The sequence below is a fragment of the Lynx rufus genome, unplaced genomic scaffold, assembly GCF_022079265.1.
Source record: "Lynx rufus isolate CCGP_SWC_20201006 ecotype Redwood Valley unplaced genomic scaffold, mLynRuf1.p SCAF_8, whole genome shotgun sequence".
Classification (NCBI taxonomy): Eukaryota; Metazoa; Chordata; class Mammalia; order Carnivora; family Felidae; genus Lynx; species Lynx rufus.
The window spans coordinates 61026336-61251136 of record NW_025814896.1 but is presented as its reverse complement, the minus strand read 5'-3'; the positions used below and the strand labels follow the sequence as shown (position 1 = coordinate 61251136).

The 224801-nt window shown below is 36.3% G+C and overlaps 2 protein-coding genes and 1 pseudogene across 2 annotated transcripts; 2 read left to right on the top strand and 1 right to left on the bottom strand.

The window, feature by feature from the left end:
* Positions 1-41570: 41570 nt before the first annotated feature.
* Positions 41571-206881, bottom strand: TSGA10 (testis specific 10). Its single transcript, XM_047069097.1, has 20 exons — positions 206800-206881; positions 199411-199539; positions 188691-188906; positions 180034-180099; positions 178858-179025; positions 178299-178454; positions 173832-174002; positions 173671-173748; positions 172576-172727; positions 153219-153334; positions 150011-150165; positions 145918-145973; positions 144207-144375; positions 141760-141870; positions 136090-136275; positions 67792-68001; positions 50320-50522; positions 48354-48458; positions 48033-48182; positions 41571-41595 (listed from the first exon to the last, which is right to left on the bottom strand). Exons 5-20 carry the CDS (start codon positions 178906-178908, stop codon positions 41571-41573), a joined length of 2094 nt encoding a protein of 697 aa, XP_046925053.1. The 5' UTR covers positions 178909-179025; positions 180034-180099; positions 188691-188906; positions 199411-199539; positions 206800-206881.
* Positions 97403-98523, top strand: LOC124503812 (heterogeneous nuclear ribonucleoprotein A1-like; annotated as a pseudogene).
* A 1097-nt stretch (positions 206882-207978) lies between the features above and the next one.
* On the top strand, positions 207979-223756 carry CUNH2orf15 (chromosome unknown C2orf15 homolog). Its single transcript, XM_047069849.1, has 3 exons — positions 207979-208061; positions 208870-208938; positions 222708-223756. Exon 3 carries the CDS (start codon positions 222777-222779, stop codon positions 223050-223052), a length of 276 nt encoding a protein of 91 aa, XP_046925805.1. The 5' UTR covers positions 207979-208061; positions 208870-208938; positions 222708-222776; the 3' UTR covers positions 223053-223756.
* Positions 223757-224801: the final 1045 nt, after the last annotated feature.

The following is a 224801-nucleotide window of genomic DNA, read 5'->3' as shown; positions in this document are numbered from 1 at the left end:
ACCATCTAGGAAAAAACGATACTATCCTTCTCATGACAAGAGGCCTATTGCCCGGTGAGTCTTGGTGACAGGGGTCAAACTGAACCACCTCACAGTCAGAGGCCACATGAACCCTATTCCTGAGGGACTTTCTCCACTGGCTGGCTGTCCAGCAGTATCCAGATCCCAGCCCCTGTCCCTCCCAATCTCCTCCAGTAATAATGAGTGACCGTGTCATTTCCCTCTTTCAAAACCCTTCTGTAGCTTCCATCCAGTCAGGAGAAAATCCAAATCCCTTAAGAGGGTCTGGTCTGTTCCTTGCCCATGTCTTTCATAGACTTCCTTCCAGTGCCACCATCTGCTCACCGCACAGCAGCCAAACTGCTCTTCTTCCAGTTTCCAAAAAGCTCAACTTCTTACCTCCTTTGATGTGCTTGCTTGAGCAGCCCCCTCTCCTGGAATGCTTTGCCCCTGCCCTTCACGTTACCCTCACCTCTTTCATCCTTCAGGTTTTAACTTGAGTGTCAGTTCCTTTGGTCTTTTTTTCTGGCCTGTATTTCCCACTTGCACCTCTTCTTTAGAGCACATATCACACTTTGTAGGGGGTCATTTTTGGTTCCATACTGAACTGCCCCAGCAGAGCATGACTCCCAGAGGGCAGAGTCTGTATCTGTTTTGAACATTTTTGTTGTGTATCCAGCATTTAGCACAGTGCTGCTACATAGTAGTTGCTTGATAATATCTTAATCCATCAACTCTCATCGTGATTCGTCACAACCTTGGATTGCTCTATCTACCTCAAATGCATTAATCTACAGTACCCACTCTCTCTTTTCATCTCTTTCCCACCCTGGTCTTGCTCCCTGTTTCCCGAACCTTTTGCTCTTTCGCCTTCCAGGGACCTTCTGCTCTTTGTTCTCTTGTCCTAAGAGTCATACCTGCACAGCATGTATCCTTTGCAGCCCTGATCCCCATGGATATTACCCCAACTATTCTCTTCCACACCCCCAGGGCTATCATCTCTTGGTCCTCCTGCTCTGCCTTCCTGGTTGAAACCCCACCTGTACATGAGACTCCTCTGTTCCTACAGCAAGGCCTTTCCATGCTGCCAAGGAAAATCACAGAACCATGCAGTCCAAAACCACAAACATTTGGGACGCCTGGGTGGCTCAGTTGGTTAAGACTCCGACTTTGGCTCAGGTCATGATCTCACAGTTCATGGGTTTGAGCCTCGCATCGAGCTCTGTGCTGACAGCCCAGAGCCTGGAGCCTGCTTCGGATTCTGTGTCTCCTTCTTTCTCTGCCCGTCCCCCCCTCAGTAATTCCAATCCCAAAGGAATCACTGTTGCCATTTTATTGTTTTCCTTCCAGTTTCTCTTTTATAAAAAAAAGGCATTGGAGTTAGCCTGCAAAACCAAATGTCTTCTGCATAGTTGAGATGAAGCCAAATACACAATTCTGAGTCCCGATTTTTTTTTTTTTGCAACTACATTATAACACAAGTATCTTCCATGTGATAGCTAAGTATGTTAATCAAGTATATAACCAAGTAAAAATAAATTTTAATAACCGGCTAATAGTCCATTATGTAGATATATCATAATTTGTTTTACCATTTCCCTGGTGTAGTTTCCAACTTCAAAGTATTCCAAACCATTCTTTGACAAATATCTGTGTACATAATTTGTCTGCATTCATAATTATATCCTTAGGAGAGATCCAGAGGAGGAATTCCTGAGTCAATGGCTATGAATGGGTCTGAGAGTCTGATTGAATCAGAGGTAGAAGACCCAAAGGACACAATTGGACAATACTTTCATTTGTTTGTGGGCGGCTTCTTCCCCTGTTCTTCAGAGCAACTAGCCCTGACTGCTCTCATGCGGCGTGTGTTCTCTGTCCCCATCATACTCTTTTGAACAGATGGTTTTGCTTCCTTCTTCAGAGAAAATTAAAGTTATCAGGACTGAACTTTCTCAGTGTCCCACCCCCACCCCAACAACACTTATCTCTGTACCAAGATGTAAATGGTATCTCCCTGACTCTTAAATTTTAAATAAGATTGGCTTGCACCTCCTTCCTCCAAGATTAACACCTAGGAAGATGGATCAAATATGTAAATATGATCATGATGCCTATCATTTCCTGAGTACCTATTATACATCGTACTATACTAGTTGCTTTCCAAGATCCCCATTTGAATTTCTCTTGTGACTAAGTGTCAGAGCCCAGATATGACTCTAAAGTCTTGACATTTACATAGTATTTCTAAGTATTTCCTACATACAGGGCTGAATTTTTACAAATTGAAAGGGGGTCCATCATAATCCCATTTTTCATGTGAGTCTGGAAATGTGGTCTAGAGATCAGGGATTCTCATCTACATCATTTGATGTTGATGCTTTGTTCTAAGAAATTCTATTAACATTTAGTCAGGCATTGAGCACCTGTTTGCTTTCTTTTATATTTCCTACTTCCTTACCTGTTATTTACATGGCATCATCTGTCACCACACATCCAGGCAGGTACAGTTTTGTTCACACAATCGAGCAGCAGTGTGCATTTCAGCTCTAACTAGTGATTAACTCTTTTCAAGACAATTCTAACAGTCATGAGGCTCTGCATTTAGATCATATCTTTATTTCCATGGTTCTGAATGTTTTCTCATAAATCTTTACAACATTTTTAATAGGTGGCAGATTATAAAACCAAATGGACTTATGTTCAGAATAAGTTCAGAGCATTCTATATTTTCCCTGGTGGAATGCATTTCCTTAGATACTTTTTATCCTTTGGGGCCAGTTTATTGATCTGTACGTAGGTATTTCAGGTTAGTGAAATAGGAATACTCAATAATCCTGGTTTAGTGTTGGCTGGGCCTGGGAAGTTCCAGTTGTGAGAAATTTATCACAGATGCTAAGTTTCATAAAATCTTACTCTTTCGATGGATTGGAAGAATAAATATTGTTAAAATGTCAATACTACCCAAAGCAATCTACACATTCAATGCAATCCCAATCAAAATTGCACCAGCATTCTTCTCAAAGATAGGACAAGCAATCCTAAGTTTTGTATGGAACCACAAAAGACCCCAAATAGCCAAAGTAATATTGAAGAAGAAAACTAAAGTGGGAGGCATCAGAATCCCAGAATTTAGCCTCTACTACAAAGCTGTAATCATCAAGACAGCATGGTATTGGCACAAAAACAGATACATAGACCAATGGAATAGAATAGAGACTCCAGAATTGGACACAAATGTGTGGCCAACTAATCTTTGACAAAGCAGGAAAGAATATCCAATGGAAAAAAGACAGTCTCTTTAACAAATGGTGCTGGGAAAACTGGAAAGCAACATGCAGAAGAATGAAACTAGACCACTTTCTTACATCATTCACAAAAATAAACTCAAAATGGATGAAGGACCTGAATGTGAGACAGGAAACCATCAAAACCCTAGAGGAGAAAGCAGGAAAAAAACCTCTCTGACCTCAGCCACAGCAATTTCTTACTTGAAACATCTCCAAAGGCAAGGGAATTAAAAGCAAAAATGAACTATTGGGACCTCATGAAGATAAAAACTCCTGCACTGCAAAGAAAACAATCAACAAAACTAGAAGGCAACCAACGGAATGGGAAAAGATATTTGCAAATGACATATCAGACAAAGGGCTAGTATCCAAAATCCATAAAGAACTCACCAAACTCCACACCTGAGAAACAAACAATCCAGTGAAGAAATGGGCAGAAGACATGAAAAGGCACTTTACTAAAGAAGACATCCAGATGGCCAACAGGCACATGAAAAGATGCTCAATGTCACTCTTCATCAAGGAAATACAAATCAAAACCACACTGAGATACCACCTCACGCCAGTCAGAATAGCTAAAATGAACAAATCAGGAGACTCTAGATGCTGGAGAGGAGTTGGAGAAACGGAAACCCTCTTGCACTGTTGGTGGAAATGCATACTGGTGCAGCCGCTCTGGAAAATAGTGTGGAGGTTCCTCAAAAAAATTTAAAAAAAATCTACCCTATGACCCAGCAATAGCACTGCCAGGAATTTACCCAAGGGATACAGGAGTTCTGATGCACTGGGGCACTTGTACCCCCACTGTTTATAACAGCACTTTCAAACAGCACAGCCAAATTATGGAAAAAGCCTAAATGTCCATCAACTGACAAATGGATAAAGAAGATGTGATTTATACATACAATGGAATACTACTTGGCAATGAGAAAGAATGAAATCTGGCCGTTTGTAGCAATGTGGATGGAACTGGAGAGTGTTATGCTAAGTGAAATAAGTCAGGCAGAGAAAGACAGATACCATATGTTTTCACTCTTATATGGATCGTGAGAAACTCAACAGAAGACCAGGGGGAAGGAGTAGGGGGGCGGAAGTTACAGAGAGGGAAGGAGGCAAACCATAAGAAACTCTTAAATACTGAGAACAAACTGAGGGTTGATGGGGGGTGGGGGGGAGTGGAAAGTGGGTGATGGGCATTGAGGAGAGCACCTGTTGGGATGAGCCCTGGGTGTTGTATGGAAACCAATTTGACAATAAATTTCATATTAAAAAAAAATAAAAAATAAAGTAACTTGTAAAAAAAATAAAGTTTATTTTTGAAAGAGAGAGTGGGGGAGGGGCAGAGAGAGAGAGAGAGAGAGAGAGAATAAGCAGGCCCTGCACTGTCAGCACAGAGCCCAATGTGGAGCTCAAACTCACAAACCATGAGACCATGACCTGAGCCAAAATCAAGAGTTAGACGCTTAACCGACTGAGCCAGCCAGGCACCCCTTTTGTGTCTAACTTCTGTTACTCAACATGATGTCTGTGAGAGTCATCTTTATTGTGTGTATTCATTCCCTTTTATTGCTGTGCAGTATTCCATTGTATGGATATACCTGCATTTTACCCATTCTACTCTTCCTGGGCATTTGGATTGTTTCCATGTTTGGGCTACTACAATAAATCTGCTATGCGCATTCTCATACATGTTTTTGGTAGGCATAAGCATTTTACTGGGTATTACCCAAGAGTGGAATCCTGGGTCACATGCATGTGTAACTAGTTAATACTACTAAACACTTTTCTGGTGTGGTTGGAACAATTTACATTACCATGATTAGTGTAAAATTTCTGTTGTTCATATCTTTTCAATATATTTGCAGTATTGTCAGCCTTTTAATTTTAGTCATTCCAATGGGTATTGTAGTGGTATCTCATTTTGGTTTTAATATTCATTTCTCTGATACCTAATGATAAGCATCTTTTCATTTTTCATTGGCTATTTTGATATCCTCTTTTGTGAAGTGCCTATTCATGTCCTTCACTTCTCTATTGAGCAATCTTTTACTTATAGGTTGGTAGGAACTCCTTATATATTCTAGATATAATTCATGTATTTGATATATGTATATGTATATGTATATGTATATGTATATGTATATGTATATGTATATGTATATGTATTGAGAGAGAGAGAACAAATATCCAAATACCTTCACCTAGTCTGTGGCTTGCCTTGCTTTTCAGCACCAACCTCCTCTCTTCCTATGGCCAGAAATTTCCATGCAAGGAAAATCACAGAACCATGCAATCCAAAACCACAAGCATTTATAGTCTCCAGTTTTATGTGGGCCGTAATACCTTTAAGCATTCTCTGAAAAACAAGTGGGACAATACATAAAATAAGGAAGAAGGAAATATTCCAACCCCAGAGGAATCACTGTTGCCATTTTATTGTTTTCCTTCCAGTTTCTCTTTTATAAAAAAAAGAAGGCATTGGAGTTAGCCTGCAAAACCAAATGTCTTCTGCATAGTTGAGATGAAGCCAAATACACAATTCTGAGTCCCGATTTTTTTTTTTTGCAACTACATTATAACACAAGTATCTTCCATGTGATAGCTAAGTATGTTAATCAAGTATATAACCAAGTAAAAATAAATTTTAATAACCGGCTAATAGTCCATTATGTAGATATATCATAATTTGTTTTACCATTTCCCTGGTGTAGTTTCCAACTTCAAAGTATTCCAAACCATTCTTTGACAAATATCTGTGTACATAATTTGTCTGCATTCATAATTATATCCTTAGGAGAGATCCAGAGGAGGAATTCCTGAGTCAATGGCTATGAATGGGTCTGAGAGTCTGATTGAATCAGAGGTAGAAGACCCAAAGGACACAATTGGACAATACTTTCATTTGTTTGTGGGCGGCTTCTTCCCCTGTTCTCCAGAGCAACTAGCCCTGACTGCTCTCATGTGGCGTGTGTTCTCTGTCCCCATCATACTCTTTTGAACAGATGGTTTTGCTTCCTTCTTCAGAGAAAATTAAAGTTACCAAGCATGGAAATAAGTTTGCTAATCAGCTGACCTTAAAATAGGGAGATTTTCCTAGATTATCTGGGTGGGCCCGATGTAATCACAGGAGTGCTTAAAAATGGAAGAGAGAGGTGGATGAGGACCAGAGAGATGGTAGTGTGAGAAGGACTCAGGTCAGTATTGCTGATTTTGAAGGTGGAGGTGTGGGGCCACAAGCCAAGGAAAGTGGGCAGCCTTTATAAGCCCAAAAAGGCAAGGAAATGGATTCATAATCCTGCTGACACCTGGATTTTAGCTTAATGAGACACATATCAGAGTTCTGACCCCTAGAGTTTTAATTTGTGCTGTTTTAAGCCACTAAATTAATGGTGATTTGTTACTGCAACAATAGGAAACTAATACAAAATTTATTTTAGAATTCCTTACTCATTACTGGAAACCCCACTTCTCCATCCCTACTTACTGACGCAGTCTATAGCAGAGGTCCCATTAAACACGCCTTGGCTGAATTCCAGCTGAAGAACTTTAATATTTTAAATGGAGGTTATCATTCAAACTGCACTAAAGGGACTGAGACTCTTAGCTGAATCTCTTCCAGGCATTCCCACTTTTTTCCCCCACAAATGCCAAACACTAATAGTCTGAAATTTTGGATACTTGGGCAGCCATTTAATACCTTTCAGCAATTTAGAGACCATTCAGAAATGTCCAAACAGTATCTTCTGGTAACTCAAAAATACTTTTGATTTTAACCTGGCCAAATTTTGTAAGACTTATTTTTAGTCCTTCCCTCTAAAACAAAGTGTGTTCATTATGCCATCTAAGAATCATAGTTTTGCTGGTTTTTAACATTAATATTGTTACTTTCCATAAAAGTCTTACTCTAACCTAACAAATATTTGTTTGCCCAGTTATCAGCTTCCGGGACTGGGGATGACTCTGAAAGATTATTTTGGCACAATGCCCATAACAGTCCCCATTTTATGTTTGTATGCAATCATACTTTAAATAAGAGAAATGAGAACTTTAATTAAGCTTATGAAGAAAAAGTCTAAACTGCTACTTTTCTTTTGGGCAGAGAGATAAAACAAGCATATATCTGATTTATGTGCTGGCCCACATAGCTTCTTTTGCAAATGTGGCTTTAAATCAGCTAATCTTTTAAAAGTCTTTACACTGACTAATTTAGAAGCAAGGAGAACAAATGTGGGAGTATAAATGTAAGGCACTGAATAAGAGTGATAATCTCTGCCAATGAACACACTGCTGTGTTTCTGAGTACCCAATGCGGTTCACGATTTTCATTTAGATGGAGCTTCCTGGAGCTTGTCTTGCCTCCTCAGCATGATGTGCTACGTGACTAAAATTCAAATTTGGAAGGCGAGGTCTGTCCAGGGTCTTAGAGATCATGTTTTTCAGTCCCACTGTATGGGGGCCACGTTGGGCAACTAGCCACAGGTTATGCAGTGATGACTGAGCTACGCCTCACACCTGCCTCTAAAAGAGGCTGTATTATGCACCTGCCCACCTCTCACTCACTCCGTAGCTTCCTTAGTCTCTGGTAATCACCAGTAAAATTCTGACAGAAAGCTGATCTTCTTGGTAGAACAAATTAGCAACATTTGATAGATGTTATTCATTTGACAGATTATAAATAAAAGATAAAATATAAACAAATATAAAAAAGGAAATGCACTTTTTAAAAAAATCATGGACCGTTGTCGCTATTTGGGCAGTTCCTTATTTTTGACTGAGTTATAAACAAAAACATGTTCATAAAGCAGTTGTTTGGTACCCAAAACATATGCTCTCTTCTGGAAACTGCTGGAGAGGCTCCCCTTGTCTCTATCAGTGAAATGATATGACATTAGGTGAAAGAACTAAGTGAATGTTTCCATAGCAAATGCTAACACTAAAAATAGTGTTTGGAGTGAAAGTAGGATGAGGAATAATTTCTTCATTGTTTCCATGGAAAAACAGGAAAGTGGAAATGATGTATCCACTGACTGTGCCTATGACGCCTTAGGTAGATTTGGAGACTTCCTTAAAAGAAATAGAATGGTGTCTGCTGACATGATAGCTCTCCAAACAACTGCTAATCATTTCACTGCCATCTCTATGATTTCTTCCCATTTCAAATGTCTGAGTCTGATTTATTTCATGTGTATATCAAAGTTCTTATTGACTGTATTTTTATAGGTAAGTTTCCTATGGCCTGATCTGCATTTATTCTATGCAAAATTGCACAGGGAGCGCCGGCCCTATGCAAAGTTGTGATGTAAGGGAAGCTCATTTTTGATGCACTTAGAGTCGTCTTGCAGTTCAGAGACTTATTCTGCAGGTGCCCTACACCTGTGTTAAACCAACATGCTAATAAACCAATCCCTTCAAAGATGTAAATGACAAGTATTGACTTACCCTATTCCTGCCTCTATCTCCGTTTAATAAGGGTATGTGTAATTTTTTTTAATTCTGAAGTAAAAGCTCTAGAAAATACATGCCTATGGGTAAAAACCACCAGACGGCATTGGGGGAGCAGATGCTGGGGTGCAGGTATCTAGTAACTTCCCACCACAACACCAAGCCCAAGCTGTTTTTCCATGAGCCAGTCATACATCAGGCTTTAATGGTAGACACATGTTCCTATTTAATTCTCACAATCCACCTATGAAATAAATATCTCCATTTCAGGAGTTAGGAAACTCAGAGGGGATTGCCGAAGTTCACATAGCTAATGATTGAAGAAGACAGAATTCAGACCTAACCTGGTCTAGCTCTAAAGCTAGATAAATAAATAAATAAATAAATAAATAAATAAATAAGTAAGTAAGTAAGTAAGTAAGTAAGTATGGGGCCTCTCCTCCTTTCCATTATAAAGATTTTGGAGATTCTAATAATTGGGTTAAGATGATTTGGTGGTTCTGAACTCAAATGTTTGGTAGAAACTTAAATGTATTTCTTTTCAGCCTATGGTGCATAATATTAAAACCAGCCAGCTGGGGGCTCCTGAGAGGCTCAGTCGGTGAAGCATCCGACTTAGTCTCAGGTCATGATCTTGCGGTTTGTGGGTTTGAGCCCTGCGTCGGGCTCTGTGCTGACAGCTCAGAGCCTGGAGCCCCCTTTAGATTCTGTGTCTCCCTCTGTCTGCCCCTCTGCTGCTTACACTCTGTCTCTCGCATTGTCTCAAAAATAAATAAACATTTAAAAAAATTTAAAAACAAACAAAAAACCAAACCAGTCAGCTGTGTGAGCTTCATATGGTGAAGCTGAGTCCCAAGCTTCTCTGCGATTGCCTGAAGCTTAGGGATGCCACCCCTTTGTCTCCTATGACGTATCTTCCTCCTGTGGCCTGAGAACAAATTTAGCTAAACTAACACATTCCTACTTACTCGTACACAAACAGGCTATGGCTGAGAGAAGATCTGTGATTAACGTCATTAATGAGCTTCTCAAAGGTGGCTCTGCAGTCCTTTTAGTTAGGCCATATTGAGCAAGTAGCACATCCCAGTATTTGATGCTCCAAAGACTTCTAAAAGTTGTGAATTTTACAACACAGATGACTTTATAGCTCAGCTTTAAAAGTAAAAGCTTTTATTTTTAAATGTTTATTTTTGAGAGATATTGACAGAGAGACAGGGTGTGAGCAGGGGAGGAGTGGAGAGAGAGGGAGACATAGAATCCAAAGCAGGCTCAAGGCTCTAAGCTGTCAGCACAGAGCCAGGTGCAGGACTTGAACTCACGGAGGGGGAGATCATGACCTGAGCCAAAGTCGGATGCTTAACCAACTGAGCCACCCAGGTGCCCCATAAAAGTAAAAGCTTTTAAAAGTTCACCCCAGGGGCGCCTGGGTGGCTCAGTCGATTAAGCGTCCGACTTCGGCTCAGGTCATGATCTCACGGTTGGTGGGTTCAGGCCCCGCATTGGGCTCTGTGCTGACAGCTCAGGGCCTGGAGCCTGCTTCAGATGCTGTGTCTCCCTCTCTCTCTGCTCCTCCCCCATTCATGCTCTGTCTCTCAAAAATAAATAAACGTTAAAAAAAAATTTTTTTTTAAAGTTCACCCTGAATTTCTGCCCTGGAGTACAATGGTGTAAGAAGGACCAGACTTAATAACTAAAAAACTGGAACAAAGATATAAGACAATTATGTTCAGACATTTAAATATAGGTAGCATAGGATCCTTGATCACCTTGTCTTTGCCTGAAAGTGATTTTGGGGCTGTACAGACAGAAAGACTCCAGACAGAGGTGGCAGCCTTGCTTAAAAGAGAAATGGAACTTAGAATTAGTAAAGGCTGAAGACGCTGGAATTTTCAGGACAGAGTTCTGGAAAGGAGGGAGCCATGGGGCAAAGAGCTCCAGAAACCTAGTCTCTTCTGTACCAGGCCATACATGCATAGAGTGAGGCTCCACAAAGCTGAGCAAAGGATGATATGAGTTAAAAGCTGAGAAATTCCCAGTACTCACACAGATCAAGCATATAGGCAAGCTTTGACCAACCAGAAGGGAGAGTCTTTGGAGATTATACAGCTTATTCTGGGAAGCACCCCTTAGTAGTGGGGCTGAACTTTCCCTGGATTAACTATACCCTAGAACCACCCCAGCAGAGAGTTATGGGTTGACTTGTGTCCTCACCAAAATTCACATGTTGAAATCCCCACCACCTGTACCTCTGAATGTGACCTTATTTGGAAAAGGGTCGTTGCAGATATAATTAGTTAAGATGAGATCATACTGGAGTCAGGTGGACCCCAGTCTTTGTCCTTATACAAAGAGGACATTTGAACACAGACACACACACATGTACCCACAGGGAGAACACCATGTGAACACAAAGGCAGAGATCAGGGCAATGCTTCTACCAACCAAGGAATGAAGTAAACCACCAGAAGCTAAGCAAGAGGCAGGGAATAGTTTCTTGCCCCACAGCCCTCAGAAGGAACCAGTACCACCCACATTTGACCTCAGATGTCTAGCCTCCAAAACTATGAGATAATAGATTTATATAGTTTAAACCACTCAGTTTGTGGTACTTTGTTACAGCAGGCTTAATGAGCTAATATATAAAACCCGAAAGTGGATGAGGAGTGGGTGTGGTCAGCAGGGATACTGCATGCTGCAAACATCCACAGCTAGTCCAATTGGTACCTGTTCTGCCTCAACCAGATTCTAAACATCAAAAAGCCAAATGACCATTTGATGGATTTAAGGAAAACAGAAACTTTGAGAGATCAAGTATTTCTAGGTGATACTCCTGTGAACGACTGGCAGAAGACATGTTGGACTTTTTAGGAGAGTTCTTTAAAGACTTTGCAGACAAACTTTACATGTTTAAGGATCATATTTCATTTGGGAGTTTTGACAGGATATTTATCCAGTGGTTTAACTTGTGATCTGAGGACCTACATGATCAACAGGGAGACCAAAAGCGAATCTGGTTGTCATCTCCTTCCAGTAGGCTCAAATGTTATGACTGGACTGGAAAAAACTGGATACACTCACATGACAGCATGTCTCTCCATGAACTGCTAGACAGACAGCAGTGTGGTGAATTAACAACTGAATTAAAATTATCCTCCTTGGCCTACTCAGGAGAAGGTATTAGATGGCCTAAAGCTTTGTTCTGCAACTGAATTTGTGTCTTATCTTTTCCATTCCCATTTTTGAGACAGTTGGACTGTATGTAACAGCTTTTACATCAGGTTGAAAAGAATATATCATTTTATGCCCCATCCCTGAGTTTAAATTTTTAATATCTGATGAGTTGTTTTAGATATTTTGTTTGATTTCCTCACACAATTTCATCTTTTATTATATCTACAAATGTGTATGTACTTTAAGATAGTAACCTTACAAAAAAAAGGAAAATAAAAAGAAGGAAAAACTCTTGGAAGAAATATGAATAGGTCTTCATACTCTGAAGGAATCACTGCAAAAACTTGCATGCAGAATGACAACCCAACCTTTGTATTCCTTATCAAAGTGAGAGTCATTAAAGAGTAAACTACCAACAATCCCAGGCCCCTTTGAAAGTATAAGATCACTTCTGAGCCCTTTTGTGTTGAAGTGACAAAGGCAAAATGGTAATTCTCAAACAAGACCATTTCTCTTGTGACTACCAATGTGTGGCCTGCAGTAGGACAACATAGGGAGACTTGCTATGCTTTTTTTCCTATAATTTTTTTAACATAAGGTAGAATCAGCTTCAGAACCACTGGCATTCTAAGAAACAAATATTTAAAAATCTCCCAAGATTCTCTCCTAAAGAAAAGTGGGAAATGCCATCTCCATAGGATGAGTGGTATGACATAATAAACAAGGTCAAAAAGCATGAGAAGGTGCTACCTAAACTGTGAAGGGTAAAATAAATGTAAGTGGTATTAGTGTTAGTAAAAAGAGCTCTGGCCCTAGACTTGGCTCAGCCCTGAAATACTTGCCTATCTGTAGGCAAGTTTCAAAAACTTCCTAAACTTTAGTTTTCCTATCTGTAAAATAAAAAGATGGAACCATTTAGAATGTATTTGATTTCACATTCAGACATCCAATGGTTCTGGCAGAAGACTAACAGGCTAGCTTTCATTCCTTCTTGGTAGATGAGAGATTGATTTACCATCTTGTTATTTGTTTTCTGTTTGTCCCATCTATTCCTTTGTTCATTGTGGGTATGGAACTTCTAAAAGTGAAAAATACATTATCTGAAATTAAAAATTCACTAGATGGGCTTAACAGCAGACTAAACATTGTGGAAGAAAAAAACAAGTGAATTTGAAGGCCTACCTATAGAATTTAACTAAAATAAAACAGAGAAATTAGATTAAAAATAAAATTGAACAGAGCCTTAGTGACCTGTGAGGCATATCAAGTGTTCTAACATACATATTATTAGACTCCCAGTGGAGAATAGAGAGAAGAAATTTTAAAATATTTGAAGGAATAATGGATGCAAATTTTCTATATTTGATTTTAAAAAGTTGGTTCTTTGAAAAGATCAATAGAACTGACAATTTTTTTTAATATTTATTTGGGGGGAAAGAGAGAGAGAGCATGTACATGTGAGTGGGGGAGAAAGGCAGAGAGAGAGAGAGAATCCCAAGCAGGCTCCCATGTTCAGTGTGGAGCCCAATGCAGGGCTTGAACTCATGACCATGAGATCATGACCTGAGCCAAAATCAAGAGTTAGACACTTAACCAAATGAGCCACCCAGGTGCCCTACAACTGATAAATCTTAAGCCACATTGACTGAGAAAAAATAAGACTAAAATTAGGAATAAAAAAGGCATCATGATCAACCTTACAGAAATAAAAAGTATTATAAAGGAATACTATGAACAACTGAATACCAACAAACTAAATGCCTAATGAAAAGGAACATTCCTATACACTTCCCAACTCTATCTATGAGGTTGATAATACCTTGTTACCAAAAACAGAAATGACAAAAGAAAAGAAAACTAAAGACCATATCCCTTATGAATAATGCAAAAATTCTCAATGAAATACTAGTAAAATCAATACAGCAACATATAAAAAGGATTATACACCATGAATAAGTGGAATTTATCCAGAAATGCAAGGTTGGTTTAACATAGGAAAATCAATCAATGCAATAAATCATATTAATAGAATAAAGGACAAATAGCATTTGACAAAATCCAACACTTTTTCACGATAAGAACACTCAACAAACTAGGGATTAAAGGGAAATTTCTCAACCTGACAAAAGGAATCTGTTACAAACCTACAGCTAACATATTAAATGATGAAATGCTAAATGCTTTCCCCTTAAGATCAGGAACAGAACAGGGGCACCTGGGTGGCTCAGCCGGTTAAGCAGCCGACTTCGGACCAGGTCATGATCTCATGGTCCGTGAGTTCAAGCCCCACATCAGGCTCTGTGCTGACAGCTTGGAGCCTGGAGCTTGCTTTGGATTCTGTGTCTCCCTCTCTCTAGCCCTCCCCCATTTGTGCTCTGTCTCTCTCTGTCTTTCAAAAATAAATAAATGTTAAAAAAAAAAGATCAGAACAAAAATACTCTCACCACTTCTATTCAACATTGTACTGGAAGTACTAGCCAGGGAAACTGGCCAGTAAAAGTAAAAAAAGACATCCATTTGAAAGGAAGAGTAAAACAATGTATATCTGCAGATGACATGATTCTGCAGACAGAAAATCCTAAGAAATCCACTAAAGACTTATTGGAACCAATAAGAAAAACGTCAGAGAAGGTTGAAGTATACAAGGCCAATAAACAAAAATCTATTATATTTCCATACACTAGCAATAAATAATCTGAAACAATATTAAGAAAGCAATCCACTTCATAGTAGCATAAAAAATAATGAAATACTGGGATGCCTGGGTGGCTCAGTCAGTTAAGCATCCGACTTTGGCTCAGGTCATGATCTCACAGTTCATGAGTTTGAGCCCCGTGTCAGGCTTTGTGACTGCTCAGAGCATGGAGCCTGCTTCAGATTCTGTATCTCCCTCTCTCTGCCCCTCCCCTGCTCATGCTCTGTCTCTGTCTCTCAAAAATAAATAAACATTAAAAAATAATAATGAAATATGTAGAAATAAATTTAACAAAATAAGCATAAGAGTAGTACACTGAAAACTGGAAAACGTTATTGAAAGAAATTAAGACCTAAGTAAACAGAAAGTTATCCCATGATCATGGATCAGAAAACTATAATATTGTTAATATGGCTATACTTCCCAAACTGACTTAAAGATTTCATGCAATGCTGATCAGAAATTCACATGATGCTAAAATTCACATGGAAATATAAGAAACCCAAAATGGTCAAAGTAATCTTGAAAAAGAAGAACAAAGATAGAGGACTCACATTTCCTGGTTTCAAAAATTATTGAAAAGCTACAGAGATCAAGACAGTGTGGTACTGGCACAGGAGAGTGCCAGGAGAGACATATATATTAAGGCAATAGAATTGATAATACAGAAATAAACACTCATAATTGGTTTTTGACAAAAACGCTCAGATGATTCAATGGGGAAAGAATAGTCTTTTTAACAAATGTTATTAGAACTGGATATCCATATGCTAAAGAATTAATTTAAATCTTTTCTTTCCATTATATGCAAAAATTAACTCACAGTGGATCATAGACATAAATGTAAGAGCTAAAACTATAAATCTCTTAGAAGGAAACACAGGAGTAAATCTTTGTGACCTTGAGTTAGGCACTGATTTCTTACATATAACACCTGAAAGCACAAGTGATAAAAAGGAAGATACGTTGGAATTCATCAAAATCATAATCTTTTGTGTTTCAAAGTATATCATTAAGAAGGTAAAAAGAGTGATGAATGGGGTGCCTGGGTGGCTCAGTCAGTTAAGCATCCAACTCCAGCTCAGGTCATGATCTCCTGGTGAGTTCGAGCTCCGCATAGGGCTCTGTGCTGACCGCTCAGAGCCTGGAGCCTGCTTCAGATTCTGTGTCTCCCTCTCTCTCTGCCCCTCCCTTGGTCATGCTCTGTCTACCTCTGTCTCAAAAATAAATAAAAACATAAAAAAAAAAAGAGTGATGAATGGTACAACTTTAATCTTCTTTTAAAATACATTTTAGGGGTGCCTGGGTGGCTCAGTCGGTTAAGCGTCCGACTTCGGCTCAGGTCACGATCTCGCAGTCTGTGAGTTCGAGCCCTGCGTCAGGCTCTGGGCTGATGGCTCAGAGCCTGGAGCCTGCTTCCGATTCTGTGTCTCCCTCTCTCTCTGCCCCTGCCCCGTTCATGATCTGTCTCTCTCTGTCTCAAAAATAAATAAATGTTAAATAAATAAATAAATAAATGAATAAATAAATAAATAAATAAAATACATTTTAATTGTACCATATTGTACAGAAATCATTATAGCAGATATCTTTTAATAGATCTGTATGAATACATATAAAGTATGACAAAATGTTACATAAATAACAGCATAAATGAATTTTCTGTAAGTGTTGGCAGTAAGCAGCTAGACCAGTGTTTTTTGCCTCCAAAACTACCTATTCATGTGAGAATTTCATAGTATATCATAGATGTCACTAGAACCTTTGTTCAGCAAACTGACATTAGAATCACCATAAACTATTTTAAAGAAAAAGAAAGTAAAAAGACAATGAAAATATTTGCAAATTGTATTTTGATAAGGTACTTGTATGCAGAATGTATAAAACCTCTCATAACTCAATAATAATAAAAAATAATCCCACTAAAGGTGGGCAAAATATAGAACAGGCATCTCTCTAAAGACATGAATAGCTACTAAATTAATTAAAAGATGCTCAACATCATTATTCAACAGGGAAATTTAAATCAAAGCCACTACACACCCACAAGAATGGGTATAACAAAAAAAAATGAAGTTTGGTAACTAAGCAGTATAATTAAAAAATAATCCATGAGTCAAAGAGGAATTGCAATGGAGATTATAAAATATTTTTACTAGTCATCAATGAAAATATGATCTATCACAACTTGTGAGATGCACCTAAATACTTTGCCTCAGTGGAAAATTTATTCTGTTCAAAACCACATATATTAGAAAAGAAGACCGAAAATCTGATATACACATCCATCCACAAGAATATGACAAAATAACAACAAATTATCCTCAAAATGGAGAATAGAAAAGAGAAGAAAGTAGTAAAATAGAAAACAAAAAGCACAGTGAAAATGATCAACAATGCCAGAAACTGATTCTTTGAAAAGACTAATAAAATTGTTATATTCCTGTTGAGATTGACTTTTAGAAAAAAATGAGAGAAAGAAGGCAAAAGTAGTCAATATCAGGAATGAAGAAAGGGACATCATTATAGATCCTGCTATATTAAAAAGATAATTGCAGGATTTTATGAATAATGTTATGTCTAAAATTTTGTTTAGATTAAATGGACAAATTCCTTTAAAAAATTCAAAACACTAAAACTGATTTAAGAAGGATTATATTTGAATAGTCCTATTACTATTTTAAAAAATGAATTTGTAATTGAAAACCTTCCCACAATGAAAACTGCAGGCCCAGATGGCTTTACCACTCTTATAATACTATCCCAGAAAACAGATAGTTCCTAATTCATTTTTGGAGGCTGGCTTAGTCTTAATACCAAAACCCGATAAAGCCATTGCAAGAATGAAAATTTATATTCAATTTAATTAATGAGCAAAAATATCAAACACAATATTAGCAAATCAAATCTACCAATATATGAAAAGGTTAACATGTAAAAAACAAGTTGAATTTATTTCAGGAGTACAAGGTTAAATTACAACTTAAAAATCAATCAACATAAATTAGCTGCATCAACATAATAAAGGAAAAAGCAATATGATCAAAATAGTTGCAGAAAACCTTTTGATAAATTTCAACATCCATTCAGGATTAAACCTCTTGAATTAGAAATTAAAGTTAACTTTGTTAATCTGTTAAATAGCACCTTAAAAAAAGGAACACTAACTAATAGAAAACATACGTAATGGTGGAATGTTAAAACCTTTCCCTCTTTAGTGATAAAGAAGACAAAAGTGCCATTATCACCACTTCTATTCAGTTTCAAATGGGTGATCCTATCCAGTGTACTAATAACTCAAGGAAAAATAAAAAGTATAAGAATTGTGACGAAATAAAAATATTATTTTCCATGGATGATATGATTAAATATGCAGGAAATTCAAAAGAATTTATCACTAAATTATTAGAATAAGACAGTGACTTTTAGCAAGGCTGCTGAGTAGAGTACATGGTGAAAATATGAAAATCAAATGAATTTTATACATCAGCAAGAATCAAAAAATAAAAAATTTTAAATGACATGTACTCATTAACAAAACCACCAAAAAATTCAAATACCTAGTGACAAATATTTTTAAATCTGTGGATCAATCTCAACACAGAAAATTATGAATGTTATTGAGAAAAATCAAATAAATAGAAGAATATATGTTCATGAACTAGAAGGCTCAATATGATAAAGATGCCAATTCTCTCCAAATGTATTCATAGATTTCGCTCCATACATTTAAAAATCCTAACAGGTTTCAAACGGAATTTCACTAAATGATTTTTAAATTATGTAGGAATGCAAAAGCAAAAACAGCCAAGATACTTTTGAAGAACAATAACTTGAAGGAATACAGTCTAGTGGATAGCAAAACTTCATGGTAAAGCTACAGTATCTAAAACAGTGAGGTGTATTTGTCAGATAGAAAAATAGACCAATAGAATAGAATAGAGCCCCAAAACAAAGCCACACAAATTTGGATAGGTGATAGGATAAGTAGTGACGCATACCAATGGGGAAAAGACGATCTTTTCAATAAATGGTGCTGAATTAGTTGGAAACCTAAATGGAATTTTTAAAAATCTCAATGTCTACCTCAATTGTACACAAAAATCAATTCCAGATGGAAAATAGTTGGAAAATTAACAAGAAAACCAAAAAAGTTTATAGAAGAGAATATGAGACATCATTATGATATTAAGGTATGGAAAAATTTCTTAAACAGGACAGAAAAAATGCATATTCATCAAGGAAATTATTGATAAATTGGACATTATTAAAATTAAGAATTTTTTTATTAAAAGACACCATTAAATGAGTGAAAAGCAAGCCTCAGCAGGAGGTACTGTGCTTGTATATAGAATATATAAAGAACTATAAATTAGTAAGACAGAAAACTCAACAGAAAATTAGGTGAAAGACATGAATAGAAACTTCACAAATACTATACCAATTAGGAAATAATCATCTGAGAAGGTGTTCAACCACATTAAGACATTAATAAAATGCAAATTATAGCCACAGTGAAACACCATTTTATACCCACCACTGTGACAAAAAATAAAAAGAGAGACCATACCAAGCTTGTGGGGCATTGTGAACTCCCTTAGATTCCCATTGTGCTGGTGGGTGTGTAAATTAATGCAAGTACTTTGGAAATAGTTTGGTATTATTTATTAATGTGAAAACTCTTATTAATGTGTACACTCTTTAACACAGTAATTCCACTTCTAGATATATCGTGTGCACCAAGAGACATGCACACAAATGTTATAGTAGCATCATTCTTAAGAATCCAAATTAGGAAGCAATTCAAATGCCCACTTCCAGAAGAATGAATAACTTGTGCCATATTTGTACAATGGAGTAATGAAAATGAACAAAATGAAACTACAGGAGTAATTTAGCAATAGGGGTACATTTCAAAAACACAATATTAAATAAAAAAAATAAAAGAAGAATACATACACTATGATTCTATTTATAAGTCTCCAGGTAGGCAAAATTAATTTATAAGAAAATAAATTGTAAGAAAATAAAATAATCAGGGGGAGGGGCCAATGGAGGAACAGTATGCAAGTTTTTTTTAAGACTCTTGTCCCCGAAATTCAGACAGATCAACACTAAACCTACACCCCTAGAAAAATGACTTGAGAATTAACACAACAATCTGCACAACATGAACCACAGAACTTCAGGAGGCACATGGCATGGAGAGGTGAACTGGGGGAGACAGAAGCTGCAGAAGTCAGGGACTGTTTTTGCTTGCAGAGAAAGGATGGAGACAGGGAGAATATGGGAAAAGCAGCACCTCCCAAAGAAGCTGGAGAGAAAGAGGAAGAGTGGAAATGGCCACTGAATAAAAAGGGACTGAACAAAAAAGGGAGAAAGGAGAAAGAAGACGGTTTAAATTCCATTAAGGTTCTGTAAATGGGGGAATGCAGAGTCTGAAACTCCTTATTCGATACCTGGTGGTGCTCTAGTGCAAAGGGCAAATCCCTGGGAGCAGAGAGCAAGGTCTGAGAGGTCCTCAGGCCACATGGAGAGAGGCAGTTTCCCTGCTGGGAGGACATTTGGTAGAGGCTGTGCAGCTTCCCCACAGGCAAACCCCAGAGGACGGCCACATTTGCTGGTATTGGAGCAAGGAAGTTAAGGGTGAAGCCTAGAGCCAGATGTGTTATGATTTTCCATAATCCCTGAAATGTGGCTGCTACATAATTTTTTCTGGGGCAGGCTGGTGCCCAGCCATAGCCTCTGGGTAGTGGCAGTGGCATGGTCTCACGAACATTCCTGGAGGTGGGCAGGCACCCGGCCATTGCTAAGCAAGACCCTCCCTCAAAGGGTCAGAACAAGTCAAAGCCAAAGTCCCTCAAAAGTGAGGGATTGGGAAACACTGCCCCATCTGAGATAAAACTGAGGAGGGAGGTGCTGCCTGGCAGCCTGACAGAGTGGTCACAGACAGTGTAGAGGCAGGGAGTAGACAGAAGCTGGAGACAAAGGAGTGCTAGATTGCCAGTTGAGGAGAGCACAGAGTTCTGCTACTAGAGACTAGGTAGCTGGGTGATGCCATTTTCACCCCTCCCGTGCATATGCATACACACCTACATGCGCCACAACAATCCACCCCAGTAAGCTAAGCAGCGCCATCTAGTGGAGGACAGAGCCATTACACTAAGCCCCACCCAACTGGGCCAACCACGCTCTTGAGAAAACCACGAGTCTCTCCACCTGCTTAGTTTACAAAACTCTAAAGTGCTTCACAGTTTGACTTCAGGGGAATCTGGATATAATTTCAATCATATTTCATTTCATTCACTGGTCTATCTATCCAATTCTTTTTTCTTTTTTTTTCTTATTCTTGAATACAGAAGGGAAAAAAATTTATTTTTATGTTCCATTGTTATTAAAAAGATTTTTCTTTACTTTTTTCTACTATATTTTTTACCTTTTTGTAAATATTTTAAAATTCTATTTTCCTTCCATCATTTCATTCTATTCTATTATATTCATTTTTTCAAATTTTCAAACATTTTCCCTTTTTTTCTTTTTTTCCTTTTTTTCTTTTCTTATCTTTCTCTTTTTTCTCTAATCTATCAAGCTTCTTTCGACAACCAGTTCAAAACACACCTAGGATCTAGCATCCTTTATTTAATTTTTTTCTGTTGTTTTTAATTTTTAAAAAAATTTTTGTTTATTTATTTTTGAGGGACAGAGACACAGAACCTGAGCAGGGAGGGGCAAATTCACACAGAATTCAAAGAAGGCTCCAGGCTCTGAGCTGTTAGCACAGTGCTCAACATGGGGCTCAAACCCACGAACTGCGAGATCATGACCTGAGTTGAAGCCAGACACTCAACTGACTAAGCCAACCAGGTGCTCCTTTAATTTCTTAATATTAATTTTTATTTTTCTTTACTTTATTAATTCCTTTTCTTCCTTCAAAATGACAAAATGAAGGAATTCACCACAAAAGAAAGAACAGGAAGTAATGACAGGGACTTAATCAACACAGATATGGGCAAGATGTCTGACCCAGAATTTAGAATCACTATAATAAGAATACTAGCTGGGGTTGAAAATTGATTAGAATCCCTTCCTACAAGGTAAAAGAAGTAAAAGCAAGTAGGGATGAAATAAAAAATGCTATAACTGAGCTGCAATCTCAAATGGATGCCATGGCGGCAAGTATGAATGAAGCAGAGCAGTGTATCAGCAATATAGATGACAAACTTATGGAGAATATGAAGCAGAAAAAAAAAAGAGGGAGACAAAGGCAAAAGAACACAATATAAGAATTAGAGAACTCATGATTCATTAAAAAGGAATAACATCAGAATCATAGAGGTCCCAGAAGATGAAGAGAGAGAAAAAGGGGTAGACCGTTTATGTGAGCAAATCATAGCAGAAAATACTCCCAACCTGGGGAAAGACACAGACATCAAAATCCAGGAAGCACAGAGAAATCCCTGTAGACTCAACAAAACCAACCAGGCACCACCAACCAACCAGGCACCACCAACAAGGCATATTATATTCAAATTCACAAAATACTCAGGCAAGGAAAGAATCATGAAAGCAGCAAGGGAAAAAAAAGCCCTTAACCTACAAGGGAAGATATATCAGGTTTGCAGCAGACCTATCCATAGAAACCTAGCAGGCTAGAAAGGAGTGGCAGGATACATTCAATGTGCTGAATCAGAAAAATATTCAACCAAGAAATCTTTCTCCAGCAAGGCTGTCATTCAAAATAGAAGGAGACATAAAAAGTTTCCCAAACAAAAATTAAAGGAGTTCATGACCACTAAACCACCCCTGCAAGAAATTTTAAGGAGGACTCTCTGAGGAGAGAAAAGATGAAAAAGAAAAAAAGACCAAAAGCAACAAAGACTAGAAAGGACCAGAGAACACCACCAGAAACTCCAACACTACAGGCAACATAATGGCAATAAATTCATATCTTTCAGTACTCACTCTGAATGTCAGTGGACTAAATGCTCCAATCAAAAGACATAGGGTAACAGAAGTGATAAAAAAAAAAAAACAAGATCCATCTATATGCTATTTACAAGAGACCCATTTTATTTTTTTTTTCTTTTTTTTTTTAAATTTTTTTTTTCAACGTTTATTTATTTTTGGGACAGAGAGAGACAGAGCATGAACGGGGGAGGGGCAGAGAGAGAGGGAGACACAGAATCAGAAACAGGCTCCAGGCTCTGAGCCATCAGCCCAGAGCCCTACGCGGGGCTCGAACTCACGGACTGCGAGATGGTGACCTGGCTGAAGTCGGACGCTTAACCGACTGCGCCACCCAGGCGCCCCAAGAGACCCATTTTAGACCTAAAGACACCTTCAGATTGAAAGTAAGGGGATGGAGAACCATCTGTCATGCTAATGGTCAACAAAAGAAAGCTGGAGTGGCCATACTGATATCAGACAATCTAGATTTTTAAAAAATTATAACAAGAGATGAAGAAGGGCATTATATCATAATAAGGGGTCTATCCACCAAGAAGATCTACCAATTGTAAACATTTATGCTCCAAATGTGAAACACCCAAATATATAAACCAATTAATCACAAACATAAAGAAAATCATTGACAATAATACATAGTAAGGGACTTCAACATCCCACTTACAACAATGGACAGATCATCTAAACAGGAAATCAACAAGGAAACAATGGCTTTGAATGACACACTGGACCGGATGGACTTAACAGATATATTCACAATATTTCATCCTAAACTAGCGAAATACAAATTCTTCTCAAGTGTACATGGAATTTTCTCCAGACTAGATCACATATTGGAACACATATCAGCCATCAACAAGTACAAAAAGATTAGGATCATACTGTGCATATTTTCAGACCACCAGAAACTCAAAATCAACCACTAGAAAAAATTTGGAAAGGTAGCAAATACTTGGAGACTGAAGAACATCCTACTAAAGAATGAATGGGCTAACCAAGAAGTTAAAGAGGAAATTAAAAAGTACATAGAAGCCAATGAAAATGATAACATAACGACCCAAAACCTCTGGGACACAGCAAAGGTGGTCATAAGAAGAAAATATATAGCAATCCAGGCCTTCCTAAAGAAGGAAGAAAGGTCTCAGATACACACCCTAACATTACACCTTAAGAGATGGAAAGAGCAGCAAATAAAACCCCAAAACAGCAGAAGACAGGAAATAAAAAAGATTAGAGCAGAAATCAATGCTATCTAAACCAAAAAAAAAAAAAAAAAAAAAAAACCCACAAAAAACAAGAAACAGTAGAAGAGATCAATGAAACCAGCAGCTGGTTCTTTGAAAGAGTTCACAAAATTGATAACCCCCAGCCAGTTTTATTCAAAAAGAAAAAGGAAAGGACCCAAATGAATAAACTCAAGAATGAGGGGCGCCTGGGTGGCGCAGTCGGTTAAGCGTCCGACTTCAGCCAGGTCACGATCTCGCGGTCCGGGAGTTCGAGCCCCGCGTCGGGCTCTGGGCTGATGGCTCAGAGCCTGGAGCCTGTTTCCGATTCTGTGTCTCCCTCTCTCTCTGCCCCTCGCCCATTCATGCTCTGTCTCTCTCTGTCCCAAAAATAAATAAACGTTGAAAAAAAAAAAAAAAATTAAAAAAAAAAAAAAAAAAAAGAATGAAAGAGGAGAGATCACAACCAACACAGCAGAAATACAAACAATAATAAGAGAATATTATGAGCAATTATACGCCAATAAAATGGGCAATCTGGAAGAAATGGACAAATTCCTGAAACATATAAACTACCAAAATTGAAACAGGAATAGAAAATTTTAACAGGCCCATAACCAGTAAAGAAATCGAATACTAATTCGATCAAAAAATCCCTCCAAAAACAAGAGTCCAGGGCCAGATGGCTTTCCAGGGGAATTCTACCAAACATTTAAAGAAGAATTAACACTTATTCTTTTGAAGCTGTTCCAAAAAATAGAAATGGAAGGAAAACGTCAAAATTCATTCTATGAAGCCAGCATTATCTTGATTCCAAAACCAGACAAAGACCCCACTAAAAAGGAGAACTAAAGACCAATTTCCCTGATGAACATAGATGCAAAAATCCTCAACAAGATACTAGCCAACTGGATCCAACAATACATTACAAGAATTATTCACCATGACCAAGTAGGATTTATAACTGGGATGCCCGGCTCATTCAATATCCACAAAACAATAAATGTGATATATCACATCAATAAAAGAAAGGACAAGAGCCACACGATCCTCTCAATAGATGCAGCGAAAGCATTTGACAAAGTACAGCATCCTTTCTTGATAAAAACCCTCAAAAAAGTAGGGATAGAAGGAGCATACCTCGAGATCATAAAAGCCATACATGAAAGACCCACCGCTAATATCATCCTCAATGGGGAAAAACTGATACCTTTCCCCTTCAAGTCAGGAACAGGTCAGGGATGTCCACTCTTGCCACTGTTATCTAACATAGTATTGGAAGTCTTAGCTTCAGCAATCTGACAACACAAAGGAATAAAAGGTATCCAAATCGGCCAGGAGGAAGTCAAACTTTCACTCTTCACAGATGACATGACACTCTATGGAAAACCCAAAAGATTCCACCAAACAACTGCTAAAATTGATCCTTGAATTCAGCAAAGTCACAGGATATAAAATCAATGTACAGATTTTGGTTGCATTCCTATACAACAATAATGAAGCAACAGAAAGAGAAATCAAGGAATTGATACCATTTACAATTGCACCCAAATCCATAAAATATCTAGGAATAAACCTAACCAAAGAGATGAATAATCTACACATGAAAAATATAGAAAGCTTATGAAAGAAATTGAAGAAGACACAAAAAAAATGGAAAAATATTCCATGCTCCTGGATAGGAAGAACAAGTATTTTAAAATTTCAATACCACCCAAAGCAATCTACATATTCAACGCAATACCTATCAAAATAGCCCCAGCATTGTTCACAGAGCTAGAACAAAAATCCTAAAATTTGTATGGAACCAGAAAGGATCCTGAATAGTCAAAGAAATCCTGAAAAAGAAAACCAAAACTGGAGGCATCACAATCCCGGACTTCAAGCTGTATCACAAAGCTGTAATCATCAAGACAGTATGGTACTGGCACAAAAACAGACACTCAGATCAATGGAACATAATAGAGAACCCAGAAATGGACCCACAAACATATGGCCAACTAATCTTTGACAAAGCAGGAAAAAATATCCAGTGGAATAAAGACAGTCTCTTCAGCAAGTGGTGCTAGGAAAACTGGACAGCGATATGCAGAACAATGAACCTGGGCCACTTTCTTACACCATACACAAAAATAAACTCAAAATGGATGAAAGACCTCAATGTAAGACAGGAAGCCATCAAAATCCTCGAGGAGAAAGCAGGCAAAAACCTCTTTGACCTTGGCCGCAGCAACTTCCTACCCAACATGTCTCCAGAGGCAAGGAAAACAAAAGCAAAAATGAACTATTGGGATCTCATCAAAATTAAAAGCTTCTGCACAGCAAAGGAAACAATCATCAAAACTAAAAGGCAACTGACGGAATGGGAGAAGATATTTGCAAACAACATATCAGATAAAGGGTTAGTATCCAAAATCTATAAAGAACTTATGAAATTCAATGCCTCCAAAACAAGTAATCCAGTGAAGAAATGGGCAAAAGACATGAACAAACACTTCTCCAAAAAAGGCATCCAGATGGCCAACCAACACATGATAAAATGCTCAACATCACTCATCATCAGGAAAATACAAATCAAACCACATTGAGATACCACCTCACACCAGTCAGAATGGCTAACATTAACAACTCAGGCAACAACAGATGTTGGGAGGATGTGGAGAAAGAGAATCTCTTTTGCATTGCTAGTGGTAATGCAAGCTGGGGCAGCCACTCTGGAAAACAGTATGGAGGTTCCTTAAAAAATTAAAAATAGAACTACCCTACAGCCCAGCAACTGCACTACTAGGTATTTATCCAAGGGATACAGGTGTGCTGTTTCAAAGGGACACGTGCACCCCAATGTTTACAGAAGCACTATCAACAATAGCCCAAGTAAGGAAAGAGCCCAAATGTCCATCAACGGATGAATGGATAAAGATGATGTGGTATATATATGTGTATATATATATACATATATATATGTATATAAATATACATACAGTGGAGTATTGGCCACCAAAAAGAATGAAATCTTGCCATTTGCAACTACGTGGATGGAACTAGAGGGTATTATGCTAAGCAAAACTAGTCAGGCAGAGAAAGGCAAATTTCATATGACTTCACTCATATGAGGAATTTAAGATATAAAACATGAACATAAGGAAAGGAAGCAAAAATAATATAAAAACATGGAAGGGGAGAAAACATAAGACACTCTTAAATAAAGACAACAAAAGAGGGTTGCTGGAGGGGTTGTGGGAGGGGGGATGGGCTAAATGGGTAAAGGGCATTAAGGAATCTACTCTTGAAATCATTGTTGCACTATATGCTAACTAACTTTGGATGTAAATTAAAAAATAAATAAATAAATTTAAAAAGAAAAAACAGTGTTGAGGGGGCAAAGACTACAAATTATGCCATACAAAATAAACCTATAACTCTGTTTTGGATAGAAGAAAGAAGAATGAAGAAAGAGGAAAGAAGGAGGAGGAGGAGAAGGAGGAGAGGAAGAAGAAGGAGAGGAAGAGGAGGAAGAAGAAGGAGGAGGAGGAGAGGGAGGAGGAGGAGGAGAAGAAGAAGAGGAAGAAGGAGAAAATAATCAGAATACTGGTTATTTGGGAAGACAAGAATAGTGATTGAGATGGGGTGCCAAGATAAGTGCTGAGATACTTGATGTGCTCCATATCTTCACCCAGTAGTTCTATGGGTATTTGTGACAATTTAGTTCACTAAACTTTTGTATTGTGTACTTTTCTGTATGGTTGTAATACTTAACAATAAAAAGTACCTTCTATGAAGTATTGCTAAGTACTATTATTATTAGTATTCATGATTAAATTTTTCTAATAATAAAACACAGAAAACTGAGATCAAATATTTCTTCTCTCATCCCTATGGGTGACTTTTTCTCAAGGTCACCTTTGAGGAATTTAAGATACAAAACATGAACATAAGGAAAGGAAGCAAAAATATCTGGCATATCAGATGTCAGGTCTGTGATCCTATGAGATCATGGTCACAAAGACATTGTTTGCCAGAAAAAGAAAAATTCCTACTTCCCATTGTAGAATTCAGAGATGTCTGTTTTATTTTGCCCCAGATAGCTTTAAAACAATGAGCATTAATACACAAGAAGATAGTGCAAAGAAGCACCCAGAGGGACAATAGTCTGCCTTGTTTGGTTTTGATGATCTCTGGAAACTCCTCAAATAGATGATTTTTATTCATTCTGTCTCATCAAGAACTACCCTATATAAACCTGCCATTCATTGCTATAAAGGGAGATACTATTCTATTATTTCATGTACAAATTACCCACTTACCCCAGTGAAGATGTTTGTTTCAAAACCTTTGAAGGTTAACCTATTGTTAGATGGGAGCTTGTTGAAAATCTGAAGTCATTTATCTTTTCATCTACTTGCTAAAAATCCTTGTCTCTGAACAACTCAAATTTCACAAATAACTGAGGTTTGTAGATAAGCAGAGGGTCCTGAAAGATGTCACACTGGGGATGCAATAGCAGATCAGTTACAGCAGTAGCTATAATTCAATCAAGGTACAAAATTGAAGAAAAAAAAGCTCTTCCCCTTTTTCTAGAGCAAGTGTAAAATTCTGATCACAAATATAGTTTAGAACTTTTAACACAGAAAACTTTTGCAATAGGAAATTGAAAGTTCTGGGTTTATGTGGACATATTATATATATACATATACATTTATGTACCAATCAGCTATTATAAAAAGTTTTTACCAGTCTGTGTGGTTGTTACTAAGTGGCGTTTTTCTTTAAGGCATTCAATATGGCTTTCCTCTAAAAGAGGTAATCAGGCCTCACATTAATGCCTACAAAATCCAGAATTAATTGCCTTCTTCAAAATAGAAGTCCTGAAAATATTCACATTTTTTCATCATGGGTTAACTTCATTACCAAATTTTAACAACTCCAGGATGCTGAGGAAGTTTTCTTGAATTGTTTCTTGCTTGTGATCACCTTCTTCAGTTTGCCTTTCACTCGCTTTTGCAAAGATCTGCTGTCTGCTTCTTTCTGAAGAAATGATTATGGAAATCATTACATAGACTCACTAAAGCTATGTTTTGTTTAGTTAGAAATGTTTAGAAAGTGGAGATAAGTGGCCATGTTTCAAAAATGTAAATGCAATTGAAGAGAATCCTTCTGTAGAGCAGAGTCTATATTGCCAATGGATAGGCATGTACTTTACCAGCCATTTGGCACATGTATGGGAAACATGTTAAGACTGCATGCACTGGAGTGCAATTTCAGTGAGTTCCTGGAGTTACGGAAAAGTACTGAGAGAAACCCTTTCCCCGATAAATGTAAAAAAAAATAGGTTTCACTCATGTGCTCATTCAACAAATATTTATTGGACATCTATTAAATGAAAGCCACTGGTGCATGGCTAAATTGGTGAAAAGTGTTGCAGTAGTCCAGTGAAAGAAAAATAGGAAGAGCTATACAAAATTAATACCAAATTAAGCTTATACTTAAAAACAGATAACATTTTCCTTTGCAATATATACAAATATCAAATCATAATGTATACCTGAAACTAATATAATGTCATGTCAATTATACCTACAAAAAAACCATTTTCCTTTGAAAATAGCAGAAACAAGATAACCATGAGACATGTTCTTGATTCTCTCCATTACTGTCATCAGAAGTAAGGCAAACTGTAGGCCTATTTGTCTAGAGGTCATTATTTTGAAGTACAGATAGTCACAGATGAAGTTAATTAGCTGTCCTTGCACTAGGCTTACTTCAAATTATCTTGACTTTGATGGAAACCATTAAGGAAACTCATCCTTTAATAACAATTCTTGAGATTCCACGGCCTTTTAAGAAAACTGAGGAAGTAGAAGATATTTCTTTTTTTTTAATGTTTATTTTTGAGACAGAGAGAGAGAGAGAGAAGGATCAAGCGAGCATGAGCAGGGAAGGGGCAGAGAGAGACAGAGACATGGAATCCAAAGGAAGCTCCAGGCTCTGAACTGTCAGCACAGAGCCCGATGCAGGGCCTGAATTCATGAGCAGTGAGATCATGACCTGAGCCAAAGTCAGATACACAACGACTGAGCCACCCAGGTACCCCAGGAGACATCTCTATCACATTGAAGAGTTGGAAGACTTCTATTTCAGAATACTGCAAAATAGAATCTCTAATATGTAGGATGCTATAGCCTAAGGGATGATTCAAATGCATTAATAATTACTATAATGTGTGTATTATACTGAGATAAAACTGGTTTAAATATAGCTCAACAAAATACATTTAAGTAGGTAGCAACCAGAAGATGGATTTTTTCCTTAAATCATTAAAACAGGACACCATATTTGTCATACCTAAATAGATACCATCTCAGTGTTACCATACACATAATTAACATTACCTCAAAAAATGAAATAAACATAAAATAATAATTCTTAATTTCCTGAGGGACAAAAATGAGATATTTATAAATTTCACTTTTTCTTGTTTATGAAATTTGGTCTTCATTTTACTAAATGTACAGATATAAGCTATAAAATTTCCTCTATGTATAGCAACAAAAATTTAAAACACAAAAAGCTTCTGCACAGAAAAGGAAACCTTTAACAGAATAAAAAGGCAACCTACCAAATGGAAAAAGGCAACCTGCCCAAATACAATATGGGCAGAGGATCTGAATAGATATTTTACCAAAGAAGGCATACACATGGCCAATAGCTGCATAAAAAGGTGCTCAACATCACTAATCATGAGGGAATTGCAAATCAAAACCAAAATGAAATATCTGCCCACCTCAACTAAAAGTAATAAAGATGCACTCTCTAACTACATTCCAAAGAAATTACAAACTATCATCCATGAATTTGGGTATGCAATCTGAAGGCCAAAAAGAAAAAAAAAATGAAGAAAAATGAACAGAGCCTCAGAGAAATGTAAGACACTATTAAACTCAGTAATATACATGTACGGGAATACAGAGAACAGGAGAGAAAGAAGCAGGAAATATACCTCCAGAAATAATGGCTGAAAAGTCACAAATTTGACATAACATTAACCTACACATCTAACAGGCACAACAAACTGCAAGTAGGATAAACACAAAAATATCAATACCCAGACATATCATACTCAAGATGTTGAAACTAAAAACAAAACAAAACAAAAAATTTGAAAGGAGCAAGAGAAAAACCACTCAGTATGTACCTTAATAAGATTAACAGCTGACTTCTCAACTATTCTAAGAGAATTCCAAAAGACTGACAGCTGATTTATCATGAGAAACAATACAGGCCAGAAAGCAGTAAGATGACATGCAAAATGCCAGGCAAAATAACTTGTCATTCAAGATTTCTATATCCAGCAAAACTATCTCTCAGAAATAGAAGTGAAATAAAGACATTCCAGTTAACCCCAGAATATAACAAGTGTTGGTAAGGACATAAAGAAATTGGAAACTTTTGCTTTTGGGGGGAATATAAGATAGTTCAGCAGCTAGAGAAAGCATTATGGCAGCCCCTCAATAAATTGAAAGTAGAATATCATATGATCTAGTAATTCCAATTTTATGTATGTTCACAAAAGACTTGAAAGGAGGGTTTCAAAGAGATATTTGTACACACATGTTCATAGCAGCATTATTCCCAACAGCCGAAAGACAGAAGCAATGCAAACGTCCATCAATGGATAAATGGATAAACAAAATTTGGTATATACATACAATGGACTATTACCCAACCTTAAAAAGAAGAAAATTCTGACACAGACTACAACATAGATGAATCTTCAGGACATTATGCAAAGTAAATAAGCCAGGTACAAAGGGACGAATATTGCATAATTCAGCTTATACAAAGTATCTAGGGTAATCAAATTCAGAGAGACAAAAAGTTTAATGGTAGTCATCAAGGGCTGGAGAAAGGGGGAATGGGGAATTATTGTTTAATGTGCACAGAGTTTCAGTTTTACAAAATGAAGAGTTCTGAAGATGATAGTGATGGCTGCACAACAATATGAAAGTATTTAATACCACTGAACTGTACATTTAAAATGGGTAAGACATTAAATATTGTTATCTGTATTTTATCACAATTTTAAAAATAAATAATTTTTATGAACAATTATATAAAACAATATGTATATAATTATACTAATGGGCCTATATAGAAATGTAATTCATTTGACAGCAACATCACAAGGGGGATTTGTGGTAACAGAACTATATTGGCATAAGGAAATAAAACCAGTTGGTAATTTGAATTCACAAGAAGAAATGAAGAACTAAAAATGGCAAATAAGAAGGCAAATATATTTTTTAACTCTCTCTGTATACTTATTCTCTCTTTTCTTCTCTAAGCTTTTTAAAAACTATAAAATTACATGAAGTACCTATAACAGTGTAATATTGCATTTTATAAATAAATAAAATATATATCTTATACTTATTATTTATATATACACATACAGACAAAAAGGGAGAGAATAGAGCTATATAGGAGTAACATTTTCATATATCATTGTAATTAAGTTAATAAAAATATGAAATAGTTTCCAATAAGTTAAGATCTACATTATAATGTATAGAACAATCACTAAGGAAATAACTCAAAATTAGGGCTAAAAAGTCACTACATCAATTAAAATGTTATATTAGAAAATATTCACTTAATACAAAAGAAGACACTAAAATGGCAACAGAAAAAGACATGAGATATATAGAAAACAAAATGTTAAGCAGTAGAGGTAAATCTAACCATACCAATAATAACATTAAATGTGAATGTTAAACAATCTAATCAAAAGGCAGTGATAGACCAAGCCGGGGGGTGGGGGGGTGGAAACAAGATCCAACTATATGTTGTCTACAAAATATACATTTTAAATTCAAAGATAGAATGAAAGTAAAAGGAAAGTAAAAGTAAAAGGACACTTTTTCATGAAAAAAAAAAGGAGCAAAATAGGAATAAAAGGGAACTTCCTCAATGTGACAAAGGGCACTTATGACAAACCCACAGCTAACAACACTTACTGTGACTACATACTGTTACTCTTAAATCCAGAACAAAACAAGGATATCTTCTCTCATCACTTGTATTCAACATTTTACTGAAGATTCTAACCAGGGAAACAGACTAAAAAAAAAAAACAACAAAACAAATAAAACAAACAAACAAACAAAAAACTTCCATATTGAAAAGGAAGAAGTAAAACTCTATTTGCAGATGACATGATATTATATTCAGAAAGTCCTAAGGAGTGCACTAAAAACATATTAGATCAAAAGTTCAGCAAGGTTGCAGGATTTAAGATCATTATATAAATATCAGTTATATTTCTATATAATAGCAATAAATAATATGAAAATAAGATTTAAAAATAACTGAACAATAGTATATAAAAGAATAAAACACTTTGAAATAAATTTATCAAAAGAGATGCAATGAAAACTATAAAATATTATCTAAAGAAATCAAAAAAGACCTAAATAAATGAAAACATATCCCATATCACACATTCATGGGTCAGAAGACTCAATATTGTTAAGAAGGCTATATTCCCTGAATTAGTCTGAATAGATTCAGTGCACTTACGATCAAAACCAGCTGCCTTTTTGTAGACGTTGACAAATGGATCCTAAATTCATATAGAAATGCAAGCCACTCAGAGTAGCTAAATGTTTTATTATTTATATTGAAAAAGAAAAACAAAGTTGAAGGAAACCATACTTCCTGGTTTCAAAATTTACTACGAAGTTGTAGTAATCAAGATAGACTGGTACTGGCGTAAACAGAGACACGTAGGTCAATAGAACAGAACTGAGAGTCCAAAAATAAACTCATATTTATGGCCAGTTTATTTTCAACAAGGAATCCAAGTCAATTTGCTGTTTGGAAAACACATTGGAAGTTCCTAAAAATATTACTATATGACCCAGGAAATTCACTCCTAGGTACATTTAGAAAAGATATATCCATACAAAGACTTGTATGTAAATGGTTATTCATAATAGCCAAAAGGTGGAAAGAATCCAAATGCTCACCAGCCTCTAAATGGATAAATAAGATGCAGTATATCCATATAATGCAATGTAATTTAGCTATAAAATGAAGTACCAATACCTGTTATAAAATAGAAACCCCTTGAAAACATTATGTTACATTAAAGAAGCCAGTCACAAAAGACCACATGTTGTATGGTTCCTTTTATGTGAAATGGCCAGAATAGGCAAAGAAGAGAAACAGAATATGATTAGTGGTTGCCTAAGGTAAGGGGTTGAGTGTGTAGAGGGGAATGGAGGGTGAGTGGCTAATGGGTATGTTTTTTCTTTTGGAATGACAAAAATGTTCTAAAATTAGACTGTGGTGGGGGCGCCTGGGTGGCTTGGTCGGTTAAGCGTCTGACTTCGGCTCAGGTCATGATCTCACAGTCCGTGAGTTCAAGCCCCGCATAGGGCTCTGTGCTGACCGCTCAGAGCCTGGAGCCTGTTTCAGATTCTGTGTCTCCCTCTCTCTCTGACCCTCCCCTGTTCATGCTCTGTCTCTGTCTCAAAAATAAATAAACGTTAAAAAAAATTAAAATTAGACTGTGGTGATGGTTGCACAACTCTGTGAATATACTAAAAACCATTGAGTTAAATACTTTAAATAGGTGAATTATAGGCATGTGAATTATATCTCAATAAAGCCATTAAAAGGAAGACAGAGAGAGGGAAGAACTGGAGTTTTGACTCAAAGGAAATGTTTTGAGGGACAGGAACAAAATGTATATATTCTCATTACCAGAGAACACCACAAATAGGCCCCAATGTGTACAAGTAAAGGAAAGAACATTTATGAAGTACATGAAGATAATGAAATAGAGTGCTGTAAAGCTATAAAAGATATAAATGTACTTTATTTCTCTAGAACATTAGAATAATGTAGGTTGTTTTGGAAAACTAGTTTTAGAATGCTAATAAATTCAGTTATCTTGTTCAAAATTTAGAGTTCTTTTAATCATCTTAGCATTCATAAATAACCACTTACATTTTCAGTATGGTGAGAGATGAAAAAAACTTAACAACTGAGTCCAAATATATCTGATGAAACAAAGCAAAAACACATAAAGTGGGGACACAGTTAAATATACTTTCATCCATTCAACATACATATAAAGACTACCTGTCATGTATGTATGAAGGAGAAGTCTGGGGATAAAGATATAATTGGGTAAAAATATATTCTTTCACCTCAAAATATCCAAAGTCTAGGGGCGCCTGGGTGGCGCAGTCGGTTAAGCGTCCGACTTCAGCCAGGTCATGATCTCGCGGTCCGTGAGCTCGAGCCCCGCGTCGGGCTCTGGGCTGATGCCTCAGAGCCTGGAGCCTGTTTCCGATTCTGTGTCTCCCTCTCTCTCTGCCCCTCCCCTGTTCATGCTCTGTCTCTCTCTGTCCCAAAAATAAATAAACGTTGAAAAAAAAATATCCAAAGTCTATTAGAAAACGAGTACATGAACACAAATATGTGTAATACAAGGCATTACATGATACATGCCTAAAAAGGTAAGCATTTTAGTAGGATGTCAGAGAAGGGTAAAATAATTGAGAGCTGATGGGGTTAGAGAAGACTTCAAAAGCCTTCTAACTATTGACCCATCTTTCATCTTCTCTTATAAACCAAAAGAATAGAAAAAGTTAATCTTTATGCATTTTTGTTTTGATTTTAATCAATATTATAAAAGATTCAAACAGTTCTTCAAGGTTATTAAGTCTTCAGCCAGCCTCATTCTGACCTCTACATTTCTCCCTCCAAAAAACAGTCATTTTTACCTCTTTAGCTGATTGTTTAGGTATCCTTATCGTTAAATAACATGCTTATATTGCTATTTCTTGATTTTTCAGTTTTAGGCATATCTATTGACTTATCACTATGAAAGAAGAAAATGTAGCTTTAGTTCCTTCTCAGCCTTTTATCACACGTTGCTTCTTTCCCATTCCTTCATCCTCTCATTAATTAATTTTATAATTTTTCTTAGATTTATATTCAGTGCTCACATTGTTATGACTGTGAAGTAGTATTTACAACTAAGCCATCTGGTAAGCTACAGTTAATCTTTCTCTTCCTGAACTACTTTTTGTTTCCCCTACCTTGTTTTTCACTTGTTTGATCTCATATTGCATACCTGCTGAGAACTACCAAATCTTTTCCTCCAGCCAAGTTTTCTCTCTTGAGTCTCAAACCTATAGATTTCTTTATTAATTCAACAAATAATAAAAACATCTACTGACCACCTACTATAGTGTATGACATTATACTGAGACATATTAAGACTCGAGATATATTATTATCTCAGTTAATCCACATGATAACTATCTTAAGTTGGGTACTATTATAAACATATCTTTTACAAATAAGGGAAATAAAGTTTAGAGAGCTTAAGTTTAACTTACCCAAGTACACAGCTAGTAAGAGGAGACATGATGTAAAGTCAAGCAGTGGGGCTCTAGAACCTATGATCTTAACTACCTATACTCAGTATTCTTTCAGTGAAATATATATTAGCTGGAAGTCACCATAAGTCTAGCATAGTCTGTACCATGATAAATAAATCAGACTATTATCCTTGCCTTCATGGAGTTCACAGTCTTTGCAGGTATAACATACAAAGAAGACCACACAATAAGAATGCAATGGAGCACAAAGGATAAGTAAAATTAATAACAAATAGAAGTTAGACAAGAAATCTAGTTAGACTTTCATTTTTTAAAGCAACTATTTGATAAGCACATATTATGTGCCAGGCACTATGATAGGTGCTGTGGACACAATGTTAAGCCAAACAAGAATTTTCCAGGCTGAGGGGGGAAATGGGAGAGAAAGAAAATGAGCAATCCAGGCAGAGGAAAGAGCATGTGCAAAGGTCAAGAGATAAAAAAGCATAAACAGTTCCAAGTGCTGAAAATAATTCAGAGTAATATATCAGTGTAGGGTAGGAAGAGTGAGATATGACATTCAAGAGATTAAAAAAAGAAGAACCAAATCAGAGAGACCTATGAAGGCAATGTTAAAGGGCTTGGACTTTAGTCTAAAGGCAAATCTGATACTCATCGGGTATATGTGTGGAGAGGAATGTGATTGTATTTGTGTTTTAAAACTATTTCTTTGATGACAGTGTGGAGAATGGATTAAATGGAAGTATGACTGAAACAAGAGAGATTAAATAGGAAGCTGTTCCATTATTCTAGACTTAGAGTTTATTATGGTCTGAATTACAGTGAGAAGAGAGAAAAGTAGATTTATTCCATAGATATTTAGGAGACAGACTTGCTAGGAATTGAGGATAATTCATTCCTTTATTTGTTCCAGAAGAATTTACAGAATACCTAGTATGTGTCAAACATTGTGCTACACCCTAGCAGATATAGTGGTGAAGGTAGATACCATCCCTTGCCTTGATGTATCTTATAGTACAGAAGGAAAGACATATAATAGACAAATAATTATACAATTAATTACAACTGTCCTTTAAAGGACAGTTAAAGGAGAAAAGGAGAAATGTTGGATGTTTTTACAGGAGAATCTGAGCCAGTTAGACCAATGTTAGGAGTCAGAGAAACCTTGAGGAAATGACTTTTTTATTGTGGTAAATACATTTAATATTTACCATTTTAACCATTTAAAATTGTACAATTCAGTGGCATTAAGTACATTTACAATGTTGTACAACCATTACCATTATCTGTTCTAAAACTTGTTTATCACCTTAAACAGAAACCCTGTACCCACAAAGCAGTCCTTCCCCATTGTCCTTTGACAGTCACTAATCTGCTGTCTCTCTGGATTTGCCTATTGTGGATATTTCATATGAATGAAATCTTAAAATATGTAGTTTTATGTCTGGATTCTTTTACTTAGTTTTCAAGGGCTATCCATGTTGTACCATGTATGAGTAATTCATTCATATTTATGGCTGAGTAATATTCTATTGTAGGGATACATCACATTCTGTTTATTCATTCATCAGTTGGACATTTGGGTTGTTTCCATCTTTTGCTAATTGTGAATTAGAGCTGCTATGAATATTCATGCACAAATTTTTGTTTGAATACTTTTTTAATTCTTTGGATACATACCTAGGAGTTGAATTGCTCAGTCATATGGTAGTTCTATGTTGAATTTATTGAGGAACTGCCAAACTGTTTTCCACAGTGGCTGTACCACTTTATATTTCCACCAGCAATGAGTTTCAATTTCTCCACATTCTAACTGATATTGGTTATTGTCTATCTTTTCTATATAGCCATCATAGTGCATGTGAAGTGATTTGTTTTGTAGTTTTAATTTCCACTTTCCTAATTACTAATGAGGTTGAGTATCTTTTTTCATCTACATATTGACTTTACCTTCTTTGGAGAAATGCCTATTCAAGTCCTTTGCCCATTTTTAAATTGAGTTTTTTTTGTTGTTAGGTTGTAAAAATTGTTTATTTTTCTGGATACTAACACCCTTATCAGATACATGATTTGCAAATATTTTTTCCTATTATTTGGGTTATCTTTCACTTTTTTTTTTTTAATGTTTATTTACTTTTTAGAGACAGAGACAGAGAGAGAGAGAAAGAGAGAGAGAGAGCACTAGCCAGGGAGGGGCAGAGAGAGAGGGAGACACAGAATCTGAACCAGGCTCCAAGCTCTGAGTTGTCAACACAGAGCCTGACACAGGACTTGAATACACAAACAGTGAGATCATGACCTGAGCCAAAGTCGGATGCTTAACCTACTGAGCCACCCAGGTGCGCTCTTTCACTGTCTTGATAGTGTCTTTTGATGCACAAATATTTTTAATTCTGATGAAGTCCAATTTATCTATTCATGTTGTTGCTTGTCATTTAAGTCATATGTAAAAAACCATTGCAAAATCCAAGTTTGTGAAGATTTGCCTCTATGTTTTCCTCAAAGAGTTTTATAGTTTTAGCACTTGTATTTAGATATATAATCCATTTTGAGTTGATTTTTGCATGTGGTGTGTAAGGGTCTAACTTCATTCTTTTGCCTGTGGTTATCCAGTTGTCCCAACATCACTACTGAAGAGACTGTTCTTTCTCCATTGAATGGTCTTGGCACCTTCGTCAAACATCAATGTATGGGTTTATTTCTGGACTTTCAATTCTATTCCATTCATCCATATGTCTATCCTTATGCTGGTACTACACTATTTTGACTACTGCAGCTTTGTAGTAACTTTTTGTAACCAGAAAATGTGTATCCTCCAACTTTGTTCTTCTGTTTCAAGATTGTTTAGGCTATTCTGAGTCCCTTGCAATTCCATATAAATTTTAGGATTGGCTTTTCCATTTCTGCAAAAAAAAAACCCCTCCATTGGTATTTTGATAAGAATTATGTTTAATCTGAAGATCGTTTGGGAGAATATTGCCATCTTAACAATATTAAGCCTTCTAATCTATGATTATGAGATGTCTTTTCACTTACTTATGTCTTCTTTAATTTCTTTCAGCAGTATTGTGTAGTAGCAATTAATATTTAAGTTGAGTGAATGTGGAATGAGAGCAGAAGGGACTGACCTGAGGTGGCATGTGGGCTCAGGGCTCAGGAATCTGACATGGTACCTGGTGACACTCTACCAGGGGAAACAAGGGCAGAGAATGCAAGGGGGAGACATTGCTGGAACTTAGTTTAGGGGCATTAAGACCCAGCACCTATGAGATATTTAACTCAAAGCGTTAACAATCTTCTTTCAAAACACCCTCACTTCAGCAAGAGCGGATGTTTTGTATTGAAAGTGACATTTCAAAGCTGAGAGCTCTTTTTCAGATTTCTTTATCATCAAGAAAAGAATATGTCTGTATAGTTTTTGCATTGTGTATTTTATTGCTTTAGACAGTCTCTACCATATCAATTGGCTGTTATGTACTTATCTCAAGTGGTTTGAATCTCATTTAAAATGATATGTGTTCTTAAAATATTACCATAAGAAAAAATCCTTTCTTTGAGTCTTAACAAAGAATATAGTTGCTGTTTCCCAAACTTTGGATAACGTTTACCCCATTATATTCACTATATAATTTTCCTTTAAATATTCTGTAATTAATGGGAGTCAACTACAGTATACTTCTAATCAAGTATGAAAATATTTTCTCTCATACTTCATTCCTACTCTCTCATGTTCCCCTTCCCACAAAGTGCCCTCCACATACAACATATATTAAGTGCAAATGACAGGCGACACTCAGCTCCTTGTCAGCTTTTCTAGAAGGTACATAAACTAAAATTAATGTTGTGGTAACCTAGTGCTTAGGTCATTGCATCACCTGGTAAACATTAATTTTTACATTTATCAGCATATTAATATTAGCAAGAACAACTTTTTATGTATTATTCTCTAAAATGTTTATAAAAGGGCATCTTATTTTTCTTAAGTTTATTTATTTTGAGAGAGTGACAGAACACTTGAGAGGGGGATAGGCAGAGAGAGAGTGAGAGCGAGAATCCCAAGCAGTCTCTGCACTGCCAGAGAAGAACCCGATGTGGGGCTCAAACCCATGAACTGTGAGATCATGACCCCAGCTTAAGTTGAGAGCGGGATGCTTAACTGACTAAGCCACCCACGCTCCCCAAAAGGGCATCTTATTTTAAATTATTCAATTTTTAAAACCAATCTATAATGATTGTCTTGAACTAGATGAATAAACCTCAAAGTTTTCAAAAATCAAACTAAAATGAATATGTAGCATGAATTTATAGTAAAATATCACTGTGCTAATTATTAGACAAGACCTAAATCAGGACACTATCCTACTGCAGTGATACTGCATAGTTGCTATATAAAATGAGAAATTGTCTACTTCATAAGACTATTATTAATGATAGGACTTAGGGTTTTTTTTATTAAAATGGCAAGAATACAAATAGCTTATATCAAACGTAAAATACAGTACTGTCCAGGCTTTAATATCAACATTAAGCCAAAGCCTATGGAGAGAAAAGATGAGATTTAGGAGATTTTAGGAGAAATAGGAAAATATCATTAAACTTATTACTCTACATTATAGACACCTGCCATAGGCAAAAAATAAAAAAATAAATAAAATGGCAATTAAGTTGATTGCAGTACTTTAATGTTTTAAAGAAAACTTATTAAAACACACATTTTTTAAAAATCTTACATTCTTGACAAATATAGCATCACCTACCTTTCTAAAAATAGTAGAGATAAACACAATTGCAGAAAATGTATGTTAATTAGTGGTACAATACTATGGATTTTAAAACTCTGACACACTCCTACTATCTGCTGCTTTGAAATCAGATTATGGCCTGGAATTTATGTCAGGTTGGTTCCAAAATGGAATATTGGGTCCCAGGCCAGTATTGGTAAACTGTGCCTATTTTGGCACAACTTCACCAGCCATGAAAGCATAAATCACAAAGAAAAAATTTAACCAACCAATTATTTGAGATATCAAGAAAGGAAAGGAAATCAGTTTTGTAAAAACACTTTTCCCTCTTTTTATAAGCTTCTTTATTTACTCCGGATAGTTAACATAACAGTGTTCAATAGTGAAGTAAGCAGATTTTACACTCACTATTATTGCATGGATAGAAAGAGCCATATGCATTTTTGTTTCTATATATCATTTTGGACCACTGCGATATGGCACATGAGAACACAGATTCAGAGGCACAAAGTTAATAAATACATTTAACATTGTCAAGCATTCAAAAGATAAATGCAATCATATAGCAAAAAAAAAAAAACGTTTGTAACTTTGACCTTTCCCAAGGATGTGAAGAATCTTTTCGCATGTCAGAAATCTCTATAGCAAAGATTCCTATGAAAGAGAAAAAAATTATGCAGATTAATATTTTTAACTCAGTGATTTCACCCATGTATAAAAAATGTATTGTAACATTACTTTGGCAATTCTTAAGGTTTTTTTCCCCAGCGTCTGTGAAGGAAAACATATACAATGTATTTTTTTCATTCAGCTTTCACAAACTGGTACATCGCTATCATGGAATAATATTCAACAATAAAAAGAAATGAACTATTGATAAATACAACAACTTGGGTCGATCTCATGGGCATTGTGCTAAATGAAAAAATCCAATCTCAAAAAGTTACATACTGTGTGTAATTCCATTTATATAACATTATCAAAATGACAGAATTAAAGATAGAGAAAACAAATTAGTGTTTGTCAGGGCGGAGAAGGGGAGGCTTGTGACCATAAAAAGGTATCATAAGGGAGCAAGTTCCTTGGTGCTTATAGAGAATATAGTACAGTATGTTGCTCGTAATTGTGGTATATGTATGGTGTGTAAAAAAACCGTGCACACACATACATATGAGTGCATGTAAAAATGAATGAAATCTAAAAGGCCTATGGACTAATTAATTATATTGTACCAATATCAATTTCCTGGTTTGTAAGATATTGCCATTAGGGATGCTGGAAAGAAGGATTATCTGTACTATTTTTGCAACTATGTGTGAGACTGTAGTCATTTCAAAATAGTGTAACAAAGCAAACAAAACTGTGACATAAACAAGGAAATACAACTCAGCAGTTAAAAGGAACATACGACAACATCTGATCCACACAATAATCTGGATAAATCTCTAATATATGATTTTGAGTAAAAGCCATTGGAAGCTACATACATGATTTTATTTATATGATAACACTGAAAAGGCAAAACTATAGGATAGGAGAGAGATCAGTGGTTGGGGAAAGTAAATGAAGTACATTGACTATTGTCTAGATAATAGGTGGTAGTCAAAGTATATCATTCAAACTACCAGCAAAGGTTAAATAAGAAAAAAGGGAATTAAGGGCACTATTAAAATTATTAATAGAAAGGAGACTACTATAATAAAGTACAAATATCTTAAATATCAAAAGAAATTATAAAAAGTAAAGAAGAAAAGTCAAATTGAAAAATACAATAAATGTCACATGATAAACAAAGTTATCATAAGATAATATGACAGAGTTGATACCAAATTTCAATCATATTAATAATGTGAAAAAGTTTAACTCATCCATTATTTCAAAACAGCCCATAAAGCAAAACTTAAATCCATGCTATAAACATGAGAGGTACCTAAAATGCAGTGATTCAGAAAAGCTAAAAATAAAGAGATGGACAAAGGTTTGCCAGGCAGATGGAGACAATAAGTACTTGTAACTCTTAATACCAGACAAGGTAGACACCGAGCCCCTCCCACCTCCAAAAAATTAAATGTATCAGAAAAGTACACTTCATAAAATCCACATCCCACAATGAGGATATTAGTGCACACACATAATGTTCATAATATCTATGCAACAAATAAAGCGGTACACCACCTACATTAAACAAAATTTATAGGAGATACAAAAAGAAATAAAAATATAATAATAATTGAAGATTTTTAGTAAAACAAAAGAACTAATAAAATAAAAAAGGTAAATCTTTTAAATATATATATATATATATATACTAGAAATATATACCTTGATAAGAAAGAATATATCTTTTCAAGTGCACATGAGCTACCCACAAAAATTTATCATGTAGTAAAGTACAAAGAAAATATCAATAGGGGTGCCTGGGGGGCTCAGTCAGTTGAGCATCTGACTTCGGCTGAGGTTATGATCTCGCGGTTGGTAAGTTCGGGCCCTGTGTTGGGCTCTGTGGTGACAGCTCAGAGCCTGAAGCCTGCTTGGGATTCTGTCTCCCTCTGTCTCTGCCCCTTCCTCACTCACACTTTGTGTCTCTCTCTCTCAAAAATAAATATTTAAAAAAATTTTTTAAAGAAAGTCTCAGTAGTTACACAAAATAGAAATATTATAGAAAATACTCCAATCACAAAATAACACCAGAAATTAAAAAATGAAACACAAACGCAAAAAGCCCTTCTTATTGGAAGGTTAAAGATTTTCCATCAAATAACTTTTGGGTAAAAGTGAAAATACAAATAGAAATTAGAGAATTTCTGAAAAATAATGGTAACAAAATATTACATATCAGAATCTATGGGATATATTTAAAGCAATGGTCACTGGAAAATTCATAGCCCTAAATATTTACATCAATAAGAATGAAAGAATGGCAATAAATGAGTTCCTAACTTAAAAATACTAAGGAAAAAATCCAACAAAGTAAATAAAAAGCACAGGAAGAAAATAATATAAGCAAAACCATAAATTAATAAGATAAAGAAAAATAAATCAGTAAGTCAAAATGCTGGTTCTTTGAAGCAATGAACAAAGTAAACAAAACACTGGCTAAAGTAACCAAGAAATAGGAGAGGGAAGCACACATACACAATTAAGAAATGACAATGGCATATAACTATTGATACAGAGAAAATTTTTAAATTCATAAGATATAGCATTGGTTCCTTCTGTGCAATAAATGAAAAAACTGAAAGGAAATAGATAATTTTTAGATAAACAGAATATAGGGAAAGTTTAAAACAAGTTCCAAAAACAAAAAACAAAAAAAAATTTATCAAGGAAGTATATACCCCACAAAACAGAAAGAACCAAATCCTTAGAGATCAGATAATCACAAACTACATAAATTGTTTCAAGGCATAGTAAATGAAAAACTCTCCAATTCCTTTTCTGAAGCAAAGATAACATTGATATCTAAACTTGGTAAGATAGGGCAAAGAAAAAAATTCAGACCAATGTTGTTTATAAATATTAATACACAAATCTAAAATAAAATATTAGTGAACATTAAGAATACACTAAAACAAAGCAGGGTTTATACCACAAATTCAAAGATGGTTCAATATTTGAAAATATTTTAATATAATTCTCATATTAATAGTTCTAAAGAGAAAAACCATATCTCCATAGATGCTGAAAAAACACCCATTCCTAATTAAAATAATCTTGAGAAGATAAAAATGAGTGGATATTATAAAACATTTACATCTCAATCTTAAAGCCAGCATCTTATACTTATTTGACAAACCCTAGAGGTATTCCCACTTAAGGTCAGAATCAAAACAAAGATGCCCATTTTCTTCACTACCATTTATCAGTATTCTGAAGATACTAGGTAATGCAATGAACTGGAGAATACAATTCAAGAGACAAAAATAGAAGAAGAAACAAAATGATCTCTTTTTGCAGATGACATGATAATATACTCGGAATTTTCTAAAAAATCAATGACAAAACTTAATGAAACAATAAAAAAATTTAGCAAGGCAACATGATGATAAATTTACATGTAAAAACAGCATATTTGAAGATATAATTAATGAGGGAAAAATCTAAAGATAAAATAATTAGGAATAAACTTAACAAGAAATGTTCAAAACCTGTATAAAGAAAACTACAAGTCATTCTTGAATGACACAAAGTGAGTTTGAACAAATGGAAAGACATATCTCTTCTTGGTTAGGACATCTCAACATTATTGAGATGTCATTTCTCCACATGTTAATTTATAAGTTTAATGTGATTCTAATAAAAATCCCAAGGTTTTTTTTTAAATGGAACTAGATAAATTGACCCCAAATTTCATATGGAAAATAAACTCACAAGAAAATATAGGTCAACACTTAAAAGGAAGAGCTCTTACAAGCACTAGCCCTTTGGTATGCTGGAGCTGGCTCGTAGTTGATTGTAAATATTCAGGAATTTTGTGAGCTCGTGGTTAAACCAGCTTGGTTGCTTGAAACTGTGCAACATATAGAATTTTGTAATCACTATGTTGTACACCTGACACTACTATAACATTGTATGTCAACTGCACTTCAATAAAAGAAAGAAAGAAAGAATGCCCCCACAGTGGGCATATTTACACTACTAAAACTGTCAAATGCTACAAGTCAGGGCTTCTCCCTCGCCTTCCTTGGAGAGTCAGTTTACTAGCAAACCATCAGACTAGCCCCCCCAAAACTAAAAATATTACAAAGGCTCTATAATTAAAGTAGTGTGGGACTGGAACATAAATAGACCCAAAGGAATAAAAGAGAAAGTCTAAAAAGAAACTTGAACCACTGGAGCAAAATCTTTTCTTAGGACTACTGGTTGGTCATTTGGAAAAAGGTAAAATTAGATCCATTCTTCATACCATGTAAAAAAAAAAAAAAGGCTCTAAATGGATCATAAATCTAAATGTAAAAAGTAAAACCATATATATATATATATATATACATATATATATGTATGTAAAACATTATTTCCTCTATTATCTATTATCTATCTGAGTATAAGGAAAGATTTTTCTAACTATAAACAGAAATATGGATGCATTAAAATACATTTAAAAATTTGATTACATAAAAATAAACATTTTTCCATGGGAAAAATAGTATATGCAAAATCAAAAGAAAAAGGGCAAAGTAGAAGAAAATATTTGCAACATTTATCATTGATAAAGAGCTAATTTCTCACATTTATAAAAAAATTTTTAACAAAAAAATTCCAGTAGAAAAATGGGCACAGGAATAGATAATTCAAAAATAAGAGATATTAAAACAGCCCTTAAACATATGAAAAGATATTCGAATTCACTCATAAAAAGAAAAATGCAAATTAAAACTACACTTAAGTACCATTTCTTACCCACCATACTGGTAAAAATTCAAGAACTTGACAGCATACTCTGCTGGTGAGGCTGTGGGGAAACAGGCACTCTCACCCATATCTAGTGGGAGTGCAAAATGGTACAACCCCTATATAGGAGAATTTGGCACTATTTAAGAAAACTGTATACATAACACATTTACCCCTTGACCCAGAAATCCTGATTCTAGGATTTTATCCTGAAGATACGCCTCCACAATTACGAAAATACATTTGGATAAGATTATTCATTACAGCTTTATTTGTAATTTTAAATTGCTGAAAACCACCTAAATGTCCAAATGTAGAAGGTTTGCATAATTATGGTATATCCATACAAAGGAATACTATGCAGCTATAGAAAAGAATGAGGAAAATCACTATGAACTAATATGGAGTGACTTCTAAAAGAGAGAAAAGCAAAGTGTGAAGAAGCATATATAATATGCTACCTTTTGCATATGAAAAGAAAAATAAAAATATACCTGAATGTCATTATCATAAGACCATAAAGGAATATGGGGGACATGGGATGGAAGGCATACAGAATTTGCAGAGTTTTGACTTTTAAAAGCCTATTAGTCTACATATTCAAACATAAAATTAAATCAAGGAAAAAACTAGGAAGGGGAAAAATGAAAAAACGAAAGCAAAGTGAAATAAATGAATCTAATGTTATTTCAACTGTATACTATAATCACAGGAAAAGAGGGGGAAAAAAGTTAATCCAAGTAATTTATCAACTCAGTATTTGACTATATGCTCTTAAGATTTGTGCAAAGTAGTGTATGAAGACAGGAATTACAAATGGATCCTGAACTTTTAAGTTGGTCTGTTTGTTGTAGGGACACAGGTGAAGAAATTTTGAAACTATTTTAGATGCATTCTGGAATTGAGCAAATGAGTATGTGCATATTGTTGAGTAAACATGCTGATGTTGAGCCAGGGTCCTTACTATAGAGGAAAGGACATACACATACAAAATGGAAAAAGGGAAGGAAAACACCTGAGAGGATGGTTTGGAACTGGAGAGATTGCTTATGTTTTTAAAACATGTGTGTGTGTGACTGTGCGTGTGTGTGTGTGCATATATGGAGAGAGAAGGAATATATGCAAGAGTGTGAGTACGTGAGACAGCAAATGTGTTGCCTCAAACACATCGAAAGTAAAAGGGGTAAAATTTTAACAACGAGTATGGGTAAAAGGTATATAGCTGTTCTCTGCATTATTTTCTTTTTATAACTTCTTATAAGTTTGAATTTATACCAAAATACAAATGTTTTTACAAAATTTGTGACTTATAGGAATATATCTAAAATATTCTCTTCTGAAAAATAAACTACTTTCCTAAAGCATAAGTATTTTATGGTGCTATATTAACCAATATTTTATTAATGAAAGTATATGAAAAAATTTGTTTTAGAACAAAAAGAAAATCAGATTTAAAAATATAATTTATGTCAACATTAGATAGAGTGATCTTTCATTTTAGCAAATTTACATAAAATTATCAAAATACTTTATTTTTATGTCTATATACCTATGTATATTATTATGTATATATATTATGTCTATATTACCTATGTAATTGTATTTAAATAGCACTATTAATGATAGATTGTTTTTGAGCTTCCTTACTCCCTCAAGTATTGCTATATGGTACCCAAAGAAAGGATCTTTAAATTACTTACTCTTCTAACGATCGATCTAGGCCTCGGTCAGGAGATCGATGGTGAGCACGTTCTGGTGAATGACATTTTGTATTTGGCTTCATGGTAGTATTCAAATGATAAGCATTACTTGAGTAATTCTGGCGGCGAAGTTCCTGCACGGCCCTCTCCCTAAAGCAAAATAAGGGGCTTTTAAACTTTATATCCAGTGATGTTATTAATAGTGTCATAAAACTGTAGTTCAGTTCACACTTTAAAAGCTAACCATCATGAAATTATCAAAATGTGTTGTTATCTTAAAAAGTGCCTTCCAGACTGAACACTGCAGAGAGACAAACTTACCTTTCAAAGCGCTCTGTCCCTAGTTGTCGTTTGGTAATGTCTAAATCAGCTTCCAATTGTGTTACAACATTTCTGAACTGGGCCACATCTCTACTCTGGATGGCCCTGTGTAAAAAAACATAGGAGTGACAGCTGATTAAGCTTAAAATATGGCAGGACTTCTAGAGTGCATTAAACCATATTGGCAATGGCTTCTCAGCTGGAACCAAGCCAAACTGTGATTTTATGGATATATTAGTTCACCTAAAATATGCCAATTTTAAATGTAATAAATATGAAAATAGCCTACTTGAAAAGCTTAAGCTGTGTCAGTCCCATCCAATTAGTTAAACCTCTGTCTCAGTTTCCCTATGTTTAGATGGGATAATATTATCTATTATCTATCTATATTATCTATTTTTAAAGTACTTTAAGGTATTATATGTAAAGTAGTACTATAACCAAATAATAAAACACCATGATTAATTTAGTCTATTATATATATTTAGTAAATCAACCAAGTGCTTTACATATACTTATAATGAAATTTGATTTACACAATTTGTAATGAAATTTGATATCCAAACTGTTAAAAACATAAAATCTCTTCAATTTAGCAGGATTTTCTTTAGGGGTAAACAGTGCCTCAAAAACCCTGTCATTAGATACACTATCATAAGGAAGACAATGACAACAATGAATGCTGCTTACATAGAACATTCTATCCTCTTTGCTTGCCTTCAGAACTGCAATGTTAACTACTAAAATCTAAACTTTAGAGACTAAGAACACTAATGTTTATTATGCTTACTAGTTCTGAATGATAGTACTTATCAACCAGTCTAAAACAGAATGTACCCCTGAAGGTGGGGGTTTGGGCACATTTCACTAAGGCCAATTTCCACAAACCAGCTTGAGAAAATGATCCTGCTGAACCGGTTGAATCCCAGCTGTGGTGACGGAAAAGAATGACTCACAGCTGCCATAACCTGACAACAGTTTCTCAAGGAAACTGGCCCTGGCTTTGCAGCCTTTGCTCAGTCAGGGGCTCCAGAGTGACTGATTACTGAGACCATGATTCCTATCTTTTCCAGGTCGCATGCTCAGATGAGGCTGGATGAAAAAGTGTCATAGATGGGACATAAGAATAGAGGCTGAGGGTCCCCATCAGTTTTTGTGAGAGGTCACCAAGTTTAGTAATAAAAACATTCACTATATAGGCAGGCATTTCTACTGAATCTTCCAGCTAAGAGTCTTGTAATAAGATGCTAATGGTGATATGGATGCTTGGGGGGAAAAAAAAAGGCCAAGGGGCGCCCCGACTTCCGCTCAGGTCATGATCTCACGGTTCGTGAGTTTGAGTCCCGCATCGGGCTCTGAGCCTGGAACCTGCTTCAGATTCTATCTCTCTCTCTCTCTCTCTCTCTCTCTCTGCCCCTCTCCTGCTCACTCTCTGTCTCTCTCTCTCAAAAATAAATTTAAAAAAATTTTAAGCTAAAATCAGTACTCTAAGCAAGGTCTTCAGTATTATATGAATGTGGGAGTTCTTCCAAGTACCCAGTATATACTTACAGGTACATAAGGAAATACTATGTGACAAGTCTAAAGACTAGGTAACAATACCAGGTGGGTCTATAAATAGAAAAATTCTTCTGGCTTCCTAAGTGCTTAATTTTTTTTCTAAGAACTTGTTATAATATTTCTACAAGGTAATATTTTAGGTCAGACATTCTACTGTATCCAAAGTTCTGTTGGAAATAATCAACAGAGATGGTTAAATTTAAATTTAGACGCATTTAGATAAATATATAATAGAAATGAATAATAAATCTTAGGCAAATCACAACGTTTCTGGTCCTCAGTTTAACCGATGGCAGAAGATGGGCACTAAATTGTCTAAATTCCAGCTTTAAAATTCGACTACCCTATAAAGTATAAAAATTATTTAAAATATGACTTTATGCTATTATGTTGCTAACCAACTCACATTTTACTTTCTGCCAAACAAAGGTGTTCTTTGAGAAGCTGAATTTCAGATTCTTTTTCTTGAAGTGCTATCTGAGACTGATATTCTTTGTCTCGATTGGCCACCAGCAAAGCTTCTAGATTCTGCATAGAGATTCTCTCATTTGTCATCTGACTCCTGAGGAGTTCTATTTCAGAGCGAGCAGAATCTAACTCATTCTCCATCTGTACAATAATAGGAAGATATCTATACTTATTCCCATTCATTTATTGAACTGATTATCAGAGACTCATTAAATTTCTGTATTATGTTATAAATTCAAAACCCCTTTTAATTTCTTAATTAGAAATATCCTCCTTCTTACCAAATATACACACAGGATCACTTTCTCCAACTCCAATTTTTTTGATAGGATCAAAATTAATTTAAGTAAAGACTTATTAATAATCCCAAACTGCAAATAATTTCCATTTCCAGTGTTGATATTTCTTTATATAATTCTGCAAAATTGACATGGTGATATACATGACTACTGCTTTGTCCTGAGTTAGGTGAGTTACAAACACCTAACTACCTTATAGAATGTTACTGCATTTCATAGTTAAGGAAGATAAGGAATAACTGCACATTCTCTCTCTTGTATAAACCTGTGGAAAGCTTCATTTTATGAAGGTTATCTTGAGCCTCAAAAATGCTCTATAAGCCAAATGTTTCTTCAAAAGAAGATCAGACATTGATATGTAGAAAAAAAGTATTCCTTATCTCACAATACACATTACAATAAATTATACATGTATTTAAAAAGTTAAATATGCGGGGCGCCTGGGTGGCTCAGTCGGTTGAGCATCCGACTTCAGCTCAGGTCACGATCTCGCGGTCCGTGAGTTCGAGCCCCGCGTCGGGCTCTGGGCTGATGGCTCGGAGCCTGGAGCCTGCTTCCGATTCTGTGTCTCCCTCTCTCTCTGCCCCTCCCCCGTTCATGCTCTGTCTCTCTCTGTCTCAAAAATAAATAAATGTAAAAAAAAAAATTTAAAAAGTTAAATATGCAAAAGTAAAACTCTAAGAAAAAAGAATTTAATAAAAATGAAATTATTGGGGGAGGGGTGAGCAGGTAGGGAAGAACTGTCTAGACTAGATATAATTAAAAATTATGTATAGCCATATAAAAAATAAACATATTGATTATAAACCTACCCGAAATTTATAAGGAAACTGGAAAAATATACTGTTTGTATCGTGACAAATGGTAGCTATACTACAGGTGAGCACAGCATCAGTATACCCTTATTGAATCATTATGTTGTACACCTGAAACTAATGTAACATTGTGTCTCAACTATACTCAAGTTTTTAAAAAATTTTAAAAAGAAACTCAATAAATAAAATGGCTAATATCTTACTACTAAAAGGAACTCATACAAATTGATGAGAAATATGAACTAATGATATGAACAGATGATTTATAAAATAAAGCTCATTAGTAAACATGTGGGGAAAAAAAACTACCCTTACTAATATTCAAGTGAGTATAAATTGAAATAAGATGCTATTTCTAGTACAGGGTTTCTTAGTCTTGACACTACTGACATTTTGGGGTGGATAATTATTCGGTGTAGGGAGATGCCTTATGCACTGTAGGATATTTAGCAGCATCCTTGGCCTCTACTTATTAGAGGCTGGTAGCATTCCCCCACCCCAGTTGTGACAATCAAAAATGTCTCCAGATATTGCTGAATGGCCACAGGGGAGCAAACTATCTCTCAGCTGAACCACCGTTCTAGTTTATCAAATTGGCAGATTTCTTAGTGTGTATTGGTTAACATTAAAATGGGCAATGGCGTGGCACCTGGGTGGCTCAGTCGGTTGAGCGTCTGACTTTTGATTTCAGCCTGGGTCATTATCCCAGGGTCATGGGATTGAACCCTGCGTCGGGCTCTGCAGTGAGCATGGAGCCTGCTTGAGATTCTTTCCGCCCCCCCCATCTTGTTCTCCCCTCTGGCCCTCTCCCCCACTCACGCATGCACTCTCTCTTTCTCTAAAAAGAAAAAAAAATTTTTTTAATGGGCAATGGCAAGTACATACACTTTGCAAGCAAGAATACAAAATGAAGCATGACTTTGAATGAAGAATACAAAATAAAGCAGCAGCTTTATTGGAATATAATTTACGTACCATACAACTCACCCATTTAAAAGGTACAATTCAAATAAATAAATAAAAGGTACAATTCAATTGGGTTTTTTTTCAAGTTTTTATTTAAATTATAGTTAACATATAGTGTAATATTAGTTTCAGGAGTAGAATTTAGTGATTCATCACTTAAGTTAAACACCCAATGCTCATTACAAACAAGCGCCCTCCTTAAAACCCATCACCCATTTAGCCCATCCCCCACCCACCTCCCCTCCAGCAACCCTCAGTTTGTTTTCTATAGTTAAGAGTCCCTTATGGTTTGTTTCTCTCTCTCTCTCTTTTTTATTTCTCCTATGTTCATCTGTTTTGGTTCTTAAGTTCCACATATGAGTGAAATTCTACGGTGTCTTTCTCTGATTTATTTTGGTTAGCATAATACACTCTAGCTCCATCCACATCATTGCAAATGGCAAGATTTCATTCTTTTTTATGGCTGAGTAATATCGATGCAGAAAAAAAGTATTGGACAAAGTGCAGCATCTGTTCTTGATAAAAAGCCTCAACAAAGTACAGAGAGGGAACATACCTCAACATCATAAAGGCCATATACAAAAGACCCACAGATAATACCATCCTCAATAGGGAAAAACTGAGAGCTTTTCCTATGTGGTCAGGAACAAGACAGAGATGTCCACTCTCACTATTGTTATTTAACACAGTACTTGAAGTTCTAGCATTGGCAATCAGACAACAAAAAGAAATAAAAGACATCCAAATTGGAAAAACTTTCACTATTCACAGATGACAGGATGCTCTATATAGAAAATATATAGAAATATAGAAAATCCAAAAGACTCCAACAAAACTGCTAGAACTGATCTATGAATTCAGTAAATCACAGGATACAAAATCAATGTACAGATATCAGTTGCATTTCTATACACCAATAATGAAGCAGCAGAGAGAGAAATCAAGGAATTGATCCCATTTACAACTGCACCAAAACCCATAAGATACTTAGGAATAAACCTAACCAAAGAGGTAAAAGACGAGTACGCTGAAAACTATAGAACACTCATGAAAGAAACTGAAGAAGACACAAAGAAATGTAAAAATACTCCATGCTTGTGGATCATAAGAGAAATATTATCCAAATGTCTATACTACTGCCCAAAATCTACATAATCCCTATCAAAATAATACCAGAATTTTTCACAGAGCTAGAACAAACCTAAAATGTGTATGGAACCACAAAGGACCTCAATTGCCAAAGCAATCTTGAAAAAGTAAAGCAAAGCTGGTGGCATCACAACTCTGGATTGCTATATTACAATCTGTATTACAAGCTATATTACAAAGCTGTAGTCATCAGGATGGTACAGTACTGGCACAAAAACAGACAGATCAATGGAACAAAATAGAAAACCCAGAAATGGACCCACAACTATATGGTCAACTAATTTTTGACAAAGTAGGAAATTATATCCAATGGAAAAAATAATTGTTTTTAATATATTAACAGGGTTGTGCAAACATGCCACAATCTCATACTCTAGTGTTACAACTTTTTCATCATCCCAAAATGAAGTTCAGTATCGATTAACAGTCACTCTGCACCCACCCCACCTGCTGCAGCACCATCCCTAGGCATTCCCCAATCTATTATCTGGCTCTATAATCTGTCTTCTTTTAGACATTTCAAATAAATGGAATAACATAATTTGTATGTGGTCATTTGTGACTTGTTTCCTTTACCTAGCATAATGTTTTCAAGGATCATCCATGTTATAGCACGTATCCATATTTCATTGCTTTTATTGCTAAATAACATTTGGTTGCATAGGTGTAGGAACATATAAGTTATTTACACCTTCTGGCTAGTATAAATAATGCTGCTAAGAACATTTGTTCTTAGTTTTAGAGTGGACCTCTATTTTCATTCCTCTTTGATACACAGGAGTAAAGTTTCTGGACTTTATGGTAATCCTATTTTTAACATTTTGAAGAACTGCCAAAATATTTTCCAAAGTGAACTCATATTTCCAATAGCAATGTCTGAATTTTGAATGCTCCAAATTCTTTACATCTTTGCCAATACCTGTTATTGTTTTTAAAATTATTTTATAGCCATTCTAGTGGTTGTGAAATGGTATAGTTTTGATTTGCATTTCTCTGTTAATGATATTATGCACTTTTTCTTGTACTTATTGGCTATGTCTCTTCTATAGAGAAATGTCTATTGAGATCTTTTGACAATTTTTTTAGTTATTAAGTTGTAAGAGTTCTTTATATTTTCTAGATATGATTCTCTTATATATATGCTTTATAATTTTTTAACCAGTCTGTGCATTATATTTTTAATTTATTGATATTATTTGCAGCACAAAAGTTTTTATTTTGATAAAATTATTTTATTTTTTCTTGTGTTGCTTGTGCTTTTGATGTGGATTACTTAACCAAAAGTCACAAAGGTTTACTTCTACTTCCTAATTAAGTTTTATAATTTTAGCTCTTACCTACAGGACTATAATCCATCTTATGGTATGTGATAGGAATCCAAGTTCATTCTTTTCCATGCAGATGTTCAGTTGTCCCAGTACCATTCATTGAAAATACTATTCTTTCCCCATTAAATTGTACTGGCATCAATTTTTTGAAAATCATTTGGCCACAAATGTAAGAGTTTGTTTCTGGATTCTCAATTCTGTTCTACTGACTTATATGTCTTTTCTTATGCTAGTATTGCACTATCTTGATTACTGTAGTTTTGTAGTCAGTTTTGAAAATGGGAAGTGTTAGTTCTCTAATTTTGTTATTTTTCAAGATTGTTTTACTTGAACTTCCACATTAATTTTGTATCACCTTGTTAACTTCTACAAAGAAACAAGCTGGGATGCTGATAGGCATTGTATTAAATCTGTAGGTCACTTTAGGGTAGTATTACCTTTTTAACAGTGTTTAGTCTTCTAATCCATGAATATGGGATGTCTTTACATTTATTTAGGTCCTCTTTAAATTTTTTTAGCAATGTTTTCTAGTTTTGTAAAGTATAAGTTTGGCACTACTTTTGTTAAATTTATTCCTAAGTACTTTATCTCCTCTTGATGCAATCCCATCTGATGGAATTGTTTTTATTTCATTTTTGGATTGTTCATTGCTAATATATAGAAATGTAATTGATTATTGTACACTGATCTTATATCCTGCAACCTTGATTAACTCATTTATTAATTTTAGGTTTTTAGCAGACTCCTTAGGATTTTTCATATCCAAGATCATGTCATCTATGAATAAAGATAGTTCTACTTCTTTACCAATCTGATGCCATTTATTTCTTTTTCTTGCCTAATTGCCCAGGTTAGCACCTCTAGTGCAGTGGTGAATTAGAAGAGGTGCAGATAGCATTCTTATCTTGCTACTGACAAGAAAAGGGGAAAGCATTCAGTCTTTCAACATTAAGTATGATATTAAGTCAGGGATTTTCACCAAAAACAAAATTCATCTTTAAACATTGGAAGAATTTACAACTAAAGCTACCTGGGTCTAAACGTTTCTTTATGGATGTTTTGAAATTACTAACTCAATTTAATTACTTGTTATAGATATATTTAGATTTTCTATTTTTTCTTAAGTCAGTTTCAGTACTTTCTGTCTTTCTGGGAATTTACATTGATTTTGCCTAAATTATGTAATTTTTGGCATTTAGTTGCTCATAATATTCCCTTATAATCCTTTTATTTTCTGTATGATTAGTAGTGATGTCCCCCTTTCATCCCTAGTTTTAGTAATTTGACTTCTCTCTCTCACACACACACACTTACTCATTCTAACTAAAGTTTTATCAATTTTGTTGATATTGTGAAAGAACAACCTTTTGTGTTTTTTTGATGTTTTCTACTGTTTCCCATCTTGTTTTCTATTAATTCATGCTCTAATCTTTATAATTTCTTTCATTCCACTTCCTTTAGATTTAGTTTGCTTCTCTTTTTCCAGCTTAGATTAGTGATTTGAGATCTTTCTTCTTTTTTAAAAACATATAGACATAAATTATAAAGCTATACTTTCCCTGTAAGTATTGCTTGAATTGGCATCTTATAAATTTGGGCACATTTTTTCATTTTCATTAATCTCATTTTCTTTATTCTTTGTGATTTCTTCTTTGAGTTACTGATATTGGGGAGTGTGTTGTTCAATTTCCATTTACTTGTGAATTTCCCAAATTTCCTTCTTTTATTGATTCCTAATAATTGCATTCTGGTGGGAGAATATGATTTGAATCCTTTTAAATTTATTGAGGCTTGTTTTATGGCCTAACATTTGGACTATCCTAGAGGATCATTCATGTAGTTGACAAAACCGTGTATTCTACTGTTGTTAACATGGATATGTTAACTCTAGTTTGATTTTAGTTTTGTTGGAGTCTTCTATTTCCTTGTTGATGTTCTGTCTAGTTGCTCTCTTCCTTACTGAGAGTGCTGTATTGACGTTTCCAACTATTATTGTTGAACCGTTTACTTCCAGATAAATACAGAAATATTATTACTATATAGCTCTATTTCCTCCTCCCCTCTTTAGTGCTATTAGAATTTTACATGTTACATCTATATTAAATAAGTCCCATAATATATTGTTGTAATTACTTTTTAATTAATGTATCTTTAAAATAAGTTGATAGAATAAAAGAGAGCAAGTATATAATAGTCAAATTTAACAGATAAAGGATTCAAAGCAGCTATTCTAAATATTTTAGTTCAAATAACTATAAATATTTTAATATATAAGTAAATATTTTAGTTCAAAGAACTAAAGGAAACCATGTTTAAAGAAGTAAAGGAATGTATGATGACAATGTCTCATCAATAGAGAATAATAATGATATAGAAATTATAAACTGTTCTCAAAGGCAGTTTCTTTTACTTTCTTTATTTACCTGTGGATGAGTCACACTTTCCTGTTTCTTTGAAAGTCAAATTGTTGTTGAAAATTGGACATTTAAGATACCATATTGTAACAACTCGGAATACTCCTGAATACTCTGAATACTCAGGAATACTCCTCCCCACCTCAGGGCTTATTGTGGTCTGTACTTCCTCCTGCCCTCCCACCCTCCCTCCTCTGGACAGTTTCCATGAAGTATATTTTCCTTGCAGTGTACAGCTTCTGATGTTGCTTCTCAAGGTATGTGCACAATCACTCTGATTCATTTACCATCATTACGTTCATAGTCTCTCTAAACCATTCTCTTGGGATGACAGTGGATTTAGCCAGCCTACCTTTCTCTGTCCCTGATCTTGTATTAAGTTTCTAGCTGGCCTGTCTCTACTGGTATCATCTAAATGTTAGCCTCTATTAATTGCTGGCTGACTACTCTACTGATTTTGACAATGGCCTAGGGGTGTAAATTGCTTTACAGTCTGATGCAATTAAATTTGGATCCCTTCCAGGGAAGTTTTGGGTAAGTCTTTAAGGCTTGCTCTGACTCCAGGAGAGGTCCTTTTGGCTATCACTTTCCATGGTTCTTTATTAAACTTCTAAGTAGCCTATTGTTTTGCTTCTTGTTTTCATAAAGTTACTAGTTCCTTCAAAAAACTTTCATTTCATGACTAACTGCTGAAATCCTTAGGATGAATTGGATAATGCAACAGCTGCCCTCCTGGGTTCAGGTGTTGCTCGTTCATGGAATCCATGCCTGAATCTGTGGTATACAACTTTTACATGACTCACTGGACTGGTCCCAGTAGTACTTCAACTTTTAGCCTTTACACCACAGCTATACTTTCTCTTCTACTTGGCAGGATAGCCACCTTTGCCACATCAACTTCTAAAAGTGGTAGGCCTTAGAGTCACAGCAGCAGCACAAGTACATCTTCTTGCCATGCTTTTCAAATGATGACTGACATTCCCTTCATCATCTCACTTCTGTGGTGGAGACCAAAGAGAAAGCACTTCTGCTTCATAATATTCAGAAACTTCTGCCCAGCAGAGAACCACTAGTTTCTTCTTAACTGTGTATCATCACTTTTTGAAAGCTCTCTGGCTATATATGCTCAAATTCCCACTTCTAGGAATACATCTTAAGAATAAAATGCAAAATGTGACAAAAGTTTTATGCAACAAAATAATTACAAGGTTGTTTTATATACAAATTAAAAATCTGAAATTTTTTATTGCTCAGCAATAGGGAAGTAGTGAAAAGTAGAATAGTCAATTGTAATATGCTACTATTGCAAATATGTAAAATAACATAAAAATCTGGCTAGGAAAAGAAAAGGGCTAAAAGGAAATAAAACAAAACATTTATTATAGGAGAATGGTTCTAAAATCCACTGTAACCTAACATGATGATAACACTTTTAAAAATCTTTTGTTGGGGCGCCTGGGTGGCGCAGTCGGTTAAGCGTCCGACTTCAGCCAGGTCACGATCTCGCGGTCTGTGAGTTCGAGCCCCGCGTCAGGCTCTGGGCTGATGGCTCAGAGCCTGGAGCCTGTTTCCGATTCTGTGTCTCCCTCTCTCTCTGCCCCTCCCCCGTTCATGCTCTGTCTCTCTCTGTCCCAAAAATAAATAAACGTTGAAAAAAAAAATTAAAAAAAAAAATCTTTTGTTTCATTAAAAATTAAATGAGATTCTCCAAAGACTTCTCGTATTATTCTGAAGGAAATCATCCATAACACAACTATTAATTAAAGAACATTAAAGGAAGGGTATTTGGAATTCCTGTTCTTAACACTCCTCTTGAGAAGAGTTAGATAAGAGAAAGATATACTATATTTATTTGGAAAATAGAAAACTACGACCTAGGTGAATTGGTATGGTATATATATCTTAGTTTTGTGGAACATCTTCAAAAAGATGTGACCACCAATTCACCTATTAACTAGACCTAGACACTCAAAAGCTCTTTACTCCCTCCCCTGCCCTTGAAATGTGGGTTCCACTTGCCTCCCCCACTCCCAGAGGCTGCTCCAAGGACATAGCCTTGAGATAGTAATATATGATATTGAAAACACCTACACAGTATACATGACTGAGCCGACTTTGGGCCGCTTTATAAGGTTTTATGTATTGGTGGGTGAATGCAAGGATCCATTCATCTTGCTGCTGCCCAAGACAAACTTCATACATAAGTTCCTTTTGCAAATAAAACTGCCACCTCCCAACCTGGAGTGGTCTGCCTCGATTTTTGGCCTCTTCCTGCCCTCTGAGTACAGGGACTAATTTCAAATTACACCTGGGAAGCTCCCAGGAGGGTTATGAACTAACACTCAATAAATATATATTTTTTAAAACAAAGAAAACCAGGGCACCTGGGCACCGGGGCTGACTTTGGCTCAGGTCATGATCTCACAGTCCATGAGTTCGAGCCCCATGTCGGGCTCTGTGCTGACAGCTCAGAGACTGGAGCTTGCTTCAGATTCTGTGTCTCCCTCTCTCTCTGCCCCTCCCCAATTCACACACACTCTTTCTCTCTCTCTCAAAAAATAAACATTAAAACTTTTTTTTAAAAACATAAAGCAAAGAAAACTAAGACTATAAAAGATTCTAAAATTCCTAATTCTAGTGCTTTAAATAATTTCCATTGGAGAATGAAGAAGGAGATATAGATCTTTTTCCTTTAACCTCTCCTTTCTCATTTAAAATTATCTGAGTGATTACAGGAATGCAAGCCTGGTTCAGAGTTCAAAAATCAATTAACATAACCAATCATAACAAGCTAAAGAAAAAAAAAATCACACGAGTATATTAATTGATGCAGAAAAAGCAATTGACAAAAATTCAATACTCATTCATAATAAAAGTTCTCAGAAATATAGGAAGAAAGAAACTTCCCCAACTTGATAAAAAGCATCTACAAAATTGTACAGATAACAGTATACTTAATGGTAAAAGACTGACTGCTTTTCCCCTAAGATTGGAAGAAAGGACTTTCACCACTCTTCTTCAACATAGCACTAAACCACTGTAAAAAGGCAAGAAAAGGGATAAAAACTGAACATGAAGAAATAAAATCCCCATTTTCAGATAACATGCTTGTCTACATAAAAAATTTTAAAGAATCTACAGAAAAATTCCTAGATCCCGGAAGTGAGTTCAGCAAGGTCAGAGAACGTAAGATAAATATTCAAAAATCAATACTTCTATATACTTGTAATAAGCATATTGACAGCAAAATTAAAACTACAGTACCATTTACAGTAGCTCAAAAAAAGGGAAAATTTTTTGTGCTCTGTATTTGTAAATCTGACAAAACAGGTACAGAACTTACATGCTGAAAACTATGCACAGGTAAAAAAAGAAATCAAAGAAGATCTAAATAAGATATACCATGTTCATCAATTTGAAGCCTCAACATGGTAAGGATGTCAGTTCTTCCCAGGGTTAATGTGATTCCTATCAAAACCTCAGCAAGATTTTTTTTTTTTTTGCGAAAATAGACTCTTCTAAAATTTATATGGAAAGGCAAGGAGATGAGAATAGTTAAGACAATTTTGAAAAAGCAGAATAAAGTGGATAAAATCAGTCTACCTGAGTTAAAGACTTATTATATAGCTACAGTAACCAAAACTGTGGTATTGGGTCAGACAGATATATAGACAAATGTAAAAGCATAGAAAACCAAGAAATATACCCACTCATATACATCCAAATGATTTTTCACAAATGTAAAAAAAATCCATTTAATGGAGGATGAAATTCTTTTTCAACAAAATTACCCAAACAATTGGACACCCATAGGCAAAAAATGAACCTTGATGAAAACCTCACACCTTATGCAGCAATTGACTCAAAATGGATCATGACATTAAATGTGAAACATAAAACTATCACATTTTTAGAATAAATCTTGGGAAAAATCTTTGGGATTGAGAGCTGTGCAAAGTATTTTTACACTTAAAACCAAAAACACAATTCATAAAGGGAAAATTGATAAACTCCACATCATCAAAACTTAAACTTTCGCTCTGAGAAAGACACTGATAAGATGAAAACTTCTCACACTATGTGAGAAAATATTTGCAAACCACACATCTGATAAAGGACCAGTATCTAAAATATATAAAGAACTCCTAATACTCAGCATTTAAAAAGCAAACAATCCAATGACACAAAAGAGATGTTTCACCAAAGAAGATATATAAAGACAAATAATCATATAAAAGTATATTCCACTTCCTTAATTTAGGGAAGTGCAACTAGACCATAATACACATACACTATACACATATCAGAATGGTTAAAATTAAAAAAATAATGACACCACCAAATGCTGACAAAGATGTGGAAAACTGATCCCTCACACATTGTTGGTGGGAATGCAAAATGGTAAATAGTTTGGCACTTTCTTAAAAAATGAATCATACAACTACCATATGATCTAAAAACTGCATTCCTGGGCATTTACAGAAAAATGAAGACTTAGTTTCACACAAAAACATCAAGACAATGTTTACAATTGTTTTATTTGTAAGATCCAAAAACTGGAAATAGCCCAGGTGTTATTCAATGGATAATCAAACAAACTGTGTTACACCCATAGCATGGAATACTGCTTAGCAATGAAAAGGAATGAACTACTAGTATATACAACAACCTAGATAAATCTTCAGAGAATCATGCTGAGTGAAAAAATCCAATCCCAAAAGGTTACATACCATATGATTCTATTTATATAACATTCTTGAAGTGACAAAATTATAGAAATGGAGACTAGATTACTGGTTGCTATGAGTTAAGGAGGGGCTGGGGATAGGAGGGAAGTAGACAGGGTTACAAAAGGGCAACATGATGGATCCTGTGATGGAAATGTTCTATACCCTGCCTGATTCAATGTCAACATCCTGGTTGTGATATTACACAATAGTTTTTCAAGAGGTTACCATTGGGGAGACCAGGTAAAGGATACTTTGTGTTATTTCTTACAATTGCATGTGAATCTATAATACCTCAAAATCAAATTTTAGTTTAGACAAAATTATTTGAGTGTCCCCTATATGCATAGTACAGCTAAAGAAATACAAAGATAAATAAGATGGCTCTAACACTTGAAATTACAGTTTATTATGTAATGTATAAACACATATACATAAATAACTAAATTTCAAGGCAAAAAATTTTTAAATATTTTTTAATGTTCATTTATTTTTGAGAGAGAGACAGAGCATGAGTGGGGAGGAGAAAATAGAGAGGGAGACACAGAATCAGAATCAGGCTCCAGGCTCTGAGATGTCAGCACAGAGCCCAACGTGGGGCTCAAACTCTCAAACTGCAAGATCATGACCTGAGCTGAAGTCGGATGCTTAACCGACTGAGCCACCCAGGCACCACAAGGGAAAAAAAAATTTTAATTTTAGTTAGTTAACATAGTGTGCAATAGTGGTTTCAGGAGTAGAATTCAGTGATGTGTCACTTACATTCAACACCCAGTGCTCATCACAAGTGCCCTCCTTAATACCCATCACCTATCTAACCCATCTTCTACCTGCCTCCCTCCATGAATCCTCAGTTTGTTCTCTTATTTTGTTCTGTGTGGTTTGTTTCCCTCTCTCTCCCCCTTCACCCTTCCCATACATGCATCTGTTTCATTTCATAATTCCACACAAGTGATATTATATAGTATTTGTCTTTCTCTGATTGACTTATTTCCCCCTAGCATAATACATTCTGGTTTCATCCATGTCATTCCAAATGGTAAGATTTCATTCCTTTTGATGGCTAAGTAGTATTCCATTGTGTATACATACCACGTCTTCTTTATCCATTCATCAGTTGATGGACATTTGGGCTCTCTCCATAGTTTGGCTATTGTTGTGATGCTGCTATAAATATTGGGGTGCATGTACCCCTTCTAATCTGTATTATTTTTCCTTTGGGTAAATACCTAACAGGGCAATTGCTGGATCATAGGGTGGCTCCATTTTTAGTTTTTTGAGGAAATCCATAATGTTCTCCAGAGTGGCTGCACCAGTTTGCATTCCCACCAATGGTACAAGACGATTCCCCTTTTTCCACATCCTCACTAACACCTGTTGTTTCTTGTGTTGTTAATTTTAGTCATTTTGAAAGGAGTGAGGTGGTATCTCAACATAATTTTGATTTGTACTTCCCTGATGATGAGTGATGTTGAGCATCTTTTTGTGCATCTGTTAGCCATCTGGATGTCTTCTTTGAAAAGTGTCTGTTCATATCTTCTGCACATTTCTTAACAGGGTTGCTTGTTTCTTAAGTGTTGAGTTTGATAAGTTCCTTATAGATTTTGGTTACATGTCAGGAGTATTTTAAAATGCAGTTAGGGGGCACCTGGGTGGCTCAGTGGGTTAAGCGTTGGACTCTTGATTTCGGCTCGGGTCATGATCGCAAGTTTGAGCCCTGTGCTGTCAGCATGGAGCCTGCTTGGGATTTTCTCTCTCCCTCTCTCTCTGCCCCTCCCCTGCTAGTGTGCACCCTCTCTTTTTCTCTCAAATAAATAAATAAACATTAAAAAAATACTGTTAGACTTAGCCTGGCCACTTTGCATCCATTAAGATAGCTATTATCATGAACAGAAAAAACAAAACTAAAACATAATCAATGTTGGCAAGGATGTAGAGAAACCAGAACCCAAGTGCACTGTTGGTGGGAATGTAAAATGGTACAGTCACTGTAGAAAAAAGAACAAAATTTCCTCAAAAAAATTAAAAATAGAATTGCCATAAGATCCAGAAATCCAGTTTTCGATATAAATACAAAAGAACTAAAAGGCCTTGAAGAGATATTTGTACACTCATGGGCAAAGCAGCATTATTCACAATAACTAAAACATGGAAGCCATGCAAGAGTCTACTGGATGATGAATGGATAAGCAAAATGTAGTATATTCATACAATGGAATATTATTCAGCCTTAAAATGGAAATAAATCCTGTAATATGCTACAACATTGATGCACCTTGAGGACATTATGCTAAGTGAAATAAGCCAGTCACAAAAAGACAAATACTATATGAATCCACTTATATGAGGCCCTTTGAGTAGTAAAAATCATAAAGAGAGAAAGTATAATGATGGTTGCCAGGGGTTTGGGAAAGGGGAGAATAAGAGGTTATTATTTAATAGGTATAGAGTTTCAGATTTACAAGATGAAAAGATATGGGCATGGACAGTGGTGAAGGCTGCACAACAATACGAATGTATTTAATACCACTGAACTGTACACTTAAAAATGGTTAAGACAGAAAAGGTTATGTGTATTTTAACAAAATAAAAGAAAAAATAGAAAAAACTATGAGAAGAGTAAAGAAGCTACAAAACTTGAAGTAACCGTCCTTAAAATGTTTAAAAATTAATATAAACCACTTTCAACTTTATATACTGTTGTACCTCTAAGGGTAATGATTTTAAAGCTTAAAGAAAATTATTGGACTATATACTACTTAGTCATGATGTATTACCATTTTAAGAAACTTTGGGATAATATTTTCTGGTATTTCATCTTAATATTGTTTCAGTTGTAACGACATGTGTTAGTTTCCCAATTTGAAAACAGCAAGTAAAAAATATTTTTAAAGAAAAACTTAAGGACATATCATTTGAATTTTTACAGGGAGAAACTATTCATGAGTTACTTTCATCATTAAAAAGTTCTTGCTGAGGGGTGCCTGGGTGGCTCAGTCAGTTAAAAATCTTGACTTCAGCTCAGGTCATGATCTCGCGGTTCATGGGTTTAAGCCCGTGTCAGGCTCTGTGCTGACAGCTGAGAGCCTGGAGCCTGCTTTGGATTCTGTGTCTCCCTCTCTCTTTGCCCCTACTCCGCTCACATTCTATCTCTCTCTGTCTCTCAAAAATGAATAAACATTTAAAAAAATTGTTTTTAAAGTTCTTGGTGAAATAAAAAAATAAAGGAAGAGTTGGAAAATTCTTGCATATACCACTTAGTTAATAAAATATTAACAGTGCATTCTTTTTTTACATTTTTTTTACATTTATTTATTTTTGAGAAACACTGAGACAAAGCGTTAATAAAATATTAACAGTGCATTCTTTTTTTACATTTTTTTTTTACACTTATTTATTTTTGAGAAACAGAGTGAGACAAAGCGTGAGCGGGGGAGGGGCAGAGAGAGAAGGAGACACAGAATCCGAAGCAGGCTCCAGGCTCTGAGCAGGTGGTCAGCACAGAGCCTGACGTGGGGCTCAAACCCACAAACTATGAGATCATGACCTGAGCCGAAATCTAATGCTCAACTGACTGAGTCACCCAGGTGCCCCAACAGTGGATTCTTAGAGAAACCAACAGACTCATGATTCTCAAATCCATCATATCCTCTTCACAAACAGTAGACTAGAAAAGTTTAAAAATGGGAACTGTAAGAACTGTAAAGATGACCACAATTTGTCAACTTTTTAAAAGTTTTTATTTAAATTCCAGTTAGTTAACATACAATGTAATATCAGTTTCAAGTGTATGATATAGCGATTCAACACTTCTGTACAACACTTGGTGTTCATCAAAACAAGTGGACTCCTTAATCCCCATCACCTATTTAACCACCCCCCCCCCAATCCACCTCTTCTCTGGTAACCATCAGTTTGTTCTCTGTAGTTAAGAGTATGTTTCTCGGTTTCTCTCTTTTTTTCCATTTGCTTATCTGTTTCTTAAATTCCACATGTAAGTGAAATAATACAGTATTTGTCTTTTACTTACTGACTTATTTCACTTAGTACAATACTCTCTAGCTCCATCCATGTCACTGCAAATGGCAAAATTTCATTCTTCTTTATGACTGAGTAATATTCCATTGTGTAAATATACCACATCTTCTTTATCCATTCATCAGTCGGTGGACACTTGGGCTGTTTCCAAAACTTGGTTATTGTAGATAATGCTGCTATAAACATCAGGATACATGTATCCTTTTGAATTAGTATTTTTGTATTCTTTGGGTAAATTCAATTACATTATACAACTTGTATACATATCCCCTTAGGATCAGGGCTCCAACTATCTCTCCAGATACATCTCCAGCCACATTGACCTGTGAATGCCACAATGGTCACTGCAAATCATTTACTATTCACTCAAGAATTCATTTATTTTTTTTAAATTTATTTATTTTGAGAGAGACAGAGACAGTGCAAGTGGGGGAAGTGCAGAGATAGAGGGAGAGGGAGAAAGAATCCCAAGCAGGCTTCACACTGTCAGCACAGAGCCCAATGTGGGGCTCAAAACCACAAAGCCGTAAGATGATGACCTGAGCTGAAATCAAGAGTCAGACACTTAACCAACTGAGCAACCCAGGTGCCCCAAGAATTCATTTATAACTCCATACTGTTGTCTATGTTGCTGCTTCCTCTGAATGGGTGCTTTACTCCTTCTGAGCTCAGTAGTACATCCTTGTGAACTCCTCCCTGACACCCATAGGCCAATTAGGAATTCCCTTTCTAAAACCCTGAATATTTTTTACTAGTATAACATTCATACAAATAATTTGCATATCAATACTGGGAGGTCCTCGGGAGAAAAAGCCTATCTCTCTTTTTCTATTCTTTTTTCTTCCTTTTCCTTCTCTTCCTCTTCTTCTTCCTCCTCCTCCTCCTCTTTTTCTTCTTCTTTTGAGTATGTGTTATATTAGTTTCAGGAGTACAACATAGTGGTTCAATAACTCTGTATGTTAGGCTATGCTCACCACAAGTGCAGTTACCGTCTATCATCATGAATAATATTACAATACCATTGAATGTATTCCCTATGCTATACCTTTTATCCACATGACTTACTAATCCATAACTGGAAGCCTGTATCTCCTACTTTCCTTCACCCATTTTGCCTATCACCCCACTACTCCCCTCTGGCAACCATCATTTTGTTCTCTGTATTTATGGGTCAGATTATTCATTTGTTTTGTTTTATAGATTCCACATATAAGTGAAATCATATGGTATCTGTCTTTCTCTGTCTGGTGTATTTCACTTAGCATAATATCCTCTAGATCCATTCATGTTTTGAACCTTTATTCCTGGTGGCAAACACAATGTCAGCAGATACAATCGACTGAATTATAGCTTAAAATAAATTTAGCTTAAAAGAATACAATTAGTTGAGTAAATCCCAACCTCATAGTTCTTTGCTGATTTCTATGTCAATGTGTTTTATAATTCTTCTGGCTAAAAGTAAATGCATGCTCAAAGGAAAAGTTTCTGTTACTTCATGAATTGTTGGAACACAGCTGTGTTAGAAATTTATCTCTTGGACTTTAGAAATAAAATCTAAATTTAATAGACATGGCTTGATGTAATATTTTATAAAAACAATTTGTTTTTCTAAGATTATAGTAATTTTATAGTAGCAATAATATTAAAAGAACCACTTAAAAGTGTATTACATACCATTTCTATTTCTTGATCTTTAGCAACCAGCTGTCGATTAAGAAGTTCTTTGCTTGAGTCAAGTTTAATACAAAGTTCCCTTGTGGAAGATAAATCTGCAAGGGCAGACACTTTTTCAAACTGAACCTTCTGAAGTTCCTCTTCCATCTTTACAACAGACTTGTGTAAGGTAGAAATCTGGGACTTGTAAGACCTTTCTGCATTTAAGTGCTGCAAGGACAAAATTATATATATATATATATATATATATATATATATATATATATATACATATACACACACACACACACACACACACATATGTGTGTGTGTGTGTATATACACACATATATACACATATTTTTTTAACTTGAAAAAAACAACAATATGGAAGACAAAATGAGGGAAATCTTTTGATAGTACACTTAGATTATAAGGAACTTTATACAATATAGGTGATAATAGTACATACAAAATACCCTGGGAAAGATAAATACAGCTTTCAAATGTCTATACATAAAATCCATGAGGTAAGGTGGTCAAATGGTCATTATTTTTAATGTGTTTAGAAAACAAGTTTTCCCACTTAAAAGTCTCAACTCCAAAGCTAGTTGCAACACATATACGTTTGGTCTGTAGTTCTATTCTTGCCACAGTTTCAATTATTCTATAAGATAAATATTATTGTTGTTAAAGACAAAACTTTAGGGGCGCCTGGGTGGCTCAGTCGGTTAAGCGTCCAACTTCGGCGCAGGTCATGATCTCACAGTTCATGAGTTCGAGCCCCGCGTCAGGCTCTGTGCTGACAGCTCAGAGCCTGGAGCCTGCTTCACATTCTGTGTCTCCCTCTCTCTCTGCCCCTTCCCTGCTCATGCTCTGTCTCTGTCTCAAAAATAAAAAAAAAAATTAAAGACAAAACTTTAGTCACTAATGTTTCACTCACAATACCCATTTTCCAATTCTTAAATGGAATGTTTATCTAGATCATAATATCATAAAATGAGGACTGACAGCTCTCTAGCACTTACTAATAACTCTGAGAGAAAAAAGACTCTGGGCAAGTATAAATTGAGAATACAGCCACATGGGGGGCACCTGGGTGATTCATTCAGTTGAGTGTGCAACTCTTGATTTTGGCTCAGGGTCATGAAATTGAGCCCTGTATTGGGCTCCACACTGAGTGTGGAGCCTGCTTAAAATTCTCTCTCTCTCTCTCTCTCTCTCTCTCTCTCTCTCCCTGCCTTGCTCCTCCACTTGTACTCTCTCTCTCTCAAAATAAAAATACATCCACATTATGGGAAATAAGCATATTTTTAAAACTGCAATATGAAAATATTTTTTTAATGTTTATTTTCATTTTTGAGAGAGAGAGAGAGAGAGAGAGAGAGAGAGAGAGAGAGAACGCATGAGCAGGGAAGGGGCAGAAAGAGACAAAGACAGAATCAGAAGCAGACTCCAGGCTCTGAGCTGTCAGCACAGAGCCCAATGGGGGTCTCAAACTCACGAACCACAAGATCATGACCTGGGCCAAAGTTGGAAGCTTAACTGACTGGGCCACCCAGGAGCCCCTAAAAACTGTAATATAAGATTCAAGTCATATAAATTTTTTCAAAAGCTCAAGATAATACCCCTCCTTTTTACTGTTTCAGAGACATGTCTTAAATAAGTGCACTGCAGAGAAGTTTTTGCTATTGTGTGAAACTGATAGAACTGACAAATAAATTTTTCTGCTTTTATAAGTACACAGCACAAAAAAATTGTTCCTGGAATAAGTTGTTTGGCCACAATTTTCCCTTTCTTCCTTCTTCACTCCCTCTATTTCTCACTCATTTTTCAGACAACCTTCTATCCATCCACCTACCCATCCGTCTGCCCAGCCATTCCATTTTTTTAGTATATTCTGTGTTCCAGTCAATGCACCTAGATGCATATCCAATGATAAGCAAAATAGTCTTTGCTCTCATGACATCCCAGACTATGGGAGAGCCATGCATCAATCAAATAATCACAGAAATGACTATATAAATACATATTAAGCAAATACTTCTAGAGAAAAAAGCTGTATGACAAAGGAAATTGACCTAAACTAAGAGGCTCAGAGAAGTCAGGAAAAGGTTCCCTGATAAATGACACATGAACTGAGATCTGAATGGTGAATAGATATACAATGTATGTTGGGGAAGGGAGTTTTTCGAATTGGAGGAATGCTAAGTACAAAGGCCCTAAAGGGAGTATGTTGAAGGAGGGAAAGTGACATGCTCCAACAACAGAGAGAAGACTAGTATGACTGGAACTCAGAAGCCACAGAGAAGAGTGATAGGAGATGCAGTTGAAAAGGTATAAAAAAAACTCACAAGTCAGCCTGATAAGCTGGGTTAAAATTTAGGTTTTTACCCAATGAATTTTTTTTTCTTTTTAAAATTTTATTTAACACAAAGCTACAGTGTCATAATGGTTTCAGGAGTAGAATTTGGTGATTCATCACTTACATATAACACCCAGTGCTCATCCCAACAAGTGTCCTCCTTAATACCCATCTCGCATTTAGCCCATCTCCACACCCAACACCCCTCCATGAACCCTCAGTTTTTTCTCTATATTTAAGAGTCTCTTATGGTTTGCCTCCCTCTTGGTTTTTATCTATTTTTCCTTCCCTTCCCCTATGTTCATCTGTTCTGTTTCTTAAATTCCACATATGACTAAAATCATATGATATTTGTCTTTCTCTAATTTCACTCAGCATCATACATTCTAGGTCCATCCACATTGTTGCAAATGGCAATATTTCATTCTTTTTGATCACCAGGTAATGTTCTATTGCATATCTTTATCCATTCATCAGTCAATGGACATTTGAGCTCTTTCCAAAATATGGCTATTGTTGATAGTGCTGCTATAAACACTGGGGTGTATTTTCCCCTTTGAATAAGCATTTTTGTATCCTTTAGATAAATACCTAGTAGTGTGATTGCTGAGTCATAGGGTAGCTCTACTTTTAATTTTTTGAGGAACCTCCATACTGTTTTCCAGAGTGGCTGCACCAGTTTGCATTCCTATCAGCACTGCAAAGGGTTCCATTTTCTCTGCATCCTCACCAACATCTGTTGTTGCCTGAGTTGTTAATGTTAGCCATTCTGACAGGTGTGAAGTGGTATCTCATTTTTGATTTGTATTTCCCTTCTGATGAGTGATGCTGAGCATCTTTTCATGTGTTGGTTGGCCATCTGGATATCTTCTTCGGAAAAGAATTTGCTCATGTCTTTTGCCCATTTCTTCACTGAACTATTTGTTTTTTTGGGTGTTGAGTTTGGTATGTTCTTTATAGATTTTGGATACTAACCCTTTATCCAATATGTCATTTGCAAATATCTTCTCCCATTCTGTTGGTTGTCTTTTAGTTTTGTTAACTGTTTTCTTCACTGTGCAGAACATTTTTATCTTGATGAGATCCCAATAGTTCATTTTTGCTTTTGTTTCCCTTGCCTCTGGATACATGTCTAGTAAGAAGTTGCTGCAGCCAAGGTCAAAGAGGTTGTTGCCTGTTTTCTCCTCTAGGATTTTGATGGTTTCCTGTCTTACATTTAGGTCTTTCATCCATTTTGAGTCTATTTTTGTGAATGGTGTAAGAAAGTGGTCTTCTGCATGTCACTGCCCAGTTTTCCCAACACCATTTGCTGAAGAGATTGTTTTTTTCCCATTGGATATTCTTTCTTGCTTTGTTAAAGAGTAGCTGGCCATACATTTGTGGGTCCATTTCTGGGTTCTCTATTCTGTTCCATCCATTGATCTATGTGTCTGTTTTTGTGCCAGCACCAGCTTTGTAATACAGCTTGAAGTCTGGAATTATGAGGCCTCCAGCTTTGTTTTTCCTTTTCAATATTACTTTGGCTATTCGGGGTCTTTTCTGGGTCCATACGAATTTTAGAATTGTTTGTTCTAGCTCTGTGAAGAATGCTGGTATAATTTTGATAGGATGGCATTGAATGTGTAGATTGCTTTGGGTAGTAATGACATTTTAACAATATTTGTTCTTCCAATCCATGAGCATGGAATGTTTTTCCATTTCTTTGTGTCTTCTTCAATTTCTTTTGCAAGTGTTCTATAGTTTTCAGCATACAGATCTTTTTACCTATTTGGTTATGTTCATTCGTCGGTATTTTATGGTTTTAGTGCAATTATAAATGGGATTTATTCCTTTATTTCTCTTTCTACTGCTTCATTATTGATTTTTGAAATACAACTGATTTCTGTACATTGATTTTATATACTGTGGTTTTGCTGAATTCATGTATCAGTTCTAGCAGTTTTTTGGTAGAGTCTTTCAGGTTTTCCATGTAGAGTATCATGTCATCTGCAAAGAGTCAAAGTTTGACTTCTTCCTTGACAATTTGAATGCCTTTTACTTCTTATTGTTGCCTAATTGCTGAGGTTAGGACTTCCAACACTATGTTGAACAACAGTGGTGAGAATGGACATCCCTGCCATGTTCCTAACATGATTAGGGGGAAAGCTCTCAGATTTTCCCCATTGAAGATATTAGCTTTGGGTCTTTCCTACATGGCCTTTATGAAAAGAGGGAGGTGATATGACTAGCTTTATGTTTTAGAAAGATAACACTGAATATTTCAGGTTCTAGTAAGACAGTTGATTCAGCTAAGAGGAAAATAGTTTTGGGTTTTTTTTGTATAAAATAGAAAAAAATATTTTCACAATTCATAGCTGAGCTTGCAGGAAAGAAACAGTCTCATATACCAAAGACAAAAACAAAAAACAAAAAAACTAACAAACAGACAAAACAAACAAACAAACAAACAAAAACAAAGAGCATGAAGCAAACAATAAGGCCTGAAACTAAGAGTTGGGGGTAGGGAGACCCAGTGACAGTAAAAGGCTTGTTCCAAAATTCAAGCAAGACAGGGAATAAGAAGGACTAATGGATAGTTGCCTCTGGGACCTCTACATAATCTGGAATCTTTGAAAGGAGACTCCAGAGGAAAAATCCACTCAACCTCACAGAGATATAAGCAAAAGTTTATCTTCTTCTACCCTCTGGATAGGGAAAAACGTCTTCTGTAAGAAAACTTAGGTCTGACTTTACTCAGTTTTGTAGTTTGACTTCACACTATCCATTCCCAATTCTCAACTCTAACATGAAATTTGTCCCACGCCAATGATAACACAGAGTCCCTTTGTAGAAGCAAACTCATCTCCCTGGTCATGTAAGATTCTTTAGAGGGGGGAAATTCCTGCTTCAAAGGAGCCTAAAAACTCAGGGGGATCCCATCCACCATGAGTGAGAGTCAGAGGAACATAACTAACACACACCAGGATCAGACTTCTAGGACTTCAAGCTATTGAACAAAATATTGGAGAAGGCATAAAAATATGCTCAAAAGTTTTAAAGATATTAAATAAAAAATTGAAAAGAATGAGATGTAGGGGGAAAAAAACCATGAAAATCTGAAGACGAACCAAATAGAACTTCTGGAAAGAAGGTAAAAGTAGTAAAGAAAATGAAAAACAATGAATGTATCAAAAAACAGGTACAGCTGAAGAGGAATGAATATACTAACAGCACAGAGCACAGTACAGAGAGATAAACATATGGAAACTATGATAAGAAAGATTAATAAAAATTTGGACTAGGAGATCCAACAAGCATATTATAAAAGTTGAGGGAAACAGTAGAGCAAATCTAAAGGCAGTAATGTTCAAATAAATAACATCTGAGAATTTTTCCAGAACTATTAAAAGGCATGAATACTCTGAAAAACTGCAAACCAAAGCCTCCCTCAAGCAATACATACACATGATAGTCAAACTAAAAAGAGAAAAAGAAGATCTTAAAAGAAAAAAATGACAAAAGGTAGACTTAGAAAGAAGATCAATTAGAATGAGAACAGACTTCTCATTACTTTTAAAGTTATCAAAAGAAAATAACTGTCAACCTAGAATTCTATACTCAGCTAAACTAATACAGAAGAATAAGGGTAAAGTGAATCCATTTTAGGCAAAGATTGAGAAAATTAACTCACAAGTCAAAGAAAGGTAGTAGTTTCAAGAAAGGAAATTAAACTTCAAAGGAAGAAATAGAACACAAAAAGCAATGTTGAAAAATTCTGTAAACATATAAGTGAATATAAATAAGCATTGACTGAAAGAATAAGAACAAGAGTAGTGATTTATTTATTTATTTTTGAATGAAAGTAGTGATTTATTTTTAAGGCTATAAAAAATCAATGTGGATCTAAAATAGTACACAACCTTATGAAAGATTGGTGTGTGGGGGGGGGGGGAGGAGGGAGAGAATAAGAAAGGACACTCACTAGTAAGCAGGATGTTGTGCTCAATATTCAAATATTCCTAGGACAACATACTGTTTAGAAGAAGGGCTGCAAATACTAACAATAGATTTTGTTAAATATGCATATTACAAATTTAACTACCAAAAGAATAGAGAATATATAACTTCTGAACCAATAAATAGTGGGGGTAGAAAGTGCATAAAGAGGGGCGCCTGGGTGGCGCAGTCGGTTAAGCGTCCGACTTCAGCCAGGTCACGATCTCGCGGTCCGCGAGTTCGAGCCCCGCGTCAGGCTCTGGGCTGATGGCTCAGAGCCTGGAGCCTGTTTCCGATTCTGTGTCTCCCTCTCTCTCTGCCCCTCCCCCGTTCATGCTCTGTCTCTCTCTGTCCCAAAAATAAATAAACGTTGAAAAAAAAAAAAAAAAAAAAAAAAAGAAAGTGCATAAAGAAAACAAACATATATAAGATAAAAGGAAGGAAAGAATTAACATAAAAGAATCATGACAAGTAGAAAGTACAAAATACAAAATAAATTAGAAATGATAAATATAAATGTGCCAGTAATTCAAACAAAAACAAATGGATTAAACTTATCAGTTAATAGAAAGATACTCTCAGACTGAATTTTTTTAATTAGGCTATATAATGTTTATTAGAGACAGATGAAAAGGACTAAGAAAAGATATATAATACTTCTGTTTCCAGCCTTCATAGAAAAACCGAGACTGAATGTATCTCCTATTGTTAACAACTGGAAAACTAGGAAGGAAGGAAGGAAGGAAGGAAGGAAGGAAGGAAGGAAGGAAGGAAGGAATGCTTCCAAATATAGGACAACAGGCAGCACAGGGCTGTGATCTCTGAGAGAAGGAAAACAAACAAGATGAGCCCTACAATCATTCCAGCTTTCTATCAGGAGACAATTTTCCAGTCTTCAGTTCAGGGAAAGAAATTTCAATCAAAGCACCGTTGATATGCTGATATGAGGAGACAGAAATAAGCATGTGAAATGTGTGGGGTATAATTTCAGAAATGAAGTGTCTACACACACAAAAAGACATCCAGAAATTTCCCCAGGAGTTTCCTTGAGTCTGATACTGAATACTCAGCCATGAATATATAGAGTCAAACTCTAGAAGGCTGGGAAAGAACCCCCAGAGAGCTCTAAAGTAAACAAAACCACAGCTGATACACAGCTGGGAAAATGTGTTTGAACCTGCTGAAATGAAGAGTTCTTAATGAACACCCTGGTTGGGCACTTAATAGAGAACACAGAAGGGTCACACCATAGTGGTAGGGTTATACTAGTCCTAGAGAAAAAGCTAATTTAAACCTGCCCCATCAAAGCTTAAAGATAATCTCGAAAGTATCGGTTGATCTGCAAGCAATTTAACATCCTGCCAGGAAAAATATAACACTCTTAAAAGGAAAACGACAAAGTCTAACATTCAACAAAGTAAAATTCACAATGTCCAGCACCCAATTTAAAAAATACCAGACACGTGAAGTTGCAGAAATGTAACCTACAGCAGGATACAAATCAGTCAATGTAAATAGATTAAAAATTGACAAAGGTCATGGTATTAACAAGGGCTTTAAAACAGCTATCATCCATGATACAAGAGATAGTAATGTGGTCTGAATTAACCCAATGTCACAAACAACTAGACAAATGGACAAAATATAGGAAGAAAAACTTGTTTACACACAATGGATAGGTAACAGAGAACTATGATCTCTAAGGGAAAGAAAACAAACAAGGTGAACCCTATCGTTGCCATAGCATCTTGCTTAGGTGCAAATTCTGGATGATGAAGGAAAAGGAACCAAAACACAGTCTAATTATATCAATGAGTTTGAAAGATAAATATCAGAATTCAGGGAAGCCAAGGTGTCTAGAATTTGTGGAGCAGATCACCAGAGAAAAGGGAGCTATGCAGAGATGGAGTTCCAGAAATCTGCACATACATGAGTGAAACTCATGAATGAAGCCAGGAAAAGAACTTCCTAGAAAAGAACAATTATCAGGAAAACTGTGAGCTAGGCAATTCCCACATCTGATATAGGGCCAGAATGCATTCAAAATCTCATCATCGAGAGTGGAGACACTTTGATGTCACTGACTATACAAGGAATTCAACAGAAAAGTAGGAACTCAATAGAGAACCCACGAAGGTCACATCTTAGTAGAGGGTAAAAGTTATCCCTATTCTAGAGCTATCCTAAGGAGTTTATAAATAATCCTCAAAAAGATAAAGTGAATGTCAAGTAACTTAGTTTGGCAAGATAAATCCAATACTTTCAAAATCCAGTTCTCAACAATGTAAAATTAACAACATCCAGAATACAATCATAACTCACTAAGTGGGGCCAGAAGTAGGAAGATGAGATCCATAATCAAGAGAAAAGTCAGTCAACACAGAATCAAATGTGTCAGACATAATGAAATTAGCAAACAAGGACACTGAAACAAATACTATAAATGCACTAAATACACATTTAAGGACTTAAAGGGAAAAAAAGAAGAAAAGTAAAATACATTCAAAAGAACCAAATGGACTACCTGAAGATGAAAATATAATCTCTGAAATAAAACTTCACTGAATGGAATTAACAGCATATCAGATATGTCAGAAGATCACTAAATGTGAAGACACAAAAAATGGCAACTATACAAAGTGAGGCAAAAAGATAAGATCGGGGAAAAATGTATAGATTATTAATGATCTGTTGAGCAATATCAAGTATCTAATGTACTTTCAATTCAAGTTCCAGGAAAATATGAGAAAGAGTAAGAAACAAAAAATATCTTAAGAAATAACGGTCAAATATTTTCTAAATTCGATGAAACTTATAATGGAATATTATAAACATAAGGAAAACAACATTAATTTCAACTGTGGAACATTCTATTGCTGAAAGCCAGGGTAAAGAGAAAAAAAAATTTAACCAGCTGAACTTGACTTCAGATTTCTGTCTAGAAACTACACAAGGCAGAATATAAGGAAAAAGAAAAAGAGCAAGAGGCAAACCAAGAAACAGACTTTTACCTATAGAGAACAAACTGATAGTTACAAGAAGGAAGTTCAGTGGGGATAGGTAACAGGGATTAAGGAGTTCACCTGTGATGAGCACCAGGTGTTGTACAGAATTGTTGAATCACTTTATTGTACACCTTAAACTAATATTACACTGTATGTTAACCTACTGGAATTTAAATCAAAACTTTAAGAAAAAAGAAACAACTTTGCCAAAATGCTCAAAAAAACAAACCACAACAAGAAAAAACAATTCCTACCAACTTATAATTCTCTACTCAGCAAATACATTCTTCAGAAATGAAGGTGAAATAAACACTTTTTAACACAAATAAGACCTGAGTTGATGCCAACAGAACTGCAAGAAATGTTTAAAAGAAATTCTTCGGGCGCCTGGGTGGCGCAGTCGGTTAAGCGTCCGACTTCAGCCAGGTCACGATCTCGCGGTCCGTGAGTTCGAGCCCCGCGTCGGGCTCTGGGCTGATGGCTCAGAGCCTGGAGCCTGTTTCCGATTCTGTGTCTCCCTCTCTCTCTGCCCCTCCCCCGTTCATGCTCTGTCTCTCTCTGTCCCAAAAATAAATAAACGTTGAAAAAATAAATAAATAAATAAATAAATAAAAATAAAAAATAAAAAAAAAAAAAAGAAATTCTTCTAGCAAAAAGAAAATGAGAGTCAATGAAGACTTGGATCCACTCAAAGGAATGAAGAGAAAGAAAAAAAGTAAATATGTGGATGAATAAAAAAGCCTTTCATTCACCTCACATTTTAATTTATTTAAAGTGAAATGATGAGTTTAAAGTGAAAATAATAATGCACTATGGGGAACACAATATATGAAGAAGTAAAATGTAAGAACATTAGGATAAATGATAGGACATAGGAAATAAAAGTGTACTATGAAGTAATATATTATTTGAAGGTAGACTATGACAATTAAGAGACGCATGGTATATACTGTAGAAAAAGAAGTTAAAAAAAAGATGTATGGCTTATATGACCATAATTAAGATAGAATATAATATTTAAAACTCACTATAAAAGAAGGCAGGCAAGGTGGCACAGGCACAAAGCATCCTGGAACACTCCAGGCCCACAACTGCATTGGCTCCAGCAACCTGCCAAGGTGCCCCACCCGTGGAATGCCCCAACTTGCACCCATATCAACTTCAGCCATCATACCATAATGCCTTCTATATAGAAAGACACCTCCCCCCCCTGCCCCGACTTGTACCCATTTCAGCATTTCAGCTTCAGCTGTCCTGCTAGAGTGCCCTCTGTACAAGGAGTCCCAGGACCACTTAAGCTTCCACTCACTTCAGCTTCAACTGTCCAACCAAGATGCCCTCTGTGCAGAGAATCTCAGGACTGCCCAAAACCATGCTCACTTTAGCTCCAGTCATCCCATCAGGGCAGCCCCAGCACTGAGTGTCCCAGATCCCCCAGCCCATCCAGCCACAGCTTGAGCCAGCCAGTGAAATTCACCAGACACACCCAGCCTACAAAGTGAAAGATTATACACAAGAAAGTTACTTCAAGTTTAGGAAAAGTAGTTGTTTTGCCTAATTCATAGAAACAAACATAGAAAGTCAAGGAAAATTAAGACAGAGGAAATATGCTCCAAATAAAAGAAAACATACAAAGCCTTAGAAAAAAACTAAATGAAGTGGAAATATCCAACCTACCTGACAAAAATATCAAAGTAATGATAATAAACATGCTCATTACACTGGAGGGAAGACTGGATGAACTCAGAACTTCAGCAAAGAGATAGAAAATATTAAAAAAGAACCAATTAGAGTTGAAAAATATAATTACCAAAATGAAAAAATACACTAGATGGAATCAACAATAGATTAGAAGACAGAGAAGAATGAATCAGCAATGTGGAAAACAGGGTAATAGAAAGTACCCAAGCTAAACAACAAAAAGAAAAAGGAATTTTAAAAATGAGCATAGGTTAAAGGATCTCTTAGTCAACATCCAGTGAAAAAATATTCCCATTATAGGGGTTCCAAAGGGAGAAGAGGGAGAAAAGGATAGAAAGCTTATTGGAAGAAGTAATATCTAAAAACTTCCCTAACCTTGGGAAGGAAACAGACATCCAGGTTCAGGAAACACAGAAAGTTCCAAATGAGATGAACCCAAAGAGTTCCACATCATGACTTAGTTAAAATGTCAAAGATTAAAGATAAAGAGAGACTTTTATTTATTTTTATTTATTTGAAAGAAAGAGAGTGCATGCAAGAGCAGGGGAGGGGAGGAGAGAGAGAGAAGGAAAGAGAGAGAAAGAAAGAAAGAGAGAGAAATAGAGAAAGAGAATATCTTAAGCAGGCTCCATGCTCAGCATGGTGCCCAACCCCACAACCCTGGGATCATGACCTGAACCAAAATGAAGATTCAGACACTCAACCAACTGAGCCACTCAGGCACCCTAAAGAGAATTTTAAAAACAGTAACAGAGAAGAAACTAGTTACATACAAGGCAAACCCCATAAAGCTACCAGCTGATTTTCAGCAGAAACTTTGCAGGCCAGAAGAGAGTGGCATGGTATATTCAAAGTCCTGAAAAGAAAAAACCTACAACCAAGAATACTCTACTCAGCAAGGTTATCATTCAGAATTGAAGGAGAGATAAAGAATTTCTGAAACAAATGAAAGTTAAAGTAGTTCACCACCACTAAACCAGCCTTACAAGAAATGATAAAAGGGACTTAATTTAAGTAGAAAATCCCATAATTACAAGAAAATTATAAAAGGAAAAAATTTCATGAGTAAAAGAAAATATACAGTAAAAGTAGTAGTCACTTACAAAGCTAGTATGAAAGTTAAAAGGGAAAAGTAGTAAAATCAATTATATCTAAAAAAGGTAGTCAGTGAAACTCACAAAATAAAAATATGTAAAACATGACAACATATTCAAAAAATACAAATATGAAGGGAAAAAGGGAATAAAAATAAAGTTCTTTTAGAATGCATTAGAAGTTAAGTGACCATCAACTTAATATAGACTGCTACATACTTATGATGTTATATGTGAACCTCATGGAAACCACAAACCAAAAACCTATAATAGATACACAAAAAAAATAAAGAAAAGGAAAGTCAAGCATAACACCAATCACAAGGAAAGAGAGCAAGAGAAGAAACAGACAAGAACTACAAAACGACAATAAAACAATTAACTAATAAGTATATACCTATCAATAATTACTTTAAATCTAAATGGTCTGAATGCTCCAATGAAAAGACACAGGGTGATGGCATGGATAAATAAACAAGACCTATCTACAGGATGCCTGTAAGATACTCAGTCCAAACCTAAACCAAACCTAAAACACACATACAGACTAAAAGTGAAGGGATGGAAAAATAATATTCCATGAAAATGGAAGTGGAAAAAAAAAAGCCAGGGTAGCCTTATTTATATCAGACAAAATAGACTTTAAAACAAGGACTGTAATAAGAGACAAAGAAGTATATTATATAATGATTAAGGAATCAATCCAACAAGAGGATATAACGGTCATAAATATCTATGCACCAAACATTGGAACACCTAAATACATAAAGCAAATATTAACAGATATAAAGATAGTGATTGACAGTAATACGATAATAGGAAGGAACTTGAACACCCCACTTATAGCAATGGATAGATCATCAAGAGAGAAAATCAATAGGGAAGCAGGGTCTTTGAATGACATATTAGACCAGATGAACTTAACAGTTATACATAGAACATTCCATCCAAAAACAAGAGAATACACATTCAAATGCACATGGAACATTCTCAAGGACAGATCATATGTTAGGCTACGAAAAAAAAATTCTCAATGAATTTGAGAAGACTGAAAACATATCAAGTATCTTTTCTGGCTACAATGGTAAGAAACCAGAAGTAACTAAAAAAACTAAAGAAAAAAAAAACTAAATTAAAAAAACCCCAACCAAACAAAAACACAAACCCACAAAAAATGTGAGTGCTAAAACAACATTCCACTAAATAACAAATGAGTCAACAACAACAACAAAAAAAAATCAAAGAGATTTTAAAACACCTCAAGACAAATGAAAGTGAAAGCACAACAGTTGAAAATCTTCAGGACACAGGAAAATTAGTTTTAAGAGGAAAATTTACAGTAATGCAGGCCTACCTCAAGAAACAAGAATAATTTCATATAAACAACCTAACCTTTGATCTATAGGAACTAGGAAAAGAACAAAGCCCAAAGTTACTAGAAGGAAGGAAATAATAAAGATCAAAACAGAAATGAATGAAATAGAAACTAAAAAACAATAAAAAGATCAATAAAACTAAGAGCTGGTATTTTGAAAAGCGTTTAGTCTGACTCTTCAAGAAAAAAAGGAGACCCAAGTAAATAACAAGAAATGAAAGAGAGAAGTAAAAACTGACACCACAGAAATACAAGGGATAATAAGTCTGTTATAAAATACTACATGTCAACAAATTGCACAAATTAGAAGAAATGTATAAATTCTTAGAAATATACAATTTCCAAAACTGAATCAGGAAGAAGTAGAAAATCTGAACAGAACTACTATTAACAAAACTGAATTGGTAATCAGAACACTCCAACAAAAAAAGTCCATGACCAATGGCTTCACAGGTGAATACTACCGAACAATTAAAGAACAGTTAATACCTATTGTCATCAAACTATTTCAAAAAGTAGAAGAGGAAGGTAAGCTTCCAAATACATTTTACAAAGCCAGCATTACTCTCATATGAAACCCAAAGACACTACAAAAGTAAATAAATAAGTAAAACTAAGGGCCAATACCCTGATAAATACAGATACAAAAATCTTCAACAAAATATTACCAAAACACATTCAACAATACGTTAAAGGCTCCTTCACAACAATCAATTATGACGTACTCTGGGGACACCAGGATGGTTCAATATTCATAAATCAATCAATGTGACACACCACATTAAAAAAATGAAAGAGAAAAACCATGTGATCATCTCAATAGATGTAGAAAAAGCATTTGACAAAATTCAACATCCATTCATGATAAAACTCCCAATAAAGTGGGTCTACAGGTAACAAACCTCAACATAATAAAACCATATATGACAAACCCATAGCTAATATCATACTCAATGGTGAATAATTGAGAGCTTTTTCTCTAAGATAGGAAATAAGAAAAGATGTCCACTCTCACCACTTTTATTCAATACAGTATTGGAAATCCTAGCTATTGCAATCAGATAAGGAAAAGAAATAAAAGGCTACCAAGTTGGTAAGGAAGAAGTAAAACTTTCACTATTTACAGAAGACATGATACTATACATACTGAAAACCCCCGGACTTCAAGCTGTATTGCAAAGCTATAATCATAAAGACAGTATGGTACTGTCACAAAAACAGACACTCAGATCAATGGAACATAATAGAGAACCCAGAAATAGACCCACAGACATATGGCCAACTAATTTTTGACAAAGCAGGAAACAACATCTAATGGAATAAAGACAGTCTCTTCAGCAAGTGATGCTGGGAAAACTGGACAGCGACATGCAGAACAATGAACCTAGACCACCTTCTTACACCATACACAAAAATAAACTTAAAATGGATGAAAGACCTAAATGTAAGACAGGAAGCCATCAAAATCCTCGAGGAGAAAGCAGGCAAAACCTCTTTGACCTTAGCCACAGCAACTTCTTACCCAACATGTCTCTGGAGGCAAAGGAAACAAAAGCAAAAATGAACTACTGGGACCTCATCAAAATAAAAAGCTTCTGCACAGCGAAGGAAACATTCAGCAAAACTAAAAGGCCACTGATGGAATGGGAGAAGATATTTGCAAACGACATATCAGATAAAGGGTTAGTATCCAAAATCTATAAAGAACTTATGAAACGCAATGCCCCAAAAACAAACAATCCAGTGAAGAAATGGGCAAAAGACATGAACAAACACTTCTCCAAAGAAGACATCCAGATGGCCAACAAACACATGAAAAAATGCTCAATATCACTCATTACCAGGGAAACACAAATCAAAACCACAATGAGATACCGCCTCACATCAGTCAGAATGGCTAACATTAACAACTCAGGCAACAACAGATGTTGGGAGGATGTGGAGAAAGAGAATCTCTTTTGCACTGCTAGTGGTAATGCAAGCTGGTGCAGCCACTCTGGAAAACAGTATGGAGGTTCCTCAAAAAATTAAAAATAGAACTATCCTACGACTCAGCAATTGCACTACTAGGTATTTATCCAAGGGATACAGGTGTACTGTTTCAAAGGGACACATGTACCCCAATGTTTATAGCAGCACCATCAACAATAGCCCAAGTATGGAAAGAGCCCAAATGTCCATCAATGGATGAATGGATAAAGAAGATGTGGTATATATATACAACAGAGCATTACTCGGTAATCAAAAAGGAAGAAATCTTGCCATTTGCAACTACGTGGATGAAATTGGAGGGTATTATGCTAAGTGAAATTAGCCAGTCAGAGAAAGACAAATATCATATGACTTCACTCATATGAGGACTTTAAGAGACAAAACAGATGAACATAAGGGAAGGGAAACAAAAATAATATAAAAACAAGGAGAGGAACAAAACATTAGAGACCCATAAATATGGAGAACAAACTGAGGGTTATTGGCGGGGTTGTGGGAGGGGGGATGGGCTAAATGGGTAAGGGGGCACTAAGGAATCTACTCCTGAAATCATTGCTGTACTATATGCTACCTAATTTGGATGTAAAGTAAAAAAATAGAAAAAAGAAATAAAAGGGGAAAAAATGACAATTAAATGTTTTCTTTTCCAAAAGATATATATACATACATATATGTATATATGTATATACATATATACATATATGTGTGTGTGTGTATATATATATATATGTATATATACACACACACACACACACACATATATATATATCTGATAAGGGATTAATATCCCAAATATATAAAGAACTTATACAACTCAACAACAACAATAATAACAAAACCCACAAATAAACCAATTAAAAAATGGGCAGAATCTGAATAGAACTTTTTCCAAAAAAGACATATTGATGGCCAACAGACATGAAAATATGCACGTCACTAAGCATCAGGGAAATACAAATCAAAACCATAAAGATATCACCTCACACCTGTCAGAATGGCTAAAATTAAAAAAAAACATAAAACAATAAAACAACAGGGGTGCCTGGGTGGCTCAGTGGGTAAGCGTCCGACTTCAGCCTAGGTCATGATCTCACTATTCCGAGTTCAAGCCTCGCAGCGGGCTCTGTTCTGACAGCTCAGAGCCTAGAGCCTGTTTCAGATTCTGTGTCTCCCTCTCTCTCTCTGCCCCTTCCCCACTCACACTCTGTCTCTCTCAAAAATAAACATTAAAAAAATAAAAAATAAAAAAACAATAAAACAACAAGTGTTACTGAGGATGTGACGAAAAAGGAACCTTCATGCACTGTTGGTAGGAATTTAAATTGGTACAGCCACTGTGGGAAACAGTATGAAGTTTCTTCAAAAAAATTAAAAATAGAAATGCCAAATGATCCAGTAATTCAACTATTTGGTATTTACCCAAAGAAAAGAAAAACACTAATTTGGAAATACATATGCACCCTTATGTTTAGTACAGCATTATTCACAATAGACAAGATACGGAAGCAATCCACAAATTCATCAATAGATGAATGGATAAAGATGATATGGTAGAGGCTCAGAGGGAAGATGGCGGCATAGGAGGACGCTGGGCTCACCGCGCGTCCTGCTGATCACTTAGATTCCACCTACACCTGCCTAAATAACCCAGAAAACCGGCAGAGGATTAGCAGAACAGAGTCTCCGGAGCCAAGTGCAGACGAGAGGCCCACGGAAGAGGGTAGGAAGGGCGGCGAGGCGGTGCGTGCTCCACGGACTGGCGGGAGGGAGCTGGGGCGGAGGGGCGGCTCGCCGGCCAAGCAGAGCCCCCGAGTCTGGCTGGCAAAAGCGGAGGGGCCTGACAGACTGCGTTCCGACAGCAAGCGCGACTTAGCGTCTGGGAGGTCATAAGTTAACAGCTCTGCTCGGAAAGCGGGAAGGCTGGAGGACAAAGGGAGGGAGAGCTGCTGAGCCCCCGGAGGACAGAACTCAGTTTGGTGGGGAACAAAGGCGCTCACCAGCGCCATCTCCCCCGCCCATCCCCCAGCCAAAACCCCAAAAAGAACCAGTTCCTGCCAGGGAACTTGCTCGCTCTGCGCAAACACCCAACTCTGTGCTTCTGCGGAGCCAAACCTCCGGCAGCGGATCTGACTCCCTCCCGCTGCCACAGGGCCCCTCCTGAAGTGGATCACCTAAGGAGAAGCGAGCTAAGCCTGCCCCTCCTGCCCCTGTGCACCTTGCCTACCCACCCCAGCTAATACGCCAGATCCCCAGCATCACAAGCCTGGCAGTGTGCAAGTAGCCCAGACAGGCCACACCACCCCACAGTGAATCCCGCCCCTAGGAGAGGGGAAGAGAAGGCACACACCAGTCTGACTGTGGCCCCAGCAGTGGGCTGAGGGCAGACATCAGGTCTGACTGCGGCTCCGCCCACCAACTCCAGTTATACACCACAGCACAGGGGAAGTGCCCTGCAGGTCCTCACCACTCCAGGGACTATCCAAAATGACCAAGCGGAAGAATTCCCCTCAGAAGAATCTCCAGGAAATAACAACAGCTAATGAGCTGATCAAAAAGGATTTAAATAATATAACAGAAAGTGAATTTAGAATAATAGTCATAAAATTAATCGCTGGGTTTGAAAACAGTATACAGGACAGCAGAGAATCTCTTGCTACAGAGATCAAGGGACTAAGGAACAGTCACGAGGAGCTGAAAAACGCTTTAAACGAAATGCATAACAAAATGGAAACCACCACGGCTCGGATGGAAGAGGCAGAGGAGAGAATAGGTGAACTAGAAGATAAAGTTATGGAAAAAGAGGAAGCTGAGAAAAAGAGAGATAAAAAAATCCAGGAGTATGAGGGGAAAATTAGAGAACTAAGTGATACACTAAAAAGAAATAATATACGCATAATTGGTATCCCAGAGGAGGAAGAGAGAGGGAAAGGTGCTGAAGGGGTACTTGAAGAAATAATAGCTGAGAACTTCCCTGAACTGGGGAAGGAAAAAGGCATTGAAATCCAAGAGGCACAGAGAACTCCCTTCAGACGTAACTTGAATCGACCTTCTGCACGACATATCATAGTGAAACTGGCAAAATACAAGGATAAAGAGAAAATTCTGAAAGCAGCAAGGGGTAAACGTGCCCTCACATATAAAGGGAGACCTATAAGACTCGTGACTGATCTCTCTTTTGAAACTTGGCAGGCCAGAAAGAATTGGCACGAGATTTTCAGTGTACTAGACAGAAAAAATATGCAGCCGAGAATCCTTTATCCAGCAAGTCTGTCATTTAGAATAGAAGGAGAGATAAAGGTCTTCCCAAACAAACAAAAACTGAAGGAATTCGTCACCACTAAACCAGCCCTACAAGAGATCCTAAGGGGGATCCTGTGAGACAAAGTACCAGAGACATCACAACAAGCATAAATCATACAGACATCACAATGACTCTAAACCCATATCTTTCTATAATAACACTGAATGTAAATGGATTAAATGCGCCAACCAAAAGACATAGGGTATCAGAGTGGATAAAAAAACAAGACCCATCTATTTGCTGTCTACAAGAGACTCATTTTAGACCTGAGGACACCTTTAGATTGAGAGTGAGGGGATGGAGAACTATTTATCATGCTACTGGAAGCCAAAAGAAAGCTGGAGTAGCCATACTTATATCAGACAAACTAGACTTTAAATTAAAGGCTGTAACAAGAGATGAAGAAGGACATTATATAATAGTTACAGGGTCTATCCATCAGGAAGAGCTAACAATTATAAATGTCTATGCGCCGAACACCGGAGCCCCAAATATATAAAACAATTACTCATAAACATAAGCAACCTTATTGATAAGAATGTGGTAATTGCAGGGGACTTTAACACCCCACTTACAGAAATGGATAGATCATCTAGACACACGGTCAATAAAGAAACAAGGGCCCTGAATGAGACATTGGATCAGATGGACTTGACAGATATATTTAGAACTCTGCATCCCAAAGCAACAGAATATACTTTCTTCTCGAGTGCACATGGAACATTCTCCAAGATAGATCATATACTGGATCACAAAACAGCCCTTCATAAGTTTACAAGAATTGAAATTATACCATGCATACTTTCAGACCACAATGCTATGAAGCTTGAAATCAACCACAGAAAAAAGTCTGGAAAACCTCCAAAAGCATCAGGTTAAAGAACACCCTACTAACGAATGAGTGGGTCAACCAGGCAATTGGAGAAGAAATTAAAAAATATATGGAAACAAACGAAAATGAAAATACAACAATCCAAATGCTTTGGGATGCAGCGAAGGCAGTCCTGAGAGGAAAATACATTGCAATCCAGGCCTATCTCCAGAAACAAGAAAAATCCCAAATACAAAATCTAACAGCACACCTAAAGGAAATAGAAGCAGAACAGCAAAGGCAGCCTAAACCCAGCAGAAGAAGAGAAATAATAAAGATCAGAGCAGAAATAAACAATATAGAATCTAAAAAAACTGTAGAGCAGATCAACGAAACCAAGAGTTGGTTTTTTGAAAAAATAAACAAAATTGACAAACCTCTAGCCAGGGAGAGGAAAAGGGAGAGGACCCAAATATATAAAATCATGAATGAAAATGGAATTATTACAACCAATCCCTCAGAAATACAAGCAATTATCAGGGAATACTATGAAAAATTATATGCCAACAAATTGGACAACCTGGAAGAAATGGACAAATTCCTGAACACCCACACTCTTCCAAAACTCAATCAGGAGGAAATAGAAAGCTTGAACAGACCCATAACCAGCGAAGAAATTGAATCAGTTATCAAAAATCTCCCAACAAATAAGAGTCCAGGACCAGATGGCTTCCCAGGGGAGTTCTACCAGACGTTTAAAGCAGAGATAATACCTATCCTTCTCAAGCTATTCCAAGAAATAGAAAGGGAAGGAAAACTTCCAGACTCATTCTATGAAGCCAGTATTACTTTGATTCCTAAACCAGACAGAGACCCAGTAAAAAAAGAGAACTACAGGCCAATATCCCTGATGAATATGGATGCAAAAATTCTCAATAAGATACTAGCAAATCGAATTCAACGGCATATAAAAAGAATTATTCACCATGATCAAGTGGGATTCATTCCTGGGATGCGGGGCTGGTTCAACATTCGCAAATCAATCAACGTGATACATCACATTAACAAAAAAAAAAGAGAAGAACCATATGATCCTGTCAATCGATGCAGAAAAGGTCTTTGACAAAATCCAGCACCCTTTCTTAATAAAAACCCTTGAGAAAGTCGGGATAAGGAACATACTTAAAGATCATAAAAGCCATTTATGAAAAGCCCACAGCTAACATCATCCTCAACGGGGAAAAACTGAGAGCTTTTTCCCTGAGATCAGGAACACGACAGGGATGCCCACTCTCACCACTGTTGTTTAACATAGTGCTGGAAGTTCTAGCATCAGCAATCAGACAACAAAAGGAAATCAAAGGCATCAAAATGGGCAAAGATGAAGTCAAGCTTTCGCTTTTTGCAGATGACATGATATTATACATGGAAAATCCGATAGACTCCACCAAAGTCTGCTAGAACTGATACATGAATTCAGCAAAGTTGTAGGAAACAAAATCAATGTACAGAAATCAGTTGCATTCTTATACACTAACAATGAAGCAACAGAAAGACAAATAAAGAAACTGATCCCATTCACAATTGCACCAAGAAGCATAAAATACCTAGGAATAAATCTAACCAAAGATGTAAAGGATCTGTATGCTGAAAACTATAGAAAGCTTATGAAGGTAATTGAAGAAGATTTAAAGAAATGGAAAGACATTCCCTGCTCATGGATTGGAAGAATAAATATTGTCAAAATGTCAATACTACCCAAAGCTATCTACACATTCAATGCAATCCCAATCAAAATTGCACCAGCATTCTTCTTGAAACTAGAACAAGCAATCCTAAAATTCATACGGAACCACAAAAGGCCCCGAATAGCCAAAGTAATTTTGAAGAAGAAGACCAAAGCGGGAGGCATCACAATCCCAGACTTTAGCCTCTACTACAAAGCTGTAATCATCAAGACAGCATGGTATTGGCACAAAAACAGACACATAGACCAATGGAATAGAATAGAAACCCAAGAATTAGACCCACAAAAGTATGGTCAACTAATCTTTGACAAAGCAGGAAAGAATATCCAATGGAAAAAAGACAGTCTCTTTAACAAATGGTGCTGGGAGAACTGGACAGCAACATGCAGAAGGTTGAAACTAGACCACTTTCTCACACCATTCACAAAAATAAACTCAAAATGGATAAAGGACCTGAATGTGAGACAGGAAACCATCAAAACCTTAGAGGAGAAAGCAGGAAAAGACCTCTCTGACCTCAGCCGTAGCAATCTCTTACTCGACACATCCCCAAAGGCAAGGGAATTAAAAGCAAAAGTGAATTACTGGGACTTTATGAAGATAAAAAGCTTCTGCACAGCAAAGGAAACAACCAACAAAACTAAAAGGCAACCAACAGAATGGGAAAAGATATTTGCAAATGACATATCAGACAAAGGGCTAGTATCCAAAATCTATAAAGAGCTCACCAAACTCCACACACGAAAAACAAATAACCCAGTGAAGAAATGGGCAGAAAACATGAATAGACACTTCTCTAAAGAAGACATCCGGATGGCCAACAGGCACATGAAAAGATGTTCGGCGTCGCTCCTTATCGGGGAAATACAAATCAAAACCACACTCAGGTATCACCTCACGCCAGTCAGAGTGGCCAAAATGAACAAATCAGGAGACTATAGATGCTGGAGAGGATGTGGAGAAATGGGAACCCTCTTGCACTGTTGGTGGGAATGCAAATTGGTGCAGCTGCTCTGGAAAGCAGTGTGGAGGTTCCTCAGAAAATTAAAAATAGACCTACCCTATGACCCAGCAATAGCACTGCTAGGAATCTACCCAAGGGATACAGGAGTACTGATGCATAGGGGCACTTGTACCCCAATGTTCATAGCAGCACTCTCAACAATAGCCAAATTATGGAAAGAGCCTAAATGTCCATCAACTGATGAATGGATAAAGAAATTGTGGTTTATATACACAATGGAATACTACGTGGCAATGAGAAAAAATGAAATATGGCCTTTTGTAGCAACGTGGATGGAACTGGAGAGTGTGATGCTAAGTGAAATAAGCCATACAGAGAAAGACAGATACCATATGGTTTCACTCTTATGTGGATCCTGAGAAACTTAACAGGAACCCATGGGGGAGGGGAAGGAAAAAAAAAAAAAAGACGTTAGAGTGGGAGAGAGCCAAAGCATAAGAGACTGTTAAAAACTGAGAACAAACTGAGGGTTGATGGGGGGTGGGAGGGAGGAGAGGGTGGGTGATGGGTATTGAGGAGGGCACCTTTTGGGATGAGCACTGGGTGTTGTATGGAAACCAATTTGACAATAAATTTCATATAAAAAAAAGATGATATGGTAGATAAATACAGTGGAATATTACCCAGCCATAAGAAGGAATACAATCTTGACATTTGCAACATGGATGGACCTAAAGGGTATTATGCTAAGTGGAATAAGTCAGACAGAAAAAGACGAATACCATATGATGTCACTTACATGTAGAACCTATAAAACATAGCAAATGAACAAACAAGACTTAAACAGCCCCATAAATACCAAAAACAAACTGGCGGTTGTCATGGCAGAGGAGGAGATGGAGGGCTAGGCAAAATGGGATCTGGGAGGCATAAGTTTCTAGTTATGGAATGAACAAGTCATGGGTTTAAAAGTTATAGCACAAGGAATATAGTCAATAGTATTGTAGTAGCATTGGATGGTGACAGATAGTAGCTACACTTGTGGTAAGCATAGCATAACATACAGGTTGTCAAAACACTATGTTGTACACTTGAAACTAAGGTAGCATTGTGTGTCAACTATAGTTCAACTTTTTTTAATGGAGGAAAAAAATTAAAAATAGAACTACCATATAATCCAGAAATACCACTTCTGAATATATATCCAAAGGAAATGAAAACACTAACTCAAAAACATATCTGTACCCCCATGTTTATTGCAATATTATTTACGATAGCTAAGACATAGTCTTATCACAACAAGTTGTGATATACATATAGGGAACCCTCATGCACTGTTGGTAGGAATGTAAATTGGTACAGCCACTATGGAAAACAGTTGGAGGTTCCTCAAAAAATTAGAACTACCATACAATCCAGCAATCCCACTTCTGGGTATATATCTGAAGGAAATAAAATCACTATCTTGAAGAGATATCTATACTTTCATGTTCACTGCAGCATTACTCACAATAGTGCAGATATAGAAATGCCTTAAGTGTCTGTGGGAAGATAAAGAAAGAAGGAAAATGTGGTACACATACATACATATACACACACGCACACCCACACACAGAAATATTAAAATGAGAAAATGGGGCACCTGGGTGGCTCGGTTTGTTGAGTAGCCAACTCTTGATTTCGGCTCAGGTCGTGATCTCATGGTTTGTGGGTTCAAGCCCTGTGTCAGGCTTTGCACTCATTGGATGGAGCCTGCTTGTGATCTTCTGTCTCCCTCTTTCTGGCCCTCCCCGACTCACACACACATTCTCTCTCTCAAAAATAAATAAATGTTTAAAAAAATGAGAAAATCCTATCATTTGCAACAACATGGATAGACCCTGAAAGAATTATGCTAAGTGAACTAAGTCAGACATATAACGAGAAATACTGTGTGATCTCACTTATGTATGGAACTTAAAAACAAACAAACTCACAAAAAAATTAGACTTACAGTTACCAGAAACAGAGGTTAGGGGGAAGGGAAATAGAAGGAAGGTGTTCAAAAGGTATAAACTTCTAGTTATAAGATAAATAAGTACAAGGGATATAATGTACAACATGATGACTATAGGTAATTCTGATACATAGAAAAGCTGTTAAGAGAGTAAATCCTATGAGTTCTGATCACAAAGAGATTTTTTTCTTTTTTCTTTTTATTGTATCTATATGAGAAGATGGATGTTAGCTAAACCTATTGTGGTAATCATTTCACATATATATCAAACCACCATGCCTTAAACTTATACAGCAATGTATGTCAATTTTTTTTCTCAAAATGTGGGGGAAAAAAGAAGGCAGAAAAATAATAAAAAAGAAACAAAAAATGGGACAAATAGAAAATAACATGGTAAACTTACACACAACTATGTTAATGATTACATTAATGTAAATGGTCTAAACACTACAACTAAAAGACAGCTATTGTAAGATTGGCTACAAAAAGCAAGATCCAACCATATGCTGTTTAAAGAAATATGTTTTAAACATAAAAACATAGAAAAATTAGAAACAAAAGCATGGAAAGAGATATGCCATTCAAAAAATAATCCTAAGAAGGCTGAAGTGGTTATATTAATATTTCATAAACTATACTACAGGATAAGAAACATTATAATGGGTAAAGGGATGAATTCATTAAGAAGTAAAAATAACCCTGGGGCACCTGAGTGGCTCAGTCAGTTAAGCATCCAACTTCAGCTCAAGTCATGATCTCATGGTTCACGAGTTTGAGTCCCGCATCAGGCTCTCTGCTGACAGCTCAGAGTCTAGAGCCTGCTTCGGATTCTGTGTCTCCTTCTCTCTCTCTCTGCCCCTCCCTGCTCATACTCTGTGTCTTTCTCTCTCTCTCAAAAATTAAAAAAAAAAAAATATATATATATATATACATATATATATATGAAGTAATAATAACCCTAAATCTATATATATCAAAAACATACCTTCAAATACATGAACTAACATGATATAAATAAAAGAAGAAATACAAATGCACAAATACAGTTGGAGATGTCAATACTCTTCTCTAAATAAGTGGTAGAACAAGTAAATAGAGATTCAGTAGGACAAGAATTGAAAAACTTGACCCAATTGACAATTATAGAACATTTCATCCTAAAGAAAAGAATGCACTTTCCTTTTAAGTGTACATGGAACATCCAGTAAGATGATTACATTGTACATAACAAAGCCTCAATTAATACAAAAGACTGAAAAATCAATAACTGGAAAGATATTTATTTAATCTCCAAATATTTAAAATTAAATGGTACAAAATAACATAAGAGTAATTAGAAAATTATATTCACATAAAATAAAATTAAAACATATCAACTGTATAAGGTAAAGATTCCACTTCTGGCATGGCAGTGTGGCAGAATCACTCCCTAGAGAAATTAGTGAAAATTATAAAAAACCAACTTTACCTTGTCTTTAAATAGGTTCTGGAAAGGGTCCTAAGGACATATAGTAGATGAGGTAACATTTTCAAGAAAACTAACTAAAACTAGGAACAGTGAAAGTCTGCGGCATCTGAACTATGACCTATTCCCTCCTTACTCCCAGCTAAGCATAAAGGAAAATCCACTACAGATGGGATGCATCCAAGAACAGTGCTTCCTCTCCCCTCAGTACCTGGTCAGGAACTAAACTATCTTTCCAGGAGAGACAGGATATCAGCTTTTCTCATCCCATCTCAAGCTATTTGTTTAAAAGGCTAAGTTCCTGGAAAGTATTTCTAGGAAATGGGGACTCCCTTCTTATGCCCATTCTTTACATACAGGCTTGCAGTTCTATCTTATTTGTGGCTTAGTAAGAATACTATGCCTCTGATTCTCCTTGACACAGGTTTTTCGTAAATAGGGGGTTCCATACTTGCAGATGCATGACAATAAGACCAGAGGCTACAGCCACACTTTCCACCATCCCTACCAAGTGCCTAGATCCTAAAGTAGGCATGCCACTCAAAGAGAAGTGCACCACTGTCTTCATAGAAGCTTGAGAGCCATGGCTCAGAGATTGTGCCCGTGAAGAGAGGGAGGCCATAAAACAGGAGGTTCCTAAGTTCTTCCAAAGGGACTTCCTTCATTTGTTTTTAAAACTTTTTTTAAGTTTATTTATTCATTTTGAGAGGAGAGAGTGAGCAGGGGAGGGGCAGAGAGAGAGGGAGTCAGAGAGAACCCCAAGATGCAGGGCCCAAACTCACGAACCCTAAAGTCATGACCTGAGCTGAAATCAAGAGTTGGATGCTTAACTGACTGAGCCACCCATGTGCCCTGGGATTTCCTTCATTTTTAATAGACTGTGGGGAAGTTCAAGCCCAGGACAGTCTCAAGAATGAAGGGTCTGGTGAAAAGATTTGGAGGATATGGCGAAAAGAAATTCAGAACAATGGTAAACTCTTTATAGATATAAAATAAACCATAGGTCAGCTACTTTACCAGAGAGAATCAAGGAACGAGGCTGCTAAGAAGAGCATTCTCAGGTCAGAAAAACTCAAATACTGAACTAAAACCCTATCCCTATAATGGAACCCAAATTTACTTGAATCAGTATGTGAATCAATTTATGCTTGAGGGCACTGTTGAAAACAATAAAACAAACAGCCAAGAATTTATGGAGCTTAACAGCTGAATGTAGTCTGGAAGCAAGATAATCAAAAAGGACTCACCAAAACCATAGTCATTCCAGGGTAACTGTGAACATACCCAAGGCTGCCCCTTTTGAGAAACATCAGAGGCTTCATATTGCAAGGAGAAGGGGAGGAACAGACTTCACTAAAAGAATCTAACAAGTCACTAAAGATATAAACAAATAGCATTTTGGTTTCTGTTCCAGCATGCAAAGAGCTTGGAAATCATGACTCCCAACCTCACAAGATGAAACAAAGCTGAAAATCTGACAATAAAAACTCTTCTTTGATCAATCAAAGAATTAAGAACATAGAACAAACCACTACTCCCCCAAATGCAGATAAAGGTAAGTACAGAGAATCACAGCTTACCAGGAACAGAAAGTGACACTGAAGCTAGCCACATGCAGTAACTGACTATTTATTGGGAGAGTGAGCATAGACTAGCTTGAGAGATAAAACCTCCTGGGGTCCCAGCTTTAGGGAAGCCCCCACATTTTCATTATTTTCATCTCTAAGAACCCAACAAATTTTCAGAGAAAAACCCTCACATGCTTATGGCAAAGTGAGGAGAAAAGTAGCCATTTTGAAATAATCCTAGAGCATCCTGTTCTCCTTGACAAAGGTCTGCCCTCAAGGGAGATGATTTCTTCAGAGCATACCCATGATTTGAACAGAGCCTAATCAATGTGGAGGAATGGAATACCTAACTCAAGATACTCTTCAGCTTTCCCATATCACCTAAGAAAAATAAAAAGGATGGGGCACCTGGGTGGCTCAGTCAGTTAAGTGTCTGACTTTAGCTCAGGTCATGATCTCATAGTTTGTGAGTTCAAGCCCCACATAGGGTTCTATGCTGACAGCTCAGAGCCTGGAGCCTGCTTCGGATTCTGTGTCTCCCTCTCTCTCTGCCCTTCCCCAGCTCGTACTCTGATTCTCTCTCAAAAATAAATAAACATTAAAAAAAAGAAGAAAAGAAAAAAAGGCTGAGAAATACTTGTGAAGGTCACATCCCAGAGACACAAGCCCACTGAAAGACTATGACCTAATCATAGGATTATAGAATGCTTCTCCTCCACCCACAACTTACTACCACATTGACAAGCCTCCTGTGTAATAACAAGGGATTACAGTTGAAAGAACTACAAGGTTCAGACTCTGTTTAAGAAGTCTCTAAGTGAACCCAAAGACAATAGAGAAAACAAAAAGAACAAGAGAAAAATTTAGCTTTGACATGTACAGTTACAGCAAATGGTAATCACAACCTAACTCACAGATAAACATAAAACTTCACTCTTAAAGACCTATTTACCTCAGTAACTTTTACCCAATACAACATATTTGGTTTCAAAAAAAAGTTACAAGACATACTCAAAGGCAAAAAACATAGTCTGAGAAGACAAAGAAAGTAACAGAGTAAGACTTGTATATGCAGAGATTTGGAAATTATTAGACAAGGAATATAAAATAACTACAATCAGTATTCTGTGGACTGTAACGGAAAAACTGGACAACATACAAGAACAGATGGGTAATGTAAACAGAGAGGTGGAAACTCTTAAGAGCTTAAAAGGAAATGCTAGTAATCAAAAGCACTGTAACAGAAATGAAGAAGGCCTTTGATGGGGTCACCATCAGACCGGAACCAGCTTATGAACAAACTGGTGAGTTTGAAAATCCAATATAAATTCCCAAACTGAAATTCAAAGAGAAAATATAAAGGAAAAAGAGGAAGAAAATCTTCAAAAATTGTAAGACAATTTGTTTTTAATTTTTTTTGACATTTTACTTGTTTGTTTTTTTTGAGAGACAGAGAGAGACAGAGTGTGAGTGGGGGCAGGGTAGAGAGAGAGGGAGGCAGACACGGAATCTGAAGCAGGCTCCAGGCTCTCAGCTGTCAGCACAGAGCCTGATGCAGGGCTTGAACTCATGAATTGCAAGATCATGACCTGAGCTAAAGTCAGATGCCCAACTGACTGAACCACCCAGGGGCCCCCAAAAATTTTAAGGCAATTTAAAAAGGTATAATACACACATAATGAAACTATCAGAAATGTAAGAAAGAAAGGAACAAAAGAAATATTTAAAGTAATAATAACAGGGGCGCCTGGGTGGCTCAGTTGGTTGGGCGACCGACTTCAGCTCAGGTCGTGATCTCACAGTTCATGAGTTCAAGCCCCGCATCTGGCTCTGTGCTGACAGCTCATAGCCTGGAGCCTACTTCAGATTCTGTGTCTCCCCATCTCTCTACCCCTCCCCTGCTCACACTCTGTGTCTGTCTCTCAACAATAAATAAATGTTAAAAAAAATAAATAATAACAAATTGCAAAAATTAATGACACCAAACCAACAATCCAGGAAACACAGAGAACACCAAGTGGCAAAAAGTCTACATGTAAGCATATAGTATTCACATTGCAGAAAATAAAATGCAAAGATAAAATCCTGAAGAAGCCAAAGGGAAAAACTCACATTACCTATAGATGAACATGGATAAGAATTACAGGACTTCTCTTCAGAAATCATGCACACAAGCAGAGAATGGAGTAAAATATTTAAAGTATTGAAGGTCCTTTCTGCCTGTGGACGCTGCGGAGTAAGCATCGTGAAAGTCTCCCCTCCCACCGTCGTCATGTTTAAGTCAGAGTCTCCCAAAGAGCCTGAACAGCTGCGGAAGCTTTTCATTGGAGGTTTGAGCTTTGAAACAACCAATGAGAGTCTGAGGAGCCATTTTGAGCAATGGGGAACGATTACAGACTGTGTGGTAATAAGAGATCCAAACACCAAGCGCTCCAGAGGCTTTGGGTTTGTCACCTCTGCTACTGTGGAAGAGGTGGATGCAGCCATGAATGCAAGGCCACACAAGGTGGATGGAAGAGTTGTGGAACCAAAGAGGGCTGTCTCGAGAGAAGATTCTCAAAGACCTGGTGCCCACTTAACTGTGAAAAAGATTTTTATGGTGGCATTAAAGAAGACACTGAGGAACATCATCTAAGAGATTATCTTGAACAGTATGGGAAAATTGAAGTGATTGAAATCATGACTGACCAAGGCAGTGGCAAAAAGAGAGGCTTTCCTTTTGTGACCTTTGACGACCATGACTCTGTAGACAAGATTGTCATTCAAAAATACCATACTGTGAATGGCCACAACTGTGAAGTAAGGAAAGCTTTATCTAAGCAAGAGATGGCTAGCGCTTCTTCCAGCCAAAGAGGTTGAAGTGGTTCTGGGAACTTTGGTGGTGGTCGTGGAGGTGGTTTTGGTGGGAATGACAACTTTGGCCGTGGAGGAAACTTCAGTGGGCAAGGTGGCTTTGGCGGCAGTCGAGGTGGTGGTGGATATGATGGCAGTGGGGATGGCTATAACGGATTTGGTAACGATGGAAGCAACTTTGGAGGTGGTGGAAGCTATAAGGATTTTGGCAATTACAACAATCAATCTTCAAATTTTGGACCCATGAAAGGAGGAAATTTTGGAGGCAGAAGCTCTGGCCCCTATGGTGGTGGAGGCCAATACTTTGCCAAACCACAAAACCAAGGTGGCTATGGCAGTTCCAGCAGCAGCAGTAGCTATGGCAGTGGGAGAAGGTTTTAATTACTGCCAGGAAACAAAGCTTAGCAGGAGAGGAAAGCCAGAGAAGTGACAGGGAAGCTACAGGTTACAACAGATTTGTGAACTCAGCCAAGCACAGTGGTGGCAGGGCCTAGCTGCTACAAAGAAGACATGTTTTAGACAATACTCATGTATATGGGCTCGAGGACTGTATTTGTGACTAATTGTATAACAGGTTAGTTTCTGTTCTGTGGAAAGTGTAAAGCATTCCAACAAAGGGTTTTAATGTAGGTTTTTTTTTTTGCACCCATGCTGTTGATTGCTAAATGTAATAGTCTGATCATGACGCTGAATAAATGTGTCTTTTTTAAAAAAATAATTAAATAAGGGGCGCCTGGGTGGCGCAGTCGGTTAAGCGTCCGACTTCAGCCAGGTCACGATCTCGCGGTCCGCGAGTTCGAGCCCCGCGTCAGGCTCTGGGCTGATGGCTCAGAGCCTGGAGCCTGTTTCCGATTCTGTGTCTCCCTCTCTCTCTGCCCCTCCCCCGTTCATGCTCTGTCTCTCTCTGTCCCAAAAATAAATAAACGTTGAAAAAAAAAATTTAAAAAAAAAAAAAATAATAATAATTAAATAAATAAATTAAATAAATAAATAAATAAATGAAGTATTGAAGGAAAAATCCCACCAACCTAGAATTCTATATCTAGAAAAGCTATTCTTCCAAAGTGAAGAAAAAATAGACCTTCTAAGGCAAACAAAACCAAAATGAATTTGTTGCTAGTAGATGTGCCTTAGAAGAAATGTCAAAAGAAAATTTTCACAGAGAAGGAAAAGGATATATGTTAGGAACTGAGATCTATGTCAATTAAGGAAGAGAAAACAGAAAAAGAATAAGCGAAAGTGAAATAAAATCGTTTACTTTTCTTATTCTTTTTTTTTTAAATTTTTTTTCAACGTTTATTTATTTTTGGGACAGAGAGAGACAGAGCATGAACGGGGGAGGGGCAGAGAGAGAGGGAGACACAGAATCGGAAACAGGCTCCAGGCTCTGAGCCATCAGCCCAGAGCCCGACGCGGGGCTCGAACTCACGGACCGCAAGATCGTGACCTGGCTGAAGTCGGACGCTTAACCGACTGCGCCACCCAGGCGCCCCTACTTTTCTTATTCTTAACTGACCTAGCAGATAACAGTTTGTTCAACATAATAGCAACAATATATTGGAAAATTATACCTTATGAATAAATAAAATGATTGACAGCAATGTTATAAAGAATAAGAGAAAAGATTTTCAAACACTCTATTTCAAGATACCTGCATTATCCCTACACTTGTAAAGTGTTGTTTAAAAGTGGACTTAGTTCTAAGTGTATATTAAAAATCTATGGTCACCACTTAAAAAAGTTTTTTAAAAAGAACTATATTGGAGTGCCTGGGTGACTCAGTTGGTTAAACAGCCAACTCTTGATCTCAGTTCAGGTCTTGGTGTCAGAGTCAAAATTTCAAGCCCTGCACTGGGCTCAGTGCTAGGTGTGAAGCCTACTTACAAAAAGAGAAAAGAAAAGAAAAGAAAAAGAACTATATTGATATGCTAACAAGAGATAAAACAGAATCATATAAAATGCTCTATTTAAAAAAAATGCTCTATTAAAACCATAAAGGCTAACAAATGAGTGGAATACAAAAAAGAAACAAAGAATAGAACAATGAATAGAAAATAGTTACAAATATGGTAAATATTAATCCAACCATATCAATAATCACTTTAAATGCGAATGGACATATACACAATTAAAACACAGAATGTTAGAGGCACCTGGTTCGCTCAGTCAGTAAGGTGTCCAACTCTTGATTTCAGCTCAGGTCATGATCTCATGACCATGAGATTGAGCCTGCATTAGGCTCCACTGCACTGGGCATGGAACCTGCCTAAGATTCTCTCTCTCCCTCTTCCTCTGCCCCTCCCCAACTTATGCTTTCACTCTCTCAAAAAAAAAATTTTTTTTTAATGCAGAACATCAGAGTGAGGGGGGAAAAAGCCAACTATATATATATTTATTTACAAGAGACTCACTTTAATATAAAGATGCAAAAAAAAGATAACACTAATCAAAGGAAGGCTGGAAGAACTATATTAATTTCAGACAAAGCTGATTTCAGAGAAAGGAAACTTATCAGAGATAAAAAGGAGGCATTACAGAACTATAAAAATTTAATTTATCAAGGCCTAACAATCTGTGACTTCTGGGGAAAATAAAGGAGTAAGAAGCCCCTAAGCACACCTTGTTCCATAGATACAACTAGGTAACACACACATCAGTGTAAATAACCCAGAAAATGACCCAAAGATTGGCATAATGGACTCTCCACAGCTAAATGTAGAGAAGAGGCCACAAGGAAAAGTGTAGGAAGGGCAGAGACATGATCGGAAGCTAAACGACCTGTGGGGCTCTCTGTTAGAGGGAGGAATGCTGTGAATGCAGAGAGGAGAGAGGAATAGACTCTCACACTGGGGAGCCCATGCAGGAAAGACGAAGCCCATAACATCTGGCTCTGAAAACCAGAAGGGCCAAATTTTTTAAGTTCTTACAATCAGCAGGACTTAACCCTTGGAACTTTAAAAATCAGCAGGCTTGGATCTGGGAGAGCTGGAAGGGCAAAAAGAAACTGAGTCCCTGCCCTCAAAGACACAGCGCAACAAATGGCCCAGCAGAAATACAGCACTGAAGCAGCAGTTTGAAAAACACCTGGGGTATATGGGAGATGGTTTACTAATCTAAGGACATGTGATGGAGATCTTTGGGAGACTTCTCCAGGAAAAAGGAGCTGGTGGGCACCATTTCCCTCCCCTGCCCCCAGCCTAGGCACACAGACATCTGTAGAAACCAGTGCTGCTAACACCATACCATACTTCTGACTTGAGCAGTTCTGAAAATCCACCCCCTCCAATGCAAACCTTGCTACCACCACCCGCCCTGACCCCTGTTTCTCTGTGGTCCTGCCAACTTTGATATACTCTTGGCCAGAGCCGATCCAAAGCAGTGCCACAAGCCTGATAGTGGGCAAGCATCCCTGACAGGGGCCACCACTACTCCCAAGTGACTCCTGCCTGGGAAAGAGGGAAAGATAACCAAACACACAAGTCCAGCTGGGGCCCCAGCAACAGGCTGGGGACAGATATCTAGTCTGAGGGCAGGCCTTACCCACTAACAAAAGCTTCTCAGGAGACAAAATAGGGAAAGCACCCTGCAGTTTGGTGCTACTGCATCTCTATCAAACACCTAGTCTGACTCAACGTAAGTCCAAGATGGCCCCAATTGGCCCACTAACAACATATAGGGACTAACCCCTGTCCACAGTAAAGTGAGCCGTTGCAGACAATAGGACTGAAGGTAAAAGTGGTTCAGTCACAACAGCAGAGTACATGCAACACACATAAGAGACACCCCTGAAGCACCAGGTTCTAGTGAACAGTGGACACTGCACTGTAGGGCACCACAGGACCTCTTCAAGAGCAGGAGACAAAACTGACTTTACTAACACACAGAAACATACACAATAAGGAGACAAGAAAATGTTCCAAATGGAAGAATAGGACAAAAATCACAGCAAAACACCTACACAAAACAGAGATAAGCAATATGCCTGATCAAGAATTTAAAATAATGGTCATAAAGATACTTACTGGACTTGAGAAAAAAGTGGAGGACCTCAGTAAGACCCTCAATAAAGAAACAGAAAACTTAAAAAAGAACCAATCAGAGATGAAGAACTCAATAAATAAAACTTAAAATGTACTAGATGAAATAAATAGTAGACTAGAGGAACCAGAAGAACAGATCAGTGACCTGGAGGACAGAGAAATGGAAAGCAATTAAGCTGAACAAGAAAGAGAAAAATAATAATAAAATATGAAAATAGACTTAGGGAACTCAGTGACATCATCAAGAATAATAACATTCACATCGTAGGAATCCCAGAAGAGAAGAGAGAGAGAAGAGAGGGCAAAAATTTTATTTGAAGAAATAATAGTTTAAAAGTTCCCAAATCTGGGGAAGGAAACAGAAATCCAGATCCAGGAGGCACAGAGAGCCTGCAACAAAATCAACCTAAGGAGTTCCACACCAAGACACATAATCATTAAAATGGCAGGAAGTAGTGATAAACAGAGAATTTTTAAAGCAACAAGAGAAAAGAAAATAGTTACATACAAAGAAGACTCCATAAAGCTATCTGATTCTTCAGCAGAAACTGCAGGCAGTGGCATGATATAATTGCTGAAAGGAAAAAATCTTCAGCCAATAATACTCTATCCAGGAAGGAGAATAGAAGGATAAATAAAGACTTTCCCAGAATAAGTTAAAGGAATTCATGACCAGTAAACCAGCTTTACAAAAAAATGTTAAAGAGGATTCTTTAGGGTAAAGGAAATACCATAAGCAGGAGTAAGAAAAGTAGGAAGCACAAAAGGAGTGAAAATAAGTATACCTATACAAATCAGTCAGGGATTCACAAATTAAAAGGATTTTGAAGTATGACACCAAGTATCTAAAACATTGCAGGGCAGAGGAGAAAAGAGTGGGTTCAAACATAAGTGACCATCAACTTAATGTAGACTGCTATAAACAGAAGATGGTATATACAAACTTATTGGTAACCATGAAACAAAAATGAGTAACAGATATGCAAAAAATAAAGACAAAGGAATCCAAGTATATCACTGAAGAAACTGAACAAACTGTGAGAAAAGAGCAAGAGAAGAAAGGAACAGAGAAGAATGGCATAAACAACCATAAAACAAGTAATAAAATGGCAATAAGTACATACCTATCAATAATTCCTCTGAATATGAATGAGCTAAACATTCCAATCAAGGGCAAAGGGTGACAGAATGGATAAAAAAAGTAAGACTTATCTATATGCTGCCTACAAGAGACTCATTTCAAATCCAAAGACACCTGCAAATTGAAAGGGAGGGGATGGAGAAACATTTATTATGCAAATGGAAGTGAAAAGAAAGCTAGGGTAGCAATATTTACATCAGAGAAAATAGATGTTAAAACAGACTATAACAAGAGGCAAAGAAGGACACTACATAATCAAAGGGAACAATCCAACAAAAAGATATAACAATTGTAAATATTATTGCACCCAATATGGAGCACTCAAACATATAAGGCAGCACATAAAAAAACACAAAGGAAGTAATTGATAGTAAAACAGTAATAGTAGGGGACTTTAACACCCCACTTAAACCAATGGATAGGTCATCCAAACAGAAAATCAAAAAGGAAACAGTGACTTTGAATGACACACTGGCCCAGATAGACCTCACAGATATCTTCAGATTAATCCATACTAAAGCAGTAGAATACACATTCCTTCAAATGCACATGGAACATTCTCCAGAATAGATGATATATGAGACCATGAAAGAAGTCTCAACAAATTCAAAAAGATTGAAGTCATACCATGCATGTTTTCTGACCACAACACTATGAAATTAAATATCAACCATAAGAAAAAAATCTGGAAAAAACACAAATACATGGAGTTTAAATAACATGCTACCAAACAATGAATGAGTCAACCAAGGAATTAAAGAGGAAATAAAAAAAATACATAGAGAAAAAGGAAAATGAAAAAAAAATGGTCCAAAATCTTTGGGATGTAGAAATGTTGTTTTAAAAGGGAAGTTTACAGCAATACAGGCCTACCTGAAGAAGCAAGAAAAATCTCAAATAAACAAACTAACCTTACACATAAAGGAGCTAGAAAAAGAAGAAAAAACAAAATTCCCTAAACCAGAAGGAAGGAAATAAATATTAGTCAAGAAATACATGAAATAGAAACTAAAAAAACAATAGAGCAATGAAACCTGGAACTGGTTCTTTGAAAGATCACCAAAACCAGCTAACTGAAAGTCAAACTCACCAAGAAAAAGAGGACTAAATAAAATCAGAAATGAAAGAGAAATAACAACTGACACCACAGAAATACAAAGCATTATGACATATTATGAAAAATTATAAGCCAACAAATTCAACAAACTAGAAGAAATGGATCATTCCCAGAAACATAAAAACTACCAAACTGAATCAGGAAGAAATAGAAAATTTGAAGAGTCCAATTACCAGCAATGAAATTGATTCAGTAATCAAAAAACTCCCAAGTAACAAAAGTCTAGGACCAGATGGCTTCCCAGGTGAATTCTACCAAACATTTAAGGAAGAGTTAATACCTATTCTTCTCCAACTATTTTAAAAAATAGAAAAATGAAAGCATCCAAATTCATTCTATGAGGCTAGCATGACCCTGATACCAAAACCAGATAAAGACACTACAAAAAGAATACTCCAGGCCAATGTATCTGATAACCATGGATTCAAAAATCTGCAACAAAGTGTTAGCAAACTGAATCCAACAATACAATAAAAAAAATCATTCACCATGATCAAGTGGTATTTATTCCTGGGATGCAAGGGTAGTTCAATATTTGCAAATCAATCAATGTGATATATCACTTCTACAAGAGAAAGAAAAAAAAAACACATGGATCACCTTTATAGATGCAGAAAAAGCAAATGGCAAAATACAACATTTAATCATGATAAAAACCCTCAACAAAGTAGGTTCAGAAGGAACATATAACATAATAAAGGCCATATGTGAAAAACCCACAGCTAACATCATACACAATGGTGAAAACTGAGAGCTTTTCACCTAAGATCACGAACAAGACAAGGATGTTCACTCTTACCACTTTTACTCAACATAATACTAGATGACCTAGCCACAGCAATGAGACAAGAAAAAGGAATAAAAGGCATTCAAATTGGTAAGGAAGAAGTAAAACTTTCACTATTTTCAGATGACATGACACTATATATATATATATACTTTTCTATACAGTAATAATCAAGTAGCAGAAAGAGAAATTAAGAAAATAATTCTACAGGTGCATGGGTGACTCAGTTGTTAAGCATCTGACTCTTCATTTCGGTTCAGGTCATGATCTTGTGGTTTATGAGTTCAAGCCCCATGTCAGGCTCTGTGCTGACAGTGTGGAGCCTGCTTGGGATTCTATCTCTCTCCCTCTCTCTCTGTCCCTCCTCCATTCATGCTCTCTTTCTCCAAATAAATAAACTTTAAAAAAAGAAAAGAAAAGAATGCCATTTACAACTACACCAAAAATGATAAAATGCCTAGGAATAAAATTAACCCCGAAGGTGAAATACTTGTACTCTGAAAACTATAAAACACTGATGAGAGAAATTTAAGAGGACATAAGCCAATAGAAACATATTCCATTATCCCGGATTGGAAGAACCAATATATATATTTAATGTTTATTTAATTTTGTGAGAGAGAGAGGGAGATGGGGAGGGGCAGAGAGAAAAAGACACACACACACACATACACACACACACACACACACACACACACACACAGAATCCGAAGCAGGCTCCAGGCTCTGAGCTGTCTGCACAGAGCCTGATGTGGGACTTGAACTCACAGACCACGAGATTTTGACCTGAGCCAAAGTCAGATGCCTAACTGACTGAGCCACTCAGGTTCTCCTGGAAGAACCAATATTTTAAAATATCCATACTACCCAAAGCAATCCTACCAAAATATCAACATAATTTTCCACAGAACTAGAATAAACAATCGTAAAATGTTATGGGAACCATAAAAGAATAGCCAAAGCAATTATGAAAAAGAACAAAATTGGAAGTATCACAACCCCATATTTCAAGATATACTATAAAGCTATAGTAAGCAAAACAGTATGGTACCAGTACCAAAATAGACACATACATCAATGGAACAGAATAGAGAACCCAGAAATAAACCAATAATTATATAGTTAATTAATCTTTGACAAATGAGGCAAGAATATACAATGGGAAAAAGACAATCTCTTCAACAAATGGTTTTGGGAAAACTAAACAAAAAGCAAAATTAAGCTACTGGGACTACATAAAAATAAAAAGCTTCTGCAAAGCAAACAAAATAATCAACAAAACTAAATGACTACCTACTGAATGGGAAAAGATATTTGGAAATGACATACCCCATAAAGGGTTAGTATCCAAAGTATATAAAGAACTTATACAACTCAACAACAAAAAACAAATAATCCAATTAAAATAGGCAGAGGACCTGAATAGAAATTTCTCCAAAGAAGACATACAGATGACCAACAGACGCATGAAAAGATACTCAACATCAGTAATCATCAGGCAAATGCAAATCAAAATCACCATGAACTATCACCTCACACCTGTTGGAATAGCTGAAATCAAAAACACAAGAAACAATAAATACTAGTGAGGATTTGGAGGAAGAACCCTTGTGTACTGTTGGTGAGAATGCAAACTGGTGCAGCCACTATGGAAAATAGTATGGAGTTTCTTCAAAATTAAAATTAAAATTAAAATAGAACTACTATATGATCAGTAACTCCACCACTGGGTATTTACCCAAAGAATACACAACCACCAATTCAAAGAGATACATGCACCCCTATGTTTACTGAACTATTATTGACAATAGCCAAATTATGGAAGCAACCCAAGTGTTCATTAAAGGATAAATGGATAAAGAAGATGATTTCTTTCTTTCTTTCTTTCTTTTTTCTTTCTTTCTTTCCTTTATTTCTTTCTTTCTCTGTCTCCTTTCTTTTCTTTCTGCTTCTATTTCTAGTTCTCTCCATATATAATGGAATCTTACTCAGCCATAAAAAAGAATGAAATCTTGTCATTTGCAACAACATGATGGAGATAGAAAGTATAATGCTAAGTAAAATAAGTCAGTCAGAGAAAGACAAATACCATATGATTTCACTCATAAGTGGACTTTATGAAACAAAACAAATGAACAACAACAAAAGAGACAAACCAAAAAACAGACTCTTAAGTATAGAGAACAAACTGAGGGTTACCAGAGGGGAGATAGGAGGGAGGATAGGTAAAACAGTTGAAGGGATTAAAAGTACATTTATCATGATGAGCACTGAGTAATGTATACAATTGTTGAATCACTATATTGTACATCTGAAACTAACATAACACTGTATGTTAACTGTACTGAAATTAATTTTTTTAAAAAGTTAATAAAAAATAAAGTTGGCAATGAAGAAAAAAAAGACATAACCATTTGTAATGTATATGCACCTAACAAGAGAATATGTCAACATTTGTAAGGCAAGAAATAATAGAATGACAAGGAGAGACACACAAATCCACCCCTATAGTTGGAGACTGCAATACCCTTCTATATGGAACTGACATATCTAGTAGGCAGAAACTCATAAAATATATAGTTGAACCAAACACCACCAATCACCTAGATTTAACTGACATTTCTAGAGTACTTAATTCAGTAACTGCATAATACACATTCTTAATCTCAAACATTCACTAAGGCAAACCACATATAGGCTATAAAACACACTTTAACAAACTTTTAAAAATAAAAATCATACCAAATATGTTCTTTACTCACAACAAAATTGAATCAGGAATTATTAACAGAAGGATAGCTGGAAAATCCCAAAATAGGTGGAAATCAAATAACACACTTCTAAATAACACATGAGTCAAAGAAGAATCTTAAGAGAAATTTTTAAATATTTTAATAAAATAAAATAAAAATATAACTTGTCAAAATTTGTGGCATGCTGTGAAAGCAGTGCTTACATGAAATTTATAGCACTGAATGCATATGTTAGAAGAGAAAAAAAGATCTAAAATTAAGAATATAAGCTTCTACCTAAGTAAACTAGCAAAAGAGTAAATTAAATGCAAAGTAAGCAGAAGAAAAAATTAATAAAAACCAGAGCAGAAGTCTATGAAATTTAAAACAAGAAGTTAAACAGAACGTATCAAAGAAACCCAAAGCTCGTTCCTTGAAAAGATCAATAAAATTGATTAACTTTTAGGCAGGCTAACCAACAAAAAAAGAGAAGACACAGATAACTAACATCAAAATGAAAGAGAGACTACAACTACTGATCATATGAACATAAAAAGATAACAATATTATTGTTAATGTTTATATCCTCTAAAACTTTGAATGTTGCAACCTAATCCCCAGTCCATATTTGGATGTGGTTCCTTTGGAAGGTGGTTACAACTGAGGGTGGACTCAGTGCCATTATTTAAAGAAAAAAAAAAAGACATCAAGGAACTCCCTCCCCTCTTCCAGCATATAAGGCCACAGTGAGAAGAGCTAGAAGTAGGTCCTTACCAGACACTGAAACTGCAAGAGTCCTGATCTTGGACTTTCCCATCTTCAAAATTGTGAAATGAATTGTTTAAGCCATCCACCAGGTCTGTGCTATTTTTGTTATAGCAGTCCAAATGGACAAAGAAAATTATGAACAATTCTTAGCATACAAAATTGATAACTTAGATGAAACAGAACAATTCCTTGAAATATAAAATCTGCCAAAATTCATACAAGGAGATATAATCTCAAAGGTCTATAACTTATAAGAAATTGAATCAACAATGTATAAACTTCCAAAACAGAAATCACCAAACCTACATGGTTTTGCTGATTAATTCTACCAAATACTTAAGGAAGAAATTACTCCAATTCTATACAATCATTTCCAGAAGATCAAAGGAGATGGAAAAGTTCCCAACTCATTCTACAAGGCCAGCATCTGGTACCAAAATCAGAAGGAGATTTTTCAAGAAAGGAAAATTACACACTACTATCTCTCATAAACATATATGCAAAAATATTCGACACAACATTACCACATTGAATCCAGTAAGGTGTAAAAAGAATTGCACACCACAACCAAGTGAAATTTATTCCAAATATGAAAGGCTGTTTCAACATACAAAAATCAATTGATGCAGAAGTGATGTAGCAAGATGGCTAAACAAGATATTCCTCACATGTTTCCCCAACTTAATCACAACAACTTCATATCTGTTCACAGTCACAAGTGCCTATGTGGGAGCTTTGCAACCCAGGTAGGAGATTGTGAAACCCCAGTGGTCTACAAACAACGAGAGTCATTTTGAGAAGACAAGCCCATACCTAGGTAGCTGACTCGATAGCTGTGGCCTTAACTACAGACCCAGAAATAATTCCATACCTCTGAAGACTGGGCTACAGCTATCACCAGCACCATACTCCAAGGGATGCAAGAGTTGTCTCACTCAATCAAGGGCTGGGTAATAGGCTTACAGAAATTTGACCCACCTGTGGATAATGAAGTGCCCGAGAATGGCTCCAGCCTCTCTTGGCCAAGGTCTGGGAGCCCTGGGAGAACAATGAATTAGACAATTATCCATAGAAAAAAGAATCTTTGAGGGAGTCCAGAAGTCCAGGAGAGAAGTTCTAGCAACTCATTGGAGGGAGAAAATAAAAAGTAAGACTAAAGATGGTGGGGTAGTAGGATCCTAAGCTCACTCATCCCACAGACACACCTAGATAATAGCTAATCCAGGAATAGCAGCTTACCCAGGAAACGATGTGAAGACAAGCAGAACAGACTTTACACAGTTAATCATAGAGAGGAGGCTACATCAAAAAGGGTAGGAGGGATGGAGAGTCAGGAACTAGACTCCCTGCAAGACAAACAGGAGGGCACCACAAGCACAGAGAAAGAAGAGAAGCACCACAGACATGGAAGACTTGCACTGGGAAGACAAATCCCCATAATATTTGGCTTTGAAAACCAGTGGGACTTAACTTTGCAAGTTTTCACAATCAGTTGGGCTTAACTGTGGGTATTTAAAAATCAGTGGGCTAAGTTCTAGAAAAGCCAGAGGGCAATAGGAGACAGAGTCCCTGCCTTTAAAAAGAGCATAACAAAAAATCCTGCAGAGATACAACATAGAAGGAATAGTTTGAAAAGCAGCTAGGGTGTACATGAAGGTGGTTTATATTATGCACTGGAGGGGAAGGGATCTTTAGACTTCTCCAAGAACAAGAAAGCTGGTGGATACCATTTCTCCCCCCAACCCCACCCCAGAGTTCTCTTATGGATCCCCCCATCCAATCACCTTGATCAGCAGGAGTCCTTTCCAAAATGGCTCCTGCCGTATATCATACAATCAGCCCATGCAGGGATTGGTATCACACCAAAGGGACTCCTGCCTTGAGATGAAGGGAAAATAACCACACATACCATTTCCACTACAGCCCCTGCAGATAGACCTGGGGGCAGACATACAGTTTAACTGTAGACTGCGCCCACCAACAAAAGGCTCTTAAGGAGACAACACAGGGAGAACACTCTGCAGGTTGGTGTGACCAAAGCCTCAATAAATGTGCTGAGGACAGGCATTTGGCTTAACTGATAAAGGTGACACTGCCCAACTACTAGCCCAAAGAGGCCCCAGATTGGCTCCTTATCAGCACAGAGACCAAACCCTGCCCACAAGAGGCAAAATGGGCTATTGCAGCTAAATATACTGAAGGCAAATGTAGTTCAGCCACAACAGTAGAGCACATGCAACCCATAAAGGAGATACACCTGAAACACCTGGTTCTACTGAACAGGGAACACTGTGTTACAGGGCACCACAGGACCTCTTCTTCATAAGGCCACTACTTTCAAGAGCAGAAGATGTAACTGACTTTCCTAACACAAAGAAGAAAACAGAGGGGCAAAATGAAGAGACAGAGGAATATGTTGCAAATGAAAGAACAGGACACAATCACAGCAAAATAACTAAATGAAACAGAGATAAGCAATATGCATTGTAAAAAATTGAAAGTAATGTTCATAAAGTTAGTAACTGGACTTGAGAAAAGAGTGAAGGTCTTAGTGAGATTTTCAAATTAGAGATATAAAATATAATAAAGAACCAATCAGAGATGAAGAACTCAATAACTGAAATTAAAAATACAATAGAAGTGAATCAATAGAAGATTAGAGGAGGCAGAAGAATAGATCAGTGACCTTGAAGGCAAAATAATGGAAAGCAACCAAGCTGAACAGCAAAAAATAAAAAAGAATAATAAAAAATGAGAATAAGTCAAGCAAAGTTAGCAACATCATCAAGCATAATAACATTATATTATAGTAAAACCTTGGTTTGTGAGCATAATTTGTTCTGGAAACATGTTTGTAATCCAAAGCATTATGCATAAGCTATTATATAGGAACCTAATAGTAATGACAAATCAAAAACCTATAACAGATACATAAAAAATAAAGAGAAAGGAATCCAAGCATATCAATAAAGAAAGCCATCAAACCACAAGGGAAGAGAGCAAAAGAAGAAAGAACCAGGAGGAGGAGGAGGAGGAGGAGAAAAGAACAGAGAAAAACTGCAAAAACAAAAACAAAGCAAACCTCTGTATAACAAGTAACAATATGGCAATAAGTACATACTTATCAATACTTTTCAATACTTATCAATACAATTACTGTATATACAAATACTGTATATAACCTCTGTATAACAAGTAACAATATGGCAATAAGTACATACTTATCAATACTTATCAATACAATTACTTTGATTATAAATGAACTAAATGCTTCTCTCAAAGACACAAGGTAGGGGCACCTGGGTGGCTCAGTTGGTTAAGTGTTCAACTTCAGCTCAGGTCATGATCTCGCAGTTCACAAGTTCAAGCCCCATGTCAGGCTCTGTGCTGACAGCTCAGAGCCTGCTTCAGATTCTGTCTCTTTCTCTCTCCCTCTCTCTTTCTGCCCCTGCCCTGCTCATGCTGTCTCTCTCTCTCTCTCTCTCTCTCAAAAAAAAAAAGACATAAAGTAATTGAATGGATTAAAAAAGCAAGATCCACCTATATGCTGCCAAAAAGAGACCTACTTCAGATGTAAAGGCACATGCAGACTGAAAGCAAGGTGTGGGAAAACATTTACCATGCAAATGGAAGTGAAAAGAAAGTTGGCATAGCAATACTTATAACAAACAAAATAGACTTTTTCAAAGACCATAAAAGGAGACAAGGAAAGATACACCATATTCATAAAGAGATTAATCCAACAAGAAGATAGAACAATTGTAAATATTTATGCATCCAATATGAGAGTTCAGTCCATACACAAGGCGACTATTAACAGACACAAAAGGAAGAAATTGAGAGTATTACAACAACAGGAGGAGACTTTAATATCCCACTTACATTAATGGATAGATCGGACAGAAAATCATCAAGGAAACAGTAGCTTTGAATGATATATTGGACCAGATGGACTTAACAGATATATTCAGAACATTCTATTCAAAACCAGAAGAACATACATTCTTTTCAAGTGTACATGGAATATTCTCCAGAGGAGATCACCTAAAGCCTAAAACAAATCTCAATAAATTAAAAATATTGAAATCATATCTCATCTTTTCCAACCACAATGGTAGGGGTGTCTGGGTGGCTCAGTCAGTTAAGCATCTGACTCTTGGTTTTAGCTCAGGTCATGATCTCATGGTTTGTAAGTGTGAGCCCCACAATGGGCTCTGTGCTGACAGCGTGGAGCTTGCTTGGGATTCTCTCTCTCCCTTTCTCTCTGCCCCTCCCCTGCTCTCTCTCTCTCTCTTCCAAAATAAATAAATAAATGAACTTTAAAAATTTTATAAAACAATCACAAGAAAAAAATCAGGAAAGAACACAAATACATGGAAACTAAATATCATGCTACTAAATAATGAACAAGTCAACCAAGAAATCAAAGAGGAAATCAAAAAATGCATGCAGACACATGAAAATGAAAATATAACAGCTCCCAATCTTTGAGATGCAGCAAATGATGTTCTAAGAGGAAAGATTACAGCAATATAGGTCTACCTCAAGAAGCAAAAAAAATCTCAAATATACAACTGAACCTTACACATAAAGGACCTAGAAATAGAAGAACAAGGCCCAACACCAGTAGAAGGAAGTAAACAATAAAGATTCAAGCAAAAATAAATAACATAGAGACTAAAACAGATACAATATATCAATGAAATCATGAGCTGGTTCTTTGAAAAGATCAACAAAACTGCTATACCTTTAGCCGCACCCATTAGAGAGACAGAGATAGAGACAGAGAAAACCCAAGTAAATAAAATCAGAAATGAAGGAAGAGAAATAACAACCAATATCATAGAAAGGATTATGAGAAAATATTATGAAATATTATATGCCAACAAATTGGACAACCTAGAAGAAATGAATGCATTCCTAGAACCATATAATCACCCAAAATTGCATCAAGAAGAAATAGAAAATTTGAACAGACTAGCAATGATATTGAATTGGTAATCAAAAAACTCCCATCATACAAAATCCAGGACCAGATAGCTTCACAGGTGAATTCTACCAAACATTTAAAGAAGAGTTAATACCAAAGGAGAAGAGGCCAAGATGGCAGAACAGCAGAGAAGATTTTTTTGTGTCTCTCATTCCTGAAATACAGCCAGATAAACACTAAACCATCCTGCACACATAGAAAACTGATTTGAGGATTAACACAACAATCTGCACAACCTGAACCAGAGAACTCAGCATATATGCAGGGTGGAGAGATGAACTGGGGGAGAAAACTGGAGGGCAGAGAGCTGTTTTTGCTTGCAGAGAGAAGACAGAGATGGGGCGGGGGGAGAGTACAGAAAGAATCCCCCCGCCTGAAAGCAGCTGGAGAGAAAAGAAAGAGTACACAAGGGACTGAACAAAAAAGGGAGAAAGGAGAAAGGAGAGGGTTTAAATTCCATTAAGACTATATAAACAGAGGAAGCGCATAGTCTGAAACTCCTCAGCTCAATACCTGGCGGTGCTCTGGTGGGAAGGGTGAATCCCCAGGAGCAAAGACCAAGGTCCTCGGGGTCCTCAGGCCAGACAGGGAGAGGTGGTCCCCTGCTGGGAGGACATTTGGTAGAGGCTGTATGGCCTCCCCACAGGCAAAGGTCCCAGTGGAAGCCAGAGAACAACCACATTTTCTGGTGCTGGAACAAGGACATTCAAGTGGAGGCCTAGCACCAGATGTGTGTTGTGATTTTCCATAATCCCTGAAACGCTGCTGCTACACAATCGCATGACCTTTTCCTGGCTGGCACTGCGCCACAGTCTCTGGGCACTGGCAGCAGCGTGGTCTTCCAAACATTCCTGGGGACAGGCTGGCACCCGGCCATTGCTCAATGAGATCCTCCCTCAGGTCAAAGCTGGAGACCCTCAGAAGTGAGGGGTTGGGAAACACAGCCGCATCTGAGATAAAACTCAGGAGGGAGGTGCTGCCTGGCAACCTGATGACTTGGTCAGGGACAGTGTAAAAGCAGGGAGTGGATGGAAGCTGGAGACAAAGGAGGGGTGCGCAACTGCTGGTGGGGAGAGCAAAGACTTCTGATACTAGAGACTGGGTAGCTGAGTGACACCATTTTCACTCCTCCCACGCATGCACATACACACCTACAGGCGCCACAACAATCCACCCCAGTAAGCTAAGCAGCACCATCTAGTAGAGAACAGAGCCATTACACTAAGCCCCGCCCAACTGGGCCAACCTCACTCTTCAGGAACAACACAAGTCTCTCTGCCTGTTTAGTTTACAGACTATAAAGTACTTCATAGTTTGACTTCTAGGGGAAACCGATTTAATTTCAATCATACCACAGTTTGTTTGCTGGTCCATCTATTCAATTTTTTTTTCTTTTCTTATTCTTCAATACAGAAAGAGAAAAAATTTATTTTTATTTTCCATTTCTATTAAAAATATCTTCTTTAGTTTTCTACTATTTTTTTTACATTTTTGTAAATTTTTTAAACTCTATTTTTTACTTCCATTATTTCACTTTATTCTATCTCACTGTATTCATTTTTTCAAAATTTTAAACATTTTCCTTTTTCTTTTCTTATCTTTCCCCATTTCCTCTAATCTATCAAGCTCCTTTCAACAACCAGATAGACCAGAACACACCTAGGATCTAGCATCCTTTATTTGATTTTTTTGTGGTTTTTAAATTTTTTATTACATTATTATTTCCTTTTCTTCCTTCAAAATGACAAAACGAAGGAAATCACCCCAAAAGAAAGAACAGGAAGAGATGACAGCCAGGAACTTAATAAACAGATATAAGCAAGATGTCTGAATCAGAATTTAGAATCACGATAATAAGAATATTAGCTGGGGTTGAAAACATTAGAATCCTTTTCTGCGGAGATAAAAGCTAGTCAGGATGAAATTAAAAAATACTATAACAGCAGGAATCTCGAGGAGTGGCCATGGTGGCAAGGATGGATGAGGCAGAGCAGTGAATCAGCGATACAGAGGACAACTTATGGAGAATAAAGAAGCAAACAAAACAGTGAGACTAAGGCAAAAGAGCATGTTTTAAGAATTAGAGAAATCAGTGACTCATTAAAAAGGAACAACATCAGAATCATAGGGGTCCCAGAAGATGAAGAGAGAGAAAAAGGGGTAGAAGGGTTATGTAAGCAAATCACTGCAGAAAACTTTCCTAACCTGGGGAAAGTCACAGACATCAAAATCCAGGAGGCACAGAGGACTCCCATTAGATTCAACCCAAAAACAACCATCAACAAGGCATATCATATTCAAATTCACAAAATACTCAGGCAAGGAAAGAATCATGAAAGCAGCAAGGGAAAAAAGTCCTTAACCTACAAGGGAAGACAGATCAGGTTTGCAGACCTATCCACAGAAATCTGGCAGGCTAGAAAGGAGTGGCAGGATATATTCAATGTGCTGAATCAGAAAAATATGCAGCCAAGAATTCTTTATCCAGCAAGACTGTCATTCAAAATAGGAGAGATAAAAAATTTCCCAAACAAAAATTAAAGGAATTCATGGCCACTAAATCAGCTCTGCAAGAAAATTTAAGGGGAACTCTCTCAGGGGAGAAAAGACGGGGAAAAAAAAGAGAAACAGAGAGAGAGAGAGAGAGACCAAAAGCAACAAAGACTAAAAAGTACCAGAGAACACCACCAGAAACCCCAACTCTATAAGAAACATAATGGCAATAAACTTGTATCTTTCAATAAACTCGTATCTCACTGTAAACATCAATGGACTAAATGCTCCAATCAAAAGACATAGAGTAACAGAATGGATAAGAAAACAAGATCCATCTATATGGTGTTAACAAGAGACCCACTTTAGACCTAAAGACATCTTCATATTGAAAGTAAGGGGATAGAGAACCATCTATCATGCTAATGGTCAACGAAAGAAAGCCAGAGTAGCCATACTTATATCAGACCATCTAAACTTCAAAATAAAGATTGTAATAAGAGATGAAGAAGGTCATTATATAATAATTAAGGGATCTATCCACCAAGAAGACCTAACAATTGTGAACATTTATGCTCCAAATATGAAAGCACCCAAGTATATAAACCAATCAATCACAAACATAAAGAAACTCATTGGCTATAATAGCATAATAGTAGGGGACTTCAACACCCCACTTAGAGCAACGGACACACCATCTAAACAGGAAATCAATAAGGAAACAATGGCTTTGAATGACACACTGGACCGGATGGACTTAAAAGATATATTCAGAACATTTCATCCTAAAACAGTGGAATACAAATTCTTCTCCAGTGCACATGGAACATTCCTCAGAATAGATCACATTCTCGGACACAAATCAGCCCTCAACAAGCACAAAAAGATCGAGATCATACTGTGCATATTTTCAGTCCACAATGCTATGAAACTTGAAATCAACCACAAGAAAAAATGTGGAAGATAGCAAATAGTTGGAGACTAAAAAACATCCAACTAAACAATGAATGGGTTAAATAAGAAGTTAAGGAGGAAATTAAAAAATACATTTTGTTCTTTCTTAAAGATAATTTCTATAAGTTTATTGATATTCTTTGTTTAATGAGACATTATCATCATATCCTCCTTCACTTATTTAAACATTTTTCATTTAATTCTTTAAACATATTTATAGTGGATATTTTGAAATTTTGCCTGTCAAATTTGACATCTGATTTTTCTCATAGCAATTTTTGTTGTCTGCTACCTCCATCTGCTATTCCATTGATCTATTTGTCTCTATTCCATTGATTGATTTGTCTATTCTTTTACCAATCCTGTGCCATCTTAAACACTGCAGCACTATAGCAAATCTTTAAGTCAGGTTGTGTTCTCCTTTAGTATTGAATTTGCTATCTTGCCTTTCCATATAAACTTTATAATCAGTTTGTTAACATCCACAAAACTACATGCTGGAATTCTGGCTGAGATGGAATGAATCTATACATCAATTTGGGAAAACTAGCATCTTAACAATAACAAGCCTTTCTACCCATGAACATGGACTCTTTCTCCATTTATTTGGATCTTTGATTTCTTTCATCAAAGATTTATAACTTTTCCTTATATATAACTTGTACACATTTTGTTAGATTTGCATTTAAGTGTAAACACTTCCCAACTCATTTTATCAGGCCAGTATTATTCTGTTACCCCCCAAAAAAGATAAGATATTAATCACAAGGAAAGAAAATTATAGACCATTATCTCTTAGGAATATAGACACAAAATCCTCAACAAAATACTAGAAAACAAAATCCAGCAACATAAAAGTTAATTATACACCATGACTAAGGTGGGATTTACTCAGGAATACAAAGTTGGTTTAACATCTGAAAGCCAATTAATGTAATATACTGTATTTATAAAACAAAAAACAGACACCATGTGACCAAAGACACAGAAAAGGCATTTGAGGAAAAATCCCTCAACTAGCATAATAATGGTGAAACACTAAATGTTTTCCCCCTAAGATCAGGAAAAAGACAAGGATGTCCCTCTCCTCTTACCACTTCTATTTGCATTGCTCCAGAAGTTCTAGGTAGGGCAACTGACCAAAAAGAAATAAAAACATTCAGATTGGAAACAAAGTAAAAACTATCTGTTTGCAAATTACACAGTCTTGAATATAGAAAATTGCAAAGAATCCACTAAAAATGATGACAATGAAGAAGTTCAGCTAGGTTGTAGGATACAAGATGAATGTATAAAAATCAATTGTGTTTTTATGCATTCACATTGAATAATACCAAAATGAAAATAACAACCCTGTTACAATAGCATCCAAAAAAATAAAATACTTAGGAATAAATTTCACAAAAGAAGGCATAACTTATACTCTGAAAACAAAATATCATTGAAAGAAATTAAAGATTTAATAAATGAAACTAGAGCCAGTGTTCACTGATCAGAAGACTTAATAATGTTAGGATGGCTGTAGTTCCCAAATTATCTACAGATTCAAAATAATTCCTATCAGAACCTCAGGTGGCTTCTTTAAGAAATTGCAAAGTTGATCCTAAAATTCATATGGAAACTCAAAAGACCTAAAATAGCCAAAACAATCTTGAAAACAACAACAACAACAACAACAACAACAACAACAACCAAGGAAGACTCACACTTTCCCATTTCAAAACTTACTACAAGGCAATGGTAATTAAGACTGGGGTACTGCCATAAGGATAGACATATACATCAGTGGAATAGAATTAAGAACACAGAAATAAAATCATGTGCCTAAAATCTACTGATTTTCAATAAGGGTACCAAGAGCAAATGTTGATTAGACAACTAGATAGCCAGATGCAAAAGAATGAAGTTGGACCCTCACTTCACACTATGTACAAAAAATTAACTCAAAATGAAGCAAGGACCTAAGTGGGGGCTCAGAGCCTAATTTTTGAGGTGATAAAAATTTTCTAAAACTGTGGTAAAGGCTGCATAACTCTGTGAATATACTAAATTCATCTGAATTGTACACTTCCAATGGATGAACTGTATGGCATGTGAATCATAACTCAAAAAAGCTGTTACCAAATCCCACAAAGGTGTGTAGTATGATACAGCTAAAGCAGTGTGTAGAGAAAAATGTAAAATTCTAAACAACTATATTAAAGAAAAATGGCCTAAAACTAACCATCTAAGTGTTCACCTTAAAAATTTTTTATTTTTATTTGTTTACATTTTTTAAATAAGAGTAAATTAAACTTAAATGATGTAGAAGGAAAGAAATAATATTGAGAGGAAATCAATGAAATGTAAAACCAAGAATAAGTAAAAATCAATGAAATTAATACTGATACTTTGAAAAGATTAACATAATGATAAATTTCCAAGTAAACTGATGAAGAAAATTGAGAAAAGTCATGAATTATCAATACCAAGAATGCAAAAGGGATGCCATTAAAAATTACAAATAACTTTTTGACAACAAATTTGGCAACTTTGATGAAATGGACATATCTTAGAAAAACACAAATTGCCAAAAGTGATTTAAGAAAAAATAGAAAATCTGAATAGCTCCAAATCAATTTAAAATTTCAAGTAATTGAAAATCTACCCCTGCCCACATTTTCTGGCCCATATGGTTTCATTTGTGAATTCTACCAACAGTTAAAGAAAAAATAATAACAATATACTAACTAGAATAGAGAAAGGAACACATCCATTTATTCTATGAGGCAGCATTAACCTGGCTAACATACCTCAGTAATTTATAAAGCAGATTAACAATATCTGACAATGACATTACAAGACAATCATAGATCAATATCCTCATGAAACAGATGCAAAAATATACAACAAAATATTATAATTTAACAATTTATTTAAAATATTAGCAATCTAGGGGCGCCTGGGTGGCGCAGTCGGTTAAGCGTCCGACTTCAGCCAGGTCACGATCTCGCGGTCCGTGAGTTCGAGCCCCGCGTCGGGCTCTGGGCTGATGGCTCAGAGCCTGGAGCCTGTTTCCGATTCTGTGTCTCCCTCTCTCTCTGCCCCTCCCCCGTTCATGCTCTGTCTCTCTCTGTCGCAAAAATAAATAAACGTTGAAAAAAAAAAAAATTTAAAAAAAATAAAATAAAATAAAATAAAATAAAATATTAGCAATCTAATAATTTATTTTAAAGGGTAATATATCATGACCAACTGGATTTATTACAGGAATATATTTTTAAAATTTTTTAATTTTTATTGAGTAAATTCTACCCTCAACACAGAGCATGAACTCACAACCCCGAGGTTAAGAGTCATATGCTCCACTGACTGAGCCAGCCAGGCATCTCTCCATGATTGATTTTTAAAAATCAATCAATAAGGAGAAGATGGCAGCATAGGAGGATGCTGGGCTCACCGTGTCCTGCTGATCACTTAGGTTCCACCCATATCTGCCTAAATAACCCAGAAAACCACCAGAAGACTAACAGAATGGACTCCCTGGAGCCCAGTGTACACAAGAGGCCCACAGAAGAAGTTAGGAAGGGCGGAGAAGCAGTGCGCACTACACGGATTGGCAGGAGGGAGCCAGGGCAGTGGAGGGGCAGCCTTCCAGGAAAGGCAGAACCCCTGAAGTCTGGCTTGCAATAGCGGAGGGGCCGGACTCTGTGAGTTCTGACAGCCAGCAGGACGTAACATCTGGAATGTTAAAAGTCAACAGCTCTGCTCTCGGAGAATGGGGAGGGCGAGAGGACACAGGGAGGGAGAGATGTTGAGCCCCAGAAGACAGAGCTCAGCTCGGCAGAGGAACACAGGTGCTGGCCAGCGCCATCTCCCTCTCCCATCCCCCAGCCAAAATTCAAAAAAGAACCAGTTCCTGTCACCAAATTTAGAATAATTTCTAAATTATTCTAATAGTAACAAAATTAATTGCTGGACTTGAAAAAAGTATAGAGGACAGCAGAGAATCTATTACTACAGAGATCAAGGGACTAAGAAACAGTCATGAGGAGCTAAAAAATGCTCTAAATGAGTTGCCAAATACAATGGAGGCAACCGCAGCTTGGATTGAAGAGGCAGAGGAGAGAATAGGTGAATTAGAAGATAAAATTATGGAAAAAGAGGAAGCTGAGAAAAAGAGAGATAAAAAAAATCCAGGAGTATGAGGGGAGAATTTGAGAACTAAGCAATGCAATCAAGCATAACAATATCCATATAATAGGGATTGCAGAAGAAGAAGAGAGAGAGAAAGGGGCGGAAGGTGTACTTGAACAAATCATACTTGAGAACTTCCCTGATCTGGGGAAGGAAACAGGCATTGAAATCCAAGAGGCACAGAGAACTCCCTTCAGACGTAACTTGAATCGATTTTCTGCGTGATATATCATAGTGAAACTGGCAAAATACAAGGATAAAGAGAAAATTCTGAAAGCAGCTAGGGATAAACACACTCTAACATACAAAGGGAGACCGATAAGACTAGTGATGGATCTATCTACTGAAACTTGGCAGGCCAGAAAGGAATGGCAGGAAATCTTCAATGTGATGAACAGAAAAAATATGCAGCCAAGAATCCTTTATCCAGCAAGTCTGTCATTCAGAATAGAAGGAGAGATAAAGGTCTTCCCAAACAAACAAAAACTGAAGGAATTCATCACCACTAAACCAGACCTACAAGAGATCCTAAGGGGGATTCTGTGACTGAAATGTTGCAAGGACCACAAAGTACCAGAGACATCACTATAAGCATGAAACCTACAGACATCACAATGACTCTAAACCCATATCTTTCTATGATAATGCTGAATGTAAATGGACTAAATGTTCCAACCAAAAGACATAGGGTATCATAATGGATAAAAAAAAAAAAACCAAGACCCATCTATTTGCTGTCTACAAGAGACTCATTTTAGACCTGAGGACACCTTCAGATTGAAACTGAGGGGATGGAGAACTATTTATCATGCTACTGGAAGTCAAAAGAAAGCTGGAGTAGCCATACTTATATCAGACAAACTAGACTTTAAAGGCTGGAACAAGAGATGAAGAAGGGCATTATATAATAATTACAGGGTCTATCCATCAGGAAGAGCTAACAATTATAAATGTCTATAAACCGAATACAGGAGCCCCCAAATATATAAAACAATTAATCACAAACATAAGCAACCTTATTGATAAGAATGTGGTAATTGCAGGGGACTTTAATACTCCAATTACAACAATGGATTGATCATCTAGACACAGGATCAATAAACAAACAAGGGCCCTGAAGGATACATTGGACCAGATGGACTTGACAGATACATTTAGAACTCTGCATCCCAAAGCAACAGAATATACTTTCTTCTCAAGTGCACATGGAACATTCTCCAAGAGAGATCACATACTGAGTCACAAAACAGCCCTTAATAAGTATACAAGAACTGAGATCATACCATGCATACTTTCAGACCACAATGCTATGAAACTTGAAATCAACCACAGGAAAAAGTCTGGAAAACCAAAGAGCATGGAGGTTAAAGAACATCCTACTAAAGAATGAATGGGTCAACCAAGCAATTAGAGAAGAAATTAAAGAATATATGGAAACAAATGAAAATGAAAATACAACAATCCAAATGCTTTGGGATGCAGCGAAGGCAGTCCTGAGAGGAAAATACATTGCAATCCAGGCCTATCTCCAGAAACAAGAAAAATCCCAAATACAAAATCTAACAGCATACCTAAAGGAAATAGAAGCAGAACAGTAAAGACACCCCAAACCCAGCAGAAGAAGAGAAATAATAAAGATCAGAGCAGAAATAAACAATATAGAATCTAAAAACACTGTAGAGCAGGTCAACGAAACCAAGAGTTGGTTTTTTGAAAAAATAAACAAAATTGATGAACTTCTAGCCAGGCTTCTCAAAAAGAAAAGGGAGATGACCCAAATATATAAAATCATGAATGAAAATGGAATTATTACAACCAATCCCTCAGAAATACAAGCAATTATCAGGGAATACTATAAAAAATTATATGCCAACAAACTGGACAACCTGGAAGAAATGGACAAATTCCTAAGCACCCACCCACTTCCAAAACTCAAACAGGAAGAAACAGAAAACTTGAACAGATCCATAACCAGCAAAGAAATTGAATCAGTTAACAAAAATCTCCCAACAAATAAGAGTCCAGGACCAGATGGCTTCCCAGGGGAATTCTACCAGACATTTAAAGCAGAGATAATACCTATCCTTCTTGAGCTGTTCCAAAAAATAGAAAGGGAAGGAAAATTTCCAGACTCATTCTATGAAGTCAGCATCACTTAGATTCCTAAACCAGACAGAGACCCAGCAAAAAAAGAGAACTATAAGCCAATATCCCTGATGAATATGGATGCAAAAATTCTCAATAAGATACTAGCAAATCGAATTCAACAGCATATAAAAATTATACACCATGATCAAGTGGGATTCATTCCTGGGCTGCAGGGCCAGTTCAACATTCACAAATCAATCAATGTGATACATCACATTAATAAAAGAAAAGATAAGAACCTTAGGATCCTGTCAATCGATGCAGAAAAAGCTCTTGACAAAATTCAGCATCCTTTCTTAATAAAAACCCTTGAGAAAGTCGGGAGAGAAGGAACATACTTAAACATCATAAAAGCCATTTATGAAAAACCCACAGCTAACATCATCCTCAATGGGGAAAAACTGAGAGCTTTCCCCCTGAGATCAGGAACACGGCAGGGATGTCCACTCTCACCGCTGTTGTTTAACATAGTGTTGGAAGTGCTAGCATCAGCAATCAGACAACAAAAGGAAATCAAAGGCATCAAAACTGGCAAAGATGAAGTCAAGCTTTCACTTTTTGCAGATGACATGATATTATACATGGAAAACCCAATAGACTCCACCAAAAGTCTGCTAGAACTGATATATGAATTCAGCAAAGTTTCAGGATACAAAATCAATGTACAGAAATCAGTTGCATTCTTATACACTAATAATGAAGCAACAGAAAGACAAATAAAGAAACTGATCCCATTCACAATTGCACCAAGAAGCATAGAATACCTTGGAATAAACCTAACCAAAGATGTAAAAGATCTATATGCTGAAAACTATAGAAAGCTTATGAAGGAAATTGAAGAAGACATAAAGAAATGGAAAAACATTCCCTGCTCATGGATTGGAAGAATAAATATTATTAAATATACCCAAAGCAATCTACACATTCAATGCAATCCCAAGGAAAATTGCACGAGCATTCTTCTCAAAGATAGAACAAGCAATTCTAAAATTTGTATGGAACCAGAGAAGACCCCGAATAGCCAAAGTAATTTTGAAGAAGATCAAAGCAGGAGGCATCACAATCCCAGACTTTAGCCTCTACTACAAAGCTGTCATCATCAAGACAGCATGGTATTGGCACAAAAACAGACACATAGACCAATGGAATAGAATAGACCCCAGAACTAGACCCACAAACGTATGGCCAACTCATCTTTGACAAAGCAGGAAAGAACATCCAATGGAAAAAAGTCTCTTTAACAAATGGTACTGGGAGAACTGGACAGCAACATGCAGAAGGATGAAACTAGACCACTTTCTTACATCATTCACAAAAATAAACTCAAAATGGATAAAGGACCTGAATGTGAGACAGGAAACCATCAAAATCCTAGAGGAGAAAGCAGGAAAAAAACCTCTCTGACCTCAGCTGCAGCAATTTCTTAGCAATTTCTTACTTGACACATTTCCAAACGCAAGGGAATTAAAAGCAAAAATGAACTATTGGGACCTCATGAAGATAAAAAGCTTCTGCACTGCAAAAGAAACAATCAACAAAACTAAAAGGCAACCAATGGAATGGGAAAAGATATTTGCAAATGACATATCGGACAAAGGGCTAGTATCCAAAATCTATAAAGAGCTCACCAAACTCCACACCTGAAAAAAAAAAATAATCCAGTGAAGAAATGGGCAAAAAACATGAATAGACACTTCTCGAAAGAAGACATCCAGATGGCCAACAGACACATGAAAAGATGCTCAACGTCGCTCCTCATCAGGGAAATACAAGTCAAAACCACACTCAGATACCACCTCACACCAGTCAGAGTGGCTAATATGAACAAATCAGGAGACTATAGATGCTGGAGAGGATGTGGAGAAACGGAAACCCTCTTGCACTGTTGGTGGGAATGCATACTGGTGCAGCCACTCTGGAAAACAGTGTGGAGGTTCCTCAAAAAATTAAAAATAGATCTACCCTATGACCCAGCAATAGCACTGCCAGGAATTTACCCAAGGGATACAGGAGAGCTGATACATAGGGGCACTTGTACCCTAATGTTTATAGCAGCACTTTCAACAATAGCCAAATTATGGAAAGATCCTCAATGTCCATCAACTGATGAATGGATAAAGAAATTGTGGTTCATATACAGAATGGAATACTACGTGGCAATCAGAAAGAATTAAATATGGCCTTTTGTAGCAACGTGGATGGAACTGGAGAGTGTTAGGCTAAGTGAAATAAGTCATAGAGAGGAAGACAGATACCATATGTTTTCACTCTTATGTAGATCCTGAGAAACTTAATAGAAGACCATGGGGGAGGAGAAGGAAACAAAAAAAGGTTAGGGAGGGAGGGAGCCAAACATAAGAGACTCTTAAAAACTGAGAACTGAGGGTTGATGGGAGGTGGGATGGAGGGGAAAGTGGGTGATGGGCATTGAGGAGGGCACCTGTTGGAATGAGCACTGGGTGTTGTATGGAAACCAATTTGACAATAAATTTCATATTTAAAAAAAAATAAATAAATAAGGTAAGAAAAAAATTAAAATTAAAAAAATCAATGTATTAACCATTTTAACAAGCCAAAAATATAAAAATAAAAATGATATGACCATCTCAATATTTGCAGAAAAGGCATTTGATGAAATTCTATACCCATTCATGATAAAAATTCTAAGTAAACTTAGAAGAGAAGGTCTTCAACCTGATAAAATGTTTCTACAAAAACATGCAGCTAATATCATAGTCAAAAAAGAAATACTGAATGCTTTTTCCTTAAGATGACAAATGAGGCAAAGATGTCCACTCTCATCACTTTGTTCAATACCAGACAGAAAAGAAAGGCATTCAGATTGGAAAAAAAAAAGGAAAACTATCTTTATATGCAAAGGACATGACTGTATTATGTAGAAAATCCTTTAAAATCTGCCAAAAAAAAAAAAAACCTACTAGAACTAAAAAAATTGAATTTAAGCAATATTACAGAATAAAAGATAACAAAATTCTACCTTATTTCTGTGTATAGACTATCAAAAACTGCAATACAAAATTTAGGAATGAAATATCATTTTCAATGGCATTTTAAAAACCTATGAGATAAGGATAATAACAATATATGTATATAATATCTGTACACTAAAAAGTATAAAACATGTGGATAGACTATATTTATGTCCCCAAAGATTCATTATTGTTAAGATCTTCAACTTGCTCCATATTGATCTGTACATTCAATACCATGCTATCAAACTCCATATAAGTTTTTTTCTGTAGAAAATAACTCATTCTAAAATTTATATGGAAATGAAGAGGTCCCATAACACCAGACCTTCTCAGAAAGAACACATTTGGAGGATTCACACTAATTCATTTGAAGACTTTCTGTAAGGCTATATTAATTAATGAAGCTTTATACGATACTGGCTTACTATGACACTGGCTAAGAATAGACATATATATCCATGGACAGAAGAGTTCAGAAATAGATCCATACCAAAAAAAGAAAAAAAAGAAATAGATCCAGACAAACAGGATTATTTTATTTTTGCTAAAAGTTCTTAGATAACTCAGTGGTGAAATACCATCTTTTCAACAAATAGCACTGGACAACTTCAAATCATGTGGGGAAAAAAATAAACCTCGATCATTATCTTACATCATACATAACTATTAATTCAAAATGTATCATAGACTACAATACAAAAGTGTAAGATTTCTGGAAGAAGAAAAGAAGAAAGCCGATGCATCTTGTTGTATGCAAAGATTTATGAGATAGGACACAGAAATACCAAGTAGGAAAAAAAAAACTGATAAACTAGACTTGACCAAAAATTTAAAACCTCTGCTCTTCAAAAGACTTAAAAAGGCAAGCCAATGACTAGGAGAAAATATTTAAAATTATACATATCTGACAAAGAAACATCTAGAGTGTTCCAAAAAATTCTTACAACTTAGTAACAGGAATCATAATAAAAAGATGGGCAACAGATTTGAACAGACACTTCGCAAAAGATATTTTCATGATCATTAAGAATGTGGAAAGCTGCACTACATTATTAGTTAAAAAGGAAATGCAAACTAAAACTACAATGTGACAATACATGTGTCAGGAAAAATGGAGAACCACTGGAACTCTCATTCAATGCAAATGGGAGAGTAAAGTGATACAATCAGTTTGCAAAATAGTTTGTCAGTTTCTTACAAAGTTAAGCCTACTTATATGATCCAGCAATTCTGCTGCTAGTTTTTTACCCTAGAAAAAGTGAAAATTTATGCACAAAGACTTGTGCATGATGTTCATAGCTGTTTATTCATAATGGCCAAAAACTAGAAACAATCTGTTATAAACTAAATTGTGTCCCCTTAAAATGCATATGTTGAAGCCCTAACACCCCAGGATAACTCTACTTGGAGACAGGGCCTTTATGAAGGTGATTAAGGCTAAACGAGACCATAAGAATGGAGATTTAATCAAATATGACTGTGCCCCTACAAGAAGAATCACCAGGGATGCACATGCACAAAAGAAAGGCCTTGTGAGGACATAGTAATAAGGTGGCCAATCTGCAGACCAAGTTAAGAGGCCTCAGAAGAAACTTAAACTGCCATCACCTTGATCTTGGACTGCCAAACTCCAGAACTGAGAGAACATAAATTTATACTGTTTAAGCCACCCAATCTGCAGTATTTTATTTCACCAGAGTTAGCAGACTAATGCACACATTAAATGTCCGTTAATAGGTGAATAAACAGATTGTGATATGGCTATGCAATGGAACACTATTCAACAATATGAACTAATGAATGAACTAACATGCAACAACATGTATGAACTTCAACATCATTACGGTGAGTGAGACAAGTTAAAACACAAATAAATACTTACTGTCTGATTCCATTTGTATAAAATTTTAGAGAAAGCAAATCTTATCTATAGTGACAGAAAGAAAACCAGTAATTGCTTAGGGATTGGGATGGATTGACTGCAAAAGGACTTGAAGGAATGTTAGGAAGGTGACGGAATGTTCTATACTATAACATGATTATACAGATGACTGTGAAAACGTATTCATTTGTCAAAACTCATCTGATCATAATGAGAATTTTTTATTGTATGTAAGTCACATTTCAATATAGATGGTTAAAAATTAGTTTAAGTAGAGAGTTATTCAGGTGACTCATTACACATTTATATTTTCATCATAAATATATAAAATGCTGAACTAATAGCAGCCTTAAAAATATGGCAAAAACTGAGAAAATCATTCACAGAAAAATAGACAAATCCACAGTTATAGAGGAGGATCTTAAGACATTTCTTTCAGTAACTAAAAATCAAAAATACAAATTTGGTAAGGGTTTTTAAGAACTGAATGACACTGTTAACAAGCCTAATCACATGTATATATAAATATGCTATATATAAATACATATAACATACATATGCCCCCCGAAATAAGTGAATACACCTGCTTTTCAAGCTCATTTAGAGTATTATCAAATATTGTGTACCCTGCCACTAAGCAAGCCTTAACAGATATCAATAAGTTAATATCATATAAGCCATATTATTTCATCATAATATACAACAAAACTAGATATAAAAAATAGAATAATAATATCAAGTCCCCTGTGCATTGGAAATTTTAAAAATAGCTTCAGTGATCATAATTACTTTGGATATAAACAGACCAAACACTCCAATCAAAAGGCACAGAGTATCAGAATGAATAAAAAATCAAGATCCATCTATATGCTGCTTATAAAAGACTCATTTTAGACCTAAAGACACTTGCAGATTGAAAGTGAGGGGATGGAGAAACATTTATCATGCAAACCAATGTCAAAGGAAAGCCAGAGTGTAATGCATATATCAGACAACTACACTTTAAAACAAAGACTATAACAGAGACAAAGAAGGGCATTATATAATCATAAAGGGGACAATCCAAGAAGAAGATATAACAATTGTAAAAATTTTTACACTCAACATGAGAGCACCCAATATATAAAACAATTAATAACAAACATAAAAGAACTCATTGATAATAACATAATAATAGTAGGGGACTTTAACACCCCACCTGTATCAATGGACAGATCATCAAAACAGAAAATAAACAAGAAAACAATGACTTTGAATGACACACTGGACCAGATGGACTTAACATATATTCAGAATATTCCATCCTAAAACAGCAGAATATTCATTCGTTTCAAGTGCACATGGAACATTCTCCAGAATAGATCACATTTTAGGTCACAAAACTGGCCCCAACAAGTACAAAAACATTGAAATCATATCATACACCTTTTCTGACCATAATGCTATGAATCTAGAAGTCAACCACAAGAAAAAGTTCAAAAGACCACAAATACATGGAGGTTAGATAACATGCTACTAAATAATGAATGGGTCAACCACGAAATCAAAGAAGAAATTTAAAAATACCTGGAAACAAATGAAAATGAAAACACAATGGTCAAAAACCTTGGGGAAGCAGCAAAAGTGGTCCTAAGAGGGAAGTATATAGAAATACGGCCTATCTCACAAAGCAAGAAAAATCTCAAATATACAATTCTAACCTTACACCTAAAGGAGCTAGAAAAAGAAAAAATGAAGCCTATCCCAGCAGAATGAAGGAAATAATAAAGATTAGAACAGAGATAAATGATATAGAAACTAAAAAAACAATAGAACAGATCAATGAAACTAGGAGCTGGTTCTTTAAAAAAATTCATAAAATTGATAAACCTCTAGCCAGACTTATCAAAAACAAAAGAGAAAGCATCCAAATAAATAAAATCATGAATGAGAAAGGAGAAATAACAACCAAAAAAAAATGCAAACAATTACAAGAGAATACTATGAAAAACTATATGCAAACAAAGGACAACCTGGATGAAATAGATAAATTCCTAGAAACATATAAACCACCAAAACTGAAATAGGAAGGGAAAAAAAAAAAAAACTTGAACAGACTGATAAACAGCAAAGAAATTGAATCAGTGATAAAAAAAAAAAACAAAAAACAAAAAACACACACTCCCAACAAACAAAAGTCCAGAGCCAGATGGCTTCACAGGCAAATTCTACCAAACATTTAAAGAAGAGTTAATACCTATTCTTCTCAAACAATTCCAAAAAATAGAAAAGAAAGGAAAACTTCCAAATTCATTCTATGAGGCCAGCATTACCCTGATACCAAAAGTAGATAAAGACTTCACTAAAAAGAAAACTACAGGCTAATACCCCTGATGAACATGGATGCAAAAATGTAAAAATTCTCAATAAAAACTAGCAAAACTGAATCCAATAACACATTAAAAAAATCATTCACCACAATCAAGTGGGATTTATTCCTGGGTTGCAAGGGTAGTTCAATATTCATAAATCAAATAATGTGATACACCACATTGATAAAAGAAAGCATAAGAACCATACAATCATTTCAACAGAAAACACATTTGACAAAGTACATCTATTCATGATAAAAACCCTCAACAAAATAGGTTTAGGGAGAACATACCTCAACATAATAAAGGCCATATATGAAAAACCCACAGATAATATCATCATCATCAGTGGGGAAAAGCTGAGAGCTTTTCCTCTAGAGTCAGGAACAAGACAAGGATGTCCACCCTCACCACTGTACCACCACTAGTACCACTAGTACTGGAAGTCCTAGACACAGCAATCAGACAACAAAAAGAAATAAAAGGCATCCAAATTGGCAAGGAGAATGTAAAAGTTTCACTATTTTCAGATGAGATGATACTCTATATAGAAAATCCAAAACCCTCTGCCAAAACCTGCTAGAAATGATACACAAATTCAGTAAAGTTGCAAAAGTTCAGTAAAGGATACAAAATTAACATACAGAAATCTGTTGCCTTTCTATACACCAATAATGAAGCAGCAGAAAAAGAAATTAAGGAATCAATCCCATTGGCAATTGCACCAAAAACCATAAGGAACCTAGGAATAAACCTAATCAAAGAGGTGAAAGACCTGTACTCTGAAAACTATAAAACACTGATGAAAAAAACTGAAGAACAAAGAAATGGAAAGACATTCCATGTTCATGGATTGAAAGAACAAATATTGTTAAAATGTCTCTACTACCCGAAGTAAGCTACAAATTAAAGGCAATTCCTATCAATATACCAATCACATTTTTCACAGACTGAGAACAAACATTCCTAAAATTTGTATGGAACCACAAAAGACCTTGAATAGCCAAAGCAACCTTGAAAAAGAAAAGCAAAGCTGGAGGTATCACAATTCCAAATTTTAAATTACACTACAAAGCTGTAGTGATCAAAACAGTATGGTACTGGCCCAAAAATAGACACATAGATCAATGGAACAGAATAGAAAACCCAGAAATAAACCCACAGCTATATGGTCAATTAATCTTCAACAAAGCAGGAAAGAATGTCCAATGGGAAAAAGGCAGTCTCTTCAACAAATGGTGCTGGGAAAACTGGAGAGCAACATACAAAAGAATGAAACTGGGCCAATCTCTTACACCAAACACAAAACTAAATTCAAAGTGGATTAAAGACCTAATTTTGAGACCCCAAAACATCAAGATCCTAGAGGAGTACACAGACAGTAACCTCTTTGACAACAGCTGTAGCAACTTCTTTCTAGATACGTCTCCTGAGGCAAGGGAAACAAAAGCAAAAATAAATTATTGGGATTTCATCAAAATAAAAAGCTTCTGCACAGCAAAGGAAACAATCAACAAAACTAAAAGGTAACCTACGGGATGGGAGAAGATATTTGCAAATGAGAAATGAGGAATGATAAAGGGTTAGTATCCAAAATCTATAAAGAACTTATCAAACTCAACACCCAAAATATGAATAATCCAATTAAAAATGGACAGAAGACACGAATAGATACTTTTCCAAAGAAGACATCCAGATGGGCAGCAGACATGTGAAACAATGCTCAACATCACTCATCATCAGAGAATAAAAATGAAGATTACAATGAAATATTACCTCATTCCATGAGAAAAAATGAAATATGGCCTTTTGTAGCAACGTGGATGGAACTGGAGAGTGTTATGCTAAGTGAAATAAGCCATACGGAGAAAGACAGATACCATATGGTTTCACTCTTATGTGGATCCTGAGAAACTTAACAGGAACCCATGGGGGAGGGGAAGAAAAAAAAAAAAAGAGGTTAGAGTGGGAGAGAGCCAAAGCATAAGAGACTGTTAAAAACTGAGAACAAACTGAGGGTTGATGGGGGGTGGGAGGGAGGGGAGGGTGGGTGATGGGTATTGAGGAGGGCACCTTTTGGGATGAGCACTGGGTGTTGTATGGAAACCAATTTGTCAATAAATTTCATATATATAAAAAAAATAAAAAATAAAAAAAAAAGAAAGCAAGCGTGTCAGGGGAATTAAATAAATTTGTATATCTCTGTTAACAAAAAAAAAAAAAAGAAATATTACCTCATTCCTGTCAGAAGGGCTAAAATAAAAAACACAAGAAACAGTAGATGTTGGCAAGGATGTGGAGAAAGGGGAACCCCTCCTGCACTGATGGTGGGAATGCAAACTGGTGTAGCTACTCTGAAAAACAGATGGATGTTCCTCAAAAAGTTAAAAAAAGAACTACCCTATGATCCAGCAATTGCATTACTAGGTATTCACCCAAAGAATACAAAATACTAATTCAAAGGGATACATGTACCCCAGTGTTTATAGCAGCATTAACTACAATAGCCAAATTATGGAAACAGCTCATGTGTCCATCAGCTGATGAATGGATAAAAGAAGATGTGGTATACTTATACAATGAAATATTACTCAGCCATCAAAAAGAATGACATCTTGCCATTTGCAACAACATGGAAGGAGCTAGAGAGTATTACGCTAAGTGAAGTAAGTCAGTCAGAGAGACAAATACCATATGATTTCACTCATGTGGAATTTAAGAAACAAAATAAATAAGCAAGAGGGAAAAAAAGAGAGAGGGAGGCAAACCAAGAAACAGATTCTTGACTATAGAGAACAAACTGATGGTTACCAGAGGGGAGGTTGGTGGAGGACTCGGGGAAATAGAGGATGGGGATTAAGGAGGGCATTTGTGATAAGCACTAAGTGTTGTATGAAAGTTTTGAATCACTATATTGTACACCTGAAACTAATATTACACTATATGTTAACTAACTGGAATTTAAATAAAAACTTAAAAAAAGAAAATAAAGTAGTTAAAATTTTTGAAAAAAATAAATAACTTCAGTGATCAAAAATAAATCGTTATTAAAATAAATCATTATTGAACTAGGTAATACTTTTAAATGAATGGCAATAAAAGCATTACCTCAAAACTTGTAGGATGCAGCCAAAGAAATTCATACAAAAGAAGAAAGATGTTAAATTATGGAATTTGATATATTTATTTTATAATGTATTTGAAAGAGTTTAATAAGGACAAAGGATAGCCAAAATAATTTGGGGGAACATTAATCCCAGATATCAAGACTTAACATAAAACTATAGAAGTTTCAAGAGTTTATTGTTGGCAAACAGATAAAGTTATGAATGGAACAGAACAAATGGAAATTTATTTTTATGACAAAGTAGACTTATAATTCAGTGAATAAAGAATGGGGATATCCATCTACAAAAATAAAAAATTACATCTCTATGTCAAACCACACACAATTCAACCTCAAGTGGATTAAATATCTAAATGTAAAGGGCAAAATTCCACATACTTTTAGAATTTTAGAAGAACCTTTAAAAGAAAATTATGGAAAGAGCCTAAATGTCCATCAACTGATGAATGGATAAAGAAATTGTGGTTTATATACACAATGGAATACTACGTGGCAATGAGAAAAAATGAAATATGGCCTTTTGTAGCAACGTGGATGGAACTGGAGAGTGTGATGCTAAGTGACATAAGCCATACAGAGAAAGACAGATACCATATGGTTTCACTCTTATGTGGATCCTGAGAAACTTAACAGGAACCCATGGGGGAGGGGAAGGAAAAAAAAAAAAAAAAAAAAAAAAGGACGTTAGAGTGGGAGAGAGCCAAAGCATAAGAGACTGTTAAAAACTGAGAACAAACTGAGGGTTGATGGGGGGTGGGAGGGAGGGGCGGGTGGGTGATGGGTATTGAGGAGGGCACCTTTTGGGATGAGCACTGGGTGTTGTATGGAAACCAATTTGTCAATAAACTTCATATAAAAAAAAAAAAAGAAAATATAAGAAAATATCTTTCTATTCTTGGAATAGCAAAGGATTTCTTAAAGAAGACATATAAACATAAACCATATTTGGGAGAGATTGACAATAATTCTGACAGCATCAGAATTTAAAACTTCTGTTTATATTCCAAGCACAATGAAAAGACAAGTAACAGCAAAAGAGGATAACTATAATACCTTTAAATTTTTTTAAGTTTATTTATTTATTTTTGAGAGTGAGAAAGAGAGAGTATGTGTGTGTGTGCACAAGCAGGGGAGGGGCAGAGAGAGAGAGAGAGAGAGAGAGAGACAGAGAGAGAGAATCCCAAGCAGGCTCCACAATGTCAGCACAGAACCCTATTTGGGACTTGAACTCAAACCATGAGATCATGACCTGAGCCGAAATCAAGAGTCAGACGCTTAACTGAGCCACCCAGGCATCCCAGCTATAATATCTTTCAAAGGATTATTACCAAGAGTATATAGATAATCCTGATAAGTCAATATGAAAAAGATAAATAACCCAATAGAAAAATGAGCAAAGTTTACAAAAATTCATTCAAGAGAAAATTTATAGAGGAGGAATTCTGAATGGCCAAGAAATAAGAAAAAATTCTCAATTTCACTTGTAATCAAGGAAACAGAAAACAAAAAGTATAGAAAACATTTTAAAGTTTGATAATATCAAGTATTGCTTAGTACTTGAGAAAATACCAACTCCATGATTTCTGATGAAATGGTAAAATTTTAGAGAGCAATACAATACTTCGAAGAGTTAAACCTGCCCTGTTATTCCACTTCTACTAATAAACCCAGAGAAATATATACCCGAGGAGAAACATAAAAGAATGTTTGTTGCAGCATTTTATTAAAGAAAAAGTGAAGACAATTAAATTTCCTTTAATATGGGAATGAATTTTAATATTTACACAATGACTATAAGATGCAACTGTTTAGATCTATACTTTGTGTATCACATAGATAAATTTCAAAATTATAATATTGAGCAAAAAAGGCAAATTACAAATGGATATCTAGAGTATCACTTAAAAACCTAAAGCACACAAAACAACGGTATATATCATTTGTGGGTGATAGATATGTAGAAGAAGCATAAACATATGCAAAAGAGTTATACAACTGACAAGAAAGTTATTCACACCAGTCATGAGGGAGGCAAGAGGGAAAAGGATGAGTTCTATCTGTAATATTTTGTTTCTTTACATAAAGAGAAACTTGAAGCAACAGTGGAAAATATTAGCATCCTTCAACCGGTGAGATGTGTGTATGTGTTTTATTTACTTTTTTTTGCACTTTTTTGGTATGTTTGAAATAGTTCCTAACTTTTAAAAATGCTAAAGATTATTCTAGTTGTAGGGTAGATAATAGATTAGAGCAAAACCAGAGTGGGTATTGGAGAACAATTAGGCTACAATTCATAGTATATTTAAATAATTTAAGTGTTTGTTTATATATTTAATTTATGGAATGCCAAACAAAACTCTTCCAAAATGATGTAGAATGTCCCACCAATACATTTTCCCAAACTTACCTGCTCGACCTCTCTGTTGAGAGAATCTACTTTTTCTTTTAATCTGTTACCTTCTGCCTCAGCAGTAATAAGTTCTAATTTGAGGGTATTGTTATCTGCCTCTGCTTGACGGGCCTTATTTTCCCAGTTTTCAGCATCTTCATTGGCTTTTCGGAGTTGGTCCATAATTTGCCGGTTCTCAGATTCCTAAAAAGCAATTTTAGGACTTACTTTAAAAGATGTAAAATGGTCAACATACAATATAAAGTAAACATTATTTGCCAGGTCACGGGAAATTTATTTGCTACAGAACCATTTATAACATAATCTCAAGAAATCGTATCTATATTCTCCATTTAGAAAATTGGTCATCCTGTAATCAACAAAAGGGAGTGGGACCAGGATCTGCCCTGCCTCCTGAGTCACACTCACCCATCTAGTAAAGTCAAGTTGGTTCCTATATTTGCTTTTGTTCAAACAAAATCCTTCATTGCCTCCTCTCCCTATATATCCGTTTAGTGACTATTTGCTACTCTGGTTTTTGAGTCTCTGCCTTGGCCAACCTTCTATACCTGTGCATTCCTTTGTTCCTGACTGCTTTTCTAGATTGTACTGGCTACAGAACTTCTGACTAATTACAAATTTCAAGCATAAATCTCTGATAATTCTGTTGATTTGGCACATCACCTGTCTAGTTCCTGCCTTTCATTCATAACCTCAGTCTTAATTTTCTCTATCATGGACTGTTCTATGATTTATGATTTACTTTTGCTTACTGTTCTAATAACTTACCTAAAATTTCTAAGAAATAAAACAACAAACCTATGCCAACAAACACTACTCATAACTATACAGTCATATTGGGCATATAATATAGAACCACATTTTTAAAACTTTTTAATTTTTGTAGGTTTATTTATTTTGAGAGAGACAGAGAGTACACGCACACACAAGCGAGAGGAAGAAAGAGAGGGAGAGACAGAGAATCCCAAGCAGGCTCTGCATTATAAGTGCGGAGTCCAATGCAGGGCCTGAACCCATAAACTGCTATATCACAACCCCAGCTGATATCAAGAGTTGGACGCTCAATTGACTGAGCCATACAGGTGCCCCAAACCATATGTTTAAAACCTTAAAAGTTCTATCATGAGAGACTGACTAAAAAGTGGGATCTTATTTCTAAAGGAATATAATAACTCCACAAATACACAAATAGTATACTATATTGAGTAATCATTATGAGGCTATTTTTAAAAACATGTTTTAGTAATATGGTTTGGCTAACTCATTCTTACAAAGTCATTTATAATTTTGGTTATTATTAAAAAGGTACCAGACCTCTCTGTCATTAATACCTGTTAATAACCAGTGAATTTCTATCAGAACCATAAAATGATCACATTGCAATAAATGATATCTCACCCTAAGAAAGCTTTCAAATCAGATTTAAGTTTTCACAAATATGATTAACCATGAGACTGGTTAAAATTCAGTTAATATCGCCACCTTGTGGTTTGGTTACCTATGACTAATATAGAATCTTGTCAAGTTTGTTAACATGCTCAACTACTGCACTGACTTTCAAGATTTGGATATTCTCAATGTGCCTGTAGGATGTGTTTTTCCATTATTGTACTAAAAACAACAGCTATGCACTTAGTATGTACCTGGGAAACACACGGTACAGTATTTATAAACTGAATTCTACCCCCATCACTCTTCACCCTCTTTAACTTTCTGTAGCACTCACTGTCTATGCCATTCTCTTAACACTGCCTGAGAGTTTTATGTTGTTAGGTGTGGATGTCCAGTCTCCCCAGTAACACTCTGAGTTCCTCGAAGATAGAAACCATTTTTTTATACTATATTAAGTTTTCTAAAATACGAACCATTTCTTATATTAAATGTAGTTTTGTGACTCCCAGGTAACACATGGTTCAAGGTTCAAGCAGTAAAAAGGGACTGGCATGAATGTGTCACTCCTGGTCACCAAATACCTGGTGCACCTCCCTCTGGTCAACCAGAAACCATATTTTCCCTTTTTTTGTATCTACTCAAAGCAACCAGAGCAGTGTGGAGCCCAAGATAGGCAACAGAAATCAAAACCACAATGAGATACCACCTCATACCTTTCAGAATGGCTAAAATTAACAACTTAGGAAACAACAGATGCTAATGAGGATGCAGAGAAAGAGGCTCTCTTTTGCACTGCTGGTGGGAATGCAAACTGGTATAGCCACAGTGGAAAAGAGTATGGAGGTTCCTCAAAAAATTAGGGGCGCCTGGGTGGCACAGTCGGTTAAGCGTCCGACTTCAGCCAGGTCACGATCTCGCGGTCCGCGAGTTCAAGCCCCGCGTCGGGCTCTGGGCTGATGGCTCGGAGCCTGGAGCCTGTTTCCGATTCTGTGTCTCCCTCTCTCTCTGCCCCTCCCCCGTCCATGCTCTCTCTCTGTCCCAAAAATAAATTTAAAAAGTTGAAAAAATTTAAAAAAAAATTAAAAATAGAACTACTGTACAACCCAGCAATTGTACTATTAGGTATTTATCCAGAGGATATAAAAATGCTGAATTCGAAGGGGCACATGCACCCCAATGTTTATAGCAGCACTATCAACAACAGCCAAATTATGGAACGAGCCCAAATGTCCATCAACTGATGAATGGATAAAGAAGATGTGGTACACACACACACACACACACACACACACACACACACACACAATGGAATACTACTCAGCGATGAAAAAGAATGAAATCTTGGGACACTTGGGTGGCTCAGTCGGTTAAGCATCAGACTTTGGCTCAGGTCATGATCTCACGGTTTGTGGGTTCGAGACCCATATTGGGGTCTGTGCTGACAGCTCAGAGGCTGGAGCCTGCTTCAGATTCTGTATCTCCCTCTCTCTCTCTCCCCCTCCCCTGTTCATGCTCTGTCTCTCAAAAATAAATGTCAAAAACTTTTTAAAAAAGAATGAAATCTTGCTTGCCATTTGCAACAATGCAGATGGAACTAGAGTCTATTATGCTAAGCAAAATAAGAGAAAGGCAGATATATGACTTCACTTATATGTGGAATCTGAGAAAAACAACAGATGAGCATAGGGGAAGGGAAGGAAAAATAAGGTAAAAACAGAGGGAGGCAAACCATAAGAGACTCTTAAAGACAAAGAACAAGCTGAGGGTTGCTGGAGGGGAGGTTGGTGGGGGGATGGGTTAAATGAGTGATGGGCTTTAAGGAGGGCATTTTTGGGGATGAGCACTGGGTGTCATATATAAAAGAGCAATCACTGGGTTCTACACCTGAAGCCAAGACTACACTGTATGTTAACTAATTCGAATTTGAATTTTTTAAAAAAGTGAAACTATTCTTTGGTATTTTCCAATTCCCTTTCAGCATCTGTTTACCTCTTTCTGGTGCTGTCCCCACCTCAGTACCCTCCACCTCTGGTCCATTATTGGGCTCAATACTATACTTCCCCACAGCAAAACTGGCTGCCTCAGCTGTAATCCTTTGTGCTACTTGACTGAATTAAGGATACAGCCTCCCCTAATTGATCTCCCTCTTTCTGATTTTGTTACCCTTCTGATTTATTCCTCCCCAAATCACCAGAATGATCTTTCTAAAAGGCAATTCTTCAAATAACTTCTGGGCTCATGTTGTAACAAAAGCTTCCTGAAAACAGAGTTCAAACAAGTCCTTCTACCTCTGTATTATCACTACCTATACCCTCCCCTCTAGCTACAGAACCCACTTTTTTCCCCTTACACCTTTGTTCAGATTGTCCTCACTGCCCGGGGTGCCATTCTGTTTCCTACTTTTCATCTCTGGCACCTCAGCACCTACCATACTACATGCTGAATGAGTGAATGAATCAAGTGCTCAACAATTCTTAATGGACCTGTGGTTTATTCTCTCAGGGGACTGCCAGGATCCACCCAGTTTTGTTGTGAAACAAAATAAAAGAACTCACAGAAGGACACCAACAGCTGAGAGAAGCCTGATGTGTGATGTCTGAAAATACCATTCCACACTCTAAAAGCCCCGATCCCTAATGGTGGAATTTCAGATAATGTGACAAGCTAGGGAGAAAAAGGGAAGTGTCTAACACTGACTGAAATCTTACTACATTAAATGCTTAGATATTCATTTATTTATATTCTGTTCTGTTCCAGAATATACTTAAATGGTTCACTGTGCTAGGTCTATCTTACTTACTTGGGCTTTCTTTCCAATTACAGATGGGATGCTGAGACTCAGATTGAGTAGCCTACATAAGTTCATGTTATGAGTGAGAAGGGGGGTCAGACCTATCTGACTTTGAAGCTTCCATTCAATTATAGTATTACATTGCTGGCACCTTAAAATCAAGACATGTAAGAAACGACCTGCTTTTCCAATGTAAGGCTGCCGACTTACTGCCTTACCTGAAATTTAGAAATCCTCAGAATCTCTTCTCTCTCAAAGTCTTAAACAGTCTTATGCACACTAAAAATGAATGCTCAAGAAATGTTTACAGACTGATTTTAAATGAGATGTTAAATAAAACAAGGAAAACAGTTTGGGGGTGGAAAGTTCCTATTAATGGTTTGAGTGGTAGGTAGGAAACACTATACCTACTATATTAATTAAGGCAACTATATTATTTTAGATAATATTTTACCAATGGGCATACCTAACATCCTTGGTCAAGCTGTCTGTTTATTCCAGGGGGACCACACATACTCTAGATTTATTTGGTCACTAACACAGAAGTACAGATCAGAGCCATCTACTCTTGTCCTAAGAAATAGATGATCCCTATAAACATTGGGGTACAAGTGCCCCTATGCATCAGCACCCCTGTATCCCTTGGGTAAATTCTTTCAACAATAGCCAAATTATGGAAAGAGCCTAAATGTCCATTAACTGATGAATGGATAAAGAAGATGTGGTTTATATATATAATGGAATACTACTTGGCAATGAAAAAGAATGAAATCTGGCCTTTTGTAGCAACATGGATGGAACTGGAGAGTGTTATGCTAAGTGAAATAAGTCATACAGAGAAAGACAGGTACCATATGTTTTCACTCACATGTGGATCCTGAGAAACTTAACAGAAGACTATGGGGGAGGGGAAGGGAAAAAAAATTTAGAGAGGGAGAGAGCCAAAACATAAAAGACTCTTAAAAACTGAGAACAAACTGAGGGTTGATGGGGCGGTGGGAGGTAGGGGAAAGTGGGTGATGGGCATTGAGGAGGGCACCTGTTGGGATGAGCACTGGGTGTTGTATGGAAACCAATATGACAGTAAATTTCATATTAAAATATATATATGTGTGTGTGTGTGTGTATATATATATATATATATATATATGGAAAGAAAGAAAGAAAGAAAGAAAGGCCCCACAACAAGGTGATCAATTCTGATCTTCTACACAATCAGGCAGAGCCTCTTTTGTCAAAGGTTTACAACTGAAAATTACCATTTTCAAATATAAGTGAGCTGAAATTGATTCTGATCTCTTGTCCTTCAGCCAATTAGGAGGATTCTACTTATCTAGGATGGCTGAATATACAATTAATCCATCATTGTCAACACTAAAATATGCTATGTATTTTAAAAAGCCTTGATTCAGCTGTCCCTATGAGAAATAACTAGCAAAATTTCATCAGTATCATGAGCAAACAGAAAAAAAATGTATACATACTTCAGACTTTAATATACTCTTCAGTTTGTTAACCTCCAAATTAGTATCTTGGACCTTCTGTTTTATGTCGTTAAGTTCATTATGTGTATCATTCAATTTTTTAGACAGGGCCTATAAAGAAAAATATAGCTAGATTTGACAACAAAAAATAAAAATAGAAACTTTCTCTGTGTCAAAACCACTATTAATTTTAAATATTTATAGTAAATGTGATAAATAAAATTTAGTATACCTAATATATAAAGCTCATAAAAACCAAAACACCTCAGCTCTTCATGCTTTCTAATATCACATTCTTTGCCATAACTCCTTCCAGTGAGTTGAAGTCTATTTAACCACATTTCTATCTAATCTTGCCTTCACAATTTTTTTTTTTTTTGGCTAATTGGACAATAAACAACAGGACACAAATTGAAAATCTGTGCTTGAAAATTGTTTATTTATTGGGACTTCCTGCTTGTTGCTCTTGGAAATACTGCAACAGTCACCATGTGAATAAGTCTGGGCAAGGCTGTGAGATAATGGGAGACATGTGGCCCATCACCCCACTAGCAAAAAAATAAAACAAAACAGAAAACACATGAATCCAAATAGTAAATGAGCAAAGAACCCAACAGACAATTCACAAAAAGGAAGCCTAAGGGCATAGTACTTGAAAAAAGTTAAAATTTATAAGTAATAAAAAAACATTTTAATTTTCTAAACTTTTAAAATTTTACTAATTTTAAATAATTTTTTAAAAATGAAATGCTATTTTGTCTATCAAATTAGCAAAGAATTAAAGTTATTCTGTTAAACCCAGGAATGAGCATTTCCATGTATCTTGAAATAAACAAAATTTGCAAAAGCAAATCTGTTATCTGCTATCTACAATCTACATCAGGAGACATTTTTAAATGCTCATAAGAGCAGGAATGACAAGTATGTTGCTTTTTGTTGAAGGTGGCAGATAGATTCATGAGTATTCACTACATTTGAAAATGTCCACTTAGAAAGGCTTTTTTTTTTAATTTAAAAAAGACGCCTCATAAGCTTTGATTTAATTTAAAACTAAATCTAGTGAATGAAATAATGAAAAGAATGTTCACTAAGGCAGTATTTGTTATGATGACAATATCTATGTACGTTAAGTAAATGAAGGCAGTAAATAACAGTATCTACAGTCTCTACACAGTGGCATAACCACATACATTATGTATCTGCCTATGAGAAATTGTTTAGAATAATTTTTAATAACAGAGGAAAATATCCATCTATATTTAGTGAAAAAGTCAGGATAAAACACTAAAAATACTTCATACCAATTTGTTAGAAATTGTGGTATTGAGGATGAGATTTTTTTTAAAGGTTTCTGTTTTCCAAATTTGCTGTGATCTGGGTTTTAACTTGTGGTCCACAAAGGGATCCAACTTCTACCCTTGGGCCTATAACCCAAACAAAGGAAAAAACTACTCTTGAACAAATGTAAATTGTTATAACACCAATTTATTCTGATTATAAAAAATGTTTATGAAGTTTTAACAAAGCAAGGGAGTGCTTATGATGTCACAGTAAGCAAGTAACAGCAACAAGATATTTGTCCAGTGATTGTGCTAGACACTCCGATGAGTACTTTCTAGGCATGTTCTCATTTCCTCTCCATTTTTACATATATAAACTGAGACTCAGGAAAGTTTAATGGTATGATCACACAGCCAAGCAGGGTATTCAAATTCATGAGTCTTAAATACTCCAGGCCTTATCATGTAGGAAAAACCATGATATAAAGTGGTGTGTGGTTTTATCCCACTTACATTAAAAAGTTCATTATGTAAATTAAAAATATTTAACAATTAAAAATACAGACTTCTATGATGCAGACTAAACACACTGAGAGTGACAGCAAGTGGGGGAGTCATTTAGACTGAATCACTTTAAGAGGGGAAAAAAGCTTCCAAATAGAGTTTTTTAATGTTCAAATTAAAATACTGATATTAGAAATGAAAAGAGTGGATAAACTGAAATATATTGTCTTAGAAAGAGAATAATTATAAAAGAAAATTTCCCAAGTAGAATCACAGTGCTAAGGAGGACCAAAATATGTGGCATAGTCCATACATATATTCATCCTTAAAGAGAATAATAGTCCACCAAATAAATCTACCCCTTTCTTAAAAATTTCTGAAGGTTTTTCTCTTCCTTTGTTGATTTGTTCAAATATTTATCCTTCAGTAAGGAAGTACTTCCTAAGATTTAATACAAATCTATTATATCACCACTATCTCCTTTAATACTTCATGTTTGAGAATTTCATTTATAAAATATGAGGCATAATCTGCAGAGTAAAGGCAAAAAAAAAAATGGCTGATTCCAAAGCCTGAGGTCTTCTACAAAATAAAACGAGGACTGAGAATCAGAATAAAACAAAAATTTTTCTTGGAGAAGAAAGATTCTAGGAACAAGTATACCTGGTTTTCTTGTTTGGCTTTAGAAAATTGTTCTTGGACAGTATCATTCTCATGAGCCAAGATATCTCTTTCCCTGGCAATCTGAGCCAGCTCATCATTTGTTTCATCCAATTGCCGACGCATTCTGGAAATGTCTTGTTCACACATAATTAGGGCTTCAGTAGACTGTCTATTCCACAAATCAGATAGTACATAAAAAGAGACATTTTATCAAAAACAGAATAACAAACTCTCATAAGACAGAAGTTGGACAGTTAGCATGAAAACGTTTGATGTTTTAAATACATTTAAATTTTAAATACAGTCCATTGGAGTTTCTCAATGTTTCCCATATTTCACTCTAAAAAAGGATGCTGAATATACATAATAGTCAATGATTTGCTAAGTATTTCAAAACTTCTAATACTCCAGTATAAGAAAGCCTTCATTCTACCTCTGGCTGCTATAGCTTTGTCTCCTTTGCAGGTTCCCAGTCCTCTGCCATCCTAAAAATTAATGGTTCTCAGGGCTGAACCCTTAGCCTCCTGATTCTTCTCACCCTTATCTCAGAAAATCCTATTCAGGGGCACCTGGGTGGTTCGATCGGTTGAGTGTCCAACTTGACTCAGGTTGTGATCTCAAGGTTCATGAGTTCACACCCTGCAATGGGTTCTCTGCTGTCAGCACAGAGCCTTCTTTGGATCCTCTGTCTCCCTCTCTCCCTGCCCCTCTTCTGCTTGCACTCTAGCTCTCCCTCTCTCAAAAAGAAGTAAACATTAAAAAACACATATTAAAAAAAAAAAAAGAAAATCCTGTTCATAGCCATGGCTCCTAGCCCCATCTTCAGATGATTCTGAAATCTTATTTCCAGCCTCTTCCTCTTCCTTAACACTCCAAACTCATATTTAACTGCTTACTAAACACATCTATAAGAAAGCCTCAAAGGCTCTTCAAATCCAGAGGAAATTGTGTGTTTCCACATACTTTCATAATGTTGAATATTCATCCCCAGCCAGAAACCTGGCATTCTCCTAGATTCTCCTCCTCACAAGAAGCCCATCACTCCTGTCTCCCAATCCCTCCATCCTATCTATCATCATCTCTTTGGCTCAGTAATCTAGCACAAAAATCTCCTTAATTTCCTTTAATGATTTCTTATTGTCCAAAAGATAACATTAAGACTCATTTGTCTATACCACAAGCCTCTGCCTATTTAGCCTTTCCTTCCATCACTTCTCTTACCCTTTGGGTTCCAGCACACTCAACTACTTGTCATTCAAGAGGCTCTTGAACATGATCTGGGGTTCTTTGCTATTCTCTTTACCTTGAATGCCCTTCCCATTCCTTTACTTGGCTAACACCATATTTTCTTTTACTTCCGTACACAGACTTGTGCCTCCTTTCAAACATTAGAAAGTTATCACCTGAGGTGCCTGGGTGGCTCAGTCGGTTAAGCATCTGCCTCTTATTCTTGGCTCAGGTTATATGACCTCACGGTTCATGAGTTCGAGCCCTGCATCAGGTTACACATTGTCTATGCAGAGCCTGCTTGGGATTTTCTCTCTGTCCCTCCCTTGCTTGCATGCTCTCTCTCTCTCAAAATAAATAAATAAACTTAAAAAAAAAAGTTATCACCTTATACATAAAACTAACCCCCTTGTCTCCTACTATCTTTGTACCTAACATAGTATTTTGTCCCCAATAAATCTCAAATTCTTGTTGAATGATTTACCTTGATGCCTGTTCCATCTCAGCAATGATATTCTTCATGCCTGAAATGGTCTTTTCCTTGAAAAGTAATATAAGTATTAAATAAAAAATATTTTAAACTATTTCTCTTAAAACTGAATGAACAAAAAAATTTCTCCTCCCTTTTTGATTTCCATTTGGTTTTAAACTTTTATGTTCTATTCTTCTTTTCTATACTTTAAAACTAAAGCCTAATACATCGGTCTGAGTATTTGTACTGGATAAAAACAAGATTATGTTGACTAAAGACTACACTTACGTGCACTAATATGGGATCAGTATATCAAATACTTTGTTAAAATGTTTTGTGTTGTCATGCAACTACACAAGGATCCCATAAGCACCCTGTTTTTGTTGGCAAACCAGTGGTTTGGCATTGGAGTGTTGTATACTGGGAATATAAAACCCAGGAATGTGGATCACATAAAACTAATTTTAGTTCTTAGGAATAATAACTTTGATCAAGTAAATTATTTATATTAGTCATTGACAATATCTTCAAAAAGCTGTTCCAATTGAATTACTTATAAAAGTGTACTATTAATTTTAGATGTGAGCTAATAAAGAGATAAACCTTAAGCCTAGAAAAAAGGTATAAAAAAATAAACTACTGACATTCTCCTTTTTCAAGGGTATGTGAGAGTAGAATTAATGGAGTCAGTTAAGGCTGAAATGATCTTAATGTCATTAATACCACTCCTACACCTCCTCCTTTTAAAACTCTCATTGATCCTGAACTAGTTATAGGTAACTATACACAGATACTTAGGGCTAATGTTAGATCTAAAAAAAGTATGAAGTTATTCTTTCACTAAATAACTATATTTCATTTTGCCCTTTGAATTTTCAAATCCTTAGTAACCAAGTAGCAAGATAAACTAAACCTAGATTTCCCAACAAGTCTTGTTTCTGTTCTTTAGAGACAGTTAGTCGTGTGTGTGTGTGTGTGTGTGTGTGTGTGTGTGTGTGTTATCTTCCTTTATTCATGTGCTCCTCTCCAGGTTATTTTTAGCTCCATTTTCCCATTCTGCTTTCTGGTAGAATGGTGCAGAGTCCACAATGGGCAGTAATGGATATCAGGGTATGGTTAAAATGGCTATTAGTAAAGCAGTTAAACTGCTTTAAAAAGCACAGGCCAAAAAAAGAGAAATTCTGCTTAAAATGGAATATTTACACAAGGTTTAAAATACAACAATACATTTCTAAATAAACTCTGAAAAACTAATTGAACGTCTAGTGTTTCTAAAAGCAATTACTTGGTTAAGCTTTAAATATGGTTTATAAGTCTATATAGGACTTCTCTTTATCAGTAGAAATTCATATTGAAAGTAAGATGCTCTGAGAACATTGTAAAGCATCCAGGACAACAAAATTACTGGGTAGAATCTAGTAATATATCCTATTAGCCTATTTTTCTCTTACTATGACCCTAATACCATCATTTCTCAAATTGCTGAAATCTAACCCATCATTATCAATTTAATATTCCTCGTACAACCTCAATATGCTTATCCAGAGATAAAGACTCAAGTTAATTATTAAAAATTCAATCTGAACAGGATGGTAAAAGAAACAAACTAAAATGTTACACAAGTAGTTCTATCTTTTATTATTCAAAAATATGTGAACTTGTTGTTGAGTTTTCTAACTTTAATTGGTAGCAAGTAGTAGAACATCTTTTAAAACTATGATTACCAGAAAAAAATTTCCCCTTATTCATTATAATGTAGACTTTCTCCGCAGCAATTTATTTCTGTAATCTCCAGATTAGACTGTAACATTACTGCTTTTCACTTAAGGGTATTTGTAAATTCAGCTCTGAGATATCACTGTAGAGAACCTTTCCTCTTTTGAATGTCTAACACTGTTTTAAAAGTTATTTTCCCTTCAGAGGATGGATGTGTTTATATTCATGATCTTATATGAAGTTCTTGATATTGAAAATAGACTTGCAACTCAATATTCTTTGTGAAGAAAAAATTAATGTCTGTACATGTTAGCAAAATTGAAGAAATATGAAATATTAGATATAACAGAGGTAAATGATTCAAAAATTTCTAAATAATTTGTTTCTAATTGTTTTTAAAGAAAATCATGTTGACTATTAAAAAAACTGGTCTGAATACAATAAGAAACTCCACCCACCCAAAACCCCATAAAATTAAATTAAAAAAATTATTAAGGGGCACATAGGTGGCTCAGTCAGTTAAGCATCCAACTTCAGCTCAGGTCATGATCTCACAGTCGTGGGTTTGAGCCCCATGTCAGGCTCTGTGCTGACAGCCCAGAGCCTGGAGCCTACTTCAGATTCTGTGTCTCCCTCTCTTTCTGCCCCTCCCCTGCTCACACTCTGTCTCTCTCTCAAAAATAAATAAACATTTAAAAAATTTTAAATTATTAAGGCATAACTATAAAATAATAAGTCAGTGTTTTCAACAAATTAAATTTACTATCCCATGGATAGCAAGATTTCAGTTGTGCTCATGATTCCCAAATCTATTAACTTCACTTCAACTTACTCTCCAAACTTAAAAATCCAAGAGCCTATGAATATTTCAACTACGTCCCAAAGACATGTCAATAATCTTCCTCTGTAAGCCTGTTATATTTCTGTTTCCTGCTTCATGCACAGGAACTATCCATGTGGTCCCCAAGTCAGAAAGCACATCTCATCAATCTTCCTTAAAACTCTATTTCTCTCATGGATACTACTACTATCCTAATACAATTCTTATTTTACTTGTAGCTACTGTCCTTGTCATTATTCTCATTTCCCTATAAATCCATCCTTTACATGGACTAACAAGTAACAGAATATTTGTTTCAAAATAAGGATCTAATTGTGACATTTCATTTACATTATTTCAATAATCCTCTACATCCATGATGATAGAGTCTAAACTCAATATTATACATATTTTTATGATTTGTTGCTTATCTGTCCCATCTCAACTTTTACCCCCCAGCCCTGCTCCCATACTGACCTTTCCTAAATTCTCTTATGAAAGCCACTGGGCTTTCATTGAAGCTGCTTTGTCTGTCTGAATCATCCTTTTTCTCATTGTTCCCTTTCTCTAAGTCTTGTCCTGGCTATTCCTAGTCATCACAGGGCAGTCCAGGCCCCATCACTTCCTGGAAGGCTCTCTAGAGATCTTCCTTCTCCCCAATCCAATCCCCAGGGTGAATTAGGTGTGTTTATGCCTAACTCTAATGGCACATTGTACACACATCACTATGGCACTTAGCGCACTCCATCATGATAACATCTTAATTTATCTTTCTCCCAATCATATTATAGGCTTTTGGAAGTCATAACCACTCACCCTCAGTTTCTAACATTATACCTGGAACATGTCAATAAGTGTTTGTTGGATGGATGGATGGATGGCTGGCTGGATGGATGGATGGATGGATGGAAGGATGGATGGATAAATGAATGAATTCGATCCCTTAGAGAGGGAAAAGACCTTATTCCAATCATGCTGCCTTTGCTTAAACCATCTGTGGAAAACAGTTTAGGAATTACCTTCAGAACTGGTTTATGAAATAGAAAAGGGTATTAATATTTCCCTGCCGTTTTGGCAACACTTTTGCTATTATTGTTTAAACAACAAAAAATGTGGGATGGAGATTATCATCCAGTTTTATTCACCAGCTACATATAATCTATTCTCAAAGGCTGAGGATGATGTAAAAATGTGCTCCTAGTTTTGAGCACAATTACAAAGGCGGTTTTAATGTTCTTAATGTTTACTGCTTCCTAAGATGGCTACCTGAAAATATAAGTTCTGGTGTTCTTTTACAAAGAAATCAGTTTTACTGCTTTATTACCATGCTTCACATTTTGATACTTGAAATAGTTGTTGTAGTGAGTGTTAATCACAATTAATGAGAGAAAATCAATTTAAAAATATTAGTTAGTGGATTTGAACACAAAGTTCCTAAGAGTATCTGGAAAAATTTCAAAATCAGATTTTATAGTTTCAGCTCTCTAGGAAAAAATTTGAGAAAATCCTATTATTTTATTCAGACTCAAGTCCAAACATTTCTTTTAAACCACAGTTCTCAGAACATACTTTCATTGCCAAACTCTCTCCAAGGGATGCAATGTTCTCAGATTTTTTATCCAAACATGCTTGTAGGCATTCCTTTTCTTTAGCCAGATCGTTGAGGGTTGCACCAAGAATGCTGATTTCTTCTCTCTGGGCAATACTTTGCCTGGTAAAATTATCTAAATATGTAATCATAAAGGCATTGTTTTAATCAAGATAATTTTTTTCCAACTCAAGCAAATTGAAATACTTTTCAAAGTAAGTTCTCCTGTACAATGTTCAATGACTGCAAATAAGTACTGTATCCCAAATAAAAAATGGCTTTTGTTGTTAGTGATTAAAAACTAAGATAAATCATGAAATTCCAAACGACACATAAATGTAAAAGCACAATGAACACATTTAAATTAGAACAGCAAAGGAGGGGCGCCTGGGTGGCGCAGTGGGTTAAGCGTCCGACTTCAGCCAGGTCACCATCTCGCGGTCCGTGAGTTCGAGCCCCGCGTCGGGCTCTGGGCTGATGGCTCGGAGCCTGGAGCCTGTTTCCGATTCTGTGTCTCCCTCTCTCTCTGCCCCTCCCCCGTTCATGCTCTGTCTCTCTCTGTCCCAAAAATAAATAAACGTTGAAAAAAAAATTAAAAAAAAAAAAAAAAGAACAGCAATGGAAAGCTCTATATCACAAGTTCTCAAAGTAGATTTACATGTGTGGTAGGGGAGGAGAGGGTGAATGGACAAAATGAGTGGAATATTAAAACAGTGACTTTTCTCCCTCTAATTTCCCCTCCCTCTAGCCTAGAATCACTGTTGCATGTAAGTTGGTAACTACAAGATCTTAATAAATAATTAATTAGGTCATTTTCAGAATCAAATGTCTCCTGATATTCTGATTTTTCTAAAGCAGGGTTATAAAAATTCCTAGGGAAAAAAACATCACAGGAAGTCTGATTCGATTTGTGATAACACCAGCAAACCAATGTCAATGTTGAAGACCTGACTGAATGGTATGAAATAATGGTTTTCAAGTTGTGGGTTCTCATCCAGCACCATTGGCATCATCTGGGAACTTGTCAGAAATATAAATTCTTGGGTCCCACACCAGACCCACTGAATCAGAAATTCTGAGTGGGCAGAGCAATTTATGTTTTAACAAGTACCCCTCCCAAATGACTTTAATGCCTAACAAAGTTTGAGAAGCACTTGAGGAAATTAGTTAAGATACAAAAGCCTTGGCCATATCTTGCTTCAAAGAGCCTAGCTCCAGTGATGTTTATTAGCACTCCAGGTGATTCTAACACACACCAAGTTTGAAAACCACTGTCGAGAGCTCTACAAGGGAAGTTCTGCTAGACCTCTATGTAAATCCTTCCAACAGACGTCCAGTGCAGTGCTAGGAGAGGTAGCACCATATACTAAGAGGATGATCTATATAGTACTTGAGAATACATCATGTCCCTTTTCCAGAGAGCACTGTCATTAAGGCAAAATGCATGTTTTGGGTGTTCAGATATTTGAGTCCATTCCCACTGGCATTAAATAAATAAATTTAAAAACTCTAAAATAGCTCTAGTATCTCCTAGCTTTATAAAAAAATCTCAATTTCACATCCTGCTCAAGCTACCACGCCATTTTTCTGCTTCTGTTAATAGGTAAGCTTTAAAAGACTTCTATTCTCTCCTGTCCCTACTTCTTCATTTCCCAATTATTCCTCAACCTACTCCATCTTCCCCATCCAATAGTCCATTCACACTTTTTTGTCAATGTGACAAAACCCTGCAATGTGCCAAATCCAATCAATAATTTTTCATCTTCATCTTATTTTGCTTCTCAAAATTATCTGACAATTGATCTTACTCTCCTTGTAAAAATATTTTGCTCTCTTGCCTCCCAAAATAACACTCACTTCTGGGTTTTCTTCCTACTTCTTTGGCTTCTTCTTACTCAGTCCTGGATCCTCTTCTCCTCATTCTCTATATCTTCCCTAGGCAATTTCATGGTTTTAAAATATCATTTATATACTGATGTGCCCCAAATGTATATCTTTAATTTAGATTTATCTTCTGAGATAAAAACTTCTCTATTTAACTGCTTACCTTACATTCTTACTTAGACTTAAAATATCCAAAAATGAGTTCTTTAGTATTTCTTTTTTATAGTTCTGTTGTAATATTTCCTATCTCAATAAAAAGCACCTCCACTAATCTAATGGTTTATGCCAGGCATTTTTGAACTACAAAATAGCAACTTAAAAATATTGCCCATTTACGGGGCACCTGGGCACCTGGGTGGCTCAATCGGTTAAGCATCCAACTTTGGCTCAGTTCATGATCTCACAGTCTGTGAGTTCGAATCCCATGTTGGACTCTGTGCTGATAGCTCAGAGCCTAGTGCCTGCTTCGGATCCTGTGTCTCCCTCTCTCTCTGCCCCTCCCCTGCTTGCACTCTGTCTCTCAAAAATAAATAATAAACATTAAAAAAAAATTTTAAATACATTGCCCATTTTGGGGTGCCTGGGTGGCTAAGTTGATTAAGCATCTGACTCTTGATTTTGGCTCAGGTCATGGGATCAAGCCCCACATAGGGCTCCATGCTGGGTGTGGAGCCTGCTTAAGATTCTCTCTCCCTCTCCCCCTCTTCTCCACTGGTGTGCTCTCTCTTCTATCTCTCTCTCTCTCTCTCAAAAAACAATATATTCCCTGTTTTTAAATGGGCTTTTTTATAGTCTTAACAAAAATTTTACTTTACAGTTATAAGTAGATTAAGTTATGACATAGAGATCCTGGTAAGAAACATAAATAGGTCACTTTATAAAAACAATTTTCTCTGAACCCAAGTGATAAAACAGATATAGCCAAATAAACATATGTATGCTTTCCACCAAAAGTAATACACAGATAGGTACCATGTTTCATTATAATAGCTATGGACAAGGCACAATGGTACAAGTTGTAAATTTATAAGCGTTCATCATAAATTTACAAAGTGTCACTGCTTTGTTTAGCTATTCCTTCACTCAAAAATATGATGCCCTGTCTAAGTATTTGTGGTCCTAAATATAAGGAAAAATTTTTACTATCAAAAAAACCCCCACATTTTTCACTATTTTTGATTCATAAACTTTTAATTTATGGACCTATTTCCAAGTTTCTCTATGTTATAACTGAAAAGAAGAAAACATATTTTCTATCAGACTTTAAAAAAAAATATATATATATATATTAGGGAAAAAACTCACCAATTTTTTCATCCAAGCACATAATTTTCTCCTGAGTAAGCTGTAGTTCATATTTTTTCTTAGCAAGATGTCGCTGAGTATCAGAAAGATCTTTTTCTGTATTTTCATATAAAAGTCTGTAAACGTTTTAATAATAAAACTAATTCTGAAATTTTTATGCTTTATCAACTTTTTAGTGTATTTAAATCTAAAAACTGGTAAGCACAATAATACACATTTTTTTCTTTTTAGCATTTTCTTTATAATACTACATTGTAGGAAGTTTGGAGAAAAAGAGACCCTCAAATCCACCACTCCATAGAAAGCTACTATTAGCATTTTGGTGTTCACTTTTCAGTATTTTTTACAGTGTATATTTAAAGTTACCATACTATAAATTCAAAATTAAATCCTGAGTTTTTTCACTTACACTTAGTCTTTAATATTTTTCAGTCCTATAACACAGCCTTCCAAATCACCTTTTTCTTTTATTTTTTATATTAAATATAATTTATTCTCAAATTGCTTTCCATACAACACCCAGTGCTCATCCCAACAGGTGCCCTCCTCAATGCCCATCACCCACTTTCCCCTTTCTCCCACACCTCCATAAACCCTCAGTTTATTCTCAGTTTTTAAGTCCCTTATGGTTTGCCTCCCTCCCTCTCTGTAACTTTTTTTTTCTCCCCCCTTCTACTCCCCCTTTGTCTTCTGTTAAGTGTCTCAGGATCCACATGAGTGAAAATATATGGTATCTGCCTTTCTCTGCCTGACTTATTTCACTTAGCATAATATCTTCCAGTTCCATCCATGTTGTTGCAAATGGCATGATTTCATTCTTTCTCATTGCCAAGTAATACTCTGTTGTATATATAAACCACATCTTCTTTATCCATTCATCAGTTGATCGACATTAAGGCTCTTTCCATAATTTGGCTATTGTTGAAAGTGCTGCTATAAACATTGGGGTACAAGTGCCCCTATGCATCAGCACTCCTGTATCCCTTGGGTAAATTCCTAGCAGTGCTATTGCTGGGTCATAGGGTAGATCTATTTTTAATTTTTTGAGGAACCTCCACACTGTTTTCTAGAGCGGCTACACCAGTTTGCATTCCCACCAACAGTGCAAGAGGGTTCCTGTTTCTCCACATCCTCGCCAGCATCTGTAGTCTCCTGATTTGTTAATTTTAGCCACTCTGACTGGCGTGAGGTGATATCTCAGTGTGGTTTTGATTTGTATTTCCCTGATGAGGAGTGACGTTGAGCATCTTTTCATGTGTCTGTTGGCCATCTGGATGTCTTCTTTAGAAAAATGTCTATTCATGTCTTCTGCCCATTTCTTCACTGGATTATTTGTTTTTTGGGCGTGGAGTTTGGTGAGTTCTTTATAGATTTTGGATACTAGCCCTTTATCCGATATGTCATTTGCAAATACCTTTTCCCATTCCATTGGTTGCCTTTGTACAGAAATTGGTTACATTTTTATACACAAATAATGAAGCAACAGAAAGAGAAATAAAGAAACTGATCCCATTCACAATTGCACCAAGAATTATACAATACTTAGGAATAAACCTAATCAAAGATGTAAAAGATCTGTATGCTGAAAACTATAGAAAGTTTATATGAAGGAAATTGAAGAAGATACAAAGAAATGGAAAAACATTCCATGCTCATGGATTGAAAGAATAAATATTGTTAAAATGTCAATACTACCCAAAGCAATCTACACATTCAATGCAATCCCAATCAAAATTGCACCAGCATTCTTCTCCAAGCTAGAACAAGCAATCCTAAAATTTGCATGGAACCACAAAAGATCTGGAATAGCCAATGTAATATTGAAGAAGAAAACCAAAGAGGGAGGCATCACAGTTCCAGACTTTAGCCTCTACAAAGCTCTACAAGAGCTTTAGCTCTTACAAAGCTGTAATCATCAAGACAGTATGGTATTGGCACAAAAACAGACACAAAGACAAATGAATAGAATACAGACTCCAGAATTGGACCCACAAATGTATGGCCAACTAATCTTTGACAAAGCAGGAAAGAGTATCCAATGGAAAAAGACAGTCTTTAAAAAATGGTGCTGGGAGAACTGGACAGCAACATGCAGAAGAATGAAACTAGACCACTTTTTTACACCATTCACTAAAACAAACTCAAAATGGATAAAGGACCTGAATGTGAGAGAGGAAACCATTAAAACCCTAGAGGAGAAAGCAGGAAAAAACCCCTTTGACCTCAGACGCAGCAATTTCTTACTTGACACATCTCCAAAGGCAAGGGAATTAAAAGCAAAAATGAACTATTGGGACCTCATCAAGATATAAAACTTCTGCACTGCAAAGGAAACCAAATCACCCTTTTAAGGATGAAAAGTATTATATGAGCAATAGCCATTTCCTTCTAAGTAAATAAAATCATTTATTTAAGTACTCCTCTATTATTAGACATTTAGGTTCATTTTGGTTTTTAACTATTACTAATAAATTTTTAATGAACAGAATTTCATTCCACAAACATTTAGGAAGCTAGGGTGAAGTAGGTGGGCACTGGCTTTATCCTCAAGAAGTACATAGTCAATAAACAAACAAACAGACTATAATTTCTGGCAATACGGAAACTAGATAATCTGAAAGTTCCCTCAACACAAAACACTTAGACATACTGAATAAAATGAGCATCTCTTTAAATGTATAGCAAAATTTATTTTGTAAGAGAAATCAGAGCAGTAGGACTATGAACTAATGTTATATTATATGTGGTTGGGATTTCCCTGTCTCACTAGCCTAAGGTCTTATGTTTTAAATCAGAAACAGAAGATCAGGACAGAAATGTCCGCAACACAAGTATGAGAACTAAGATCCTCCACGTAAAGCTAATGAGAGCTACACTATTAGTGGAAAGGTCAAACTAGACAAAATCAGCTTGTCAACCATTACTAGGCACAGGATAACAGTAACAATTAAAAGTCTTTCTTGGGAATTCTTAACATCAAAATAGAAGAATATATAATAAGAAAAAAGTCTAGATTTTTAAAAGAACCTAAAAGAACTTCAGGAAATTAAACTAAAATCATTGAAATTTTTAAAAAGAAACAATATCAACAGGTAAGTTTCAGAACAAAATAAACACAGCTGAAGAGACAATTAGTAAGCTGGAAAAAAACAGATCAGAGGAAATTACCTATAATAGAGTACAGATAAAAAGAGAGAAAAATACAGAAGAGGTTAAGCAATATAAAGAAAAGAACAAGAAGGTCCAATATTCATCTAATTCCAGGATAGAATACACACAATATTCAAAGAAATAATGGCTAATAAAATATATAAAATCTTAGAATAAAGAATGACCAGTGAAAAATACAAACACCAATATTAAAGGAACATAAGTCCTGGGAAGAACAAAATAAATCTGTATCCATTAAGACAATTACAAATGGGGGAGGTGAAAAGATTTCATGGGAGTGAAGATTTCTACACTTAAACTGATAAATGTGGCACCAATAGACTGTGATGAGTTACATATGTAAAATGAAATACCTACACCAACAGAGAAAATATCTATACAGAGACACTAGAAAGTATTACAGATACATTAAAATGGAGTTCTAAAAATGTTCAAGTAACCCACAGAAAGGCAGGAAAAAAAAAGAAAAGAGGTAAGAAAAACAAATGGAGGGGTGCCTGGGTGGCTCAGTTGGGTTAGTGTCCAACTTCGGCTCAGGTCATGATCTAGTGGTTGATGAATTCTAGCCCCGCGTCCTGCTCTGTGCTGACAGCTCAGAGCCTGGAGCCTGCTTCGGAATCTGTTTCTCCCTCTCTCTCTGCCCCTCCCCCACTCCTGCTCTGTCTCTGTCTCAAAAATAAACATTTAAAACAAAATTTAAGATTATTAAAAATAGAAAATTTCTGCTTCACTTAGTAACAGTTTCAACTGTCCAGATCAATGCTTTCAGTGAGAACAAACTAGGAAAGCTGGGAAGCAGGTGGCAGCAGAGAGCTGGGGGTGAAGAATTACTTGAGCAAGATTTGAGAAGACAAGAGAAGAGAAAAAGAAATAGGTAAGTCTGGAATATGATAATTGTTTTCCCCTAAAGAAATCTCTGACTCAGGGAAAGGTAGATAAGAGGCTGAAAAGCTGAGTAGCAACTGTGACAATTTCAAGAAGTTAGGGTACAAAAACAGGAGTCAAGTCCCACCAAGAAAGGGTAAAATACTGAGTAAACCACTGTCTCCTACACATACACATTTGTTTGGGACCCTGAATAGTTAAAACAAAAGATTTAAGCCCAGATTCAAATTGTCTCAGTTCTGACAAAGCAAATTATATATATACATACCCCTCAAATTATCTCAGTTCTGACAAAAGCAAATACATATATCCTCTCTAGAGGAAAACAATATTCTGGTCTCAAATGATTTCTATACATTTTCATATTCAGTATTATATACTCAGTCAAAAATAACCAGACACACAGAAGACAACATCACATAACTGGAAAAAATAAGAGAAACAAAAGATAACAAGAACAGACTCAATAAAAATAGAACCATGCAGAATCAAGATAACGGAGTTATCAGAAACAGAACTTTAAAAAAAACAACTATGCTTAATATATCAAAGGAGAAAAAAAGCCAAGATTGAAGATTTCTCAAGAGACTTGAAAATATATATTTTAAAAGTGTCAAATACAAATTCCAGAAATGAAAAATGCAAAAACCAAAATTAATTCAACTGATAAGGTTTAACAGCAAGTTCAACCACAAAGAGGAAATGAGTGAACTAGAAGAAAGGTCAGAAAAAAATTCAGAATACAGTATGAATGGGCAAAAGTAACATCTGAAATGAAAACAGTGGAGAGTTCTCTAAAACTGCTGAAAGATATCAAGCAACGAAGTAAAAAAATCCTCCAAACCCAAGGATGTTAACACACACACACACACACACACACACACACACACACACACACACACACACACCTAGGAATAAAAAAATCCTCCAAACCCAAGGATAAGTTACACACACACACACACACACACACACACACACACACACACACACACCTAGGAACATATAGTGGATTAAAAGGAGCCATATAGAGAATACCTTATAAGTAGAAAGGAAAAAGACAAACTATATTCAACAGTTTGAATCAGATAAAAAATAGACTGATATGGGTATAATTACTATGAGTGCTCTGACCATGGGCACTCTGGCTGCCTGGGAAAACATTAGGAAAGCTATCACTGTGTCCCTTGGCTCATGGAAGGCAGCAAGGGGTTTCAGTGGTGCTATTACAAAAACTTACCTAGCTTTTGGCAGAGAACTACCATGGACAATTAAGACAAAACATTCTCTGTACAATATCTGACTATTACAAAATCCTACCTAATTCCTACTTTTATTTGGCATGCATTTGGGGGAAAACAAAACAAACAAAACATTGTCTGCAGAATGGTACAATAAATCAACAATAAGAAAATATTTGAAAATATAGTGAAGTTCTACTTTAGTCCAACTGAAGAATCTTTTCAAATGCCTTGACAGATTATTTTCTTAGCTTTTTTTCTTGTAAAACAGTATTTAAAAATTCATGCTGGGGGGGGTACCTGGGTGGCTCAGTTGGTTAAGTGTCCAACTTTGGTTCAGGTCATGATCTCCCAGTTCATAGGTTCAAGCCCCACCTCAGGCTGTGCTGACAGCTTGGAGCCTGCTTCAAATTCTGTGTCTCCCTCTCTCTCTGTTCCTCCCCCATTAGCACTCTCTTTCTCTCTCTTTCAAAAATAAAGATCACACACACACTCTCTCTCTAAAATAAATAAAAGATTTAAAAAACTTTTTTTGAACACATGCTGGAGCGCCTGGATGGCTCAATTGGTTAAGCACCCAATTCTTGATCTCAGCTCAGGTCTTGATCTTAGGGTCCTGAGCTCAATCCCTGTGTTGGACTCCATGCTGAGTACGAATCCTACTTAAAGAGAAAAATCATTAAAAAATGCATGCTAAGTGGTGCCTGGCTGGCTCAGTTGGTAGAGTGCGCAACTCTTGATCTCAGGGTTGTGGATTTGAGCCCCACGCTGGATATAGAGATTCTTTTTAATCTTAAATAAAGTGCATACTAAAGTCAGAAGTATAAATGTAATGAGCCTATCAATTCATATGATAATGATGAATCCTGAAAGACCCACGGGAGGATTGGCAAAACCTTCCAGTGTACACTGTGGCTATTTCTATGCTGTTAAATTGCATTACAGCCATCTATTTTCCAAAATAGCCATATGCCCCTGTACAACAGAGATCCATCTAATACAAAAAATAAAATGGAAAACTACACACACAATCAGAAGTTATCAAATCAGATCTTTAAATCACTGATCAATAAACCCACACCTAAAACACATTTAAGCAATAGAAACTTTAGATATAAAGCCAGTAGCTTCTTTTGCAGACTCTTGTAACTCTAATGTCAGAAAAGACTCTTACAACTCCTCCAAGAAATATTTAGAACTTCATAATTTTGCTAATGTTTATTTATTTTTGAAAGGGAGAGAGACTAAGAGACAGAGCAGAAGCGAGGGAGGGGCAGATAGAGAGGGAGACACAGAATTGAAGTAGGCTCCAGGCTCTGAGATGTCAGCACAGAGCCGGATGCAGGGTTCGAACCCACAAACCACGAGATCATGACCTGAGCCAAAGTCAGACACTTAACCAAAGGAGCACCCAGGTACCCCAGAACTTTAAACAGCTATCTATATATAGTTTTTTCAAATGCCCAGAGTCCTAGACTAGGTTTTGGTTGCTTCCAAGTTTGGGCAATTATGATTAGAGCTGCTATAAACATCATGTCCACATTTCTGTGTGCACATAAGACTCAATTATTTTGAGTAAATACCATGGAGTGCTGTATGTTAAGACTGTGTTTAGCTTTGTAGAAACTGACTGTCAAATAAAGTGGCTGTACCATTCTGAATTCCCACCAGCAATGAATAGGAGCTCCTATTGATCCACGTCCTCACCAGCATTTTTGTCAGTGATCCAGATTTTGTCTATTCTAATAAGTATATAATGGAATCTCATTGTTGTTTTAATTTGAATTTCGCTGATGACCTATGATGTGGAACATCTTTTCATACGCTTATGTGCCATCTGTATATCTTCTTTGGTGAGGTCTGCTAAGGTCTTTGGCCCATTTTTTTAATTGGGTTGTTTTCTTATTGTTGAATTTTTAAACAGTTCTTTGTAGGTTTTGGTTAATAGCTCTTTATCAGATGTGCCTTTGGCAAACATTTTTTCCCAGTCTGTGGCTTGGCTTCTCATTTTCTTGACATTGTCTTTCGCAGAGCAGAAGTACTTAATTTTAATGAAGTCCAAATAATAATTTCTTGCATGGATTGTGCCTTCAGTGTTGTATCTAAAAAGTCATCAACATACTCAAGAAAAACTAGATTTTCTCCTGTTGTCTTCTAGAGGTTTTGAAGTTTTGCATTTTACATTTAGGTATACAATCCATTTTGAGTTAATTTGAAGGGTGTGATATCTGTGTTGCTTTTTTTTTTTTTTTTTTTTTTTTTTTTGGCATGTGGATATTAGTTGTTCCAGCACCATTTGTGGAGAAGACTATCTCTGCCCTGTTATATTGCCTTTGCTCCTTTGTCAAAGATCAGTTGCCTATGTTTACATGGCCTATTTCTGGACTGTCTATTCTGTTCCATTGATCTATTTGTCTATTCTTTTACCAATACCACACTGTCTTGATTACTGTAGCTTTTTGGTAAGTCTTGAAGTCAAGTAGCATCAGTGTTCCAACTTAGTTTTTCTTCAATTTCTGTTGCCCATTCTTTTGCCTCTCCATATAACCTTTAGAATCTGTTCATTGGGGTGCCTAGGTGGCTCAGCCAGTTGAGTGTCCAACTTCAGCTCAGTCATGAACTCACAGCTTGTGAGTTCAGGCCCTGTGTCAGGCTCTGTGCTAACAGCTCAGAACCTGGAGCCTGCTTTGGATTCTGTGTCTCCCTCTCTCTCTGCCCCTCCCCTGCTCATGCTCTGTTTCTCTCTCTCTCTCTCAAAAATAAATAAACATTAAAAAAAATTTAATAAAAAATAAAAATAAATTAAAAAAGAAGTTGTTCATTGATATCCACAAATAACTTGCAGCAATTTTGATTTGAACTTATTCAATCTATAGAACAAGTTGGGAAGAATGGACATCTTGAAAATATTAAGTTTTCCTATCCATGAACATTGAATATTTTTCAATGTATTTAGTTCCTCTTTGATCTCTTTCACTAGTTTTGTAGTTTTCCTCATATAGATTTTACACATAATTTGTTAGATTTATATTTAAGTACCCTGGAATCATGACCTGAGCCAAAATCAAGAGTCAGACGCTTAACCAACTGAGCCACCCAGGAGCCCCTAGAATAGATTTTAATACTGAAATCTTTTTGGTTGCAAATAACCAAACTCAAACTAAACCAGTCTTTGGAATCACTGAACATAAAGGCCCAAACTAACTTTTTGTTAACAGATAGCTCTATCAATCATTCAACTATATGAGAAATTCTTCCTAGAAATATTTGATACTCTGATGCAGACACACAGATCTTTTTCTTTTTTTTAATCTCCTTTGAGGAAATACTCTGAAAACAATCCAACTTTTTACTATTGTTGATTTATCTGACATAGAAACCCAAATAGAAGAACTGCTGCTACTAAAACATACCTATTTAGAAAGAAAAGTTCATTTAAGCCGTATAGAAACACAGATAATGAGTACTTGTTTTGAAACACTGGAGATTTTCTTCTTCATCAGCAGGTAAACCCAAACAGAAATGCATCCATTTCTTTGTGGCTGATTTGACTTAAAACACTATGGAACCTGTTTAGACATATAGATATCCAGACATGTGCTAACCTGTGCTTAGGACTCAACTTCTAGTGAGTGGAGTTCACACATGGGACAAAACTTATAATTTTCCCATCAACTGACAAAAGAGAACAGGAACAATATTTTAACTATACTTGAATGTAGTTGGATTACATAACTCCTATGTAGATTCTCTGTAATTCTTTGCCTTTTGTACATACAAATACGAAACTATGATATGAATATATTACAAAATACAAAATATTGATCTATAAAAAATAAGCTGACACTTGACTACTCAGCAGAAATAATGCAAGTCATAAGATACTGGAAAGAAAGTATCAAAGTGTTAAAAATAATTCCCAACCTTTAGAATTCTCTACCTTGCAAAAATATCCTTCAATACCAGCATGGTTGCAACAAAAGTTATGAGAAATGCTCTGCTTTTGAGTATATTTTGAAGACAGAACAAACTGGATTGGATATGGATACATGAAAGGAGAAACCATAGATTGCTTCAAGGTTTCAGGCCAAGAATTGCATGAACAGACTTTCCATTTGCTGAGATGGGAAGACTGAAAGAATAAATTTGTGGGTGTTGGAGGGTGAAGGATAGTGGATAGCAGAACTCAGGTTTGGAAATGTTAAGTTTTGAGATGTCAATGAGACATCCTAGTGAAGATGAAAAGGAGGTGGTTGTACATTCAAGTCCGGAGTTCAAGACAGAAATCCATGCTACAGATACACATTTGAGAGTCAAGAGTAAATACACAAGACTAGATGAATTCACTGATGGATGAGTACATATAAAAGAAGAGAAGCAGTGTAAGACTGAGCTTGAGGATAATCAAGGTCATGGAGGATGAACTAGAAGAGCCTGAAACAGGACAGCCAAAGAGATGAAAAGAAAATCAAATGAGCATGGTACCTCAGAAGCCAAAGGAGTAGCTAAAAACACAACTGATTATATTTGTCAAATGTTGCTGATAGGTGAAACAAAATGAAGACTGAGGATCAACCACTGAATTGAGCAACATGAAAGTAAATATTGCCTTGTAAAAAGTTTTCATAGAATGGTGGGAGAAAAGACAGGTTACAGTAGGTTTAAAAGAGAATAAAATGTAAGATTCTGGAGCCAGAAGTTTAGACAACTCTTTCAGTAAAATTCCTGTAAATGAGACACAAAATTTAGTCCAAATTTGTAATATCTGAATAACATGATTACAAATCTGAACTAAGGGACAAATACAAAAGTATTGCAGAATTTATAGACTATTTCAGATTTTACAAATTTCTTAAGTATACACAGATAATTACCAAAAACTGATCATAAAAGTAGATGGCAACAAATTTCAGAAATTTGATGGGGCGCCTGGGTGGCGCAGTCGGTTAAGCGTCCGACTTCAGCCAGGTCACGATCTCGCGGTTCGTGAGTTCGAGCCCCGCGTGGGGCTCTGGGCTGATGGCTCAGAGCCAGGAGCATGTTTCCGATTCTGTGTCTCCCTCTCTCTCTGCCCCTCCCCCGTTCATGCTCTGTCTCTCTCTGTCCCAAAAATAAATAAACGTTGAAAAAAAAAAAAGAGTTGAAAAAAAAAAAAGAAATTTGAAATCTAACAGTATGTTCTGCAAAGCAATGTAATTAGCAAGAAGTCAATCAAAGATAAGTGAAAATTCATTATGTTTTTGGATACTTAAAATCACACTTAAACAACCAATAGATCAAGAAGTAATCATGGAAAACTGGAAAACATTTCAAAAGTACATAACAAAACTTACAGGATACATTCAAATAAGTATTTTGAGGAAAACTTATGGCTTTAAATGTTTATATCAGAAATAACACTGAAAAGTAATAATATAAGCATTTGTCTGAAAAACTTAAAAATAAATCTAAAGAAAATAGAGACAATAAAGAACAAAACTTAATGAGGATCACCAAAGCAAATGTTAGTCCTTTGAAAAGACTAATGACAACAGACTAAAAAAGAGGAAATCACTACAGATTCTGTAGACATTAAAATGTTCATAGGATATTGTAAACAAAATTATTCAAAAAATGTTTTAAAATTTAGAGAAAGTGAACTAATGCCTCAAAAGTATCTATTGAATGGCATAAGAAGAAACTTCTAATTGTTTCTTTATCCATTAAACAAATAAAATAAATCCTTCCCTCAAAAAAAAAAAAAAGTTGGGCCCAAAAGGCTTCATTGGTTAAGTACTAAAACTCTAATATTATTCAAATTCTTCAAGGTAATAAAAGAAGACAAAATGAATTGAGAAGATTATTATAAGGTTTACATGACATTGATAACAAATTCTGATTTTAAATTTTTTTTTAATGTTTATTTATTTTTGAGACAGAGAGAGACAGAGCATGAACAGGGGAGGGTCAGAGAGAGAGGGAGACACAGAATCTGAAACAGGCTCCAGGCTCTGAGCTATCAGCACAGAGCCCGATGCGGGGCTTGAACTCACCGACCGCGAGATCATGACCTGAGCCGAAGTCGGACGCTTAACCGACTGAGCCACCCAGGCGCCCCCAAATTCTGATTTTAAGTAGTCCTAAGAAAGGCAAGTTATTGGCCAAAATCAATTATAAAAATAAATGTAAATATCTCAAACAAAACATTAGTTAATGTACAACAGTAATCTATAAAAAGTATAATATATCCTGACCGATTTGACAAAGCACATCTATTCCTGAAAAAAAAGTTCTCAGTAATCTGAGAATAAAAGGAAACTTCTTCAACCTGATAGAAGACATCTATGAAAAACATACAGCTAACATCATACTAACTGTTGAGAGTCTAAATGCTTCCCCCTACAATGTGGAACAAGACAAGGATGTCTACTTCACCATTTCTACTGAACACTGTTAGTAGATATTCTAGCCAATGCAATAAGAAACAGAAAACAAAAACAAAACAAAAAAAAAGCATGCAGACTAAGCATGTAAAACTGTCTTTATTTGCAGATGCTCTAAGTGTCTATGTAGAAAATTAACCAGATTCTACAAAAAGGCCACTAGAACCAAAATGTAAATTTAGCAAAGTTGTAAAATACCAGATAAATATACAAAAATCAATTGTAGGACTTCTGATTTCAACTCTGACAAATAAGGAGCTTAGAAACTGTCATTTTCATTGTTATAAGAACAAAAAGATGAACAAAATGAAAATCAAAGACTTGCTGTGACACATTAGAAGAGTGAATTACAGAGCAAACTGCCAATTCAAAATCTGAAAAGAATAATCAAGATCTGCTCATCTGGAGCAAAAGCCAGCTGAATCACAAATGGCTAAGAAATTTAAATGATAAATTTGATGCATTGCTGGAAGCTGAGTTTGTACTAACATGAGAGTGAGAAGCTCCTAGGGGCCACAATCTTAGAAGGGTCCCTATATTTCAGTGTGTTTACCTCCAGGAACTCCAGTAGGTTCTCACAGTAAAGATCTGAGAAAGATCCCCTTAAGACTCTGACAGGGGAAAAGTAATTATTATGAAATATGCCCAGAGCATTCTCCATAACAGGCTTAATCTTCAAGTAAAAAGACTTTACCAGAGCCTTATCCCAGCTAGAGAAGGGCATTTCTCCCACTTTACCCTCTCTAGCCTTCCTGTTTCACATAAGTGGATAAAAAAATAAAAGTTATACCATTAGAAAACATGTTCCCTCCTCTCACCTAACCAACACATTAATAGTGCTCCATGATAATCACAGTGAATTACAAGCAAAAGAGCTGCAAGATGCAAGCTCTCACTTAGGAGGGATACTTAAGGAAGCTTAAAGTCAAAAAGAGAAACAATCAGAACATAGGAATTTGAAGTCTCTGGCATCTGCATCTACAACACACACTGAACTTAGATCAACTTCCAGTCAAATTAACATAAACATTTACACTAAAGGCTTAAATACTTCAGTTAACACCCAATGTGTGTGGCTTCAACAAAAAAAAAATTACAAGGCATGCCAAAAGTCAAGCAAAAACACAACCTGAAGAATGAAACCAGACTCAGATATAGCACAGACATGGGAATTATCAGAAAATTTAAAATAACTATGATTAATTGGTTAAGGAGATTAATGGAAAAAGTAGACAATATGCAGTAATAGGTGGGTAACATAAACAGATGAAAACTTGAGAGAAACAAAATGAAATGCTAGAAAGTAAATTATTGTGACAAAAACGAAGAATATCTTTGATGGTCTCATCAGCAGATTAGAAACAGTCAAGCATAAATCATTGAGCTCGAAAACAGGTCAATAAAACTTCCCAAACTAAAATGCGAAATGAAAAAGAAAAAAAACCAAAACAACAGAACATCCAAGAACTGTGGGTATAATTGAAATACCAAAAGGAGAAAAAACAAGAGAATAAGAGCATAAGAAATATTTGAAATAATTATAAAATAAGTCATGGGGATGAAAACTACAGCATAGGGAATATAGTCAATAATACTGTAATAACTGTACAGTGATCCATGGAAACTACACTTGTTGTGGCGAACATTTCATAATGTATATAAATTGTCAAATCACTGTTACACACCTAAAACTAATACATATCAACTACACTTCAATTTTAAAAATGTTTTAAGTAGGGGCGCCTGGGTGGCTCAGTCAATTAAGCGTCCGACTTCGGCTCAGGTCATGATCTCGCGGTCTGTGGGTTTGAGCCCCGCGTCGGGCTCTGTGCTGACAGCTCAGAGCCTGGAGCCTGTTTCAGATTCTGTGTCTCCCTCTTTCTCTGACCCTCCCCTGTTCATGCTCTCTCTCTCTCTCTGTCTCAAAAATAAATAAATGTTAAAAAAAAATTTTAAATAAAAAATGTTTTCAGTAATAACAGCCTAGAACTTTCCAAAATTAATGTACAGTATCTATAGGCAGAGAACTGTAAAACAATGATGAAAGAAATCAAAGATCTAAATACATGGATAAATATTCCATGTTCATGGATTGAAACATCCCATATTAAGATGTCAGTTGTGGAGCACCTGGGTGGCTCAGTGGGTTGAGTGTTCAACTTGTGATTTCCGCTCAGGTCATGATCTCACAGTCGTGAGATCAAGCCCCGTGCTGGGCTCCATGGTGGGCATGGAGCCTGCTTAAGATTCTTTTTCTCCCTGACTCTCTCTGCCCCTCCCTCACTCCCCTCTCTCAAAAAAATTAAAAAATAAAAATAAAATAAAATAAAATAAAGATGTCAGTTTTCCCCAACTTGATCTACAGATTCAATGCAAACCCAATTAAAATCTCAGAAAGCTATTTTATAAATATTTATTGTAGAATCAGAGAAACTGATTCTAAATTTTACATGGAAAGGCAAAAGACCAAGAATAGTCAATACATTATTGGCGACAAGAAAGTTGGAGGATTCACAATACCTAGTTTCAAGACTTACAATAACGCAATAATAATCAAAACAGCATGGTTTGGCAAAATAAACAAAATAGATCAATGGAACACAATGGAGATGCCAGAAATAGGTCCACACAAATATAAGCAACTGATCTTTGACAAAGGATCAAAGACAACACAGAAAGGGCAGTCTTTCAACAAATGGTGCTGGAACAATTTTAAGACATCGATATGCAATTTAAGTGAACTGAGTATATCTTTCACAAAAATTAACTCAACATAGATCACTGACTTTAAGCATGAAATGCAAAACTATACAACTTCTAGAAGAAAACACAAGAGAAAAATATGTGCACTTGGGTTTGGTTATGTGTTTTAAACACATTAAACACCAAAAATACTATCCATGAAATAAAAAAGTAAGTTGAACTTTATCAAAATTTAAAATTTCTGCTTTACAAAAGACACTTTTAAAAGAATGAAAAGACAAGGCACAGATAGGGAGAAGATATTTGCAAACCACATATCTGATAACAACATGTATTCAAAGGATTCTTAAAATTCAATAGTAAGCAAACAAACAAAACAATTGAAAAATTGGCAAAATACGTAAACAGATACCTTATCAAAGAAAAGATACAGATGGCAAGTAACAATATGAAAAGATGCTCCACATCATTTGTCATTAGTGAATTGCAAATTAAAACAATGAGATATTGCTACATAGTTATTATACCTATTAAATGGCTAAAATACAAAAATCTGACAATATCAAATGCTGATAAGGATATGGAGCAACAGAAACTCTCACTCATTGCTGGTGAGAATACAAAATAGTACAGTCACTTTGAAAGAGTTGGGCAGTTTCTTATAAAGCTAAATACAGATTTACTCAACAATTCAGCAATTATTCCCCTAGGTATTTACTGATTTGAAAACCTATGTCCACACAAAAACCTACACATGAAAGTTTACAGCAGCTTTATTCATAATTGCCAAAAACTGAAAGCAACCAAGACGTCCTTCAATAGGTGCATGAATAAACACACTGTGGTACCTACATCAATGATAAGAAGAAATGAGCTATCCAGCTATGAAAAAACACAAACGAACCTAAAATGCACATTGCTAAGTGAAAGAAGCTGGTCTGAAAAGATTGTATACTGTATGATTTCAATTATATGACATTCTTGAAAAGGCGCACAATTGCTCAGCGAGGTGATAAAGATCAAAATCAACAGGAATAAATCATATTGATAATATGTACCCATGATACCCTGGATATATATGTACCCTAAAATGGCATTTTACTTTTGTGATCTTTCTCTCAAAAACATATTACCCAGTCTAATCATGAGAAAAACAGAAGACAAATCCCAATTGAGAGACATTCCACAAAATACCTGATCAGTACTCTTCAAAACTGTCAAGGTCATCAAAAACAAGGAAAGTCTGAGACTGTCATAGCCAAGAGAAGCCTAAGGAGACATGACAACTAAATGTAATGTGGTGTCCTGGATGAGATCCTGGAACAGAAAAAGGACATTAGGGGAAAACTAAGGAAATCTGAATAAAAGTATGGACTTCAGTTAATAATAATGCATCAAGTAATAGATTCTTTAATCGTAATAAATGTAATGTACTAATGTAAGATATTAATAACAGAGGAAATTGGGTGTGAGGTAAGTAGGAACTCTACCATCTTCACAATTGCTCTGTAAATCTAAAACTGCTCTAAAATACAAAGTTTATCTTTAAAAACAACTGTATTTTCATATACAAGCAATAAAAATCAGAAAGTAAAATTTTAAATTTCCATTTATAACAGCATCAAAAAATAGGAAATACTCAGAGATAAATCTGACAAAAAAAGAAGTACAAGAACACTCTAAAAACTATAAAACATTGCTGAGGGAAATTAAAGATGTAAAGAATGGAAAGACACACTGTATTTATGAGTGGGAACACTTGATATTCTAGATGTCAGTGTCCCCCAGTTCCAATCAAATTCCCAAGCAGGCTTTTTTTGTATACACTATGAAGCTGATTCTAAAATTAAAATAAAATACAAAGGAACTAGAATAGCCAAAACTACTTTGAGAAAGAACAAAGTTAAAGACTAACATTACCTAATGTGAAGACTTTAAAAATAAAACCAAAGTAATCAGGCAGGTAGTATTGGAATCAAGATATATAAACAGATCCATCAAGCAAAACAGATCTTCAAGAAACAGACCTACACATATATGGACAACTGACTTTCTACAAAGGCACAAAAAGTGGTATTGGAACATTTGGTTATCATTATGCAAAAAAAAAAAAGTGAACTTTGATTTATATCCTGTGTACTAAACATAAAAACTTTGAAATGGATCACAGATTTAAATGTTAAATTTTTTTTTAATTTTTTTTTTCAACGTTTATTTATTTTTGGGACAGAGAGAGACAGAGCATGAACGGGGGAGGGGCAGAGAGAGAGAGACACAGAATCGGAAACAGGCTCCAGGCTCTGAGCCATCAGCCCAGAGCCTGACGCGGGGCTCGAACTCACAGACCGCGAGATCGTGACCTGGCTGAAGTCGGACGCTTAACCGACTGCGCCACCCAGGCGCCCCTTAAATGTTAAATTTTAATGTTAAACTGCTAGAATAAAACACAGAAGAAAAATATTACCTTAGCCCTGATAACAATTTCTTTAAAAGAATACAAAAAGCTGGATAAAATTTTTAAAATCAACAAACTTCACTTAATCAAAATGAAAAACATTTGCTCATTAAAAGACACTTAATAAAAAGGCAAGCCACAGGCTGGGAGAAAATATTTGCAAAATACATGCGACGCAGGACTTACAATATAGAAAGGACTTTTACAACTTGATAGTAATTTAAATTCGATAAAAGTGTGCAAAAGATTGAACAGACACTAAAGAAGACAAATGTATGGCATGTAAGCACATGTACAGATGCTCAAAATCATTGGTTATTACAGAAGGCAAATTAAAACCATAAAACCTACCTAATAGAATGTTAAAGATTAAAAAGATAATGCACACCAAGTGTTGGTGAGGCTATGTAACACCTGGAACACTTATACACTACCGGTACAAATGTAAAATAAAATAATACAACCACTTTGGAAAGCAGTTTAATGGTTTCTTTAAAAGTTAAACATATAAACATCACAAGACTCAGTCACTATACTCTTAGGTATTTATCCAAGAAAAATAAAAGCTTATGTCCATACAAAGACTCATATAAGATTGTACATGAAAGTTTTATTTTTTATAGTCCAAAACTGGAAACAACCAAAATGTCCATGAGGTTTATTCATACAATGGAATAAACAATTGATTATATAACACAAATTTCAAAATAATTATGCTGAGGGAAGGCAGCCCAATAAAAGAATATATACTACATGATTTTATTTATATACCATTTTAGAAAATCCAAACAAATCTCTATAACAGAAAACAAATCAGTGGTCATCCAGAGATTGGCAGAATAAGTTAGAGTTTACAGAGGGGCAGGAGGAAACTTTTGGGAATGATGGATAAGGCCACTATCTTGACTGTGCTACAGGTATATACATATGTCAAAACAAGCTAAACACTTTTAAAAATATGTGCAGTTTACTGTATGTATGTCAGTTAGACTCTAATAACACTGTTAAAAGAAAACAAGTGTATGCAAAAACCCTCAGAAGTATTGTACTTCTATCTGTTAGAATATTTTAATAAACTACTTTCAAGGAACTTTTAATGTCACAGGAAAATGCTTATGATATACAATTAAATGAAACTGGCCAACATCAATTGCACAGAAAGTTTATATAATATGGATGGAAATATTTCTGATTAGAAAGAGACCTATATTAATGATAGTTTTCAATGAGTTACAGAATCATGGATGATTTAAATTTTCTTTACCCTTTTCTCTATTTTCCAAGGTTTTCTTTGTTGTTGTCATCTTATTTTATTATTTTTATTTTACCCAAGTCTGCAATATCCTTTTAAACAGGAAATTAAAAAATAAATGAAGCGAGGGGCACCTGGGTGGCTTAGTTGGTTAAGTGTCTGACTTCGGCTCAGGTCATAATCTCGTGGTTTGTGAGTTCAAGCCCCACATTGGTCTCCCTGCTCTCAGCACAGACCCTGCCTTGGATCCTCTATCCCCCTTTCTCTGCCCCACCTCCGCTTGCTCTCTGTCTCTCTCAAAATAAATAAATAAACTTTAAAGTAAATGAATGAATGAGTGAATGAATGAATGAAAAAAATTTGAGTGATTATCTATCCTGACAAGTGATTTCAACATATGTACTACAGACCCATGAATGAATGATTGAATGAATGAATGAATGAATGAAGGGAAAAAATTTGAGTGATTATCTATCCTGACAAGTGGTGTAAAAATATGTACCACAGACCCTTGAAAGATCAAACAGGAGACTCTTGGAACTCTTATGTGAACCAAGAATTATCTGTAGACTTAAAAATATATTTCACACTCCTATGAACAACTATTTTTCAAATATTCACAGACGCACTGCAATTCAACATTACCGAATCTGTAAAACTCTATTTTTCACAGCAGCAGATACTAAAAGTAAAATTCCTAACATGGATGTCCTCAAAAACTTATTCCCCTTTTTTATTTTTAATATGAAATTATTGTCAAATTGGTTTCCATACAACAACCAGTGCTCATCCCAACAGGTGCCCTCCTCGATGCCCATCACCAACTTTGGCATATCTTTTGCTACCATACCAGTCAGTATATAGGAAGGGCTAAGTACCCACGTGGCCTTCAATTAACAGAAGTTCCAATACATGTTCTTACACATTCAAACACCAAAGTCAAATACGCTCTATACCCAGAAGGACTTTGTAAAAGCTATGTCAGTTAAATATTAAGGCTTTATGCAAATGTAAGATGAAGATTACTGGAAGTTTGATTCCTAGTTAAATATGGCATTACTAGTCTGTAAGTGATCTTGGGAAAAATCATTTAATGTGTGCTGAGGTTTCTACAATTGCTTCATAATAATCCTCTCAGAAATTAAAGTCAACAAATAACTTAATTATCAGTATAAAATACACTATAAAAACAGATCTAGTGAACTACTTGTTTAAAGGTAATTTAGTTTACCTCAAAGAATTATTCTCTGCCTTTTGTCTTCCAAGTTCACTTTCTGTATCCATTGCCTTCCTTGCTAGTGATTTCATTTCTTTTTCCACAGTGGTTATGGTTTCCTTCATCAAAGTCATGTTTGACATTTGCTCCATACGTTCATCATCAAGCTATACAAGTAGAATGACAAGGTTACTGCCATCACTAACAAAATCTTCCTAAAGAGACATCCTCTCTTTGTACAAACTGTGGCATATGACAAGATTTACACTAGGAGATGATCAGATGAGACCTGAATATTGTGGGAGGCTGTATGGACAAGGTATTGTGGAGCAGGAATAAGAATAAGCCACTGCACGGCCTGTGCATAATGCCTATCACAGTATATGTATCTATATGTTCAATCTGGTTCATTTTGAATGTAGCATATGTATCTTATTTGCAAAAAGATTTATTTGTTGTTCAACATTAATAAGATACACATATAAAGTGGAATTATGAAAAAAATGTTTTCCTCTCCTGAGTAATGCTTTTTCTTTCTCTTTATAACAACATTGACAAATTTATAAATATATTCAATTAAACCTGGTAACAGAAAAGCAACTTTCTCTAATTGTTTATATAGTCATAACATATCAAATATATATTCATAGCATCTCAAATCCTTGACTAGTAAAAAAGTGATGCTTCACATTTAAATTGTTTAAATATATTATTCTCATTAATTTTCATTCCATAATAATTTTCTCTACCTTAGCTACTCTTTAGGTAGAATAAGCCAGTTTCTCTGTATCTGGAAATGTTATCTTTAATGAAATAGGGAGATGAGAAAGTTGCTAACATCCCTGAGAATGCATCCCTAATGGGTTGTTGTTGTTTTTTTAAAGAACACACTTTGCAACCTAACACAAAAAACTTTACTTACATATTTTTTTGGAAGAAAATAAACAATGAGAAGGTGATAATTTATACCATACATACCACCTTAAATATTTTAGGACTACAAACACTGTCTTAGAAAAATGAAAGAACCTCTCTGAACATAGGAAAAAAGAGAAAGGGGGAAGCCACTGACAGTTTATAGCCAAAAGCACAACAGCGATGTTTCTTTACGTTATGAACTGTACACTCCAGCTCCTCTATCCTTTGTTCCAAGTGAGCCTTCTCATTAAATGCTGTCTCTTGGGCAATCTGTTAAAAAAAAAACAAAACATGTTTTCAATGTTGCTGCACTATGTTTCACAAATGGTCACACAGATAAAATTCGTCCAAACCTTTAGCCTTTCCCTCAGGCTATCTCGTTCTGTGGTCATTCTTCGTAAATCAGTGAAGGCCACATCTCTTTCAGTCTCCACCCGTCGGAGGATGGCATGTGCTGTTGTTGATTTAGGAGACTTACAGTTTTTCATCATTTCTCGTCGAAGTCGGGCAATTTCTTCCTGTGCCTATTATTTAAATGCAAGACTTCTATTTAACAAAGCTTTGGAATAGACATAAATATAGCTATCTTATATCCAGCCAGTTAAAATACAAACCATATATAAAAATGCATACAACAGGATAATGTTTTTTAATGAATTTATACAAATAAACTCAAATGATGTCCAAAAATGCAAGTGAATGTATAATTAGAAGTTTGGTTTATAATATTTTTGCCAAAAATTTTTTAAAATTAATTTAGAGGCAGTCAATGCAAGACAGAATGTTTTACTAAGAAATAGATATGTATTACTACATCCATTTTGTGATATAAATTTGAATTCAGCAAAATTCAGGTAGAATACAGTTGTTTTTGTTTTTGTTTTTGTTTTTGTTTCGAGGGGAAGGGGCAGAGGGAGAGGGAGCCTGTCAAGAAGACTCTACACCCAGAGAAGAGCCTGACTCTGGACTTGATCTCATGACTGTGAGATCATGACCTAAGCCAAAATCAAGAGTCAGATGCTTAACCGAGTGAGCCACCCAGGCACTCCCAGGTAGAATACAATTTTAATAAATATTAGTTTTCCTTCTTTCTCTACAAAAATATATAAGCCATTTCCATGTTCTGGCTACTTTTACCCTGAAAGAAAGGCCCATCAATCCTTACCAACAACCCGACATACTCTCACACACTTGTTCAACCACCCTCAGGTCCCAAACCTATTCCACACCTAAAGATAATTTCATCTCCTACTTTGCTGCTCAAATCCCTAATCTTCCTTCCTCTTGATTTTGATTGCTACCTATTCAGCTGGTCTCCAAGTCTCAGAGGAAGATGTATTACCTCCCAATTTCCACAGCTAAGACTTCACCAGAATCCTGGACCTCATCTCCTGAAATGTCTTCTAAGATACTCCTGACTCAATTACAGTTAACCCATGAACAACATGGGTTTGAATTGATACAAAGGTCCACTTATACACAGATTTTTTTTCAATAAATACAGTATAGTACTATAAATGTATTTTCTCCTCCTTATGATTTTCTTAATAACATTGTGTGTATATATATACACAATATATGTACATAAATGTATGTGTATATATATATATGTACACACAATATGTACATACATATATATATATGTACATATATAAGAGATATGTTAGTTGATTTTGTGTTATTGGTAAAGCTTCTGGTCAACAGTAGATTATTAATAATTAAGTTTTGGGGAAGTCAAAACTTAGATCTCCAACTGTGCAGGAGGGTTGACATCCCTAGCCCTGCCTTGTTCAAGACACAACTATATAATTATTTCCTCTCACTTTGAATAGCATCCTCTCCACTAGCTCTTTCTCCCCTGCCTTCAGCCATGGCACAAGGCTCCCATATCACGAAAAACTGTCACTAAATCTTGCTGCCCACTTACCATCCTGTTATCTCTTTTGCATTGGCATATAATTTTTTTTAAACACCATGGTCTGTACCCATTGCCTGTTCTTCAGCACCTACTCTCCCATTCCAGTGTAACCTGGCTCCTATACCTACCATTTTGCAGAATTTCATCTAATGACCTCACGAAATGGCCTTTCCTCAGCTCCTGTTTTTGATATTTGGCAACATTTGACATTGTCTTTAACACACTCTTTGAGATTCTTTCCTCTCTTGGGCTTAATATTGTTCTACCTTAGTTTTCTGTCTTTATCTCTTTCAAAGCTCCTCTACCAATTAAATAAAATGTCCAAACATAACATCTTGACTTCTCTGTTCCTCTATAGCTTTCTCATTCAGAGACCTCATCCACTCTGAAGGCCCAAAACTTACCTCTAAGCAGATGAATTACCCATCTACATATTCAGCTCTTACCTTTCTCCCCACTCCAGTCCCACGTTTCTTTCTGCCTGAATGCAATTACTTTCTGAATGTACAACCATCATCTTACTCCATCTGTCTGAAACCAACACATTTTTTCCCTCAAGTCACCAATGGCTTTACTATTTCTTTTTCTATTACCACAGTTCTTCAGTCATTCAAAAAAGAATTTCAGTCTTGGGCGCCTGGGTGGCTCAGTCAGTTAAGTGTCCAACCTTGGCTCAGGTCATGATCTCAGAGTTTGTGAATTCAAGCTCCGCATCAGGCTCTGTGCTGATAGCTCAGGGGCTAGAGCCTGCTTCAGATTCTGTGTGTGTGTGTGTCTCTCTACCCCTTTCCTGCTTGCACTCTGTGTCTCTCTCTCAAAAGTAAAAATAATACATGTTAAAAAAAATTAAAAAACAAAAAAGAATTTCAGTCAGTTCCATTCATCCCCTCTTTTTGCTAAAACCAAATCTTCTCAAGGTTTCCTTTACAGTGTCTTTTACACCTGCCTCTATCCTTATTTCAACAGATAGCACCCTAACTTACTTTGTGTTTCTTTGTTTAGGTTTATTTATTTTGAGAGAGACAGAGAGCATGAGCAGGGAGGGGCAGAGAGAGAGGGAGACAGAGAATCCCAAGCAGGCTCCGCACTATCAGCACAGAGCCCAACACAGGGCTTGAACTCATGAACTGTGAGATCATAACCTGAGCTGAAACCAAGAGATGGCCGCTCAACCAACTAAGCTACCCAGGCACCTCCCACCCCCACCACCACCACTGGCCAGATTAGTTCTTAATGCCTCATGAACACACTGCTTTCACAGCCTTCTAAAAAGTCCACAGTTTCTCCTTCCTCCAATTCTCTTGAAAGAAAAATTGTTATATAAAAAGATAACAGATTATGAAAAAAAATAATATAAAATTGTTAACAGGTTAAAATTGTAAAAATGTGGCTTTGGTCATTTCTTCTCTAAAAATAACCAGATTGCCAGTGCTTATAAAGCAAAGTATAAACCCCGTGTAAGACCCATTGAAGAGCTTCTACCATGTACTCAAGAAGTTGGCAAACTACATAAAGCTCACAGGCCAAATCTAACCCGCCTCCTGTTTTTGTAGGTCTGTGGGCTAAGAATGTTTTTTATGTTCTTTAATGATTAAAAAAAAGCAAAAGAAGATTTCAAAATATGTATAATAAGTGAAAATAATGATATTCAAATTTCTGCGTCCAAAAGTAAAAGTTATACTGTATATAGTTATATGCAAAAGTTATATTGTAACACAGCCAAAAATTTGTAGATTGTCCAAAGCTACTTTCATACTACAACACAGTTCAATAGCGGTGATAAATTGCATGGCCTGCAGAGCCCAAGATATTTATTTTCTGGGCCTTTACAGAAAAGGTTTCCAGACCCCTGCTCTAGTCCAATTTACCTCTCAAGCCTTAGCTCCCTCTTACTCCAATGGCACAAATTAGTCTTATATTGATCCATTTATCTACTCATTTTCCTGCCTTTGTTCTTTGCCTCACACAATTCCTTTAGTCTGGAATGTTCCTTCTTACCCCTTTCAAGATAACAGGAACTCCATTCTTCCTTCAGGACTCAAATTCCACAGCATCTAGCAATGATTTCCTTGATCACAACAACTAAGAAATACCCACTTCTTTTATTTCTTACAATATCTTCTGGACTACTTATGCTAAAGTAACAAAAAGTAAATATAAGACAATATACTTTATCTCCCCCAATAAATTGCAAACATAGAAAACAGTGTTCGTATTTTATCATTTTTTTCTCTCTTAGAGTGGCAAGCAGTAATTCTTAATAAAATGTATTTTTATTTAAAATTTATTTACTTAAATTTAAATTTAAAATTTGTTTTATTAAAATAAAATTTTATTTATTTATTTTAATATTTTATTTATTTTATTCTTAAAATTATGTTGGTGATTTATGGGGTTTAATATTTGTTGAGTAAATAAGCTATATGATTAATAAGGACTGTATGTATATAACTTTAAGCTACAAATAGAGATAAACTACAAACTGATCTTACTCTCCTAAATTAAGCAAATTATATGTCAGCTCCTAAAGTGACTGACAGTACATCTAGTGATGTTAGCGTTTTCTAACTCTAAAATCAAAATCTTTTTACCTTGAACTCACCATCCCCTATCATTTAACATGTTTCTCATTTCCCATGCCCAAAATCAGACTATTTCTATGCATATATATGATCTTTTTTGGATATGGGAATAATGTGTGTGCGTGTGTGTGTATGTACACATACACTTATCGTATTGGAAATATATTATGTTTCATTAAGAATATCTTAAGAACGAAGGTAATTCCCAAATGTTAGTTGATCAATTTGGCAGATTTAAGCATTCTTATAGAACTTAAAGAATTACATATATTTAGAACTGAATATTTTTACTTAGGTATTTTCTTTATAAATAAGTGTACCTGTTCATAAAGAAGAAAGGTCTTGTCTCTCTCAGATGTAAGAACCTTGACATTACCCTGAATTTCTGCCAAATGACGCTCATATTTTTCCAGCATGCATTTAAGTTCTTCACGATCTCTTGTTGTCTTCAAAAGCTCTACATCACAGTTTGTACCCTGCAATTATTATACAAGAAATTTGAAATTCTTCTTGACATGTGCTTTTAAGGAAATGGTGCCACTAATAGCAGTACATGATCTCTACTCAAGCAAAAATGACTATATAATGAAAGGAAATGATGAAAAAAAAGTTTAAAAAAATCACTTCTCTTTTAAACAGCTTCATCCCAAATTGGTCCATATTTACCTGATTACTTCCCAACCACTACTAACACTGGGGATAAAGAACCAATTTCACTGGTCCACTGTGCTATCAAAGAGACTGCTGTCTCTCCCAACTTTTTGATACACCAATTCATACCAAATCAAAATAAATTATTTCCATATTAGGTAAATCAAAGAATAAAAATCAGTGTTCAAACAATGAACTCCAAAATACTTATAAATTACCAAAACCTACCCGAGAAGATGGAGACGGGCGTCTTGGACTTTTAGATCTACTTCTGATCATCTTTCTCAAATTTTGAGCTTCACTCTTGTAATAATCTCTGTCTGCTTCTAAAGTCTTGACAAAGGAATCAAGTCTAGAAGGAGATTTATTTTGTGCTTTTTCAGTCTCTAAAATTATCTTGCCAAGGAGGAAAAAATTAGGTCATTATTTCAAGCAAAACTATAGCATTATTTTCTAAATGCAAGTTGAATAAACAGGATCCTTAAAAATAATAAAGTTGGTATTTTAAAGATAATTCATCAATATTCTTTAAAAAGCAGTTAGATACCTTCTTTTTCCAGCATTTCTGAATTTACTATATTTTTGTCTAACCGAAAGTACCCCTAAATTTAGTCAATAATTTTAAGAAAAATGGTAAAGAAATTTTGGGAAAGCCAGAAATATCCACAGATCTAATTACAAGTCCTAGAAATTGAATTAATTTGCTGAGAAAACTTGTACGCTAACATTAAAGCATCTGTTCACACCATCTATGTTCAATAATTTTTCAATAAATGAATAAATTAAAGGAATGCTATATATGGTATACTTGTAGGCACTTTCAAGTACATTCCCATTCACTTTAATGTGTTTAGAAGCTTTTGTTTGTTTTTCATAATCTTTATTGTACTAATACTTTATTGGGAGAAAATTACAGATATACTTTCAGAGAGAGTGTTTTAAATATTTCAAATGATGACAAACTATCTAAACAGAGCAGTTTCACTTTGCATTGTTAGGTAAAGAAAACATATTACTCAGAATTAAGTTTTAATATTTGACTTAATATTTATTACTAACGGGAATAAGCTAATGTGTAAACAAATGCACCTTATATTTTGAGAATCAAATTACTCACAGTCATCATTTTAAATCATGTAAAGCTAAGGGCACTAACAGAACCAACCAAAAGTTCTCTCCACCTCTAGGAAAGAAAGGTGCAATGATGAAATGGAGCGAGAACACTGATACTTTTACAGATGGGAAATGCCCCTGTGCATCAAGCAGAGTACTAATTTTAGAAAACAGATATTTTTTATTGTTCACAAAATACATGAGAGCTAAAACACATGTATCATTTGTTTGTAGTCTTACTAATAGAATACAAATGATTCCTCAACACACATTTATGAAAAATGCACTTACAGATCTAAGCCTTTTTATTGTATCTTCCAATACTATGATATTATTTTGCTGGCAAATGAGTTCAATCTGAAAAGACAGAAAAAATTGTTATTTAAATTTAAAATATTTGAACAGATTTAGCTAAAAAGAGAACATCAAAAAGGGAAGCCACTTGTAATAACAGGCGTTGTAAGAATGTGGAACAAAAGAAACCCTCTTGCACTGTTGCTGGGAATGCAAACTGGTGTAGCCACTGTGGCAAACAGATGGAAGTTCCCCAAAAAATTAAAAATAGAACTACCTTACAATCCAATAATTGCACTACTGGGTATTTACCCAAAAAATACAAAAACACTAATTCGAAGGGATACATGTACCCATTTCTTGCAGCATTACCTGCAATAGCCAAGTGATGAAAGCAACCAAATTGTCCATCAATAGATGAATGGATAAAGAAGATGTAGTGTACACACACACACACACACACACACACACACACTAGAATATTATTCAGCCATAAAAAATGAAGTCTTCCCATTTGCAACAACATGGATGGAGCTAGAGAGTATAATGCTAAGTGAAGTAAGTCAGAGAAAGATAAATACCACATGATCTCGCTCGTATGTGGAATTTAAGATACAAAACAAATGAACAAAGGGAAAAAAAAGAAAGAGAGACAAACCAAGAAACAGACTCTTAACCACAGAAAACAAACTGATGGTTAGCAGAGGGGAAGTGAGTGGGGATGGGTGAAAAAGAGGATGGGGATTAAAGAGTACACTTACCATGACCAAAAAAAATTTTCTTTAATTGTTTAAAAAGGAAGCCACTTAAAAATAAAAACATGTAATGAATATTTTATAAAATAAAAGATAATCTACCCCTTTCTGTTCACCTACCTTTAGATGGTAAAAGAACATAGCATGAAATATAGCAGTTCTTTTATATTACCAGTTTGGTATGAAATATTAATTGGTTATATTTTACCAAATTACTCTCTATAAACCACAACAAAATATTAATACTACTTATAATTCTGAAGATGAAAATAGGGAAGAGATAAAAGAATTAGTAGGATAAAAGTTTTCCGATATCACTAAAGTCATAAGTGATTGCTTTCTCTTCTGAACTCTTCTAATAGGTTAGTTCAATCAAACCTATAAAACACTTTTGGTATCAGTTTTAGGACATTGAACATACCCAGTCTTACAGTATAGTCATCTATAGTCATATATTGAGTATATGACTAGATTGTAGGTTTCTGGAGGACAGTGACTATGTTTTTATTCAAAGATCCATTTGCTATAATCTATATGCTATAAATTAGCTTATTAGTTTAACACATTTATTTCTCAATTCATAAACCTCCCCCTCATTATTCTAAACTGTTTCCTGTTTTATTTTAAATTTGACTTTTCTGTAATTATTGCTCCTCATTTGTTCTTTAGGCCCAAGTTCTTTTCTAAGATTTCTCAGGCAATCACATTTTTGTAATTTATGAAATATTAAGGGTTGTTATGGTATGAAACAAAATTCATGTACAGTTTGGATAAGTTTATATAGTTTTGGATAGACAATTTTCAATGCTTTAATTTATACTATTATGTAGACACCAAAAAGAAATGGATCTATATTACATATAAAGGTGTCCATATTAAATTAACTATAAAAATTCATAGAGCCAAAAATTTTGTTTGCTGTAAAAAGAAAATTTATATACACATAACCTAGATACAGATGGAGCAAACCAGTAATATTTAAACTGAAGATTATGTCTAATCATAGCAAGGTGTGATTCCAGTAAACGTTATTTTCTTCATTATACTCTTCTATATGGACTGACATTTCTATAAGCAGCATATATTACTTTTATAGACATAAAAAACATAATGCTGATTCCACTCTGAAAAATTAATTTAGGGGTACCCAGCTGACTCAGTCGATAGAACATGTGACTCTTGATCTTGGGGTTTTAAGTTTGAGCCCACATTGGGTGTAGAGATTACTTAAAAATAAAAACAAAATTATAACTGGCCCAAGAGAAAAGATGCTGACCCAGTGTTTTCATTTATTTGACAATTGATTAATGAGGACCTACTATGTGCCTGATAATGTGTTATATGCTGGGGACAGTAAGGAATAAAATAGACAAAAACCTCTGCCCTCATGGAACTTACATTCTAGTTGAAAAGAGAAAAACAAAATATGTAAAAATAAATATGTAAATAGATAGTTACTGTGTTATTCAAACAATACATGAGCATTCACATCTGTTCTAGGCACTTCAGACAAAAACGTTAAAAAAAATAGACAAAGATCCCTGTCTTTGGGCCAACCTTACATTCTAGCTGAGTAGACAATAAAACATAAACCTAACAAATAAATTATGTAGTAATGTAGGGGGAAAAAAGAGCAGAGTTAAGGATACTGGGAGTTTTATGAAGGAATAGTTTGGAATTTTAATAGGGTTAGCAGATAAGTCCTCATTGAAAAGTGACCTGTGAGCAAAGAGAAAGGGGGTCAACCATATAAAAATCTAGAAGAACATTTCAGGCAGAAGATGCGACTATAGCAAATGTCCTAAAGCAAAAGAATGTCTGCCAAATTCCAAGGAATAGTAAGGAGGCTAGTGTGGCTGGAGTAGAGTGTAGATAGGGGAAAGTAGCTGGACAATGCTGTGGAGAAAAATAAAGCATGGGAGGAAGAGGAGAACTAAGCATGCAGGGAAGGGACAAAGAACTTAATAGCCTTTACACTTCATCTTCCACATGGTCAATCGTGAAATATTTTTGATTGATTGAATCAAACATAAATGTAACAATAATGACAAGAGCTACCAAAGTTCCAGTCCAATAATAACCCTTAGGTTAATTAAAATATAAATTGTGTGAAGGAACTAGTAGTGGTAAAATTGCAATTCTGCTTATTTCAAAAAATTATGTTCAATTAGCTAGGAAACACTGTATTATTAAGGTATAAATGATTTTAAAAAACCTCAAGATGAGAAGATAAAAGGAGACATGTAATTGGGGTGGTTTTAAAATATGTCTACAAATTTTGATATTCCGTTCTTCAAAACATGGAGCTTAATTTCTTCCCCCCCTAATTATACTTAGTAACTCATTTCTAATGAACAGGATGTGATGGTATGTAACCTTTGAGATTAGTTCATAATAGGCATTGCAGATTCCTCCTTTCTGTCTCTCTTGGATGACTGGCTCAGAGAGAAGTCAGCTGACATAAATACATCACACAACCTTAGGGAGAGGTGCACCTGTCAAGGAAGTGAGGTTTCCCCCCAAAAGCCAACAGTCATCTGAGTAAGTTTTCTTAAAAGAAAATCCTCTGAGGTGCCTGGGTGGCTCAGTCAGTGAAGTGTCCAACTCTTGATTACAGGTCAAGTCATGCATCTCATAGAGCCTGGAGTCAGGCTCTGCACTGACAGCACAGAGCCTGCTTGGGATTCTCTCTCTCCTCTCTTTCTCTGCTCCTCCCCCCACACATGCTCTCTCTCAAAAAATAAATAAACATTTAAAAAAAAAAAGCAAATCCTCCACTACCAGTCAAGTCATGATTACAGCCTGGCCATCATCTGGATTACAATTTTCTGAGAAACCATGAAATAGAACTACCCACCTACGCTATAATTGGATCTATGATATACACATGTTTCTCATCTGAGGACATTAAGGTTGAAGGGTAATTTTTTACATGATAAATAATAAGAGTAAATACTCAAAACATTTTAATGTAATAAATGATGGAAGAAGTTATTCTGTTGACCTTTAAAAATATGACTAAAAGTAAACTCTTCCAAGTAAATAAATTTAATACTATATATCTCCATTCTAGATAAACAGATTTAACCTGACTCTACCTCACTAGAGCATAACTGCAAATAGTGCAGGAACATAAACATTCTTTCTCAGCTCAAATTAGAAATTCTCTTGCCTCAATCCTCATCCCACAAATCAGACAAGGATTCTCTCCCCAGTAACTGAATACTGAGACTGCACATCCCCTGATTTAAGGATGATGGCAACATGCATTGGTGTTCACATCCCCAACACTGGTTGTGCATCTTTCTTATCCCCATTCTACCTGTAACATTCACTTATTCAGGTTGATGATTTCATTTCAACACATTTAAACAACCCAAAGGACCTATTTCTACTTTTCTCTCTCTGTATTTACTATCCAATGTCTTTCCTGCATCAGCAATGCTATCTCTACTCTAGCTTTCCAATTGTTAGATATACCAAATGTTCCACATCAATATGTGAATATCTATTTCCTAGAAACACTCTTTTCTGAACCAGGCAGAATTTCCATCTATAGGTTTAATATTTTCAGTTTTAGGTAAATCCTAGCTCTTATTTTAGATGTTTCCCACTCATTAAAATTTCTGTTTTGATAGCAGAGGATCACCCTGACAGAGTACTCACTCTCTAACACAGACACTAACAATCCTTTAAAATTGATGACTTCTAAACCGGGCACTCTCTTAAAGGGAATTTGGCCAACTAGGCCTCCCAGACTGGGAAGCGATGCAGTTAATTTTTAATCTGAAGAAGAAAACAAGGAAGAAAATAAAACATTAATATAGTGTTCTTTAACTTGGTAATTTTTATTATTAAGACTGAACTTAATTTATCATAAACTGTGATTGAAGGATAACTGTTCTTAAAGAAACAATACAAACAAGAGTTTATTGAGAAATGTTTAAAATATTCAAGCTATTTTTAAATGTCCCTCAAATACTTTAGTAGCAACCATTACAAGATTAATTCATAAGTTAAAACATCATTCTTATCTACTCTCTCAAGTAGTTCTCCTAAGGACCTCTTCCAGGTAACTGTTAAAGAAGACTGTGTCCTTACGTTAAAGTAAGAAACTTCATATGTTTCAATATTCAATTACTCAGATTTTTCATTAATTCAAGCTTACTTATCCTTTACACCATTTTAATAAGCAAAATTACTGCATAAAAAAACAAATACTACCTTAGAGTTTATTCACTGGGCTCTTATATTTCAAATTACTATAATAGATAATACCTATAATAACACTTATGTTCTCAGCCTGATCATTTAAGTGCTTTATCATATGCTACCAAGAGTAACATATAATGCTTTATTATGTGCTACCAAGAGTACATTAAAAGGATGCTTAAGAAATAACACGGAACAGGGGCACCTGGGTGGCTCAGTCAGTTAAGCATCCAACTCTTGATTTAGGCTCAGGTCATGATCTCCCAGTTCGTGAGATCAAGCCCCAAGTTGGGCTCCATGCTAGGAGTGGAGTCTGCTTAATAATCTCTCCCCCCCAACTCAGGGCACCTGGGTGGCTCAGTCAGTTAAGTGTCCAACTTTGGTTCAGGTCATGTTCTCACAGTTTGTAGTTCGAGCCCCGCGTCGGGCTCTGTGCTGACAGCTCAGAGCCTGGAGCCTGCTTCTGATTCTGTGTCTCCCTCTCTCTCTGACCTCCCCTGCTTAGGCTCTGTCTCTCTCCCTCTCCCTCTCTCTCTCTCTCTCAAAAGTAAATACACATTAAGAAAAAATTTTTTAATTAAAAAAAAAAAAAGAAAGAACATGGAACAACAATGAACTTTAGGAAACTACCTTGTTACAAACAATTAGTAATGTGGTGATTAATAAAACCAAGACAATGGAGCACATTCACACCTTTAAAAACTCAATAGGTTGCTTTTGGCTTTCAAATACACTATATCATGCTTATAAGCCATTAGGCAGCAATGAGAAATGAAACTGTCTTCATTTTTAGAATTCTGTTTACATTCCTAGTCTCTAAATTTCATTGCAGGGTACTAAACTCAGTCAAGAAATAAAATGTTTGGGAACCCTCTTGCACTGTTGGTGGGAATGCAAACTGGTGCAGCCGCTCTGGAAAACAGTGTAGAGGTTCCTCAAAAAATTAAAAATAGACCTACTTTATGACCCAGCAATAGCACTGCTAGGAATTTACCCAAGGGATACAGGAGTGCTGATGCATAGGGGCACTTGTACCCCAATGTTTATAGCAGCATTTTCAACAATAGCCAAATTATGGAAAGAGCCTAAATGTCCATCAACTGATGAATGGATAAAGAAATTGTGGTTTATATACACAATGGAATACTACGTGGCAATGAGAGAGAATGAAATATGGCCCTCTGTAGCAACGTGGATGGAACTGGAGAGTGTGATGCTAAGTGAAATAAGCCATACAGAGAAAGACAGATACCATATGTTTTCACTCTTATGTGGATCCTGAGAAACTTAACAGAAGTCCATGGGGGAGGGGAAGGAAAAAAAAAGAGGTTAGAGAGGGAGGGAGGGAGCCAAAGCATAAGAGACTCTTAAAAACTGAGAACAAACTGAGGGTTGATGGTGGGTGGGAGGGAGGGGAGAGTGGGTGATGGGTATTGAGGGCACCTTTTGGGATGAGCACTGGGTATTGTATGGAAACCAATTTGACAACAAATTTCATATTTAAAAAAAAAGAAAGAAAATGTTTATCAAAATATTATAAAGCTACACTAATTAAAATAATACAGTAGTGGCACAGAAAATAGCAAATGAATCCATGAAATAGGAGTCCAGAAACATATCCATGCACATGAAAATTTAATAGCTATTAAAATGCCATTTCAAATCAGTGACTGAAGAAAGGACTATCCAACCCTACCTCATGCCAGAATAAAAATTCCAGAAGGATTAAAACTTTATTTATTTGTTTATTAAAGTTTATTTATTTAGAGAGAGACAGAGAAAGTGGGAGGGGTAGAAAGAGGGTGAGAAGGGAGAATCCCAAGCAGGCTCCACACTGTCAGCCCAGAGCCCAATATGGGACTTGAACTCAGTAACTGTGAGATCATGACCTGAGCAGAGACCAAGAGTCGGATGCTTAGTAGACTGTGCCATTCAGGCACCCCAAAAAACTTTATTTTTTTAATATTTATTTATTTTTGAGAGTGTGAGAGAGAGCGCGTGCACGAGCAAGCATGCATGAGTAGGTGAGAGGCAGAGAGAGATGGAGACAGAGGATCTGAAGCAGGGTCTACACTGACAGCAGAGAGCGTGATGTGGGGCTCAAACTCACACACGTGAGAGCTGAAGTCAGACGCTTAACTGAATGAGCCACCATTACAAGTAGAGCTCTACAAGTAGAGCCTTGGGAGGATTAAAAGTTTAAAAAATTATTTAAGAAGTATTAAAAGTTGGGGCTCCTGGGTGGCTCAGTCGGTTGAGCGTCCGACTTCAGCCCAGGTCACGATCTCGCGGTCTGTGAGTTCGAGCCCACGTTAGGCTCTGGGCTGATGGCTCAGAGCCTGGAGCCTGCTTCCAATTCTGTGTCTCCCTCTCTCTCTGCCCCTCCCCCATTCATGCTCTCTCTCTCTCTCTGTCTCAAGAATAAATAAACATTAAAAAAAATTTTTTTTAAAAAGAAACTGTAGAAAACATTCTTGTAGTTCTTGAGGTAAGCTTCCTAAACAGGGATCAAAACTAGGTGGAGAACAGAGGATTTTTAGGCTAGACATTACTCTGCATGATACTATAATGGTAGATACATGTCATCCTACATTTGTCCAAACTCTTAGAATGTACAACACCAAGTGTAAACCAGAATGTAAACTATGGACTCTAGGTGATAATGATGAGTCAATGTACGTTCATCAATTTTAACCAGTGTACCACTTTGATTGGTAGTATTGATAACAGGGAAGGTGTTCATACATAGGGATAGGAGGTATATGGGAAATCTCTGTACCTTCTGCTTAATTATGTTATAAACCCAAAATCGCTCTAAAATAAAGTCTATTCAAATTTTTTAAAAGGGGGAGAACTTCCAAAAAATAAAAGAATCAAAACTCAGAAGTCAGTAAAAATTGATGAATTTTATCACACAGACATTTAAAACTTTGACTTAAAAAATGCTTCAAAATGTGAAATAAATCGTGTGTGAAAACAGACAGGAAAAAAAAAGGATGGAAATATATGCATCATCTATTTGCTGGGAGATCTCTCTACAGAAGAGAGAAGGATTAGGAAGGGAGAGCACTGTCCTATATACAGAACATTCCTGGGGCACCTGGGTGGCTAAATCAGTTGAGCATCTGACTCATGATTTCAGCTCAGATCATGATCTCAGGGTTCATGAGATTAAGCCCTGCATAGGGCTCTGTGCTGACAGTGCAGAGCCTGCTTGGGATTCTCTCTCTCCCTCTCTCTCTCTGCTCCTCCCCCACTTGTTCTGTCTCTTTCAAAATAAAAATAAACACTAAAAAAAAAAAAAAGGAACATTCCTATTGTCTGAAGTTTTTACCATGACTACAATTACTTAGGAAATTTTTTGAGCAAGAATTTTTAAAAGAAATAAAGTGTGCAATACAATTTAATTCTTAGAATAGACATTTAAATGTAATGTCAAATCGAAAAAACTTTCAAATGATATAAATGAGAATGTCACTTTTTCCACACTGCATCTAATAATTATATGATGTTTAAAGAGGAATTAAAATCCTGATCAGTAGTTAGATGCTAACTAAAATTATTGCAGTGATTATTGCACAATATGTACAAATAGTGAATCATTTTGTCATATACCTAGAACTAATATAATGCTATACATGTCAATTGTAACTCAATAAAAAATCCTATCAATGGTAAATGTAATACCTTTGCTTCTTCAAGTTCTTTGTCAGCGGTATCCACCACAAAATTTTTTTCTTTTTCTAGTTGCTCTGCTAGTTGGTCAATTTTAATCAATTCTTTACAAAGATGCTCATTGTGGCTGGTTAAATCGTCTATTTGACTGCTTACCACCTCCTTACTATCCAAGAGTTTCCTAACATATTCTTCCAAGCCATGATTTGTCTGTTTGAGATCTTCAACCTGTTGTAATGAGAAAGAAAATAATCGTATTAAAATATTTCCTTTGCTTCCAAGGAGAACAACTAGGTGAATGGAATCAGGAAGGGAGGTTTGCTTCCCTGGAAAGAGACTTAGCTATATATATTTTTTTCATTTTCTGAATTTTGTAGCATGTAAATATAATACCTATCTGAAAAAATATATTAAACGAAAATTTAAAGGTTTATAGCTACATCTTACAAGATAATTTATAGTTAATAAAAAACTTAATTACTATTGATTTCTTAAACAAACTATTAGAAGACTGGCCAAATACTTCTATCTGTATAAAAGAAACCACACTCTTGAAATTATTTAATTTTAATAACTCATATCATCAATTATATTTCTAATTACTGTTACCAAAATACGTTAACTCTTCAAAAGAGGTTCTTTTGAACATATTAATAACTTATTTGACTAAGCTAAATACCAAATCAGTCAAGTATTTGCTAACTAATGTGGAGGACCACAGCTTTCCTTCCCAGCCCACTATTAAACCAACGGATGAAGAAAATGGCCTTTTCTATCACGAAGGTATCAAATGCCTTTAAAGGAAGAAATATATATTAGACCCACTGAACATGATTATATGTCAGGAACTATGTTAAACCCCATAGATACAAAAATAGGTTAGGTACCTGCCCTCACGGAATTTGTTTACTTGAAAAAACACAAAAAGAATATGTTAAGTGCTATAACAAAAATATCTATTAAGGATGGCACAAAGGTCCTTTTCCATTTCTCTCACTGTGTACTTAAACATTTACTGAGCACCTATTATATTCATGGCACCATGTTGGTACCTATAAAAAATGTAAAAAGACAGAAGGAAAAACAGACTCAGTCTTTGAGGAGCATCAAAAATTGCTAAATCCCTCATCCAATGGTATCCTTAGTTCTAACTTCCAACCTTGCCCATTTCAAATAACTATAGATATCACTCTTTTCAAACCATCAGAAGCAACAAAGTTTTCTTTAAAAATACAAACTTGGGGCGCCTGGGTGGCTCAGTCAGTTAAGTGTCTGACTTCAGCTCAGGTCATGATCTCACAGTCTGTGAGTTCAAGCATCGCGTCAGGCTCTCTGCTGACAGCTCAGAGCCTGGAGCCTGCTTCAGATTCTGTGTTTTCCTCTCTCTCTGCCCCTCCCTTGCTCATGCTCTGTCTCTCTCTGTCTCAAAAATAAATAAAAACATTAAAAAATTTTTTAAAAAATAAAAATAAAAATACAAACTTTATCTATAATTTGTCACTATATAAATACCCTAAAGGTCATGAATTATATTTAGCTAAATATATTACCAAGACATTTATTATACTCAATAAATACATACCAAGAAGCACAATAAATTCAACTCTTCCTTTGGCATTTTGTAAGCCACGCTAACTTGAGAGATTTAGAGGTAAAGAGTTTATATACTCCTGAAATCATTGTTGCACTATATGCTAACTAACTTGGATGTAAATTTAAAAATAAATAATTTTAAAAAATAGAAGTAAAGAATTTAAATTATCAAATCCAGGAAACAAGAAAAATTTTGAAAAATTTAAAAAAAACAAAAACCAAAAACAGAAACTGTATATGCACTTATTTCCTTAGTTGAGTCTTTTATCACAACTGGCCTGAATTTCAGCAATACCTCCTACTTTCTTCTCTTTTGGCGTTTTACCATATACAGCTACAAATTCCTTGAAAGTGCAAATTGGAGTTAACTCCTATAACCTTATGGTGCTTTATCACACTGAAAGTAAGATTTAAAAAATGTTGTGATGCCAACTCTACTGACCTCTCCAGTTTAACTTTCCACCATCCCCTATGTATCTAAGTTCCAGGATGCTAGACTCATTTTAAAAACTTTACTAAGTTATTGAAGATGTTATATATTATGTCCTACAACCCTCTTTATAAGAATTCCCAAAGAAAACTTGGCTCATGTCTCAATTTCAGGAAAACATGCCTTTCTTGGATACCTGGTTTGTTCTTATCCTCGGGACAGTGAATTATTTAACTAAAATTTCCTTTTTGCCCTTGTCTCAAGGAATTTTTAAAACAATCTGCAACCCATCTCTAGTAACTAGCACAGAACCTGTGTACAATGATCTCCTGTTTGCTATTCCTGTCCCATGCTTTCACTAAGTTTATTTTCCCCTGTTCTTATTACCTAAGCTATTTTCATTACTTGTATCATTTTTTAAACTATAGGATGTGCGGGGTGCCTGGGTGGCTCAGTTGGTTAAGCGTCTGACTCTTGATTTCAGCTTAGGTCATTATCACACAGTTTGTGGGTTCAGGCCCCTAGTCAGGCTTTGCACTATCAGTGAGGAGCCTGCTTGGGATTCTCTGTCTGCCCCTCCCCTACCCTCTCTCTCTTAAAATAAAAAAAATAAAAAAAATAAAAAAAAACCATAGGATGTGGGATAAACAAACAGATAAACTTCAATTTATCTATTTATATATATTTTTGTCTTTGTTCATGGCTTCTACAGTGTCATATTTCTGAGCAATAAGAGCACACTAAAAATGTTTGCTAACCTTCCACTATACCAGGTCAAATGCCTCTCCTTCTGTGATCCATAAAGCTCCTTACACAGTTTAATCTTAGTATTTTATAATGTATATTATATGTTTACCTCCCTGTCCCACTAAATTCTAAGCAACTTTAAAGTGATAGTCTCTATTCTAGGGAAGCCTGGGTGGCTCAGTCGGTTAAAGTGTCTGATTTTGGCTCAAGTCACGATCTCGTGGTTTGTGGTTCGAGCCTTGAGTCAGGCTCTGTGCTGACAGCTCAGAGCCTGGAGCTTGCCTCAGCTTCTGTGTCTCCCTCTTTGCCCCTTCCCCCCTCCTTAAATAAACATTAAAAAACAATTTTAAGTGATTGTCTCCAACTTCTGTATCAACACACCTCTCATTTATCATTTATTATATATCTAGCATATAATGTTCAAATTATTTTTAAATAAAAACAAATACATTATAAATAAATACTCATTCCTCTCACCTTTAACATCAAGCCCTACTTTCACTCAGTTCTAAGACACAAGTACTTTAGAAGAGATAGTTTCAAGTAGGAGAAAGGATGTAGGCTTTGCAATTAGGCAGACAGGTTCAAATCCTGTTGTAGTTCTTTACCAGTTACTTAACCCTGGGCAATTTACCATATTTTCTTGATCCTAAGAGATACATCTGACTTCAGAAAAAATAAATGGAAGCCTCTTAACTTTCATCTGCTAAACGGAGAGAATACCTACAATTTGTAGGGTGTAGTCAGGTACAAAAGTTCAAGTAAAATTTCTGGCTGATAACAGGTAATCAAAAAGTAACTTAAAAAAAACTTTTGGGGGGCACCTGGGTGGCTCAGTCAGTTAAGTGTCCGACTTTAGCTCAGGTCATGGTCTCACAGCTCATGGGCTTGAGCCCTGCATCTGGCTCTGGGCTAATAGCTCAGAGCCTGGAGCCTGCTTCAGATTGTCTCTCTCTCTCTCTCTCTCTCTTCTCTCTCTCTCTCTCTGCCCCTCCCCCACTCACGCTGTCTCTCTCTCTCTCTCTCTCAAAAGTAAATAAACATTAAAAAAAATTTTTAACTATTTATTTTGAAATAAGTAAAGATTCACAGGAAGTTGTAAAGAGTACAGAGAGGTCTCCTATACCCTTGACCCACTTTCCCCAATAGTTACATCTTAAACAATTATAGCACAATATCACAGAGATTTGACATTGATATGATATGTGCATATTGTTTTCTATTCCATTTTATCCCATGTATAGACTGCTGTAGTCAGCATCTCAATAAGATACAGATTATTCCATCACCACAAAGATTGCCCTACTGACACCCCTTTACAGTCACATCCACTACCCTGCCCATCCTTAACTCTTAGCAACCACTAATCTCTATAATTCTCTTTTCAGGAATGTTATATAAATAAAATCATGTGATAAAGATCATAGTATGTGATCTCTCGTCATTGGCTTTTTCACACAACACAATGTCGTTGAGATCTATCCAAGTTCTATGGACCAATAGTTCAATCTTTTTTGTTGCTGAGTAATATTTCATGGTATAGATTATCACAGTTTGCTTAGTCATTTACCTATTAAGGGAAATTGTAATTGTTTCCAGTCTTTGACAAACAATGCTGCTATGAACCGTCATATACAAGTTTTTGAGTGGCCATAAGTTTTCATGTCTGTGGAATACCCAGAACTATCTGGTTTCTCCTCATCCTTGCCAGCATTGGGTATTGTCACTATTTTTAACTGTTCTTATAGGTGTGCATTGTTATTTTATCTTGGACTTAATTTGCATTTCCCTGATGTTTGGAAAGGTTGAACATTTTCATGTGCTCAACATATATCCTTCTGTGAAATACCTCTTCATGTCTTTTGCTCATTTTCTAATTGAATTGTTGCTTTTTACTGCTGAGTTTTAAGAATTCTTCATGTACCCTACATATGATTCTTCTGGCAGAAGTATGGTTTGTAGGGGCACCTGGGTGGCTCAGTCGGTTAAGCGTCCGACTTCGGCTCAGGTCATGATCTCGCGGTTTGTGGGTTTGAGCCCTGCACCGGGCTCTGTGCTGACAGCTCAGAGCCTGAAGCCTGCTTCAGATTCTGCATCTCTCTCTCTCTCTCTCTCTCTCTCTGCCCCTCCCCTACTTGTGCTCTGTCTCTCGCCCTCTTAAAAATAAACATTAAAATTTTTTTTTAAAAAAAGAAGTATGGGTTATCGTTTTTTTTCATCCTGTTAACAGGGTCTTTCACAAAGTAAAGTATTTAAATTTTGGTGAAGTCTGAGTATCAATTTTTCTTTTATGAATCATGCTTTTGGTGTCACACTAAGAACTCTTCACCAAGCCCAAAGCCCTGAAGGTTTTCTGTTACCCTATAAAAGTTTCATAGTTTTGTGTTTTATATTTAAATCTATGATCCATTTTGAATTAATTTTTATATAAGGTGTGAAGTTTAGGCGTAGGTTCATTTTCTTCCCTAAAAGATATCCAATTGTTCCAGCATCTTTTATTGAAAAGATTATCTTTCTTCCATTAAACTGCACTTGCACTTCTGTCAAAAACCTTTTGGCTGTACTTGCATAAGGCTATTTCTGGATTCACTATTCTGTATCATTGATCTGTGTCTATCCCCCCACCATACAGTCTTAATTACTGTAGATATATACAAAGTTTTGAAACCAAAAGAGAATGACTCTTTCCACTTTATTATTCTTTTTCAAAGCTGTTTTTGCTGGGGTTTTGATGGGAATTGCATTAAACCCGTATATCAATTTGGAGAAAACTGACATTTTTATTGTTTAGGCTTCCAATCCATTAACATGATCAGTCTCTGGATCCAAAGCAGGCTCTGTGGTGACAGCAGCAAGCCCGATGCGGGGCTCGAACTCACGAACCATGAGATCATGACCTAAGCCAAAGTCAGACGTTCAACCAACAGAGTTACCCAGGTGCCCCTCATGTGCTTTCTTGCCATTTCTAGGTCTTTGGAAAAATGTCTATTCAAAAATGACTATTCAGGTCCTTTGCTCACTTTTGAATTTTTTTTTTTATTGTTGTAGAGTTCTTTGTATATTCTCAATTATTAATCCATATCAAATGCATGATTTAGATATAACTTCTCCTATGCATTTTTTAATAGACTTTATTTTTTTCTTTAGAGCAGTTTTAGGTTTACAGAAAAATTGATCAGGAAGTACAGAGAGTTCCCATATACCCCTTCTCCCCACTCCACACACAGTTTCCCATCTTATTTAAATCTTGTATTTGTACAGTACATTTGTTACAATCAATGACAACATTGACACATTTAATTAAAGTCAGAGTTTATATTAGGATTTACTGTTTGGGTTGTAGATTCTATGGGTTTTGACAAATGCATAACAACATGCACCTACCATTACTATATCATATAGAATAGTTTCACTACTTGAAAAATACATGTCCTCCATTTACCCCTCCGACTCTCCTTTCCACCAAATCCCCGGCAACCAGTGATCTTTCTAATGTCTCTATGTTTTGTCTTTTTCAGGTCATATAGTTGGAATCATAAAAGTATGTAACCTTTTCAGTTGGCTTTCTTCACCTAGCAATTTGCTTTCAAGGTTCCTTCATGGCTTTTTGTGGCTTGATAGCTCATTTCTTTTTTTTTTTTTTTTTAAATTTTTTTTTCAACGTTTATTTATTTTTGGGACAGAGAGAGACAGAGCATGAACGGGGGAGGGGCAGAGAGAGAGGGAGACACAGAATCGGAAACAGGCTCCAGGCTCTGAGCCATCAGCCCAGAGCCTGACGCGGGGCTCGAACTCACGGACCGCGAGATCGTGACCTGGCTGAAGTCGGATGCTTAACCGACTGCGCCACCCAGGCGCCCCTCATTTCTTTTTATCAACGACTAATATTCCATTGTACAGATATACCACAATTTGCTTATCTATTCACCTTTTGAAGAATATCTTGGTTGATTCCAAAATTTCCACTTGGTTCTTCTTTATATCCTTTCTTTCTTAGATGAGATTTTCTATTTTTTATTTATTTCAAACATGCTCAGAATTCCTGTTGGAGCATTTATATGACAACTGATTTAATATCTGTGTGAGATAATTGTAGTATCTAATTCATCTTTGTGTTGGCATCTCTTGGTTGTCTTTTCTCACTGAGGTTGAGATATTCCTGATTCTTGAGATAAAAGGTAATTTTTTTTAATATTTTTAAAATTTATTTATTTATTTTGAGAGAGAGAGAGCACAAGCGAGGTAGGGGCAAAGACAGAGGGGGAGAGAGAGAGAGAATTCCAAGCAGTTTCTGCACTGTCATCAAAGAGCTCCATGCGAGGCCTGAACTCACAAACTGTGAGGTCATGATGTGAACCGAAATCAAGAGTCAGATGCTTACCCGACTGAGCCACCCAGGCACTCCAAGAAGTGATTTTTTTCATTGAGATCTGCTCTTGTGTTATGGTAGGCTTCCTGTCCCACTTCCTGGTATTTTAGTTCTAGCTAAAAAGGTGGGACACTACCTTCTTACTGCTAGGTGTAGGTGAAGTCCAATTTCTCTACTAGGCCTCTCTTGACACCTGGAGAGGGCGCTCTCCTTGTTACTCTAGGCAGGGATGGGAGTTCAGGGTCCCCACCAGGCAGGCCCCTGCTGACACCACCACAGTGAGGAAGAACAGAGGCAACTTGTTACTGTTCCCATGTGTCCTCCACCACCACTGCAGGTGAGTAAACTGGTTAATGCTAAGAGGTGGCAAAAGTCCTGACTCTGCATTACGTCTCCTCTGACACCACCTTAGCAAAAAGGGGACACTTCTTACTCTGAGTGAGGGTGGATATCTAGGTGCTCCACATGGTCTTTGCTGACTTTATGGGGTTGGAGGATGTACTTACTGCCTGGTGGGCACTAAAGTCTTGGCTCCCCAGCCAGCATTCCTCTTTGATAGCACGCTGGTGCGATGGAGGGTTGGGGACTGGGGCATGAGGCATGGCCAGGACTCCTTGTTACAGCATGGCAAAAGTGGAAGTCTAGGCTCTTAACTCAGCCTTTGCTGGCAGGAGTGGGGCTACAGAGTGTTTTTCGTGGTATTTGAGTGGGCAGGTATTGTCTAAGAGTAGTCTGCATTAGAAACAAACCTATAAATACAAAGAACAAAATGATGGGGGAGGGAATGGAAAAATGAGTGAAGGGGAGTGGGGGATATATAGGTTTCCAGTCATGGAATGAATAAGTCATGGGGATAGTCAATGGTATTGTAACAGCATCGTATGGTAATAGATGGCAACTACTCTTGGGGTGAGGATAGCATAATATATAGAGCTGTCAAATCACTACACTGTACACCTGAAACTAATCTAACACTGGATGTCAACTGTACTTCAATACAAAAATTAAAAAATAAAAGAGAAAAAAAGCAACTTCACCAGGGAAAAACCCAGAAGATATCGCTTTAATCGAAAGATCCAAATAAAGATCATTAGTAATAGAACAAATTGAAATTGTGTGCTATTCGATGGGATGCAATGAAAAGAACCCACCACCATTTCTGTACTATTCCTGTCTGTATTCATGTTGTACCTTAAGCCAACATTTATTATGTCACAGTTTCCGGGGGTGAGGGATCTGGGAGTGGCTTAATTTGCTAATTCTGGTTTAAGGTCTCTCACAAGGTCAGAAGAGTCAGCCAGGGTGTCAGTCACCATGGCAAGGTTTAACTGGGACTGGAGAATCCACTCCCAAGCTCACCCAACACAGTTTGCAGGCCTGTTTCTCACTGGTTACTGGCTAGATGATTCAGTACCTTGCCATGCTGGCCTGTTCACAGGGCTACTCACATCATGGATGTTTGCTTCCTTCAGAGCAAATGATCCAAGAGATCACTCTATAACTTAATCACTTCTGCTCTATGCTCTTGGTCACAAAGATCAATTATGGTACAATGTGTGAAAAGACCGCATAAGAATGGGAGTAACATGAGGTGGGGCCAATTTGAAGGCTACCACACAGCCAAAGGTTCATTAACATAATCATGACAAACCCAAATCAATGGCCATTCTACAAAATAATTCACCTGTGTTAATTTTTTTTTTTTTTACATATATGTATTTTTGAGAGACAGAGCACAAATAGGGGAAGGGCAGAGAGAGAGACAGACAGACAGACACAGAATCCAAAGCAGGCTCCAGGCTCCAAGCTGTCAGCACAGAGCCTGACACGGGGCTCGAACTCACAAACCACGAGATCATGACCTGAGCTGAAGTCAGACGCTCAACCGACTGAGCCACCCAGGCGTCCCTCTCCTGTGTTCTTTAAAGTGTCATAGTCATGAACATCAAGGAAGAATGGGGAACTGTTCCAGAATGAAGGAGATAAATGGACATGATAATTAAATGCAATGTGCAATGCTGGACTAGATCTTTTTGTAACTGAGGACATTATGGAACAATTGGCAAAAACTAAGCCAGAGGCTTAGCTGGCAGCGATGTATTGAAATTCATTTCCTGATTTTACTAGATTGTACTGTGATCTTGTAGGAAAGTGTTCTTATTTATAGGAAATACCCACTCATATTTTAGAGAGATCAGGACAGCAGGTCTGCAATTTACTCTCAAATGGTTTGAGGGACAATAGTCTTTGTTCTGTACTTGTGACTTACATAAGTTTGATATTACTTCCAAATGAAAAAAATACATAAATTATAAAAACCTAGGACAGAGGGGCACTGGTTGGCTCAGTTAGTCAAGCATCTGACTTCAGCTCAAGTCATGATCTCAAGGTCATGGAATCAAGCCCCACATCAGGCTCTGCAGGACAGTGTGGAGCCTGCTTGGGATATTCTCTCTCTCTCTCGCTCTCTCCCTCTCTCTCTGTCCCTGCCCGGCTCACACTCTCTCTCTCCCTCAAAATAACTAAATAAATTTGGGGAAAAAAAAAAAATAAAACCTAGGACAAAGGAAAAAAAACCATATCGCGAGGCTGCTGCCTTCCTAGTTCTTTTGTCTGGAAGAATGGCTCTTCTGAGAACTGTTTTTGTCTGCATCCATTGCTATTTCTAGATGCCAGTTTTTCCAGCACTTTGAGATATATGGAGCAAAAGAAAAACCCAGGAATTCACCAATGTGTCACTTAATGTGTGCTGAGGTCCCTAGCCAGTCTTCCTCCTCCTTCCCACCTTTCAGGATATCCTTATATTTGTTTTATAACAAAATGCTCAGCATTTTTAGCTGTACTCGGTGGGAGAAATAGGGCAAAGTAAGTCTACTCCATTTTCCTAAAAGAGGAAGTTTCTTTTAATAGCCTTCATTAGTAGCCATACGGCACATCACGCACCAGGTGAACAGACAATACAGAGAACTGGGTTCAAATCTTAGCTAACTTGGAAACTCAAACAAATCCTACTTAGCTCTGTCACTCATTACTCAAATATCTTAATTCTCTAATCTCTTGGAACCTCAGCTTCCATGTCTTTAAAATGGAAATAACATCACTATTTCACAAGGTGGGAAATGATTAAGTAACATTATGTACTTAAAAATACTGGATACAACACTTGCCACATAGTTTGCACTCATTATATGTATCTGAATCTGCATGTATCAAAATGGTTAAGATAGAAATGGAATGATTTTAGACTCATAAGATGTCAATGAGCACTGAATTAGTATTTATTGTCCATCTTCTTGTTTTAAAATAGGCCTCCAGGGGCGCCTGGGTGGCGCAGTCGGTTAAGCGTCCGACTTCAGCCAGGTCACGATCTCGCGGTCCGGGAGTTCGAGCCCCGCGTCAGGCTCGGGGCTGATGGCTCAGAGCCTGGAGCCTGTTTCCGATTCTGTGTCTCCCTCTCTCTCTGCCCCTCCCCCGTTCATGCTCTGTCTCTCTCTGTCCCAAAAATAAATAAACGTTGAAAAAAAAATTAAAAAAAAAAAAAAATAGGCCTCCATCCCAAATTAATTCAGGGAAATACAGAAATTAAATATAACCTGTAATTTCAGTGCAGAGATGAATTTGTCTTGATTTCTCACTTCTTGCTCTAGCTGGAGAGTATTCTGGTATTTTTCAGCTTCAGAAAATGGAGCCCCTAGACCAAAATCATGTTCTTTGGTGGTAACCTAGTGGGAAAAAATGAGAATGATGCAGAGATTTTTTAGTTTAAAACAGTTTTGTGATTCCTTACAACAATTAATGATTTTGGAAATTAACAATATTTTTAGATACATTTTCAATTGTTTTTAACCTTGTCCCACCAGCTAAGAGGATTTTCACCAAGCTTTACTTTCTTAAAATTTCATGTTATAAACTTTTTGTGTTTTCCAAATATAAAACTACAATATTACACATGCTTTTCAAAAAAGACATACCCCATCCTATCCATTTGGTAATCATTGTTCTAAGGAAATACAGGTCAGCAACAAATTATGTAGTCTACCTTTAGGCCTGTGTTGTCCAATATAATAGCTACTAGCTACATATTTGTTGCTGCTTTTGTATATTAACAAAAAGCTTTGCTACACATATCACAAAGGGCTAACTTCCCTAATACAGAAATGATTCTTATAAATAAAAACAGAAAATACTCTAAAAGTTGATGAAGAATATGGATATTTCACAGAAATCGCTCTCAAATAGGTTAAAAGATACTCAATCTCACCATTTAGAAGGATACAAATTAAAACAACACGGAGATACCACTTTTTAATCTCATATTGGCGAAGATCAAAAAGTTGGATATATAATGTAACTTTTTTTTTTAATGTTTGTTTATTTTTGAGAGAGAGAGGCAGAGACAGGGCTGAGCGGGGGAGGGACAGAAAGAGAGGGAGACCGAGAATCTGAAGCAGACTCCAGGCTCTGAGCTGTCAGCATAGAGCCCAACGCAGGGCTCGAACCCATGAACCATGAGATCATGCCCTGAGCCGAAATCGATGTCCAATTGACTGAGCCACCCAGGCGCCCCTATAATTTAACATTCTTATACATCACTGGTGGTGGGTTAAATTGACACAATATTTCTCGAGAACAATTATGTAAAATCTAGCAACACTATAAATGCACGTAGCTTCTGCACAGATAATTCTACTTCTAGGAATTTTTCCTACATATATATTTGCCCAAGTGCAAAATAACGTGTTAAAATATTTTTCACTTTAGTATACTGTACATACTACTCCACACTGTGTTTTTTTGTTTGTTTGTTTGTTTTTAAGAGAGAGATAACACATATGTGCCAGCAAAGGAGAGGAGCAGGGGGAGAGAGAGGGAGGGAGGGAGGGAGGGAGGGAAAGGGAGAGAGAGAATCCCAAGCAGACTCCACACTCAGCTTGGAGCCTGACAAGGGGCTTGATCCCATGAACCTGGGATCATGACCTGACCCGAATCAAGAGTTGGAAGCTCAACCTACTGAGCCACCCATGTACCATCACAATGTGATTTTTTTACATGAGAATGTATCTCAGAAACTGTGTAATTTAGGAAAGTAATTTTTTCTTTCCCTGAACCAAAGCTAACATTATGTTAAGAAAGAAAGAATTTGCCACAAGCATCCTAGATCTCTCCCGGCCACACAGATGCTATTGTCCAAAATCTAGTGTTTGGGAAAATGCAGGATCAGGATCCCCCAGTCCCTGACCTTGTGTTACACCCTGTGCAATCCAGCACTTAGCAGTCTGACAGGCTTATTTTCCTTTTTTCCTTTCCCTAAACTAGACATAAATCTACTTTTCTGTTTTTCATTCCAACAGTTACTGCCTCACCTGGAATTTCAGCATTAGATCTCACAGAGTATTTCTTTTTCTTTTTCTTTTTTTTTTTTTTTGGAGGGGAGAGGGGCAGAGGGGGGCAGAGAGAGAGAGAGAGAGAGAGAGAGAGAGAGAGAGAGGATCTTAAGCGGCTCCATGCCCACCATGGAGCCCGATATAGGGCTCAATCTCACAACTCCAAGACCATGACACTGCTGAAATCAAGAGTCGGATGCTTAACCAACTGAGCCACCAAGACATCCCTCACAGACTAATTCTAATTTATAAATCATTTAAGATTTTATAGGTTAAGCCAAAATCCCAAGTACCATTGCTTACATAGTTTCTGTTGAAAAATGTATTCCTAGTTATAAACATTTGACTTAGAATAACAGATTCAGACTATTCACTATAATTAACAGTACTTTTCAAATCTTCTGAACATCTAAATCATTTAGGAATTTTCTTATCCATGGTAGGCTTGAAATACTGCATTTCTAAAAATGCTGCTCAGTAATTCCTTATTTGGTTAGTACAGAGACTACACTTTGAATAGCAAGGATCTCTTCAAATGAAGTGGAAACCTGCCACACATTCACAGTTCTTCATAATGTGGTTGCCTCCCACTTCTCCAAACTTATCTCCTAATTGATATCTCCAAGAATCCCTTTATGAAAAACAAACTATTCTACATTCTTTACACATAGGTTCATATTATCATTATAGAAACATACTATCTTTTCTCCATTTAACGAAAGACACTTCTGAGGCACAGCTTGAATTCCATATTTTCTAGTAGGTGTTCTCAGTATTCTCCATCAGATAGTGATTACTTTTTTTTTTTTTTAATGTTTACTTATTTTTAAGAGAGAGACAGAACGTGAGTTGGGGAGGGGCAGAGAGAGAGAAAGGGAGACACAGAATCTGAAGCAGGCTGCAGGCTCCAAGCTGTCAGCACAGAACCCAAGGCAGGGCTCGAACCCATGAACCATGAGATCATGACCTGAGGCAAAGTCAGAGGCTTAACCGACTAGCCACTCAGGCACCACAGTGATTACTTCTTTACTGAGACTTCTGTATGTATTGGTTATACAATAATCTGTGTAGCTATTTATTTTTCTGGATATGTCTTCCTCACACAATTATTAGAATCTTACAAACAAGCAGTGTCCTAGAGTTCTCTGTAGTCCTACCAACCTGCACAGAATTCTTTGCATAATAGGAAAGTGCCAATAAAAATTTGTATAGGTTGATAAGGAAGCAGTGTACAAAAGCAGATAAAATTGAACTTTCTTTCTTCTCTTTGGTAAACTGAATAGTCAGGTAGGGATTCTATAAAATTACCTATCAGGTTAGACTAGAAATTAAAAGTAGCAAGAGGCCAAAAGTCTACCTGACAATTGTGGGCAATCATATTAGAGTTGCTACGTTCTCTGCACTATCTTTGGAGGCAGTGAAAAGGGAGAGAAATCAGTGTATCTGAAATGCCCATGCCTGGCCTGCCAGTTTCCCCACCTCAGACCACTGAATATCCTCCACACTCCCATAATCTCTATCTAAATGGAACTTGTGTTCCTGTACAGATCTTAAAGAATACAAGTGAAAGTACTTTGGAAGCAGCAAATTGTTACAATAAACACTCAAGCTAAAATCACAACCATTCTCAATGAGGAAGCATCACAGCATAGTGGTTAGGAGCTTGTTCTTTAGCATCAGACTGCTTATGTTCATTATGCTAGTTGTGCTGTTTCTTAGCTGCCTATGAGCAAGTTAGATCTCTGGCCATGGCTTCCCCATCTCTGAAACAGGAATGATAATAATACTTGCGTGATAGAGGTGTGAAGACTAAACGAGTTCGATAAAGCATTTTAGAACACTGCCTGGCAAAAAGAAGTGCTATATATATTATCGGCCATCAAGTCCTACTAGTCTTTTCACTAAAACCTCTCTCAAATAAATTTTTTTCTAACCCTACTGTCACCATTTCTATTTATATTTTAAGATTTTAACAACCACATTTATTCACTTACAAAACAAATTTATAAATAGCTAGAATAAGAACGAACCAACATTAGATTCTGGGGATAGGAAGATGGAAAACAAAAACCTACAATTTTTAGATGGATCTAGGGAAGTCCAGAAAAAATAAATCAGAAATTATAGTCAGTATTAACACCATATCAGTGGAATGTAATGTATGCCAAGGGAATATAGAGAAAAAGAGTACAAAAAAGTATTTTTGACTTCAACTTCCCCCAAAAAGACTTAGAATATATTTTCCATGTTCCCCCAAAACTATGAGCAAAAGTTAGAAGACCACAGTTGTTGAAGGGTTGTTACAAAAGAGAAGAATTTGTTTCTTAATTCTTGTATCAAGGACTCCCTTCAGAATAAAACAAAAGCCCTGAGTCCTCTCCTCAGGAAAATAAAAACGCATACAAAATTTTACAAGCAACTTCAGGGGGTTCAAGAACTCCCTAAAGCTTTTACACTCTAGCTTAAGAAGTCCTAAGGCATAAACACAGTGAAGATACCTAAAACATGGTTAATGTTAACTAATGAAGGAAGACCACTGACCCAATAAAAGTAAACCCAAAGAGGGGCACCTGAGTGGCTCAGTCAGTTGACCATCTGAGTTCAGCTCAGGTCACGATCTCATGGTTTGTGGGTTCAAGCCACGTGTTGGGCTCTGTGCTGACATCTCAGAGCCTGGAGCCTGCTTCAGATTCTGCGTCTCCCTCTCTCTCTCTGCCTCTCCCCCTCTCAAGCTCTCTCTTTCAAAGAATAAACATTAAAAAAAAAAAAAGTAAACCCAAAGAAATGGTCTGTGCACTGTCATTTGAGACAAGAAAGAGAAAAGCAAGGTCAGGTGAAGATTTAAGTAAGAACGGATAGAAATGTGCAAAAGGTCCTGCCTGGAAGAATTTTCATTTTTCATGAAATAGGAGGTAAGATCATGTGCCAAAAAATATCATCAGTCTTGAGCAAAAGATCATGCATATACTACAAGCTCAACAAATCTACGCAATATTTTGGTAGAAAAATTAAAAATACTGGAGTACTTTATATGGGATTCTGAAATCTGTTTCCACAAAAGTTCAACTTGTTTTCTTTTTATACAGTTGTCTCCAAAAGTTTACATTAACATTTTGAAGTAGGAAGGAATAGTCTCACTAACAGAAGGATGAAGAAAACCACAGTTTTATGAATAATTTTGAGATAGATTTTGATTATAAAAATGAATGAATAAATGTTTTGGGAATTCACTTCAAACAAAACAGTAAAGCCACAATGTTTAACCTTTCTTAGGAAAAAGAAATAATCTCTCTAGTCATTGCATCCAAACCCAAGCTGACTTTTCTTCTATCCAGACTATACTGTAAAGAAATAACTTGTCTTTTTATTTTTTTTTAATTTTTTTTAACGTTTATTTATTTTTGAGACAGAGAGAGAGACACAGCATGAACGGGGGAGGGGCAGAGAGAGAGGGAGACACAGAATCGGAAGCAGGCTCCAGGCTCTGAGCCATCAGCCCAGAGCCCGACGGGGGCTCGAACTCGCGGACCGCGAGATCGTGACCTGAGCTGAAGTCGGTCACTCAACCGACTGAGCCACCCAGGCGCCCCATAACTTGTCTTTTTAAAGGAGCATAAAACAATGGCCTTAGAAGTATCATTTATCAAGACCTCTAAGAAACATAAGAAGTTAAAGAGTTGTTTTTAAGAGGCTTTTCTGAACTAAAAAATATTAATAACAGACTGATGTTAATCACATTCATTAAGACAAAACTACCTTACTAATCAGCTCACTTTAAAAGATTATCATGAGGGACATGTATAGGAAAAGTCCACAGCAGTGTTGCTCATAGTTACCAAAAACTATAAAAACCCTAATACTAGAGTAAATAAATTGTGGTATAGTCTTAAAATGGAGCACTGAACAACAAACTATAAGCAACATGGATAAATCTAAAAAACATAACATTGACTAAAGAAGCAAACTACAAAGGAATACTTACTACAATTCCATTTATATAAAATTCAAAAACAAGCCAAACTAGAATGTCTGTTCATACACAAAGATGGAGAAACTATAAGGAAAGGCAAGAAAGAGATTATCATATAAATCAGGATAGTGGCTACATCTGGGGAGAAAAGGGGACATGTGATGGAAAAGAAAATGGATAATACTTCTCTAATTGCCTCTGTATATGGAATACTCTAAAAGCAAATTACCCTAAAACTGATCTAAGCAACTGAAAAGAATACAGCAAAGGAGCCAACAGAATCTCTACATCTGATTATATGCTGGACAATAAGCAGTGATTTTTTTTTTCAGACAGTAAACAAAATAAGATATATTTTGGAAGCTGCCATTAAATAATGCCAAAGTTTATTGTTTACAATAAATATTTCATTAATATATGTTCCTAGTTATTTCTCACTAATTAAAATTGAATGGTTTAAGTTCATTGAGCAATTAAACTACAAACAACCAGTTTTATCCTGGAAGCAGATTTGAATAATGTGACACTTTCCACTTATGTTTATAACTAACCTATTTTCTTCTAGTTATAAACTATTTTTCTACTCATCTCCTTCCATGTTTAAAAAACAAAACAAACAAAAAACAGTGTTCTTCAAATGCAGAAAACCAGAAGAGAAATTTTAAAACAACGAATATTTTGCGATATAAGGGTCTGGAGTGGAAGAAGGAAAACACTGGGACTCTGTCACTATGCAAATCTTTCTTAAAGCCATGATGCTTGACTTTATTTAAAGAAAAAAAAACATATTCCTATACGTATTTAGGTATCAGGTCCACAGATGCCAGTTACTCAGCTTGTCTCAAATATTTTTTCAAACAAAACCCAATTCACTCTGACTTTCCTGCGTATAATTTCCAGTGAAATTATTGTCGATTTCCATGCAAATACCTACGTAATCTCGGCCCTTCACCTCCCAAAATCTATAAGGAGGCTTAAAAATGAGACACCGGGAGTCAGGAAGAGCAGGTTGAACTCCCGAATCTCTGACTTTCAAATTCCTCAGCTCCACTCCAAGCGTTTCTAAACACAACAGTCCCCACAACTACCAAGTGGAGAGCTGTGGCAGGAAGCGAAGCGGTCACCATAGGAACTCGGCTCAACGCTAAGAGCCCAAGAAACGACAACAGGGGAAAAGTTTGCTCCTGGAGGACTTCCTTGGACCGCGACTCTGCTCTCCACCGTCCCTCACAGCGGGTCAAGCAGTGAATACCCACCTCGGAGATCACCCATAGCCCCTAATTCCCGTCACATCCGACCTGTTGCAGGGCCTTTCGGCCCAGGAGCTGCTTTATCCCGACCCGGCGCATCCCTGCTGCTCCCACCTGGAGCTCCGAGTCCCTCCCTGGGCTTCTCGGCCCAGCTTCCTCGCTGGAGCTCATGCTGACGACTGGCGGGCCTTTGCCTGCCCCAGAGATCCAGGTCCCTCCCCGTCTCCATCCTCCGCCCCTTTCCCCTCCCCTCCCACACCTAAATCGACGTGGCCCCGCCCCGGTGGGGGGCAGAGGAAGGCGGGACCCTGAGGGAAGGAGGCGGAGGCGGTTAGCGACGGTCGGAGCCGCCGTCGGCCCCGCCCTCACGCTCTGTACCTGAGGGGGGCTCGTCCTCCACCTCCCCGGCGCCTTCGCTCGGCTTCCTTTCCGCGTGCCCCTATTTCCCGTGCGCACGCGTACCTGGCTTGACCCTCCCTCTCGCGGGGACTACAAGCCGTGCGTGCGCACCCACAGACGTAGCGACGCGTACGTCCACCTGTCCGCCTTTCAGGCCGCGTAGCAGAGGCCTCTTCCTGGTCCATCCGCGCCGCGCAGGCGTACGGCCACGCAGAGCCTAGTCGTACCACCCGAGCGTCCCGTCTCCTAGTAACCAGCCGCAGCCCCCTTTTCCACCACTTAATTCTTACTCTCTGCCTGCGGTGTCGCACCTGGATGGAACGCGCATGCGCAGGGCTGTGTCTCCTCCAGCCTTCTTCCCTCAGCTCTAGGATACGTGCTGCTTTGCTGCTGCAGCTTTGTGCCATTTTTCTTAGGGATCTTACACCGTTCTGGACACACGTTCAGTGAGTTACTCGGAACGTGTTACTCCCCAGAGCTGCTTTTGAGGGCTGGGAGGTTGGTTAGCTCTCCTGCCGCAGCCAGGGGCCGGTTTTCGGGGAGTCTCCCCGGTGGGGTTCTGCTGCTGCAGCCTCTCGGGAGAGAGCAGTTCTGTTCGGGTGAGCACCGGCAGCCTGCAGCCTGGGGAGCCAGCGGACCCACGACCCGGTCAGCCCTGCACAATTCAGTCATGGTTGAATCGGGAAGTGGCAGGCGCTGATTCCTGACCGGTATTCCTTCCCCACATGTCAGTTCTCTAAAACCCCTTTCCAGAAAAACCACCAGATCGTTAACCAAAAAAGGGTATACTACCTCACTTGATATTTAATGTTGTGTCGATTATTTTCCTGTGTAAAACCATTTAAATTTGTGTTCTCCCAAGTAGGGGCCTTGAGTCTTGGAACACTGTAACTTAACCAGGTGTAATATTTTTGGCCATCCAACTATGTTAAAATTAGCCACGTTACCTAAAAGTTGAAAAAGGGCTTTTTAGTGAAAAAGAATAAGGGTTGCATTACTCTGCCAAAGTTTTGGAGCCCAGCTTGAAAAAAAATACTATCTTTTTAACATTTCTTAATATTAAATAACTTGTCTTAAATAACCCAAAAAACTTCAGAACTCTAATGGCTGTATCTCCCTGCCTTTTCCTACGGATTAAATAGGTGACTAGGTTTTTAGGGCTGTTCTCTGATGATCAAGTTTTCGCCTGTGTATTTCAAAAGTAATTTCACATTTGAAGAGACAATTCCTGTTTTTGCCAGGTGAGTACTCATTCCCCCCACCCATATATTATTGGCATCCATAAACACATTTTATGTTAGAACAAATTACTTCGTAGAAGTACGTTTAAGTATGTGACATGTTTTCCCCATTTCTGTTCTGATTTCTTCACCTGTTTGTGCCATTACATCTTCTCATATTTTGTAGCATTTATTTTCAGCTAGCATATACTTTGTAAGTATAGCTAGACACTAAAAAATTAAGTTGAGAATCCTTGTTATTTTAGACAAAGTCAGAGGTCCCGAGAGGTATTAAAGTGTAATATTACCTAACTGATAAAAATAATTTACAAAGAAGCATGAACTGGGGCACCTGGCTAGCTCAGTAGGTACAGCATGGGACTCTTCCTTTAGGAGTCATGAGTTCAAGCTCCACATTGGGCATAGAGCTTACTTAAAAAAATTTTTTTTAATAAAAAAATTTTAAAAAACAAAGCGTGAACTCTCAAAGACCATCCTAAAAAGTTATTTTAGGGAGAACAATGTATAATCTCATTTCCTTTTCAGATACTAAGATTATGGTGAATAAAATGTTCTCATTATCTAGCATTATTGAAAAGAGGGGAAAATGTATGAACCTCGAAAGTCTGAGTTGAAGACTTTGGAGGAATGAGGGGCTTATTAATACGGAAGTTAGGAAAGTACTTCCCTTAGGGAAAAAATAAGAAAACCTTAAGCATTTGTGTACACCACCCAGATGTTTCTGAAGATTCTTTGGGAAGAATGTAAGGAAAGGGACATTTTAAGGCCAAACCAGAGCATGAAGATTTTCCTTTCTTTTCCTATCAAGGACTGTTGACTTCATCCCCCAATCCAAGAAAGTGAACATTTTCTTTCCTCTATGGAAATCCAAAGAGTGGTAAGTGCTCCATTCTGCCCCAACTAATCCTTTTATATAGTACATATGCTCTCTCACTTGTGACAGATACTCCTGGGTAATTCTCAGGTCTGGGTTTTCTGTTCCCTTAGCTTCTCCATCATTTCACAGCTTCACTACAAAAAAATCTGTTTTGCCTTTTTTTCTGTACCTCCTTGGTACCCTAAAAAAATGGGGGACTCCAATTAAACATATGTTTGGGTTCTTGATGTTATCCCACAACTAACTGATGCTGTGTTCATTTCGATACATCTTGTGATATATCTTCAAGGTCACTTTCTTTCCTTTGGCAGTGTTAATCCCATCCACCATATTTTTTATGTCAGAATTATATTTTTCATCCCTGGAATTTTAATTCTTTTTTAATATCTTCCATTTCTAACCTCATCGTGCTTATGATTTGCTTTACCTTCTTGAAAATATGGAATATATTTAAAATGGCTTTTAAAGTCCTTGAGAACTAATTCCATCACCTGTGTCATTTCTGGGTTTGTTTTTATTAACTGATTTTTTTCCTCCTGTTTATGGGTCATATTTTTCTGCTTGTTTTCATGTCTGGTTAATTTTTTTGGCTAACAGACATTGCAGATTTTACATTGTCGGGTGCTGGAGGTTTTTGGTTTTGTTTTTCTTTAAATATATTTAGGCTGCGTTCTGAAATGCAGTAATGTTACTTGGAAACAGTTTGACTCTTTAGAGCTGCACTGTTAAAAACAGTAACCATTGGGGCACCTGGGTGCCTCAGTTGGTCGAGCATTCGACTTCAGCTCAGGTCATGATCTCACGGTCTGTGAGTTCAAGCCCCATGTCGGGCTCTGTGCTGATAGGTCGGAGCCTGGAGCCTATTTCGGTTTCTGTATCTCCCTCTCTCTCTGACCCTCCCCCGTTCATGCTCTGTCTCTCTCTATCTCAAAAATAAATAAACATTGAAAAAAAATTTAAAAAAAAACAAACCAGTAACCATTAGGGGCACCTGGGTGGCTCAGTTCGTTGAGCATCCAACTTCAACTCAGCTCATGATCTCACAGTTCATGAGTTCAAACCCCATGTCGGGCTCTGTGCTGACAGCTCAGAGCCTGGAGCCTGCTTGAGATTCTGTGTGTGTGTGTGTATGTGTGTGTGTGTGTGTGTGTGTGTGTGTGTGTGTGTATGTGTGTGTGTGTGTGTGTGTCTGCCCCCCCCCCAGTCCATGCTCTCTCTCTCAAAAATAAATAAACACTGGGGCGCCTTGGTGGCTTGGTCGGTTAAGCGTCCGATTTCGGCTCAGGTCATGATCTCATGGTGGGTGAGTTCGAGCCCCGCGTCGGGCTCTGTGCTGACCGCTCAGAGCCTGGAGCCTGTTTCAGATTCTGCGTCTCCCTCTCTCTCTGCCCCTCCCCTGTTCATGCTCTGTCTCTCTCTGTCTCAAAAATAAATAAACGTTAAAAAATAAAAATTAAAAAAAAATAAATAAATAAATAAACATAAAAAAAAACAGTAACCATTAGCTAGCTACATGTGGCATTTTGGATTTATATTAATAAAATTAGGTAGAACTTAAAATTCAGTTCCTCATTTGTACTATGTACATTTCAAACTCCAAAAGCCACATGTGGCTAGTGGCTAGTATAATGGACAATAGATATAGAATATTTCAATCATTGAGGAAAGTTCTGTCAGACAGCACTGCTTTAGAGGCTTGCTTTTAAGCTTTGTTAGGTCCAAAATACTCTCAGGGCTAATTTGGCCCCATTGCTAAGCCAATACCTTTCTGAGGACTCTGTATAACGTCCCCTGTGTTAGGAGTTCTTTATACTCAGGCTGGTGGGAACTGCATTTTTGGCCCTGTGTAAGATCTATGGACTTTTTGGCCTTCTACTTTTTGGTGGTTCTTTCCCAGGCTTCAGTAGTTTTCTTGCACATGTGTTTCCTGATCAGTACTCAGCCAAAGAATTGTGGGGAATTCTCTGCAGATCTCTGGAGCTCTTTCTCTCACTGTACCTCTCTCCTCTCTGCACAAATTCTAGTGACCCTGGTCTCTGCAGACTCTGAACTCCTATCTCCTCAACTCACTGAAATAACCAGACACAGTTTGGGTTCCCCCTCTTTGTGCTGAAGCCTGAAATTTCCAGGCAGTGAGCATTTATTTCCTTTCTCTTAGGGATCTCTTAGGGATGCACTGCCTATTGTCTGTTATTTAAAAACCACTGTTTCATGTGTTGTCTTTTTTTTTTTTTAGATGTTGAAGACATGAAGATAAATCTGGTCCCTGTTAACTCCCTCAGGGCTCAAAGTCAGCTAGCTATTGATAGCCTCAGACCCCATGTTAGTAATCATCCCCAACAGAAGTGCTTTGCACAATAATTGCTTCAGGCTGAGGTAACTGTAAATGCATGAAACTTAAAGCAGAAGAGGGTTTGGCATAGCATATTCTTGAGGAATAGCAATAAGATCATGGGGCAGAGTGAGAGAGGAATTTGAGAATGTTAGCTGGTTGTATTAGTCTCCAATTGCTGCTGTAACAATTTACCACAAACTTAGTGGTTATGTAAGCAACACAAATTTATTATCTTACAGCTCTGGAGGTCAGGAGTCCAAAATGGATCTCACTAGACTAAAATCAAGGTGTCAGCAGAGCTGTATTCCTGTTGGGGGTTCTTGGGGAGAATCTAAGAATCCAGCCTCCACAGGCTGCCACTTTGTTTGGCTTGTGGTCTTCTTCTAACTTCAAAGCCAGCAATGGCCAGTCAGGTCCTTCCCGCATTGCATCAGTCTAATAGTGACATTCCTCCCCTCTTTCACTTGTGAAGACCCTTGTGGTTACAGTGGTAATGACCAGTGAGTCCAGGATAAACTCCCTACCTCAAGGTCATTTGGCTGGGAACCTTAATTCCATCTGCAACCTTAATTTCCCCTTGCCATGTGACATTCACAGGTTCTGGGAATTAGGATGTGAATACCTTTAAGGGCCATTATTCTCCTTACCACAGCTGGAGACTCAAAATATAGAGAATTTGGCTTTTACTCTGACATGGAAAGTACCTAGAGCAGAGTGGTGAGCAGAGTATTAATGAGATCTGGCTTATGTTTTAAAAGGCTCATTCCAGGGGCACCTGGGTGGCTCAGTTGGTTGAGTGTCTGACTTTGGCTCGGGCCATGATCTTGTGGTTCATAAGTTCAAGCCCCACGTTAGACCCTATGCTGACAGCTTGGAGCCTGCTTCAGATTCTGTGTCTCCCTCCCTCTCTGCCCCTCCCCCCACTCATGCATATGCACTCATGCATATGCACTCATGCATGCTCTCTCTCTCTCTCTCAAAAATAAATAAACATTAAAAAAAATTTTTTAAAGGCTCATTCCAGGGGTGTGCTGGGTGGCTCAGTTGGTTAAGTGTCCCAACTTCAGCTCAGGTCATGATCATGGAGCCTGCTTTGGATTCTGTGTCTCCCTCTCTCTCTGCCCCTCCCCCACTCACACTGTCTCTCTAAAATGAATAAACATTAAAAAAAATTTTTTTAACACTTTATTAAAAAGGCTCATTCCAGGGGATGCCTAGCTGACTCAGTCAGTAGATCATGGGATTTTTGATCCCAAGGTCATGAGTTCAAACTGCACATTGGGCATTGAGCCTACTTAAAAAAAAAAAAAAAAAAACTCATTCCAAATACAGTTTGAAGAATACACAATAGGAAGGGTTGGGCAAGGGTAAAAATAGAAACAGGATTCACTGAAGGTTTGGATGTAGAATATGAAATTGGAGCTAAAAATTACTCTACCAGCAATGTACAAGGTTTCCTGTCATCCTGTATTCTTTTTTTTTTTTTAATGTTTATTTATTTTTGAGAGAGAGATAGACATTGAGCAGGGGAGGGGCAGAGGGAGAGGGAGACACAGAATCCGAAGCAGGCTCCAGGCTCTGAGCTGTCAGCACAGCCTGATGCGGGGCTCAGACTCACAAACTGTGAGATCATGACCTGAGTTGAAGTCAGATGCTCAGCCAACTGAACCAACCAGGCGCCCCTCGTCATCCTGTATTCTTAATACTCCATGTTATCTACCTTCCTAGAGTCTGTCATTCTGATGGTGGTAAACTTGCATTGTTCTGACTCCTAGTAAGTTCAAACATCTCTTTATGTACTTGTTATCTATTTGGGATTCCCCAATCTGTGAATTACATCGTTATATCCTTTGCCCACTTTTCTATTGGGTTTCCCATTTTCTTGTTGATTTGTAGTTATACTCTACCTGTAAATTCCTTGTCCGCTTTGTACAGCACATCTTCCAATTTTCATCTTTTTAACTGTTTATAGTTTATTTATTGAAGTTCTTAATTATGAGTATTCAGATCCATCCGTTTTCTTCCTGTTTAAGCTTGTTAGTTTTTATTCAAGAACTCTTTCTCCACCCAAGGTAACAAATATTGTCCTACATTTTAAAAACTGTGTTTATAGTTCTGCAATTCACATTTAGGTCTTTACTGCATTTGGAGTTCACTTTTATATATAAGATAGGGATCCTACTTTATTTGCATCTACATAGTGAGCCAGTATTGACAGTACTATACTACTAAACTTAGTCTGTTCTGTCTAAACTTAGTCTGTTGTATGGTGCCACCTTTACCATGTATGAAGTTCCTACACACAACTAGGTCCAAATTAGAACTCTGTCATGTTTCATTGGTCCTTTATTTGTTCCTGCGCCTGTACTAGACTATTTTTTTATTTTGACTTTGTAGCATATCTTAATGTCTGGTAAGGCAAGTCTCTCTGTGGTGTGTATATGTCAAATTTATTTAGTTTCTTACTTGAGTGTCTGACTTAGGCTCAGGTCATGATCTCATGGTTTGCGGGTTTGAGCCCCACATCACGCTTGCTGCTGTCAGCACAGAGCCTGCTTCAGATCCTCTGACCCCCTCTCTCTGTCTCTCCCCTGCTCATGCTTGCTCTCTCAAAATAAATAACCATTAAAAAAAATTTTCTTGAATGGCTATCTGAATGCCAGGCCAAAGAGGTCCCAAATATACTTGTTCTTTCTTTATGTCCTCAAGATTCCAGACAAGTGAAGGTGACACTCAGAGGGCCAAATATACCCTATTGCATTTGGTTCTTCCTCAATTTTGCTATTAAACTGAAATTTAATGTGCTTGTTGAGAATCTATATGTTACCATTATCTTACCATTGTTGATTTCATATGCAGTATAATGTTTCACAGAGTTCTGTTACTATAGTTGACTCTTGAACAATGCAGGGTTAAGGGGTGCCAACCTCCCCTGCCCATGTGGTTGAAAATCTACATGTATCTATTGATCCCCCAAAAACTTAACTACTAATGGCCTACTGTTGACTAGAATCCTTACCAATAATATAAATAATTAGCACATATTTTATATATGTATTATATACTATATTCTTATGAGAAGTAAACTAGAGAAAAGAAAATGTTAAGAAGATCATAAGAGGAAGTACATTTACAGTACCATACTGTATGTATTGAAAAAATATTCACAGGGTTGCCTGGGAGGCTCAGTGGGTTAAGTGACTTCAGCTCAGGTCATGATCTCATGGCTTGTGCAGTTCAAGCTCCGCATTGGGCTCTGTGCTGACAGCTTGGAGCCTGGAGCCTGCTTCAGATTCTGTGTCTCCCCCTCTCTCTCTGCCCCTCCCTGCTTGCGCACTCTCTCTCTCTCTCAAAAATAAATAAACATTAATTAAAAAAAAAAAGAAAAGAAAACACAAAATATTCACACATAAGTGGACGTATGCAGTTCAAACCTGTGTTGTTCAAGGGTCAACTGTATATTCTTCTTAAGTTTTTTCAACTTTGTAGTTTGAAAAAGTTTTAAACATACAGAAATTTAACAAGAATAATACAGTGAACAATTTTTTTAACCCTTTCCACCTAGATTCAACAGTTGTTAACATTTTTCATATTTTACTTTCTCTTTGTATCTATTGCTGGAATATTTGAAAACAAGTTGTGGAAAGATCCTTTACCCCAATTTCAGCATGTATCTCCTAAGAATAAGGACATTCACTTATATAACCATAGTAGGTACTACATTTGGGGCATTTAACGTTAATACAATATTATTATCTAATAAACCATCAATATTCAAATTTTCCAGTGGTCCAAGAAATGGCCTTTATAGTACATTTCCCTCCCCCAAAACTAAAGGATCATTAACTGCATTTGGAAATCATGTTTCTTTAGTCTCTTTTAATCTGGAACAATTCTTCAGTTTCCCTGTGTCTTTCAAACATTGACATTTTTGACTAGAGGCTATTTTTTTTTATATAATATCTCTCAGTTTGGGTTTATCTGATTGTGTCCTCAAGATTAGATTCAAGTTAAACATTTTTGACAAGAGTACTTCCTTTTTATTTTTTTATATTAAATATAATTTATTGTCAAATTGGTTTCCATACAACACCCAGTGCTCATCCCAACAGGTGCCCTCCTCAATGCCCATCACCCACTTTCCCCTCTCCCCCACCCCCATCAACCCTCAGTTTGTTCTTAATATTTAAGAGTCTCTTATGGTTTGCCTCCTTCCCTCTCTGTAACTTTTTTTTCTCCCCCTTCTACTCCCCCCTTGTCTTCTGTTAAGTTTCTCAGGATCCACATATGAGTGAAAACATATGGTATCTTTCTCTGCCTGACATTTCATTCAGCATAATGCCTTCCAGTTCAATCCATGTTGCTGCAAATGGCCAGATTTCATTCTTTCTCACTGCCAAGTAGTATTCCATTGTATATATAAACCACATCTTCTTTATCCATTCATCAGTTGATGGACATTTAGGCTCTTTCCATAATTTGGCTATTGTTGAAAATGCTGCTACAAACATTGGGGTAAGTGCCCCTATGCATCAGCACTCCTGTATCCCTTGAGTAAATTCCTAGCAGTGCTTTTGCTGGGTCATAGGGGTAGATCTATTTTTAATTTTTTGAGGAACCTCCACACTGTTTTCCAGAGCAGCTGCACCAGTTTGCATTCCCACCAACAGTGCAAGAGGGTTCCCGTTTCTCCACATCTCTCCAGAGTCTGTAGTCTCCTGATTTGTTCATTTTAGCCACTCTAACTGGCGTGAGGTGGTATCTGAGTGTGGTTTTGATTTGTATTTCCCTGATGAGGAGCGATGTTGAGCATCTTTTCATGTGCCTGTTGGCCATCTGGGTGTCTTCTTTAGAAAAGCATTTATTCGTGTCTTATGCCCAGAGTACTTCCTTTTTAAATAATCAAAGAGGACAGACCAAAGAATAGAATAAATTCAATTTTACTAATTTGAAGATAGTATTATATATGTGTTTGATGAGAAAAAATATTCACTTCAGTTTCCAGATCTAAGAAACAGGGAGACCTAACATTTTAGAATATCATCAGAGAGATCTTTTCAAACTTTAGCTAAATTATTTCTGATTCCTAGAAAGCCATTTCCTAATTTTCATATTAACAGTATTTGAGTAACTAGTATGTTTAGGATACTGCAACAGGCCCAGGACTTTGTTCTGTTGTAAATACTGATATTCAATCACACATATGGATTAAGGTTTCAAGATGATATCATTAGAGATCTTTTGTCAATAAAATGATTACAGCTTGATAGGGATGGAATTCTAAACTCAGATACCACAGTGCCTAAATATTAAAGAAATAATACATTGTTGGGGTGCCTGGACACATTCCTGGCCCAGTCGGTTAAGCATCCAACTCTTGATTTCGGCTCAGGTCGTGATCTCGTAGTTGGTGAGTTCCAGCCCAGCATTGGGCTCTGCACTGAAAGCACAGAGCCTGCCTGGGATTCTCTATCTCCCTCTCAGAAAGAAAGAAAGAGAGAGAAAAAGAAAGAGGGAGAGGGAGGAGAGGGAGGGAGGGAGGGAGGGAGGGAGGAAAAGAAGGACAATATTCCAAAAAGTGGCAAAATGCTCTCATTCACAACTTGGAGTCTGTTTCAGACCTCACATTGCTGCTTAAGCACTTTGGTCGGTCAATCACTGTTCTCTAACAAGCACTAGACAAAACTTCAGAAGTCCTCACTGTCTTCCTTGTGCCAGGAAGCTGGTCCCTTCTTCCAACCTGGTCAATTCTGCCTTTCAAGTTCCTGCCCATCTTTCAAAGCCCAACCCTGACCTAGGCTCCCCTCCTTTCAGAACCTCTCTGGGCCCTTCCTTCATGTTGCATGTTTGTCTCTCTTGACAGATTGGGCATCTGTACTGAAAAGTACTGTATCTTTATTGGACTCTTTTTTTTTCATTTTTTTATATTATGGTAAGATATATACATAACTTAACATCTTAACCAATTTAGTGTGTACAGTTCAGTGTATTAAATATATTCATAACGTTGTGCAACCATTACCACCATCCCTCTCCAGAATTATTTTCATCTTGTAAACTGAAATTCTATACCCATTAAACAATAACCCCCTATGGCAACCACCATTCTTTCTCTCTGATTTTGAGTATTCTAAGTACTACACAAGAAGAATCATACAGTGGACGATTGTGACCGATTTGTGACCAATTTATTTCACTGAGCATAATGTCCATCATGTAGCATATTACAGGATTTCTTCCTTTATAATATTAAATAATATTCTATTGTATATATATGCATTACATGTTGCTTATCCATCAATGGACACTTGAACTGTTTCCACGTTTTAGCTGTTGCGAATAAGGCTACTATGAACATGGGTGTACAACTATTTGAGACCCTGATTTCAATTCTTTTGGGTCTATACCCAGAAGTTGGTTTGCTGGATCATATGGTAATTTTAGCTTTTGGGGGGAACTGCCAAATTATTTTCCACAGCAGCTGTTCCATTTCCACCAACAGTACATAAGGGTTCCAATTTCTCCATACCTTTGCCAACACTTGTTTTCTTTTTCTTTCTTTCTTTTTTTCTTTCTTTCTTTCTTTTTCTTTCTTTCTTTCTTTCTTTCTTTCTTTCTTTCTTTCTTTCTTTCTTTCTTTCTTTCTTTCCTCTCTCTCTCTCTCTCTCTCTCTCTCTCTGTAATAGCTGTCCTAATGGGTGCAAAGCAGTGTCTCACTGTTGTGATTTGCATTTCTGTAATTATTAGTGATGCTAAACATCTTTTCATGTGCTTATTAGACATTCATATATCTTCTTTGAGGAAATATCTAATTCAGTCCTCTGTCCATTTTTTAATTGGGTTTTTGTTGTTGAATTTTAGGAGTTCACTGTATATTCTACTGGTCACTTACCAGATATATGATTTACAAATATTTTCTCCCATTTTTTCTGTTGCCTTTTTACTCTGGATAGTGCCTTTTGACACACAATTTTTTTTTAATTTTCATGAAGACCAAGTTGTCTGTTTTCTTTTGTTGCCTATGCCTTTGGCATCATAATCAAGAAATTACTTCCAAATCCATGGCAAAGCTTTTGCCTTATGTTTTCTTCTAAGTGTTTTATAGTTTTAGATCTTATATTTAGGTCTTTGATACATTCTGAGTTAATTTTTGCATATGGTGTTAGGTAAGGGTTCCACTTTTTTTTTGTGTGTGTGTGTGTGGGTGGATATCCAGTTTCCCCAGCACCTTTCGTTGAAAAAACTGTCCTTTTCTCCATGAAATGATCTAAGCACCCTTATCAAAAATCACTTGAGCTGGGGTGCCTGGGTGGCTCAGTTGGTTAAGAATCCAACTCTTGATCTTGGCTCAGGTCATGATTTCACCCTTCCTGAGATCAAGCCCCAGTGCAGAGCCTGCTTGGGATTCTCTCTGCCCACCCCATCCCTCCCCCATTTGCATGCACATTCTCTTTCAAAATAAATAAATAAACTTAAAAAAAATCATTTGACCATATGTGTGAGGGTTTATTTCTGGACTCTGTTACATTGGTCTGTACGTCTGTTTTTAGGCCAGTACCACATTATTTTGATTACTGTAGCCTTCTATTAAGTTTTGAAATCAAGAAATGTAAGCCTTCCAGCTTTATTCTTTTTCAAGATTATTTTGGTTATTCGAGATTCTATATGAATTTTTGGATGGATTTTTCTATTTCTGCAAAATATGTCACTGGGATGTTGATAAGGATTGCTTTGGATGTGTAGATCACTTTGAGTAATATGAACATCTTAATAATATTAGGTCTTCTAATCTGTGAACATGGGATGTGTTTTATTTATGTCTTTAATTTCTTTCAGCAGTGTTTTGTATTTTTCATCATACAAGTCTTTCACCTTGGTGAAGTTAATTCCTAAGTATCTTATTGTTCCATTTATGCTAATATAAATGGATATTTTCTTAATTTCCTTTTCAGATTATTCATCGTTAGTATATAGAAATGCAGCTGACTTTTGTGTGTTGACTGTATCATGCCACTTTGCTGAATTCATTTGTTCCAACAGTTTTGTGTGTATGTGTGTGTGTGTGTGCCATCTTTAGAATTTTCTACATATAAGATCATATTATCTGTGAATAGAGATAATTTTACTTCTTCCTTTCCAATTTGTATTTCTTTTTGCTCTGGCTAGAACTTCCAGTACTATGTTGAATAGAAGTGGTGAAAGTGGGCATTCTTGCCTTATTCCTGATCTTAAGGAAAAGCTTTCTCTGATTATGATGTTTGCTGTGGGTTTTCACATATGGCTTTTATTTTGTTGAGGTATTTTCCATCTTTTCCTAGTTTGTCTGTTTCATCATGAAAGTTTGTTGAATTTTGTCAAATGTTTTTCTGCTTCATTGAGTTGATTGTGTGGTTCTTTTCCTTCATTCTGTAATGTGATATATTACATTGATCAATTTTTATATATTGAACCTTTCTTGCATTCCAGGAATAAACCCACTTGATCAGGATGTGTAATCCTTTTAATATCCTGCTGAATTTGGTTTGCTAGTACTTTGTTGCTAATTTTTGTATAAATGTTCCTTAGGAATATTGGTCTACAGGTTGTTGTGGGGTTTTTGTTTGTTTGCTTGTTTTCTTACAGTGTCTTGGCCTGGCTTTTATATCAGGGTAATGCTGGCCTCATGGTAACATAAGGGGTTCCCTCCTTTTCAATTTTTAGAAAAGTATGACAAAGATTGGTATTAGTTCTTCTTTATGTGTCTGGTAGGATTCACCAGTGAAGCCATCTGGTCCGGGGCTTTTGTTTGTCAAGAGAATTTTGATGACTATTCAGATGTTGTTTCTTCATGATTTAGTCTTGGTAGGTTTTCTGTTTTTAGGAACTCGTCCATTTCAGCTAGAATATCCAATTTGTTGACATATAAAATAGAGCACTCTCTTATATTCCTTTTTATTTCAGTAGAATCAGTAGTAATGTCCTGCTGTCATTTCTGATTTTAATAATTTGAGTCATCTTTTCTTCTTAATCCATCTAAGAAATTGTGTCAATCTTGTTTATCTTTTCAAAGAACTACTTTTGGTTTCATTGCTTTTTCTGTTGTTTTTCTATTTTGTTTTATTATTTATTTTATTATTTTATTTCTATCTTTATTATTTTCTTCTTTTTGCTGTCTGTAAGTTTAGTTTTTCTTTTTCTAGTTCTTTATGTTATAAAATTAGGTTGATGATTTGAGATCTTTCTTGTTTTTTTAATGTGTTAATAGCTATAAATTTCCACTGTAGCACTGATTTAGCTGTATCCAGTAAGTTTTGCTCTGCTGTAAATTTAAGTTCATCTCTAAGTGTTTTCTAATTTCCGTTGTGATTTCATTGATCCATTGGTTGTTTAAGAGTGTGTTAATTTCAGGATGCCTGGGTGGCTCAATAGGTTAAGCATCCAACTCTTGATTTCGGCTCAGGTCATGATCTCACAGTAGTGAGGTTGAGCTACCGCACTGGGTATGGAGCCTGCTTACTCTCTCTCCCTCTTACTCTGCCCTTTCCCTACTCATGCTCTCAAAAAAAAAAAAAAAGTGTGTTCATTTCCACAAATTCATGAATTTTCCTGTTTTCTGTTATTGATTTCAACTTCATTCTGTTGTGGTCAGAGAAGATGCCTTATATGATATCGACCTTTTAAAATCGGTTGAGACTCAATTTGTGGTCTAACATGTGGTCTATCCCGGAAAATGTCACAAGTGCACTGGAGAAAAATGTGTATGCTGTTGATGGGTAGAGTGTTCTGTAAATGTTTGTTAAATGTAGTTGGTTTAGGGACACCTGAGTGGCCCAGTTGGTTAAGTGTCTGACTCTTGATCTCAGCTGAGGTCTTGATCTCAGGGTCATGAGTTCAAGTCCCACTGGGCTCCATGCTGGACATGAAGCCTACTCAAATAAAAAATTAATGGGGCGCCTGGGTGGCTCAGTCGGTTGAGTGTCCGACTTCGGCTCAGGTCACGATCTCGCGGTCCACGGGTTCGAGCCCCGCGTCGGGGTCTGGGCTGATGGCTCAGAGCCTGGAGCTTGCTTCCAATTCTGTGTCCCCCTCTCTCTCTGCCCCTTCCCCGTTCATGCTGTGTCTCTCTCTGTCTCAAAAATAAATAAACGTTAAAAAAAAAATTAAAATTAGCGGCACTTCGGTGACTCAGTCAGTTGAGTGTCTGACTTCAGCCCAGGTCATGATCTCATAGCTTGTGAATTCTAGCCCCATGTTGGGCTCTGTGCTGACAGCTCACAGCCTGGAGCCTGCTTCAGATTATGTGTCTCCCTCTCTCTCTCTGCCCCTCCCCCATTCATGCTCTATCTCTCTCTCTCTCAAAAATGAACATTAAAAAAAATTAAAATTAAAAAATCTAGTTGGTTTGTTGTTTAAGTGCTCTATTTCTTTACTAAGTCCTCTATTTTCTTATTTCTATCTAGTTGTTCTATCCATTATTGAGAGTAGAATATTGAAATCTTCAACTATTATTATAGAACTATTTCTCCCTTCAATTCCTTTTTAAGTTTATTTATTTTGAGAGACGGAGAGACAGTGTGAGCATGAGCAGGGAAGGGACGGAGAGAGAGAATCCCAATCTCCATGGTGTCAGCTACAGACCCCGATGTGGGGCTTGATCTCACAAACAGTGAGATCATGACCTAAGAGATCAAGAGCCAGACACTTAATCCACTGGGCCATCCAGGCGTCCCCTATTAATTCTGTTTGCTTCATAGGTAAATGTTTACAGTTGTTTGGGCATCTGTATTTTTGGCAGAATACCTAGCAGAGTGTTTGGCCTTCAGTAATTATTTCTTTAATCCATTAATAATTTATTAACAATTTTTGATAGGAAAAATGATATAAAGGACTAAGTAGAGAAGCTCTCTTATTTCTGAAAGGTGATAAAGCACAAAATCTGATAAATTCCTTTTTAAAAAGACTTTCACAGAACATGTAGAACTGCAAATCCTCCTACAAAGAAAATGTAAACATTGAGAAGTGTGGAAGGCAATTTTACTTTTAAATTTTTTTTTAATATTTATTTTGAGAGCAAGAGAGCGCGCGCGCGCGCGCGCGCGCGCGCGCGCACACACACACACACACACACACACACACACACACACACACACACACGAGCAAGCGGGGGAGGGGCAAAGAGAGAGGGGGACACACAGAATTTGAAGCAGGCTCCAGGCTCTGAGCTGTCAGGATACAGCCTGACTGGGGGGGGGGGGGGGGGGGCTTGAACTCACGAGCCATGATATCATGACCTGAGCTGAAGTTGGACAATCAACTGACTGAGCCACCCAGGCACCCCAAGGCAATTTTACTTTACATTTTTGGAGTCACCACCATGATGTTTCATGAAAACAAGCACTGCCATGAGGTTAGTTGAAATTACCACTGTATTCACCTGTTATCATTTCTTTCCAAGCAATCAAGTTGAAGAAACATTTCCACTGCTTAAAGAGATACCTGCCAACTATATTATTCACCTCTCCCAATGGGATTTTCCCTTAGTAAATCTGCTACTCGGGTATCTGCTATGCGTGTGGATTCAAAAGTGGACGATCATTTAATGCAAGGGACTGAGAAAAGCAAGTTGGAACCAGTGACTCAGTTATTTCAAAACATCAAGAAAATAAGATTAGAAAACACAAGCCAAGAAAACTTTACAAGAAGTAAAGAGATTGGCACAGGATCTCTTTCAGAGAAAACCTTGGGTTCTGTAGTATATGTTAAAGAAAATGATGGAATAGAAATGACAGATGTGGAATGAAGTTATTTGTACATTCTGCCAAAGAAATTGCTTTTGACTAAGAGAGCATGTTGAATGAGAACTTAACCTTATTAGGAAAACCTAACAAAATGAAGGATGATGATTGCTTATTTTTCACTATTTATGAATCACCTTAGACTGCACTTTTTTGATACATATTCAAAACAGTTGTTTTAGGGGAAAAAAACTTTTCAAAATTCAAAGCAAAATTCTCTGGTATTCTATCCTTGTCAAAAATCAGAATTTTTTGATTAACAGTATTTAAATGGTACTAAAACATTTTAATTATGTTTCTCTAACAAGTGATCAAAAAACAGTGGCTGAACAATTTGACATCTGTATTTCATACTATTTCTAGTGTACCAATTTTTTAATATTTCAAGTTTGGGATTTTGCTTTAGGGTACTTTATCTTACTGCAGTTTTGCATTTCTGTTCTGTAAAAGATCACTTCACATAAACCCTGCAAAAGACCAGTAAATTACATATCTTGAGAAGCATTTCACATTTTAAATCATCCTTTTAAAACTATTTTTCCCCACATTGAATTCATTTCAGAGTTACAAAATAGTTATTTCCAAGTCTAATGGTTTATCTTATAGATACTACCATTTTATACCACCAATATTTAATGTAAGAAAAATAGTCTTGTGTTAAAAAATTCTTGTTTTTGGATGGAACTGGAGAGTGTGATGCTAAGTGAAATAAGCCATACAGAGAAAGACAGATACCATATAGGTTCACTCTTATGTGGATCCTGAGAAACTTAACAGAAACCCATGGGGGAGGGGAAGAAAAAAAAAAAAAGGTTAGAGTGAAAGAGAGCCAAAGCATAAGAGACTCTTAAAAACTGAAAACAAACTGAGGGTTGATGGGGGGTGGGAGGGAGTGGAGGATGGGTGATGGGTATTGAGGAGGGCACCTTTTGGGATGAGCACTGGGTGTTGTATGGAAACCAATTTGACAATAAACTTCATATATTGAAAAAATAAATAAATAAATAAACCTAATATATTGATAAAAAAAAATTCTTGTTTTATATGCATCAGTTTGCCATTCTTATAGAAATGTCTAGTAGTTTGAGACAGCAGTATTGTCCCAAGTATTGTTAGATGAAAGTAAAACCATTTTGTGTTGACATATAGTGACCTTGTAACTATTTATATTACGTATGTATGTATGTTTTGAACATTTTCCTGTACTTTAAAATTTACTGGCTATCTCTAATGGCTAATTGTGAGAAATTTCCTTAATATTCATAAAAACAAAGATGAAAAACCATCTTCTTTCAGGGGAAACTATTTTATAAATCAGAAAAATACAAATGTATTGTAGGGAATATTGATCCTAGAGTTAAATAAAATTGTTGAATTGGACATAAGCCAATAAGACACTGCTTTTTATCATTTACAGAACATAATTCTTTGGGAGAGGAAAAAAACATAAGTCATTCATTTGTTCCCCTAACTTGGCATTATGTTTCTTGGTGGGGATATAGTAGTGAATAAAATAGCCACCATCTTCATAGTGCTTACTGTCTACCAGGGAAGATAGAGTATCAGACAGTAATTCTATAAGATGCATATTATGATGTACCATGAAGAAAAAGTAAAATGTTCAGAAGGACAGGAGACTTAACACATAAACTTGATTTTTAATTGTTGGAACTAGGAAGTTTTCATAGCTTTTGCAGTGACATGGTTGTCTAAGTAACATGATGGTGATGGTTGAAATCTTGAGAAGGGTTAAA

Coding starts and splice junctions, on each gene's coding strand:
- TSGA10 (XM_047069097.1), bottom strand. CDS start 178,908: ATGATCAGAAGTAGATCTAAAAGTCCAAGACGCCCGTCTCCATCTTCT. Junction 174,003..178,298: donor CCTTTCTTCTTTATGAACAG/GTACACTTATTT, acceptor TTTAAATAATAG/GCACAGGAAGAAATTGCCCG. Junction 50,523..67,791: donor AAGATCAAGAAATAGAAATG/GTATGTAATACA, acceptor ATTATTGTACAG/ATGGAGAATGAGTTAGATTC.
- CUNH2orf15 (XM_047069849.1), top strand. CDS start 222,777: ATGGGATTTTCCCTTAGTAAATCTGCTACTCGGGTATCTGCTATGCGT.